Below are 288,358 nucleotides of genomic sequence, written 5' to 3'. Positions count from 1 at the left end.
GCTGTTCTCCTGAGAATGAACCTGAGATACCCACTATATTTTGCAAAAAGAACAAAGTCTCTTTAATCACTACCTGTGGCATCACTCCTTCTCACTGCTCCCCTGTTCCAAAGCGTGGTCTGAAGAAGACCAGACACCCTCATGGCCATTGTTGTCTCCTCTCTATTTCCACAAAGGGCCAAGTGCAACTCAAGCACCTGGATCTAGGAATAGACATCATGTAGGAGGAATATACAGAATATTGGGCTTTCTAGTTGGGAAGATGGGCCAGCTTTGGGCTTGGGTACAAAGAAAAAAAAGAGCAAGTTTTTATAAGGAGACCCCACCTCCACTCCAAGCAACATGAAGGTATATTGTTTATTCTCTTGCTGGCTATTGTTTTACTGTTGTGGACATAAGGCCTTATGAAATTCAAAGAGTATGGGCTTTGGGCTTTTTGGCCCAAGTTGTTTCAGTCCTCTTTAATATACAGAACTTCTTTAGGAAGGAAAAACACCTGACTATAGCTGAAATAAAACCCAGAGGAAAAATATGTCTTTGTACCACATTCTCTCTGTGTTCAAAGAAAATCAATGCAAACAAAGATTTGGGGAAGAAAATAGGAGGGGAAAATCTTTTCTGTGTAAAGGGAAAGAAAAAGAGTTTTTTGAAGCTTCTTTGAAAGAAAAGAGCCTCAGTTTTAAAGGCAATCAGCTCATTCTCTCACTTATGAGGTGAGCAAGCTAATTACCTTTTCTGAGCCTCAGTTTTTTCTTTTATAAAATGGGGACAGATGTGCAGGGCATTGCGAAGATAAGAAGTGGGGCAGGTGATGTGTCTGGCACATAGCAGATAATCGGTACTTGAAAGCCTTTTGCTACATCATTGTTAACTAGTGGGCAGAAAATGTGAAAGTGAAGTACAGCTCCATAAAAACAATATGTTTTGGTTCCCATCTGTCTGCTGATCAGAAAAGGTGGAAGGAGACTTCTTAACGATCTTGGAGTCTCAGCAGAGCAGTGTGGGCCTCCCACACAGTGATAGTTCTACGGAGGTGGAGTGACATTTCTAAAGTGATTTGATTGACACTTTCAGCCATAAATATAAAAAGTAACCTCTGTCTTATTAAGGAATACAGAGAACCCTCCTCTAGATTGCCCACCCGCAACATGAAAAGGGTTGGGCTTTGCCAGGAATGAAATTTATTCTCAAGATGCATTTGGGGAGTCATCAATAGAGCCATACTGGTCTTGCCTTGCAGGAATAACATGGCCACCACTGACCAGGAGAGGTGCTGCCCCCAGAAAAGCAATCTGAAAAGTCAAAGCCATTTGTGTCTAAAAAATTATGCCAGCAAACAAGGGTGGACTATTTCACAGGAATTACTCACTGCATCTTCTAAAGCTGCATTTCTTTAAAATATGTTTCTAAAGTCTTTAGAGATGTTGCAGGTTTGCGAGTGCGAAGTAGCTTCCGTTGTGTCCAACTCTTTGTGACCCTATGAACCACAGCCTGCCAGGCTCCTCTGTCCGTGGGGATTCTCCAGGCAAGAATATTGGAGGGGTTGCCATTTCCTTCTCCAGGGGATCTTCTCGACCCATGGATCAAATCTCTGTCTCCTGTGTTTCCTGCACTGGCAAGCAGGTTCTTTACCACTCAGTTCAGTTGCTCAGTCATGTCCGACTCTTTGCGACCTCATGAATCACAGCATGCCAGGCCTCCCTGTCCACCACCAATTTCCAGAGTTCACTCAGACTCACATCCATGAAGTCAGTGATGCTATCCAGCCATCTCATCCTGCCCCCAATCCCTCCCACCATCAGAGTCTTTTCCAATGAGTCAACTCTTCACATGAGGTGGCCAAAGTACTGGAGTTTCAGCTTCAGCATCATGCCCTCCAAAGAAATCCCAGGGCTGATCTCCTTCAGAATGGACTGGTTGGATCTCCTTGCAGTCCAAGGGACTTTCAAGAGTCTTCTCCAACACCACAGTTCAAAAGCATCAATTCTTCAGCACTCAGCTTTCTTCACAGTCCAACTCTCACAGCCATACATGACCACAGGAAAAACTATAGCCTTGACTAGACGGACCTTGGTTGGCAAAATAATGTCTCTGCTTTTCAATATGCTTTCTAGGTTGATCATAACTTTTCTTCCAAGGAGTAAGCATCTTTTAATTTCATGGCTGCAGTCACCATCTACAGTGATTTGGGACCCCAAAAAAATAAAGTCTGATGCTGTTTCCACTGTTTCCCCATCTATTTCCCATGAAGTGATGGGACCAGATGCCATGATCTTCATTTTCTGAATGTTGAGCTTTAAGGCAACTTTTTCACTCTCCACTTTCACTTTCATCAAGAGGCTTTTGAGTTCCTCTTCACTTTCTGCCATAAGGGTGGTGTCATCTGCATATCTGAGGTTATTGATATTTCTCCCGGCAATCTTGATTCCAGCTTGTGCTTCTTCCAGCCCAGCATTTCTCATGATGTACTCTGCATAGAAGTAAATAAGTAGGGTGACAATATACAGCCTTGACATAGTCTTTTTCCTATTTGGAACCAGTCTGTTGTTCCATGTCCAGTCCTAACTGCTGCTTCCTGACCTGCATATAGGTTTCTCAAGAGGCAGGTCAGTGGTCTGGTACTCCCATCTCTTTCAGAATTTTCCACAGTTTATTGTGATTCACACAGTCAAAGGCTTTGGCATAGTCAATAAAGCAGAAATAGATGTTTTTTCTGGAACTCTCTTGCTTTTTCGATGATCCAGCGGATGTTGGCCATTTGGTCTCTGGTTCCTCTGCCTTTTCTAAAACCAGCTTGAACATCTGGAAGTTCACAGTTTATGTATTAGTGCCACCTTAATACTTCGTTAATAAGAATTAAGTTCTGCCATCCAGTTTGCTTGAGAAACACTCTGATAGACTCTGTAAAACAGGTTTCTTTAGCAGAGCTCTCATGCGTGCATACTTAGTCACTCAGGCATGTCCACCTCTTTGTGACTGCATGGACTGTAGCCCACCAGGCTCCTCTGTCTATGGAATTCTCCAGACAAGAACACCGGAGTGGGTTGCCATTCCCTTCTCCAAGGGATCTTCCTGACCCAGGGATCAAACCCAGTCTCAGCAGAGCAGTGCTGGGATTTCTTTCAATCACAGAGATAAGTCCACGCACATATGGACACCTTATCTTTGACAAAGGAGGCAAGAATATACAATGGATTAAAGACAATCTCTTTAACAAGTGGTGCTGGGAAAACTGGTCAACCACTTGTAAAAGAATGAAACTAGAACACTTTCTAACACCATACACAAAAATAAACTCAAAATGGATTAAAGATCTAAACATAAGACCAGAAACTATAAAACTCCTAGAGGAGAACATAGGCAAAACACTCTCTGACATACATCACAGCAGGATCCTCTATGACCCACCTCCCAGAATATTGGAAATAAAAGCAAAAATAAACAAATGGGACCTAATTAACCTTAAAAGCTTCTGCACATCAAAGGAAACTATCAGCAAGGTGAAAAGGCAGCCTTCAGAAAGGGAGAAAATAATAGCAAATGAAGCAACTGACAAACAACTAATCTCAAAAATATACAAGCAACTCCTACAGCTCAACTCCAGAAAAATAAATGACCCAATCAAAAAATGGGCCAAAGAACTAAATAGACATTTCTCCAAAGAAGACATACAGATGGCTAACAAACACATGAAAAGATGCTCAACATCACTCATTATCAGAGAAATGCAAATCAAGACCACTATGAGGTACCATTTCACACCAGTCAGAATGGCTGCGATCCAAAAGTCTACAAGCACTACATGCTGGAGAGGGTGTGGAGAAAAGGGAACCCTCTTACACTGTTGGTGGGAATGCAAACTAGTACAGCCACTATGGAGAACAGTGTGGAGATTCCTTAAAAAACTGGAAATAGAACTGCCTTATGATCCAGCAATCCCACTGCTGGGCATACACACTGAGGAAACCAGAAGGGAAAGAGACACGTGTACCCTAATGTTCATCACAGCACTGTTTATAATAGCCAGGACATGGAAGCAACCTAGATGTCCATCAGCAGATGAATGGATAAGAAAGCTGTGGTACATATACACAATGGAGTATTACTCAGCCATTAAAAAGAATTCATTTGAATCAGTTCTAATGAGGTGGATGAAACTGGAGCCTATTATACAGAGTGAAGTAAGCCAGAAGGAAAAACACCAATACAGTATACTAACGCATATATATGGAATTTAGAAAGATGGTAACAATAACCCTGTGTTAGAGACAGCAAAAGAGACACTGATGTATGGAACAGTCTTATGGACTCTGTGGGAGAGGGAGAGGGTGGGAAGATTTGGGAGAATGGCATTGAAACATGTAAAATATCATGTATGAAATGAGATGCCAGTCCAGGTTCAATGCACGATACTGGATGCTTGGGGCTAGTGCACTGGGACGACCCAGAGGGATGCTATGGGGAGGGAGGAGGGAGGAGGGTTCAGGATGGGGAACACATGTATACCTGTGATGGATTCATTTTGATATTTGGCAAAACTAATACAATTATGTAAAGTTTAAAAATAAAATAAAATTTAAAAAAATTAACTGGAAAAAAAAAAATAAAGCAACTCACTGAAAAAAAAAAAAAAAAAAAATCCTGCATTGAAAGCAGATTCATTACCATCTGAGCCCCCAGAGAAGCCCTTAGTAGAGACCAACCCACTGATATTTATATACTCTTTAAAGAACTTAAGAGTCTTCTAGAAGGGAATGAAACTTGGATTTTTTCCCATATTAACTTGATCACAGCTCCCTTTTGAGGTGGAGGAAGCAGAGAGCATGTCAAGGACCACATGATCCCAAGAATACACCTTGGAGACAGCTAATATAAGCAATGCTAATCCATCAGACAGTTGTTTCTTCTCTTGGATCTTGACTGGAAAATTTATTTGTTGTTGTTTATTGTTTTTACACCTCTAGTTTCCAAATTGACTGCATGCCTTTGTCATCTTTTAAAAAGCATTAACAATAACTTTAACTCTGGACCCCCAACGCAGATCCCCAGAGATGGCAGCTCATGTGCCTATACTTATAAAATCCTTCACTGGGGAGTCTGGGGCCATCAACCTGGCACAGTTAACCGAGGCCTGACACTCAGGTCACTCCTTTACCCTGTATCATTGACAAAATCTTCCATCTTCTTATCATCACCAACTTCAAGTTGTTGCCGTGGGTTTTATCTAAAAAGGTGGTGGTGCCAACCCAAAGGGAATTTTGAAACCTGCAGAGAAAGGGATATTTTCTTTCCACTCTCTAGACTCAAGCAAACGCAATCACTGGCTTTCTCTAAAACCCATTAATTCTATATTTAGGAAACTAAAAGGAAAGAGGAAAAAAAAAAAACCAACCACAACTCCACACATGATGGAAAAGACTCTAGGTTCCCACTGGCTATATTGGCAAAGTGCAGAATGAGTTGCCTTCTGTGGGGTGTTACCATTCTCATGTTGGATTTTCTTTTCTAAAGTAGGTGAGTTCATTTATCTTGGACCCACATTCCTCCAGACTGAGTAGGGATCTGGTATCTTCATCACCACAAGAGGTAGTACAATCTGGACACGCCAAGTCTCATGGATGCCTGCGAGCAGTTTTAAAAGGTTTTGGTTAGCTCCAATTTTATTAGAATGAAAGCTTTTCACAAGTAAGAGGTTTTATGGGAGTTATTTTTAAAGTAATGTGTTTTTATTGGTTTCTGGTAAGATCAGTGAAATCACATGGCATTTTTTAAAGAATTTTAAACCAAAAAAAGATGTTCAAACAACTTGCCTGAAACACAAAAGCCAGAAGAGTAAGAATAAAATATTGAACACAAGGGGGTTAATGCTAAGATAAAACAAAAACGTTCTGAGGAAGCAGAAGAAAGGGGTAAAGGAGGACGCCAAACCAGAACAAAGATGAACTGCTTCCAGTGTCTGAACTGTTGCTCCCGTGTTGAGATGCAAGTACTTAAATCTCTTTTGGAATCAGTTGTCCCCACAAGTATGGAGATTGCCATTCGTTGTCCATGAAAATTAAATTCATTAGTAAAGAGAACATACTTTTAGTTACCTAGACCTCAAAAGAATAAAGTAAATGGCACACAAAAATCCAACTGGGTGGTTATACTATCAGGAGAGTATCAGACATATATTGAGGAAGATCCAAGCGGGAATTCGACCTTCTCCTGCTCCACCTCCTTCTTTCTCTTTGTTTCCTTGACTTTATTGTCTTCTTTTCTGATTGTTACTGTAATACCTGCTCAGAGTGAACAATTTAGACATGTCTAATACAACCTGTAAAAAATAACCTCTGTTTTTAGGTGAGAAAACAGGCCAAGGGAGAGAGAATGATGACTTAGTCCCATGTTCCATATCAAAGCAGTTGGTTATTTAGGACCAAAAACATTAATTTCAATCGTTCTTCACCACAGTCTCTAATGCTAATATGTACTTTACTACATATGCATTTGCACATGATTGCTATTGTTTCCTAAAATGCACACATGTGTGGACATATTTCCCCCCTACACACACACTGGGACAGACACAATATGATAGTAAGCTTCATGAAGGAAGGGCAAAGTCCATGACTTTCTAATGTAGCACTAGGCCAAATGTCTAGTGCTTACTGGGTGCTCGATAAATACATGGATGAGTAAATCAATGAGTCTCAGTACAATGATTTTTCTATCAAACTATGACTGCCTCATAATACTTTGATTCAACACAAATGAAGAATTACACATATTAACCTGCAAAGGGATTCCTCAGAACTCTTTCCTCACCAACCACTGAGAGTACATGCCTCTAGCTTCTCCCATTTCTTTTCAGTAGTGGAATGTTCCACCATTTCCCCTCTTACTGGGTGGAATTATAGTAAGTCATGAATGGTGCTAACCAAATATATGTGGCTCCTCACATAAAATCACAGTTCAGTCACTCGGTCATGTCCGACTCTTTGAGACCCCATGGACTGCAGAACACCAGGCTTCCCTGTCCATCACCTACTCCTGAAGATTGCTCAAACTCATGTCCATCTAGTCAGTGATGCCATCCAACCATCCCATCCTCTGTCTTCCCCTTCTCCTCCTGCCTTTGATCTTTCCCAGAATCAGAGTCTTTTCCAATGAGTCAGTTCTTGGCATCAGGTTGCCAAAGTATTGGAGTTTCAGCTTCAGCATCAGTCCTTCCAATGAATATTCAGTATATTCGGGACAGATGTCATTTAGGATTGACTGGTTTGATCTCCTTGCAGTCCAAGGGACTCTCAAGAGTCTTCTCCAAGACTCTTCAGCTCCAAGAGTCTTCTTCAGCTCTCAGCTTTCTTTATAGTCCAACTCTCACATCCATACATGCCTATTAGAAAAAGCATAGCTTTGACTAGATGGACCTTTGCTGGCAAACTAATGTCTCTGCTTTTTAATATGCCGTCTAGGTTGGTCATAGTTTTTATTCTAAGGAGCAAACATCTTTTAATTTCATGGCCGCAGTCACCATCTGCAGTGATTTTGGAGCCCCCAAATATAAAGTCTCTCACTGATTCCATTGTTTCCCCATCTATTTGCCATGAAGTGATGGGACCAGATGAATGTTGAGTTTTAAGTCAGCTTTTTCACTCTCCTCTTCCACTTTCATCAAGAGTTCTTTAGTTCTTCTTCGCTTTCTGCCATAAGGGTGGTATATTCTGCACATCTGAGGTTATTGATATTTCTCCTGACAATCTTGATTCCCCATGAACAGTATGAAAAGACAAAAAGATATGACACTGAAAGATGAACTCCCCAGGTTGGTGGATGCTTAATATGCTACCAGAGAACAGTGGAGAAATAACTCCAGGAAGAATGAAGAGACAGAGCCAAAGTAAAAACAATGCCCAGTTATAGATGTGACTGGTGATGGAAGTAAAGTCCAATGCTGTAAAGAGCAGTTTGCATAGGAACCTGGAATGTCAGGTCCAAAACTCAAGGTAAATTGGAAGTGGTCAAACAGGAGATGGCAAGTGTAAACATCGACATTTTAGGAATCAGTGAACTAAAATGAACTGGAATGGGAGAATATAACTCAGATGACCATTATATCTACTACTGTGGGCAAGAATCCCTTAGAAGAAATGGAATCACCCTTATAGTCAGCAAAAGAATCTGAAATGCAGTTCTTGGGTGTAGTCTCAAAAATGACAGAATGATCTCTGTTCATTTCCAAGGCAAACCATTCAATGTCACAGTAACCCAAGTCTATACCTCAACCAGTAATGCTGATGAAGCTGAAATTGAATGGTTCTATGGAGACCTACAAGACCTTCTAGAACTAGCACCCAAAAAAGATGTCCTTTTCATCATATCTGACTGGAATGTAAATGTAGGAAGTCAAGAGATACCTGGAATAACAGGCAAATTTGGCCTTGGAGTACAGAATGAAGCAGGGCAAAGGCTAATAGAGTTTTGCCAAGAGAACACACTGGTCATAGCAAACACCCTCTTCCAACAACACAAGAGAAGACTCTATACATAAACATCACCAGATGGTCAATACTGAAATCAGATTGACTATATTCTTTGCAGCCAAAGATGGAGAAGCTCTATAAACAGTCAGCAAAAACAAGACCAGGAGCTGACTGTGTCTCAGATCATGAACTCCTTATTGCCAAATTCAGATTGAAATTGAAGAAAATAGGGAAAATCACTAGACCATTCAGGTATGACCTAAATCAAATCCGTTATGATTATACAGTGGAATTGACAAATAGATTCAAGGGATTCAATCTGATAGAGTGCCTGAAGATCTATGGATGGAGGTTCATGACATTGTACAGGAGACAGGGATCAAGACCATCCCCAAGAAAGAGAAATGCAAAAAGGCAAAATGGTTCTCTGAAGAGGACTTACAAACAGCTATGAAAAGAAGAGAAGCAAAAGGCAAAGGATAAAAAGAAATATATACCCATTTGAATGCAGAGTTCCAAAGAATAGCAAGGAGAGATAAGAAAGCCTTCCTCAGTGATCAATGCAAAGAAATAGGAGAAAACAATAGAATGGGAAAGACTAGAGATCTCTTCAAGAAAATTATATACCAAGGGAACATTTCATGCAAAGATGGGCACAATAAAGGACAGAAATGGTATGAACCTAACAGAAGCAGAAGATATTAAGAAGAGGTGGCAAGAATACACAGAAGAGCTATACAAAAAAGATCTTCATAACCCAGATGATCACAATGGTGTGATCACTCACCTAGATCCAGACATCCTGGAATGTGAAGTCAAGTGGGCCTTAGGAAGCATCACTACGGACAAAGCTAGTGGAGGTGATGGAATTCCAGTTGAGCTATTTCAAATCCTAAAAGATGATGCTGTGAAACTGCTGCACTCAGTATTTCAACAAATTTGGAAAACTTGGTAGTGGCCACAGGACTGGAAAAGGTCAGTTTTCATTCCCACCCCAAAGAAAGGCAATGCCAAAGAATGCTCAAACTACCACACAATTGCACTCATCTCACATGCTAGTAAAGTAATGCTCAGAATTCTCCAAGCCAGGCTTCAGCAGTACATGAACCATAAACTTCTAGATGTTCAAGCTGGATTTAGAAAAGGCAGAAGAACCAGAGATAAAATTGCAAACATCCATTGGATTATCATAAAAGCAAAATAGTTCCAGACAAACATCTACTTCTGCTTTATTGACTATGCCAAAGCCTTTGACTGTGGGTCACAAACAACCTGTGAAACTTTCTCAAAGAGATGGGAATACCAGACCACCTGACCTGCCTCCTGAGAAACCTGTATGCAGGCCAGGAAGCAACAGTTAGAACTGGGCATGGAACTAGAGACTGATTCCAAATAGGGAAAGGAGTACATCAAGGCTGTATATTGTCACCCTGCTTATTTAACTTATATGCAGAGTACATCGTGCAAAATGCCAGGCTTCTTACATTGTAGAATGTAATTTCTGGGCTCCTAGGGTGGCATGAAGCAATAAGAGTAGTCCCCCCCTGAGTAAGAGAGTAAGACCACACGTTATAATGTCTCACCTGTTCCTTCTAAGAGCGGCTTGAGGCAATTCAGTCTTCTAGAAAGAGAACAGTAATGAGACCCGAGTTCAGGTTATGTCTGTGCATGCGTGCTAAGTCACTTCAATCATGTCCAACTCTGTGACCCTGTGGATTGTAGCCCATCAGGCTCCTGGCCCATGGGATTCTCCAGTCAGGAATACTGGAGTGGGTTGCCATGCCTTCCTCCAGGGGGTTTTCCTGACTCAGGGATCAAAACCACTCCTCTTGTATCTCCTGCATTGTCAGGCAGGTTTTTTACCACTAGCACCGCCTGAGAAGCCCCTACATGTTATGTCTGTGCAATTGCTTAAATTTGGACTCCTGCCCCTCCCAGAGATGATGATGGTATTACCCCAACTCTTTCTTTGAGCTGATGCGAGTGTTAAAGGATTCATAATTTGGGAGAGGATCAAAAGTGTTATACATGCAAAATTTCTACCAAACAAAAGGAACTTTCTGAGAATGCTCCTCTATCCATTAAAGTTCCATGCAGTGGTATAGAGAAAATGCAAAAATGCTTTCATAATGTAATGGTTGATGGACATTTATCAACAACTGACTCACCTTCATAGTGTAATAAGGTGAAATTATGGCATTAAATAATTTGAAGTTTAAAAAAAATTTAATAAAATAAAATAATCCTTTCTTAAAGTATGGACCCATCTTACTGTAGATTCTGGTTGCTTTCACAGGATGTGAAAAGCACTCTTTTTTGAAATGATAGCTTCAAGGGGACCAACTCTCATTATAAGCTCTGAAGAAGGACTCCACCCTTTTCCTCCAAGAATAGATTACCTTCGATCTTGAAATGCCACCTGGTTCCACCCAGATTCAATTCAACTATCAGTTCAGTTCAGTTCCGTTCATTTCAGTTGCTCAGTCATGTCTGACTGTTTGCGACCCCATGAATCACACCACACCAGGCCTCCCTGTTCTTCACCAACTCCCGGAGTTCACTCAGACTCACATCCATCAAGTCAGTGATGCCATCCAGCCATCTCATCCTCTGTCGTCCCCTTCTCCTCCTGCCCCCAATCCCTCCCACCATCAGAGTCTTTTCCAATGAGTCAACTCTTCGCATGAGGTGGCCAAAGTACTGGAGTTTCAGCTTTAGCATCATTCCTTCCAAAGAAATCCCAGGGCTCATCTCCTTCAGAATGGACTGGTTGAAACTCTTTGCAGTCCAAAGGGACTCAAGAGTCTTCTCCAACACCACAGTTCAAAAGCATCAGTTCTTCGGCACTCAGCCTTCTTCACAGTCCAACTCTTACATCCATACATGACCACTGGAAAAACCATAGCCTTGACTAGATGGACTTTTGTTGGCAAAGTAATGTCTCTGCTTTTAAATATGCTATCTAGGTTGGTCATAACTTTCCTTCCAAGGAGTAAGCGTCTTTTTATTTCACGGCTGCAGTCACCATCTGCAGTGATTTTGGAGCCCTAAAAAATAAAGTCTGATGCTGTTTCCACTGTTTCCCCATCTATTTCCCATGAACTGATGGGACCAGATGCCATGATCTTCGTTTTCTGAATGTTGAGTTTTAAGCCAACTTTTTCAGTCTCCACTTTCACCTTCAAGAGGCTTTTTAGTTCCTCTTCACTTTCTGCCATAAGGGTGGTGTCATCTGCATATCTGAGGTTCACAATGTTATTTAGTACTGAGTTCACTCATTAAGGGTGTAAGATGAGAAAGGGAAAGGTTGAGTCCAAGGCTGCCTGGAGATTCTTAAATAGAGAAAAGATTAAGTTGTGTTCAATATATTGACCTCCTACCACTGAGAGTACATGCCTCTAGCATCTCCCGTTTCTTTTCAATAATGGAATGTTCTACCATTTCCCCCTATTACTGGGTGACATTATAAAGAGTCATGAATGTTGCTTACCAAATGTATGTGGCTCCTCACATCGTAGAATGCAATTCATGGTCTCCTGGCATGGGGTGAAGAAATAAGACCAGTTCCCCCGGACCAATGAGTTGTGAGGAGAAATGATGTGTGTCACTTTGAATCTGGAAAATTTAACAGCTAATAAAAGTATCTTCAGAAACATGCTTTCTCTGCCATGGCACCTAGCAACACTTCTGGTATTAGCCTACATCCCAAAGTATGGAGAAAGGAAACAAAGCCCCCAGTTGACCCCAAATGCTCACGCACAAGACCTTAGTTTTGATATTCTAAACTGCTGAAATTTTAGAATCACCTGTGATTCTAGCATAACCTAGCCTGTTGACTAAAGCAAATTAAGAAGATAGAGAATATTTAGATCAATTTACTGACTGCCTATACTTATGATAAACCATTCCAAAACCTAGAGATTTAAAACAACCATTATTCTATTTGCTTACGATTCTGCGGGCCAGAAATTTGTGTTGGGCTCAGCTGAGTGATTCTTTTGTTTATTCCACCTGAGTCACTGCTATACCTGCAACCATGGGTAGAAGCTGGTTTGTCTAGGGAGTCTCAACCAGAAAGCCCCATCTATGTGCTTTGTGCTTTCAACCTTCAGCAGGTTAGCTGAGGATTCTTTATCTAAGGCTCAGTAGAGCAGGAGAGTAAGAGCATGAGCTATACTGTCTCCAGGGTCTGTGAGAAGAACCTTCACTTTCTGTCGAGTAGAGCAAGTCACTGGTACAGATGCAAGGGAGTAGAACAATAAACCATGAATTCACTGTAGGAGCAGGAAAATCATATTTAAAGGGGTATAAATATAGGGAAAGAAGGAATGTGTGGCTTTCTTGGGCAATCTATTATTAACACATCATCTTATGATTAGAATACTGGCCCAGAAAGTTTAGACATTGAAATGGAGTACTGTCCACTTTCTTTATTATTTTTTTTAATTTTATTTTATTTTTAAACTTTACAATATTGTATTAGTTTTGCCAAATATCAAAATGAATCCGCCACAGGTATACATGTGTTCCCCATCCTGAACCCTCCTCCATCCTCCCTCCCCATACCACCCCTCTGGGTCATCCCAGTGCACCAGCCCCAAGCATCCAGTATCGTGATCGAACCTGGACTGGCGACTCATTTCATACATGATATTATACATGTTTCAATGCCATTCTCCCAAATTTTCCCACCCTCTCCCTCTCCCACAGAGTCCATAAGACTGTTCTATACATCAGTGTCTCTTTTGCTGTCTCGTACACAGGGTTATTGTTACCATCTTTCTAAATTCCATATATATGCGTTAGTATACTGTATTGGTGTTTTTCTTTCTGGCTTACTTCACTCTGTATAATAGGCTCCAGTTTCATCCACCTCATTAGAACTGATTCAAATGAATTCATTTTAATGCCTGAGTAATACTCCATTGTGTATATGTACCACAGCTTTCTTATGCATTCATCTGCTGATGGACATCTAGGTTGCTTCCATGTCCTGGCTATTATAAACAGTGCTGTGATGAACATTAGGGTACACGTGTCTCTTTCCCTTCTGGTTTCCTCAGTGTGTATGCCCAGCAGTGGGATTGCTGGATCATAAGGCAGTTCTATTTCCAGTTTTTCAAGGAATCTCCACACTGTTCTCCATAGTGGCTGTACTAGTTTGCATTCCCACCAACAGTGTAAGAGGGTTCCCTTTTCTCCACACCCTCTCCAGCATGTAGTGCTTGTAGACTTTTGGATCGCAGCCATTCTGACTGGTGTGAAATGGTACCTCATAGTGGTCTTGATTTGCATTTCTCTGATAATGAGTGATGTTGAGCATCTTTTCATGTGTTTGTTAGCCATCTGTATGTCTTCTTTGGAGGAATGTCTATTTAGTTCTTTGGCCCATTTTTTGATTGGGTCATTTATTTTTCTGGAGTTGAGCTGTAGGAGTTGCTTGTATATTTTTGAGATTAGTTGTTTGTCAGTTGCTTCATTTGCTATTATTTTCTCCCATTCTGAAGGCTGACTTTTCACTTTGCTAATAGTTTCCTTAGTTGTGCAGAAGCTTTTAAGGTTAATTAAGTCCCATTTGTTTATTTTTGCTTTTATTTCCAATATTCTGGGAGGTGGGTCATAGAGGATCCTGCTGTGATGTATGTCAGAGAGTGTTTTGCCTATGTTCTCCTCTAGGAATTTTATAGTTTCTGGTCTTATGTTTAGATCTTTAATCCATTTTGAGTTTTTTTTGTGTGTGTATTGTGTTATAAAGTGTTCTAGTTTCATTCTTTTACAAGTGGTTGACCAGTTTTCCCAGCACCACTTATTAAAGAGATTGTTTTTAATCCATTGTATATTCTTGCCTCCTTTGTCAAAGATAAGGTGCCCATATGTGCATGGATTTATCTCTGGGCTTTCTATTTTGTTCCACTGATCTATATTTCTGTCTTTGTGCCAGTACCATACTGTCTTGATAACTGTGGCTTTGTAATAGAGCCTGAAGTCAGGTAGGTTGATTCCTCCAGTTCCATTCTTCTTTCTCAAGATAGCTTTGGCTATTCGAGGTTTTTTGTATTTCCATACAAATTGTGGAATTATTTGTTCTAGCTCTGTGAAGAATACTGTTGGTAGCTTGATAGGGATTGCATTGAATCTATAAATTGCTTTGGGTAGTATACTCATTTTCACTATATTGATTCTTCCAATCCATGAACATGGTATATTTCTCCATCTATTAGTGTCCTCTTTGATTTCTTTCACCAGTGTTTTATAGTTTTCTATATATAGGTCTTTAGTTTCTTTAGGTAGATATATTCCTAAGTATTTTATTCTTTCCATTGCAATGGTGAATGGAATTGTTTCCTTAATTTCTCTTTCTGTTTTCTCATTATTAGTGTATAGGAATGCAAGGGATTTCTGTGTGTTGATTTTATATCCTGGAACATTACTATAATCATTGATTAGTTCTAGTAATTTTCTGGTGGAGTCTTTAGGGTTTTCTTGTAGAGGATCATGTCATCTGCAAATAGTGAGAGTTTTACTTCTTCTTTTCCAATTTGGATTCCTTTTATTTCTTTTTCTGCTCTGATTGCATAGAAATGAATGAAAATGAAAACACAACAACCCAAAACCTGTGGGACACAGTAAAAGCAGTCCTAAGGGGAAAGTTCATAGCAATACAGGCATACCTCAAGAAACAAGAAAAAAGTCAAATAAATAACCTAACTCTACACCTAAAGCAACTAGAAAAGGAAGAAATGAAGAACCCCAGGGTTAGTAGAAGGAAAGAAATCTTAAAAATTAGGGCAGAAATAAATGCAAAAGAAACAAAAGAGACCATAGCAAAAATCAACAAAGCCAAAAGCTGGTTCTTTGAAAGGATAAATAAAATTGACAAACCATTAGCCAGACTCATCAAGAAACAAAGGGAGAAAAATCAAATCAATAAAATTAGAAATGAAAATGGAGAGATCACAACAGACAACACAGAAATACAAAGGATCATAAGAGACTACTATCAACAATTATATGCCAATAAAATGGACAACGTGGAAGAAATGGACAAATTCTTAGAAAAGTATAACTTTCCAAAACTGGACCAGGAAGAAATAGAAAATCTATTAAGACTCATCACAAGCATGGAAATTGAAACTGTAATCAAAAATCTTCCAGCAAACAAAAGCCCAGGTCCAGATGGCTTCACAGCTGAATTCTACCAAAAATTTAGGGAAGAGCTAACACCTATCCTGCTCAAACTCTTCCAGAAAATTGCAGAGGAAGGTAAACTTCCAAACTCATTCTATGAGGCCACCATCACCTTAATACCAAAACCTGACAAAGATCCCACAGAAAAAGAAAACTACAGGCCAATATCACTGATGAACATAGATGCAAAAATCCTTAACAAAATTCTAGCAATCAGAATCCAACAACACATTAAAAAGATCATATACCATGACCAAGTGGGCTTTATCCCAGGGATGCAAGGATTCTTCAATATCTGCAAATCAATCAATGTAATACACCACATTAACAAATTGAAAAATAAAAACCATATGATTATCTCAATAGAGGCAGAGAAAGCCTTTGACAAAATTCAACATCCATTTATGATAACAACTCTCCAGAAAGCAGGAATAGAAGGAACATATCTCAACATAATAGAAGCTATATATGACAAACCCACAGCAAACATTATCCTCAATGGTGAAAAATTGAAAGCATTTCCTCTAAAGTCAGGAACAAGACAAGGGTGCCCACTTTCATCATTACTATTCAACATAGTTTTGGAAGTTTTGTCCACTTTCTTTAGTATCATCATCAAGATTTTACTGAAGAAACATTAGCTCAACAAGACCATTATTTGCGTCCCACAAAGAGCTGTCTTCACATGGTCTCCATGAGGTTACATGGCCTCCTTATATTACATGTGTCTTTCAACCAATGACCACTCTAGCTCCCAATATACTTGGGTCATCTCCTCTGTTATTATTCATGCAATGTTTAAAAAAAAACCACATCTCTTTCAGGAAGATGACTTGGAAAAGTCAGATAAGAGCCCCAGCACCCGCAGTTTCACTTAAGGAGGTTGGAACTTCCCACAGGGGTTTTCACAAATAGGTCAATGACTGATACCTGAAACCATGAAGGCCACAGGAGTAATTTGGATATGATGCAAAAGGAAACCCTCCTTTTGAAAGTGGACAACTTGATGAAAACCCTAATGAATTATAATAGCTATTTCTGAATATTCAGACTACTCTAATGTCACTTGGAGAAGGCAATGGCACCCCACTCCAGCACTCTTGCCTGGAAGATCCCATGGACGGAGGAGCCTGGTAGGCCGCAGTCCATGGGGTCACTAAGAGTCGGACAAGACTCAGCAACTTCACTTTCATTTTTCACTTTCATGCATTGGAGAAGGAAATGGCAACCCACTCCAGTGTTCTTGCCTGGAGAATCTGAGGGATGGGGGAGCCTCATGGGCTGCCATCTCTGGGGTGGCACAGAGTTGGACACGACTGAAGTGACTTAGCAGCAGCAGCTATATCACTACCACTAAGAGTATTGAGGTACCACTAAGGCCGGAATCCCTTAGAAGAAATGGTGTAGCCATCATGGTCAACGAAAGAGTCCGAAATGCAGTACTTGGATGCAATCTCAAAAATGACAGAATGATCTCTGCTCATTTCCAAGGCAAACCATTCAATATCATAGTAATCCAAGCCTATGCCCCAACTAATAATGCTGAAGAAGCTGAAGTTGAATGGGCCTATGAAGACCTACAAGACCTTTTAGAACTAATACCCAAAAAAGATGTCCTTTTCATTATAGGGGACTGGAATGCAAAAGTAGGTAGTCAGGAAACACCTGGAGTAACAGGCAAATTTGACCTTGGGGTACAGAATGAAGCAGGGCAAAGCCTAATAGAGTTTTGCCAGGAGAAGACACAGGTCATAGCAAACACCCTCTTCCAACAATGCAAGAGAAGACTCTACACGTGGACATCACCACATGGTCAACACGGAAATCAGATTGATTATATTCTTTGAAGCCAAAGATGGAGAAACTCTAAACAGTCAGCAAAAACAAGACCGGGATCTGACTGTGGCTCAGATTATGAACTCCTTATTGCCAAATTCAGATTGAAATTGAAGAAAGCAGGGAAAACCACTAGACCATTCAGGTATGACCTAAATCAAATCCCTTATGATTATACAGTGGAAGTGAGAAATAGATTTAAGGGACTAGATCTGATAGACAGAGTGCCTGATGAACTATGGACGGAGGTTCGTGACATTGTACAGCAGACGGGGATTAAGACCATACCCATGGAAAAGAAATGAAAAAAAGCAAAATGGCTGTCTGAGTAGGCCTTACAAATAGCTGTGAAAAGAAGAGAAGCGAAAAGCAATGGAGAAAAGGAAAGATATTCCCATCTGAATGAAGAGTTCCAAGAATAGCAAGGAGAGATAAAAAAAGCCTTCCTCAGCCATCAATGCAAAGAAATAGAGGAAAACAACAGAATTGGAAAGACTAGAGATCTCTTCAAGAAAATTAGAGATACCAAGGGAACATTTCATGCCAAGATGGGCACAATAAAGGACAGAAATGGTATGGACCTAACAGAAGCAGAAGATATTAAGAAGAGGTGGAAAGAATACACAGAAGAACCGTACAAAAAAGAGCTTCAGGACCCAGATAATCACGATGGTGTGATCACTGACCTAGAGCCAGACATCCTGGAATGTGAAGTCAAGTGGGCCTTAGAAAGCATCACTACAAACAAAGCTAGTGGAGGTGATGGAATTCCAGTTGAGCTATTTCAAATCCTGGAAGATGATGCTGTGAAAGTGCTGCACTCAATATGCCAGCAAATTTGGAAAAGTCATCAGTGGCCACAGGACTGGAAAAGGTCAGTTTTCATTCCAATCCCAAAGAAAGGCAATGCCAAAGAATGCTCAAACTACCACACAATTGCACTCATCTCACACACTAGTAAAGTAATGCTCAAAATTCTCCAAGCCAGGCTTCAGCAATATGTGAACCGTGAACTTCCTGATGTTCAAGCTGGTTTTAGAAAAGGCAGAGGAACCAGAAATAAAATTGCCAACATCTGCTGGATCATCAAAAGCAAGAGAATTCCAGAAAAACATCTATTTTATTGAGTATTCCAAAGCCTTTGACTGTGTGGATCACAATAAACTGTGGAAAATTCTGAAAGAGATGGGAATACCAGACCATCTGACCTGTCTCTTGAGAAACCTGTATGCAGGTCAGGAAGCAACAGTTAGAACTGGACATGGAACAACAGACTGGTTCCAAATAGGAAAAGGAGTACGTCAAGGCTGTATATTGTCACCCTGTTTATTTACTTCTATGCAGAGTACATCATGAGAAACGCTGGGCTAGAAGAAACACAAGCTGGAATCAAGATTACTGGGAGAAATATCAATAACCTCAGGTATGCAGATGACACTACTCTATGGCAGAAAGTGAAGAGGAACTAAAAAGCCTCTTGATGAAAGAGAAAGAGGAGAGTGAAAAGGTTGGCTTAAAGCTCAACATTCAGAAAACTAAGGTCATGGCATCTGGTCCCATCATTTCATGGGAAATAGATGAGGAAACAGTGGAAACCGTGTCAGACTTTATTTTGGGGGGCCTCCAAAATCACTGCAGATGGTGACTGCAGCCATGAAATTAAAAGACACTTACTCCTTGGAAGGAAAGTTATGACCAACCTAGATAGCATATTCAAAAGCAGAGACATTACTTTGCCAACAAAGGTCCATCTAGTCAAGGCTGTGATTTTTCCAGTAGTCATGTATGGATGTGAGAGTTGGACTATACAGAAAACTGAGCACCAAAGAATTTATGCTTTTGAACTGTGGTGTTGGAGAAGACTCTTAAGAGTCCCTTGGACTGTAAGAAGATCCAACCAGTCCATCCTAAAGGAGATCAGTCCTGGGTGTTCATTGGAAGGACTGATGTTGAAGCTGAAACTCCAGTACTTTGGCCACCTCATGCGAAGACTCACTGGAAAAGACCCTAATGCTGGGAAGAATTGGGGGCAGGAGGAGAAGGGGATGACAGAGGATTGAGATGGCTGGATGGCATAACCGACTCGATGGACATGGGTTTGGGTAGACTCTGGGAGTTGGTGATGGACAGGGAGGCCTGGCATACTGCAGTTCATGGGGTCGCAAAGAGTTGGACATGACTGATTGACTGAACTGAACTGCACTGAAGAGTATTGAAAGCTAAATAAAGCATATTCTTTCTGGAGGATCAAGTTATTATCTTCATCAAAATGTGAGGGGCTTGGATAAGTGATGAAGAAGACATAGGAATCCTATGTTGATTACTTCCTTGTGCAATTTGAACAGATTGGAAATACAATCCACTGAAAAAGGATGGTCACCAGAAGGAAAAAATTATGAAGTATTCCCTGGTGGCTCAGATGGTAAAGCATCTGCCTGCAATGCCAGATACCCGGGTTCAATCCCTGGGTTGGGAAAATCCCCTGGAGAAGGAAATGGCAACCCACTCCAGTATTCTTGCCTGGGAAATCCCATGGACAGAGGAACCTGGTGGGCTACAGTCCATGGGGTTGCAAAGAGTCGGACACGACTGAGCTACTTCACTTTCACTTTCAAGGAGCCAATGGCAGACCATCTAGTCCCCATCAGTAGCCCACCCACCATTCTACCTTCACCTGTCACCCCACCTGGCTAAAGCTCCAGAGTCCATAGGCTCAGTCCTCCTGTCTCCTGGATTGTTGGGCCTGCAGTATCTTCATCTTCTGGTGTTCAGAGAAGGGCTGAATGGATACCCAGGAAGCCTGGTTCTCAGACCTGACATGCCAGATTCTGCTTTCTTTCTACTGTTGCACAGACAAGGCAATAGGCAAGGGGCACATGAGGTCAGGAAATTCTCACTCAGCCACATCTCCTCTGAAGGCTCCAGGGAGACAGCAAGACTCTTGCTCTCTCAAATGGAATGTGAGCGACCTTCCCTGGGGACAATTGGATAGATTCAGCTCCAAGAGGTTCCAGAATTTGAAAGGGCAGCCAACCTCTGGGCTAGTTGTGAAGGTTGTAGGAAAATTGTAGTGTGTGCCCTTGGAATTGCTCCCTGCAGGTCGGCTCTCTGCCACTTGCCTGTTCTTTCGGCCCTATGCCAACAATCTAGTTGCTGGTAGTGGAGTGGTGACCCTTGAGGGGAGGAAATGAGTCTGCCTCTACCAGGAAGGCACCCTGAGCTAGACAAAGGAGGGGCAAAGCCTCTCCCATGCCTAATTTACACCCATGAGCCTATTTCATTCTTACCCCACCATAGTTTTAACCACTCAAAAATCTCTGGATAACATTGTAACAGGATATTTGAGCTAAGACTGGACTTCTGAAATCTTGAGAGCCAAGGATATGATGCCATTTTTAAGCTGCCAACAGATTTCTAATTCAAAACACTAGTAACTAACTAAATTTATTTATTATTTATTTACTAATATTAGTAAAGAAAATACACATAAATTCAATGAGTGCTGGGAATGCATGAATGCATGCTAAGTTGCTTCAGTCGTATCTGACTCTTTGCAACCCTATGGACTGTAGCCTGCCAGGTTTCTCTTTCCATAGAATTCTTCAGGCAAGAATACTGGAGGGGTTGCCATGCCCTCCTCCAGGGGATCTTCCTGACCTAGGGATCAAACCTGTGTCTCTTACATCTCCTACATTGGGAGGCAGGTCCTTTATGATTAGCACCACCTGGGAAGCCTGTGCTGGGGAATAGAAGGGAATCCGTCAGTCTGGAATATAGAAAGTATATGGGATCCTACTGAACACATCATAGAAGTGGAAGCTGGAATCCAGAGCATTTAGGGAAAGTATCTTCAAAGGTGGAAGGCAGTACTCTTGGCAGAGCCCTGGAGCACCACTCAACTACATGCCTGTGGGTAAACAGAGCAGAAGTGGGAAGGGGCACAGAAATCAAGGTGATGAATTAAAGTTCTGCCAAGCTCCCTTCTTCCATTCCCTACTAGTATCATAGCTGAGTAAGTGATGGTTTCACCAAAGGTGTGGATAAGGCTCCTGATATGGCAGTCAGTGCCTCCTTCTACATGGAGGAAGGGATAACCTGTTGGTCAACCCGCCCTTCCTAATTTCCCACCCCATTGGTCAAGGCTTAAGTCACTCTGCTGTACCATTCAAGGAAGGATGTGTTGGAGAAGCAGAGCTATGCAACAGAAATGAAAACCCATGCCACCTACTGTATAAGTCATCCAAGTCCATAATTGACACATTAATGGACAGCCAAAGATCAGTAGAGGGGCTTCCCAGGTGGCACTAGTGGTAAAGAACCTGTTTGCCAATGCAGGAGACCTAAGAGATTTGGGTTCGATCCCTGGGTCGGGAAGATCCCCTGGAGGAGAGCGTGGCACCCACTCCAGTATTCTTGCCTGGAGAATCCCATGGACAGAGGAGCCTGGTGGGCTACAGTCCATAGGGCCACACAAAGTCAGACAAGACTTAGCAAGCATGCAAAGATCAGGAGAAGGTGGATGATCTACTGAGGATAACTTGCAGCCCAAAACAAACACACAAAAATGACTCTGGAGAAAACAGAAAATTCAGGAAACAGAAGAGAATTTTCCACCCCAAATCGAATAAGAATGCTCAAAGATATTTAAGATTCTTGGAAATGAACAGCCCACTCTGAAAATGAAACAATCAGAGGATAAGAAAAAGTGCTTTGAAAATAAACATATGATAATATTGTGGATGTTTGTGCTTACTTACTGAGCATTCATTCCATTCCTACACATTCCCCAAAGAACTCCCCTTTGGTGGAGCTGTCCACTCATCCCAGGGATTCCATGTTATGCACATTTTGGTTATAACAGTAAGAGTGTGGGAGGCAAAGAGGGTGGAGGTAGAGTGGCCTAAAGAATGGTCCCTAAAGATGTCCGTGTCTTAATCCTTGGAGCCTATGAGTATGTTATCTTACATGGTAAAGGGGTTTTGCAGATGTAATTAAGTTAAGGATCTTGAGATGGGAAAGTTGTTCTGAATTATATGGGTGAGTCCTTTGTAATCATGAGTCTTATGAGAGGGAAGCAGGAGGGTCAGGATGATAGTAAGAGATGTAATAATGGAAACAAGAGATTGGAGTGATGTGAATAAGTGGTCCAAAGCCAAAGAATTCAGGTGATTTCTAAAAAATGAAAGGCAAGGAAATGCATTTTCCCCTAAAGCCTATGAAAGGAGGATAGCCCTGCCAGCACCTTGATTTTAGACTTCTAACTTCCAGAACTGTAAAAGAATAAATCTGTGTCCTTTTCAGCAACTGTTTTTGGCAATTAGGAATAGCAGTGATTAAAAAAAAAAAAAAAAAACACCTACCATAGGAAGTGTTATTGATTTAGTGGATAGATATCAAGGATGCTCAATGTACTGAAATGTATGTGCAGTTACTCACAATGAAGCATCACTTGATCAGAATGGTAATAGCACCAAAGCTGAGAAACATCGGAAGCTACTCAGAAATATCTTTTCTCCTGTGCCAGTGGTTGGGCCAAGAATGGGCACTTGACAAAATTCAGCCCAAGAGTTGTAAATAGAGTTTGGCTGGGTTTCTCAGAGGTCTACTCCTCTGGAAAGACATTAACAAAGAAGTACACATACCATGGTTGGATTGGAATCACTGACTCAATGGGCGTGAGCTTGAGCAAGCTCCAGGAGATGGTGAAGGACAGGGAAGCCTGGTGTGCTGCAGTCCATGGGGTCACAAAGAATCGGACACAACTGAGCGACTGAACAACAACAAAATACATACCAAGTTCCTCCTGGAACTCATCCTATAGCCATGATAAAGTTCTGTGGATAACAGAACAAAGATGGAAAGAATTGAAATCATTGTGACATGTTTAAACAGGTAAATCAACCAACCCCAAATCCTGTCCCACCTCTGAATTTACAGTTCTACAATTTTTTTACAAAAAGACCTTAATGCTTAAGCGATTTGAATTTCTGTTTGATTTTCTGTTGCAGAAAGTGTGTTCTGAATAATATAATTGCAAAAATATTGATAGAAGTGTTTGAAATATAAAAGACACAAACTAAGTAGAAAATTCATGAATTTAAGCTAGCAACATAGACATCCCAACACATGCAAATTGGAGGTGTTAACTTAACCAAAGAATATAGTCATACCACGGAATGTTATTAGGTAATAAAGGGGACAAAGAACTAGTACCTGCTACAATATAGATGGATCTTGGGAACATTACACCAACTGCAAAAGCCAGGCACAAAAGGCCCCATATTTTATGACTGTGTTTATATGAAGTGTCCAGAATAAGCAAATCTATAGAGACAGAAAGTAAACTAGTGCTGGATTTGGGATGATGAGACGATGGGGAGTGAATATAATGGGCAGCAGTTTATTGGGATTTTCTTTTTGAGATGATGAAATTCTTCTAAAATTGTTTGTGATGATGATTGCGCAGCTTTGTGAGTATACAAAAATGTTGAATTATATACTATGTGAATTATATCTCAAGGAAACTATTCAAATAACTTTTAAAGTATTTTTAAATGTTCTATACATAAAAGTCCATAATTAACAGAAACATCAAACACTAAGTAGGATTGAAAAATGAAATTCACATTTCAATATGTATTTATAAAAACTTGCAGAGAGTATAAACATTGCCCACAACATTTAAGATTCAAAACTACATGTATTTTGTTAAAACAATATGGGATATTGAAAGAAAGGGTCAAATAATCTGAAAACTAAAAAAATTATTTAAGCCTATAATTTTATACTCAACTAAACCAAATCCTGAAAGATGATGCTGTGGAAGTGCTGCACTCAATATGCCAACAAATTTGGAAAACTCAGCAGTGGCCACAGGACTGGAAAAGGTCAGTTTTCATTCCAATCCCAAAGAAAGGCAATGCCAAAGAATGCTCAAACTACTGCACAATTGCACTCATCTCACACGCTAGTAAAGTAATGCTCAAAATTCTCCAAGCCAGGCTTCAGCAATATGTGAACCGTGAACTTCCTGATGTTCAAGCTGGTTTTAGAAAAGGCAGAGGAACCAGAGATCAAATGGCCAACATCTGCTGGATCATGGAAAAAGCAAGAGAGTTCCAGAAAATCATCAATTTCTGCTTTATTGAGTATTCCAAAGCCTTTGACTGTGTGGATCACAATAAACTGTGGAAAATTCTGAAAGAGATGGGAATACCAGACCACCTGATCTGCCTCTTGAGAAATTTGTATGCAGGTCAGGAAGCAACAGTTAGAACTGGACATGGAACAACAGACTGGTTCCAAAGAGGAAAAGCAGTTCGTCAAGGCTGTATATTGTCACCCTGCTTATTTAACTTATATGCAGAGTATATCATGAGAAACGCTGGACTGGAAGAAACACAAGCTGGAATCAAGATTGCCAGGAGAAATATCATAACCTCAGATATGCAGATGACACCACCCTTATGGCAGAAAGTGAAGAGGAACTAAAAAGCCTCTTGATGAAAGTGAAAGAGGAGACTGAAAAAGTTGGCTTAAAGCTCAACATTCAGAAAACGAAGATCATGGCATCCGGTCCCATCACTTCATGACAAATAGATGGGGAAACAGTGTCAGACTTTATTTTTCTGGGTTCCAAAATCACTACAGATGGTGACTGCAGCCATGAAATTAAAAGACGCTTACTCCTTGGAAGGAAAGTTATGACCAACCTAGATAGCATATTCAAAAGCACAGACATTACTTTGCCAACAAAGGTTCGTCTAGTCAAGGCTATGGTTTTTCCTGTGGTCATGTATGGATGAGAGAGTTGGACTGTGAAGAAGGCTGAGCGCTGAAGAATTGATGCTTTTGAACTGTGGTGTTGGAGAAGACTCTTGAGAGTCCCTTGGACTGCAAGGAGATCCAACCAGTCCATTCTGAAGGAGATCAGCCCTGGGATTTCTTTGGCAGGAATGGTGCTAAAGCTGAAACTCCAGTACTTTGGCCACCTCATGCAAAGAGTTGACTCATTGGAAAAGACTCTGATGGTGGGAGGGATTGGGGGCAGGAGGAGAAGGGGACTACAGAGGATGAGATGGCTGGATGGCATCACTGAGTCGATGGACGTGAGTCTGAGTGAACTCTGGGAGTTGGTGATGGACAGGGAGGCCTGGCGTGCTGCGATTGATGCGGTCACAAACAGTTGGACACGACCGAGTGACTGATCTGATCTGGTCTGAAACTATAAAAATGATAAGTGTATTGTGAGGAAGGGGTGGATATCAAACACACAAAGATGTAGAGTATCCCCCCACATATCATTTCCCAAAATTCATTTGACAGTATAATTCTGGAAACAGGAAAGGAATAAAAGAAACATGGGGTTCAATCAACAGGGCACCTAACTGAAGACTGAAATGAAGAAAAATCCCAGGATGAGTTCTGTGAAGCAGATCTAAAAAACAATATATCCAAGTTTGAAAGTTTGAATTAGCTGTCAGAAGACTATTAAAAAGGCTTCAAGAAGAAAGTGGTCTCATTCTTAATAGTATGATTAAGTTTTTCTGTGCTCACTCAGTCATATCCAACTCTTTTGTGACCCCATGGACTGTAGCCCACCAGGCTCCTCTTTTCCATGGAATTCTCCAGGCAAGAATACTGGAGTGGGTTCCCATTTCCTGCTTCAGGGGATCTTCCCAACCCAGGGATCAAACCCACATCTCCTGCATTAGCAGGCAGATTCTTTACTACTGAGCCACATGGGAAGCCCCCCATATAGTTAAGTTACTTGACAATCTTAATTAAGACATAAAGGCATGATTTTGTCAACCAGGAAAAAGAAAAAACTTCTCCAGGAGGAAAAAAATACAAAAAATTTCTTGGTATCAGTCAGTTTAGTCGCTCAGTCGTGTCCAACTCTTTGAGACCCCTTGGACTGCAGCACACCAAGCTTCTCTGTCCATTACCAACACCCAAAGCTTGCTCAAACTCATGTCCATCGAGTTGGTGATGCAATCCAACCATCTTATCCTTGGTCATCCCCTTCTCCTCCTGCCTTTAATCTTTCCCAGCATCAGAGTCTTTTCCAATGAGTCAGTTCTTCGCATCAGGTGGCCAAAGTATTGGAGCTTCAGCTTCAGCATCAGTCCTTCCAATTAATATTCAGGACTGATCTCCTTTAGGCTTGACTGGTTTGATTTCCTTGCTGTTCAAGGGACTCTCAAGAGTTTTCTCCAACACCACAGTTCAAAAGCATCAATTCTTCAGCATTCAGCTTTCTTTATAGTCCAACTCTCACATCCATACATGACTACTGTAAAAACCGTAGCTTTGACTAGACAGACTTTTGCTGGCAAAGTAATGCCTCTGCTTTTTAATATGCTGTCTAAGTTGATCATAGCTTTTCTTCCAAGGAGCAAGCATCTTTTAATTTCATGACTGTAGTCACTGTCTGCAGTGATTTTGGAGACCCCCCCCCCAAAAAAATAAATGCAAACTTAAAAGTGATGCAGCAGAAGGAGGTGTTCTAGTTTCCTATGTTGTCCTTACAAATTACCACAGACTTAATGGCTTAAATAACAAAGCATGCTCTCTTATGGTTGTAAAGAGCAGAGTTCAAAATCTTTCTTCTAGAACTAAAGGCAAGATGTCATCAGGGTTGCTTCTTTCTGGAGGTTCTGGGGGATCATCCCTTTCCTGGCCTTTCTAGCTTCTAGAGGTCACCTCCATTCCTTGGCCCATGGCCCCTTCCAACAACTTCAAAGCCAACAATGTAGCACCTTCAGTCTCTCTCTGGTTTCCTAATCTCTTTTTAAACAGGATCAGGATATGCCAACCCGAATAGACTACTTTGGCATAAAAATTATTTTGTGCTAAAGCATGTGAGTTCATGAAATCCCTTATCTGCCTAAAAGCAGAGACTCAATTGTCATAAATCCCTCCCGGGGAGCAATCTTCTCTTCTTGGAGAGAAGTTGGCAGCACACCCAGACAGCCATCTTCACAAACTATCATAGGTCTCATCTGTTTTCCTCAGGACCCATTTAACTTTCCAAAAAGTCACTTGCTTTTTCATAAACGCCCTTTCTCCCCCTCCCTTTTCCTGCTGTGTTTCGTACTCAGACCCTAAATTCTAACGACCTCTTTGAGTTACTCATCTCTGGGTACTCTATGTATGGGCACCATCACACACATGCTGATAAATTTGTTAGTTTCTGCCCTGTTAATTTGTCTTTTGTCAGTCAGTTTGTAGAGCCCCAGCCACAGAATTTAGGAGGATAAAAGCAGAAAGAATTTTTCCTCTTCTGCGTTTCAACCATCACATCTTCTCTGACTCTGATACTTCTTTCTCCCTCTTTAAAGGACCTTTCTGATTACATTAGGTCCCTGCAGGTAATCCATAATTCAGGATAAGCTCCCCATCTCAAGATGGTCTCTTCTTCCAGGTAAAGTGATATATTCACAGATTAGGGGATTAAGATGTAGACATCTTTAGGGAGTCTCCATCATACAGGGTGAGACAGGAGGATCCATGTGACTGATGTTGTGGTATTTTCCTAAAATGTTGGGTTATTTTCCTAACTGTATATGTATTTTCCTATACAGTTAGTTTCCTAAACTGTATAATCACCTCAGTTTATAAGGCTTCAACCTATAGAAAAAACATTGCTTATTGATTATAGTAGTAGAATGTAAAATGTCAATAAACCTAAGCAATGTAAAAATAATGATATGGCTGAGAGAAATTAAAGAAAGTGGAAGGCCTTTGTAGAAATGCTAACTTCCTTCATCTTAAAGAGGAAGAAATGGGGTACAATATAATGTTACTCTTGCCTGGAAAATCCCATGGACAGAGGAGCCTGGTAGGCTGCAGTCCATGGGGTCGCTAAGAGTCGGACATGACTGAGCGACTTCACTTTCACTTTCATGCACTGGAGAAGGAAATGGCAACCCACTCCAGTGTTCTTGCCTGGAGAATCGCAGGGACGGGGGAGCCTGGTGGGCTGCCATCTATGGGATCGCACAGAGTTGGACACAACTGAAGTGACTTAGCAGTAGCAGTAGATTAAGAAATAGAATTATATTATTTAGCTCTCCAACAGGAGTTGTGATGCTGTCTCAGTGATTCAATGATCCCATGGGGGAACCTTGAAACTGAGATGACCCTTAAGAATTGTTATGCATGGGACTTTATTATATTATAAAGTTCTCCAACAGGAAAACTTGAAATAATTTAAGTAACAAAATTGGGAGGACATAGGGAGAATGAGTTCAGACCCTTATCTTTCTTATCAGAATTCAATAGATGCAGCTCAGAATTGATTGACCAAAAAGTAAAGTTGTGAGTATTTGATGTGGGCATGCAAAATCAACTCAAGAAGACTAAAAACGTAGACAATTAAATATTAATATTATTAATATTAAATATTAATAGTAAACCTCTGTGGAATGGGCAGAGCATGTGCCAGGTAGAGGAAAAGATTGCTTTGTTTCATTTTATACTCAGATGTCCCTCCCAGAACCTGGAAGGAGATGATTATTTTGCAGCTACTGGTGGTACTGCCTGTGGTCAGTTCTCAGCTATCAGCCCTTCTCTGATCTGCCTCAGTTAAAGAAAGCTGCCTTGCTTAGGAGGAATTCCCACTTCCTCCTATGGAGGTAACCTCCTGATGAATATTCACTGGAAGGACTGATACTGCAGTCAAAGCTCCAGTACCTTGGCCACCTGATGGAAAGAGCTGACTCATTGGAAAAGACCCTGATGATGGGAAAGATCGAAGGCAAAAGGAGAAGCGGGCAGCAGAGGATGATATGGTTAGATAGCATCACTGACTCAATGGGTATGAATCTGAACAAACTCTCGGAGATAGTCAAGGACAGGGTAGCCCGGCATGCTGCAGTACATGGGGTCACAAAGAGTCAGGCACGACTTAGCTACTGAACAACACCAACAACATGTGGGCAGCCTATATAAAATGGTAGGTATGGGGCAGCAAGTCCTGTGCAAAACAATTATTAAGGGTTATCCCAATTTCAAGGCTCCCTCATGGGGTCATTGAACCATGGATACAGAATCCCCACCCACCGCCCCTTCAGCCCCAGTCCTGCTCCCAGCATCTCCCTCACACATGGATCTCAAGTCTTCCCTAATAAACGTCCTACTTTCTGGTCTCCATCTCATTCTGCTTCCTAAAGGGCCAAGCTGAGATAGATCTGTTTACACTAACTTTTGAAAATTCTGCCTAAAGTACTTTTATACATGTCAGCACAGAACCATGAGCACACTCTTGTTTGTTTGTTTTTTTTTCCTAGACATGAAGGTCCATTTAAAATCTGAGGGAAGATTTAATCTTGATTCTGAGAAAAAAATCCAATAAGGGACTGTTTGCTCACGCCATTACGCTGACTTCCCTCATCTATAATGGAGACATTAAAACAATGAGGAGCTGGAATGCTTTGCCCAGTCATGGAAAGCATTGTCTCTTTGGAGTGTGTGTCCTTGTGTCTTCTCAGTACACTTACTGCTGCTGCTGCTAAGTCGCTTCAGTCGTGTCTGACTCTGTGTGACCCCATAGATGGCAGCCCACCAGGCTCCCCCGTCCCTGGGATTCTCCAGGCAAGAACACTGGGGTGGGTTGCCATTTCCTTCTCCAATGCATGAAAGTGAAAAGTGAAAGTGAAGTTGCTCAGTTGTGTCCGACTCCTAGCGACCCCATGGACCGCAGCCTACCAGGCTCCTCTGTCCATGAGATTTTCCAGGCAAGAGTACTAGAGTGAGGTGCCATTGCCTTAAGTGTAGTGTTTTTTTGGCTTCAGGGCTTGTTTGTGGGTTTTAAACTTAATTTGGAAAAGTCAAAACTCAACATCTTTTATCAAAGGAAGAAGAGTGTATTACTATTCTCTGTCCAAATAAATACATGAACATATAGAAATTATTGTGAGAAGCATCTTATGCAGTGGGAAACTGTATGGTCTTGGTCATAAATTCTAATGGTTTCTATAACACATGAAATCAAATCCAAAGCCCCAATTAAGTTTTACCAGGTCCTACAAGATCCCGCCTCCATCTATATCTTGCCTCACACCATGTCACTTCTCACCCTACTCATCACTCTGGAGCCACACAGCCTCTCTGCCATCCTGTAGCTTCCTAAACCGACTTCTGCCTCAGGACCTTTGCACTAGCCATTCTCTTGCTTGAAATACCTAAATCGTCTTCCCTTGAATCTTTGCCCTATCTTGTCATTCAAGTCTCAGCTCAAATGCGTCCTCAGCATAGAGACCTTCCCTGCCCAGCTAATATAAAGCAATACCCTCTTCCTTCCTTTATACACCACTCAGCTTTATTTTCTCCAAAGCACTTACCTCCACCTGGAATTATCTTGTATGTTTGTCTGTTGCTGTTGCTCAGTCACTAAGTCGTGTCCGACTCTTTGCGACACCTGAACTGCAGCAAGCCAGGCTCCTCTGTCAAATTCATGCTTACTTGCTTATTGTCTACTCTCCTTGTCCCCCTAGAAGGCAACCTTCACAGAGCAGAAACTGTCTGTCTTGGCCCAGCTATCTTTGTAGCAACCAGAACAGTTCTTGGCCGCAGTAGGTGCTCAAGAAATATTTACTGAATAAGCAAACACTATCATAGTATCTGAGTTTGATACGTTTAGGAATACCACCCCAAATTAGAAGAAATGCTCCTTACTTTTAATGAAATTAGGAGATAGAGTCACAATTTTGAAATAATTTTAAGTGTTGGCAATTAGTTAAGTGATGCTTAACTTATGTTGTGAAACAGAACCCCCTGGCTATCCCAGGCATGGAAAGCTGTGGTCCTTTGCCCCAGGGGAAGAAACGTGCTCATATATACATGAAGTATGGTGCACCAATTCCGAGATTTCTTCGGAATTGGGTGCTTTGAAGGCTATGTGAAAACCATTGGTAAGTGGCACATACTTAGCAGGTAAGGGAGTGTTACTGAAGTAACTGAACACCTTATCTTTTCCCCTTAATGGCTGACACCATTTAAACAAGTCTGGCTAGGACAGTATGGAGTTTCCTTTAAAAACTAAAAATAGAGCTATCATATGATCCTGCAATCCTGCTCCTGGGTATATATCTGGAGAAAACCATCATTCAAAAAGATACATGTATCCAAATGCTCATTGTAGCACTATTTACAGCAGCCAGGGCCGATGAATGGATGAAAACAATGTAGTATGTTTGTGTGTGTGTATGCACAATGAAATAGTCATCAGCCATAAAAAAGAGTGAAAGAATGCCATTTGCAACAACTTGGATGGACCTAGAGAATATGTTAAATGAAGTAGATAGAGAAAGACAAGCATCATGATATCATTTATATGTGGAATCTTTAAAAAAATGATACAAATTAATTATATACAAAACAGAAACAGACTCACAGGCATAGAAAACAAACTTATGGTTATCAGAGGGGAAGGGAGAGATAGTTAAATTAGGAGTTAGAGATTAGCAAATACACACTACTGTTTATAAAATAGGTAACCAACAAGGACTATTGAATATCACAGGGAATATATTAAATATTTTATAATAACCTATATTGGAAAAGAATCTAAAAGAGAATATATATGTGTGTGTGTGAATCACTTTGCTGTACACCTGAAATTACCACGATATTATAAATCAACTATACTTCAATAAAAAATATATATACATTTTTAAAAGTCTGGCCAACTGGGTGCTTTCTCATGGAACAGGGAGAACAGGGCTGAGCAGGCAGAAAGATCGAAGAGGTCACCTACTCTAACCCCTTGCCGGGCATGACTGCTCTTCTGAACAACCTCGGCTGCTCAACGATCTTATCAACTGCCCTTCTGGCCTTGGCTAACCTCTCTGAAGTGATATTAGCCCCATCTCATGTAATTACCTTTAAATGTGTCAGTCTCCTGTATTTGACTATAAATTCATTAAGACAGATTTACCTGTGAGTCCCTTCAACACTGATGAAACAGATACAAAGGCACTGGGTTCAGAACTTTACGCCAATAAACTATCTTACTTTTCTAAAACTTAGCATTCATCACAATCCTAAGAGAGGTACCCTAGCATGTATTTCCCCATTTGTTTATTAATTTCCTTTCTTCATTAGAATTTAGCTTTTGCAGGATTATCAGCTGCCAGTGAGTGCTGTAAATAGGGTTGAATAAATGAATGGATGAATGAGTGCCCACTCCATTCTAGGCACAATTCTAGGCATTGGCAATATAGAAGAGAACAAGATGAGAAGGCCCTTGTTCTCTCAAGGTAGACCCCAAAAAGACCACAAATAAATTGGTAAACATATTATTTTATTTCAGATGATCAATCCTCTAAAGAAAAAAATAGTAAAGCCAGTTAATGAACTTGAGAATGACTTGTGGCAGGAGGTGTGGAGTCCAGAGAACCCCCTCTGAGGAAGCAACATTTAAACAAATGTTGAAGCATGAGAAGAATGTAGCAATAATGAGAGTCCAGGGAAGAGGCTTCCAAATGGAGAAAGAGCATATGCAAAGGCCCTGAGATAGGAGTTTGTTCTGGTCAAGAAGCAGAAGGAAGGCCACTGTGTCTAGACGTGTGGGCGCCAGCTCAAGTTCAGAAGAGAAGTTTGGGGACACAGGCAGGGGTCAGATCAAGTAGTGTGAAAACTCTGGATGTTGTCAAAGGGGAGGTGGGGTGGAGGGAGGATGAACTGGGAATTTGGGATTCGCAGATGCAATCTATTATCTATATATGTGTATAACTTATCACTTTGCTAGCACAGAAATTAGCATGACATTATAAATCAACTATACTCCAATAAAACAAGAAAAATAAAAGATCATCGTGGCTTCTGTCCAGACAATGGACTGTGGGGACAGGAAGCACCAGAGAGTGAACAAATGGACAAGTGGATGGAGGATTGGATGAAAGGGCAGCAGAGAGGGATGGCTGCCTGGAGACTGGAGATCTAAGGTCGAATCCCTGCGCACTCCCGACCTCTTTGCAGGATGGGTGAGTCCCTCTCTGCCCAAACCTCTGTTTTCTCATCCTTAAAATAAGAGGATCATGGAGCTATCTTTCAGGGCCACTTTACCTGTCACATTCTGGAAACTCCTGCATTTCAGTCTCATTATCTGGGTTCAGAGACAAAACTAAAGACTGCAGGTTAGCCCCCTGCCTGCCTAGGCCACCTTGGGACAGCCCACCAGACAAGCAGGTGACAACGCTCAGGCCAGCTTTGTGATGTCCTTTGGCTGGGGTGGGCTTCTGGAGCCAAATCGTGTCCTTCCCACTGGCTTTCCCTGGTTCCATCAGAGCAGATGACGCCCACTTGATTCTGCTTCTTAGTCAAAAGAGAGAGGGCACCCAGCTTTTAAAACAGCAACTCATCGGGGAGGCTTTGATCAGGTCTATTCCTTGCTTTGCTCTTTGCTCGCCTCTCCCCAACCAAGAACATACAGACACCCCTCCAGTCTCATCCCAGTGTCTCCTCTAGGAGGGGAGAGGTGCTCCTTGGCCAGCATTCCAATGTAACTTACTGCATTCGGTTGATGCTGTAACCAAAGAGAAAAGGGGATTGACCTGGTTGGATATTGAATCTGGCTGCCTCCCTCCCTCCTTTCCTTTCATCTCCCAAAGTGGTCCTCTCCTGGCTCATGGGAGAGGGCTTGTGCTGCGCCGGGGGTCACACCGCCTCCCCTCCCAACTTCCTCGCTCCCTCGCCCTGTGGACACTTGCTTGTGCAGCTGCTCGATATAAATTCCTCACATACATCTCCGGCAGGCCGGTTTATTTTTATAAACAATAAATAGGACAACATTCCTATGGTGTCCCACTCTGGCCGGCCTGGTTTGCAGAGCCGGGGGACGGCAAGGGAGAGTTGGTGGGGTTTACACAGATGGCGGCCCGCATGTCGTAAATCTCATAAACACAAGGGAGGCTTTTTTTTTTTTCCCAGAAACATAAACAACAACAACTCACTGCCCACCCCGTTTTCTTTCTTCCCCCAAGATCACAAGGCATTATCGAGGCCTACAAATCACCACCAGATGATATTAAGTTGCTCGAATAACACTCGGGATCCCTTCCGGTGTGTGATTTTTCTTCATTAGAAACGATAGCCCAAGTGCACCAAATCCTCTTTCTCTCTCCTCAAAATTTATAGATCACAGTCTCTAAACTAATTGTTACTTGCACACTAGGCCTCAAGCTGTTTGTCCACAGAGCAATTACCTCTGAGGCCTTGATTAAAGGGGAGAAGCAGAAGTGAGAGAAAAATGAAACACTCTGGCCAGCTGGGGACAATGTCCTGACATCGTTCTGTGGATGACAGCGAGTGAGGGGCCCTCTTCATCTGTCACAGACCCTTGTCCAAAGCCCGAGACATGACAGGTCAGGGGATACAGGCCACCGACCGCTCTTATGACCTGAACCAATGCAGCTCCCAGGCCACCACAAGCATCTTCCTGGAAAGAGGATCGTTTCCTCTGATTCCACATGTCACCCTCCCAGGTTATGGTATATCCGCTGCATTCATTTACTTCCGTGTGGATAAGCCAAGTGAGAGGTAGCTTTGCTCAGAAACAACCTGGGCTCTGTGTTCCTACTGCCTTCAGGAGGTTCTCAGCACCCAGGTGGTGAAGTTGAGTGTGTCCCCTCAGAATGACTTCTGAGTGCTGTCCTTGGAATAACCTCGCCCCACCCAGTACCCATCTCCCCTCCCCTTGGTGGAGCAAAACCCCAAGCCCTGGAGTCCAACTTAGAGATGTCATTTGCCACTTCTTACAGAGACATTGGGGCTTCCCTGATGGCTCAGTTGGTAAAGAATCTGCCTGCAATGCAGGAGACCCCAGTTCAATTCTTGTGTCAGGAAGGTCCACTGGAGAAGGGATAGGCTACCCACTCCAGTATTCTTGGGCTTCCCTTGTGGCTCAGCTGGTAAAGAATCTGCCGGCAATGCGGGAGACCTGGGCTCGATCCCTGGGTTAGGAACATCCCCTGGAGAAGGGAACGGCTACCCGCTCCAGTATTCTGGCCTGGAGAATTCCATGGACTGTATAGTCCAAGGGGTCACATAGAGTTGGACACAACTGAGCCACTTTCACTCTCACAGAGAGATTGGGTCTTCCCTGTAGCTCAGAGGTAAAGAATCCAACTACGATAGAGGAGATGTGGGTTCCATCCCTGTGTGGGGAAGGTCCCCTGGAGAAAGAAATGGCAACCTACTCCAGGAATCTTACCTGGGAAATCCCATGACAGAGGAGCCTTGAGGCTTAGAGACAGAGAGCAACTTGCCTGACATCACACAGCAAACTGGTGCCAGAGGGAAGCCTCTAACTCCACTGATGCCCTCGGAATCTTGCTGTTTGCAGGTGGAACTTCAATTCAAAATGTCCTAGGAGCAATGTCTCCCACGGATGTCCCTAATCATGGCCAGTGTGCCTCACCAGTCATAAACACTAAGTAAAAAAGGACTTCTTTTAAGGGATCTCAAGGTGATTGTCCTTCTCCAAGTGCCTTAGGGGGAGGGGTAAGGGTAGGAGTGGGGAAGAAATGCATTATTTTGGCATCAGTCCTGATCCATCAAGCTTCTGCTATGAGTCTGTGATACAAGAATGTTCCTAGTGTTCCACTCAGGGAAGCTTAGCACCCATGGCTCTGGACTATGCCCCAGGGTGCTTGCAGACAAAAGGAGGGTGCACAGAAATGCCAGCGGGTGAACAATCTGGGAGCAGCTTTTGACCATGGAAGGAGGGGAGCAGGCAGAGAAATGCCCCAGCTTTCTCACCCCTCAAATGGAAAGACCCCAACACATGACCTACGGGTCTCTTGGAGGTCCCCATCCCTGAGACCCCCAGAAAGATGAGCCTCACCTTCATGAGCATTTCCTCTTCCTTAGCACATGCTCTAGTGGCTGCCTTCCCATCCCCATCTCACTCCTCACAGCCCTGCCTGCAACTCCTGAGATCACTGTCCAGATAAACTCTTTGCACTCAAATTCTGTCTCAGGGAAAAACCAAACCCAAGAAACTTTACAACCACCTTCCCTCTTGTAAATGGCATGGATGTCAGCTCAGTGGACTAGGTTTTTGCTTTTTTATTTGTTTAACCAGAATTTTAAATTCATGGTATTTTAAATAAAGATTAAAAAAATAGGAATTCCCATTTCTTGGGAAAATCAGAAATCCTGGTGTCCACACAGGGCAGCCCAAACAGGAAGTGGGAGCAGCTGCCCCTTGTAGACGGATCTGTTGTCCCCGGCTCCTTCTGGTCTGTACCAGACCCTGCTTTGTTCTTTCGTGCTGGCTTCCTGGTCCCTGTGGGCAGTTGTTTATGAACTGCAAGTTTTGATATTATTCTGGGCTTTTTCTAATGGACAGCAGACAACAAATTAAGCATCAGCCTTTCATCCTGTTTAATTTCTTCCTAAAATCTAACAAAGGGACTCCTGAAGATGTGAAGGTATTTGAGTATTGCTCTTTTTATTCTTTTTAATTTCAGGTTTTCACTTTTTTTAAATTGGGGTATAGTTGCTTTACAATGTTGTTAGTTTCTGCTGTACTACAACGTGAATCAGCTATATATATACATACACATATCCCCTCCCTCTTGGACCTCCCTCCCACCCCACCCCCCATCCCACCCATCTAGGTCACCACGAAGTACTGAACTGAGCTCCCTGGGCTACATAGTGGATTTTAGCAATCATGGTTCTCAATGTTTACAGTGAAGAATTTCTTGTTGACCCCCAGTCACAGTTCGGCCGATTTATGTAAGCTCCATACACTGGACTCAGCTTCAACAGGAAGCCAAACCAATACGTTTCCCTTTGACTTCAGTTCATGGTATGTTCCAGGTAGACAGTTTTAGTGGATGTGATCAGACTGTCTTACCTTGACAACATGTTTTGCATTGTTGAATTTTATTTAGCTTTGCCTTGGATGAAATAAAAATTATTTTCAACAGGAAAAAAAAGTTCCTTTGAGAAGATAAACTTTCAAAAATAATGCCATCCTTCTTCTACCTCGGGGTAGTAGTGTAGTCTCTAAGTCATGTCCGACTCTTGCAGCCCATGGACTGTAGCCCACCAGGCTCCCCTGTCCATGGGATTTTCCAAGCAAGAATACTGGAGTGGGTTGCCATTTTCTACCTCATACCCTACTGCTAGTAATATTTATGGATTCTTTTTCTCTTGTACAGCTTCCTACATTTCAAACAATTCCTTTCCCCTCATATCGAACTGCTACATGTGCAAGCTCTGGGGAATCAGAAATGAACCACTCATGGTACCTGCTCTAGAGGAACTCATGGTCCAGTAGGGGTCACAGATGGGGTCAAATAATTTGTGGGGTTGCCTAGGGAGGACTGTGAGAGTTCTCAACTGACAAGAAGAAAAGAGTGATCAGTTCATTGGCAGAGGGAAGGGAAGACTTCAAACAGAAGAGCATCCATTGGGCTTGAAGGCTGATGAGCAATTGGCTAAGTAAAGGAGGGGAACAAAGACTCTCTGGCAGAGGACCAGCTTGAAGGAGGCACAGAGGTTCAAAACTGCCTGGGATATGAGTTCAGTAAAACAAGTGGTCACAGAGACATCTGGGAGACCAAGGCCAAGGAATTCCTGAGTCCAGGCTCCATTTTCCAGTCCAAAGTATGGGAGAGCAACTGAGCTTGGAGCTCCTAGAGGTCACCTGCATTCCAGGGCTTCCTGTGTGAGTCAGCACTTTTTAGGCTGCACTTTTTCTCTGAGAAGTACTGATTGTCATGTGTTCCTGGGAAATCCAAAGAATATTATAGCTTCAACACTGCAGATCTCTTGGCTGTTTTTTCCTCTTTATTGGTTTTGTTTTCCAGCCAAGTTTTCCAAGAGATGGCAAAGATGGCCACTGATATCTTCAAGACACATTGATGATGTCAATCTTTCTAGAAAGACAGTGTCTCTTTCTCATTAGTTTCCATGAAATTCCAAGAGAAAGAGACTCATTGGCTCCAACTATGTCACATGCCCATTTATAGACCAATTAATTACTCATGGTCAGGAAAATGCAATGTTTTCACTGGACAGTCTGACATCAAGGGTTAATTCCTTTAGCCAGGGAATGGAGTCAAGTTCTCCCTATAACAACCATGACTAGTAGAGAGTTGGCACCCCATGAAAAGTTGGGATGCTATCTCCCAAGTGGGCAATGGATGAAAGGCAGGGGAAATCAAAGCACTTCCTCTTATACAAGTGCACCCCTGGCCCCTCAACCCCCAGATGTGTGCTCTGTGAAGAGGACAGCATCCCTCTTGCCAAGATGATAACTGCTTGGACTTTGCTTGTCCTCAGTTTCTGCTCTAACTTTCAGCTCTTCTGCCAGAGCAGCATTCTTGTTTGCTTCATCTGGATGGATTTCTGTGATGCTTCTGAGGGCAATGACTATATTAGTAAGGTCCACTGTTTCATTGGCTTTATTGAGTAGCATGATTTATGCACTGGTGAGCTATTTTGATGACTCCAGCTACCCCAGAGTAGCTGAGTTTCAACATATCCTTTTATCCTTGTTAATTTCCTCTCCCAAGTCCATGTTCAAACAAAAATTGGTAGGCTTTGTGACAACATTCTTACACCTATTAGGATTTGCTCACATCAGCCAAGGTAGCTTATATGGTCTACTTTTCTTAGCAATTCAATTTTGCTTATCAAGCAAATGTGTTCAGTGGTGATGTCACTGGCCTGAATTTATTAAAATAGACCTTTAAACCTCACAAGTGACCTATGTTATTTCTACCATCATTGTGCCTACTTTGCTTGCATAATATTGACTAAGGACGTGTCAGAAAACTACCACAGAGAGAAGAGCTCAACATACTCCAGGCACTCGAGATAGGATTTTTAAAAACTCCTCTAATGATAAATATATAAAATGGATAAGCATTTATATAGAAATAAATTATAAATTAAGTAGATATATACATACCTGCTGCTAAGTCACTTCAGTCGTGTCTGACTCTGTGCGACCCCATAGACGGCAGCCCACCCAGCTCCCCCATCCCCGGGATTCTCCAGGCAAGAACGCCAGAGTGGGTTGCCATTTCCTTCTCCAATGCATGAAAGTGAAAAGTGAAAGTGAAGTCGCTCAGTTGTGTCCAACTCTTAGCGACCCCATGGACTACAGCCCACCAGGCTCCTCTGTCCATGGGATTTTCCAGGCAAGAGTATTGGAGTGGGGTGCCATTGCCTTCTCCAATATACATACCTATATATATCTATATAGATAGATATATTCATCCATCCTTATTTGACAGGTCTTGGTCTAAAAACTGTACACATAGAAACTCTAAATATTATAAAAATATAATATGATAAATACATCTTACAGATTAGGAAATCAAGGCAATGAGGCATCAAAGGACTCTTCTAACATCACACAACTAATTATTGGTGGACACAGGATCTCTAGCCAGGCTCCAGAATCACTATACTCTGCTGCTCCATTTATTTATTGAATAATCACATGAATAATGACATTGAATGATCACACTGAATAATCACGTGAATAATTACAGAATCACCATACTCTGCTACCCCATCTATTCATTTAACAATCACATGAAAAATAAATACAAGTTGTGGTTAATATTATGATGGATAAGATTTTATAAGGATCCCAACCTGGTCAGAGGGGTGTAGTGAGGGAAGGCCATCTCTGAGGAAAGGACATGTGAGCTGAAATGTAAGGGTGAGTTGGAATTATGTTGGTGTAGGGTGGTGAGGAGAGAAATGCAGGTGGCAGGCAGAGGGACAGTGGGTGTGAACCTGCCCCAGGGACCCAGATGAAGCTGGCAGGCTTTGTGTAGTGCAGTGAGTCCTGTAGAGATAGTAAAACTAGGTTAGGCACAGGTAGGGTCACACTTTGGGGAGGTTTTATTTGTGATAAGCAGATCAGATAAGACCATTATTATGGTCATTAATAATGACCATAAAGGGTCCATGATTTAATCTTCAGAACCTATGGGTATGTTCCCTGACATGGCAGAAGGGACTTTGCAGGAAGGATTAATGGTGCAGAACTGGATATGGGAAGATGAGTCTGAGTTATCCAGGTGAATCCAATCTAATCATGAGTCCTGAAATGCAGAAGACTTTCCCCAATTGTGATCACAGAGAAATGTGTTCATGGAAGAAGTCATCAGGGAGATGAAACATTGCTGGCTTTGATGATGAAGGAAAGGGGTCACGAACCAAAGAGTTTAGGTGGCCTCTAGAAGCCAGAAAAGACAAGAAAGCCAAATTCTCCTCTAGAGCCTTCAGGAAGAAAAGCAGCCCCACCAACACCTTCAGTCTAGCCCAGTAAGATTGTTTCTGACTTCTGACTCCAGAACTGTAAACTAAATACATTTGTGTTGGTTTAAACTAACAAAGGTCCATATAGTCAAAGCTATGGTTTTTCCAGTAGTCATGTACGGATGTTAGAGTTGGACCATAAAGAAGGCTGAGTGCCAAAGAGCTGATGCTTTTGAATTATGGTGCTGGAGAAGACTCTTGAGAGTCCCTTTGACAACAAGAGTGAAGTGAAAGTGAAAGTTGCTCAGTGGTGTCTGACTCTTTGTGACCCCATGGACTATACAGTCCATGGAATTCTCCAGGCCAGAATATTGGAATGGGTAGCCTTTCCCTTCTCCAGGGGATCTTCCCAACCCAGGGATTGAATCCAGGTCTCCTGCATTTCTGGCAGATTCTTTACCAGCTGAGCCACAAAGGATGCCCTGATACAGAGCAGGGCTCCCCAAATGTACCATTCTTCTCCTTCTCTGTAGTTGCTTCCACTGCTCCAGTTTTTCCAAGTTAGACAATGCAGAAATTGTCTGGACAATTATAGCCTTGGACATGCAGAGACTTTAAAGATGTAAGTGCCTGTTTAGGATCAATTATTAGCACAGCAATGATGGCCAACCATCAAAGGACTTGGTGGAGGAGATAAGACCTGATGGTCCCAGGAAGCACAGGAAAGGAGAAGAGGGAGAGGCAAGGCAGAGAAGAGAAGAAATATAGTAATAATTAAAGGTGCATCAGTGAGCATGTTACCACTATGGGCAACTGGGAGCTTCTGAAAGGCTGTGCAGAACCCACCTCAAATCTGTCCCTCTGGAGAATAGGAGACTGGGACATTTATCTGCTGGCAACCATCCCCTATTGGTTGGGAGTTGTCCCCAAGTTAACTGCCCCATACTTCTGGTTTGCCCCTGCTTGCAGAGCAGAACAAGTTCTGTGCTACCACAGATGACTTCGGCTGTAAAGAAAAAATATCCAGGCAGCTGAGGAAAGAGTGCATGCTGCGGGGAATTCAGCACCACAATCACAGGCATCAGGAGCATCTACTAGGACTTCTCTGGTGATCCAGTCGTTAAGAATTCTCCTGCCAATGCAGGGGACACAGGTTCCTGGTCAAGGAATTAAGATCTTATATGCCGCATGGGATGGCCAAATTAAAAAAAAAAGAAAAGAATCCAGCTGCCAATACAGGGAACAGAGATTCAGTCCCTGGTCTGAGAAGATTCCACATGCAGCGGGCAACCAAGCTCATCTGCTGCAACTATGAGGTCTGCACTCTAGAGCCCACGAGTCACAGTTACTAAACCTGAGAGTCACAACTACTGAAGGCCCTGAGCCTGGAGCCAGCGCTCCGCAACAAGAGAAGCCACCACGGTAAGTCTGTGCATCACAGTAGAGGGTGGCTCTTGATCATCACAACCAGAGAAAGTCTGCACACAGTGATGAAGAACCCATGTAGTCAAAAGTAAATAAACAAATAAGAGCATCCGCTCCCTGCGTGTGATGGGGATGGTGATGGTGATGGTGCACGCCACTAGCCCAAAGTCCAAGCAGAACCAACCCAGGCACAGCTACATCCTCCAGGGTGGCTGCTGACCCCATCTCCTTAAGAGGCCACCAGTGGAAGAAGTACACTCTGGACCTGGTCAGCAGATGGTTGTGTGGGGACAACAGCCTGCCTTTGGGATTCAACAGCATCCACAGCCAAGGGAGTAGAGAACTTGAGAGCCAGTCCCACAGCGTGTCCTTTGGGATCATGCCTGGACTCCCACAGTCAGGAGCCTCCAGAGGGACTCAGAATTTTGGCACAAATCTGGGACCTCAGAGTGGGCTGCAGGCATTATCAAGAGCCAAAACACCACAGAGAGGAGCAAAGCACCTTCCCAGGATGGCTTAGGATGCGGGTCACATCTCTCTAATCTTCTCAGTGATGAACACCTCACTGACCTGTGTTCCCCAGACAGGTAAGAGGAAAACCAGATGACAGGGCCCTTGGCATCCCACTGCTGGGCTCCAGAGAGTAAAACCCCAAGTGATATGACGCCCCAAGGAAAACCCATCACCTGCTGCCCTTGGGAGAAATTTGCAAGCTTTCAACTTTTGAACCTAAACTCATAGGAAAATAAAAACATTTTTTTACCTGACAATCCAGCACACACATATGTATAAAAATAGTTTTATGTCATCACATAATCTTTATTCTTACTACATATTTCATAGTCTGATACTGCTGTTATATCATGTCATATGATATTACAATTTGCCTTGTAAAGTGCTGGTCAAGACTCATTACATTAATTTTTCAACACACTGTCTGCTTCCAGATTGGTTGTTGTTGTTGTTCAGTCGCTCAGTCATATCCGACTCCTTGCGATCCCATGGATTGTAGCATTCCAGGCCTCCCTGTCCCTCACCATCTCCCGGAGTTTGCCCAAGTTTATGTCTATTGCATCGGTGATGCCGTCCAGCCATCTCATCCTCTGATGCACTCTTTTCCTAACACCAGGGACTTTTCCAATGAGTTGTCTGTTCCCATCAGATGACCAAAATACCAGAGCCTCAGCTTCAGCCTCAGCCCTTTCAGTGACTATTCAGGGTTGATCTCCCTTAAGATTGACTAGTTTGATCTCCTTGCTGTCCATGAGACTTTCAAGAGTCCTGTCCAGCACCATAGTTTGAAGGCTTGAATTCTTAGGCCCTCTGCCTTCATTACAGTCCAGCTCTCACAACCATACGTGACCACTGGGAAGACCATAGCCTTGACTGTACGGACCCTTGTCAGCAGAGTAACGTCTCTGCTTTTCAACACACTATCTAGGTTTGTCATCACTTTCCTGCCAAGAAAAATCATCTTCTGATTTCATGGCTGCAATCACCATCTGCAGTGATTTTGTAGCCCAAGAAGAGGAAATCTGCCACTACTTCCACCTTCTCCCCTTCTATTTCCCTTCTATTTGCCATGCAGCAATGGAGCCAGATGCCATGATCTTAGTTTTTTTTAATATTAAGTCTTAAGCCAGCTCTTTCACTCTCCTCTTTCACCCCCATTAAGAGACTCTTTAGTTCCTCTTCATTTTCTGCCATTTTGGCAAGAATATTTACAAGGTCAAGTCTCAGGCTTGTGGGATTTTAATTCCATGACCAGGGTTTGAACCTGGGCTTTCAAGGCCCTTAGCAGTGAGAGTACAGAGTCCCAGCCACTGCACCATCAGGGAATTCCCTTTCCATATTAGTGGCACCCCTCAGTTAGACAACACTAAGTTAGCAGATAGGGTTTCCCAGGTAGCTCAGTGGGTAAATAACCCACCTGCTAAGCAGAAGACATGAGTTTGGTCCCTGGGTTGGGAAGATCCCACAAAGTAGGGCATGGCAACCCACTCCAGTATTCTGGCTTGGAGAAGGCCATGAACAGAGGAGCCTAGTGGGCTACAGTCCATAGGGCTGCAAAGAGTCAGACACGACTGAAGCGACTGAGCACACACCCACAAGCTGGCAGATAAGGGATTCAGTACCAATATAAGAGCTCGGGTTGGAAATAATGAAGCTTGCCTGAGTCCCCCCCAGCTATATCTCTGGTGAGCTGTCCAGAAATATAAGGTTCAAATTCAGCTGAAAGCAACAACCTTTTTTCAGGCAAGCTTTTTCTTGAAGTATATCACATACAGTGACTCCCACGCCCTAGAAGTCCTCTTGCACCCTATCTCACCACCACCTCCCGTAACACCAGATGTTAATTTCACCTGTTTTGAACTTTTTAAGTACCAAATCATATACGAGGTACTTTTCTATGTCTGACTTCTGCCTAGTGAACCTAATGATTCTTCCATGTCCTTGGGTGTAGTTGAAGTTCTTTCCTTTTCATTGCCACGTACTGGTCATTGTGTGATTAGATCATAATTCGACTTATCAGCACTGGGCCTTTAATTGTCTCCAATTTTGGATTATAAGTACTGCACTGAGCATTCATCTTTGATGAACATATGTGCTCATTTCTATCCAAAATTTACCCAGGAGTGAAATTGTTTGGTCATAGAATATGCATATGTTCAACTTTAAAAATATTAGCCAGATGTTTTGCAGGCCAATTCTGGAAAAATAAAAATGATTAGAGGCTCCACTTTTTCATACTTAACATGAAAATCATTTGTAGAGAGCCCATGGGAGTTAAAAATAAATATTCTTACAGCTGAAATTACTTATTTTATCAAAGCAAAGAATATCAATGAGAAAATTGGCTTCCTTGTCAGCCAACATCTAGGCACTTGGGGAAGCCCCCAAGGAAACATCTTCCTAAGTCACTTTAAAACATTTCATGTGGGTACGGGCCTTCCCTGATAGCTCAGTTGGTAAAGAATCTGCCTGCTATGCAGGAGACCTTGGTTCAATTCCTGGGTCCAGAAGATCCCCTGGAGAAAGGAAAGGCTATCCACTCCAGTATTCTGGCCTATAGAATTCCATGGACTGTATAGTCCATGGGGTCGCAAAGAGTCGGACAGGACTGAATGACTTTCACTTCACATGTGGGTACACCTAGAGGATTGCAAATGTCTCAAATGCCTCTCTGATCCCCTTCCCAAGGTATCTCCCAGCTCTGGTTTCTAGAAATCCATACTTCATCCACACCATTTTCAAGCTATGGTGCTGATTACTCTTGGGGATGTGTTTGTTTTTAGTAGCTTCCTTGAAGTCCCTTGGACTGCAAGGAGATCCAACCAGTCCATCCTAAAGGAGATCAGTCCTGGGTGTTCATTGGAGGGACTGATGTTGAAGCTGAAACTCTAATACTTTGGCCACCTGATGCAGAGAGCTGACTCATTGGAAAAGACCCTGATGCTGGGAAAGATTGAGGGCAGGAGGAGAAGGGGATGACAGAGGATGAGATGGTTGGATGGCATCACCTACACAATGGACATTGTGTTTGGGTGGACTCAGGCCTGGCATCCTGCGGTTCATGGGATCATAAAGAGTCGGACACGACTGAGCAACTGAACTGAACTGAACTGAAGTGTCAATGGCTGATTCATGTTGATGTATGGAAGAAACCAACACAACATTGCAAAGCAATTATCCTTAAATTAAAGAAAAAAAAAGGTTTGGGAAGGCCATATACAACAGTTATTAAGGACATACATACTTGAGTCAGACAGAGGTTTTGATGCTTGAGTCCTAATGGATGACATTGGGCTCATTATTTCACACCTTGGATCTTGGTTCCTCCATCTGTGAAATGGGCATAATAATGATATCTCAAGGGTCCTAGGGTAGTAAAGAGGATATTCTGAAATGTATGGACAGGAGTAGCACAGTGATAGAAGCTTAATTGTCAGTAAATATTAACTGCAATAAGAATCATTGCTGTGATTATTCTTACTTGCTAATAGTCAGAAATGAGGTGTTCAGAGCTGGGGAGCATTCAACAGTTTCCTGAAGGCACAGTTTTCCCCCTTCTTTTTTTATGTGTCCTCAGAACCTTCACTGCTCAACTGTAGCAGGAGCATTCAGGCTACAAGCACCAGAATCACTTCACATGGAGCCTGCTAATCCTCCTGGCTCTCAGATGTGGTTAGCTGGGGATGGGGATGGCAAAGTGGGGGTGGGGGTGACCAGGTTGCAAACACAGGGCAGCAAAACTGAGCCGCCTGAAGTTTGCAGCCAGAAGCAAACAGGAAACAAATTAGTTCAATCCCAGAATGCAAACCAGTGTTGATAGAGATGCATGGACGAGCCATGCAAGGAAATATGCTGCAATTTCTCATCCAGTTAGCCTAGGAATCAATTCCACAGTACACAGGCCGTGTAGAAGACACTGCCTGCAGGCAGGAGCCTCAGGGCCTGGGACGCCCCCCCTCCCCACCCTGCCCCTGCTTTGGGACTCCCACATACAGCAGGTTCCAGGGTCAGCGTTGAGGGAGGGGTGCTTGCCCCAGATGTACCTGGTCTGTGTGTTTCAGTGCTTGAGAGTCCTGTTCTTGCATGAGAGCTCAGAATTAGACTTTGAGTTTTAGGACATGGATATCATTTCATCCAAAGATTTCGCATCAGGGTACTATGAGTGTGCAGCAGGTGTGGAGGGTGCTGTAAGCATGGTGAAACACTAAAAAGGTGGGATCCCAGCTTCAAACAGAGGTAGTCTTATTCATTTCATATTAGGTTGAACCGTATGACATTGCCATTTCTGATGGTCAGAAGCAGTTCATTGACAATTTCACATGGTGCAACATGTTCTGTTGGTGTTTCATATAAGTTATCATAGGGGCTTCCCTGGTGTCTCAGACAGTAAAGTGTCTGCCTACAATGCAGAAGACCTGGGTTCAATCCCTGGGTCCAGAAGATCTCCTGGAGAAGGAGATGGAAACCTACTCCAGTATTCTTGCCTGGAAAATCCCATGGATGGAGGAACCTAGTAGGTTACAGTCCATGGGGTTGCAAAGAGTCAGACACGACTAAGAGACTTCACCTTCTTTCTTTCCTTATAAGTTATCATTTGATCCCAACATTCTGAAGTTAAATGTATAGGATGTAGTCCAACTTCCGGACTTTCAGATGGGGGCCAGCCTGGATAAGACTTTGCTCCAGCTGTAGAAGAAGGGCAGGGCAGTGGGTTACAGTTGCCATCCGCAACCCTAGGTCAGAGCCTGGTGTACATGAGTGCTGGAATAGCACATAAAGGAAGCAGGTGTGAATTCTATCACGGTTTGTTTCCTTACTTATTCATTTATTCATGACCAAGACTTCATTGTACCATATGTATCAGGTCCTTGACTAAGTCCTTGGTTATAGCAATTAAGCAGATGCAGACTCTCCCCACGGCCATCTCTAGTCCAGTGGGTGAGACAGACGTTAAACAGACAATGCCTGAGTATTTATTACAAGTGTGACAAATGGCAGGAAGGAAACAGTGCAAATGATCCTTGAGGGCTTACTAGGTGCAGAGCACCCGGCTGGCCATCCTGGAGGGCTGGTAGACAATGCACTGCTCACAAGGCTTTGGTATCCCTCCCTTGGAGGTGTTGTCATTTCCTCTTCTGCTGAGCTCAGGCAGGCCATATGACTTGTTTTAGCCAATGAAATGTGAGCATGGGCGATGAGTCCTTCCCAGGTAGAAGACTCAAGAGTCAGTGTGTCATGCCTTCTTCCTCTTCTGCCACAACTGGCTCTTCATTAGCCAGAGTGAAGGTCATGTGGAGCAGAGTCCTCAACCCCCTCACCGTGGATGTGAAATGTGAGCAAGAAATAAATGCTTACGGTTATAATCCCCTAAAAATGTCAGGATGTTTCCTTCAGGTTGTTTCAGCATATACTTGCTTAATACAGAAATGATAAGCACTCACACTCTAATTAAATGATTACTCAGCAAATGACTGTGTACCAATGACTCAACACAAGGTGTGATCAAAGAAGGGCAAGCATGGTCCCCTGAGAGGTCAGTGAAAAGATAGCCTACATGCAAGTCAAGAATGAGGGTGTCTTAAGTACAGACTGACCCACCCTAAAGGCTCAATAGATGGTAACTGCTACTATGATCCTGCTGTGATTCTAGTCCAATTCATGTTTGGGGAATGATTTGTAGGCAGGTTGGACCAGAGCACATCACACTGCCCAGGCCCTTTCTTCATACTCCAGGCATCACTGGCTCGAGAGGCCAGGGCCTCCCTTTCTTAAAACCTCATGATCAGAGAAGAGGAATACTTCCTTCCCTGTGCTAATTTTTAAAATCCTAGGGAAGACTTCCTATTGGTTCAGTTGGAGTCACATGTCTGCTCTTGAACCAATCACTGTGGTCTCTGAGTAAGATACAGCTGAATGAGCCAGCCAAAACTTGGTCCTCTGTTATAGGAAGAACAGAGCTCAGAGTAATTGTGACAGGCAGACTCCCCATTTTTATACGGACTGAGAACCTCCTGTATAGAAGTCGTGTATACACAGACTGAGAATCTCCTGTATAGAAGACTTTGCATTTGGCACCACAGAGAGACATAGAAAACACAAACAGAGGTGTTCTAGGGTTTGAGGAAGCAGAAGCAAGAAAATCTACAGCAGAGATCTTGTCTAGCTTCACTGCATGGACGTTCCCTGTGATCCTCTGCCCTGCTTGGAATATGGCCCTCCTTCCAGAAAGCTCTAGTCCCATCCCAGCAGCTGACTGTCCCCTCCTCCCACCCCTAAGGAGTTAAAAGGCAGTGCAGCTCCATCCTGGGCCTGAGAGCCAAGTTGGATGAGAATGAATGGGGCTCTGTAAGGCATCTTGTAGCTCTCAACTCTGCTCTGCTCCCATGCACTGTGTGCTTGTGGTTTCTGTCTCCTCTTCTGTTTATAGTGCTGGGCAGCTGCTGTATGCCCCAGCCTCTGCCTTCCCTGGGTGTCTCTCAGGGAGACAGAGATGAAGCCATTCAGCCCTTAGGATACATGGCCCAACTCTGTCCACAGTCCCAGGCTTCATAGTACAGGCACTGTAGCCAGAATGAACTGGGTCTAGCCAGAGCCCTGAAACTCACCAGCAGGATAACCTGGAATGTTGGAGCAACTGGGAATCAGCTAGGCAGGAAGCTGCCTGAAATATAATTACAGTGACTTGAAGAAACCAACATGCATTTTTCCTTCATAACAAGAAATCCAGATCTTGTGGTTCAACCATGGAAGATCCAGGAACCCTGAGGATCTTTGGGCCTCTTCTTCATTTGCAAGCTGGCCACTGCAGTGCTGGGCAGCACACCGGTGAGCAGATGCAGTGATGAAGGGAGGGATGGGATAAGTCTGATCGGTCTCCTTTATCAAAAGAGAAAACCTTTCCCCAAAACATCCCCCAAACTTAGGTTCATTGGTCAGACCAAAGGCAGTGGATACTCCAAACTTAAGAGAGTCTGACAAAACAGGTACGTTTACTTCTCTGGTCATCATGATGGAAGCAACAAATAAAAAAGTGCTGGGGCGCTTCCCTGGTGGCTCAGTGGTAAAGACTCTGCCTGCCAATGTAGGAGCCCAGGGGTCAAACCCAGACCAGGGAAGATCCCCTGGGGAAGGAAATGGCAACCCACTCCAGTATTCTTGCTTGGAGAATCCCATGGACAGAGGAGCCTGGCAGGCTATAGGCCGTGGGGTCGCAAACAGTCAGACATGACTTTGCAACTAAACCACCACCATCACCACATGCTGTGAGGCAGCTAAGGCCCAGGGCTGCAGCTGCTGAAGCCTGCCCGTCCTAGAGCCTGTGCTCTGCAACAAGAGAAGCCACACAGTGAGAAACCCGAGCACTGCAGCTAGAGAGCAGCCCCCACGCACCGTAACTAGAAAGAAAAGCTCACACAGCAACGAAGACCCAGCACAGCCAAAAATAAAATAAATAAATAATTTTTTTAAAACTAAAGTTTTGGGAATAACTGTAGGTCAATTAGTCATGTCTGCTTCACAAAGTTACCTCTCTAAGCTCCATGCATTAGTCTGCTAGGGCTGCCATAACAAAATTCCACAAACTAGGTGGATTTGAAAGCAGGAATTTTTTTTGCTTTATTTATTTATTTAGAACTTTATTGCTTCAAAGTTCTAGAGACCAGAAGTCCAAGGACAAAGGTCTTTCTGAGGGTTGAGGATGGACGTGTTCCATGCCTCTCCCCTAGCTTCTGATGGGTTGCTGGCCATCTTTGGTGTTCCTGGACTTGTAGAAGCTTTACCTCCATCTCTCCATTCATTTTCGGGCAATGTTTATTCTCCTCATGTACATATCTGTCTCCAAATTTCCCATTTTTATAAGTACACCAATCTTACTGGGTTGGAACCCACCAATTAACTTCACTTTAATTTGGTTACTTTTATAAACACTCTATTTCTAAATGAGGTCACATTCTGGGGTCCTGGGAGCTAGGATTCAACATAAGAATTTGAGGAGGGATACAATTTTGCGCATCACACCCCAGTTTCCTCCTCTATAAAAAGAGCCTCATGGGACTTCCCTAGTGGTCCAGTGGCTAAGACTTTGTGCTCCCAATGCAGGAGGCCTGGGTTCAACCCCTGGTCAGGGTACTAGATTGTCCATGCTGCAACTCAGACCTGGCACAGCCACATTAATTAAATAAATATTAATGAAAAAGAATTACCAAAAAAAGAGCATCTTAAGAGGTCCTACCTGCACTATGGCATGGGACTTACATGGAGTGATCACCAGGATGTGGCCCCAGAACATACCAGTGCTAAGGGGGTGGCTTCCTAGTTCCACACTATGGATGAGGCTGAAGCCAGGTCTTTATAAAAGGGAGGTGGGGCCAAGGAAGAGGCTGATATCCAGCCCCATCCAGTGTGCCAGTTCCCCCAAAATGATAGCCAAGATTTTCAGCCCAAAGCTTATGAGACAGACATGACTCAAGAACTCACTTGCTGGCAGTCACATTCCAAAATCGCCCCCTCCCACCGTCAGTTCAGGACAGCTGGTCGCCTGAGTCAGTGGGACTTTTGTCTACAGTTCAGGACAGCCCCCACATACTTGGCAGCCCCACTGGGCACGCGTTTCCAGGGCAGCAATCTTTAGCAGCTCCAAGGGGAAGGCGGATCAGGGGCTTCCCCAGCCCTGACCTGGCAGTCTCCTCTCTTCCGTGTAGTGATGGGGCCCACCTCTGGAGTCACTCCTGATGACTGGGGTCACTTCTGATGCCTGCAAGAGCAGGACATGCTGCAGTCGTACAGGTTCTGAGGGACTGTGCTATGCCTCTGCACCATAGTGTTTCGAGTAAATTACAAGGCTCTTATCAGGGCTAGGGGCTTTATTGTTCTGCCAGGACATCTCCCTTTGTCAAAAAAACAATAAGTTGTTGTAAGTAGTACTTTTTTAGGTTTACCATGCAGACAGACTAATTGTATCTTTTAATCTGGGTCAGACTGCTCTTGCTTATTACAAATTGGCTCTGAATCCTAAAAAGAGGGAGGGGGGAGAAATGTGAAGAACATTTGCAAATAATTTAGAGGCAGAATTACCTTCAGATAAACATTATGTCATGTTGGGTTTAAATGCATACCCAGTCCTCAGTCCAGTTAGGCTCTGGTTGACCCAGAGGGAGGCTAGGGACAGAGAGCCCCTCATTATGGATTCTGGGTGCTTACATGAATTGTGAACCAGGGCACCCCATATACAATGGGGCACAGAACCATATGTAGCAGGCTGGATAATAGCCCCCCAAAGCATCAGGGTCTAATTCCTGAAAACAGTAAATGTTATCTCATTTGGAAAAGGGTCTTAGTAGATATAATTAACGATCTTATCCTGGATTATTCAAATGGTCTCTAAATGAAATCACAAATATCCTTCTAAGAGACATGCACAAGAGAAGGCAGAGATAGGTGTGATGAGGCCACAAGCCAAGGAATGTTAGCAACCACCAGAAGCCAGGAGATGCAAGAAACAGATACTCCCCTAAGGCCTCTGGAAGGACTGTGGCCCTGTTGACATCTTGACTTTGGCCCAGTAAGGCTGACTGTGGGCTTTGTCATCCAGAACTGTGAGAGAATAAGTTTCTACTGTTTTAAGCAAGCAAGTCTGTGGAAATTTGTTATAGCAACCACAGGGAACTAATACACCAGCAGACTCCTGTTGATGGCTTCCCTGTGCTCAAGGCTGAAGAGGCCCCCAAGTGATATGGGACATGTCCTAGAAAGAATGGTCATTAGAAAGACATGCCTCACAGTTTAGCTCCTTGTCACCACTTTCCCAGTTTTGTGACCTTGGACAGATGCCTACCTTCTCTGAACCTCAGTTTCCTCACAAGTAAAATAAGGATAACCATAGCCCAGTCTATTTTAAATTGATGGTCATTTCATTTTGAGCTCATACCAAAAGCATTACATTTTTACTCCCTCATCATGTTTTATGTTTTTGATGTCATATTTTACATGCTCTGGTTTTGTGTGTCCCTTAACAAATTATTGCAGATACTTTTCTTTAAAATTTTTATTTCTTTAGCTATGGTCTTTGTTTGTTTAAAGAAATCCCTTGAATATTTCTTATAAGGTCCATTTAGTAGTGATGAATTCTTTTAACTTTTGCCTGTCTGGGAATCTCTCTCTCTCTCTCTCTCTTTTTTTTTCCCTCCACTTCACTTTTTTAGCAGATTTATCAATATAATTCACATGTCACACATTTCGTCCATTTAAAGTTTACAATTCAGTGGTATTTAGTATATTCACAAAATTGTGCAAATATCACCACTATCAATTTTAAAACTGATTTTAGATTTAGATTTTATAATTTATTTTTTATCATTCCCAAAAAGAAGCCCCATATGGCTGATAGCAGTCACTTCTCATTTCCCTTCAAATCTCCCTCACTCATGTCAATCACTGATCTACTTTCTGTCTCTATAGATTTGCCTGTTCTGGATATTTCATACAAAAGGAATAAAATTTTGGCCTTTTTTCTTGCTTAAGAAACACTTTATCTCTCCTTCAATCTCAATATTAACCTTGCCAGATAGTGTATTCTTGGTTGTAATTTTTTTTTTCCTCTCAGCACTTGGAATATGTCATGCAATTCCCCTGTGACTTATAAAGCTTCTACTGAAAAGTCAGCTAGTAGTCTTATGGAGGCTGCCTTATATGTAACTAGTTGTTTTTTCTCTTGCTGCTTTTAATATCCTTTCTTTAAGTTTTGACATTTTAATTGAAATATGTCTTGATATAGTTCTCCTTGGGTTCATCTTGTTTGGGACTCTTTTTTGAGCTTAGATGTCTGCTTCCTTCTCTAGTTAAGGAAATTTTTAACCATTATTTCTTCGAATAGGTTTTCTGTCCCTTTTTCTCTCTCTCTTCTCCTCTTCTTCTTGTGGGGTCCCTATAATGTAAATGTTAGCACACTTGATGTCCCTTAAACTATCCTCATTTTAAAAAATTCTCTTTGCTGTTCTGATTAGGTGATTTCCACTACCCTATCTTCCAGATAACTGATCCATTCTTCTGCATCTTCTAATCTGCTGTGATTGGTTCTTTCTTATGTTTCCTATCTCTTCTTGTAGTTCTTACTGTGTCTCTCCATCCTTCTCCTGAGTTTGGTAAGCATCTTTATGACCATTACTTTCAATTCTTTATCTAGGAGGTTGCTTAGCTCCACTTTATTTCATCATTTTTCTGAGATTTTGTCTTACTCTTTTGTTTGGAACATATACCTTTGTCTCCTCATTTTGCCTAATTCTCTGGGTTTTTTCTATGTATTAGGTAGGTTAGATATTTCTCCTGGTCTTGAAGGAGTGGTTTTATGGAGAAGGTGTTCTGTGGGGCCCAGCAGTGCAGTCCCCTGATCAGCAGACCCAGTGCTCAAGCGGTGTCCATTGTGTAGGCCATGGGCACCACCTCCACGGTGACTGGGCCACGAATGCTGCAGGTGCACTATTGTGTGGGATGGGTCCCTGGCACAGCAGGCTCTAAAGCCCATCTGTGGTGCTCTGGTGTGTAGGGCCAGCCCCTGGGCTGGGATCCACTTTGGAGGGCCTTTGGTGCTGGCCAAAGCTACCTGCTGGGTGTGGCATGGCAGGGGCCACTTTGGTGAATCACCAGCTGGGGTGAGTTTTCAGGTAAATGCTGGGGCAGGGAAAGCAACACTAATAAGGTAGATAGGGAAAGTCAGAAATGGCCCCCACCAGTGCTAGGCCAACTAGGTAAAAGGCAAGGAAAAATGGCACCCACCAGCACATTCTGTACCTGGAGAAAGTTCCAACAGCTCTCTGTCCTTCCAGCACATGCTCCAAAATCACTCAATGAATCTTTTTCATATATAACCCAGTGATTTTCAAACTGTTGCTTCTGGGCTGGGACTCAAAGCAAGTGAGTAAAGAATCTACCTGCAATATGGGAGACCCAGGTTCGATCCCTGGGTTGGGAAGATACCCTGGAGAAAGAAATGGCTACCCACTCCAATATTATTGCCTGGAAAATCCCATGGACAGAGGAGCTTGGTGGACTATAGTCTATGGGATCACAAAGAATCAGACATGACTGAGCGACTAGCACATGGCCTCTTAATAGCAGAGTCTTGGTGTCCTATGACTTCCAACTCTCCCAGTCAAAGCTAGACATGATGAGGTTTGTCTTTCCAGTGCAAGTTCCCCAGGCTGGGATGTCATGTGTGGAGTTGGACCCCTTGCTCCTCAGGGAGGACCTCTAAGGCTGTGTTATCTCTCCTGACTATGGGTTGCCATGCCAGGAGTACGTTTTGGCCAGACCACATCTTCACTTCTCCTACCTGTCTGTCTCAGTGTGGTTTCTTCTTTATGCTCTTAGTGATAGACAATCTTTTTTTTTTTTTTTGGTAGACAATCTTTTATTCTAGTCTTCAGCTATGTTAGTCATAGGTCTCTCAGATATAATTGCTCTATACGTACTGGTGGTTTTTGTGTAACCGAGGAGGGGCGATTCCAGGAGTTTTCTGCTCTGCCTTCTTGTCTTCCTCCTTCCACAAGGGTGGCATTTCCCTTGGTGTGTTTTTGGAGGGTACTCTTGTCTTACTGGAAATTTCACCATTAAAGATTTATTCCTTTGGTGATTTTGAGTGTGGACCTATGGAGAGCTGCTGCTGCTGCTGCTAAGTCACTTCAGTCGTGTCCAACTCTGTGTGACCCCATAGATGGCAGCCCACCAGGCTCCCCCGTCTCTGGGATTCTCCAGGCAAGAACACCAGAGTGGGTTGCCATCTCCTTCTCCAGTGCATGAAAGTGAAAAGTGAAAGTGAAGTCACTTCAGTTGTGTCCGATTCTGTGTGACCCCATAGATGGCAGCCCACTAGGCTCCTCCGTCCATGGGATTTTCCAAGGCAAGAGTACTGGAGTGGGGTGCCATTGCCTTCTCCGCTATGGAGAGCAAATATCACTAAAAAGTCAGTCCTAGCCATTAATAGCTTAGTACAGTTTGCAACTTAAAACCTGTCAGTGGCTTCCTGATGCTCCAGGATAAGCCCACATCCTTTCTATGGTCTCCAAAGTCTCCATGGCTTGACCGTCCAATTGTCTTTTTCCAATTGTTCAGTTTCAGTGGTTCCTCCTGCCTTGAGCCTGATCTCTCTCTTAGAAAGCTTTTTCTCTTGCTGACACCTGAGCTACTGGAGACAGAGACAGGAGCTCTTGTGCTCACTTCTGTGTCCTTATATGAAATTCAGTACCTGGTGCAAATCCTATGCTGCTAGGTACATACTTGTTGAATGAACGGATGAATGAATAAATGAAACTAGTCCATGAGTGATGGCATCAAGAACACAGAAGAGTTTTGTTTCATATAGAAAATAGAAAAGAATAAACAGCAAAGTTGGAAAAACAGGATACTAAAAGAGCTTGCTTAATAAATTTGGTTTGGGTGCATGTAAGAGAAAATAACAATTGCTTAAAATAGATAGGGATTTCTGAGGCAGGTTGTCCAAGGATGACACAGTGCTCCATGGTCATCAAAAACTAAGCTCCCATATTTATGTGTGCACGCGTGCCCAGGTGTGTCCGACTCTTTGCAACCCATGGACTGCAACCCACCAGGCTCCCCTGTCCACGGGATTTCCCAGTCAAGAATACTGGAATGGATTGTCATTTCCTCCTCCAGGGGATTTCCCTGACCCAGGGATAGAACCTGTGTGTTTTGCATCTCTTGCATTGGCAGGTGGATTCTTTACCACCATGCCACCAGGGAAGCCCTCAGTATTTTTATCCCCATGACTGACTTCAATTCTCAAGATTGTGTCAAGGTCCAAAAATGCTGTTAGAGCTCCAGTTATCCCATCAGATTCCAGGCAAGAAAAGGGAGCAAGGGGTAAATGGTATATTATCCAGATAAATAAGTGACTTTCAAGGAGCTGTCCTGGAAGTCCCACCCAATAAGTTGTTTTTACATGTCATTGGCCACACCTACGGGAAGATGTAATATTTTCACTAGACAAATTGCCAGCCAAATAAAATTGTGATTCTATTGATGAAGAAGAAAGGGAGATTGGATGTTGGACAGGTAACCAGCAGTTTCAGACACAGGGGCTAATGCCTTGGAAGAAGAATTCATTTATTCACTTCGCTTATGTACTCCACTCATTCATGGAGAATGTATTTAAGACATTGACTTCCCGGGCTGGATACTAGACAGGGAAAGAAAGGCACAATTATGAAGATAAAGGGAACTGGTCTTTACAACCAAGATGCTCACATTACAGTAAAGTACAAGCTGTGAAACCCAGAGTCAGTATTGGCGAGCACTGAGTTGAAGGGCAGCTAAATGCTGTAGGTGTTGAGAGAGACTTTTTTTCACTAGAAGAGGCTGGAGCAATCCAGAAGGAAGCCCTGATGGAGAGATAAAATTTTGCCAAGTAGGGAAGGTTGTTGTAGAGAGTATATTTCAGGAGGAAAGGACAGCTCGGGCAAAGACATATAGGTTGTGATATGTATGTACCTAGAGAGGAACAACACAGGAGCAAGAACTGAGTGGTGAAAAGTAATCCAGGAAATCATACCAGGTTCCACAGGACTAGCTCCACCCATTGCCCCAGTCTCCTCCCACTTACTCTGGCCCTTTAATACTTATATAAAATGACAAGTTGTTTTACTGATAGTATACTTTTTTGGAAAAAAAGATTCATGAAATCTTTAAGTGCTATCTCTATCACTCAAACTTTTAAAATATTAACATTTGAAAGTGCCCACGAGAGGTACACAAGGACACATCTTATTACAGAGTTTATATAGGTTGCATCACTTCATGGCAAACAGATGGGGAAAAAATGGAAACAGTGACAGACTTTATTTTCTTGGGCTCCAAAATCACTGTGGACGGTGACTGCAGCCATGAAATTAAAAGACATTTGCTCCTTGGAAGAAAAGCTATGACAAACCAAGACTGCATATTAAAAAGCAGAGACATCACTTTGCCAACAAAGGTCAAAGCTTTGGTTTTCCCAGTAGTCATGCATGAATGTGAGAACTGGCCCATAAAGAAGGCTGAGCACCAAAGAATTGTTGCTTTCAAACTATGATGCTGGAGAAGACTCTTGAGAGTTTGTTGGACAGCAAGGAAATCAAACAAGTCAATCCTTAAGGAAGGACTGATGCTGAAGGCGAAGCTCTGATACTTTGGCCACCTGATGCAAAGAACTGCCCATTGGAAAAGACTCTGATGCTGGGAAAGATTGAAGGGAGGAGGAGAAGGAGACAACAGAGGGTGAGATGGTTGGAGAGCATCACTGATTCAATGGACATGCATTTGAGCAAACTCCGGGAGACAGTGGACAGGGAAGCCTGGTGTTCTGCAGTCCACGGGGTCACAAAGAGTTGGACACAACTGAGCAACTGAACAACAACACAAGTTGCATTATTGTTTAATCCTTTGAAAGACTTTAGTCTTAAACATTTTCTGATTTTAAAATCCCAAGATCTTTTTACAAAACTTCCATGTGTCAAGATACCTTTTATTGTAGAATTTGTCTATAAAAATTCATCCCTTGGACTATTTCAATTTGTTTTAATATTAACCACAGCATTTGTACTGCAGTGCTTTTTGAAATACTTATCTTGTTCCCTTTTCTTACCTGGAATCTGGGTGTGAGAGCTGGAGCGTTAGCAACCATTTTGGAAGGTTTTGGATAAAAGTTACATGGGTCTTCTAGCTATGTCTCCAATGAGTCTATTTTGCACACCTCAGGGCCTTGGTTCACCCCTTCCTTTTGTCGGGGGATCATCTCATCAACCCTTTACCTGGCTGATCCCTTCTCATATTTTCTGTCTCAGATAAAAAGTCACTGCTTATAGAGGCTCTTTCCATCATCCTTTCTGAAGTATGTTCACTCTGTTTTTCTCACTCAATATACCTTACTCTGCACTTCATAACATTATGGCAATTAGAGATATTTTACTCATAAGGTCATCTGCTTAATACTTGTCTCTCCCATTAGATCATGAGCTCTGAGAGGCTAGGTTCTTTTTGCCTACCACTTGGTGAAGCTTAGCACAAAATTGGCATTTGCTGGAAATTCACTGGATTAACTAATGTGTGTGTGTGTGAGTGTGTCTGTGTGTGTGCATGTCTGCGTATTATCACCAAAGACTGATAGGGAATCAAAGTCCAAGGAAGATAAAAAGTAATGAAGTGTCTAATTATACTCTTGTATACTTTAATTCTAGAAGTTAATTGGTTATTTGATGAAAGCCCACTGCCTTGGTCAGAGATGTTAGCACAGGGAAAGATTTGATGAGCAGTGGCTTCCTAGTTTGAAATGAGATACATGGAATTCAAGCACATTTATAAAATGCAAACATCAGTTAGCAAAGGTCTAGAACCAGGTACAACTTCTTCCTATGCTTTGGGCATAGCTCAGATGGAGCTATGGAAGTGTGTATGCTCTTTTCGACCCTATGAATTGTAGCCCGCCAGGCTCCTCTGTCCATTCTTTTCCCAGGCAAAAATACAAGAGTGGGTTGCCATTTCCTTCTCCAGGGGATCTATCCAACCCAGGGATCGAATCCATGTCTCTTTCATCTCCTGCATTAGCAGTTGGATTCTGTACCACTGTACCACCTGTGAAGCCCTCCCGTTAGATTAGAATGAACCAAAAGAAGGAAAGGAGGGAGGGAGGAAATCAGAAGAGAGAGAGATTTGCACCTGCCATTTGTCCAAGGATTAGTGTACCAATCACTGGGCTAAATGCTCTACACACCACAGCTCCTAATTCTCCAGCCACTCTGAGATGGTGGGTTTTTTCCCCCCACTTTACAGATGAGGAAAACTGAGGTTCAGACTGGTAAAAATTACTTACCTACTTAAAATTGCAAGACCACAGAGGCAGGGTGTCAAATCCAGATCACATCTCCCTAGAAAGCACATCCTTCCCTTGTCACAATCAGACACTATTTCCAAACCCTGTGGCTCTGAACTTCATTTATGCAGAGGGGCCTTCCATTGATAAATGAAAGAGCAAAAGTCTTAAATGCTGTGTTTGTGTGTGTGCACACACGAGTGTATGAAATGCCATGTAAGCCATAATGAGGAATGTCATTTCTGATGCGATCACTCTGAAAACATTTTAAACGTCCCACCAATCAATGTGGTGAGGCAGTGGAATGGTGGGGGCATTCTTACATCCCTGGTGCAGGTATAAGTTGGTAAAATCATTTACAAGTGCAATTCGCTGTTCTCTAGAAGAACCAGAGATGCACATACCCCATGACCCAGCACTCCCCCACCCCCAGTGTCATTCAGTCCGTTCCAATTCTTTGTGACCCCATAGACTGTAGCCCGCCAGAGCCCACCGGATTCCTCAGTCCATGGGATTTCCCAGGCAAGAATACTGGCATAGGTCGCCATTCCCTTCTCCAGAGGCTCCTCCCAACTCAGGAATTGAACCCATACCTCCTGCACTGTAAGCAGATACTTTACTGTCTGAGCTACCAAGGAAGCCCCACCTGCATGTATATGCTCGAGAAATGTTTTCCCTTTTGCATAAAGACACGTATAAGAATATCCATTGCTATAAAGTTTAAAATGCATAAAAAAGAAAAAAAGAAAAGCTCCAAGACACAGTCTGGAGAACTAACAAAAAAAAAAAAAACAGCTCCCAGAGATTATCCACAGTGAAATGACAGTTTTTGAACAGTTTAAAGCCATCTAAACATATACAAGTGTAGTAAAATTATAAAAGCAGGTAAGGGGAAGTGTGGAGCAGTAGTTAGCCCTAGAGGAAAGGAGAGAAATGGTTTGGGTAAGAGGCTTTGACTGCATTTGCGATGCATCCTGTATTCATCTGAGTGTTGGGTACCCTAATGTTTATGAATATAGTCTCTGGGGCTTTTTTTTGTCATGCCTGACGTGTTTCAGCAGAATACAATTTTAAAAGGGGGAGGGGGAGTAAGTGTTTCAGTTTCTACAAGAAATGACATTGGGAGGGTAAGGCTGAGACCGTACATGAAACTAGAAAAAGCTTCTAATTTCCCATTGCTTGGCCAGAGGCATCGTGTCATTGGCAGGTGGTCCAGCCAGACCCACAGCCCCACGTGGTGATGCCTGCAAGCAGTAAGTGTGGCAACCTCCCAGGATGTCCCCGTCAGCCCTCTGCAAGGCAGCGTGCATTCCCTGGGAAGTCATGTTTCCTCCAGGTGAAGGATGGTATCGCTCCATCTCTGTCACCTGCACGGAGAAGGAAGTGCTGCAGGGAGACAGATGAGGTCATCTATTATCAAGTAGGCAAAAGAGAGACCAAAGAGGCACCTGCAGCTTGCCAGATGTTCTATCAATCATCAGAGTCAGAGGAAGGGAGCTTACTTCTTCCCCCCTGTCCTCTCCCATCCAGCCTCTCCAGAGAAGAATCAGACAAGAGATTGGCTCATGGACCCATGGACCAGTCCCCTCAAAACCAGCCTGAGGATGGGGTGGGAGCATTTCCAGCAACCACAGGAGACATTGCTCCTGGGCTATAAAAATCTGCAAGGTTCATGTACTTGGGTCAGTGCTGAACCATGATGACTATCTTCCCCAGAATTCTTAAAAGAAGACCCAGCTGATATTACACTGGTCATCATCTTCTGCTTCTCCATCAAATGCCACTGTTAGTCAGGAACTGAGCTAAGAGTTCCATCAGCAAGTTTCTCGTTTGCCCCTGGCAACAGCTTTACAAGGGAAGACTATTAATGTCCTGTTCCGGCAGAGGAAACTGAGGCACAGAGAGGTAAGTAACCAACCCAAAGTCCCCCGAGGTGGACCCCGCCAGTGTGCCATCTCCTTCATAGTGACATTGACGAGTCAGTAATACCCTGTTTCTTTCTAGCTGGGAAGGCAGGCACAGTTCCACTGCATCCTTACATTCCAAAGCACCCTGGGCAGGGATGGCACGCCCAGGGCTGTCTCTGACCACACAAGTCCATGAGGCCAAGGTCTTCAAAGCCCAACCTCTCACATGGGAATCCAGGGTAGTTACATGACTTTCCCCAGAACCTAAAAGGTCTTTCACCACCCTATAAATCCTTGGCGATGAGGAAGGCCATGGTTGTTAGGAGAAACCAGAAGCCTAGCAAGACCTAACCCATTCCCCCAGAGACAAACCCAGCCTTTGTGGTCTCCAGAAGCCCCCATCCGCCAGCCACTCCTACTTGCTGACCCTTGGGGATCAAGCAGTTGAGAGTCACAAGCCCTACCACCAACACCACCACACATTGAAACCCTAGTGACTTCCATATCCATGGAGCTTCACCATCTGATCTGGAAACCTCTTTTTACACCTTGGGATGTTCTGTGTCAGTGTCTTTAAGGGGCACCCCGAGAGGAAAATAGAGAACTCAGAGGCAAGTTGTTGCACTTACAGATTTGGCACACAGGCCTAAGGCTCCGGAAAGTCCTAATAGTGCGTTTGGAGGCATCCCACGTATAGGAGAAGAAGGAGCCTAGTGGAGCAGAGATGGCGGCTTTCCTGGCCAAGAACAGAACCATGCTGTGAAAACACAGCCCACTCACCCATCCCCTTCCCTTGCCCTCCGTGACATCAGTGAGCAATTTGGTCCCACAGGGAGAAATTAGCCTTCAGCAGCTCACAGGCGAAGCTCCATCAATTCACTCTACCCTGGCCCAGCCCCCTCGCTGGTGTTGTTCAGTCGCTAAGTCATGTCCGACTCTTTGTGACCCCAAGGACTACAGCATTCCAGGCTTCCTTGTCCCTTACTATCTCCCAGAGTTTGCTCAAATTCATGTCTATTGAGTCAGTGCTCCCTCTCCCCAAACCATCCCACCCAAGGCCAGGTTCACTTTCAAAGCCACTTCCATTGTTCTAACCATGAGATGCCCCAGAAAATCACATGCTTCCCATCCAAAGCAGATGTGTTAGTCTACGCAGGCTGCCGTACCAAACACCACAGACTGGATGACTTAAATTTATTTCTCACAGTTCTGGAAGCTAGGAGTCCAAAATCAAGGTGTCAGCAGGTTTGGCTTCTTCCAAAGTCTCTCTCCTTGGCTTCTAGATGGCCATCTTCTCCCTGTGTCTTCACATAGTCTTACCTCCTTTCTGTCTGTGTCCGAATTTCTTCTTCTTACAAGGACACCTGTCAGATTGGATTAGAGCCCACCCTATGATCTTATATTGACTGAATTACTGTACCCCTTTAAAGGCCCTATCTCTAATACAGCCACATCCTGAGGTGCTGAGAGTTAAGACTTTAACACATGAATTTGGAGGATATGACAGGAGAGAAAACAGTTTCAGCGAAATGCCATGAGTTTATAAGTCATCTGTCGATTCTTTGGTCCATTGGGATCAACCACCTGGATTTACATTGCCTCTTATCCCTCTCCTGTCTCCTCTTCTACTCTCTAAATCTCGACATATTAGAGACTTTCACATTTCTCATGATACTATATGTTCTCTTTACAGCTGAAATTAAAGTAAATTTAATGCATCCTTCTAAGTGCAGGAGATGAGCCCTGGAAAATATTGCTATCACATCTGATATGGGAACGAATTATCTTCTGAGTTGCACCAATTAATTAGCTCAGTGAATAGCAATCATCAGTCCTGATGGACTCTTCTCTGAAACTCTCCTTATTTGATTTCCTTGAATTATCACCCAAGACAGGCTTGACAGAGGATACACAAAATATGCTGAAATTCCAAATGGACAGGGTGGCGCCAAGCCAGGCACTGTCCCCCATCAAACTCAATAACCCAAATTTATAAAACCCAGAGAGAGGGCTGAAGCAGACATGGAGAAGTGAGGATGGACAGGAGTAGAGGAGTCCCTGGTTTAGAAACCAGCCCAGGTCATCACAACGGGAGAGACAACAGTAGACTCGCCCCTCCCTCAAGCCTGGTCATCTTCCAGGAGGGGCTGTTCAGAAGTGGTCTCCTCCGTGGTCGCAGTGATAGAAGGAGCCAAGGACAGCCCCCGACTGATACAGTGGTAACCAGCTTTCAGGAAACACAGACTCTAAAATCATATGGTGTTAGAGGGGTGTCCCTGGGGAACTGTTTGCATGACTAGAGTCATTATTTTAAAAGCTTTCTCCAAGTTCCTGTGGACAATGCCCACAATATAATTTTACCAGTGTCCTCCTATTCTGAGTCAAAGCCTCTATGTGTGCTGTGGGCAGAGCCCACTAACCTTTGGTGACCCTTGGGTACATTAGAAAGACCCCCTCCCTGGGCTCATCCCTTCCCCATCACCACCGTATAGACAAAATGGTGCCCCATCCATCCAGCAGGGGATGCCGCCCAGGGCTAATGCAGTCTCTCGATCAGTGCTTGGTCCATAGAAAGTACTGTACCCTGGCTGTCATTATGTATTCACTCTACACTCCCGGAGGATGCCTCTCCTGTTCACCTTTGCCCAACACAGAGACTGGCACAGAACCAGGGCAACTGAAGAAAACACGTAGGTCCCAGCCAGAGGGAACTGTCATACTCGCATCAATTAGGAACCAGGATTTGGTTTCCCAAGATGTATAATAAGGGAGCTACCTATCCCACAGTGACCCTCATTTCATACACTCCAACCGTAGAACAAGGGAACTCTGCTATGTGTAAAAAGCCAGTCTCCAAAGGTTACATACTGAAGCATTCCATTTACATACTACTCTTGAAATGACAAAAGTACAGACATGGTTTCATGTACTTTAATACACGAAACTGTCACATTTCCAACAATGTCCTCCCTCGCCCACCCTCCTCTGTGCTTTCATAGGGTTGCATCTAATCCATCACTCTCCACGCCACGGCCTAATCCACTGTCTGACCCCAGGGTAGGTAGAAATATCAGCCTGTTGAACAAATAAATGAATGAGCGTATTGTGCATCCAGATAAGGAAAGCGGATAGAAGGCCAGGAATTATAGGTAGCCTAGACCAGAGATTTAGAGAAAAGTCTCAACAGTTTAGATGGCGGAACTTCCCTGGTGGTCCAGTTGTGAAGAATCCAAGTTGTCATGCAGGGGACACAGGTTCGATCCATTCCAGGTCAGGAAACTAAGATCCCACATGCCTGGGAGCAACTGAGCCCGTGCACCACAATGACTGAGCACACAAGCTGGACCCTGAGAGCCACAGCCAGAGAGTCCACACACCACAACCAGGGAGTCCATGTGCTGCCACAAAAGATCCCACGTGCAATCCAATGTAGCCAAATAAATCAATATTAAAAACGAAAACTCACAAGGCAAATCCAAAGTGCCTGCGTGTGAACTGAAGTTTCAGAGTTTGCATCTAGGAGTTCTGTTTAGATTCACATCATCCAAGAGCTGAAACAAATCTGAAGAAATCATCTGGAGATAAAACTCCAGCGTTTGGACCAGGATCAGTGCTTAACAAATGTTTACTGAAAGAATGGGAGGCAAAATCAGATGATGAGTGGAAACGAATACAAGAATTTAATCAAGATTGACTCCTTTACCTCTGATGAGACTGTCAATTGACCCTCTGAAAGTAAGGGAGATTTTATTCATTTATTTGCTTACTTAATATGCATCAGGCTTTGCTCTCTGTGCTTCACCTAAGTAAACTAGCTTAACATTCCCTTAACTAGCCCTGGAAGGTGGTGTCATTATTATCCCTGCTCACAGAGGAAGTACCTAAGATCAGAGAGGTAAGTGTCTTGCCAAAGATCACACAGCTAAAAAAGGAACAAAGCCACAATTTATGTGGCAGTCTGGATAGGAGGTGGGGTGGGGGAGAATGAATACATGTAGATGTACGGCTGAGTCCTTTGCTGTCCACCTGAAATTATCACAACACTGTTAATCAGCTATATGCCAGTAAAAAACTCAAAAAAACCAAAGCCAGTCTTCAACCCCAGACATTTCAGCTCTGGGAAACCATGCTGCAATTTCAATAGGGAGGCTAACACAGCACCCAAGGGCTTAAGGGGACATGACTACATGTCCGTGTAGATGGACATCCCATCTATCTACGCCAGTTAGCTCAGACCAGCTGCCCTGAGACAGTGCCCAGAGGCCAAGGTGGCCTGTTTTGAGTTAACAGGTTCTGTTTGGGGACCTCACCATCAAGTCCCCCAATACTGCCACGCCTCCTCTGAGCCTGGGGCTCGACTCTCTAAAGTATCTTTGAGTCTTTTGAGTCTTCAGTGTCTTTCACTTCTGGTCTCCCAGAAAAAGCCCCTACTCGGCTCCTTCCCAAGGCCTCGTGCGAAAACGACAGATAGGTCTGTCCTTAGACCAGGGGTAGCCAACAGTAGTGGCCACGGGCCACACTGGGTGGAAAAGGACTTGGGGTCACACCTAAACTCTCCAGGAAACTCAGCTGGTCAGTCAGTGATGTCCCCACGAACAGAGAACTTGGGTTCTCTGTCACTGGCCTAGCATCTCAGTCAACACCATAGCTGAGGCTCCCAGTCCTTGGCTCTCTTGACCAGCTGGGCTGGAAGCCTTCCTCTTGTCACCTACTGGCAGCTAAATCATGACATCAACCAGGACATTACCTAACCAGGTTCATTTGCCCGATGCTCAGGAAGCCAAATGCTGAGCTGTTGAGAGAGGTTTATTCCTGAGACCACCAGGTGAGGAAACAGGAGTATAAGTCTCAAATCTGCCTCTCTGAAGATAGCATTGAACGATATTTATAAGATAAAGATTCCTCTGGTGGTCTGAGGCATGGAGGTAAGAAAAGTGAGGTAATTGGGGATCTGTGCAAGTGTAATTGAGCTTCATGGATCTTTCTAGGACTTGTGTGCAGAAAGTAGCAGCATCAGCATGTTCTGAGGGTACAGGTTTTGGTCACCTGATGCCAAAAACTCATTCTTTGGACACTCACCACAGGCTCAGTTGAACAGCTGTAGGCTTCCCTGGTGGCTCAGGCGGTAAAGAATACACTTGTAATGTGGAAGACCTGGGTTCAACCCCTGGGTTGGGAAGATCCCCTAGAGAAGGGAACAGCTACCCACTCCTGTATTCTGACCTGGAGAATTTCATGGACTGAGGAGCCTGGTAGGCTCTAGTTCATGGGGTCACAAAGAGTTGATTCGACTGAGTGACTTTGGTCTTCCCTCGTAGCTCAGTTGGTAAAGAATCTGCCTGCAATGCAGGAGACCCGGGCTTGATCCCTGGGTTGGGAAGATGCCCTAGTAGAGGAAATGGCAACCCACTCCAGAATCCTTGTCTGGAAAATCCCATGGGCAGAGGAGCCTGGTGGGCTGCAGACCATGGGGTTGCAAAGAGTCGGGAACAACACAGCAATGAACACTTGGACTTGTTCTCTATCAGTCAGAACTGGGCAAGAACTAGCTCCAAGTTTCTGCAAAACCCTTTGGTGATCCATCCATCATAGGTGTTGTCTTTAAAGAAGCTAGTGGGTGTTTAGTTTAAAATCAACTTAGAAGCAAACGAGGCTTTTTAAGTCTGGAGAGCCTAATCAGGTTAGCCCTCAGTTTGAAGAACTCTGCGGGTTGTGATGGAAATCCAGCTCTGAGCAAACAAAAAAGAGGAAACAACTAGTTCACATCACTGTATCATTCCAGGGCAGATTTCTCACCCTCTCCATCTCTCTTGGTTTCTTTTGTAGTAACTCACTCATGTAGGTTCTTCCCATAAAAAATGGCCACCAACGTGCTAAACATGTTCTTTATCTAGCGTTTCAGCCAAAGTCTCAGACTTGAATCTCATTGGCCACATTGACCCATGTGAGTTGGGTCACATGACCATCCCTAAACCAACCACAGTGGCATGCCTGGGAAAATGACTGGCCCTGAAATGGATGGGGATTTGGGAGTGAGGTCAATTCCCACTAACTCCCTGTGAACTTGGAGGGGAAGAGGGCTGGTTCTCCAAAGGAAACGTGTGGTGATTTTTTCAGAATCAGAATGGATTCTGCCTCAAACATATCAGGTATCTACCACGACTCCCCAGTACTTGCCCTCATTCAATGAATAAATTTAGTTCTCAGACGTCTCTCCTGTCCTATTCCCTGGTGTGGCCTGTTCCTGCAGAACCATTAGAAGTTCAATGTAGTCTTTTCTGAGAAGGAAAATGCTGCTCATGCTTTTGAAGGGGTCCTGGATCCTGGTCATCTGTGTGTCTTTACTCCTTTTCTCTATGGTGACATCAGTAGCTCGCTAGAGCTGTCTCCTTTCCAGTACCTACCACAGGAAGAGAGGCCAGGGGTCAAAGGCCATGCCACTGCAACCAACACCCTTACAGGAGGGGAAAGATCATACAAAAGGGAAATCCCAGCATGCCCCTGGTGCCACCACTCTTGTATGCACTTTTCCTCCTCTGTCACTGCCACCACCCAACTCTCCTGCCGAGCTCCCCATGGGAAGAGCCCCAAGGGAATGAGACACTGGGCCTGAGAAGTGGGGCTAGACTATTTTATGGCAGATTGCGAATCAATTTCAGCTGGTGCAGGGGGCATAGGAAGCCCTGTGGACGCCTGAGAGGGAGCGTGATGAAACATTATTTTCATCAGCATTTTATGGAAGAAGTTTTCATGGGCTGGATAAGAGTACAGAGTCCCAAAAACTAGTTAGTCAACCAACAATACCGGTCTTCCACTCTGGGTTTCTTCCCATAGACCTCAGTCCTGAGAAGGTAAGTTGTTCGCTGGCTCACGTCAGAAAGGAGTTCTGAAACTTGACATGTATTTTTTTTATTATGGAAATTTTTAGATATAATCAAAATGTAGAGAATCATCTGATAAACCACCCCCCTCCCCCGGGACCCATGACTGGGCTTCAACCATTATTAATGCAGGGCTCCTTTTGTTTCATCTATAGCCCTGCCCATCCCCTTTCCAGCCTGGATTACTTTGAAGCTAATCCAGACTTCATATATCCTTAAGATGTTCATATTGTAAGTGCCCCCAGAAGATCTGGAGCTTCTATTCTGTTTGAGAAGAAAGGAATCTGGCCTGTTATTACTACGTCATGCAGACAAGGAGATATTGTCCTTCCTCCTCCACAAACCATGGCCCCACTCTCCTTATTTGATATTATACTTCACCTCTTTATGAGAGGAAAATTGCAACTCCAGTTTTCTCGTCTGGAAATGCTCTCAGCTGGAGTGATTACAATGTTATCTCCCTGGGTTCCCCCCCGCCACCACTCCACTGCCCTCATGCTGCCATCTTGCCCATCCCCAGCTCTGTCCACTCTCTGGGTCTGAAGCCTGGTTTTCTAGCCTGCTCCCCACTCCCTCTGACCTGATTTTTGGGTGCCTCTCCCTTGTTCCCCACAATAGATAAACAGGGAACCATGAAAGCCTGAACCCCACCCCCCCTTTCCCATTTCCTGCACCCAGCACAGAACCATCTCTCTTCCCATGTACCATACCAACCTGCCAGTTGCTGCGCATCCTGGAATCAAAGGGAGAATTGGGGCTTCTGATCTAAACACGGGCTGACCTTGCACGTTCCCACATGTTATCTCTGGCCCAGCAATACTCCTTGAATAATTAATCAATGCAAAAGAAAGTTGAGGAGAAAAAAAAAACCACAATGAAAATTATGATTATTACTTAAAGAGCTGGAGAAAGATAGCGAGGTCCTTCTAAAGTTACAACACCATCTTTAGCAGCTGCAGGGTACATTAAAGCGAGGGGCCGGGGGAGGAAAGATAGGGTATATTTCAAAGCTGACGGCTGCAGTAACAAAACGCGAGGGGGGTGTTGTGTGGAATACGCCAAGTGTTTGAAGTGGACAAGATTTCTAGCATGTTGCCTTGATGCCTGTACATACTTAATAACAGATGTTTGGTCTCTCTTGGCAGATAATTGTCCTGCTGTAAGGTTGACTTGACCTGCCTGAGCGATCCGGCTTCGAACACCCCAGCAGTAACAAACGAGCCCAGCTTCTCTCTGTTTTACTAGCGGAATGCGCAGCCACGCTTCCTTTTAAGCACATAATTACTCGGTGGCAACTGAAGCCCATCCATCCCCTCTCCTAATGGCCACGGAGCCATTCGGCCATAATTTATGGGGACAGGGTTCAAAGTTTTAATAATATTTGGATAATATCATTGCCCACACGTCGGTGGCGTCGTGATGAATAGAAGGAGAGTGGGCTGATTTTGATTCCATGCATGACAGTGCGAGCCTTAACGACTGGGTGCCCCACATGGCCTTTATGGAAACTGCCACCAGACCATCGGCTCATGAATTATAGATCTGGGCATGAAGGATTATAAACAGCAGTGGGGATCACACAGGGACGCTTGTTCATGAGGAACTGTCCTGTTAGTGCCTCTTCCTTATGCAGATAAATGAATTGCAGGGAATACCAAAACGGCGTAAATAAACCCTTAGTGGATAACAGATTAGCACATCAACATAAAAAACCCAGTGCCGGGGCCTGCTCGGGGATATTTATGTTTATACTCTCTGCTCAAGTGGCTCCCTGGTTTTTTGGCTTCTTCCTGCTCACCTCATAACTCCCACATCCTAACGGCACCTCTGGGCGTGTTTCTCGGATGCTCTGCGGAGCCCATTGGCATCATACACAAGTTTGCTCAAAGAATCACCTTGGGGCAGGCTGAGGGATAAAAGACGCTCATCCAGTTCAAGACAGCCTTGATCAGAATTGCCTTGGTGGAGCTGCAGGATGACCTCCAAACTCAGGCTGTTGTTGCATGCTGTTGTTGTTTAGTTGCTTAGTCTCGTGTCCGACTCTTTTGCGACCCCATGGACTGTAGCCTGCCAAGTTCCTCTGTCCATGGGATTTTCCAGGCAAGAATACTGGAGTGAGCTGCCATGCCCTCCTCCAGGGGATCTTCCTAAGTCAAAGATCGGATCCACATCTCCTGCATTGGCAGGTGGATTCTTTACCGCTGAGCCATCAGGGAAGCCCATGAATTCAGGCTACATACAGGCAAATGCTGACAAGAAGAGGTAGCATGTATCCCCTGGGAAACAAAAAGAAGGGAGGGGGTCTCAGCCATAAGCCTTAAAGACGATCAAGTTCAACCCATACCACCGCCAGAGAGCAGGTGGCAAAAGCAAGCCTGAGAAGGGGAGGAACTCCCCCTAAATGATATAACTTTGTTGCCAAGTCAAGATTCCTGACTCCTAAGTGTTGCCCCAGGCTGCCTTATCTGGCCTGAGTTTTCTCTCCCTTAAATGTAAGCTTTCAACATCAGCCTCAAATGATAGTGTTAAGACTGAAACAATCTCTGCCAACTTCCTCCTGTTCATCTAGACTGACTCACCCTGAACTTTGACAAGGTTCGTGTGCCGTGAGCAAGTGTTGAATTTACACACTCGATATCCATTTAATCTGAAGGATTTATTTGGAAAGAACAGCAATTATAACTACACCTCAGAATAACTAGGAAATGACACATTTAAATGTCTTTAAATAGCTTACTGGCATTCTAAATAGCTCTCCCCTACGCCCAGGTACTGATCTTGAGTTGTCATTTGCCTGGGCCTTTTCACAAGAGACCAGGAACAGGTGGAAGCAGGTTTCAAACATCCCAGCTTCTTTCTCTACTCTGAGGCATTGTGTGCTGTGCTTTCTGCTTTCCAGAGCACCTAAAGAAATGTTATCTTTTTTCTTATACCAGGAGAAAGAAGGTAGGAGAAAGGCAATTTATCCAGCCCCAACATTTTAAAAACTTACCACACGGGGATTTCTCTGGTAGTCTGGTGTGCTTCCACTGCAGAGGGCATGGGTTCAATCCCTGGTCGGGGAACCAAGATCCCACATTCAGTTCAGCATGGCTGAAAAGCCAAACAAAATTATCAAAAATTAACTTTGGGAGGTTCACAGTTTTAAGACATTTAACACATACACAGATTCCTGTAGCCACCAACATGGTTGGGATACAGAATAGCACTATCATACCTAAGTCTCCTGCTGTTTTTCAAAAAGTCAAATCTTCTCCCAGCTCCTAATCCCTAATCCCCATCAAGCACTGATCTGATCTACATCACTTTTTTTCCCTGTCTTCTGGGAATGTCATATAAATGGAATGATATAGTGCTCCTCCTTTGGAGACTGTCTTCTTTCACCTGCATAATGTCTTTGAGTTCCATCCCAGTGGTTGTCTGTATATAGTACAGTCTCTCTCTCTCTCTCTTTTTTTTTTTTTTCTGAGTCATATTCAAACGCACACCGGACATAGAGTTGGGATACACCAGACACTTTCTGGGATGATAGTAATGGCTGGCAGCCATGAAACCTAGTATATTCATCTTAGTATTTTCTTACAGTGACTCATTTAATCTCTCAGCAAACCAGTGGGTCAACTACCAGCATTGTCCATTTTGCAGACAAGACAACCAAGCAGTAGAAAGGTGACATAGATTGTCCAAGGTCACACAACAGGTATTTTCAAGAATCACTTAGAAGGTTAGAACTGAGTCCAGTCTTGTATTCCATACTGGGAGGTCATAATTGTAAATGTTTCTGGAGGGAGATGAGACATTTTAATCTCCAAGGAAGTGTGAAAAGCTGTTAGCATTCCATTCCCCCAAGCAGGCTATGCTGAGGATTGAGGACAACTGACATGACCAGAAGAAAAACAAGAAAAGGGGGCCAAACACTCTCTCCCTGTATACAAGTAGCTAAGGCCTGCTTACAGAGTTCACACCCACCTACCCAGACCCCAGGAGAAAACCAGACTTGATGTGAATACAGTGGCTGATAAACAGGATACATCCCAACCTCTGTTCATCCTCCCTGGTCTCAGGGGTTGGAACCAGAACCAGACCTGAGAATTTGAAGTTACTTACTACGAACCCCAGGGCTGTCAACCTCAGGCCTCCAGAAGGGCAATCATCAATCACCAACCTTCTTACCTGGCCTGAGTTGCTCCTTCTGACTTTATTAATAGAACCATAATTGCTGATAAGTGTAGATGTGGATTCCAGGTGTCAACTCATCCAATATTGCACATATGGGGAAACTGAGGCCCAGAAAGAGAATGGGCTTGCCCAAAAACACACAACACTTGAGTAGCAGATCCAGCCTATCACCTAGATCCTTTCTCCCACTCATTCACTCAGCCATCCATTCAGTCAACAAATTCTGTACTTACGACATGCCAAACACTTTTCTAGATACTGGAGACAAATGATGAATAAGACACAATATTGGCCTTCATGGAGTTGTCGTTTTGGCAGGAAGAAAGACATTAAACTAATGACCACAAAGAAGTAGATCATTTAAAACTATAATAATCCAAACAATAAAATTGCCTCAAGACTCTGAGGCAATGTGTTTCCCAATACACCTAGCTACTTCCATTTCTTAAAGGAAGAAGGGTAAAGTTTCCTGCAGTGGTAGACACCTCCACAGGCCCTCTGAATAAGGGCATGCAAAAGTATAGCTATATAGTCCCGTAGTATTTTATTATAGCTGTCCAATGCCGGCTCCCTAATTTTCAGTAACAACCTGTTGATAAGACAAAGCTGAGTCTATTGATTGCTGAGATGGAAAGCACCATGTTAACAGAGCTTGGGTAGCATCTTAAAGAGGGAAAGGCAAGGTCGTTTTTACCAAGATTCTGTACTCTGGTTTAAGGAAGGTTTTCAAAGCAGCAGGAGGGGGAATTGGTTCGAATTGGGTAAGAACCATGTTATCCATTGATGAAAACATCAAGATGATGATCTTGATGGTATGATTTCAAAGAATCTTGGGGGAATAAAGTGTTGTTGGAGGCTTTCTACTGAAACTTCATGGACTACTCCTATAATGAATAGTAAGTTTAATTGACTGGGCAAGAGAATTCATGGGATGGTAAAGTTATACTAATAAAGACAGTAGAATAGTGAAGGCATGTTAGAAGAAGGAAGAAGCTTTTGGTTCTTATAAAGTAATACCTTTGCATTATAAGCAGCCAAGAGAGGCAAAAATGATGATGGTGATGGTGATATCCACCACTCTATGTGAAATCAGTGAGTGTCAGGAAGGAGTGGGGAGATCTATTCTACAGATACTGACTCAAGCTGAGCAGAATAAAGATGCTCAGCCTGAGTTCTCTACTTTGAAGCAGGAGAGCCAGGATTCACTTGTAAGTATGTCTGCCTCTGATCATGTTCTGTGGCCACCCAGCCTAAAGAAAGGCAGATAAACATCACTTGTGAGCCCATCATGGATAACAAATTCCAACTCTTTGGTTGGTGATCATTCTTTGTCTTTTATTTTTTTCTGTGCATTTATAGACATAATTTTAGTAATAGCTCAATTATTTTTACTCAACTGTCCTTAGCTGTTTGCTCAAGTCACATTTTTCTTTCTTGCTGGGCCAAATCCACTGCTGCTTTTCTGGAAGAAAACCCTGCGAAGTTCCTTTAGAAATGACCCTTCCCTCTTCCACTCTCAGTCATGCTATTCAAATGGGGTTCACTGGGCCACCCCACTCTTGTCCTATATTAATTATCCAGGTCTGGTCATTTGGCTTGGACATGAATCAAAGTGACTGATTCTGGGAGTCATGCAGTGGAAGCTGTGCCAAGGAAAGTCTTTCTGGGACCATTGTGGGAACATGCCCACGTTTCTCTAGAATTTTAGTCATAAAGATTCAATAAGCTTAAAGTTGCCAGTGGCATTCTTTGCCATCAACTAGGGAGAGTCTTTCTGGAACTGAAGCTCAGAAAGAAGAAAGCAAGGCCAACATACACTGTTCTGAAAAGTTGACTGAGTTTCTGGATCTAGCTATGCCTGAAACTCCATGAACTCTTTTGGACAATGCCAGCATAGAAACCAATAAATTCCTTTTATGGTTTAAACTAGTGTGAGTCAGATTCTAACCAATAAACCTAAAATCCACAGGCTTTTCTCAGTTATTCTAAATCCTTGAACCTCATACCCAAGGCTGGACAGTTGGGTTACAACCCTGAAATTCTCAGCAATTCACCTTTCCATTGTAACCACCCATAGCAAACTGCTTTAACAGCTTTATTAGTTTTAAGTTTAACAGTTTATAAGGGCTTCCCTGATAGCTCAGTTGGTAAAGAATCTGCCTACAGTTCAGGAGGCCCTGGTTCGATTCCTGGGTCAGGAAGATCCACTGGAGAAGGGATAGGCTACCCACTCCAGTATTCTTGGGCTTCCTTTGTGACTCAGCTGGCAAAGAATCCACCTGCAGTATGGGAGACCTGGGTTCGATCCCTGGGTTGGGAAGATCCCCTGGAGAAGGGAAAGGCTACCCACTCCAGTATTCTGGCCTGGAGAATTCCATGGACTGTATAGTCCATGAGGTCACAAAGAGTCAGACTCGACTGAGCCATTTTCACTTTCATACTGTTCAAATCTTTCTATTCTGTATAAATTGCTCTCATTCCGATTTGTATATTCATTCCCCCAAGTCTAACTGAAGGATTTTACCTCAGACTGGAAGGTTAAAATTAAGGCTGTTCTCTTTGCAGGCTGCTACCCCACCACCACCATCTTAATCACCACCACCACCTTCCCCACCATCAACATCACCACCACATTACCACAGTCACCACCTTCATCACCACCGCCACTGTCTCCACCACCACCATCACCCCTATTACCATCAACACTGCCTCTGCCACTTCATCACCACCACCACCACCACTATCCCCACCATCCCCACCATCCCCCCCACCACCACCTGCCAGGCTGATCATGCAGCCTTTGCAAATTCCAAAAGGGCTATCAAAGCACATCTGGGGGCTTTGTAAGTTTTTTGTGCAAGTTATTTGTGTCCTCACTGGACAGAGAGCTCTTGGAGGGGAGAGACCTTCTGATTTAACACTGAACCCCAGAAAGGCCTTGCCTAGAACAAGAGCTCAGACAGGATGATGGAACATGAGATTCTGATGAAATCCTGATTCCTGCAGAGGAAACTGAGGCAAGGCTCTTAACTCACTCCTGCCCCCCTTGATGATGAGAATGATGATGATAATGGTAATGATTTTGATGACCCAGAACTTTATGCCAGTGCAAGGACCTGAGAATTTAAAAGGAAGACTGGGCAGGGCTCTAACATATAGGGAGCCCACTCAGTAGACTGCAATCTTCTTGGAGACTTGTTCCCACTCTGATTCAATCAATGCTTGGACTCCAAAGTCTTACCAAACCGGCACCATAAGTCAGCCAATGTTTGTTGTATAAAATGATCTTTATTTTCACTTATTTACCTTTTAACCTTTGAATTAAATTCCCAAGTACAGTGGTTCTCACATTTCAAAGGTGCATCAGAAATCCCCCAGAGGATTTGTTAAAACACAGTTGCTGAACCCTTACCGAGAGTTTCAGATTCAGCAGGTTGAGGGGGATCTGATGATCTGCATTTTTAACAAGTTCCCTGGTGATGCTAACCCTGCTGTCTAGGAACCCCATGTTAAGAACTGCTGCTCCCGTGAAAGGAGAATAAGAAGTCACTGGGATTGTGAATTGGGAAGTCGAGGAAGGACCATCTCCCTACTTCATCTTTTCCCATCCTGTGCCTCACATGCAAGGCCTTCCTGGGCCTTCAGGGCAAAGGTCAGAGGCCTCATCCAAGATACAGCAAGGAACCTGGAGCCGGAGCAGAGGCGGGCTCTACCTGGGGAAAAGGCAGATCCCTGGGAGCGAAGGGCCTCCCATTTAGCCAACAAACAGAAGGGGCTGAATCTGCAACCAGACCCGCTTTTTTGAGTAAACACGCTGCAGGGCCGCCTATGTAAACATGCATTGTCTACTGGAGGATTAGCAAGGCTGGGCGTTTTTTTTTTTTTTCCCCCTGTTTCCTTCTCTTCCCCCTACACCCACCGCCCCCGCCCCCCACCTTTTTTTTAAGCACTGAGAAAAGCCATTAAGGGATTAACACCCCGATTTATGAAAATGGAGAATGATAAAGGAACAATGGGGTGACAGCATTGTGTAAACGACATTGATTCATTTCAGAGACAGGACTGTTAACTGGGAGAAATGGAGAAATAAATGGGACAATGAGGAGATGCTTTTACCAGCTTGTCATTAATTAGCCGAGAGTACAATTGTTTTATTGTCCTTTTTGAAAAATACAAAATTGGTAGGAAAATACAAGCACTGAGTGAAGCGATTATTCTATGTCACGGGCTGACATCTGCTTTTCCTTTTCTCCTGAAGCTTGCCTCCGGAAGTGGTTTTTTAAGGGAGGAAAAGAAACTTGCCCCCTCCACTCAGCAGAAGGTTCTTCTGGGGTTCAGGGATGAAATAACCAACTCCACTCTCCAGTACACCTCAGATTTCTCTGCAGTGGAAGGCAGACTCACAGCTAGAAAGACCCCCTCTTGCTCCTTCATCTGGAGGGACTGAGGACTGGGAGGTGGGAGATGAGTGAGCTACCTGGAGGTCTCTGGCAGTGGGTGAGAAGGGACGACGAATTTAGGGAAAGAAAGGCAAGCTGCCAGGAGCAGCAAGGCCAGCAAAGCAGTCCCCAGTGGGCTCCACGTGCTGTGGGTTAAGTCACTTCAGTCGTGTCCCACTCCTTGCGACCCTCTGGACTGTAGTCTGCCAGGCGCCTCAGTCCATGGGATTCTCCAGGCAAGAGTACTGGAGTGGGTTGCCATGCCCTCCTCCAGAGGATCTTCCACACCAAGGGATCAAACCTGGGTCTCCTGCATCGCAAGTGGATTCTTTATGGCTGAGCCACCAGGGAAGCCCATTTGGCTCTGCAGACCAATCCTCACCTATTTCATCTGCAATTGGAAGCTGAAGCATTTGAAATAAGCCCATATTGGGATGTATATCATGAAAAAGCTTCACCAGATCAGGTGCAGTGCCGTGCTTAGTTGCTTAGTTGTGTCCGACTCTTTGCAACTGCATGGGCTGCAGCCCTCCAGGCTCCTCTGTCCATCGGATTCTCCAGGCAAGAATACTGGAGTGGGTTGCCATGCCCTTCTTCAGGGGATCTTCCCAACCCAGGGTTCGAACTCAGGTCTCCTGAATTGCAGGCAGATTCTTTACTCTCTGAGCCAGTAGGGAAGCCCGATCTCCAGATCAGGAAGTGGGCTCAAATCCTGACAGCAGTGGCTTTGCCCCAGAAAAGTGCCAGGGCCAGCGCTGTTTAGAGGAAGAATGCATGTCTCACTCAATAAGAGTTCAGGTCAGACTTCTCTGGGCTCAGAAGATCTTCTGTCAGCTTGGGATTGGGGTGGGGGAATGGATGGCCTGGGCTCAGGGCCCTGGAGACTCACTGGATGGATTCATAGTAGGTCTATGTGGACTTTTATTTTTGTTTCTGCTGGGTCTTCATTGCTGCACGGGCTTTTCTCTAGTTGTGGCGAGCTGGGGCTACTCTTCATTGCTGTGGGAGAGCTTCTCATTGCGGTGATTTCTCTTGTTGTGGAGCTCAGGCTCCAGGGCATACCAGCTCAGTAGCTGAGATCCCCAGGCTGTAGTCCACAGGCTCAGTAGTTGTAGCACACAGGCTTAGTTGCTCTGTGGTATGTGAGATCTTCCTGGACCAGGGATCAAACCCATGTTTCCTGCATCAGCACTTGGATTCTTAACCACTGAGCCACCAGGAAAGTCCCTATGTGGATTCTTGATGGAATAAGCTGAGCCCTTGCTGTCCAGATGGTCCCTACCCGGCCGGCCTAGAGGAGATGCAGCTGAGGAGAAGAGCCGGGCTGCCTGGGTCTGTTTCCCAGTTGCCTCTCCTTTTCTAAGGGCCATGTGTAAATCTGAGTATCTCACATTTAGATCCTAACCTGTCAAACATAGAAAAGTTGGCCAACTGTGACTAATTCTAGAAAGAGTCAAACAATCACACAAGGGTTAATAGTACTTATTTAAGAAAAAAAAAAAAAAGGAGCTCCCAGAAACAGTGTGCCTGGCAAAGAAACTGTAAACAGCTTTCCCATTGTTCTTGCCTCTATGACTACTGGCCATTGTTTGGCCTTCAATCTGGAAATGCTATACATATAAATATCACCATCTTTATAGTATTGTATCTTTACAGGCAAAGATAAAACAATGGACCTTTGCATCTCTAAGCTTTATGTTTATATAAAGATATCTTTATTCGGGAAGATTGTGTATGGTGTGTCTCACATATAAATGTTGAGCCTTCTCAGACTTTCCTCCATTCACACCATATTCAGGGTCTTCTGTGTGCCAGGCACTGCTCCAGTGGTGGGCATACAACAGTGAACAAACAAGAAATCTCCCCCACTCTCACCCCCTATAGAATTCACATGTCTGTCTGTGGAAACAGAAAATGAATATGAAATAGAAATAGGTCACATAAAAATTAGCGCTGTGGAGAAAAGTGAAGCAGATCTGGGGTAGGGAAGAGGGTTATTTTATGTGAGGGAGTCAAGGGAAAGGCTCACTGATAAGGTGCCAGTGGAGCACACCCCTGAGCTGGCAGCCTTGCAGGACAGAGTGTTCCAGGCAGCCCACAGAGCATGTGCAAAGGCCCAGAGGCAGGAGTGTACTTCATGGGTTCGAGGCACAGAAAGAACTAAGTTGGAGGAGTGAGAAAAAGGGACAGAGTCCAAGACAAGGTCATTTTAAGGGCATTGGCATTTACTGGGAGGGTGACAGGGACCGCTGAATTGGCTGTGAGCAGAGGAGCAATGTGATTCAATGTTTGCATCAACAAGACCATGCTGGCTTCAATGGGTAGAATAGACCAAAGATTGTGTGTATACGGAAGATGCTCACCTAGACCACTTATTTCAGGCACCTACAGGGGTGAAATAAAGACTGACTTTATTTTCTTGGGCTCCAAAATCACTGCAGATGGTGACTGCAGCCATGAAATTAAAAGACGCTCACTCACTGGAAGAAAAGCTATGACTAATCTAGACAGTGTATTAAAAAGCAGAGAGATATTACTTTGCCGACAAAGGTCCATCTAGTAAAAGCTATGGTTTTTCCAGTAGTCATGTATGGATGTGAGAGTTGGACCATAAAGAAGGCTAAATGCTGAAGAATTGATGCTTTTGAGGTGTTGTGTTGGAGAAGACTCTTGAGAGTCCCTTGGACAGCAAAGAGATCAAATAAGTCAATCTTAAAGGAAATCCATCCTGACTATTCATTAGAAGGACTGATGCTGAAGCTGAAGCTGAAGCTCTAATACTTTGGCCACCTGATGCAAAGAGCCAACTCATTAGAAAAGACCCCGATACTGGAAAAGATTGGAAGGCAGGAGGAGAAGGGGATGACAGAGGATGAGATAGTTGGATGGTGTCACTAATCAACGGACAGGAGTTTGAGCAAGCTCTGGGAAATGGTGAAGGACAGGAAAGCCTGGTGTGCTGCAGTCCATGGGGTCGCAAAGAGTCTGACACGACTGAGTGACTAAACACAGCAACAACAGGGGCCAAACAGGTGATGAAGGGAATGAATTCTGGAGAATGGTCGGAAGCGTGGCCAACAGGAGGCTGCCTGCTGATGTCAAGGGGCAACTATTCCTCACTTCCTCCTGCTTGTTGAACTTGAAAGATTTGAACATGGAGTAGCCATATCTTGTCATCTTAAAGTAAGGCTGCATTTCCTAGTGAATGCTCCTGATTTGAAAGCTTTTACAGTTAAACAATGAAAACTTGAAGCCTGACAAGCCACCAGTTTATACTCTTTCCTGAATCTCTTATCAGGCAAAGAGAACTCATACAAAAAATCTTCTTACCATTTATTATCTGGCTGCCAGGAAGCTCAAGGATAAGTTTAATTTTAAAGCACTGTGACTATATTGCATAAAATTCATGGCAAAATTATCTCCTCCCTTCTCCTACTTCTCATACTTTAATATGATTTTTAAATGTTCAATTAAAAACCATGTGCTTCTTATTATGAGCAACCTCAAAATATGTTATGTGAGGAATAAATTCTAAGTAACCACTTCAGTATTCTTGCCTTGAGAACCCCATGAACAGGATGAAAAGGCAAAATGATAGGATACTGAAAGAGGAACTCCCCAGGTCAGTATGTGCCCAATATGCTACTGGAGATCAGTGGAGAAATGACTCCAGAAAGAATGAAGGGATGGAGCCAAAGTAAAATCAATACCCAGCTGTGGATGTGACTGGTGATAGAAGCAAGGTCTGATGCTGTAAAGAGCAATATTGCATAGGAACCTGGAATGTCAGGTCCATGAATCAAGGCAAATTGGAAGTGGTCAAACAGGAGATGGCAAGAGTGAATGTCGACATTCTAGGAATCAGCGAACTCAAATGGACTGGAATGGGTGAATTTAACTCAGATCACCATTGTATCTACTACTGCGGCAGGAATCCCTCAGAAGAAATGGAGTAGCCATCATGGTCAGCAAAAGAGTCCGAAACACAGTACTTGGACGCAATCTCAAAAACGACAGAATGATCTCTGTTCATTTCCAAGGCAAACCATTCAATATCACAGTAATCCAAGACTAAGCCCCAACCAGTAACGCAGAAGAAGCTGAAGTTGAACAGTTCTATGAACACCTACAAGATCTTTTAGAACTAACACCCAAAAAGGATGTCCTTTTCATTATAGGAGACTGGAATGCAAAAGTAGGAAGTCAAGAAACACCTGGACAGGCAAATTTGGCCTTGGAATACGGAATGAAGCAGGGCAAAGACTAATAGAGTTTTGCCAAGAAAATGCACTGGTCATAACAAACACCCTCTTCCAACAACACAAGAGAAGACTCTATACATGGACATCACCAGATGGTCAACACCAAAATCAGATTGATTATATTCTTTGCAGCCGAAGATGGAGAAGCTCTATACAGTCAGCAAAAACAAGACCAGGAGCTGACTGTGGCTCAGATCATGAACTCCTTATTGCCAAATTCAGACTGAAATTGAAGAAAGTAGAGAAAACCACTAGACCATTCAGGTATGACCTAAATCAAATCCCTTATGATTATACAGTGGAAGTGAGAAATAGATTTAAGGGCCTAGATCTGATAGAGTGCCTGATGAACTATGGAATGAGGTTCATGACATTGTACAGGAGACAGGGATCAAGACCATCCCCATGGAAAAGAAATGCAAACAAGCAAAATGGCTGTCTGGGGAGGCCTTACAAATAGCTGTGAAAAGAACAGAAGTGAAAAACAAACAGGAAAAGGAAAGATATAAGCATCTGAATGCAGAGTTCCAAAAAGTAGCAAGGAGAGATAAGAAAGCCTTCCTCCGCCATCAATGCAAAGAAATAGAGGAAAACAACAGAATGGGAAAGACTAGAGATCTCTTCAAGAAAATTAGAGATACCAAGGGAACATTTCATGCAAAGATGGGCTCGATAAAGGACAGAAATGGTATGGACCTAACAGAAGCAGAAGATATTAAGAAGAGATGGCAAGAATACACAGAAGAACTGTACAAAAAAGATCTTCACGACCCATATAATCACGATGGTGTGATCACTGACCTAGAGCCAGACATCCTGGAATGTGAAGTCAAGTGAGCCTTAGAAAGCATCACTATGAACAAAGCTAGTGGAGGTGATGGAATTCCAGTTGAGCTATTCCAAATCCTGAAAGATGATGCTGTGAAAGTGCTGCACTCAATATGCCAGCAAATTTGGAAAACTCAGCAGTGGCCACAGGACTGGAAAAGTCAGTTTTCATTCCAATCCCAAAGAAAGGCAATGCCAAAGAATGCTCAGACTACCACACGATTGCACTCATCTCACACGCTAGTAAAGTAATGCTCAAAATTCTCCAAGCCAGGCTTCAGCAATATGTGAACTGTGAACTTCCAGATGTTCAAGCTGGTTTTAAAAAAGGCAGAGGAACCAGAGACCAAATGGCCAACATCCACTGAGTCATGGAAAAAGCAAGAGAGTTCCAGAAAAACATCTATTTCTGCTTTATTGACTATGCCAAAGCCTTTGACTGTGTGGATCACAATAAACTGGAAAATTTTGAAAGAGATGGGAGTACCAGACCACCTGATCTGCCTCTTGAGAAATTTGTATGCAGGTCAGGAAGCAACAGTTAGAACTGGACATGGAACAACAGACTGGTTCCAAATAGGAAAAGGAGTACGTCAAGACTATATATTGTCACCCTGCTTATTTAACTTATATGCAGAGTACATCGTGAGAAACGCTGGACTGGAAGAAGCACAAGCTGGAATCAAGATTGCCGGGAGAAATATCAATAACCTCAGATATGCAGATGACACCACCCTTATGGCAGAAAGTGAAGAGGAACTCAAAAGCCTCTTGATGAAAGTGAAAGTGGAGAGTGAAAAAGTTGCCTTAAAGCTCAACATTCAGAAAATGAAGATCATGGCATCTGGTCCCATCACTTCATGGAAAATAGATGGGGAAACAGTGCAAACAGTGTCAGACTTTACTTTTTTGGGCTCCAAAATCACTGCAGATGGTGACTGCAGCCATGAAATTAAAAGACACTTACTCCTTGGAAGAAAAGTTATGACCAACCTAGATAGCATATTCAACAGCAGAGACATTACTTTGCCAACAAAGGTCCATCTAGTCAAGGCTATGGTTTTTCCTGTGGTCATGTATGGATGTGAGAGTTGGAGTGTGAAGAAGGCTGAGCACCGAAGAATTGATGCTTTTGAAGTGTGGTGTTGGAGAAGACTCTTGAGAGTCCCTTGGACTGCAAGGAGATCCAACCAGTCCATTCTGCAAGAGATCAGCCCTGGGATTTCTTTGGAAGGAATGATGCTAAAGCTGAAACTCCAGTACTTTGGCCACCTCATGCGAAGAGTTGACTCATTGGAAAAGACTCTGATGCTGGGAGGGATTGGGGGCAGGAGGAGAAGGGGCCGACAGAGGATGAGATGGCTGGATGGCATCACTGACTCGATGGACATGAGTCTGAGAGAACTCCGGGAATTGGTGATGGACAGGAAGGCCTGGCATGCTGCGATTCATGGGGTTGCAAGGAGTAGGACACGACTGAGCGACTGAACTGAACTGAACTGAAACTAGGCTATAAGATAAAAGCTACTGTGATGATACTTTTATAACCAAGTATTATAGGTGTTCAGGAAAAAAAAAAAAAAAGATTGTGAAAGCATGTGTGCATGTGTGTGAAGTTGCTTCAGTTGTGTCCAGCTCTTTTGCAGCCCCATGGACTGTGGCCCACCAGGCTCCTCTGTCCATGGGAGTCTCCAGGCAAGAATGCTGGAGTGGGTTGCCATTTCCTCCTCCAGGGGATCTTCCCAACCCAGGGATGGAACACATGTCTCCTATGTCTCCTGCATTAGTAGGCGTGTTCTTTACCACTGTGCCACCTGGGAGGATACCTGTGGTAACATACCTTATTAAATGTTTGCTTATGTTTGTGAGGCTTATGCTGTCATGTCTGCAGGTTTCCCCAGGCCCAGAGCCCACTGAAATGGGCCCTGTCTCCAATATTCACACCCCCACCTCAAGGCTCAGCATGGAAACATATACACTCCCATATGTAAAATACATGGTGGCAATTTGCTGTGTGCCTCAGGGAGCTCAAAGTGCTGCCTGGTGACAGCCTAGCCGGGTGGGATGGAGTGGGAGGAGGGAGGGAGGTTCAAGAGGAAGGGGACATATGTATAGCTATGGTTGATTCGTGTCCATGTATGGCAGAAACCAATACAATATTGAAAAGCAATCATCCTTCAATTAAAACTAAATATTTTTTTTTTTAATGAATGGCAAGGTAAAAAAAAAAAGAAAAGAAAGCCCTTTGGTATATGGTAACCTCAAACTCCCAATCCCTCCTTCCTAATCCCTACGCTTTCCCCTTTGGTAACCATAAGTTTGTTCTCTCTATCCATGGGTCTCTTTCAATTTTGTACATAAGTTCATTAGTATCATTGTTTTAGATTCTACATATAAGTGATATCATAGGATATTTGTGTTTTTCTATCTGGCTTACTTCACTTAGTATTGAGTTGGCCAAAAGTTCATTTGGGTTTTTCAGTAGATATTATGAGAAAACCCAAACGACTTTTTTGGCTAACCCCATATTATAATCTCTAAATAAACTACAATAATAAATTTTTTTTAAGCCCTTTGGTTTAGTAGCTGCATTTTACAGGAAGAAACAGTAATTCCTAGATTTGAGGAGACTTCCCAGAGGCCACTTAGAGTGGACACTTCCTGGGATGCCTGAGTGTCTTCCAATCACCACCCCCACCCCGTGCCTCTTCCTCTCAGAACTGTCTTCCCACCCTCAGGGTTGACTGTATGTCATTTTCATGCTTTCTGACCCTGACGTTCTAACCAGAGGTTTTGGATCAAAGGTCAACCTCTGACCTAAGCTGGTCCAATTAACATCTCCCTCCTGGGAATGCTGAACTGCTAATAAGACACAGCAACTAAATGTGTTGACCAGAAGGTACTGGTGGGGTGCTCCTGTGAGAAGGGAGAGTGATGTAGCCTGCATACAGGAAGCATTAGAGATGCAGATTAGAGTTCCTATTGCCAGTCACTTCCTGGGCCCCTATTCCATTCCTGGGCTTTGATTCCATGATAGAGCTCTATAGAGAGTAAAAGTTTTTTTATTTTTGCTGTAAGTAAAAGAAAACTTATATAAAGTGACCTAATATGATAAAAGTATTACTGAGTGTCAGTCATGTAGCTAAAAAGTCCAGGAGTGATTCTTGACTGGTTTGGTTGCTGACCAAGGACCCAGCTTCTCTCTGTCTCTCTCTCCCATGTTTTGTGATTAGAATTCATTCTCGGAAACCACAGGGCCCTTTCCAGTTCTAGGCTTTTCTGTGGTGGTACAAAATGGCTGCAGTAGTTCCAGACCTCACACCATAAACAATGCTATCCAAAGGAAGAGAGAATCCTTTGCCCTATTCATGTTCTAGGATTCACACTCATTGGCCCAGATTAGGCCACATGCCCATTTCTGAACCAATGGACAAGGAGATAAGATATACTGTTTGGATTGAACCAATCAGGACTCTCCCTTGGGGCAGAAGGTGGAGTCTATTCCTCCAAAACCATGCTACTGATATGGGAGGAAGAATTCCCCAAAGGACAACTGGGTATTTTTAGTGGACAAGAATTAGATGTTAGACAATTAATTAGACAAGAATTAAGAAAAAACAACACAAACCAACAACATCCTAAACACTTAACAAATGATTCTTTTTTGTTTAATCTTTCTTTAGTTAATTTTTAACTTTTAACCAAAAAAATCCTATCTAAATAGGTACATTTAGTGGTAATCTTCACCTTTTACTTTCATTTATCCTAGTCATTTCTGGGAAGGCCCTGGGATACTCTTGACCAATTGAAGTAGGCAAGAAGAAAAGAAGCCAAATCTTACTCATCAGGGAGATAGAAGTTTAGTTGGGCTTGGTAAAGTTCCTTGTCTCTACAAAAACTTAACAGAAATAGACTTATTGTGACCAATAATAAGATATGAACAAGATGTGAAAGAATTATACTAGTAAAATACTGAGTTAATTCATAATATTAAAAATGCAAATCCTACATAATATTTATTTATAATAATCCATTTCAATCAAGACTTTGTTGCCTGACTCATAGTGAAGGAATCTTAGTTTAAGTCACTGTGATTTTTTTTAAAGACCATTTTGTTTTACTAGATTTCTCATATTCACATAGTGTGCACACAAATATTTGCAGAGAATAAACCTTTCAAAATCTTATTCAGTGAGAATAGTGAATAAAATTTCAAACCATCACAAACATTTAAGCCATCAATAATGCTGTATAATTTGCAGAATGGGTGTAGCTGCCCGGAAAAAAAGCCAGAAGACAATAGCCATCCACCTTTTAATAAAATGCTGAGTCACCAATGTGCCTGATGGCAGAGAACAATGTTGTATGAAGAACATAGAGGCTGAAGTCTCAAAGTCAAAGAGCAATAAAAATGTCAGACCTTTATGTGTTGAAGACACTTTCAGTTCAGTTCAGTTCAGTCGCTCGGTCGTGTTCGACTCTGCAACCCCATGAATCACAGCACGCCAGGCCTCCCTGTCCATCACCATCTCCTGGAGTTCACTCAAACTCACGTCCATCGAGTCGGTGATGCCATCCAGCCATCTCATCCTCTGTTGTCCCCTTTTCCTCCTGCTCCCAATCCCTCCCAGCATCAGAGTCTTTTCCAATGAGTCAACTCTTCCCATGAGGTGGCCAAAGTACTGGAGTTTCAGCTTTAGCATCATTCCTTCCAAAGAACACCCAGGGCTGATCTCCTTTGGAATGGACTGGTTGGGTCTCCATGTAGTCCTTAGAAGTGCCTTATCCATGGATTCTCCTTTTGTTGTTGTTTTAGTTGCTAAATCGTGTTCACTCTTTTGCAACCCTATTAACTGTAGCCCGCCAGGCTCCTCTGTCCATGGGATTTCCCAGGCAAGAATACTGGAGTGGGTAACCATTTCCTTCTTCAGGGGATCTGCCGACAGAAGACTCAAACCTGAGTCTCGTGCTTTGGCTGGCAGATTCTTTACCATCAAGCCACGAGGGATTCTTCTTTATGTTTACCCAAAAGGAATATGGGATTAAAATCATATGTAAATATGTATACAAAAATTCTTCCAACCTATTTAATTTCAAAATCCCAATGCTAAAATGCTGCCTGTTATTTAATTGATGATATTATTTTCCTCCTTAGTGCTTTGTGAAATGATCACTACACCTTGACAGCATCCTGGACTCCACAGAAACATGATAGTTTTGTAACCTAAAAGCTTCCATGATACAATCCCATTGCATTATTATTGCAGGTATAGTTTACTTTGCTGCTAGTGGCCATATGTTCCTTATACTACTACATACATACATGTGTGTGTGTGTGCTCAGTCATGTCCAACTCTTTGCGATCCCAGGGACTGTAGCTCACCAGGCTCCTCTGTCCATGAAATTTCCCAAGCAAGAATACTGGAGTGGGTTGTCATTTCCTTCTCCAGGGGAATCTCCCTGACCCAGGGATCACACTCAAGTCTCTTGTGTTTCCTGCACTGGCAGGCAGACTCTTTACCACTGTGCCACCTGGGAATCCCACATACATATATATATACACATGTGCCTCAAATAGTAAGGAATCTGCCTGCAATGCAGGAGACCCAGGTTTGATCCCTGGGTTGGGAAGATCCCCTGGAGAAGGGAATGGCTACCCACTGCAGTATTCTTGCCTGGAGAATTCCATGGACAGAGGAGCCTGGCGGGCTACAGTCCATGGGGTGGCAAAGAATCCAACACAACTGAGCCACTAACACTTTCACTTTCATACTCTGTACACTATTTTCTCTTTCCCCTGCTCCATGCCCCATATGCCTGCATCACAGCCAAAGTATAGTAAGGCTTCAAGTTGGGCTCATTCTCTGGTAATACTATTTGTGGTTCTACCCAAAAATGTCAGTGCCTTTTTGCAAGTTTACAATAGCACAAATGCTATTATATTCAAACTTTCTGTGGTTGAACACCTGACTTCCTCAATGAATGTGAGATCTGTAAAACATAGTAACCATATTCAAACACATTACCATTTACAGACAGGCACTGATGATTCCAATGCAAATGAAGAGCAATTCAAACAAACAAATCCTTAGTGTTATCCAATGAAGTGCAAACAAGATCCAAATAAATGAGTGGGCACATTTACTTCCTGCTTGGGTATCTGTTCCTTATTGGTTGGTCTTTATGTCTTCAGTGTCTCCATCCAAATGGGATTCATCAGCCAAGTTGCCTTGTATCTCTGGCTGTTTCTAGAAAATTAATGCCAGAATTACTGCTTGATCCACGTGAAAACATGATCCTACCTCTTGCAAATCTTTCCCCTTGTTCATGGCTGATCATTCCATTACGTCATAATTATCATACAGCTATAGCGTAAATACATAGTTATTTCCATCTCTCCATCCAGATGGTCGGTTACACGATAATTATAGTATGTTTGTAGTTACTGGGTTTAATTACCAGATAATCAGGAAGAACATGTAAATTGCTAGGTTGTTGTAACACAGTCCATTGAATCAAGGAAAACCTGTGTATTGCATATAAGTAAACAAGCTCTTACATGGGATTATGCCCTGTAACCTGTGACGACAAGGAGGTCTGAGGTTTGTTATAGGTCCATTGTGTGGGTTCGCATTACACTTGTTGAGCTCCGATTAATGTCCAGATTATAAGGAAATGTAATGGAAGATATGATCATGCTGCCACGCCTGCCACGGGGACAATAGGGAACCCGCCGGAGGAGTGACTGAATAAGGCGCCAGCTCTTGGCTCCGGAGTCCTACTCTGTTCCAACCTAGTGCGTTCCAGAGTCACGTGCAAGCATCTACTCTCAGCCCAAACATGTACCTGCGCAAGGGCTGGCAGAGAGCGAGGGCAAACCGTTAGCCAACCAAACCTGTCCCAGCAACAAAACGTCACTCACGGAAGTCAACTTCCGGTGTGTCTTCCGGTGTATCCCATTTGCCCCCAGTGCTATATAGCCAAGCGCTTCCCTTTCTTCATCACACCAAGGAAAGCTGCTCAAATCAACAGCTTATTCCTGTGACCGGACTACTGTTGCACACTAATTTCCCTAGTTTCCCCTTTGTGATTCCCTCTTGGAAATGCATCCGAGCTTCCAGAAGTAAAACCTACGACCTTTGCAGTCAGCCTCTCCCCTCAGGGATTGGCTTAGGGTTGGACACATGCCTCAAGCCACGTAAGGCAATCTTAGAGGAGAACATTTTCCAGAGATGCCGGGAACATCCCTCTTAGGTGCGAATGGTGAAATAGGAAGCCCCAAGCGCCACTGAAAGCCACCTTGCAACCATCAGGAAGAAACGATCTTTAGTGGCATCACTGAGCCACAGGATCACACTTTACCTGAAACCTATATCGACTTTTTCCAATTACACTGAACGGACAAACTCCGTTTATTGTTTACCTTCCTTAGAGTTGGAGTATCTGTCATTACCATGAGAAGCATGAAAACGTATAACGCTACCATGACTTATCTGCTGGTTTATCACAGAACCCTTATAGATTTTTCATGGAACTTTCTGTCCTACTACATAGACATAAGGATCCTTCATGTTCTGATACATCATTTCTTCCCCCCACCCCAGTTTTATTCAGATATAATTGACATACTGTATCAATTTTAGTGTAAAACATGATGATTTCATATACATATATATTGCAAAATGATTACCACAATCAGTTGAGTTAATATTTATCATCTTACATAGTTACAAACTGTGTGTGTATGTGATGAGAAGGTCTATCTCAACAGCAAATATACAATACAGCATTGTCGACTTTAGCCACCAGGCTGAACATTACATACCCAGAACTTATTTATCTTGTAACTGGAAGTTTGTATCTTAGGTTACCTTCACTCATTCCACCCATCTCACTTCTGGTAACCACCAACCGGCTTTCTTTATCTATGAGTTCAGTGTTTTAAAATTACACATATATGTGAAGGGCTTCCCCAATGGCTTAGATATAAAGAATCTGCCTGCAATGCAGGAGACACAGAAGACGTGGGTTTGATCCCAAGGTTGAGAAGATCCCCCAGAGAAGGAAATGGCAACCCACTCCAGTATTCGTACCTGGAAAATCCCATGGACAGAGGAGCCTGGTGGGCTGCTTTTCACAGGGTTGCAAAGAGTCAGACACAGCTGAGCACACATGCACACATATGTGTGAAATGTAATATTTGTCTTTCTCTATCTGACATGTCACTCAGCATAACACCTTCAAGATCCACCAGTGTTGTCACAAATGGGAGAATGTCCTTCTTTTTAATGGCTAAATAATATGCCATTATGCATATGCCAATATACATTCTAAGGCATTTCAGTGTATATGTATACATGTATATGTGTGTGTGTCATATACATCAGTTCAGTTCAGTTCAGTCGCTCAGTCGTGTCCAACTCTTTGCGACCCCATGAATGGCAGCACACCAGGCCTTCCTGTCCATCACCAACTCCTGGAGTTCACCCAGACTCATGTCCATCGAGTCAGTGATGCCATCCAGCCATCTCATCCTCTGTCGTCCCCTTCTCCTCCTGCCCCCAATCCCTCCCAGCATCAGAGTCTTTTCCAATGAGTCAACTCTTCCCATGAGGTGGCCAAAGTACTGGAGTTTTAGCTTTAGCATCATTCCTTCCAAAGAAATCCCAGGGCTCATCTCCTTCAGAATGGACTGGTTGGATCTCCTTGCAGTCCAAGGGACTCTCAAGAGTCTTCTCCAACACCACACTTCAAAAGCATCAATACTTCGGCGCTCAGCTTTCTTCACAGTCCAACTCTCACATCCATACATGACCACAGGAAAAACCATAGCCTTGACTAGACGGACCTTTGTTGGCAAAGTAATGTCTCTGCTGTTGAATATGCTATCTAGGTTGGTCATAACTTTCCTTCCAAGGAGTAAGCGTCTTTTAATTTCATGGCTGCAATCACCATCTGCAGTGATTTTGGAGCCCAAAAAAATAAAGTCTGACACTGTTTCCACCGTTTCCCCATCTATTTCCCATGAAGTGATGGGACTGGATGCCATGATCTTCATTTTCTGAATGTTGAGTTTTAAGCCGTCTTTCACTCTCTTATTTCACCTTCATCAACAGGCTTTTTAGTTCCTCTTCACTTTCTGCCATAAGGGTGGTATCATCTGCATATCTGAGGTTATTGATATTTCTCCTGGCAATCTTGATTCCAGCTTGTGCTTCTTCCAGCCCAGTGTTTCTCACGATGTACTCTGCATATAAGTTAAATAAGCAGGGTGACAATATACAGCCTTGACATACTCCTTTTCCTATTTGGAACCAGTCTGTTGTTCCATGTTCAGTTCTCACTGTTGCTTCCCGACCTGCATACAGATTTCTCAAGAGGCAGATCAGGTGGTCTGGTATTCCCATCTCTTTCAGAATTTTCCACAGTTTATTGTGATCCACACAGTCAAAGGCTTTGGCATAGTCAATAAAGCAGAAATAGATGTTTTTCTGGAACTCTCTTGCTTTTTCCATGATCCAGTGGATGTTGGCAATTTGGTCTCTGGTTCCTCTGCCTTTTCTAAAACCAGCTTGAACAACTGGAAGTTCACGGTTCATGTATTGCTGAAGCCTGGCTTGGAGAATTTTGAGCATTACTTTACTAGCGTGTGAGATGAGTGCAATCGTGTGGTAGTTTGAGCGTTCTTTGGCATTGCCTTTCTTTGGGATTGGAAATACATCTTATTTATCCATTCACCCATCAATGAGCACTTAGGTTGTTTCCATATTTTGGCTATTATAAATAATACTGCAATTAACTTGGAGGTGCACATATCTTTCTGAGATAATCATTTCACATCCTTCTGATATATGTGCCAAAAGTGAAATCGCTGAATCCTGTGGTAATTCCCTTTTTAATTTTTTGAGAGACTTCCTTACTCTTTTCCACCATGACTGCACCAGTTTACGTTCCCACCGACAGTCCACAGGGTTTCCCTTTTCTTCACAGTCTCTCCAGCACTTGTTATTTCCTGTTGTTTTGATGATAGTCATTCTAACAGACATGGAATGATATCTCATTGTGGTTCTGATTTGTGATGTTAATTATTAGTTGATCATTAGTGATGTCGAGGACCTTTTAAAGTATCTGTTGGCCATTTGTATGTCTCCTCAGGAAAAATATCTATTCAGTTTCTGCCCATTTTTTAATCACACTGTTTAGTCTTGTCTCTCTGTGTCATTGAGCTGTACGAGCTCTTTATATATTTTGGATATGAACCCTTTATCAGACATATGACTTACAAATATTTTCTCCCATTCCATAGGTTACTTAATACATCATTGCTAAAGCTTATACACTTATTGCCTTTCCTGCAGACAGAGATGGCATGCCAGCATCTACTGTGTGAAAGGCAACCCCGTCGCTCAGAAATGAGAAGCAGAGAAAGCAGTCTTCACCATGAGTGGGGCTTGGGGGAAACATGGTCTCCAAGGTTCTGCTCTACTGCCTGTAGAGAAGCCTGGTAGGAGGACCCTGAGGCAAGCCAGGTGCTGTGTTCCTTGAGGTAACTCAAGGTTTACAGGGCGGGATGGAGAGGATCCAAGGACACTGCTAGGAATGCAACTGATCAACAAAACTAGAGGGCAAAGAAGAGACATGTGGCAGAAGCAGTGGAAAAGGGTCTTGAAACAGAGAGGCAGAACCAGGTGTGTGCGTTGGTCTTACATCCCCAGATGAAGAACATGCACTGGGTCACCTTGAACAAGGAGTCTGTTATCTGACTTAGAGTCAACGTTTCGTTGTTCAGTTGCTCAGTCATGCCCAACTCTTTGCCACCCCATGGACTACAGCATGCCAGGCCTCCCTTCCTTACTATCTCCCCAAGTTTGCTCAAACTCATGTTCATTGGGTCAATGATGCCATCCAACCATCTCATCCTCTGTTGTCCCCTTCTCCTCCTGCCCTCAATCTTTCCCAGCACCAGGGTCTTTTCCAATAAGTCAATGCTTGGAAAAGCCATATCAGGCTGGACACTCATTCATTCCACAAATGCTCACTGCATGTCAAGGTACAGAGACAGCATGGATGACAGATAGATAAAGCAACCATCACAGCCATAGAGTCATACACACGGATACTCTATGTGGCCCTTGCTCTCATCCTTGTATCTATCAGAGGAAGACCATTAAACCAGCAACTGGCTCAGCTGGTAAAGAATCTACCTGCAATGCAGAAGACCTGGGTTCGGTTCCTGGGTTGGGAAGATCCCCTGGAGAAGGAAATGGCTACTCATTCCAGTACTCTGGCCTGGAGAGTTCCATGGACTGTATAGTCCATGGGGTTTCAAAGAGTTAGACACAACTTAGCAACTTTAAAACATAATAATAATAAAACATAGAAGTTGCTAATCTAGAAAAGATAATAGGTGCTGTGGGAAGATAAAAGGAAATAAACCAACCAAACTCAGGTTCATGGACAACTTCCTGCAGGAAACGAAGTCTGAGGGATGAGAAGTTTAGCCAATGGGTGAGCAGGAGGGGAGATGCTTTAAGCAGGGGTCGAGAGAGTTTTTCAGGAGGCAGGAGTGGGTACATAGATTTCTAGGAATAGGAAGGAGCCTGAGAAGTTGGAGAGGGAGCAGGAGGGTGAGCATGATAGGAGGTGCAGATGCAGAGGTGAGCAGGGGCCACACTTCAGGGCCACGTCTCCAAGTCAGCCAGGCAGGAAGTCTACGTTTTTGCTGAAGGACAGTTTTTCACAGACAGGATGATGTGATCAGATTTGCCTTTTAGTGGACCATAGCCCACATTTTATTCCAAATACATCTCTAAACTACTTTTCAAAGGTCTCTCTCAAAGAGGCATATAAAGCAGGGGGAACAGTATCAGTCATTAGAACTAATTTTCCTCTGAAACCTCTATCCAGAAGTGAAGAACAACCTGTGGGTATTTCAGAGGGACTTGCAGTGGGAGCCCCTTTTGCATAGCTGTTTGATGTTCAAGAGACCTTTGGAGCACTTTCAATAAGTCTTTTAAACTCCATTTTTTCTCAAAGTAGGAAGTCTTGTCCTCAGCATAGGATCAGGTGGCACAACCAGCATTTTCTAGACTCTGCTCATTGTGCATGATGGAGCTCCCAACCCCACCACATGCCCTGATACACCTTGATCGAAATGCACTCAGAATTTTTTTTCTGATACACTGAAGCTTAAGAGGGACATTAACCAAGGACACTATCAGATTCAACAAACAAAGATGTGCCTTGAGACTGATGACCAAAATTATGCCCTCAGCTGGGCTCTTAGGGACCCAGACAGACGACAAAGAAAGGTGAGATATGAGTTTTTAATTCCCATGAGTTGGCCTCCCTGGCATTTCTCCTATTTTCTTTTTTATGTGACCAATAATAGTAATAATCAGAGGAGATTGTTAATAAAACTCACGATCAGTAGCAGCATTGACAATCATGTCTGTTGCTCACCGTATTTACAATGTACCAAGTCCAGAGCCAAGCACCTGGATTAAACCATCTCATTTAATCCTCACAGTAATTATTCCTATTTTACAGATGAGAAAACTGAGGCCCAGAGACGTGAACAAGAGTTAGTATTGTTGGGAGGGTTTGAACTCAGGCCATTTGACTCAAATGCCCACAGCAGAACATTGATTTCTTAAGAATTATTAGGAAATTGATCCCAGGTCCCACTTGTCCATTAAGTTCTGTGCTGCCCAGCAGAGGGTAGAGATCTGTCTGCTTCCCCAAGCATTTCAGTCTGATAAACTTCTTGGTTAGAGCCATGGTAGGGAGTCAAGGGAGGCCCAATCACCTGGGCCAAGTTTTCATTAGAATGTGTGCATTGAGGGTTGGGTGGCGGGGAGGCGCTTAATAATTATTTTCAGTCCCAGTTCCTGCTTATTTGGTTTGGGTTTTGCACGATTAATTAGGAACCTAAATTAATGAGAAGGGAAACATGTGTCCAGCTGGTCCTCCCAGATGTTCCTGGAAACAAACTCTCCAGTTTGCACAGCACGACAGAGTAAATATGACATGGCAAAGTTGCTCTGAGCTGGTTCTGTACCCAACACTCCTGGCTGCAAGGAACAGCTCCTGCCTTAGAGTCCGTGCTTTCCCAGTTCTGAAATAATATCTCCGAGGCGTCTGCTGATCTGATTCTCTTTGGTTCCAAAATAGAGCAGCCATGGTTATACTTCCTCATCTGAATCCCTGAAAAGGAGCAAACTGAAATGCAGCACAAGACCTGGAAACAGAAGGAGATGAGGAAAGAGCCATCCCTAACAAGGACGAAGAGGAGGAAATGTTCTCCGCACTTCAGTGACGAAGTGCGTTCAGAGGCACCTACCAGTGGTGGCTAAATTTTGTGTGTATATTACCACAATAAAAAAAAGATCACTTGGATCTCAGTGGACACAAGCTTCCTGGATGAGTGGGCAAGTTGAGATCACTCTGTAAACAATATCCCCATCCTATACTCCTGCAGCAAGCACCTTATTCAAATTGGACCATTATTGGTCTGCTGCTGCTGCTAAGTCGCTTCAGTCGTGTCCGACTCTGTGCGACCCCAGAGATGGCAACCCACCAGGCTCCCCTGTCCCTGGGATTCTCCAGGCAAGAACGCTGGAGTGGGTTGCCATTTCCTTCTCCAATGCATGAAAGTGAAAAGTGAAAGTGAAGTCGCTCAGTCATGTCCCACTCTTAGCGATCCCATGGACTGCAGCCCACCAGGCTCCTCCATCCATGGGATTTTCCAGGCAAGAGTACTGGAGTGGGGTGCCACTGCCTTCTCCGATTATTGGTCTACACAGCATTTATTCATGACGCGTTTCCAATGTTACTCTTGGCAGTGGGAAAATTGAAGTAATCAAGATAGAGAAGTATCCTGCCCTCAGAAGCTTATATTCAAGCAATAAGCAAGCAAATTGTAAACCCCATCCCCAACAGGCTCTGTCCTGACCCTGTTTTTATTTTTATCCTTGACACTCATCATAGTTTAATATAATATATATGTTACTAATTTATGCTGTGTGCCTGTATCTTGTCACTAGACTATAAGTGCTGTTTTACTGATTTCATTGATATAACCGTGAATGTAGATAGAATAGGATATGGCACCCAGTGCGCGCATGCAGGCTCAGGCGCTTCAGTCATGTCTGACTCTGCAACTCCATGGGCTGTAACCCACCAGGCTCCTCTGTCCATGGGATTCTCCAGGCAGGAATACTGGAGTGGGTTGCCATGCCCTCCTTCAGGGAATCTTCCCTACTCAGGGATCAGGTTTGCTCTGGCCTGTGTCTCCTGCATTGCAGGTGGACTGGTGGATTCTTTACCCACCCAGGAAGCCTGTGGCACCTAGTAATCACTAATAAATGTGTACAATGAATAAAAGTCAACAAAAAACTAAAAGGATAATTTTGATTGTGAAAAATACCTTAAAGGAAAGAAATAGGGTTCTGTGATGAAGTGTAACTTATGGAGAAAACATATTAAATAATTTGAGGTGTAAGATTTTAATAGATGATCAAGGATGTGCTTTATTAATATGGCATTTGAACTAGCATCTGTAGGGAAAGTGCAAGCTCTCTATGGAGCCAGCTGAAGGGAGAATATTGCAGGCAGGGGCAACAGTAAATGCAAAGACCCAGTGGCAGGAAAATTTTTTTTGTGTTAAAGGAAAAGAAAAAAAACCAATGTAACTGAAGTGTAGTAAGTGAAGGAGAAAGCAGTAACAGGTGTGCTCAGAAAGGTCAGCAGGGACCAAGTCCTGGAAGACCTCACAGGCCTCGAAAGGGAATTAGATTTTATTCTAGGTGTGATGGGAAGCCACTGAAGCATTTTTTTTCTTCATAAGGTAGTATTTTTTTAATTGCAGTAAAACATAAATAACATAAAATTGAACATTTTAGCCACCATCCTAATTTCTGTCTCTATGAATTTGGCTATTCTAAGTACCTATGACAAATGTTATCATATGATATTTGTCCTTTCATGGCTTATTTCACTCAGCATATCTTCAAGGTTCATCCAAGCCATAACACATATCAGAATTTCATTCCTTTGAATGCATATACCCGCATTTTGTTTATCCGTTCGTTGCCAATGGATATTTGCTTCCCCTTTGGATTGTTGTGAATCATGTTGCTATGAAAGTGGGTATACTGATATCTCTTTGAGACTCAGCTTTCGATTCTTTTGGACTCATACCAGAAGTGAAATTGCTGGATCATATGATCATATGGTAATTCTATGTTTAATTTTTTGAGGAACTGCCCTAATTTTTTCTACAGTGACTGGACCATTTTACATTCCCACTGGCAATGCATGAGGGTTCTAATTTCTCTATATCCATGCTCACACTTGGTATTTTCTGTTTTTATTTTCTTTTTTTTTTAAATAGCCACCTAATGGGCATAGAGTGGAATCTCATTGTAGTTTTGATTCACATTTCTCTGATAAGTAATGATGAGACTCTTCATGTGTTTATTGGCCATTTGTATATCTTCTTTGAAAAGATGTCTATTCAAGTCTTTTGTTTATTTTTTGACTGAGCTTTCATTTCTTTTTTTTTCCAATTATTAATCAATCAACTTGTTTTTTTTTTTATTTTATTTTATTTTTAAACTTTACAATATTGTATTAGTTTTGCCCAACATCGAAATGAATCCGCCACAGGTATACCCGTGCTCCCCATCCTGAACCCTCCTCCCTCCTCCCTCCCCATACCCTCCCTCTGGGTCGTCCCAGTGCACTAGCCCCAAGCATCCAGCATCGTGCATCGAACCTGGACTGGCGACTCGTCTCATACATGATATTACACATGTTTCAATGCCATTCTCCCAAATCTCCCCACCCTCTCCCTCTCCCACAGAGTCCACAAGACTAATCTATACATCAGTGTCTCTTTTGCTGTCTCGTACACAGGGTTATTGTTACCATCTTTCTAAATTCCATATATATGCGTTAGTATACTGTATTGGGGTCATTTCTTTAGTTGTAGACTTTCAGGAGTTCTTTATGTATTCTGGGTATTAATCTTTTATTAGATCTATTATTTCACTATATTTTCTCTGATTCTCTGGTTTGACTTTTCACTCTACTGATAGTTTCCTTTAATGCACCAAAGTCTAATTTTTTAGGAAGACAAATCTATCTAACGTTGCTTTCATCACCTGTGCTTTTGGTATCATATCCAAGAAATCATTGCCAAATCCAACGTCCTTAAGCTTTTCCCATACTTTTTGTTCTAAGAGTTTTATACTTTTAGTCCTTACATTGACGTCTTCGATCCATTTTGAATTAAGTTTTGCATATGGTATAAGAAAAAAGTACAACTTCATTCTTTTGCATGTAGATACCCAGTTTTCCCATTATCATTTGTTGAAAGATCATCTTTATCCCATTAAATGGTTTTGGCATCATCATCTGACCTCACATCTCTCTTCTGTTCCATTGATTTGTATGCTTATCCTTAATGCAGTATCATAGTTCTGATTTTTGTAGCTTTGCAATAAGTTTTGAAATCAGAAAGTGCAAAACCTTCAACTTTGTTCTTTTTCAGGATATTTTAGATATTAAGAATCCCTTGAGATTACATACGAATTTTAGAATGGTGCCTTCTCTTTATCTAAACAGCTGAGATTTTGATAGTAATCGCATGAAATCAAGAGATTGTTTTGGGAAATATTGACATCTTAGCAATATTAAGGCCCCTGATCCATGAACACATGAATTTTAATGTATTTATGAAGGCAATGGCACCCCACTCGAGTACTCTTGCCTGGAAAATCCCATGGACGGAGGAGCCTGGTGGGCTGTAGTCCATGGGGTCGCTAAGAGTCAGGCACAACTGAACGACTTCACTTTCACTTTTCACTTTCATGCATTGGAGAAGGAAATGGCAACCCACTCCCGTATTCTTGCCTGGAGATTCCCAGGGACAGAGGAGCCTGGTGGGCTGCTGTCTGTAGGGTCACACAGAGTCAGACACGACTGAAGTGACTTAGCAGCAGCAGCAGCAGCAGCATGTCTTCTTTAATTTCTTTCAGCTATGTTTTAGAGTTTTTAGTGTATAAGTTTTATATCTCCTTGGCTAACTTTACTTAAGTATTTTATTCTATTTAATAATATTATAAATCAAATTTTTCTTTTCAGATTTTTCATTGTTAGTGTATAGAAATGCAAATGATTTCTGTGTGTTGACACTGTACCCTACAACTTTGTTGAATTTATTTATAAAATTCTAACAAATTTTGGTTTGGTGAGTCTTTCTGGTTTTCTATATAAAAATCAGAGTATCTGTAAACAGAGATAATTTTACTTTTTCCTTTCTAATTAGAATGTCTTTTCTTTTTCTTGCTACAATTTCCAATGCTAATCTGAATAAAAATAAAGATACTGGGCATTCTTGTCTTGCTCTTGCTGTTAGGCAAAAAGCTTTCAGCTTTTTACCACTAAGTATAATATTAAATGTGAGTTTGTCATATCCAACTTTTATTATGTTGAAGTACATTCCCTCTATATCCATTTTGTTGAGGTTTTTTACACATGGATATTGAATACTGTCAAATGTTTTTCTGAATCCACTGAAATTATTATATGATTGTTGTCTTTCATTTTGTTAAAGTGGTGTATCACATTAATCAATTTATAAATGTTAAACCATCCTTGCACACCTGGAATAAATCCCACTTGATTGTGTGTATGATTGTTTTAATATATTGATGAATTTGGTTTGTAAATATTTTCTCAAGGATTTTCGCATCTATTTTCATTATGGATCTTGGCTTGTAATTTCCCTTTTGTGTGGTATATTTGTCTACGTTTAATATCAGGGCAATGCTGGCCTTGTAAAATGAGGTTTAAAGCATTTCTTTTTCTTCAGTTATTTGAGAATAATTTAAGAAGGATGTGAAAACTCTCCTTTAAATATTTGATAGAATTCACCTGTGGAGCCATCTGGCCCTGGACATTTATTTGTTCCAAGTTTTTTTAATTATTGATTCAATTTCATCACTAGTAATAGATGGGGAAACAGTAGGAACAGTGGCTGACTTTATTTTTTGGGCTCCCAAATCACTGCAGATGGTGACTGCAGCCATGAAATTAAAAGATGCTTGCTCCTTGGAAGGAAAGCTGTGACCAACCTGGACAACATATTAAAAAGCAGAGACATTACTTTGTCAACAAAGGTCTGTCTAGTCAAGGCTATGGTTTTTCCAGTGGTCATGTATGGATATGAGAGTTGGACTATAAAGAAAGCTGAGCGCCGAAGAATTGATGCTTTTGAACTGTGGTGTTGGAGAAGATGCCTGAGAGTTCCTTGGACTGCAAGGAGATCCAACCAGTCCATCCTAAAGGAGATCAGTCCTGGGTGTTCATTGGAAGGACTGATGTTGAAACTGAAACTCCAATACTTTGGCCACCTGATGCAAAGAGCTGACTCATTTGAAAAGACCCTAATGCTGGGAAAGAGGGCAGGAGGAGAAGGGGACAACAGAGGATGAGACGGTTGGATGGCATCACTGACTCCATGGACATGGGTTTGGGTGAATCCAGGAGTTGGTGATGGACAGGGAGGCCTGGCGTGCTGCGGTTCATGGGGTTGCAGAGTCGGACACGACTGAGCGACTGAACTGGAACTGGAATCAGTCTATTGAGATTTTCTATTCCTTCATGGTTCAGTCTTGGAAGACTGTGGATTTCTAGAAATTTATCCTTTCCTTCCACACTGTCTTATTTGTTGGTACATAGTTGTTCATAATAGTCTTTTATGATCTTTGTATTGCTGTGGTATTGGTTGTAACTTCTCCATTTTCATTTCTGACTTTATTTTTTTGGATCTTCTCTCTTTTTTCCTGATGTGTATGTCATTTGCTCAATCTTGTCCAACTCTTCGCAACCCCAGGGACTGCAGCCCACCAGTCTCCTCTGTCCATGGAATTCTCCAGGCAAGAATACTGGAGTGGGTTGCCATTCCCTCTCCAGAGGATCTCTCTGACCCAGGGATCAAACCTGGGTCTCCTGCATTGCAGGCAGATTCTTTACCATCTAAGCCACCACAGAAGCCCCCCTTTTTCCCTGATGAGTCCGTCTAAAGACATAAAATTCGTTTATCTTTTCAAAGAATCAACTCTTAGTTTCACTGATCTTTCCTATTGTTCTTTGGTTTCTGTTTCCTTTATTTCCACTTTGGTATTTATTATTTTCTTCCTTCAACTAACGGTGGGCTTTGTTCTTTTTCACACTTTTAGGTGTGAAGTTAGATTTTTTTAATTTGAAATCTTTCTTCTTTCTGGAGGTAGGCCTGGACTGTTATGGACTTCCCTCTTAGAACTGCTTTTGCAACGTTATTTTGGCTATTCCAGGTCCTTTGCATTCCCACATGAATTTTAAAATCAGCTTGTCAATTTTATAAGACAAAAGCCTACTGGATTTTGACTGGAGTTGCTTTAAATCTAGATCTATAGATCCAATTAGAAAAGAATATTGAGACTTCTGACCCAGGAGCATGGTGCACCTCTCTATTTACATAGAACTTTCACATTTCTTTACAGAACACTTGGTAGTTTTCAGTGTACAGAAGACCACTGACCAGTGTTAGTCACTCACTTGTGTTTGATTCTCTGGGACCACATGGACTGTACCCTGCCAGGTACGTCTGTCCATGGAATTCTCCAGGCAAGTATATTGGAGTGGGTAGTCATTCCATTCTCCAGGGGATCTTCCCAACCCAGTGATCAAATCCAGGCCCCCTGCCTCGCAGGCAGATTCTTTACTGTCCGAGAGACCATGTCTTTGTCAAATTTATCACTGAAGAATTGGGTTGCCCAAAACATTGTTTTTTGGTTTTTTTCCCCATAAGTTGATTCTAGTAGTGCTTTATTGTTTTTAACTTCATTTGAAACAATTTTGTTAAATTGTATTAAATACTATGACAGCAGCAATATCAGAGTGCATTTTTTAAAAATTTATCAAAATTGGTGAATTTTTGTGTAGCTATTTGAATACTGAAGGTGGAAGGGGAGAAAAGCAGTATTTTCAGCATATTATGCTTTATTATTCTAAGAAAGCTAAAAATGCAACTTAAAGTCATAAAAATGAGTTGTGCAGGGTATGGAGAAGGTGCTGTGACTGACTGAACATGTCAAATGTGGTTTGAGAAGTTTCATGCTAGAGATTTCTTGCTGGACGATGCTCCACAGTCAGGCAGATCAGCTAAAGTTGATAGCAATCAAATCGAGATGTTAGTTGAGAACAATAAATATACCACACGGGAGATAGCCAGCATACTCAAAATATCCAAATCTAGCACTGAAAAATATTTGCACCATCTTGGTTATGTTAATTGCTTTGATGGTTGGGTTCCTCATAAATTAACAAAAGAAAATCTTTCTTGATCATATATCTGTGCGCAATTCTCACTGAAATATAATGAAAATTTTTCATTTTTAAGACAATTGTGACAAGTGATGAAAAATGGATACGGCACAGTAATGTGGAATGAAAGCGATCATAGGGCAAGAGAAATGAAGCACAACCAGCCACACCAAAGGCTAGTCTTCATCCAAAGAAGGTGATGCTGTGTATATGGTGGGATTGGAAGCTCATAATCCTCTATTAGGAGCTCCTTCCAGAAAATCAAATGATTAACTCCAAAACATGCTATGCTATGCTATGCTAAGTCACTTCAGTCGTGTCCGACTCTGTGTGACCCCATAGACGGCAGCCACCAGGCTCCCCCGTCCCTGGGATTCTCCAGGCAAGAACACTGGAGTGGGTTGCCATTTCCTTCTCCAATGCATGAAAGTGAAAAGTGAAAGCGAAGTCGCTCAGTCGTGTCTGACTCTTAGCAACCCCATGGATTGCAGCCTACCAGGCTCCTCCGTCCATGGGATTTTCCAGGCAAAAGTACTGGAGTGGGGTGCCATTGCCTTCTCCAAACATACTACCCCCAATTAGACCAACTGAAACCAGTACTCGAAGAAAAGTATCCAGAATTAGATTATACAGAAAATGTATAATCTTCCATCAGGATTATATAAGACCACATGTTTCTTTGATAAACAGGCAAAAACTGTTACAGCTTGGCTGGCAGAATTTATCTGCCATATTCACCAGACATTACACCTTTGAATTACCATTTATTTCAGTCTTTACCAAGTTCTCCTTAATAGGAAAAATTTCCATTCTGTGGAAGACTATAAAAGGCACTTGGAACAGTTCTTTGCCCAAAAAGATAAAAAGTTTTGGGAAGGTAGAATTATGAAGTTGCCTTAAAAAAGGCAAAAGGTAGTGGAACAAAACCGTGAATAAGTTGTTCCATAAAGTTCTTGATGAAAATGAAAAACGTGTCTTTTATTCTTAAAGAGCAAAGGAACTTTTTGACCCACCCAATATATTAAGCAGGAGATTGACATGGTCCACTTTGATATATAAAGTAAAGAATAAAGGACTAGAAGAAAACTAGAGTAGAAAAAGGAAGACAATTGGACACTAAGGCATAGACCAGGGAAGTGATTATGGTGTCTTGGACCAGGGCGGTGGCGGCGGTGATAGAAAAAAAGGGCTGATTCAAGATTTAATTAGGTTGAGTCGTAGGCAATTACCTTTTTGTAGGTCAAAGAAGCTCTATTATTGGCAACTTCATACGGTTCAACCTAATATTTTAGAGCTAAGTTGGGACTCGGAATTTGCTGGTTGATTAGATGCAGGGAACTAAAGAAAGGAAAGAATCAGAGATGACTCTAAGGGACTAAGTTGAAGCAAATGAATGGATGATCATGCCATTTCCTCAAATTGGGGTAGGAAGGAACCATGCAGCCCCTTCTCTTTGACTTCCTCTTTATTCCCAATTCTTTTTTCTTTCTTTGCATCATCTTTAGTTTTTCAGGGAACACAGTTGTCACAGGGCTACATATTTACTTTTAAACATGCATTATTTTTTCCCACCCAGTTCCCTCTCTGACATTTTAATGACTTTTGCTGGCTTAGCCTTTCATGGTCAGGGCACACAAAAAGAACATATTTTCTGTGCACAGTTTGAGATTCGTGCATACTCCCTTGATTTTAATGCCATAGCAACATGCCCTTAACTTTTTATTTCTCTGAGCCCAGCCCTCATCTGGAAGGGTTCTGGGCCACATTTTCAAGCAATTTGGTACCGATCATCGTGAGGCTTCTGAGTTTATGGAGGGAAGGTTAGGAACGCAGGCTTGAGTTTATACTTAAATTACTATCCTAAATGACTCCACGGGGGGTTTCTTTTAGGGGTCACTGAGAGCCAGAGTGGAATGTTTTTCCTTCTTCACTTTATCCCAGGCCTTGGGGCACAAGGACCATAAATGCAGGTAATGTGTTTTATAGCCAGATTCTCTAGGTTCGTTTTTCCACCTCTCTCCCCACCCCCAATGATAGGCATGAAACTCCACAGAGCTGTCTGGAGACTCACTTTGTACGGCCTTGTTTCTACTTAGGCTGAGATGGGTGGCTGCACAACACAGCCAGATACACTTGAAGAATGTGACATTTTATGTCTGTGATTCGCTGGACATATGTGATTGCCCTCCAGCCCAATAGTGGGGTCCAAACTGAAAAAAAAGCCATTCGTAGGGAATGAGCTTCTTGTCACTGGAGGCATTCAAGTAGTGGTCAGACAACTGCCTGACAAAACTGTTACAGCTGAGATTTTGCATCTGAGAGGGATAAACTTTTAAGTCTCCTTATTAACACAGACTTTTCCTGAGACTGAAATATTCTTTCACTACAGATATTTATTGAACATAAACTCCAGGACTGAGAATTGTACTCTGTACAGCAGTGAATGAGATGGACATGGGCCCTGCCCTTGAGAAACCTTCAGTCCAGTGAGGGTGATAAATGGTAAATAACTCATTTACAATGAGGCAGTTAAAACAACTGTGTATGTCAGGTAATGGGTCAGAGTACTTACTGGTCTTTTACATGAGTTATCACAAAGATGCTTCCTGATCTTAGGAGGTCAGACTCCACTTTACAAACTATGAAATGCAGGCTCAAAAAGGTTGCATAAATTGTCCAAGCTTACACAGCTGTTACCTGCTGAAGCTGGAGCAGCAGCCCAGATCTTGCAGTCTCCAGGGTCTATACACCTAACCAAACCTCTGGTTAAGATTCTTATAAGACAGAGCTAGAGCCCAGGTCCTGAAGGCTCGGGTGTCCACACACCCTACCCACCTCTCACCTCGAGAAAGGTAAACATTACAGGTCCCCTCAGCCCCTCTCCTCTCACTAAACATACTAGTCCTTCGAGATTTTCAAATAAAAACCATCTTTCTGCTTTATGCAATAAGATTGCCAGTGCAAAAAAAAAATTAGAATAACACATCTTACTTAAAACTTGAGGCCTGATGCTTACCAGAACTCCCACTGTCATTTTGAAAGTGGAGACTAGGAAAGAAAGGAGAGAGTGGTTGTGAAGATCCTACTATGTGCTTAAGACTTGTAAAGGCCCATCTGTGTGCTCAGCCCTGGAAGGGAGTAAGGATTGGGCAGCTGGAGTGTGATGCACAGATGAAATAAAACGTCTACTGCTTGCTGTTGATAAAGTCTTGTTGCACACACACACACACACACACACAAGACAGATGTGTAGGAGGTTGGCAGCAGAGGATCAAGGAAAGGACTAAGGCGTGGCAGTGTAATAGGCACTTTTCAAATCTTGGGTCTTGCTGTGTGTCTTAGACAAGTCAATTTGCCTCTTTGAGTCTTGATTTCTTCATCAACAACAGTGTGGCCAAAAGAGCTTTCTGCGAAGATGGAAACGTTCTCTGTCTTCAGGGCTCAGTACCGTGGGTTTTTGAGACATATGCGGCTTTTGAACTCTTTGAAATGTGGTCACTGTGACTGAGCAGTGAAGTTTTAATTTTATATGATCATAGCCATCTTACATTTAAATAGTCACACAGGGCTAGTGGCTACCATATTGGGCTGCGCAAATCTAGAAAGCTGGGAGTTAGGAGGCTTCATCTGTTCCAAATAATGTATAGAAAGAGAACTTCAGATGGGTAGATTCTGCTTCTGCAACTGTTTGCTCTTTTTTTTCAAATAATGGTGAAACACTTGGGCTCTGGAGACCAGAGCTGGATCCTAGCTTAAACATATTAGCTATGAAGCCCCAAACAAGCCACCGAGCCGCTCAGTGTCAGTTCATCTGTAAGATGGGAATAACAGTAGACCTGAGTCCATAGGCGGGTTGTAAAGAAGTCAGGGAGGTAATAAACAGGGCTTTCTAAGAACAAGTTCTAAGTGTTGGTAAATACTCAAGAAATGGAGCTGCTTTAAAAAAAAAATTATTATTACTATTGTTATTGTTGTTATCAATGGTATTCAGCCTCTGGGAATCACACTTTGTCTCTTAAGCAATTCACTCTTTATCAGAGAGGCATTGGGAACTCCCAAAAGCCATCCTTTTTATCTCAGTTGCCAAAGCCAAAGGATGAAGGACAAGAGTCCAAAGTCTAAGGGTATCCTCTATGTCAAAGAAATACATTTTCTCAAGTATAAAGAATCTCCTCCTTTCCATCACCTGAGAAGATATTTGGAAAGTTTCACATCTTTAGGGCATCAACACCCTAAAGAACTTTGCCAAAGGGATTAAGATTGTTCTCTAGGGTTTCTGGATTACATGCTAAGTGCAAATCCGCAAGATAATGATTAAGATGAGACATTCAGATATTTTTATCTGGAAGAATATGTTTAAGATTGTTAAAATTTGCACAGATCTGATCGAGAACACAGAATTTTTTCTTTTTCTTTTTTTCTCGACTTATTTTTAATGCTTTTAAGAAAGGAAACAATTCTTCCAGTATCAAAATCTGTTCTTAAATTGCTTTGGATTCCATTCAATGCAATGGTTACTATGGGATTTCTGTGTATGGGCAACTCCCTGTGGAGTGCCTCTGATGTCACCAACTCAGTGTTGAGCCAAGCATGTCTCAGAAATGAGTGAGCTGGGCTGAATAGTAACCAGGGTGAAACAGAGAACCCACAACTCATCTAAAGAAGGCTGTTGCTCTGTGTCTCCAGCTGATGACTCCATGTGGGAATGTGGGCATTTCTGACAGATCTTCAGCTTTTGCAAGAAAAATCAGAAATCTGGGTTTTTGAGTAAAACCCAGCATCCCAATTTTAAATGTTGGCTTAAAAAAAAAAAAATCCAGGGACTCCCCTGGTAGTACAGTGGATAAGGATCTGCCTGCCAAAGCAGGGGATGTGGGTTCAATCTCTGCTCCAAGAAGATTTCGCATGCCTCCAAGCACCAAGCCCGTCATGTGCCACTACTGAGCCCGCGTGCTGCAGCTACTGAAGCCTGAGTGCCTAAAGCCCACGTTCCACAAGAGAAGCCCCCACACATGCAGTGAGAAGCCCAGTGAGAACCACAATGAAGAGTGGCCCTTGCTCACCACTAGAGACAGCCCGCGCACAGCAACAAAGACCCAGTGCAAACAAGAGCAAACAAATACATTAATTAATTTTAAAAAAGATCTCAGTCGGTCACAGAGAAGGTGAATAGGATGAACTGTCCTTATCCTTGCCCCTCCAGCGTCATGTGGAGAGCCTGTGTCTGGGACAGACCTCAGAAGGTGGTTTTTAAAAGAAATCTAGACATCAAGCCAATTCTTTTAATCTGAGGTCTCTCTGCTAAAAAAAAAAAAATCAACACAATGACCTTTGGCCGAAAACAGTAAAGTTCAAACTGGACTAAAAATCAACAGCAAACAAGATTCAGGGAGCTGGCATTGCTGGGTCAAGGGCTGATTTTTCGAGCCCTATATTACACTCCACTGGTTTCCAGGTAACCAAACCCAAAAAGTCCTGGATTATCTTGAATTCCTGGGCAGCAAAGCAATCATTACTGTCATAGAATCACTTTCCCAGAATTGTAAAGAAATCAATGTCCAAGGTGATGTCCAATTTCCATCTAAACCACCCTGGAAATGATGGATGTCAGGATTCATTCCCTACCATAGCAGCCTATGTCCTTCTTAACAGGAATCACAATCTCTGATTTTTTAAATATTTGGTTTCCTTGTTTATGGTCTGCATCCTCCACCCCACTAAAACAGAAGCTCCATGAGAGCAAGTACCCTGCTGCTGTTGTTCACAGCTATTTCCCCAGATCCTATAACAGAATCCAGAACAGTAGGGTTCCAAATATATATTGCTAAAATATGAAAAGTTAATGACTGATCATCAAGGTCATATTTTACTGTCTCCAGAAGCAAAAGTCGTATTACTTCCCAGAGCAGGCCATTATTTCTTTGAACCCTCTCAGCAAATAGAAAGCTCTTCTAGAACAGTTCTATACCCCCACAATTTCTAATAGCTTCAGTTTTATCTCTGTGATCACTCAAACTAAGCCTAGATCTCACAGGCTCCTAAGTGTTGAAAGACATGTATCACATCTCTTTGAGCCTTGTTTTCTTATTCCTTTTTCCTTAATCCAGGCAAAGCCTATTCATTTCTTCATTTGATCTCTTTAAAAGGGAGAACAATGGTTGGGGGTAAGAGGGAGGTGGGAACAGAACAAGAGGGGTCAATAAACAGTAAACCCTGAACAGAGTGCATAGCTGACAGCCTCACTGGTACTCTTACTTTCAATGGATAGTTTAAAGCCAAATGATCTGGTTTTTCAAAATGTGCATTTTTCAGCTACATTTGGATACACACATTGAGAAATAAGCCAATGTCTTTGGGCTGAAACACAGTTATATGTGAATGAAATAGAAGGATCCTTTGACTGTGTGTTTTTCTTTTTTAATTTGTTTTATTGAAATATAGTTAATTTACAATGGTGTGTTAGTTTCTTGTGTACAGCTAAGTGATTTTGATATAGATATAGATTCTTCTTCATATTCTTTTCCATTATGGTTTATTACAGGATATTGAATATAGTTCCCTGTGATATACAGTAGCCCTTGTTGTTTATCCATCCCTTATATAATAATAGCTTGCCTCTGCTAATCCCAAACTTCCAACCCATTCCTTCTCCCATCCCTTGGTTCTGTTATAAGAGAATGTCTTGGGTCCTTCTAGCCTTGAGATTTTCTAGGACTCCATGAAGAACACCACGCACTGTTGTAGATGTAGGATATGTGCGTAGGTTTGGCTGTACAGATAGACTTTCCTCCTAAACACGTGACTCTGAGAATGCCCTTTGTTGAGGGGTTCAAGTCAGTGGCAATGAACCCAGGAATTGTGATGCTGGCCTTGAATGATCCTCATCCCTCTGGTGTCCTGAAGAAAATTGTTTTTTATGGAAAACAGAGCTATGCTCTCTTGTTTCCTGAGCTTCCTACTTAACTGACCAAGCCTATTAGTTATCTGGCAGAGTCTGGATGGAAACAGATCAGCAGGCTGAGTCAAGACTCTCCTGAGGCCTAGACACACCAAGTTGCATCCCGAGCAGCTGGAACCCACATACTACTCCCCAAGAGTCCACATTGGTAAGGCCCAGTGCCCTGTAAGGAACAACTTTCAAAGCACCAGAGAGCCAGAGGTAAAGAAGTGGATAGGACATTATGTGTGATCCGCTGAGCCACTTTATGAAATAGAATCAAAATGCCAGCATAGATAGCTACAGACTGTATATGCTTGACTATCAGGCAAGCTTATTTTCCCCCCAAATTATTTCTTCAATAAGAGGGAGTGGATTATATTTTAAGTTGGCCTGAAGTCTCTCATATTGTAAAAGGCTCTCTCAAATACTTTATTTTGAACAAACAGTACTATTTCGGGAAAACAAGTAAGCCTGAAATAACCTCAGCCAGCTGGTTTGGGATGCTAACAGAGATCACCTGACAGAATCAATAAAGAAAGAGGACAAAAATATTTAAAACAGATTTGGTCATTCTTCCTGGGGGTATGACTTTACAAGAGTGAGTTCTAAGTGTTGTTGTACACAAGTCTTTAAATGATTGGTTCAAAAAGCAACATAGTAAGTTATTAGCACTGAAGATCATGAACAGTACTTGTGCATTAAGATAAAATTTCCAGTGAAAGCATCATTCAAAGCTTCAAAGAGCCTTGTGCTTGGACATAAAAAGGACATGTTGTAATGGTATGTAAAGGTTCAACAAAAAGATGTACCAGTGCCCGAAAATTTATTAAGCAAAAACTAACAGAACTGAAGGAAAAGTAGGCAATCAACCATAAAGCTGAAACTTAGATACTCAGTTTATATAATGGATAGAACAATTAGGAAGAAGATAAACAAACAAACAAAAAAAATAAGACTTGAATAGCACTATAAAATACTAAACCCTGTAGACATCTATAGAATACTCCACCATGAACAACAGAATATACATTTTTTCAAGTACACATGGAACATTCTCCAGCATAGGACCATATGTTAGGTCACAAAACAAATTTCAATAAATTTAAAAGAATTAAAATCACACCAGCTATATTCTCTAAACATGAAATAAAATTATAAATCAGTAAGAAAAAGAAATTAGAAGATGTTATAAATGTGTGGAAATTACACAACACTCTCCCAACTGAATAATGGGTTCGCAAACAAGTCCAAAGAAAATACCTTGATGTGAATGGAAATAAGAACATAACAAAATATGGGATGCAGCTAAAGCAATGCTTAGAGGGAAATTTATATCTATAAATGCCTATACTACAAAAGAAGAAAGATCTCAAATCAATAATCTAAACTTTTATCTTGAGAAACTAGAAAAAGAAGAGCAAACTAAACCCATAACAAGCAGAAAGAAGAAAATAATAAATATTAGCAGAAATAGATCAAAGAGAGAATAGAAAAACAATAGAGGAAATCAACGAAACCAAAGATTAGGTCCTTGAAAAGATTAAGTACAGTATCCACGCTTTTATATGAAGAATCAAAGGAACTTAAATAGGTAACATAATTTTGAAAAAGAAGAACAAAGTTGAAAAACTTATACTCTCTGTCCTCCAAGACTCAGCACAGGTGTTATATTTCATTTGCACCCTCTTCAATTAGGTCCAATCAGATTTCAACACATCTTCTCTATGTTCCAGTAGGAAACAACACAAAACCTCAAAAGAACACTCAATGTACCATATTGTCTGACCTATTTCTTGAAGATAAATATAGCATCTTTCCTTCTTGTACCCTCATGATCCAGCAGAATACCCCAAAGAGAAAAGAAGGTTAATAAATGTTATTTTATGGAAGGGAGGAAGTCAACCCTGAATATTCGTTAAAAGGACTGATGCTGAAGCTTCACTACTTTGGCCACCTGATGCAAAGAGCCAATTCATTGGAAAAGACCCTGATGCTAGGAAAGATGGAAGGCAAAAGGAGAAGGGGGTGGCAGAGAATTAGATGGTTAGATAGCATCACTGACTCAATGGACATGAATTTAATTTAAGCAAACTCCAAGAGATACTGAAGGACAGAGGAGCCTTCTATGCCACAGTCCATGGGGCTGCAAAGAGTCTGACATGATTTAGTGACTGAACAGAGCAGATGTATGATAGATGGATAGATGATGATTTTAGAATCCTTTACCTGTGTACAAATAGATGAGATCATTAACACAGAAGAAACATGAAACTGGGAAACCAGAAGACCTCCAGTTCTGCCACAGCCCCCATATGACTCTGGTCAAGTCACTTCCCCTTTCTGATCCTCAGTTCCATCTGGAAAATGTGTGAGTTTTACTAGGTGATCTCTAAACACCATCCTTGGACTAAGCAAGTTCCTCCATCTATGTCCAGCACACTTACCATTTGATGGAACTGGCCTTCTGAAAATCAAATTTGGTGCACATATTCATTAACTCTCTCAAAGTGGCTAATGCAGCTGAATACCTAAACACAATACTCTGTCTCTCTCAAAACCTTTTAAACAGTTTAAATTCGGTACTCTTTGAGCTCCTTTGCAGAGAATGTACATGGCATTCAATCAGCATTCACAACAGGTTTTTGGCATGAATAATTTGTCAGCCACAACAATGTCACCCCATAAACTGACCCTAAATTCCATTTTCTGTTACTGATGGGGAAGCCCATGTGATGGGAATTTATGGGGTGCCTCAGCTTTGACAGACAGTCACGGGGGTAAGAGAAAAGGGCAAAGGAGGTCTCCTTTGGTATTTAAAATCATGGGTCCCTCTGTAAAACCTGCAAGTTTTTTCTGAATGTATCATAGCAAAGGAAAGAATTGCTCAGTGATTTTCTTGCCTTTGAATTTCAAAGACATTCTACCTTAAAACTATTATTTCTCAGAGATTTTCTTACCACAGGGGGAAAAAAAGTCTTATTTCAGAGACTTCTGGTCTTATTTCAGAATTTTAGCTCTTTTTTTAGTTTTGGCCAAGACACCCAATCAACTTCTCATTCTGATGCCAACCACAGGAGATTTGACCACGGCTTAATTTTCATCATTCTTGCCTTGGCCAACATGGTGGTTTCAATCTAATAGTTGGACACACACTCCTGAATTAACTCAACTGTCCCAACATTGTAGCAACAGTCAATTTATGTGAGAGCATTTTCCAGGGATGCTGAGGGCCACAAAATCTCCTCCTTTGGTAAAAGCATGACTCTTTTTAGCAAAAGAAAAAAGTCATCCTTTTTGGAGTAAGAGAATTGGCCATTTTTTCCATTCATTTCCTAGAACTCATTGTTCTCATTCTAGAACTATTATAGTATAAAACATGCAGAGATAGAGTCTGCTTCTTTAAAAGTACCATCTTATAGTAAATATGCAAAGTGTTTTCTTTCAGTATCTATGAGAAATTCTTAAACATCACTAAAACATCTGAATGTTTTAGGCAAAATTATAATTTTGGTTTACCATTTCCCTCATTTGATTTCTCAGAGAGAAAGACAAAACTAGATAGTAGATTAAAAATGAAACAATTTTATTTCTCTGCTTGTTTAAGGGAGCTCGCTGAAAGTATTAGAAACCAATGGAAATGCATTTGGTGAAGGATACAGGCCCATTAGAGAATGCAAAGGCATCTCTACATGGGTTTGGATGGTGACCTTAGAACATAGTTTCAGAATTTCGACTACAGCATACGTGTCATGGCAAGGGCCTGAGATTTTAACTGGTGGGAAGAAAATGAAAGTTCTCTGGTGCATTCACAAGTCAGCACTCGCACTGACAAACTGTGCCTTAGCTCAGTTCAGTTCCGTTCAGTCCCTCAGACGTGTCCAACTCTTTGCGACCCTATGAACTGCAGCACGCTGGGCTTCCCTGTCCATCACTAACTCCCAGAGCATGCTTAAACTCATGTCCATCTAGTCAGTGATGCTATCCAACCATCTCATCCTCTGTCATCCCCTTCTCCTCCTGCCTTCAATCTTTCATAGCATCAGGGTCTTTTCCAATGAGTCAGTTCTTCACATCACGTGGCCAAAGCATTGGAGTTTCAGCTTCAGCATCAGTCCTTCCAATGAATATTCAGGACTGATTTCCTTTAGGATGAACTGGTTGGATCTCCTTGCTGTCCAAGGGCCTCTCAAGAGTCGTCTCCAACACCACAGTTCAAAAGCATCAATTCTTTGGCGCTCAGCTTTCTTTATGGTCCAACTTTCACATCCATACATGATTACTGGAAAAACCATAACTGACTAGATGGACCTTTGTTGGCAAAGTAGTCTCTGCTTTTTAATATGCTGTCTAGGTTGGCCATAGCTTTTCTTCCAAGGAACAAGAGTCTTTTAATTTCATGGCTACAATCATCAACTGCAGTGATTTTGGAGCCCAAGAAAATAAAGTCTGTCACTGTTCCCATTGTTTCTCCATCTATTTGCCATGAAGTTATGGGACCAGATGCCATGGCCTTCATTTTCTGAATGTTGTGTTTGGGACCAGCTTTTTTCACTCTCCTCTTACTTTCATCAAGAGGCTCTTTAGTTACTCTTCACTTTCTGCCATAAGGGCGGTGTCATCTGCACATCTGAGGTTACTGATATTTCTCCCGGCAATCTTGATTCCAGCTTGTGCTACATCCAGCCCGGCATTTTGCATGATGTACTTTGCATATAAGTTAAATAAGCAGGTGACAATGTACACAGCCTTAACGTACTCCTGTGTGCCTAGTACAAACTAAATGAGGGGAATTTGAATGTCTGACTTCCTAGAAAATAAGAGGTCAGAGGGTTTACTAGCAGCATCAAGCCTTTGATTGCCCAGATCCAAGGAGAGAAACAGCAGCCTGGAATGCCAAGAGGCACTGCCACTGCCTTCTCAGCACCTTGAAAGGTTCTCCTTGCCCCATTCTTTATTCCACTACCTCCCTCATAGATCAGTCTCCTCCTCTGAAAGGCAGTAGTTTGTGGATCCTGAAAATGGATTCAGGGAAGAATCCTTTATGTTTAAAGAAGTCAGCTAGAAGCAAATTCTAGTTGCATCTCAACGTGTCAAATGGTGAGACCAATGAACTAAAAAATAGAAGAACAAGTCAGGTCTACTCTCAGCAGAGATTTGGGGAGCAAGGGCTAGAGGGGATGGGGCCATGGGCCTAATAGTTCATCCTTCAGCAGTCATCTCAGCCCCCAGGGCAGAGCATCCTTCTGCACTTCCAGGCAGGAAAGGACAATGGTGATGACACCTCTCATGCTTATGTCACCAATTCCCATGCAAGATTCAGTCATATCTCATCATCAGGACCCAAACACCCACCCCATGACAGAAAAGGAATCCTGGCAGTCTTTATACAAAAAAAAAAAACACCTTAATAATATTAATAGATAGATAATGAAAGGAAGGGAGGGAGGGAAAAAGAAGAATAAAAGGAGTTGAAGATTATGGTTGTCTAACAATGCCCATTGGGATTACAGAATATAAATCTTCTCCTATCTGAAATGCTATACTTCATCTTTGGCAAATTAAAGAACATATCCTTTCAAAACAACATCTAGTAGACACCACTATTCATATTCATGGGCTTCCTTGATAGCTCAGCTGGCAAAAAATTCGCCTGCAGTGCAGGCAACCCAGGTTCGATCCCTGGGTGGGGAAGATCCCCTGGAGAAGGGATAGGAAACCCACTCCAGTATCCTTGGGCTTCCCTTGTGGTTCAGCTGGTAACGAATCCACCTGCAGTGCAGGAGACCTGGGTTTGATTCTTGGGTTGGGTAGATCCCCTGGAGAAGGGATAGGATACCCACTCCAATATTCTGGCATGGAGAATTCCATGGACTGGATACAGTCCATGGGGTCACAAAGAGCTGGACACGACTGAGTGACTTTCATTTTCTCACTATTCATAGAGTGAAATATCTCACAGATTTTGGGGCATAGCTTCCTGTGTCTGGCTAAATCACCAGGAGAATTCTTCAAAATACTCATTCCAAGTATCCATCCCAAAGATACTGACTCTCTAACCAAGGATGAGACTGAAGTCTCTCTCTCTCTGTCTCTCTCTCTCTCTCTTGCTCTTCAGTCATTTACCTGATCTTGGTAGCTTGAGAATTTCAGCTATAGGGCATTCAGAAGAAGGCCAAGACATGGGGACTACTGTCCTAGAGAAATATAAACATAATCTGATTCCCACTCTAACCAAATTGCTTCTCTGAAAATGCTAGAAAAGAACTGGGCTGGAAGCTAGACCTTAATACTAGCTCAGTTGCCTATTCACATGGTCATCTTGGCCAAGCCACTTAAACTGAGTTTCCTCTAGTCTAAAGTGAAGAGCCTCTGTTGTGTTGAAGGGATGAAGTAAACCGCCATATATAAACTTAGCACAAGGCCTGGGACAAATGATGAGCATTTTTAAAAGCTGGCAAGTGTTGTTTTTACTCTTTTCACAGGTGAGTTAGACAGGTCAGGCCCTATTCAAGTGCTGTGAAAGACAACAGGGAGCCAGGTTGATAAAGTGGTATTTGTCAGGGATAATGGTAATAATAATAATAACAGTTGGGAGTTACTTACTCTGTGTCAGGCTTCATGCTTGGGGAGGTTTTATTTGTATTTTTTATAATTTATTTTTAATTGGAGGACAATTACTTTACAGTATTGTGTTGGTTTCTGCCATACATTAACATGAATCTGCCATAGGTATACATATTCTCCTCTCTCTTGAACCTCCCTCCCATCTCTGACCGCATCCCACCCACCTCGGTTGTCACAGAGCCCCAGGTTTGAGTTCCCTGCATCATACAATGTTAGTTCAGTCACTCAATCGTGTCTGACTCTTTGTGACCCCATGAATCGCAGCAAGCCAGGCTTCCCTGTCCATCACCAACTCCCAGAGTTCACTCAGACTCACGTCCATTGACTCAGTGATGCCATCCAGCCATCTCATCCTCTGTCGTCCCCTTCTCCTCCTGCCCCTGATCCCTCCCAGCATCAGAGTCTTTTCCAATGAGTCAACTCTTCGCATGAGGTGGCCAAAGTACTGGAGTTTCAGCTTTAGCATCATTCCTTCCAAAGAAATCCCAGGGCTGATCTCCTTCAGAATGGACTGGTTGGATCTCCTTGCAGTCCAAGGGACTCTCAAGAGTCTTCTCCAACACCACAGTTCAAAAGCATCAATTCTTCAGTGCTCAGCTTTCTTTATGGTCCAACTCTCACATCCATACATGACTACTGGAAAAACCATAGCTTTGAGTACATGGACCTTTGTTGGCAAAGTAATGTCTCTGCTTTTTAATATGCTGTCCAGGATCGTCATAGCTTTTCTTCCAAGGAGCAAGCATCTTTTAATTTCATGGCTGCAGTCACCATCTGCAGTGATTTTGGAGCCCAAGAAAATAAAGTCTGTCACCGTTTCCATTGTTTCCCCATCTATTTGCCATGAAGTGATGGGACTGGATGCCATGATCTTCCTTTCCTGAATGTTGAGCTTTAAGCCAACTTTTCACTCTCCACTTTCACTTTCATCAAGAGGCTTTTGAGTTCCTCTTCACTTTCTGCCATAAGGGCGGTGTCATCTGCATATCTGAGGTTATTGATATTTCTCCCGGCAATCTTGATTCCAGCTTGTGTTTCTTCCAGTCCAGCGTTTCTCATGATGTACTCTGCATACTAAGTTAAATAAACAGGGTGACAATATACAGCCTTGATGTACTCCTTTTCCTATTTGGAACCAGTCTATTGTTCCATGTCCAGTTCTAACTGTTGCTTCCTGAGCTGCATATAGGTTTCTCAAGAGGCAGGTCAGGTGGTCTGGTATTCCCATCTCTTTCAGAATTTTCCACAGTTTATTGCGATCCACACCGTCAAAGGCTTTGGCATAGTCAATAAAGCAGAAATAGATGTTTTTCTGGAACTCTCTTGCTTTTTCCATGATCCAGCAGATGTTGGCAATTTGATCTCTGGTTCCTCTGCCTTTTCTAAAACCAGCTTGAACATCAGGAAGTTCACGGTTCACATATTGCTGAAGCCTGGCTTGGAGAATTTTGAGCATTACTTTACTAGCCTGTGAGATGAGTGCAATTGTGTGGTAGTTTGAGCATTCTTTGGCATTGCCTTTCTTTGGGATTGGAATGAAAACTTACCTTTTCCAGTCCTGTGGCCACTGCTGAGTTTTCCCAATTTGCTGGCATATTGAGTGCAGCACTTTCACAGCATCATCTTTCAGGATTTGGAATAGCTCAACTGGAATTCCATTACCTCCACTAGCTTTGTTCATAGTGATGCTTTCTAAGGCCCACTTGACTTCACATTCCAGAATGTCTGGCTCTAGGTCAGTGATCACACCATCATGATTATCTGAGTCGTGAAGATCTTTTTTGTACAGTTCTTCTGTGTATTCTTGCCACCTCCTCTTAACATCTTCTGCTTCTGTTAGGTCCATACCATTTCTGTCCTTTATTGAGCCCATCTTTGCATGAAATGTTCCCTTGGTATCTCTAATTTTCTTGAAGAGATCTCTAGTCTTTCCCATTCTGTTGTTTTCCTGTATTTCTTTGCATTGATCACTAAAGAAGGCTTTCTTATCTCTTTTTGCTATTCTTTGGAACTCTGCATTCAGATGCTTATATCTTTCCTTTTCTCCTTTGCTTTTTGCTTCTCTTCTTTTCACAGCTATTTGTAAGGCCTCCCCAGACAGCCATTTTGCTTGTTTGCATTTCTTTTCCATGGGGATGGTCTTGATCCCTGTCTCCTGAACAATGCCATGAACCTCATTCCATAGCTCATCAGGCACTCTATCTATCAGATCTAGGCCCTTAAATCTATTTCTCACTTCCACTGTATAATCATAAGGGATTTGATTTAGGTCATACCTGAATGGTCTAGTGGTTTTCCCTACTTTCTTCAATTTAAGTCTGAATTTGGTAATAAGGAGTTCATGATCTGAGCCACAGTCAGCTCCTCGTCTTATTTTTGCTGACTATATAGAGCTTCTCCATCTTTGGCTGCAAAGAATGTAATCAGTCTGATTTCGGTGTTGACCATCTGGTGATGTCCATGTGTAGAGTCTTCTCTTGTGTTGCTGGAAGAGGGTGTTTGCCAAATTTGCCTGTTACTCCAGCTTTCTTGACTTTCTACTTTTGCACTCCAGCCCCCTATAATGAAAAGGACATCTTTTTTGGGTGTTAGTTTAAAAGGTCTTGTAGGTCTTCATACAATGTTACCAGTTCCAAATAGCAAGGTTCTCTTTCCAACCCTCCATAGTTATTTCCAATCCTCCTTATGGTTTAAGGAGTTACAAGCCCTTCTGTAGTTATTATAAATGGGGTCCAAGCCAAGCTCTATTCACGCTGAAGACAGAGCTCAGAAGCCAAGGATGGACCTTGGCAAAGCCATGACACTGGAGGGTTGAGCTCTTCTCTGCTTCCTTGTTCGCTCACCTTGGCCTGACATCAAGACACTCCTTAACCATCCTTGAGACTTGCCATTCCTCCCAGGAAAGGACTGATCAACTCAGTCCCAGGTGCTGTAAAATGATACATGGACTGTCCAAGGTACCCACTGCCACCAGGAAACTTGCACATTTGCCAAGCTCTAGAAACCTTAAGCCAAGGAGCTTATCTCTGATGGAAGAAGCAAAGACATCTAGGGATCAGACAGGAAGGTGCTTTTATGGAGGCAGGAGCACTGTCCCACATGTCAGACCTCTCCCACTTACAGGAAGTGAGGACACGCCTGTTCCAGTGGGGTCGAGGGAGCAGGGAGCACATCATGGTTCAGGAAGTCCTCTCATCCCATGCTCTCATCAGAGTGTCTCAGCAGGTCTGTGATGTGGACAAGGAAGATGAACCAGTGGTTAGGGCCAGAAGAGCCCTTAAAGATAATGGAGTTCAAAATTCTCAAAGCGCAGGCTGTACTTAATACACGAGCTGACTTGAGCTGCTGTAGGGCGCAGCAGGCCCTCATTTTCAGCTCTCATCCATTCCTTCTGAATAGCTGTAGAGGAAAACAGTTCTCTATGGGTCTTAGGGTGTCTCTAACACTGGTCCAGGCCCCTTTTTTTAGAAACCACAAGTGAACCTATAGCTCAGAATTCTTAGCAAGCAACAGAATGTAGCTAGGATTTTTTTAATTGAAGGATCATTGCTTTACAATGTTGGGTTGGTTTCTGCCCTACAGCAACGTGAATCAGCATAAGTATACATATGTCCCTCCCTCTTGCACCTACCTCCCACCCCTCTAGGTTGTCACAGAGCACAGGGTTGAGCTCCCAGTGCTGTACAGAAATTTTCCGCTAGCTATCTGTTTTACATATGGTAATCTATATGTTTCATTGCTACTCTCTCAATTCATCCCACCCTCTCCCTCTCCTACTGTGTCCACAAGTTTGTTCTCTATGTCTGCAAATAGGTTCATCAATACCATTTTTCTAGATTCTGTATGCATGTGTTAATATATGATATTTATTTTTATCTTTCTGACTCACTTCACTTGTATAACAGGTTCATCTAGGAGGTTCATCTACCTCTCTAGAACTGACTCAAATTCATTCCTTTTTATAGCTAAGTAAGGTCAGGAAGCAACAGTTAGAACTGGACATGGAACAACAGACTGGTTCCAAATAGGAAAAGGAGTACATCAAGGTTGTATATTGTCACCCTGCTTATTTAACTTATATGCAGAGTACATAATGAGAAACGCTGGGTTGGAAGAAGCACAAGCTGGAATCAAGATTGCCGGGAGAAATATTAATAACCTCAGATATGCAGATGATACCACCCTTATGGCAGAAAGTGAAGAGGAACTAAAAAGCCTCTTGATGAAAGTGAAAGAGGAGAGTGAAAAAGTTGGCTTAAAGCTCAACATTCAGAAACTAAGATCATGGCATCTGGTCCCATCACTTAATGGGAAATAGATGGGAAACAGTGGAAATTTTACATATATCAGACTTTATTTTGGGGGGCTCCAAAATCACTGCAGATGGTGACTGCAGCCATGAAATTAAAAGACGCTTACTCCTTGGAAGGAAAGTTATGACCAACCTAGATAGCCTATTGAAAAGCAGAGATATTACCTTGCCAACAAAGGTCCGTCTAGTCAAGGCTATGGTTTTTCCAGTGGTCATGTATGGATGTGAGAGTTGGACTGTGAAGAAGGCTGAGCGCCGAAGAATTGATGCTTTTGAAGTGTGGTGTTGGAGAAGACTCTTGAGAGTCCCTTGGACTGCAAGGAGATCCAACCAGTCCATCCTGAAGGAGATCAGTCCTGGGTGTTCATTGGAAGGACTGAAGCTGAAGCTGAAACTCCAATACTTTGGCCACCTCATGCGAAGAGTTGACTCATTGGAAAAGACTCTGATGCTGGGAGGGATGGGGGCAGGAAGAGAAGGGGACGACAGAGGATGAGATGGCTGGATGGCATCACCGACTCGATGGATATGAGTTTGGGTGAATTCCGGGAGTTGATGATGGACAGGGAGGCCTGGCGCGCTGCAGTTCATGGGGTCGCAAAGAGTCGGACACGACTGAGTGACTGAACTGAACTGAACTGAAGATTCTATTGTATATAAAGTGAAAGTCACTCTGTGTGTCTGACTTTATGGACTGCAGCCTGCCAGTCTCCTCTGTCCATGGAATTCTCCAGACCAGAATACTGGAGTGGGTAGCCTTTCCCTTCTCTAGGGGATCTTCCCAACCCAAGGATCAAACCCAGGTCTCTGGCATTGCAGGCAGATTCTTTACTGTCTGAAACACCAGGGAAGACCAAGAACATTAGAGTAGGTAGCCTATCTCTTCTTCTGCGGGTATTCCCAACTCAGGAATTGAATCGGGGTCTCCTGGATTGCAGGTAGATTCTTTACCAGCTGAGCTACCAGGGAAGACCTCCATTGTGTACATGTACCACAACTGCTGTATCCATTCATCTGTTGACAGACTTAGGTTGCTTCCATGTCCTAGCTATTGTCAATAGTGCTACAATGAACACTGAGGTACTCATGTCTTTTTGAATTATGATTTTCTTAGGGTATTTGCACACCCTAGTGGGATTGATGGGTCATGTGGTAATTTTATTTCTAACTTTTAAAGAAATTTCCATACTGTTCTCTATAGTGGCTGTATCAATTTACATCCCCACCAACTGTGTAAGAGTGTTCTCTTTTCTCCACAACCTCTCCAGAATCTCTAGAATTTAGCTAGAATTTGATAACAGTTTTTTTTTATCTCATTTTCCTTATATTTTTTTCTTCTATCACCTTCCTTTATGCCAATTGGTTCTCCATCTGTGAAGGTGAATAAAGATTTCTTTTCAAAAAAAAAATTTTATTGAATAAATTTAGTGAGTCAATTCAAAGGAAAGTATTAAGTAAATAAGAGTATATGTTCATAGACATGATTAAAACTTAGGAAAATGGTATACACACTTGATCTGATTCTAAAAAACCCTCACCAACCCAACCCATCATCCTGCCAATAGTGGACCAAAGCCAAGTTCAAGGTCACTTGCTTGCTGGTAGTAGAATTTATCTGGGCTCTTTCTCTACATGCAGCCAACTCCAAGACATGAGCAACCAAGGAAATGTGGTGTCTGGCTCCTATTGAGCAAAATGAAGCCTCAAAATTGAGTCAGGGAAGCCAAAGGGAAAGGCCAAGGAGAGTCTGAAATCTGATCAGCAATGAAACTGTGGTAGAAATCTGTAGGATTAATTCTACTTTAGGAAGCAAAGTTCAGGGAAGGAACACAGCTAAACCCTGAAGTTCACAGCCCTTTCCTTCTATAGAGAATCGATCTATGACTAAAATAGAAGCAACTCAGGACCAGTCTCCCTGGCTCAGTTGTTGAACTTTAGAAAATAACATATGAACGTGCAAACTAGAAGAGCCAATATGGGGTATCACTGAGTATCAGCACAGATTCTTACCAGAATGAATAGTTACCAGACTGCACTGGACCATCTTCAACAGTGACTCAAAGAAGCAAGTATAAGTATTCAGTTCAGTTCACTTCAGTTGCTCAGTCATGTCTGACTCTTGTGCAACCCCATGGACTGCAGCACACCAGGCTTGCCTATCCTTCACTATCTCCCAGAGTTTGCTCAAACTCAGGTCCATTGAGTCAGTGATGCCATCCAACCATTTCATTCTCTGTTGTCCCCTTCTCCTCCTCCCTTCAATCTTTCCCAGCAACAGGGTCTTCGCATCAGGTGGCTGAAGAATTGGAGCTTCAGCATCAGTCATTCCAATGAATATTCAGGATTGATTTCCTTTAGGATTGACTGATTTGATCTCCTTGCTGTCCAAGCGACTCTCAAGAGTCTTTTCCAGCACTGCAATTTGACAGCATTGATTCTTCAGTACTCTTTATGGTCCAACTCTTACATCTGTACAGGACTAGTGGAAAAGCCATAGCTTTGACTGTATGGACTTTTGCCGACAAATGATAAGTACTAGCAGTAATTTATTGACTAACTCATCAATTCTGTCTTTGCTTGATGTTGGTACTGGAACCAACCTCCTTGGGTTAAAGTGTGGCTTCTCAATTTTGGCATTAAGGACATTAATAGGAGGCAATCATGTGCATTGTAAAATGTGTAGATACATCTGTAGTCTCTACTAATTAGATGCCAATAGCAGTTTATCCCCTCTCCCCACCCAGTAATGACCAAACTGGTCTGCAGACATTGCCAAATATCCTTGGGGAATGAAAGGGCAAAGTTGGCCTAGGTTGAGAACCACTGGCCTAAAGTAATCTTAGGAGGTTCTTGAACAATTTAAAGAGAGTATAGAAGAATTCTCAACAGGGAAATACTGTACATCTTTGTTCTAAAAGATTCAGGAGTCAAGAAATTTACTAGGAAAAGAAGAGCTTATACAACAGAACTTTCTAGATATAAATATAAAAGGGCCTGGTGTGTATTCAGTGCTAAATAACATTTCAATTTCCTTTCCCAGCTCTTGCTCTCTTGTACGTCTAATCTTCTATGAGCTTTTAAAGATCCTTGTGAATGTGTGTATGCTAATTTCAAAATTGAAAAGAAAAAGTAGAGGGAATAAAACAAAGCACGCATTTTCAGTTAAAGTTTTCTTTTATATAAAATGGTGCAAAACCAATGGCAGACATCATGGCTTCTTGTGCTCTTGTCCACTCAGTAACACTTTACCTCTCCTTCTGGGCATAGATCCATCTTTTCTTTGGGGAAAGTGACAGCATGACACCTTACTCAGTCTTGGTCACCGAGAGAGAACAGAGGCTAACCAAGGCCAATCAAAGGGTCTGTCTTAGGAGTTTGATTCTTAAGTAGAGGTGCACAGGGACAGGTGTTTGGAGTTTGGCCACAGTGTGGTTGCTCTTGAGAAAGCTAGGTCATGGCTGAGGTCACCAGCGATGCTCTGGGTCTAGCCAGCTGCCCTTCCCTATTCCTTTTCTTTTTGCCTAAGTTAATGGAAGCTTGTCTCTATTATATGAAATTAAAGAACCTCATAACAGAATTTTTTCAAACTCAGAGAAACAGACTGGACCTGTAATGGGAGACTTTTGAAATTAAGTTCTATTCAACAAATGAGAAGCATGTTGAAATCAATGACAGATACAGAGGAGGGAAACTGAATAAATCACAGGGGAGATTGGGGTGCAGGAGCAGATAGTTTAAAAGAGGAAAAACTAAATCAATATAGTCAGCATTAGACAACTGTAATATGCATTCTACACAAAGAACCACTATCATATATCCTGCTTGAGTTGGACATAGGAGGGGTAGTGTGGTTCTTACATTAGGGAGTGGAGTATGCAAGTAGATATGGAATTGCATCATAGAAGACTTGACTTTGCTGAAAGCCAGCTCATCAAGCTTAGCAGAGACAGAGAAAACTGTCATCCTCAGTTTCTTCATGCCTCACCTAATATGCACATCGTGCCTCTGTTAGTGTGAGTGTGACTCTATATTTTTCACACACATCCCCTAAATGACTTCATTCCATGCTCAGCTAGCAGAGCAAGCTGCCTTCTAGAACTGTAAGAAGTTTTAACAGAGTTGGACATACTGAGAAGTTGACAGAGTTACTGAAACGTTTTGGTTTGAAACATGTGAATTTTTGTTCTTACATTTTACAGTCAGAATTCTTGTCAGGTATTACTTATCTGTCCTGGTGGAATGGCCACAGTTGGTGTGTGCCCGTATCCTGCCATTGTTCCACTTTGTAAGCTGAAGGTTTCTCAATAAGACCTGATTCTCCACCCAGGGTCTCTTTTATCTGGCCTTAGGAGTGGGGAGTAGTGGGCTGTGAGTCCCTCCAAAAGCAGCCCTCACTTAAGAGCAGACAGGGAGTTGGAAGATAAATAGAGCTTTCTCTCCTACCAGAAGGTTTAACTGAAATGACTCTTCTGCTCTGACTTTCCAAGTTCTCAGTGGGACCAAGTCTCTCTTACCCACACTGATAACCCTCTTTTTTCTTTCTTTCTTTCTTTTCTTTTTTTTTTTTTTTGCTGCTTTTCCTTCCCTTTCTCACTTATAAACTACTTGTTCTCAAAATCTTATCTCAAAATATACTTCTGGGGGGAGCTCAAACCAAGACTCCTGCTTTTTTTAACATCTAGTATTCTCACTTGGGGCTTTTCTGGTAGCTCAGTTGGTAAATAATCTACCTGCAATGCAGGAGACCCCAGTTTGGTTCCTGGGTCGGGAAGATCCCCTGATGAAGGGAAAGGCTACCCACTCCAGTATTCTTGGGCTTCACTGGTAGCTCAGGCAGTAAAGAATCCACCTGCAATGCTGGAGACCTGGATTCAATCCCTGGGTTGGGAAGATCTCCTGAAGGAAGGAATCACAACCCAGTCCAGTATTCTTGCATGAAGAATTCCCACAGACCAAAGAGCCTGGTGGGCTATAGTCCATGGGGTTGCAAAGAGTCAGACACAATTAAGTGATTAAACACAAACTCAAGCACATCCTCCCTTCACTGCTATGTTCCAAAAAGGAAAGCTTAGTCATTTTTGAGACTTCAAAACTGGATTTTGACCCTCCAAAACCACTATATGCCAAGTTGCTTCAGTCGTGTCTGACTCTGAAACCCTATGGTGGTGAAGGACAGGAAAGCCTAACGTGCTGCAGTCCATGGGGTCACAAAGAGTCGGACACGACTGAGCGACTGAACAACAACAGCAACACATAGCTTTGCCCGTGAAAGAAAAAAATAAAGTCACCTCCTCACACTAGAATGCAGTCACAATTCATCCCCAACGTGAAACCAGTACAAACCACTGCACCAACCCTACCCACTGAGGACAGAAACAGAAAGGAAGAAGAAATGGGACCCTAAAGCCTGGGAAAAGAAGGCCTCAAATGAAGCAATTTAGGGGAAAAAAAAAAAGAAGACAAAGAAATACACTGCAGAGACCAGTGCCACTAGCGGTAAAGAACTCGCCTGCCGATGCAGAAGACACAAGAGACGCGGGGTCAGCCTCTGTGCTGGGAGGACCCTGGAGGAGGAAATGGCAACCCGCTCCTGTATTCTTGCCTGGAGAATCTCGTGGACAGAGGAGCCTGGCGGGCTACAGTCCACAGAGTTGCAGAGTCAGACATGACTGAAGCAACTTAGCATATGGTGGTTTTTTAGGGTCAAAATCCAGCATTTTCAGGACTTCTCTGGTGGTCCAGAAATTAAAAAACTGCCTCCCAATGCCAGGGATGCAAGCTTGATCCCTGGTTGGGGAACTGGGATCCACATGCCACAGGGCAACTAGGCCCTGTGCACCACAGCAACCGAGTCTGCACAGGGCTGCAACTACCACCTTACACAGCCAAATGAATAAAAAAATTCTTTTTAAATCCGGCATTGTCTACCAAGCCATTTTCTCAAATAGAACTAAAGTTACATCTACAGCCTATGTACTTTTCAAGGGCCTGCAAAATGCTTGAGCCCCGAGACATGTGGGCCCAATGCATCGGCCCCAAAATATAAAAAGAAATCTACAAAACCAAATGTAATATACATTTGATTAACTGTCTCCTAAATATAGTATGAGGTCAACTAGTCAACCCCAGGTCAAAGTGATTCACACGCAGCTGTATATGAATTAGAACGAATGTGAGGTGTGAGTATTTTTAAATGTTTGTAAGAGGTAGGGCAGACTGTGAAAAGCATGCTAATGGGCTATGAATGTTATAAAAACAGTCCTGGGGTTGAGACTGGAATCTGTGTGTCTAGGACAACACTTGGACTCTTCAAAACAGAGGGAAAAATATCTTTCCTGAGCACCCTGCCTCCCCCGGAGTTATATATCACTATCTGCAGACAGAAATCTTTTCTGGGGAGAAGATGTCACCAGCGTGCAGAATCCAGTATTTGCCCTGGCTTTGTTCTGCCTTCTCAGGAATCCATGGTCTGCGACAGTTTCGACGAAGTCACAGTCTGCCTGGTCGGATTCTGACACCTCTGGACCCCTCCCCCATATTAGCTTTCTATCCAAATGTGACTCAGAGGCGGGCGAGATTCAAGGTGATCAATGACAGCTCCAATCAAAGCCACACAGATAGGCAGTGCCCTCACCACTCCTTGATATAAAAGGTGTTTTATTTCTCATCCCTTTATTTTTGTCACTGAAAGAATGCTTCCCATGTGTGGATTAATTAAAGTGTAAACATTAAATATTGATTGATGCATTATCAGCGTGGAGCAGTGGCCTCCCGTCTGATTGATTCCTGCAGTGATTTATTGTCATATTTGGGGAGTCATTTCGCTTGATAACCAAGAGGGATGGCCTGCCTCCCCCCGCCCTGTCGGCTCCACTCCCCTCTTTTTTTCCCGGTACCTCCTCTTATTCTTCTAGGTGACATCTGCGTTCCAATAACTAAAACATCTTCATCTTACTGTCTAGAGAAAAGTGTGTGGCCTGACATTTGTTTTGTGTATGTGTATGTCTGTGTGTGTCTCCCAGGCAATTATCAAATCAATTAACAACGTAACACAGAAAATAACAAATCTACTCTCTCCAGTGGGATGTTTCTGATGAACAGAGCTTGCCCTTCCAGAGTTCTGTGAAATATGATGATGGGCAAGTTCTGGGGAGAGGTGAAGAAGACTATAAAATGAAACAAAGAGAGAAAAACAATCCCATAGGTGCAATCTTGTCATTTTTCTGAGACGTGTTTCACAATGAAACTAGAAAGCAAAGCAACCACTCATATGTATAACTGGTTATAAGGCTCTATAGATATGAATTGACATACCACATGTCATCAGATTGGCACACAAGAAATTGCAATTTGTAGAGGTCAAAAATGATCAAATATTGACAATTTCATATGGCTCAACCTTAAGTTTTTTTTTTTTTTTTTTATCTTGGCAAACCTGGCAGGATTGTAGTTCCCCAACCATGGATCGAGCCCAGGCCCACAGCTGTAAAACCATAGAATCCTAACCCTTGGATCACCAGGGAATTCCCAACATTACCTATTTAAACTCCATTCTGAAGTAGAGTATAAGGGTTATTTATTGTTTATCCTGTTTTCCAAATGAGAAAATGGGCACAAAAATGGCAAGTCACAGACAGTCACCATTTAGTTTGAGTTTTGGCATAAACCAAACATGCATTGAAATGCTTTATAATTTCCTCATGGAAAACCTAAAGCAGTCTTTGAGGTAGTACTACGACCTGAATGCTGTGTCCCCTCAAAGTTCATATGTGGAAATCTTAGCCCCCAGTGATAAAGAATCCACTTGCCAGCGCAGGAGATGAAAGAGACACGAGTTCAATCCCTGGGTCGGGAAGAATCCCTGGAGAAGGCGTGTTAACCCACTCCAGTACTCTTGACTAGAAAATTCCATGGACAGAGGAGGCTGGCAGTCTACAATCCACGAAGCCACAGAGAGTCGGACATGACTGAGTGACTGAACCTACACGCAAGATGATGGTCAGGAGCTGAAGCCTCGGAGAGGTGCTTACGTCATGAGGGTGCAGCCCTCATGAATGGTATTAGTGCCTTATGTAAGAAGCCTCCTGATAAATCACTTCTGCTGTCCCTTTCTACCCTCATAAGTGTATACTGAGGTATCTACAACCCAGAAGAGGGCCCTCATCCAACCATACTGGATCCCCCAGTTTTGGACTTCCAGCCTCCAGAGCTATGAGAAATAAATGTCTCATTTAAAAGCCACCTTACTGTTTGTGATATTCTGTTAGAGCAGCCTGAATGGACTAGGACTAAGACAGGTAGACACTATCATTTTGCCCACTTTCCAATAAAAAACACAAAGAGCAAAAGAAGGCTTCAAGAGGTTAGTTAGCAGTGGAGACCGCATCAGACTCATAAGTTTATAGATGTCAGCATCCCTGCAGTATGTTTAGTTCAAGGCATTTGTGGGCCATGGGAGACTCCAGGGGCCCTGAGTCCAGTCAGCGATGTGCATCATCCTGTGGCCCCATGGATAAGTTGCAGACTTTGGCTTGGAAATCTTCCTATTTCCTGGCTCTTTCCTCTGGGCAGGAGAGAAGGTGCAGGCACTGTCCAAAGTACAGAGGAAATATCAGTGCAAGGTGTTCAACTCCATTCTTTAAGTTGCTTTAAGAACAAGAGCCAGGGACTTCTCTGATGGTCCAGCGGTTAAGATTTCGCCTTCCAATGCAGGGGGTGTGGGTTCAATCCCTGGTCAGGAAGATAAGATCCTACATACCTCAGGGCCAAAAAACCAAAACATAAAACAGAAGCAGTATTGTAACAAATTCAAGAAAGACTTTAAAAATGATCCACATCAAAAAAAAAAAAAAAAAAGGCAAGGAGCCCAGAGTCAGGTGTTGCTTTAAAGCAATGAGAATTTGAGGTCTTCTTTGCTCCAGAAGAAAAACCCATAGAGGATTTTCCAGTGCCTTCCAGACACCAACATCCTGTCGATATGATGTCCCTAGGTAGGTCAGAGTCTAGTCTCCTATGAGTTATCAGACTAATTATCAAATGGACTTTGTTTCTCCTCTGCATGCATATGTTCTCAGTAACTCAGTCATGTCTGACTCTGCAATCCCATGGATTTTAGCCCACCAGGCTCTTCTGTCCTTGGGATTCTCCAGGCAAGAATACTGAAGAATTCTTCCAGGGATCTTCACTGACCCAGGGGTCAAATCTGCATCTTCTGCATCTCCTGCATTGGAAGGCAGATTCTGTACCACTGAGCCACCTGGGAAGCCTGTTGACCCTCTATATACCTGGCAATCTACCTCTCTGGAAATCCCAGCCAGTGTCTCAGGGTCCCCCCTCCCCACAGGACCCTGCATTTTATATTCATGCCTCCAGGGCCTCACTGAAGCTGCTACCATATTGGATAAAATGCATCACTCAGCAACATGCTTCTTCACATGCTCCTTGCTTGGTCAAGAGACCAAAGGAGCCTTCTGCTTTCTCTAGGACCTGTCAGATCCACCACAATCCCTTCCATCTTCTTCAATTGGCACTTTTCTAAGGATGATCTAGATAAAATAAAGCATGACTGCTCATTAAAGAATGGCTATGTCCTGTACAAAGCTTCATACTCAGCAAAAAGGCAATATATAATTGCAAACTATTGATTAGTGGAAAATGTGTCAATTCGTGACCACTTTCAGAAATTCTCCTGGCATAAACACATTCAACTATTGGAAGACTCTTATGAAAACATTCTACTGAAAATGTTTTTCTTCCTTTGTGTGTGTGTGTGTGTTTACTGTGTCTTTGTTGTTATTGGTGGTGGTGTTCATTTTCCCTGAGAAGGGAAAGGCTACCACTCCAGTAATCTGGCCTGGAGAATTCCATGGGCTGTATAGTCCATGGGGTTGCAGAGTTGGACACCACTGAGTGACTTCCATATGTTTATTTTCCAGTTTCTTGAGTTGAATGTTCATGTATTTTTAATCTTATTCTTTGATAAGTCCATTTAAGCTATACATTGTTCTCTGGGCACTACTTCAGCCACATCCCAAGGTCACATCTGGTACACGGTACCTTTAATTTCTGAATAGTTTATTATTTCAGTTTTGACTTTGTACTCCAAGAGTTTATTTGGAAAGGTGTTTTTAAATTTCTAAGAGAAAAAATATTTGCAGCACATTTTCTAGAAATATTATCTCAGTAAATTCTAAGACTAACTACATTTCCTTAAATTGTCCTTTTCAAGTCAGTTTCATAGCTCTTAAAATTCAAAGACTCAGTAAGATTCCATAGGCATTATTCCAACCCTGTTCAGTAGACCTGATGTCACTGACGTAGCAGATAAATGAAATCCACAGGGGTTAGGTGGGCCTTCCAAAGCCACAGAGCCAAGAGAGGACACACTTGAAGGCCTCCTGGCTCCTAGTGAAATGCTTGTTCCTGCCACCTTCAGTCCTGGTTCTTGATAAGGTCTATTTTCTCAACAATATTTCTTGAATGTTGAGTATATTTCAGGTGATGGGGAGTGTACCAATGAGTAATATAGACTGAAATCCTGGCCCTCCTGGGCATTTGTATGAGGTGCTTACCTTCAGGATGAGGTCAAATGGGTGGAAATAGGATCTGGGAATAGCAGAGAGCCCTGAAGTGCAGAGGAAGGGCCACTACAAAGTCAAGGAAATCAACAGGTGCTTGTCATAAGAGCCAACAGAGCCATATTCACTGGAGACCCAGTAATTCTTTAGGTACCCTGACCTACTCCCTGGAGGTGCTCAGTCAGTGACAGAGCTGCCTTGCACTGCTTCTCTCCAGAGTCACCCTTATGTCCTCTCCCACGACATAGTCTGTTTCTAGCCACCAGACATCTGCTCGATACTTACATGCTAAGTCCTTGTACCCAGGATCTCTTTCCACTTAATCCTGACATCTCTGCCCATTTTATAGAATTCTCCCAAAGTTGGCAACCAATCCAAAGTCTGTATCTGACACCAGGGTCTTCTGACTCTAAGACCAGTACTCATTCCAGGGCCCCAAGGTTTTGGTTTCTTTTTTCTCTCATCAGAGGGAACCAGGGAAGAATTTATGGGATGTCCATTGTTCTCTTACCTTCTGTTATCTAAAGATGCAAATCTTATTCTCTCAACCTTGTTGCCATCATCATCTTTATCATCTCATTAACGGAATAATCATCTTCATTGCTATCATTTCGTGAGCAGCCAGGCACTATGCTAAGCACTTCAAATATCCACAGTACTCTTTAATCACAATAGTTGCTAAAAGTAGGGACCCTGGAATGGAGCTCCGGGGTTTCACGCTGGCTCTCCTCACCAGCTGGGTGAGAATGACATTGGCCTGAGCCTCTTGCCTGCTATTGTACATAAAGTAAGTGGCAGTCTGGTCTGTTGGGTCACAAAACCTTCAGACAGAGCCCTTGAGAAAAGAAATCTAGCGTCTTCAAGGGAACATGGGGTTCTCTGACTCTCCAGACACATGGATGTCACTGAAGGCACTTGAAAGGCTCACAGTTGTATTGGAAGTACATCTGTCATCTACAGGTGAAGAGGAAGAAATGAGAAATATGGACCGTCTGGGATTGCAGGTGGACCTGGGGAAATCAGAGGCCAAGTTTGCTGCTCATGCAGAGCATTCCTGCCTGGAAGTCAAATGACTTAGGGAGAGTTCCCTGGAAGCCCCACCTGAGAAAGGGATCTGCATGGGCTCTGTGGAGAGAATACTGGGAGGTGGGAAAAGGAGCAGGAAGGAGAAAGGAAAGGTATTGAGCAAGGCTGTGGTCTGGAGCTGGGTCTAAGCATAGTCTATGGAGGTGGGGACTCTGAATGGTGAACCGTCCCTTAGTGCTATCTGCCCCTGAGGGAACGGGCTATCTACTGGCCATGAGCTGCTCAGGAAGAATAGGTCTAAGTCTCCAGGGAAGGTGGCAGCCCTAAGCCATTGGAAGCCAATGCTCTCGGTAGCTGGGGAAGGGGTGCCCTGATCTGGCAATAGGGATCTGACCAGTACTCAGTATCAACCCCCATCCCCCATGCAGAGCTGAGGTGTGTGTTACTGAAGTACTGTCTGTGGTGGTGATTAAGAACCCACCTGCCAATGCAGGAGACGCAGGTTCAATCCCTGGGTTGGAAAGATCCCCTGGAGAAGGGAATGGCAACCCACTCCAGTATTCTTGCCTGGAAAATCCCATGGACAGAGGAGCCTGGCAGGCTCTAGTCCATGGGGTCACAAAGAGTCAGACACGACTGAAGCAACTTAGCACACATGGTGATAATACAAGGAGAGCACTTTTAATTGGTGTCTGTTTTTAAATTTTCTTCAGTTAATGCACCCCCTGGTTGTACCCATCCCATTCTTGATTATTGCTGCACACCAGGGCTTCCTGAGTAGAGGGGAAGCCAAGGGGCCCTTTGCAGAAATGACTGGGAGGTGTCCCATTGTGCTTCATGATGTTCAGGACTGTTTATTCCACCACCCAAAAAGCTGCTCCCCTAGGAACACAGAAGGGTAATTTGAGGTCTTGACCTAGAAGAAAATGTCTACCATCTTTACCTCCAACCTCTCCTTCAATAAGAGAACAGAATTTCTATCCACAGGAAGGGACTGTGTCACACCCAATCTGACCATGTTTCACTCTTTAAAAAGTTTTGAGATCTAAAACTCTAATTCAAAAATATGCATCCCAGTGTTCATAACAGCACTATTCACAATAGCCAAGACACAGAAGCAACCTAAATGTCCATTTGCAGATGAACGGATAAAGAAGATGTGGTATGTGTGGAATATTACTCAGCCACTAAAAAGAATGAAATAATGCCACTTGCAGCAACATGGATAGACCCAGAGATTATCAAACTAAGTGAAGTAAGTCAAAAAGAAATTCAAATAAGTGATATCAAGTATGATATCACTTATGTGTGGGTTGCCATTTCCTACTCCAGAAAATCTTCCTGACCAAGGGATCGAACCTGCTTCTCCTGTTTCTCTTGCAGTGGCAGGTGGATTCTTTACCACTGAGCCACTTGGGAAGCCCTGTATATGTATAATTGAATCACTTGCTGAACAGCAGAAAGTAACACAACATTGTAAATCAACTATCCTTTGATTTATAAAAAGTCATGAAATCAAATAGCCCCATTTCTGACTTCTAAGAAATGTCAGCATTCAGAGAGTTCAAAAACAATGTCCACACGGCTCAAGGATGTTCTGTATCGGAAGACGCACAAACTCAAAAGGTATATTCTCAGGGACATCACCCTATATGGACAGTCCCTTCCTCTCAAGAGGAAAAAATCTGATATCTCAGTGGTGTTGCTTCCGCCATGGACACATCTCAGACCAACTCGCTGCCAAGTCAATCAGCAGCCTCCTTGATTAAAGAGAGAGGGCTCCTAGGAGGAGACAGAGATGAGGGCTGCCTTTTCTCCCTGTACCAAGGAGCCCCGCTTCAACACAAACTTTAATTTAGAGGGAAAAGAACACCAGAAAGTCACTCCTGTGTGGCAGAGGGAGCTCAGAGTCTCGATAGAGCAGGAATCAGATAAAAGATTGCAGAAATAATATGTTTGAAAGGTCAGTGGAGTTTTATGGAAACATTTTATGAAATGGCATGAGATTCTCCTTTTATACAAAAGCTGTAGCTGTGGCCAACTGCTGGTCTCTTTTACATTATCTAGAAGAAATTATAATCTGAAAGGAAAAGCATCTAATATTTTCCTTTATCTCCCCCTCCCAATCAACACAGACACGAAAGTCATCCTCATCACACAAGCTCCCTAATTCTACTTGAACTTGGACCCTCTTATCACACAAGCTTACCTAGCGTTCCAAAAATGAGGATCAGGAAGAGAATACTGCATCCTTTCTTACAAAAATGGCTTTCTGATTTTTTTTTTAATCAAGCAGCACAAGCCATCTCCTAATGTTGGTGTGTTATTTCCTGAAATTGTATATAATAGGTTTAGAAATGTTTGGGGAGAGAAAAAAAAAGAGTTTTGAAGTTTACTAAATGCCCACCATCTCTATAACCACTCAAATCAGGCTATTTTTTTTAATTCCTTTAAATTAAATATCTTTGATAATAAATGCAAATTAGGGGACAATAAATTATAACTTCTAGGCTGACCAGTGACTAATTACATATATTATAATTAACTTCAGTTTCCAGCAAAAGGTATTTATCTTAATAATCAGCCCATATACATTAGCATATCTTAAAGGGATTTGCAAAATAGGCTTTACCATTTGAAGAGTCAACTAAATTCCTCCTGGGTCTATGAAAGGGTGCAGAATCAGAAGAGATGGAATTACTTTAAAAAAGAAGTTTGGACTAAATATAAGTTGAGAAACTTAGATTATAGGCATAAAATCCTGACTTAAAAATATTTATCCTAAATATACCCTCTGACCATCACTACAGGGCCTTCAGGTTCTAAAAATCTACAATTTCCCACATCTTTGTTCAAAAGATCTTCAACCCTACTCTTGAGAGCGCATCCTTCAACATTTTGGATTAAGTTTGAACTTTACTGAAAATAGATGGTCAGATTTTTCAGGAAGCTTTTGTTTGTTTTTTATGACAAATGAGCATGATTTTTCTATGAAAAATAATCAAAAAGAACCCACCTTGGGTGGTGAGCAAGATGGATACTACTGATTTCAGTCCTATCTCGGATCTTCCATTTACTTTTGAAACAATTACTTCTCTGGCCTACATTTGGAGGAGATCTTGGGATTATAAATAAGGGACTGCACCGGCTTTCTGAGGCCCAGTTATCTGCTGGCTTTTCATAAATTTCAAAGTTTTGCTTTCTCCATTGCTGTGGGGTTCAGGGGTGCTGACTAAATGCACAGGAAGACAGTCCCAGGGCTCTCCCCCTCCCCACCTGCAGCTTGCAATCCCTTAAAGACTAGGCAAACCTCCTCTTAGGGTTTTTTCCTCTGGCGCTCAGGAGTCTCTGGGATGAGCAGTTAAGCCTTTTGATACAGCTGGTAATCCCGGCCCTGGCCATTATTTCTGCATTTTCCAACCGTCCCTGGGTAATTGTCCAGGGGACTTAGACAAGGCGGACCAGCCAAAGGCACCAGGAAGGTCAAACCACAATAGAGCATGCCCTGATTTTATCCAGGAGATTGATGCGCAAATCACCTTGATTTCGATTTGGCACTGGGGTTATAAAACGCACTTGCAATCACCGATAACGCGGAAGCTCTGGCCCGGGCATGGGACAGTGTATTTTACACCCTCTGTGGAGTTTTCCCTAATGCAACCATAAATCAGCCCGCAAAGCAGGACATTTGGTCCATGCTAATAGAGACAACAGTAAGAAACCCTGGGGTGTGAGGGGATGGAGACATTTGAGGAAGTTGCCAAGACCTTGGAATCTTTATCTTGTGTCAGAGCCACCCGGATGTAAACTTCAAGGGGATGGGGTGGAGGGACAGAGTACAGAGGGGGGCTTTAGAGGAAACCACAGAGGAGACCAGGATCCCCCAGGAGAATATATGCACACCTCCTCATGTGGTATAGATTTCTGAGCCCTTGAGCAGAGATTCAAAATCTTGAGGTGGAAGAAAGAAGAGAAAAGTAGAAAGCAAAGTCCTTAGAGTCAAGTGTAGTAAGAAAGAGAAAATAAGCAATCCAATAAGAAAACCACACAGTGAGAGACAACTTTTGGCAGGAGTTACAATATCCTTCTTAACGGGTCTTTCCTGCCTGCCTCCACAAAAGGCTGATATCAAATTCATTTTTCTTTTTTTTTTTTTTTTTTGAAGGAAAGCAAGGTCTCTAAATACTTAAAAACTCACAGCTGCAGTCAGCCTAGTTTACATAATTGTTTCATAAGGTGTCCTGAGTGGGAGGATTGCTGGGGTTGGGATGTTGAATTCAGTATCAGAAAAAGAAAGAAGTAGCTGGCACCTCCAAGCAAAATCATCCCCTTGGCCTGGTGGCCTCTGGCTGCAGTTCAGCCCCCAATTCTGCTAATGCAAACTGCTCTGCTCCCCCAGTCTTCCATGCCTCCCCGAGCTCCCCGCATCAAACCATTTGTGGGAGTCCAAGCCAGCAAGTATCTGGCCTTGGTCCGAGGGGGCAGCAGGAATGGGGTGGAGAGCAGGGGGAGAAAGGGGAGCCTGGGGGGTGCGGGGAGCTACAGAGGAAGGAAAGACAAAATCTAGGTCGGAAAAAAGACAGAGAGTGATTACTTACATTATTTGTTCCCAACATCTTTCTTCTCCTAGAGCTTCCAAACCTCTCCACGCATCTAAAGCAAGTGCAAAAACATCTAATTAAAATGATTCCTCGGCTTAGGGTAACACAGATGGCCCTTTCTCCCCCAGTAAAACAGAAACCCATGGGCTAAATTTGCGGAAAATTTTCCTCTACCTCATGCAACTTGAGTTTAAAGAGAATCTGCTCCAGAGCCTTTCCGTGTTTTAGGCCTTTTGTAAAGTCTCACATTTGTGTTCTGAATGTCTTTTAAGAGTCAGCATAATTTGGGTTTGAAGTCAATAAAACTGGAGAAAGCCAGCCCTGGTTGTAAGGAACCCTACTTGTAAGCAACCCATAGGGTAATGTTTGCTGAGCAGAAAACCTGTTTCTTTCTTTGTTTTTCCTCTGGTGAATTTAATATTTTTTAAATTGAAGTATAGTTGATTTACAATATTGTGTTAGTTTCAGATATGCATAGCAGTGATTTAGTTATATATATGTATGTGTGTGTGTTCCTTTTCAGATTTTTTCCCTTGTAAGTTATTACAAAATATTGAGTAAGTTCCCTTGTTGCTTATCTATTTTATATGTTGTAGTGTGCATATGTTAGTCCAACTTTCTAATTCAAGATAATCAGACTAAATAAAGTAAGCCAAAGACAAATATCATATGATATCACTTATATGTGGAAGAAAAAAAAATAATAATACAAATGAACTTATTTAGAAAACAGAAAGAGACTCACAGTCATAGAAAACAAACTTATGGTTACCAAAATGGAAAGGGGTTTTGGGGGAGGCATAAATTAGGTAGCCGTTTCTTAACAGAGTATCATTCTGTGTTTCTGCTTTTCTTTTCATTAAAGTAGAAAACACACACGGACACACACACACAGCACTTCTTTTTTTTTTTTTAAGCCATCCTTTCTCTATGATATCTTATCAAGTAAGAGAATAAGTTACTGAGTAGAAAAGTTGCACTGAGTTTTGAAAGGGGAAAGAATCCTAACCAATTCTCAAAGCTCAGAGTCTTGAAAGTAATTTATGTTTCTGGTATCTGCCTTCATTGTATCCAAATTAAACTCTCCAACAGTTGTATACAGTTGAAACTGACACAAAACAGAAAAGAAAAGATAGGAATAAAGGGAAACTCCCTGCAGCACTTTGCCCCAGGTCAATTCAAAATAACAAAAAAAAGAGAAAGAAACAAAGTAGAAATCACATTCTCCTTTCCCCAAGGCGGAGGCTGCGCTGGCCGATTAGAGAGCTGGGTGATGAGGGACAGAAACCCAAACGGGCAGCTGTGCAGGTGTCCATCACTCACCCGCACCAGGTGAGAGCTGTGGGTGCCTGCGCCTGATGGCCACCCAAACCCAGGAACAGTCTTCTCACCGAGGATCCCTCAGCCAAGTGGACACACACAGGTCTCTTCCTTCTGCTTCTAAGCCAGAGGGAGCTTTATGGATGGTCCCCCCACCTGCCCCCAATCCAGAATGGAAAGAGAATTCAGAGGAGCCCTGTGTCCCTGCCGCCTGGGATCCTGGGCGGCCATGTGTCCCCTAGAGCTGGAAAGGCTGTGTGCATCCTTCAAGGTGGTAGGAAGGAGATGGGGGGAAGTGTGGGACCATCCTGGAGACCCCCAATGCAGGCTGGGTTTTATTGTGTACCTTCATTTTCACTTCAACTTCTCTGGGAGTTGGGGGGCCTGATCCAACCCCGTCTGGTCACTTAACTCTGGTGAGCTGTGAGGCCCTGGGTGTTAATCTGTTCAGGCTCAGTTTCCTCTCTGGGAAAGGTGGTGATGGCCCCGGGCTTCCAGGCTGGCCTGGGCATCCACTAAGCTTGGCCACCTGTGAGCTCTGTGACAGGGAGGGAAGAAATAGCTCCCACAAATGAGGGAAGAAATAGTTGCTATTGGTGCCATTGAGATTAAGTGCTGACTGAGATAATGCTTGTAAAATGCTTAGGCTGGTGCCAGGCACACAATAAAGCCCAAAGTAAAACTAGTTTGCATGCGTTTGTTTAAAAAAAAAAAAAAATACTAACCTTAAAAAAGGACATGGGGAGGGACTCTGACAATCTGAGTGTCACAAAAGCATGCCTCCTATGAGAACCTCTCTAATAAATTCAGAAGACACACCAACCCCAAATGACTTCAAATCAGGCCAGTTGTGTGCTGATAAAGGTCACTAGGTTCCCAGATCAAATGGGGCCAAGAAAATGAACACAGATTCAATAATCCTTTCTCGGGGGAGTGGTGAGACCTCAAGTGTTGGGGATCAGAAAAGGTAGCATTTCAAGAGGGCTTCACACTATATCAGGTTAAGCAGCAACAGGCAGAGCTCACTGACAGCAGCGGGTACACGAGGCTCCTCAAGAACTCCTGGTGACAGTCTCGTACATCAGTTCCAGAAGTGCTGGATCAAAAACCGCATGGAGTAGTGGTGGGCCCAGAGGACAGTGGTAAACTCAGGGACGATGAAGACCCTGGTGATGTGGAAGTCATGTTTCTAAAGCAATATATTGCAATCTATATTGACTTCGCATCTCAGCCTAATCAAATGAATGGATTTGATGTTATCAGTGGAATCCATTCTTATATTGAGGCTCTGATATTCTTTTTGTAATGCAAAAAAATGATATGGCTGAGGACTTGGAGAATGTAAAAAGCTGAGGGCTATATAAATAGGTGGGAGACCTGCTCTTGCACCTTCTGCCAGGCCCATCAGCAAGGTTGGGGCCGGGGGTGGGGCGGGGTGCGGCGCAGGGGTGGAGGGCCTGTGTACATCACACCCATTCTGCTTCTCCCTTCTGGCTTTCGCGTCCTTGGGCGCATGCGTCTTCTGCATCTCTCAGGATGTGCGTGTGTCTCGCTCTCGCCCCCTCCTCTGTCTCTCTCTGTCCACAGGACTCCACACCTCTCACAGACACCGCTCTTGATAATTATAGTTTATTGATTCTCCTGGTGTCTGCTGCCCCCGGCGCCGTGTTCTTCATCTTAGTTGGGGCACCATCTAGTCGTCCATCACAGCCCACATTTCTCAGGAGGCAGAGTACCGCAGGTTCCGATCCAGAGAGAGAGCGGCTGTCTGGACCGAGGCCAGGGAACCTCTCAGAGGTGGGCCTGACCCCTCCTCCCCCTCTCAGCCCCCCACCCCCTCCCGTCAGCTAAGACCCTGGGGGCTTAGTCAGGAGGGCAGTTGAAATCATCAGGGGTGTATTGACACTTACCACATGCCAGGCAAGTTGTCAGGGCTGTTCACAGGCAGTCTCCACATCCTCCTACCCAGCTACAGAAGAGGCTCAGAGAGGTGCAGGGCTCGCCTGAGGTCACACAGCTGCTAAGTGTCACAGCTGGGATCCTCACCCCTTGCCTGCACACACAGATTCCCAGCTGTGCCCCCCTGCACCCCCCTCCACCACCGAAAGCTGCAGGACCAATGAGGAGGGTAAAGCAGATGGTGTGAGCTGAAGGGAAAATGCCCCAAGATGCTGGTTTAAAAAAAAAAATAAGTCCTCTGAGACTTTCGTGACTGGCAGATTCCCCGCCCATTGCCACCCAGAAAGAGAGGGTCCCCAGCCAGCTCGAGCAGTGCCCCAGCTGCCGTCGGAGACGACCTGGCTCCCAGGCTGTTTACTTCTCAGCCATAAACAGGAAGGCCATAAAAGGGGCCCCTGTGGGTCAGCACTCAGGGGTTTCTCCTCCTCTCCCTTTTCCGCCTTCCTCAGTACGTGTCCCCAAGCAGAGGCAGTGTTTCTTTTAGAAGGCTGCTACCTCCCAAGTGCTTTGTCCCTTTGCCTTCTCTGTCTCCCGAGGGCTGGAAATTCCAACTGTGAAAAGTCAGTCCTTGGAGAACAGGGGTAGTCCCCAGAACATAAAGTGACAGTGACTGATATGCAAGGACCTGCTGCCCACCCCCCAGCCCCTCCCCAGTCTCCACCGCACCACCTACTTGTTGAAACTAAGGGGTAAGTAGGATAAGTAGAAATGATCCATTTCCTGAAAAGAGAAAAAGTGCTAGTCACTCAGTGGTATCTGACTCTTTGTGACCCCAGGGACTGTAGTCCCACCACCACCACCCCCCACCCCCCTACCCCGCCCCTCACCGGCTACTCTGTCCATGGGATTCTCCAGGCAAGAATACTGGAAAGAATTGCCATTCCCTTCTCCAGGGGATCTTCCCCACCCAGGGAGCAAACCTAGGTCTCCTGCATCGCAGGCAGATTCTTTACTGTCTGAGCCACCACCAGGAAAAGAGAACAATGTCATTCTAAAATAAACTTGGAAAGAAAAAGGCTAGGATATTGAGAGGTGAGGAGAAAAAGCCACCAAGGAAAAACTAGCCAGCATGTCTCCAAGAGCCTTCTTGTCACGTTCTTTCCCAAGAGATTTGGGGTGAAGAAAAGGGGTCCCCCAGCCAAGCAGGGTGCCATGTTGTGCTGTCGGAGGCACATGGTGGTCGGGCTTATTAAAGTTCTGAGAAGTCATGCAAAGGGGCTTGTTTCACTGTGGGACTCGGTTTTCCAAATCTTGGCCTCCGAGATTCTGTTTCCACCAGGGGTCCATTTATTCTTAACGCCTTTCATGTTCCCCTTTGTGCTTTGGGAACCTGCAGGTTAATGCATGAGGTCAGATGTTCTGAACGCACGCTATTCTCTGCTGACCTTGACTTTCCTTGTCAGAGCCTTCGTGTTAAGAGTCTAGTGGACATGACCTTCTTAACTGCTCATTGTTTTCATTCACCACGAACGTGCTGAGCCCCACAGACAAACGGCGGAAGAAAAAACAAGGCAGATGGAAATACCTTGGGCTCATCAGGGATTTATGAAGGACCACTGTGTCCGAGCGGATCTTCTGTTTCCAGGAAGTCCTTTCTCTCTTCGGCTCAGTGACCCCTGGCCACATCCTGCTCCATCTCACAGGCTCACGTTGACAGTCAAGCTCCCAGGTACTCACCATATAGAAGGATGTATGTTTCCTTGGAGGTAAATTTGTGTCTAAGGATGGTGGCTTCCTAGAAAAATTTGAATAACCCTAACAAAACATTTTCTATGCTTTTAAGTCCTTGAAAAATATATGTGAACTTTCTTTACTTCCAGGAACAAAAACCCAAGCTCAGTCATCTTACTGCATGAGACCTCTTTTCTCTGGACACAAACATCTGCTTGCAACCCTCCCTGCCTGGTCGTATCAGCTCTCCGGAGGCTTCTTAGACCACTGCATCTGTTCCCACCCCCTTTCTCTCTGGCTTTCCCTGCCCAACTTATAATCCTGACTTTGTCACTTAGCACATACCTGTTACTGGCTTGAATTTTCACTTGCTTTCTGTTTTGTTTGTTTGTTTTTGTTTTTAGTGAGAAGTTGGAGGTTAGGGTTGGAAGGTCCCAAACTGGTGAACAAAATCAAGCCCTCTGATGTCTTGATCTCGCCATGTTCAAAAAAGGAAAACTGCTTCAATCAGCTGCCTATGTATAGTAATCAGGATTTCACATTAAAACTCTGGATTTACAACCTCTCTTTAAAAACAAAAAATCGGAAGATCTGGCAACAATTGACTCACATTCCTCTTTTACAACCATCAGCTGGAGCTGAGTAGCAGCCTCTAGATGGGACAAATACCATCAGTACACGAAAGGACCCACCCTTCCCTGGTGTCACTGGGGAACAGAGTCATTGACCCCCATCCACTGCTGACTAGCTGTGTGACCTTGGGTGAGTAACTAAACCTTCCTGTGCTTCGATTCCTCCTCCAGAAAATGGGAACAAGAGTCTTCTACCTGTATAAGTTAGGTTAAGCTAGGTATACTGTAATTAAAAGAAAAAAATGTTTTTCCAACATCTGCGGGAATGAATATAGTGAAAGCTTATTTCTCACTTATGCTCTGTGTTTACCGCGGGTTGACAAGGGCAGGGGGCCAAGAGAGGATGCTGTAACCATCATAATGACTTGGAGTCCCAGGGCAAAGAAGGGTCCATCTTAGCACACACCCCCATCATCTGTCCAGGGATTGTGAATGTCAGGGTCAGGGAGCAAAGTGGGGAATCACATGCTTCGGCTGCTGCTGCTGCTAAGTTGCTTCAGTCGTGTCCGACTCTGTGTGACCCCATAGATGGCAGCCCACCAGGCTCCCCCGTCCCTGGGATTCTCCAGGCAAGAACACTGGAGTGGGTTGCCATTTCCTTCTCCAATGCATGAAGTGAAAAGTGAAAGTGAAGTTGTTCAGTCGTGTCTGACTCTTCTCGACCCCATGGACTGCAGCCTACCAGGCTCCTCCGTCCATGGGATTTTCCAGGCAAGAGTACTGGAGTGGAGTGCCATCGCCTTCTCCAGGGGAATCACATACTGACTCTAAAAACTTCCTCTTAGAAGAGACACATGTGAAATTTACTCACATTACATTGACCAATGCAGGTCACCTACCTGGCCTGGCTAACTTCATGGGGGTGGGAAGAGACAGCTCTAATGTTTGCTGGGGAGGAAGAGGGAACTCGAGGCAGACTTACCATGATACTTCAGAGCCCTTCTCTTTTTGGGGTGCCTTCCAGGACCCTGTACCTAATTTTATTCTGGTAACTTTGGATTCCCTTTCTTGAAGATGCTTGCACGCTTGGTCATGTCGGACTGTTTGTAACCCTTTGGACTATAGCCCACCAGGCTCCTCTGTCCATTAGGTTTTCTAGGCAAGAATACCAGGGTAGGTTGCCATTTCCTTTTCCAGGGGATCTTCCTGACCCAGGGATCAAACCTGCATCTCCTGTGTCTCCTGCATTGCAGTTGGATTCTTTACCTACTGAGCTATCGGGGAAGCCCACCACCAAATCATAGATGCTTCAGGTTCTACAAAACCTGTGCCCACCTCTGGCCAGAAACATTCATTAAGAACCCTGAGGACTTCCCCAAGACCTCATGGGCTCGTTGTTCAGATGAAGTGAGTGAACTAGAGGCCCTTTCAAGACAGTATCCAGCAGTGGGTCTGCACTCTATCAGCACTGGACTCTATTATTATTACCACAAAAGTAAACACTTAACACACTCCTGACTCATGCTGGACACAAAACACGCATGCTGCATTTGCTTAGTAAGGAGCTCTGGTTCATCAGGAGGTGATCATTAACCAACATGGAGAACTGCTGTGATAAGATGGCTAAATATTGGGGGGGGTGTGTGTGAGAAGGGAATCCCTGAATGGCAAGTCAGGGCACCTGTGACCTGGAAGGAATCTTGCTACTTTCCTGGACCCTAGGCTCCCTTGCGTCCATGAAGGTGGTGCTGGGTGACTGCTCGGCTCCATAATGCTAAGTTAGGGGCCCTTTGAAGGTCTGTGGGCAGCACAGGTAGAAATGCTACTCGTGGCAGAGAAAGCAGATGGTTTATGCTGACAGCCCCAACTCGGCAAACCACCCACCTAGGAGGTCAGCCTGCAGACGCTGTTCCTCCAATATTATAGGCCTGTGTGTCTTGCCCTTAGTCATCCAAATAAAGCATCCCCGCCGTCCACTTCCAGAAGCCTCCACGCACCCTGCCCCAACACACTGTCACTGGCTCGCAGCTGTGAGTCCATTTTCTAACATGCTTTTCTGGTCAGAGACAAGGGACAAAAGCAAAGACCTCCCTGACAAAGTAGTCAAACCCTTGGTCTGACGTGTTCTCTGAATTTTTTTTTTTCATCCTCCTTTGCAAGTTCCCAACTGCAATGTCTCCCATTGCTCACATTTTTCCGATTTGAAAGAAGGAGGAAGTAAAGGAAAACCCCAACCCTAAGTCACAAATAGCCCCCTTCAAGTCATCTTGTGTGTATTTATAGGCTAAGTGACTTGGGCAAATTCTTCAATCGCCTGTAAAAAATGGAGACACCTGCCCTACTCATCACTGGTAGGATCTGATTAGATGGAAATGTTTTGCTATGTGCAAGACACTCTATGGGCTTCCCAGGTGGCGATAGTGGTAAAGAACCTGAGCATGCCTGCCAATGCAGGAGATATAAGAGACACAGGTTCGATCCTTGGATTGGGAAGATCCCCTGGAGGAGGGCATGGCAATTCATTCCAGTATTCTTGCCTGGAGAATTCCATGGACAGAGGAGCCTGGAGGGCTACAGTTCATGGGGTTGCAAAGAGTCAGACACAACTGAAGTGACTTAGCATGCATGCAAGACACCTTATAAATGTAATGGGATAGGGAAGAGTGGACCACAATTAATTCTGCTTTGATTTTTCTGAATCAGCATGTGTGTTTTTTATCACTAAATCATGAGTGACTTTCCACAAACAGTGACTTAAAACAAGAATCATTTATTATCATACAGTTCTGTGGAGCAGAAACTGGGGTGGATTCACCTGGCATTCTCAATGCCAAAATCAAAGTGTCAGCCAAGCTGGACTCTTGTCTGGGAGCTCTGGCTGGAAGAATCTGCTTTTAGTGCCACTCAGGTTGTTGGCACAGTCCCATTCCTTGTAGCTACAGGTGTGATGTCCCCATGTATCAGCTGGCTGTCAGCTGGGGATCACTCTCAGCTTCTCCAGGTCATTCACATTCCTCCCCATGTGGTCCCCTTCAACTTCAAAGCCAGGGAGTGATGGAACTTCAAGCCTTCTCAATCTTTCAGGGTTCAACTGATTAGGTCAGGCCCACCCAGGTCATCTCCCTGCCATGAGGTCAGTGTAGGTAGGACTTTAATTACACCTGTGAAATCCCTTCACAGCACTATCTGCATTAGGGTTTGATTGAATAACCAGAAGAAGAAAGTCTTGGCAAAGGGAGAGCATTTTTAGAATTCTGCCCATCACACAGTGATTCTGAAATTAGGTTTCATAAGAGTAAGATGATGCTAGTCATTCTGTGAAGAAAGGAATGCATAGCCAAATAATTTTGGGAAACACTAATTGAGCAGAGTGAAACCCATTTTGTTGGCTAGCTTTTCACTTCAGGACATATCTGAGTGATTGATAGACCATGTGACTCTTCATGATATATAGTTCCCAGATATGTCAGGTTATGGTACCCTTTACTGCCAGAATACCTGTTATTCCTCATAAACCAGATTGGGATATGATTATATGATTTTTAAAATGAATTTTAGCTATTTGGGTAGCCATTGACCCAGGAATTCCCTATATCCGTATTCATCAATTTTTAGAGACTTGTGACCTCATGATTCTCAGTTTACTCATTACCTCTTAGGTGTCCTTCAAGTCACAGTCTGGAATGACCGCTTACCAGAAGGGGTTAATTATTTGTGATCATCCAAAGGGCCTCCACCCCCCTTGCCTCGAAGGGTGAGGTCCACAGTGTTATGCCTCACTGGTCCTAAGACAGCCTCAGTGTTCATAGTCTGATGGCAATCACTACCTCAGACGCATTGCCTTGCCCCAGAATTCAGCTTGCCTTTGGTTAAGTCTGAAAGGCTAGAGTGAGATTCGCTCCCACAAAGCTCAGAGGGAAGGGATGGTGTGTGTAGCTGAAACTGCACCCTGAGCAGAAAGGAGTGCCTTTTCTGGGAAGGCAGAGGCCCCCAGCATGCAGCCTCATCCCCTGCTGCCCCCTCGCCCCTCCCTGTTACACGTCTGGTCCCAGCAATAGTCCCAGGGCTGCAGCTCAGGCTGGACCTAAGCTGCTGCCGCCCCGTGACTCAACCGTGTGCTTTCAGGTTAGGAACTCGGGTGCAAGTTTGACATTATCTCCCCTGACACTGACCCCAAAATAATGTTGCTTTTCAGTCTGTTCATCTGTGACTCTATGCTTCATTTGAACTTGTGGTTTCTTTTCCCTCTAAGGATCCCCCCAGCCATCTTTTGGGTGAATAGCAAGTGTGTTCTGGGCACTCTAATAAATTGCAACTTCAGATGGAAGGTTGCTTTTGCTGGAGGCGAGTGATTAAACATTTTAATAGTGCAGCAAACTTATCAATGGACTCAAGGAGTGGGAAAAAAGGAAGTCTTTTTTTTTTTTTCTCTCTCTCTCTCAGCTTGTGTTTCCGAGTATTTTACTACTGAGGGTTACGTCTGTCAAAGATTTTTGAAGCCCAGATTTGACTTCGAACAACCTCAAAGGTACCTGTAATGCACGCTGCATCAGGCCCTATAAACAGCCCAGGATTTTGCCTGCATATGTCTTACTATTCCATTCAATATCACCATGGCACCTAAAAGGTTTTTAATATAGATATTAAATATATCTATATCATCACTTCACTGCCTTCAGGAGCTGTATTTTTTCCTCTGGGGTCTTCTGAGCTATTTGCTGCTGACATACTCTATTAAAAATAAACCTACCCTGAGGAACTAGTCATTTTACATGGTATTAGAACTAATGTTATCATTTAAGTAGCTCCGGAGATTTGCCAACTACAGAGGCCCCAGATAACGATGGAAACATGATCATGTGAGATAATCTTCTGTGAGGAAATGACTTTCATCATCTGTAATATGTCATTTAAATGCTTATTTAAGACTTATACTATTGAACGAATATTGATGCCTTCAACAGAAAAAAAAAGCATCAATGCCACAGTGAGATAAAGAATCAGAATCACTTCCTGGGGCTTGGGAATGGACCAGATCTGAAATATCCCTGAAATCTGTGTAATGATTAAGGAAGAAGGGTGGAGAGAAAGGAAGAAATTCCACTTTAATTTCTCTACCTTCCTTGTGGGAATCTGCAGGCACTGGAAGGTACAAGTTTCAGCAATCTGCATAATAACCTTATAAAGGAGGCAGTATTTTTATCCCCATTTTACAGATGAGGCAAACTGAGGTTCAGCAAATTTTCTTAAGCTGAAGTTCAAATTTCTAGGACATGGCAAAACCAAGGTTTGAATGTGGTTCTAAGTCCAAAGCCCATCTGTACTATACAACAATTGTCCTCACCATTTGTAGAGGGACCAGGATTCTGCAGCATCCTGCTCTGCCCAGGGGGGCAGAGAAATAAATTTATGATGTGATTCAGCATCTATTCACCCATTGATTCAGGCAACCAATAAATATTTCTTGAACATCACCAATGCTACTAGATACGATGTTAGGCCCAGAGCGTACAGAAATGAAAAGGGTCCCAATTCCAACACAAAAGTCAGATGTCCACATGCAGAGCTTTATGGTTTGGCAGAAACTGGATGCGCAGGTTGAATGCCTGCACTGCTTGGTAAAAGTGCCCATGTGGTCTGCCTGCACAACTTTGAGTAAATTTTACTCAAAGTTTGGATGGGAGCAAGGTCTTCTTCAACCCATCTTCAACCCATGACATCATGCTTGGAGCCCTCAAGAGATGCAGACACCATTATTCCATATATAAACTAGCTTCTGTGCTCTACTCTTATATACCATGACTTTTATCCACTGTCTATTTGACCCTCCTAATAGCCCAGGAAAGTAGGCAATGATAGCCCATTTTACAGATGAGGAAACAGATTCAAAAAGGTGAAGTCGTTTCTCCAAGACAGAGGGATATAGTGCTCTCAGGACCTGAGCCTGATCCTTGACTCTCTTCCCCTCCTACGAACCCATTACAAAGAATAACATCAGGTACCAACTTGCAGCCTGCCAGGCCCTTTCAGGTTGGTAGTGTTATTATGCCCATTTTAAGGGGAGGAACCTGAGAAACAGAGAGGTAAATCGCTCACCCAGGCTCACACCACCAGAAAGAAGCGGACACACAGCTCAAACCTTGGACTTCTGACTCCTGACACCAAACTTCCTAATGTGGTTCCTTTTGAAAAAGGGAATTTAGTCTCGGTAACAATTTGCCAGGTCTGGTCATGATGCTGCTACTGTGGGAACAGAACAAAGCCCAAACAGTAATCTTGCCTCTCAGATACTAAGCTTCCTGCAGCCTCATCAGATCTGGGGTTACTGAGTCTTTGCAGAAAAGGGTGGGGAATCTATGGGTGTCTCTGGTAGCTCAGCTGGTAAAGAATCTGTCTGCAATGCCGGAGACCTGAGTTCAATACCTGTTGGGAATATCCCCCTCCCCTGGAGAGAATGGCAACCCACTCTAGTATTCTTGCCTGGAGAATCCCCATGGACAGAGGAGCCTGGCGGGCTACAATCCATGAGGTTGCAAAAAGTCGGACATGACAGAAGCAACTAAGCACAGCACAGCACGTGGGGATCCAGGCGATGAGCCAACTCATTGAAAAAGACCCTGATGCTGGGAAAGACTGAAGGCGAAAGGGGAAGGGAGCAGCAGAGGATGAGATGGTTAGAGAGCATCACTGATTCAACGGATATGAATTTGAACAAACTCCAGGAGATAGTGGAAGACAGGGAAGCCTGGCATGCTACAGTCCATGGAGTCGCAAAGAGTGGGACACAACTAAATAACTGAACAACAGCATGGGGATCTATTTTTGTATGGAAAAGAATAATAATTTGTATGAGAGGGTCCAGTGGAGGGGGGACGAGCAGATGGAAAGAGGGCACCAGGGCTGGTTCTGGGCTGGGCTTCTGGGTGAGGGGCACAGCTGGTCTGACGGGACTTGGCAAACTCCAGCCCTGTCTCATCGCTAGTCACTTTTACCTGCTGTATTAGCATATACATATGATATCTGTTATCCTAATTATATCTATTTTCCCAGGTACAGACAGACATACCCCGGAGTTGGGGGGCCCATTAGCGGATCACACGGGCTTCTGCAGCTGTGTTTTGATTAGCAGAAAAGGTTCTTTGGCATCGGAGAACTGAAATCACCTTTTAGGGTGTGACAAGCGCAGCCAAGCGTCTCGCAAGTGAAAATCAGAGGTTTCTCTAAGGAAGGAGTGAGAACGACCACAGAGAATTAAAAGGAGAATAACCTTTAATGGTTTCAACTGTGGAAGCTCAGTCACGCTTAAGGGCTGCCATCCATCAGGCAGCGTGGCTCTGAACTCTCCACAGACCTGCCTTCGCCCCCATCCCCAGTTGGCTTCTGGGAGGTGGGGGGTGGGGAAGGCAGGGGGAGCCCCCCAGGGGGAGCCCAACCCACCACTGGTCCACGCTGGGCTCCAGCCAGGGGAGGGGGCGGGACCTGAAGGTGTAGAGGCTGAGGATGGTTGGAAGAGGGATCAGCCACCTGCCTGGAATGACTGGCAAAGGATATGCAAATAATTATGCAAATCACCAAAGCCCTCCTTTAGCCCCTGGGGCTCAGGATTCCTTTGAGAAGCCAAGTAGCTATTTTCTTGTTTGCTGGCTCCCTCCATGGACTTCTAGGCCACACTCTTGCAGCTTCCTTGGGAGGGCTGTGCTTCATGTTACAAATGTGGCTTATGGGTCAATACCTTAGGTGTTAAGGGTGCAAATCCTCTTAGGTGACATGTTCATGAGTTCTATCTTAGTTGACCTTTGACAACTCTATAAAGGAGCTTAAGGGGGTTTTCTTAATATCAGCCCCATGGTACTGAGCCTAAAGGCGTGAATAGGCTTGCCTGAGGTCAAACAGCCAGCCAGGCAGTGTGTGAACTCTGCCTTGAATGCAAGGGCCCTAACTTGCGCATGCTCAGTCATCCAGTCACTCAGTCATTTGGGACCCTATGGACTGCAGCCCACAGGCTCCTCTGTCCAAGGAATTTTCCAGGCAAGAATACTGGATTGGGTTGCCATTTCCTCCTCCAGAGCATCTTTCCAACCCAGGGATTGAACCCAGGTCTCCTGCATTGTAGGCGGATTCTTTACCATCTGAGGCACCAGAGAAGCCCAAGAATCCTGGAGTGGGTAACCTATCCCATCTCCAGGAGATCTTCCCAACCAGGGTCTCTACATCCCAGGTGGATTCTTTACCAGCTGAGCTACCAGGGAGAAGAAGCCTGTGAACAGCAACCAGAGGGTAGACCCTGCTGGCCACAACTAGAGAAAAACCCATCCAGCAACAAAGACCCAGCACAGCCAAAAATAAATAAAGAAAGAAAATTATTTTTAAAAAAGAAGAAGTTTGGCTGAAGGAAAACCATCCCAAAAACCAGAGCAAGGTTTTTGAAGAGCACATGGTCAAGATGAGTTTGGAAAGGGAGGCCAGAAGGAGCCCCAGGGGGCTCAGAGGTTTTCTAAAAGTAATTTTAAGTTACCTGTAAATGTGTGGCTTACAAACAACACTTAAAAAAAAAAAAAGAAACAGGTTAAAATAGTATAATATTTTTATGCAGTCATTCTCAAACTTTAGCATGTGTCAGAGTCACTTGGAAGGCTTGGTAAAGCAACCAGACCTTCTGAAACCACCTGTCTAGGGGTGGGGCCTGAGAATTTGTGTCTCTAACAGGTTCCCAGGTAACATTGCTGCTGCTGCTGATTCAGAACCACACTTCGGGAACCATTCTTTTAAGTCTGTATCGCATTCATTAAGGACAAGCTTTGGTTTTTCAAACTCTTTATTTCAGGAATTTACCTGTTTATGTGCACTAGAAAGTGTTAGTCACTCCATTGTGTCCAACTCTTTGTGACCCCATGGACTGTAGCTCACCAGGCTCTTCTGTCCATGGAATTCTCCAGGCAAGAATACTGGAGTGGGTTACCATTTCCTTCTCCAGAAACAAGTAGTAGTAAGACATAAAACCAATTCTTTGGAAAAATAAAATTAAGGAGCCACAAAAATGGTTTGAAAAAAGAAGGCCAGGTGGGAGAATGCAGCAATAATACAGAAGCATGAATGGGAATGGAGAAAACATTTCAGGAGATTTTAAGACAGACTATTCTGAACTTACTGACTAGATATGCAGGGAAAGGGAGAGGGCAGAACCAGAGATAAAGCTGTGGTTTCTAGCTCAAGTGGCTGAGCAGATGAAGTGCCTTTTAAAGGAATAAGGAAGTCAGAGAAGGAGGCAAGTACAGTTGACTCTTAAACAATGGGGGTGGGGATGGGAGTTAGGGGCTCCACTCCTCCAGAGTTGAGAAGTGAGGGGGGGATGGATAACTTTACAGTCAGCATCCACAATTCCACAACCACAGATTCAAACAACCACAGATCATGTGGTACTGTACTATTTGTTTTAAAAATAGGCATATAGGAGGACCCCAGGAGTTCAAAACTGTGTTGTTAAAGGGTCGTTATAGAGAATATACAAGATTATCAGTTCTATTTTGGACAAAGAGTGTTGCTGGAATTTGGAGAAAATTGGTAGTAGATACCCTGACTATATAGCACAGAATTTAAGATTAGAGTCAAACAGAAATGTAGGATTTAACCCAAGAGGATAGTTCAAGTCATGACAGAAGACGAGATGCCCCAAAAATAAGAGAAAGGAGAGTAGTACACCTTTATGGTTGAGAAGAAAAAGGACCAGAGAGGAAGAGAAGTTCCACATGTGTACTAGAATTGGGACTTAAAATATATGTTTTAAGAGTGGATCACGTTCACAAAAGCTTGAAAGCTCCTGAATTAAAGACTGAGGCCCTTTCTCGAGAAAAGAAACTGACATTTCCTTGTCCATCTTCCCAAACCAGGTATCAAACCCATGTCTCCTGCTTTGCAGGGGGATTTTAGTGAGTTATTTATAGAGTTAGGACTCCAATCAGTATGGTGAATATATTGACCAGCCTGGGTCCCTGTTATAAGTACCAGATATGTGAAACTTACACGCTTATGGCTATTTAAATGCATTATCAAGTCCACAGTGGACCACGGTCAACTCCCCAATGTCTGAATCCCCACTCTCATCTTGGAAAGGCCACGCAGTTGAGGGTTTGACACCAGCTCTAGTGACAGATTTGAGGTTAATCATATCCAGCCTGTGTTTTTGTCATGGTCACATGACCCAATTCTGGTCATTGAGACTGAGGGGGAGATTTGCTAGAGGCTTCCAAGGACGTTCTTTCATGCACTTTAAGGAGACAGAATCGGAAAGTCTACTCCCACTTTCCCCAGTGAGACATGAACAAGGAAGCCAGGAGTCCAGATGCTGGTGATTACTATCCTGCAGCCAAACGACGAGGCTGGCACAGGTCCCTGCTGCCATGGCAGAGGTCCTGGATTCACCAGTGCTGGGGCTGGAGGTTAATAAATTTCCTTATTGTTAGATCAGTCTGGGAAGAGTATCATGTTACCAGCAGCGGAGCTCATCCTAACAGATGCAGTATCAACTGAAAGGAAGAGCCTACCTTAGTGGTTAAGTGCTTAGTGTCTGGTGGTGGTGGTTTGGTCACCAAGTCACGACTGACTCTTGCAACCCCATGGACTGTAGCCCCCCAGACTCCTCTGTCCATGGGATTTTCCAGGCAAGAATACTGGAGTGGTTTGCCATTTCCTTCTCCAAGTGATCTTCCTGATTCAGAGATCGAACCCACATCTCCCACATTGCAGACGGTCTCCTCCATTGCATTCATATTCCTTACCGAATGAGCCACCAGGGAAGCCAGTGTCTGAACTTTGAGTGCATATCCCAGCTCTGCCACTTCATGTCTGTATGAAGTTGGGTCATCTACCCAACCCTTATGAGCATCAGCTTATTAATCTGTACAGTGAAGCCATTAATGTATTCTGGGGGTTGTTTGCCAGTGTGGGCTATCTTGAATGCAGCCTCCCAAACATCCCACTCTTTTGGGGGGATCCCAAATGGGGTATAGTGTTGGTGAAAGATGGAGTCTGCCTGGCATTACTGATGCTTAACAGACAAGAGCATTTTTTTTTCCCTCCCCTGGCCCAGCCACATGGCAGCTCCAGATGCAAAACTCAGCAAATCCAGATTGAGGGACTAGGACCTGGAGAAGACTGGAAGTCATAGTGATTGAAGCAGCACAGGGGTCACCAGGACCAGCTCTCCCCTGCCACCCAGCTCTCAGGGGCTCACTGGGTCCCTGCCCCTTTCCACAGCCTTGAGTTCCAGCCTTCTGACAATTAACATAAGGCCAGTTTCTGAAGAGCAAGAGTCATCACTTACATTGTAGCCCCCAGTTTCCTTCCAATAAATTCCCTCCTTCTGGAACAGCAAGTCAGCTTGGGTTGCTTGCAGCCAAGAAGGCTTGCCAGATAAAAGCGCCTCCTTGTCAGGCTGCTGTGAAGCTTCACTGCAATTGCACTTGGAGAGTTGTACACTGAATGCCTAGCTCAGGACACGGCAGCTCTTGAGACGATTACAGACTCAGATGGCCCCCATGAAGGGATGAACTGAGTTAAACACAAGGTGTGGAGTCAGCAGGAAGGATGCACAGAATCCTGGTTGCTCAACTGGCCACTCTGCCCTCGGCACTCAGATTCTGGCTACTTGGGATGTCCTGTTTGCCATCTCCACCAAGAATTGGCAACACCAGGTGAACACAATGGAAGGAAGGCATAGACACATCCAACAGCCACACCAAACCAACTAGCATGTTGAGTGATGATTTGGGCAACAAATGTTCCTTCTTAACCGTGGCTCATCAGCCCTAACGTGAAAATCACTTCACAGTCTGGGGATGCACAGACAATGGGCCCCAGGAGGAAAACAGATGAAGGTGAAGGGCTCAAGGGCAGAGGTCCAAGACCAGCTCTGGAGGTCAAACATTTATCCCAGGGACGTGCCTGTAACTGCTCCTCCTGGCCTCTTTACCATCAAGCACGCTTTACGTGGTCAAACCTGCTTTTTACCTGACGGGTCTGAATCAGGCATGTGGCCGTACATTATCCCTTAGTACATTCCACACACCAAGGTACCGACCATCACCATCAACAATGTCATCATCAACAGCATCTTTTTCTTCTTCCTAACATTTATGAAGCTACTATTAACCCCCAGGGACATGCTGCACATTTTCTGCACATTAGTTCTTTAATGCTTAGAATTGCTGTATGAGGCCAGGTACTATTACTATCATGAATAAACTGGTGCTTGGAGAACCTGGGTGACTTGTCCAAGGTCACACAGCTAACAAGTGATGGAGCCACAATTCACCACCAGGATTGGCCATGCCCTTAACCATTCAGCTCTGCCCCAGCTGATGATGGTTCCGGGATGCTCTCTTTCCACGCCTCACACTCACGTGTTCTGACTCTCATTTCAGCCTGCCTTATTCTCAGCAGATCTTTCTTGGCAGCCCGAGCAGCCAAAGAACAGAACTTTTGCTAAAGTGCCTTTGTGGTTTTTATTTGGAAGATGAGTTTTAGCCCTGGTTGGGGCTGGTGGTGGATCTACACTGTAAACTCTTATGTACGTGCCATAAACATGGCCCTTCATGGGGCTTCCCAGGTGGCTCAGTGGTAAAGAATCCACCTGCCAATGCAGGAGACTCAGGAGATGTGGATTTGATCCCTGGGTCAGGAAGATTCCTTGGAGAAGGAACTGTAACCCACTCCAGTAATCATGCCTGGAAAATCCCATGGACAGGGAAGACTGGTGGGCTACAGTCCATGGGCTCGCAGAGCTGGACACGACTGTTTATGCGTGCACAGGACTGATGACAATATACTGATGATGGCCATTGAATGTCACATGCAAAGGCAGAGGGTTGGGTACACACTCTTTCCTGTGAGTTTGGGCTTCAAACTTTGGATTTGTAAAATCTCCCCTGGCATACCAGTGCTGGGGTGCTCAAGGAAAGCATTATTTATGAATGGGATTCTCAGGTGTTACACCCCAGATTAATTACTTTCAATCCTATTTAACAGCAGTCCAATGTGTCAATGATGGAAAAATGAATCACAGCCACATCACTTCGATGAGGAAAAAAAAAATCAGAAGAAGCATGCATCTTTCTGAAAGGCCATTGTGCAGGCAGGCTCAGGCCGTCCCTGGGTGTGGGGGCGGTGCACAGAATGGGGATCCGGAGGGGAGCAGTCTTGAGAACTATCAGGCCCCAATACTACGCTGCTGGGGCTACTGTAGCTCCCGACTTTTTACTCCTTCTCCTTTGATCCAGGGACGCAGGAGCAGAGCTAATCAATGAGATGTGTTGACAGAGGTGCCTGTAGCACAGCCATCTCTCAGGCCCGACACGGATGGCACCATCACGAGCACTGAAAGGCTACCAGAGACAGGAGGGAGGCTCATCCCCTGGCAGGCCTGTCTGATAAACGTCCCCCATAAGCTCACAGCGAAGAAACCATTTCCAGGAGGCATCACGCCACCAGCCTGTCACCTGGCCTCCTACATCCCAGCGGACATTTCCTTGTGTTGTTTAACAGCTTTACCCTGGCTTGCCAGTACTGAGCAGGCTGTCTCCAAGACCCCTTCGCCTATATTATTCCCGTGGGTCATGTTGAGAGAGCAGATCTCCCGAGGAATGCTGATGGAGGGTTGGTGGCAGCTCCCGGCTCCCTGGGAGGTGTGGCAGAGACCCATGTGCTGAGGAGAGGCGTTCCAGATTAAATTACCCCAGGGAGGCCACACCTCAACAGTCCTGCCTCATTTTTCGGAGAGGAAAAGGCATGATGCTGCCAAAATCATTGCCTAACAGGCTTTTTCCCTTCTTCTTCTTTCTCAGAAAAAAAAAGTCTGGATGCTGCAGCCAAGGCAGGGCCAAGCATTCTGCCTCCTCACTCCCGGCAGACATCCCTTGCTGGGCTTGGTCGGAGTGTGATGGGAAGTAGCCAAGAGCTGTAAGGCCTTGTTCTGAAATAGACAACACAGACACACCCCCATGGAGGCCCTCTCCTTCCTTACTCCCTACACGTGTTAAAATGGGCAAAACAATTGCTCCGCTCACAGCATTCTTACTGTAAAAGGCAGGTGGGAATGGCAGGGGAGCTCTCACTCGCCTGAATTTGAACCTATAGCATTAAGATGCCATTTTTCTGAGGGGCTTCCCTAGTGACTCAGTGATAAAGAATCCACCTGCCAACACAGGAGATGCAGGCTCGATCCCTGGTCTAGGAAGATCCCACATGCCACAAAACAATTAAGCCTGTGTACCACAACTACTGAGCCCTCGAGCCACCACAACTGAAGCCCACACACTCTAGAACCTACACTCTGCAACAAGACAAGCCACCGCTATGAGAAGCCCATGCACTTCAGTGAAGAGTAGCCCCCTGCCCTCCACAACTAGAGAAAAGCCGAACAGCACTGAAGACCCAGCAGAGCCAAAAATAATATATTAATTAATTTTTTAAAAAGATGCTCTAAGGTCTTAAAAGTTAGGAAAATAGCCTAAGGAGATTATTCTACTCCAAAGTCAGCTTAGAGACCCAGAGGGTATTCACAGGTGGAACTGGGGGACAGTAGTCTCTGGAGGAAAAACTGGCTCACCCAGAGTCTCTCAGCCTGAGCACTATGACATTCATTTTACACCCTGTAACTATTAGTCATGGGCGGGGTGGGGGGGGGTGGTCATGCTATCTATTGCAGGATGTTTCGAGACATCTGTGGTCTCCCGGACTAGGTGCAGGTAGCAAACCCTTCCCTGAGTCATGACAACCAAAAATGTCTCCAGACACTGCCAAATGTCCACGGGGTGGAAACTGCCCCCAGGGTAAACCGCGGCCGCAAGCAAAGGCGTAGAGGTGAGAATGAGCCTGGTATGTCCACAATCTAGAGAGAAAGTGAAAATCACACGTTCAAGCCTGGCTCTTTGGAATCCCATGGACTATAGCCCTCCAGGCTCCTCTGTCCATGGAATTCTCCAGGCAAGGATATTCAAGCAGGTTGCCATTTCCTTCTCCAGGGGAATCTTCCCAACCCAGGTATCGAACCCAGGTCTCCTGCATTGCAGGCTGATTCTTTACCATCTGAACCACCAGGGAAGCCTGAGAGAGATGTTCCAGAGCCACAAAATTAACACCCACACCATCGAGCTGCCAAGAGAAGTAAAAGAGATGGACAGGATCTCATAAAACAATCTTCAGCAGCAGCGGCTGCAGCAACCTCTTCTGAAGCGGCTCTCACGTGCCAAGCTTGTGCCGACCGCTTAGCACACACCACCATGCCTAACAAGTATTAGTGGTTATTAATGCTTGTGCCATGCACGGATGACTCAGAGTAATGGGCAGCCAGAGGGATCATTTTCACCAAATATGGACACCACAGCCAGGCTGCACTCACTGCCACATGAGAAGAGCTCCTGCTTTCTGTCCCTTCATGGGCGTGGTGTCAGACTGGAGAGATTCCTGGAACCAGGACGAGCTGGAGAATTGAACCCTGCACCTATTGGAAGGTGACTGGCCTAGGGGACCCATTACACACCCCAGCCCCACCTGGCATGCCCTGTGCACTTACTGGCCACTCAGTTCCACCCTCACTACACTATGCGTGGTCCATGATCTGCAACATCCACATCCTGATGCCTGGAGCTGGTTAGAAATTCAGAATCTCAGGCCCCAGCCCTGACCTTCCCATTCAGAATCTGCATTCTAACACAATCCCCATATCATGTCTGAAGGCTCTGAAGCTGAGACATTGCTTTATCTTAACAGTACAAGACATGAATTTGAGCAAGTGCTGGGAGTTGGTGATGGACAGGGAAGCCTGGTGAGCTGCAGCCCATGGGGTCGCAAAGAGTTGGACACAACTGAGCGACTGAACTGAACAGTACAAGGCCGCTAGCATCTGGCAGCATTTTAGAATGTGCACAGACCCATAGCTTTCTCTCGCTAGATTCATTCATTCCACAAATATGTACTGAATGCCTGCCATGTGTCCTTCCCTCGTGGAGCTGACAGTCTGGTGGCCCCTCACCACCACCACCCCAGACAGGTGACTGCACAGGTGAAATCCCTCGGGTTACCTCGGAGGGAATGAATCTCTACCAGCTCAAGAGACTCAGGAAATTCTGCTGCTGATAACAAGAGCAAGGGTTTTTACTCACACATCTTTCCCCCAAATCTTGGCTCTTTCTCCTGCACCTATACTACTTTTCAACTATAGTCATCGGAATAAAAAGAAGACACAGAAGTTTCTGCCTATTTTAACTACTAGGTCATGTCGAAGGCAGGACTGAGGGCTGAGAGATCACTGAGACTGACCACCAGCTTCAGCTATGAACTCACCTAGAACCAGAGATGGTTTAATTTGCTAAGATGGGTTAGCTTTGCTCAAAGCAATTCAGTTTCATCAGTTCCAAAGCACCCATTACAAAAAATACAAAGCAATCACAGCTCCTGAGATTTTAATGAACGCATGCCCTCAGACTCCATCTTCCATCTTCCTATCCTTTGAAATCAAGAAAGAAGTTCAGATTATGTCCATAGTGTGAAAACCAAAATGCCACCCCAAGTCCCTTCCTCACCTGGGCCTTCTAAAATCTGAAAACTTTTTTTGTTTTCTCATAGAGATGTCTTGAGACTGGTCTCAGGCCTCCAGCAGCTCCATGGTGCCGAGGAAATTACTCAAGAGTCTCAGTTTTCTCATCTGTAAAATGGGGACATTTGTGGGGCTAGTATGTGCACTGACTCCACCCCAGCCCAAGTCCTGGCCTGTGTACAACCAACAGCAACTACCTTCTCTCTCCGTTTTTCCTGAGAACATTCCAGGGGGCTGCTGAGGGCTGATGGTGCCTGATGAGATTTCTAAGGGATCCTCCAAGGCTTCTGTTTGAACTGTGAAGAGGACAAAGGAGCCCCATTCAAATGTAGAGGATGGAGCCCTGCAGAAGGGTTGTTGCTGCTCTACATGCCTGCAGGTGAGCTCACTGTTGCCTCTGACAGTGTTCTCTGGGTCTTTTGTGATGCGCAAAGGAAGAAGAAGACAGCCATGAAGGTCTCAGATGGGGAGTGAGACTGTGAGTTGGTAGGGACACCTGATATTGCCCTGGCTCACCCAGCTCAGAGAAACACCCCACTGCTAAAGCTTTAGATCACCCCTGGGACAGAAGCTGAAGACGCCAGTGGTCATTTCCCCAGCTTCCCTTGCAGCTATGAAGCCGTCACCAAATTCCCAGCTAAAAACTGACTCCTGAGCCAGGGCCCATAAAGAATCCAGTTCGCTGAGGATGCCCCAGGAATGGGGCTGGTGGCAGCTTTTGTGGGCTCAGCAGTGGAGCTGTTTCCAGTGGCATTATAGCAAGACCCCTACATTTGAACCTTCAAGTTGCAAACTTTTCAAAGATGCAAACATGTTCGCAGGTCCAATCATGTACGTTAGTTCACGTGTCTTGGCATTATCTATAACAACTGAGTACCTAGGTTAACTTTGTTGGACTTGTAAACAAATTGAACTTACAAATACTCTCTTGGAACAGAACCCATTTGTATGCAGGGGACTTATGTAATGATGTCTCCTGGGAGCTCTTCTGGAAATCAAATCTAAGATAGTCCTGAATCTGACTCTTGCCCTCCCAGAATCTGTGAACCCCTCCCCCAAGTCCCTTCAGAGGTTATTTGTGTGTTGAAATAAAACAGTGTCTTTTGCTGAAGCTAAGCACACTGATGGAAGCATCTCTCAGTTTGATTTCTGACCTTAAACGTAGCTTGCAGAGAGAAGGAAGTACACACTGATGGAGAAAACTCTGTCACTAACCCACCTCCCCTATGCCTGCCTGAGTGCTTCTCAAAATGAGGTCTTGGAACACATGCATGTGAGGTCATTAGCATGTACTAGGGTATTGATAAAAACGCAGATTCCTGGCCCATACTCCCCAGATACTGAATTCGAATCTATGGAGCTGTGGTTCAGAAACATGCATTTTTAGCAAGTCCTATACCCGCAATTGTTTTGCTCCCTCAATGTGAGAACCACCAGTATGAGATTCTTCCTAACCTTTTCCACAGACACCCCTGGAACACCCGTGTGGCTCAGGTGTGATCAAAAGTAGAAGCTCCTTGTGACCAGAGGCAACTGGCCCTTGGGGGCTCAGGCTGCCCCAACCCCCATCCAGCTTCCTTGAGCACTTACACACCACTACCCTCCTTGTGACCACACTGGCTGAGAGGTTCTGAGCTACCCCAGAGTGACTCAAACTGTGGTCTACGGATCAGCGCTTGGTCCAGTGCATTGTTAATCTACCACACCCCAGCCAGAGAAACTGAAAGTAAGCAGCTAGAAGTTACTTTGGCAGGTTGCCAGAATAATTTGATGTTGCTGAGACTGTACAGGTGTGCCTTGCTTTATTGCACTGTTTTGGAAATTGAAGGTTCATGGCAACTCTGTGTTGAGCAGGTCGATGGGCGCCAGTGTCCCCACAGCATGTGCTCACTTCATGCCTCTGTGTCACATGTTGGTAATTCTTGCAATATTTCAAACTTTTTCACTCTCGTTCTATTTGTTATGATGATCTGTGATCAGTGATCTTTGATGTTACTACTATGACTCGCTAAAGGCTCAGATGATGGTTAACGTATTGTGGCAATAAAGCATTTTTAATTAAGGTGTGTACATTGTTTTAGACATAATGCAAGTGCACACTTAATAGACTACAGTGCAGTGTAAACACAGCTTTTATATGCACTGGGAAACCAAAACATTCGTGTGACTTGCTTTAATGTGATAGCGGTTTTATTGCCATGGTCTGGAATCAGACCCACAATTATCTCTGAGGTATGCCTGTACTACAGTTTGGGGCTTATATCTTGTATGACTCTGTTTTCTTTTCCATGTTTTTCTAATACTATATTTTTATTTTATTCTACAAAAGTATTGGTCCATGACATCCTAGAGAGATAAAGAAAAACTGAGCCATCAACAAAGATTATCCCTCATGGTCAGCTATGGACTATGGAATTTCAAAATAACCATCCAATCAATAATCCCTAAGTCAGTTTGGACAGTGCTATAGTGCCTCAGACCCTGAACTCCGTCTGATGCACCTGCCGGCGGGGGCTGTGACCTCTCACCACTCACAGGTCCTCGAATTCCCAGACTGGATTAGTATCTGGCATTCAAAGGAATTTTTGTTTGAGAGTCACCAGTACTCAAAACCACAAGGAGAGGTTTACACTTGTTCCAGGGTCCATGCAGGAGCCAATGCCAGTGCCACCCCCACTCAAGCCAAGACCTGTACCCACATCAAGTGTGACCAAGCACCAGAGAACTCCTAAGGGCTCAAGTGTTCAAATATGACAGCGACAATTTCCATTTTCTCTTCAAATTCCTTAACGCACATCCATTTCCCATACTGGTGAAAATGAGAAACCTTATTTTTCAACTTTACTGAGCTATGATTTAAGAATACTGAACCACCCATACGTAAAGTATACAATTTGATCAGTTTTGAAATACGTCTGTAACTGTGAAGCCTTCACTACAATCAAGATAGCAAAGTTTTCAATTATCCCCCAAAGTTTCCCTGTGCCCCTCAATAATCTTCTTTCCCTCCCTCCCCTCCAACCCAGGCAAATGTTAAACTACTGATTTGCTCTCTGTCACTATAAATTGGCTTTAATTGTCTACGTGTGTGCTAAGCCACTTCAGTCTTGTCTGACTCTTTGCAACCCCATGGACTGTAGCCCTCAAGGCTCCTCTGTCCATGGAATTCTCTAGCAAGAATACTGGAATGGGTTGCTATTTCCGCCTCCAGGGAATCTTCTTGACTCAGGGATTGAACCTGTGTCTCTTAGGTTCCTGCATTGGCAGGCAGGTTCTTTACCACTAGCGCCACCTGGGAAGCCCTTCATTTTCTATAATGTTATGTAAAAGCAGTGATACTTTGTGGTGTCTTTTGGTTCTGGATTCTTTCATGCAGCATAATACTTCTGAGATTCATCCACATCACCGCAAGTATCAGCAGTTCCTTTTTCGTGGCTAATATTTCATTGCATGGATGTTCCACAATTTGTTTTAGACACTCAGCTGGAAAAGTCAAATTTTTTTTTAAAGAACAATTTCCCTAATCCTCATAAAAGCTTAATAACAAAAAGGAGGAGAGGAAAGGGAGGAAGGAAACAGAGCAACCTTTTTCAAGCCCGATTTCCTCCTAGTGCTTAAAACCCTGAGTTGGCCAGAAAGTTCGTTCGGGTTTTTATACACTGTTACTGAAAAACTGGGATGAATTTTTTCGCCAACCCAATACCAATAAGGAGCATATAGTAGGTGCTTAATAAATGTGGGTTGAATGCATGAAAGAATAAATGAATGGGAAGCTCTGCAGTCACTACGGATTGAATGGTATTTTTTTAAAGTCATAAAACTTCTGTTTTGAAAAAATCTCAGAACTCCCTAATATAGTAAGGATATTTGAGAGGTCACCCACCAACACTGGGAGGTGACTCATAGACCAACTCGGAGGCCAGGAGGTGAATGGACAGAGCAGCCAAGCAAGACATGGAAACCTATTTAATGCAATGGTGAGAAACCACTGCACTGGCTGGCCCCAGCACTCCCACAAATCATCTGAAAGGCTAAATCATGTTTAAACCCCTCTGATGGTGACCACTGGGAACTATGAAGGACACTCACGCATAATTTACATACTGCCAAGCTCCTAAGAGCCTCTAAATAAAGCCCCTGAGAGCCCCCGGGCACTATTTTTGAGGAGAAGGACATCAAGTGACAGATTAAATCGAGTCTGCTCCCTCAACGCTGGGGCAAAAAGCAAGCTCAGCCCCTGCTCACTGACATCTGTGATGGTCTTAAACTGCATTTGCTGGCCGATGCTTCCCAAGGAAGCTGTTATTACATCGAGACCGGTGCACATGTGCTATTTTCTCTCCCGTTTTACACAACTCCACTGCTAACAGGTATACTTGCCCAGACTCTTTCATTCTTTTTCCAGATTCTAACCATAAAATGTGTTTTAATCTCAAAGCACAGGGGAAGGGAGGGGGTTCACAAGAGCACTTTGCATTCCACCAGTGAATGTTAAATTACATTTGGTCACAACATGGTTCTAATACTAAGTTGGTCCACGCAGCAGCCACCGGAGGCTTTGCATCCAGAACAGACCAATACCTGGGGGGAGCAGGACAGACTGACAGGAGATTTTTCCATCGCAACCACTACATTTGCCTACAGAATATGCTACTATAATACCCATGGTTCATTTTTATAATCAGACCAAAATGGAAAGCAAAAAAAGCCAGAAATGAGGGATCTAAGTGAACACTGTAAGTGATTTATACCTTTCAAGGGGGCCCAAAGGAAAACAGCACCCATTTTATTGTTTTATTTTCTGCACAACTCAGAGGAGTCCATACCATCAAAAGGACAAACATGTGAGCCAGATAAAACAACCAGGTGCATACAGCCTGGAACCTAAGTAACAGGCCACTTACATGTCCATTGGTGTTTATGAACCTTCTAGAAGCATGAAGATGATCTATCCCTGGCCCAAAGGACCCACATGCACCACAACAGGACTGGGTGCACACACAGCCTGTTCTAATTTTAATTTTCTCTATGAGTTGGGACTTCCCACTCTTACTTTTGCTCCTATACTATTCCCCTCAGGCCCAACACTTAACCAGGCACTGATAACAGGATCCCAGGAAATAATGTTGGATTAATTGAAAGGATTGATAGTGTTTGTTTCAGAGTTATTCTCCATGCCTTGCGTGTTACTATGTAGAGTGAATGAATGAATAAATAAATAATGAATGGATGGGTGGATGAACAGGGCTTCCCAAGCGGTGCTAGTGGTAAAGAATCTGCCTGGCAATGCAGGAGAGGCAAGAGATGTGGATTCAATCCCCGGGTTGAGAACATTCCCTGGAGAAGAATATGGCAACCCGCTCCAGTATTCTTGCCTAGGAAATCCCATGGGCAGAGGCACCTGGCAAGCTACAGCCTAGGGGTCACGAGTTGGTGGAGACTGAGCACACACATGCATGTGGATGAATAGAGAATGATATTTTAGCCATATTGTATCATTTGATTCCCACAACAAGCCTGTGAGGTAATAACAATAATAGTTAACACTTATGTTGTGCTAATTACATACCAGCCACTATTCTAAACTCTTCACACATATTAACTCTTTTAACCCTCAAGAGCTCTATGAAATAAGGACTATTATTATCCCTATTTAACAGATGAGAAACTGTTGGAGGCATATGGAGGTCACACTGCTAGGAGGAAGCAAAGCCGAGTCCTTGCTGGATGCTCTTAAGCTCCGCGCTTCCTCTCCATTAGCTACACTTGACAGAGCAGGAAACAGCGGCTAGTGAAATCAATTTGACCAAAGCTACGTACCACACGGGTGCACACCCACGACGGTGTTCCCAAGATACCATCAAACGACAGAGCCAGCACAGGCACCCAAGAGTCCAACTCCAACTCCCAAGCACGATGTGAATAAAGCTAGTTCCTGGCAAGTATCTGAGATCAGAAGAGGAGAGATCGTCAAGGGAGGGTCGGGGGGTGGGGGGGGGGGGGGCGGAACCTGAGCTAAGAGGCTGGTTCTCTTAGCACTATCCTTCCAAACTGGAGGTACTAGGGGGCCCAGGGGGGAAAGAGAAAGTAAAAACAAACCTGGAAAATCTTTCCAACCTGAATTCTCCTGAAATCTTTCTGTTTGGGTTAGAGAAGGAGAGATTTGCTGGCATCTTCCCGTTTTTCAGGCCCTGGGGAAAGGCCACAGCCAGTCTTGGGCCAAGTTCTAAGTAGAAGTTCCATGCATCACAACCTGATGGAGATTCTGAGCAAGGCTTCCAGGGATGGGGTTTTGCTATGGAGTATGTCAAAGAGTCTGGGGGTGAGGGGAACCCAGGATGAAAGACTAGAGGCTGGGACACAATGAGCATTATAAATGGGAAGAGGCACCAAAAAAGCAGAACTGATTTCTGACATAAATGTGTCGGTGTTGATAACTGTATAACTTAAGAAGTAATCGCCTCTGTTTTGAGAAGGCACAAGGAAACAGGGCAACAGGCTTGGAACTGGAAAACTGTAGTCTCTTAAATTTAAAACTCCATGTTAAACTGGGTATTAAGACGGAAACAATTGTAACTGTGGCTGGAGAAATGAAGGTGAACATTAGGAGAAAGAAATATCAGTGCAACAGTATAGAAAACTTCCTTGAGCTGGAAAAGATGAAAGGAGGAGAAGAAAGCAATGGGTTATCCCCTTCCCCCTTTTTTTTCCACTCATCACACATATGGAGCTACGAAGGATGCAGGTTTGAACTGCACAGGATGGATGAAGTGAAGTTTGCAGTGACAACTCTGACTCACTGCACTCCCCAAAAAGAAATATGTCTCTCAGAGAAAGCCCTTTCTCAGTCGAGAGAAATATTCCCTAAGAAAGTCATAGCTTGCTGAGACGTGGGAGATTTGTAAATTACCCATAATGTGAGTGACAGTCCAGCCTTGCTCACAGGCTGCCAGACAGACAAGGGCCAGGCCCCCGGGATGGTTCCATGTGGCCATTTGATTGATCAAACAGAAACCAAATGGTGCTTCCCTCTCCAAACGCTGACCAACAAGAAGCAATTGCCCAATCAAGGTCTCACTGTATGCAGCTTTTTACAAAACCAAGATGCACCTCTCTTTGGGAACTGTTGATCTGTTCTATAAAAAGGGACCTTTTGCTGGAGAAAGAGGCAAAACATATAAAGTTTGTTGCAAGAGATTTGCCAAATTAGCTCATCGAGGGGTCCCATAGGGAGGTCATTTAAGCGAATCTTCTTTATGAATGAAAATGAGCTTCCTGGCAGACCCCCAGTCACACCCCCCCACACACACAAAGTCCAGGGCTTCAGAGGTCCCACACCTATTCCCAACAGATAACATATAAGAACTGATTTCTATTCACTGGATCCAAAAGTCCTACTTCTTGAGCTCAAAGATGGGAATGAATCTGTGAGCCCTGCTGGGCTTTCTGGACACCCTCCTAATGGGTTTCCAGGAATTAGCTACACTCTATTGCATGGTGATGACTTTTTTTTCCACGCTCAGAAGACCGCAAAAGGATTTTAACCAAAAGGAAGCAAAGGTTTTCTTTTTATAAATTCGATTAGTTTTTTTCACTTTCTCTACCTCGATACATTTCCTTTGAGAGACATTTTGTACCCAGAGACCCCTTAGCGAGGCACTGTGGCACGCAGGGTGCAGTGAGTTTCAGTATAAGATGTTCAATGTAGACGGAAAGAAAAAATCACAGGCACTTGCGGTCGCCAGCGAAGAAGTCAGTTTCTAAACGTCCGGCATGCAGATGGCCCTGCAAGAGAAGAAAGAGGAAGTTTGCCGGTAGTGTGGGACCCTTGGGTGGGATGCACGCGATGGGTTACCAAGCCCGCCCTCCGCTCGCCACGGCTGAATTTCCCGCCGGAGCTGGCGCCTGGGCGCCTGGTCCCCACGCTGCACCCGGCGCCAGGGCTGCAGATAGCCCTTGGCTGCGGACTGCGGGTTCCCCTAGAAAGTGCGCCTTTTCACCACTGCCGAGACTTGACTACCGGAGAGCCAGTGCGCAAAGCGCTCTCGGCACAGATTCCGCCGGGGCCGGGGGTACCCACCTGAGCAGGCTCCCCGAAGCCTCGGGTCTGAAACCTCTCCAGTGGCCGAGGAGAGATGAGGATTTGAGCGACAGCAGTTAAGGAAAGAGTTTCTGAAACTCTCGGGGAAGCGAAGTACTGGGGCTTGGAAAATAACCGAGCCTACGGTGGGTTTTCCAAACTTGGTCTTCGCTTTTGATCACTTTTCCTGTCCCTCCTCCATCCCCCACTCCCCCACTCCGGCCTCAACCCTGGGAAAGACCTTAAGGGTTAGGGTACTAGCCAAATCAATCCTTCATCCTTCTCTCCCCGCCACCCCAACTTACAGACAAGAAAATTATAAATAAACCCCAAGAGTGGTTAATGCGGGTGCATTGAGCCACCCGCGTCCCAGCACACCCCAACACCACCTCCGCCACCACCCACTCCGTCCGTCCCTCCCACCTCCGGGTAGGGGAGGGACCGGGAACCTGATCTCCGGGCTCCTGCCCCTAATATTTCCCCATCAATAATGTTGATACCATCGGGTGTGCCTCCACCCCCGCTCCCAGGACTCCGCGGTCGCCTTTTCGCCGCTTTCTGCTTGGCAGGAGAAAACGAAACCTCCTCTCCCGCCCCTCTAGCCTCGGCTAGGGGCCCAGCGGGGCCTGAGGCTGGAGGACCGAGGAAGCACAGGCTTGGGGCAGGGGAGTGGGGGCGACCTTCACTTCGAGGGTAGAGTGTCCAACCCGCGCTGGTGGAAGGAGAAGGAGCTAGAAGGAGCGTCCTGGGCCCAGGCCAGGCCTCATTCTAGGCTCCATCAGAAAGCGGGGGTCAGACTGGGCCGAAATAAGATAGTTTTGCGGGTGGAAGAATCGGGCCTTGGGGAAAGGAGGCTCAACATCCTCTCCCCTTCCCAAGATCGGGGAATGAAAAGGAGAATTCCCTTCGCTGGGAATTCAGCTGTGGCCCGCAAGCCTTGGGGCCCTTCGGCCCCTGTCAAACCCTCCAAGGACTCTGTAGGTGTTGGGAAGACTGGGGGTGGGGGTGGGTAGAGAGATTTGTTGGTAGAAACACAGGCATCCAGCCCCCCAAATGTGAGTTTGAACAACTCGCCAAGCGCCTCGCTCGGGTGCGGTTCCTGTAGACCCACGAGGTCACGACCCTGGCGCAGCCGCTGCCAGACTTTGGGCCACCCCGTCTTTAACATGGAGCAGCCCCTAAAAGCCAGGGGCCTAAGTGCCAGCCCCGTCAACCGGAGTCCCCCAGCAGCTGCCCCACCCAAGGCAGGGACCCGCTACCCCCAGTAGAGCGCGCAGGTCTCTTGAGTGAGCAGGACGTGGGGAGGGGCTGCACTGTGGCACCTCACTGTAGTCCCTGCCTTCTTCCGACCCGCTCAAAAGTACAAATCAACCCCCATCTGTCTAACCCCACTCTGTCTCCGTTTTTATTAATTTAATTATTTCTCTGCCTCGCGGCACATGAAGCCTCACCCGAGTACCCTGACAGCGCGGCGCCCGCGTCTGCGAACCACGGAACTTGGGCCCAAGACAATGGCCCGTAATTGATGTATTGCCGTCAACAATAAAGACCAATTCTCCTCTCCCCGCCATTCCGACCATCCCCCTCTTCCCATCCCCCCTCCTCCACCTCCCCTCTCCTCTCTCCGAGCCACGGAGGGAAAGAAAACAAACAAGAAATTAGCGGGGGACGCTGCGCACAGAGCGAGACGCCTGCCTCTACGTCTTCGAGGACGCAGAAGAACGAAAAAAGTTATTAAAGTTTGGATACCCCCAATTAATTCGTCTCTGCTCGCCCATTTTTAATTAAACATCGCGAAGCTGCTTCTTTACGTGTGCATTTCGTTTGGTTGGTTGTTTTGGTGTTTTGTTGAGGGGGGGGAGGGAAAGCTCCCCCGCCCCTTAATCTTAATCACACATAGAGCAAGTAACGAACACGTGTGACGCCAATCCCGGGAGCTTGCCGCGGAGTTTACGGCGCGATCCAGGAAGAAGGGTTTGCGGGATCGCTAGCTCCGTTCGGTTCCTGGCAGCACGCAGTACCCCGGAGGCCCAGACTTTCAAGAAGCCAAGATTGTTAGAGACGGATGCGGGCGAATCCAAACACGGCCAGAAACGGAGAAACCCGTGTGCAAGTGCATACGGCGGCGTTGGTGTACCTGGAAGAGTGTGGGTTGGGATGCCTGCGAGGATCACAGTTTGCAGAGCGGGGGGTGGGTTTTACACGTGCTCCCTCACACTTTCCCGGGGATCTGGGGGAAGCGAGAGGCTGGCACCCCAGGAGCACGCAGATCCATCTTTGCCGAGGGATCTCTTTAAATATTCAGTGAGAAATAATGGCATTTGAAGCACCACCTATGGAAACATTATTATCTTCATTCTTCAACATCAGCCCCACTGATAGCTTCGTTTGTCTTTTTATCAAAATCTACTGTAACCAACAGGACCTGGGGAGAAAGAGCGAGGTGCAGAGGGGTGTGGGTGTGTGTTTGTGTGTGTGTGAGATCGAGCGAGGCCTCAAGAGAGGAAAAATAAGCGGGAGAAAAGGTGAAGAAAGGGCGAACAAGGAAAAAGGAGAAGTTATACCAAGAGAAATAAAGTCGTCAGGAGGAAAACAGAAACATTTACCCGCACACAAAAGATTTAGATTTTAAAGAGCGGGGGAAGACCAAAGTGGCTAGAGAGACTCTTGCGGGAGCGCAGTGTGGTCCGGAGCACCCGAAACTCTACTCGGAAGACTGGTGCCCACTTCGCGCGAACTGACTCTATTGCTCTCCAGGCTCCAGGGCGCTCCCGAATTGGGGCGTCCTTATGAGCCCTCTCCTTTCCCGATCGCGAGATAGCGCAGGGATTGTGTATCTGCACCACCACCCCCTCTCGTCCCCATTACTCAACTGAAGTTTAGAGTGTCCCTCGGGCGCAAGACTTCGGGAACCAGGAGCGAGGAGACCCTGAGGCGCAAGGGGGGGAAGAGCTAGGCTGAGCCGAGGACTGAGCCTCAGGTTCGCCGGGGCCCGAGTCCAGCGGACAAAGTGCGGGCTCCGGGATCCCCACTCCGGGCTCAGGGGCGCGGGTGGGAAGGCTGCCTCAAAGCCTGGGGAGATGGAGCGAAAAGTTTGGGTGCCGCGCTCAGCAAGTGCCTGAGAAGTGGAGGCGAGCTTCTGCGGGGCCAGACAGCTGCGGACAAGGAGCCCCCTCTCTCCAGGCTCAGCGCGGCCACCTCCTCGCCAAGAGCCTGGGGCACGGCCCGCTCCCCCAGGACGAAGAGCCGCGGGGTCCGGGGGACTGGCCGTGCCCGGAGCCCGGCGGGGCAGGCCCGCGCCTGGCGAGGCCAGGGGAGGGTTGCAGCGTGCTGGGTAAGCGGCGGCCCCTCCCCTCCCCGCGGCTGGAGCTGAACTCGGATCCCTAGCCGGTCCCCGCTCGCCGCCCGCCCTGGGCTCGGCGGCGCCACCGCCGCCGCCGCCTCCCCGCGGAGTGACGCGCCCTGCAGCCAACCGGGGCAGCCGAGGGGGAGGTCCGGGAGGGGTCCTGGGCGGAGCTGGGCCGCCCCCTTATCCCACGGGCTCCGGGCCGCTTCTCCCGAAAACTTCAGCCTTAATTGTCCTGGGAATGTCCAAGGTAGAGAAAGGGAGCGAGGGAGCAAGCGAGAAGCTGGAGGATCGGGGCCCTCTGAGGAGGAACGGGGTGGCGGGAGAGCTGACCCTCCCCCCCAAAGCCCCAAACCCATCACGTTCCCAAACCTTTCCTTGGTCCTCTTCTCCGCGCCCCCGCGAGCCCGGGATCCAGGGGATGGAGAACTCGGGGCGAAGGAGCGCCGAGCCAGGCGGCGAGCGGGAGGGAGGCCGGGCCGCGGGCGGGAGGCGGACCGGCGTGGGGCTGGCTCTTCCCCACTCGCTTATTTTTTTTTTATGGGGGTGGGGGTGGGCTGCTTTCTGGTAGCTCTTAAAGAAACGAAGAAACACTCACGAAACGGGACTTCCTCCCCCCAAATCCCGCCACGGGACTCCCTCCCCCCGCGGGCCGGCGCGCCTAGCGCCGGAGTTGGGAAGTTCGCCGCGCGCCCGCAGCTCGGGTCCCCAGCCCCTGCCGCCCGGCCCCACCCCCCACCCGGGGAGGCTTAATTCCGGGGAGGGCATGCTAATTTGGGTCGGCCCAGCCCGGGATGGGGGGGCCGAGCGAGGGAGGGGGGCGCAGGCCGGGGCGCCGGGTGCTCAGAGGCGAGGAGGCAGGCCCCCGGCGGCCCGGCCGCGGAGTCCCGGGCGGTCGCGAAGAGGGTTAACCCAGTGTCGGGCGGCGCGGCTCGCAGAGCCAGCCCCGCGGCCGGCTTATTGGGCCAGCGCGCGGAGAGACAGGGGTCTGCAGCAAATCACGAACTAATTGATTAAGGCGAGCGGGTTTGAATAGCGCTGGCCCGGTGCCAATCGCCTTTCAAAGAGCCCCTCTATGATTAATCGCAATGCATTATTGATAATCATAATTATAGCAGGACACATGCGCGCTGCGCCCGGGGCCGGGGAGCCGGGGAGGGGGCGGGCGGGCCGGCGGGCGGGGGGAGCCGCCGCCGCCGCTCGATTTCCGTAATTTTGAGAAGATTTTTTTTTAGTAATTTTTTATTCTGCCCCAGCTGATGTTTGAGCCAGCATGTCGCGGAGGAAGCAAGCGAAGCCTCAACATTTCCAATCCGACCCCGAAGTGGCCTCGCTCCCCCGGCGAGATGGTGAGTGCTCCGGCCCGCGCCGCGGACACACACGCGCACACACGTACTAGCACTCACACTCACGCACACTCGCACCCACGCACACGCGGCTGGCCCCCGCGCCCACCGCCCAGCCGCCGCGACCCGAATCACCATTGCGACTCCGCGATTTTTTTTTTTTTTTAAATTTCAATTTGCCTTTGCTGGGCTTCCCCACCCCCAACCCCCCTGCCCCGAGGAAAGCAAACACTTCTCCAGGCAGGATCTTTCCGGAGTTGTTGGGTCCTCCTGCGGGGAGGAGAGAGGGCTCGCCGGCCTTGCTCCTGCGTCCCGGCTGTCTCCGGGAGCGGATCCCGGGACCCTCCGAACTGCGGCCGGGGCCCGGGTGCCCTGCGGGGCGCGGGTGCGGACAGAGGCCGTCGGCGCCTGCCTGCGCGGTGATCCACGCGCTCCCCGGCCCGCGTCCGAGGCCCGGCCTGGCCTCCGCCGCCCTGGTCCTGCTGCCTGCGGGAAGGAAGTTTACTTTGTGCTCCGGGCTGAACTTAGAACGTGGAGGGGAGCTCCCTGCGCCGCACTTACCCTCTTCCCCAGCGCTCCCACTCCTCCTGGGCCCGCGCCGCGGAATGGGGTGCCTTTGGGAGTTCGGAGTTCCAAGAAGATGGGAACCTGTATTGGGGCGACCGTGCTTGACACGCGGGGGTAGAGGCCGTGTTGGAGAGTGCTCTTTGCTGTCGGGTGCTCCCCAGACAGAGTGCAGGCGGATGGGGGCAAGTGTCGGGGTCCGGCTATCCCACTTGATCCCCGCATCTCTTCTCCCAACACATGCACACTCGGCGCCCCCAAGAAATCTTTAGACTCGGTCGGCTCCCGCTAAGGATCGTGGTACCTCGCACTTCCAGGAGCCGTAAGGGTCGTTCTCCAGAGCTGGAGGTGGGATGGGCTATCTAGCCACGAGGGAGTCCCCCTAAAACAGAGGCACTCGCTTCCTCCGATGGAGGCGACAACTGCCGGGTCCCAAAGGGAGCGAACAAGTCCAGAACAAAGTTTGTGTGACGGAGCTAAGGCCGAGAGTGGCAGAGATCCGGGCAGGGAATTGGGGGTAAGGAGGGCAGGCACCTTGAGTCCCTTTTTATCGCTAAAAAAAATATTACAATTTAGGGGCCTCCGAACTCCCAGGCCCAAGGCCGGAGGCGATGAAGCGGCTCCCCAGCTCGGTTCCCCGGGACAGTGCTCGCCTCTCGGCTGCGGAGGTTCGAGGGGTAACCCCCGAGCGGTATCCGCGACTCGGGATGTCTCTCGGGGTGCTCCAGTCCCCGGCGTCATTTTGGGGTGTAGAGGAGGGAGCTGGACCCCGATAGGGCTCGGAAGCCTGCCCTTTGGTCGGCACCTCCGTCCTCCAAACTCTGCGGCCGCCTGGCCCTCACGGTCCTCGGGTCCTTCCTTAGAGGCCTGCTTCTCTGCAGAGCTGGGGCGCAGGGACCCACGCAGAACCCAGGCGGAGAAGCCAAGGGACTCCCACCCAATTCACCCCGACTGTCGGGAAAGAGGACTCCTGTTGAAGGGGGTGATCCCTGTAAGAAAGGGAGGAGAACAGACACAGATAAAGATATTTGTGTACAATATTTGGCCCCCTCCACCCCAGTACTTTCTCAAGCTTAAAGCCTTATCCAGAGCCTCTGATTTTTCAGTCCCCTGAGAACCCGTGATCCCCGCTTTCCACCCCAGGCGAAACTGGGTACTCAAGGTACAGCGAGGTGAAATTATCCAAGGCCGCTGCCACAGTATTTTTCCGGGTTTTCCCAGCTGGTTTCTTCTGCATCTCGCCCCCACACCATCTTTGCTAAAGTTTCTGGTGAGATCTTCCTCACTGTAATACTGTTAAAGTCAACAGTTTTTAAAGGACCAAACCTAACCGGAGGAGAGGAAAGATTTATTTTTAAGTCTTTTTTTTTTAATTAATGTGTACTGATGTTATATTTTTTCAAAAAAGAGGAAAAAAAAAAAAGACTTGGGATTCTCAGAGAATTGATGCTTGCTAGATCTTTACCTTTTTCCTGTCGCCTTCTGAATCCGGAATTTTTAATAGTTAAGGCTTCTCATAAAGCGATAGCATAAAAGGAGTTCACTACCTCTGACCATTATTATTTATTAGGACTGTTTTTTTGGTTTATTTGGGCTTTGAGGTAAGTTAGTTAAGTTGCATCAAGTTTCCTTTCTTTCTTTTTTCTCTTTCTTTTACTTTATTCCTTCCTTCCTTTCCTTTTTCTTTCTTTTTTATCCCCAAAAGCTGGTTCATTGTCCTAAGAAGCAGTAAACAGTTAGGGGCACCATAGGAAACACTCCCCTCTCGGCCTCCTTTCTCACCTCTCCCCACCCCCCTCCATTTCTCCAGTTGTAATGGTTTTAGGTTATGACTGTTTTTACATGGTTGAACAATAAGTTTGGGAGAAACTGCCTAGAGGGTAGATTTTGTAATAGGGTTACAGGATTTAGTATGTTGTAATAATATTAGTACACAACTAATCCTCCTCCATGTCTGATTTTACAGGAGGGCCTTACACACTCCAATTCCTTTTATTTGGGAGTAGTTGTGAGATAGAGAACCGAGCAATCATGTCTCCAAGTTACTTTTAAAAAGTCACCACTTTTCATGCACTGTATCCAGCCACCCATTCTCCTGTCTGCACAGAACACACACTTCAAGGAGTCATTGGAGCTCTGTTTTTCAGTTTGCGGGTTTGTTTGTTTGTTTAATCTACATGAAAGTTGTTAAATTTTTAGAAGATTAACCTTCCTTAAACACTGTGGTTACTTTTTTTTTTCTTTCTTGAGATGGGCTTAAAACATGGCAAAGGAAATGTTGAACCTATCAAATTAAACCTAGTTGGTGGTGCCCTCAGCAGATGCTGGCACCTCCGATTTCATGACTTCGGTCCAGAGTGAGACCTAGAAAAGTTTGTAGGCCCCCCGTTACAGTTGCCCTGAAGGAGCAACTCCCAAGGCTGGGAGCAGTCAGGCTTACTGTGCGGCTTGTCACGCCTGTGTGTGTTTGAGCGTGTGCGTGCGTACAAAGAAAATCCGAGGTGGGTTCAGCAATCTCCAGGATAACTTCATCAGAACAAGTTCAAGAAAACAAGATCATTTGGTCAGTCTTATGATGTTCATATTTTAATTCTATTTTTGGTGCTGCTATATACTCTCCTAAAATAAACTGGGAGATTTTTACTGTTTCTTATGAAACCAAGAGTATGGCACTTATTACTTGTCTCTTAAATGATATTCAACAAGTCTCGAATTACTTGTAGAAAGATGACTGCCACTGGGAAAATTATTTAGCAAGGTAAATAATTTTGAGGAAAGAGAACATTAGAATGGGATGATTTTGTATGTGGATTCTTTACTAGCGATTCGGATTTCAGGTGTGTGTGTATGTGTGTGTGTTGGCTTTTTCTTCCTTGGGTAGAGTTTTTTAAGATTCCTGGAACGACATGTTTGGCCCACTCATACTCCATTCATTTATTAAGAAAGTACTTCTGCGGCCAGCTTTTTCAAGGAAAAGATCATATTGGAAGAAAGATAAAAACACTGCAGATAAAGCACACTGCCTCTCATATAAAGTATCACAAAAAATTCCTCTTATTCATATTAATAATGAAATTCTATTATTTACCAAAGTAATTTACTCATTGTGAGCAGCTTAATGGCAACACATTGATTTCTGGGCCCAAAAGGTTAGAGAGAACTATAATTAATTGCTTTTTTTGAAAAACCGACACCTGCATGATAAGGCAGTTGCAAAAACCTCCTGTTTAATCAGGCCTATTTTAAGTTTGTGGCATCATGGAAGATTTTGGATGAGAAAATGCAAGCTGTTTTGGGGGATTTGCTGGAGGCCTTACATACTCCCTAAAATGTTACAAGCAAACACAAACAAGCAGAAAGTGGAAGGACCTGAGAGAGCGTGCATGAAAGTGAATTTGTGATGCCGAATGTTTTGTGGCTTATTTTACATCCAGGTTCACCTATGGTTTATAAGCACAAGTGTCAATTTATAGGTTATTCTTTGGGGCCTTTATTTCATTTCTTTCTGCTTTGGCAGGTAGAAAGTTGTCTTGACCCACAGTCCTTTAGAAAGCAAAAATCTGAATTTTTGAGGCAGAGCTCTCATGGAAAAGTGGCGGGTGGGAATTAGGTAGACCAGCAGTTCAGTTTTTTGAAATTGAGAAAAGCCAAGCTCAGTGGAGTAGCCAGAACTAATTCCCTCTGCAGACTTAATTCGGTTTTTCTAAGGTACCTCCTGATACCGCTCACCCAGTCTTCCCAAATATTCTTAGATTACCAAAAGGGCAGTCGTGGAGCATTTGAAGGGAGGAGGTGGTAAATTATCCCAAGAACCAGCACCCCTCCCCCTCCAAAAGAAAAAAGTCGCTGTGCCAGGCTTTGGAAAACGTAGATGTGTCGAGCTGTTTTAACCTTTGCTAACCTCCTCCCATGCAGAGGTGACAAGGTCCAGATCATAATATGTCCTTCAGTATCTTCCCAGTGACCCCCAAATTGAGTCTTGCTAGTCACTTAGCAGGAAGTTCGGAGTTTATTTTAGTTTCACCTTATCAGCTTGGCTTCTTTTCCTAACCTTATTCCCCTGTCACCCTGAGATGCCAGACCCCCAAAGGGGAAGATTGACAGGTAGTTCCCATAGCTCAGTTTTACCCTCAAACAACAGGGATTTAGTTTCTTGTGCCTTTGCCAATGTTTATGTAGTCAAAGTTTAGATCTCGCCTTAAGCAGTCTCTTTTACGCGTCACTGGAAGAGGAGAGCCACAAAGAAGTTTTTGAACAAACCCTTGCAACTGGAACCCCATCTAGTGTTCAGTTTGATTCATCCAAGGGGAAGATATTTTCCCCCTTTCCTTTATTGTGTACATTAGGTGGGCTGGTATCACGATTTTCAAAGGACTGTCTTGTCCGTGTTGTTATTTTGTCAGAGATTTCCCCTTGTATTCTTCCACTCGAGAACACGCTAATCCCAGTCAGAACACTGAGGGGACTTGAAGGGAGCCAGTAAAATGTGTCATCTGGCTACAGATCTCACAGAAGAAACTTAAGACATTACAGAAAACATGCAGAGCATATGTGGCGGTGTTTAAATTGCGGTGGAATCTCAAGCTGAACATTCAGATGCAGGTTTTTCCCAGGTCTGTGCAAGAAAAAGAGAAAAATCAATCAATCAGAAATGTTTGTGATAGCCTTTCGAAACTGGTCTACCAAAAGGAACAGCCAGTTAAAACTATAGGCTCCAAAATCATAATCTTGCGGGGTTTTCTTAAAAACATTAATGTGACCTGAAGGTACTGGGAAGTCAAGCGAAGGGTCTTTCTGAGAAGCTCCAAAAAAAGAAAACTCAGTGTGGTGCAGTAGGGCTGTTGTTTTGTTTTGTTTTCCTGGCTGGCTAAACCTTTCAGCATGGGGCATAGTTTTATTTTTGTTTTCTCAGCAGACAGATATACTGGAACACTTCAATTTTCTGCCTCCTATTCTGCAGTGTTTAGTTCAGATGACGAAAAGCTGACATATTTGAATTGGGCATCAAGAACCTAAATAGTACAATGAGAACTAAAACATCTGGGATTTTCATATAAATTGGATAAAGCCAGAAGATCACCTCTTCCTCTGGCCCACAGGGGGTAAAAGAAACCCAGAAAAGTCCAAAAATCTTTTTGTGTGTACATACTTAGAAAACCACCTCTTCTTAAATTTTCCTGTACGACCATGATGACAAAATTAATTTGTATGCATAATCCATAAAGAGGAACTAGAATATTGTTTTCACTATAGTACAGGGAACAAGGCAACTGTATTTACTATAATGGGGTCACCAGTTGCAATCTTGTGTAACAGATTATTGAGAGAGATACAAGATAGCCAGCCGGTCAAAAAAATGAATTAGAATATGTTAGTTTGTGATGTGTGTGTGTGTGCATCTTATTACAACTTAAAATATTCCCTTTGGTAGTTAAAGATTCAAACTAGACCTCATGTTTTGTCCTTTTCTTTTTTTTCATATAAAGCTGTTTCATTGGAATTCTGTTCAGAAGGCAGATGGATTTAAAGTTAAGAACTATTATAATGTAGCGACACCTGCTTTTGAAATAAATCAAAATAGGTATCAGAATTTTTTTTTTTGGTGTTCATAAACATCAGGAAATTAAATTAGTTGACTCTACAGTGAGATCAAATGTCAGCTTATTAAAATGTTGCGAAAATCTAAGCTAAAATATGGGCAGCTTTTTTAACACAGTCTCTTTCTTAGAAGCAAGCAGGCACTTATTTTTAAGTGTCTATATTTTCCTTCCAGTTAGCACAACCCTAAATATAAAAATGTTCAGGTCGAAAAACTTGAAAATTCTCAAGTGAGTCTTGAAGCAGCACAAATGCAGAATTGGAGCACAGGAAAGTAATAATCAGCTAAATCCAGTAAAGTAACCTTTTTAAAATTTTCTCTATATTATGAGAATATCAGATGTTTGCAAGTTATAAAGAATTAAAAATGCCCTTTAATCGTGAGCACAGATGTGCTAAATATTTGAAGCAACTACATTGTAATGTGTACAATTGATGAAGTCAGTTTTCTGATTTCCCTTGCTAGTTATTTAGTTCTGAATCTGTCATTATTTGTCTAAGCCCAGCTGACCAAGCAAAACTGTGTTTTAAAGTGGCTTTATGTTTTGATAAATGTGAGCTGGTTGAAAAGTATTTTCCACTGAATGCAGAGCTTAATAGAACATGCTGACATAATAGTTTTAATGCATTTTGTTGAAAATGTGTGAACAAACAGAATAGCTTTTGTTCCTTCATAATTGGCTGTAAAAGTAGATGGAAACATAACCATTACATATGGAAATGTGCAAAGAGAAAGAAATAACATTTCGGTTGAATATATTAGGAATTGCATTTCCTAGTTTAAAATAAGCATCTGAAATGGATGCATCATTTAAAATTGGTTGTCAAAATAAGAAGCTTTAAACAGAATTTTTGTCACATTATTTTCGTCCCCAGTTAAGCAACATAACTTTAGCGAATTTCGTTTAATATTTTGTTTACATTATTTTTAAGTAAGGCGAGAGACAGAGCTTAAAACAGCACCTTGAATGTGCAGAGGAATCCTGTGCCAATTAGGATGATTAAACATTAAATTAAAACTGAATCATTATTGGTATTTTCTGCTCCAACCAAGATTTGTTTGGTATTGTTAATGCATTTCACACTATACCCTTACAGAGATTAAAAGATGGGTATTAAGGAAGCTAGCTTGTTAAGTATAACTTAGCTACTCAAATAACCCTCCCAGTGAATAAAGTGTGCATACATTTGGCATACTTTACCAGGGTTTCTAATCATCTGTGGCATCACTCAAGGCAAACAGAGTTAAGGAATTTTCAGAAGTTAGTATTTGTGTATTAATTATATTTTCTGGAATGTAAAACTACTCAAGCTTTTTTGTTTTTTGTTTTTTTTTTATGTTTACTGCAAAGAGGCAAATGGCTGACTCTTTTGACTCAACTCTAAGTTTACCGAAAAAAAGAATTTTGATTTTGCATTTATTCATATTTGCTATTAGTTTTTGTTTTTTTTTTTTTTCTTTCCCTGCAAGTTTTCTGGGAGATTCAATTTGGAAGTCATGGAAACTAACTATTATCTGATTCAGTTCTGCAGAAAAGCATGCAGGGAGGTAATCCTTGAATTAAACAGTTTTTTTTTTTTTTTCACAGCCTACGGAGATGACCACACACCATTTGTACAACAGAAGTTGGTGTTCCCCATGCTGGGCAAACAATGGGACGCCATCCTGTCTTTGAATAGGATGTTAGCTTGGAGTTGGAGATTTTTATGTTTAATTTACAAATGGATCTTAGTGAGAAGAAATCTGAGCAACCAGTGGAAACAAACATGAAATAAAGGGATTTTATAATGAAAGGTTCGGGACAATCTGTTAAACAATTGATAACAGTTAAGAGCAAACTGTTTTTAAAGGCATTTCAGACAAGGAGAATTGCAAAGCATTTCCAAACTAGAAAACAAGAATTATTTCTTCACTTCCCCTTAACTGCACATCTTTCTTTAAGTTGATATTTAATCAGAAATGTAAATCTTGTGCCAGTTTTTATAGATAGAAAGAGCACTTTTGATGAACTATTTACAGGCATAATGTTGCCATTTGGAGCATAGTGGCATATATTCCTTGATTAGTGGGATGGTAGCCAGTTGCATTCTTTAATTTTAAAAATAAACATGCCGCAGCCTGATACATAGGTGCCAGGCAGACCTTGTAACGGATTTTGATCATTGTGTTTCTTGTGTGTGTGTGTGTGTGTCTCATTGCTTTCTCTTGTATTCAGCTGAATCTTGAGTGTCCAGAGGATTTGTTACTGATGTGGCTAAAGTGTGTTTGTCACGGATCAGACGTAGCTCAGGTTCCAGGTAGGGGCTGGAGGTGATTTTCAAGTTGTCAGTCTTCACCTTGGTGATAGGCATTTTTTTTTTCCCTTGTCAACCACTGATTGGAACCTGAATGACTACAAATTAGTTTAGTGACAGAACAAACTGTCACAGATATCTTTGAATCAGTTGAAAATGAATAAGGTTGACAGAAACTCAAGAGCCTAATAAGTCCTCAGGATGGTGGCTGGACCCTCTGTGGATGGATGAGTAGACAATAAGGTGTATAAAATATTGGAAATCAGTATTTTGCTATGGAATTTCATTATGCACCAATGTCTGCAGTTCATAGTATTTTATATTTTGATGGATTACCTGAAGGCCATGGCTCTCGGAGATACCAGATTGATAGGGAGTCCTCCAACAGCCTAAACATTTAATCAAGAACATTCTTAAGGAATATTGATTGGTTTTCTGGGGCCATAGTTTTTTGAGTTTCGCAGGGAGGAAAGAGTTGATCCACCCCCATTCTCTCCTTTTTTGAAGTCCTGGATGACTCTGGGTGTCCTGGCTTCGTTGCTAATCCTGCTCCTTTTCATGTTTGCAGGAGACACAGAGAAGGGTCAACCCAACCGCACCACTAAGAGCAAGGATGCCCACGTCTGTGGCCGGTGCTGCGCCGAGTTCTTTGAATTGTCAGATCTTCTGCTCCACAAGAAGAATTGTACTAAAAACCAATTAGTTCTAATCGTAAATGAAAGTCCAGCCTCCCCACCTGAAACCTTCTCAAGCCCCAGCCCCCCTCCCGATCATCCCCAGGAACAAATGAATGACACGGCTAACAAAACAGAGCAAGGAGAGTGCAGCGACCTGGCCGAAGCCCAGGCACCGGACAGGGAAGAGTCCATGGAGGTGGAGGCCCCGGCAGCTCCCAAAGGCGCCAGTGGGCCTCCGAGTAGTGCTGGCGACAGCAGCGTCCCCCCTAGCTGCAGCAGCAGCAGCTCCGGCGCAGGTACCTCAGCGATCACAACCTCTCTACCTCAACTCGGGGACCTGACGACACTGGGCAACTTCTCCGTGATCAACAGCAACGTCATCATCGAGAACCTCCAGAGCACCAAGGTGGCAGTGGCCCAGTTCTCCCAGGAAGCGAGGTGCAATGGGGCCTCCGGGGGCAAGCTGGCCGTCCCGGCCCTGATGGAGCAGCTCTTAGCTCTGCAGCAGCAACAGATCCACCAGCTGCAACTGATCGAACAGATTCGTCACCAAATATTGCTGTTGGCTTCTCAGAATGCAGACCTGCCAACCTCTTCCAGTCCTTCTCCAGGTACTTTACGAACATCTGCCAACCCCTTGTCCACCCTCAGCTCCCATTTATCTCAGCAGCTGGCGGCGGCAGCTGGGTTAGCACAGAGCCTTGCGAGCCAATCTGCCAGCATCAGCGGTGTGAAACAGCTCCCCCCCATCCAGCTACCTCAGAGCAGTTCCGGCAACACCATCGCCCCCCCACACAGCGGCTCTTCCCCCAACGTTCACATATTGGCGGCAGCAGTTCCCACCCCATCCTCGGAAAAAGTGGCTTCGAGCGCGGGCACCTCCCACACCAGCAACCCCGCGGCCTCTGCCTCATCCTCACCAGCTTTTGCAATAAGCAGTCTGTTGAGTCCTGCATCTAATCCACTTCTACCTCAGCCGGCCCCCGCTAACTCGGTTTTCCCCAGCCCTTTGCCCAACATTGGAACGACAGCAGAGGATTTAAACCCCTTGTCCGCCTTGGCCCAGCAAAGAAAAAGCAAGCCACCAAATGTCACCGCCTTCGAAGCCAAGAGCGCTTCGGATGAGGCGTTCTTCAAACACAAGTGCAGGTTCTGTGCAAAAGTCTTCGGAAGCGACAGTGCCTTGCAGATCCACCTTCGTTCCCACACCGGAGAGAGGCCATTCAAGTGCAACATCTGCGGGAACAGGTTCTCCACCAAGGGGAACCTCAAAGTCCACTTTCAGCGCCACAAAGAGAAGTACCCTCATATCCAGATGAACCCCTACCCCGTGCCTGAGCATTTGGACAACATACCCACCAGTACCGGCATCCCCTACGGCATGTCCATCCCTCCAGAAAAGCCGGTCACCAGTTGGCTAGACACCAAACCCGTCCTGCCCACCCTGACCACTTCTGTCGGCCTGCCGTTGCCCCCCACCCTCCCGAACCTCACCCCCTTCATCAAGACCGAAGAGCCAGCCCCCATCCCCATCAGCCATTCTGCCGCCAGCCCCCCGGGCTCCGTCTCAAGCGACTCTGGGGCCCCCGAGCCGGCCGCGAGAAACCCGGGTGGGCTCCCGGAGGAAGCGGAAGGCCCCACTGCGCCCCCTCCCGGCGGCAAAAGCGAAGAGAGTGGTGTGGTCCCCAGCTCGGCCTCAGCCCCGAACGCCTGCGTGCTGAGCTCCCTGGCATCTGACGGCGGTCCTGGCAGTGCCTCGACTTTCACCAACCCTCTGTTGCCGCTCATGTCCGAGCAGTTCAAGGCGAAGTTTCCCTTTGGGGGACTCTTGGACTCAGCCCAGGCCTCAGAGACATCCAAGCTTCAGCAACTGGTCGAAAACATTGACAAGAAGGCCACTGACCCCAATGAGTGCATCATCTGCCACCGGGTCCTCAGCTGTCAGAGCGCCCTGAAGATGCACTACCGCACCCACACCGGGGAGAGGCCCTTCAAGTGTAAGATCTGTGGCCGGGCTTTCACCACGAAAGGGAACCTGAAGACCCACTACAGCGTCCATCGAGCTATGCCCCCGCTCAGAGTCCAGCATTCCTGCCCCATCTGCCAGAAGAAGTTCACCAACGCCGTGGTCCTACAGCAGCACATCCGAATGCACATGGGGGGCCAGATCCCCAACACCCCGGTCCCTGACAGCTACCCCGAGTCCATGGAGTCCGACACAGGCTCCTTTGATGAGAAGAATTTTGATGACCTAGACACCTTCTCCGATGAAAACATGGAAGACTGTCCCGAGGGCAGCATCCCAGACACGCCCAAGTCCGCAGACGCTTCCCAAGACAGCCTGTCTTCCTCGCCTTTGCCTCTAGAGATGTCGAGCATCGCCGCTTTGGAAAATCAGATGAAGATGATCAATGCCGGCCTGGCAGAGCAGCTGCAGGCCAGCCTGAAGTCGGTGGAAAACGGGTCAGTCGAGGGGGACGTCCTGACCAACGATTCATCCTCGGTGGGTGGCGACATGGAGAGCCAAAGTGCAGGCAGCCCAGCCATCTCAGAGTCTACCTCCTCCATGCAGGCTCTGTCCCCATCCAACAGCACCCAGGAATTCCACAAGTCACCCAGCGCCGAGGAGAAGCTGCAGAGAGCAGGGGCAAGCGAGTTTGCCAATGGTTTGTCTCCCGCCCCAGTGAATGGTGGGGCTCTGGATTTGACATCTAGTCACACAGAGAAAATCATCAAAGAAGATTCTTTGGGAATCCTCTTCCCTTTCAGAGACCGGGGTAAATTTAAAAACACTGCTTGCGACATTTGTGGCAAAACCTTTGCTTGTCAGAGTGCCTTGGACATTCACTACAGAAGTCATACCAAAGAGAGACCATTTATTTGCACAGTCTGCAATCGTGGCTTTTCCACCAAGGGTAATTTGAAGCAACACATGTTGACACATCAGATGCGGGATCTACCATCACAGCTCTTTGAGCCCAGTTCCAGCCTTGGCCCCAATCAGAACTCGGCGGTGATTCCCGCCAACTCGTTGGCATCTCTCATCAAGACAGAGGTCAACGGCTTCGTGCATGTGACTCCTCAGGACAGTAAGGACACCCCCACCAGTCACGTCCCTTCTGGGCCTCTGTCATCCTCCGCCACGTCCCCAGTTCTCCTCCCAGCTCTGCCCAGGAGAACCCCCAAACAGCACTACTGCAACACGTGTGGTAAGACCTTCTCCTCGTCGAGTGCCCTGCAGATTCACGAGAGAACTCACACTGGAGAGAAACCCTTTGCTTGCACTATTTGTGGAAGAGCTTTCACAACAAAAGGCAATCTTAAGGTACTTCACTCCATCCGCACCTCACCCACACCACCCCAGCAGCCTTCTTTCTTTTGAGGCCATTGAGGGTTCATAAGGCACGCTCCCAGAGTCTTTGGTCCAGACAGTTAGGGGGCGAGTTCTCGCAAGAGAACCTGCTGCTGCGTGGCTTATCTGGAGAAGTGTGGGTGCCTATGCAGGTCAGGATCACGGCAGGGACCAGGGCAGGCTGCAGCCTGCTGAACGTCAGAGCGCCTTGAATAATTTGGTACCTAAGCGAAACAGCGGCCTGGCCCTGTTGTCTTGCTAAGTGCGCCTAATGAATTGCTCTACCTACCAGGTCAGACAGCCCCGCGTTGCCATGGGGTATTGATTAAAGGCCTCCATGTCGCCTGTGTGCTGCCCATACCACTTAATAATTACAGTTCTCCTCTGTGTGGGCATCTATTTTTTTCAAACTCTGCAGTCCAGCGTGGTTTGTCTTTCTAAAAACAGTAACGTCACCACTCTGCTAATGGGTATTATGATAATTGATCATACAACAATTCCTACTGATATGTGTTGGAAAGAAAGCAAATATGCTTAAGTTCTAGAGCAACAGTTGAGCGCTCTTACTGTGTACATTTTTCTGTTGACAGAGTATTTCTCTAGAGATTGCTGCCAGTAATGCGAGATGAATAATTACTTTCTGGCTTTTTCGCTCCACGCACAGGCCCTCCATTGGGCAATCAGTGAGGGGCACTCTCTTTCCATCTGAAAAGGACATTTATAGGGTAAAGGGTGTCAGATACAATACTTGCCATGGCAATGAGAGTGGACGTAACAATTCTCACCCTGGAAGGAGCTATCTGCAACTGACTGGCTTGCTCAAGGCCATTATAAGCTAAATACAGGTAATAAAAAAGGAGTAAGTAAGGCATCCTTGCCCAGGCAGAGGAGAGGCGGACCAGGGTTGCAGAGAGTGGACACCTTATTACTAGCAGACTGGAGTGGACGGTTCTTATTACCCTTCCCACTGTCCGGTATGTAATAAGAATAGACACTGTGGCCACTGGCCCTGTCGAGTGTTGGGATGTGAGCTGAGACAGATTCAACTATTAAGCTTCTCCCTCTCTCTCCCCTTTTTTTCCTTCTCCCTCCTCCCTTCTCTCCCGCCTCCCAGGTACACATGGGCACTCACATGTGGAATAGCACCCCCGCCCGCCGGGGTCGCCGGCTCTCTGTGGATGGCCCTATGACGTTTCTAGGAGGCAATCCCGTCAAGTTCCCAGAAATGTTCCAGAAGGATTTGGCGGCCAGGTCAGGAAGCGGGGATCCTTCTAGTTTCTGGAATCAGTACGCAGCCGCGCTTTCCAACGGGCTGGCGATGAAGGCCAATGAGATCTCCGTCATTCAGAATGGGGGCATCCCTCCAATTCCTGGAAGCCTGGGCAGTGGAAGCAGCTCACCTATTAGTGGGCTGACAGGAAACCTGGAGAAGCTCCAGAACTCAGAGCCCAGCGCGCCCCTGGCTGGCCTGGAGAAGATGGCAAGCAGCGAGAACGGAACCAACTTCCGTTTTACCCGCTTCGTGGAAGACAGCAAAGAGATCGTCACAAGTTAAAGGCCCTCTGGCTGGAGAGAGAGCATCCCCCATTCAGAATGAGACCCACGGTTGCCTCCTCCTCCTTGCCCTGCCCCCCCGCCCCCACAACCTTCTGGTTCCCCCACAGCTGCACCCCCCCCCCCCACAGATCTCTGAACTACAACATTCTGAAGACATTCTTTTGTACCTTGTTCAACTTCTAGAGTTCTAAGAAAGCTTATTTATTAGTGATATAACCTGGCTTTGCAAACAGAATGCAAGCGTTAACTTTGGTCTTCTGTATTTTTGGACTAAATACTAATTGACTAGAGTCCTGTAAACTTGCTGTAACATTTATGGCAATTGCAAGTTGCCCTGCTAGGCGGTCCTAATCTGGCATTAACTTATTTTCTATATCCAGTTTAATATGAATCTGGTGTTGATGCAATGCCTCAGTGATGCATTAGATCTCTAATAAAATCTGTATATAAATGTATACTTTGATCCTGCTGGAAAATTTTATCAGCAAACACATTGTCTAATCTTTTGAAACAAATTTAAGGAGAGGACTGAAAGTACAGACTGAACTGTGTGGTTCTTTGAAAGGTTTGGGTTTTTTTTTTTTTTTTTTAATTCTAAAATTCAACCTGCTTTTTTTTTTTTGTAGATTTAACCCTTTCCGTTTTGAACTGCTATTTGTATTGTGCTTTTTACTTGAGTCGTCCTCAATGTTAATAAGTTTCTGTACAGTGATAAGCACGCAGAATTCTTTAGAGAAAAATACAAGTGTTGTTTTGGTAGTTGAAACTAAGACGTAACATTTTGCCTTGTAGGTATATTCACAATAGAAAATGTGTGCTGGAATTTCACAATGCTGCTAAGAATAGCATCTTGAACAACCTTCAGTGGAGAAAATGTAGATGCTCTTGTATATACAAAAAGAAATATCACTTTCATTAAAATGTACATATGTTCCTTACAAGAGCAAATGCTTCTTCTTGATCAAGAGAGCAGGTATAGTGTTTGTTTATTTTGTATTAGGTATGGAAGGAAAAAAAAAATGGACTGTTACATGCACTTTCTTGGAAAGTTGAAAGGAAGGGGGGTCCAATTTCTTTAACATTTAATACTTACTAACAACAGAGATACTGTAATTTTACTCAAGTAATCAAATACATTTTGTTTTTGCAACAGATAAAACAAAATACTGTGTCTGTGTTTTTAGAGTGCATTTCTATTTAGCCAGGCCCCGAAATGTATTTTAGCATTTCCCCAGGCACCAGTAAATTGTGTATGTATCTCTCTCTCTCTCTCTCTAAATAAGGAATTGTAAAAGGCATAACAGAAACAGGTTTGCATGAGCATGTGTGTTTTCTCTTCCTTTTTTTTTTATTTTTGTTTAATTTGGAGAATCTAGATATTCTCCCAATATCAATTACTTGTTTGGCTCCTCTTCTTACAACCTCTCTAACCCCAAGAAAAAAGAAAAAAATGGTGTGAAATAAACAGTTGGTATAGGAGGTTCCGTCGGCTCAGGTAAGTTTCCTTAAGCAGGACATCCGTGCCCTTGGAGACTTTGGCTTTATTTCTCCTGTTCCGGTGGTTTCACTTCCCTTAATTCAGTCATTTTCCAGGCGGCTGTGAGCAGCCTTGCTGGAGAATTCCCGGGGCAGCTGGGGTTATATAATCTGAAACTGGGCCTCAACCCAGCGAGGTCAACTTGGTCTTTATTTAATTAGTCTTTTAGGCATTTAAATACACACGCATATTTGAAAGAAAAAGTCCATGACAAAGGATATGTCGAGTCGACTTGAATATTGCATCACCAGAATTCAGTCTGATTTCTTCCTCTCTCCTTTTGTTATAGGGTCTCCCCTAGAACATGTTTTCCTCCAGAGCACTATTTTGGGGTCAGCAAATGGACTGGGTGGTAGTTGGTGGCTAGAGGGGTCGGCGAATTTTTTCTTGCAGGGCGGCGGTAAACCGCCGGCAGACAGTGGCCCCGCGCCCAGGTAAGGGAGAAGCGTCCGGGCCACCTTCCAGAAGAAGTTTCCATCGGGGCGCAGGCCACTCCATGGCCACTTGGAGCGAGCCTCCGCAGGCTAAATGGTCTGGGGCCCAGGAGGGGCGTGCCAAAAGGTGGGCGCCATATGGGGACCAGCGCCCCCAAACCTTGAGAGGGCAGGCACTGGGCTGTGCGCTGCGGCGCGCTGCGGAGAATCACCTAGACGTTTCAGCGCGCTAACGAGCATCTTCGATTGCGCCTCTAGGGTCCCAGTCACGTCTCCCCGAGAGAGACCCCTCTGCTCAAAAGTGGGGACCAGGCGAATAGGTGGGATTCTGGCTGCTCTTGTCATACGCGGGCCGGAGGGGGACGTTTTCGCTGCGAAAGGAGGCATTCAACCTCTTCCCAGGGCTGGGCGTGACGACGACTGGGTACCCAGGCCTGAGTGGTCTTTGGATACGGGTGCTTCTCTGGGGACCAAGCCTGAGACCTGCAGGGGCATCCGAGGGCCGCCGGCCTCCGTGAGGGACCTGCTCGTACACGCCCCTCGGCGCTCCCCCTCCCTCCCGCGCCCTCGAGCCCCACGCCCACCTCTCCAAAGGGGTCCTGTCGGCAGAGCCCCAACGCGGGTTTCCGAGCACACGCTCAGCTGCAGGACCGCTCCCCCCGACCCCGTCAGTCCAGCGGCCGCAGCGCGGTCCCCACCGCTGGGCTCCCACCGCGGCCGGCGCGGGGGTCACGGCCCTGCGCCTCCCCAGCTGCGCGTCCATTTCCGCCAGGCTGGCGGGGTGGGCAGGGGCGGTTTTTTTCTTTTCTCTCTCACCACCGACCTCCTCCCTTCTAGCTTTTTCTGATGAGTTAAGGGGAGCAAAAGCAGCGTTTCGTTTGGACAGACTTTCCAAGGCGACCGTAGCCCTTAGGAGAAAGTCGGAGCCTCGGGGTCTCAGTCGGTGACTCTGTCTCCTCCCTTCCCTCTTCGCTTTGGTCCCTGCCTGTCCATCCATCGATCGACTCTCTCTCTAATCTATTGATCATTACCTGCCTATTCCCGCTTACATTCGTTTCCAAAACAAGAAGTCGCCCTCAGCCTGCTTCCTCTCTGAGTGAGAAAAACACCCAGCCTTTCGGCTCAGCCCGGCGGAAGAGAAATGGATTCATATTTATAAAGCTACAAAGTTTATTTTAAGGCCGAAGTGAACGCGCCGCCCCACCCCCTCCCGCCAAGCCTCGCCTCACTTTTTCGCCTTTCTTTGCCCCCTTCTCTAATTGGAGGTGCGTCGAGATAGTTTTGGAATCACCGAACACCGAATTTCCTGGGCTTGTTGCTGCCGGGAATGGTAACAGCCAAATTTCACATTTTTGAACTAAAAATATTCATATTGGTGACATTTGCCTCAGTTCCTTTAAAAAAAAAAAAATGTGACTTGTAGAAAAACAAAAGAGTGCAGCGAATAACCAACTTTCTTGTACCCATCACTCAAAATTTACAAACGTTAGAAACTTGAGTTGCCCCCTCCCCACCCCCCCCACCCCCACCTTTCGGAATAAGGATGCTTTTTCTTTTTCTTTGGGTCTCTGTCTGTGTCGCTGTCATTCTTCCACCTTCTTGTGGCCCTTTATCTCCCCGTCTTTCCTTCCCTGTATTCCTGTGTGTTTGTTTGTTTGTTTTTCTCCCTCCATCTGCGTTGCTCCCCAACCGCACCCCTACCCCGACTCCTGTCCCCATCCCCGCATACACACACAGGGTCTCCCCTCTTTCTGGAAAATAGGCTTGGAAGAGCAGTTTGGTGATTGACAGAAAACTAGGGTGGAAAAAGGGAGACCAGTGACAAGACCCAAGCTACCCAAGGCCCCTCAGGCCAGTGGCTGTGGAGGGGGGAGGGGTGCATAGAGTAAGGAAGGGGGCAGGTTTCTCCAGATCATTTAGGGAAACCGATTGGCTCAAGAGTCACTTTGAGCTTTAAGTCTTTGCCTCTCAATTCTCCTGGGCCGGGTTTATTCAACTGATGTGTAAGGGGCTGGGGGACAGTTTTTTGTTTTCTTTTGTTTTTTAAATTAGAAAAAAGTGTCATACAGAAAATCCTGACTGATTTGCAGTTGACATAAAATTTCTAGCAGTAGATTATTTGCTTATTGTTTTTGGCGTGTTGCGAATGTCAAGAAGGAGAGAACTTAAGGGAAAAAAAAGCTCCCACTCTGTTAAAACTTAGCAGTACTGTTAGAAAAATAAAGCACTGGAGTCTTTTACTAGGAGCTACACACCCCTACCCCAAATGAAACAAATGTCAGAGGGGGTAACAAAATGGGAAAAAATGTAAAGTGAATTTCAAAGGGCTCCACAGTCAAGCGCAATCTGAGATTCACAGAAAGTGGAGACGGATAAGACAGGAATTAGGTCATCTCGTCCAGACCCCAGGAAATATGTTTAGATCAAAGCCTGCTCTGTTAGAATAAACAAAACAGGGCCCAATGGGCCCTACCAATATTTTCATCTCCGTGCTAAGAGCTGCTAATCTAACTGGCTCTATTTGATGAAAGGGGGGAAAAATTAACAACTGTAAAAATGGCTAAGTAAAAAATGTCCTCTCAACTATACTAGGAAGATAAAGATTTAGATTGAAGCTAAAAAGTAACAAGATCCAGGCCCAGATCAACACAAACTTCCTGGAATTTTAGCACTAAGTAAATTATCTAATCCCAGCCCATTGTTCCCTCTTTGCTGCCCCCAACCCCCATGCAATTGAACATACCAGATGATTTACATAAAAAAAAATTGTTAAATTTTAACTGCAGTCTAAGAACATTGCAGGAGGCAGACTTTTGGGTTCACTTACTCTACATTCCTTAAGGACCTCCCCAACCAGCCCCACTGTCCCTGCCTCCCCAGGCAGTTGGGGCCCCATGCTGGCCTGGCCTTTATTGTTAGGGATGGTTCTTTAAGCCCTGTCTTCAAATTTGGCCTCTTTCTACTAAGGACAGATAGATGGAGGCTGGGAACATGTGTCTTGTAAGCCTGCGTTTGGGTTGATTGGGTAGCCACAGATATTTTAGCAGCTAAACCCAAGTACTGTGTAAGGTTTTCTTTCACCGTTCAGTTGATGACCTTAAGCCAGTTGCCACCTAACATTTGGACAGATAGAAACATCCCAAAAAAGGACAGGAAATCCCAGAGAAGGAAAATTCACCCAGGCTAAATCCAGGATTGTAGTTCCTTACCGAGTTTGGTTTCCTCTTAACTTTTTAAACATATGATTTGGCTTCTCTTGTGTTTCTACATCCATCTGAGCTCAGGTTTAACAAAGACTCAGAGACTGCTTGTCAGCTTGGCTCTGATCCGCCCTAAAGCCAGGAGGACTGGGGTGGGGAATGTGATGGGGCCTTTATAAACACCTTGAACAGACTCTGGCTACTCAACTCTGCAAGGGCAGTTCTAGGGTCAACTTTTTACTTATGTTCTATGGAGGAGTTTGAAGACATGTGACATGGTGTTGGAGGCTGCGCAAATCTGTCCTTCCTTTTTATTTTTTAAATTTATTTATCATGTATTTGGCTGCACTGGGTCCTAGTTGCAGCTTGTGGTATGTAGTTCCCTTGCCAGGGATCGAACCTGGGCCCCCTGCATTGGGAGTGCAGATGCTTAGCCCCTGGATCACTAGGGAAGTCCCTTGATCCTTCCTTATTAGACCCAAGATGGGACCCAGTCCAGCTGAATCCTGACACAGCACAGTCTAGGTGGACGTGATGCAGACAGACCAGGGGTTACACCATCTTGTAATCAAAGCCACATTCAGTAAGAAGCCTGGACAGTCACATGGATGTAAACATGGATAAAGATGCAAACGTGGCAGGCAGGCTCTTCTCCTGATGGAAAGGATGTGAAAGGGAATACTAACCAGCTTGCAGAGCTAGCTTTGGTGTTTAGACTTTGGGGTGTTTCCACCTATCTCATCTCACACCAGTCCAGTGAGACAGACAGGGCCACTGTCCTTTATAACAAAACTGAGACCCAGAGATCAGAGAATGAACAGCTGGACCCCAGAATACCGGGAGCTATGACCACTTAATAGCCAACTCTGGGCCATAATTTGTCTGCTCCATGGACTGGTTTCCCCATCTGTACCCTGAAAGGTTCCATATCCATCAAAATTTCCCAGCAGCTTCCATCAGTCTTACCATGTCCACAATTTCACATGATCATAGTCACTTACACTGTGACCTATTTGATCATTTCACTTAAGTTGGTCCCTTTTTAAAACATAAGTTTACTTCTTTTAAAAGGAATAGAAAACACTGGATACCGTTTTCTCCAATAGTCTTTCTAGTCCTGGGCAGGAAAAATACTAACAGTTCACACCCATTGGTGATGTGCCCACATCAAAACAACACAGACACATCCCACTGCTTCGTTAGCTGCATCCTTTCTTAGTTTTTTCTAACCAACCGTCTCTTGCTCTAGACAAGGGTGAGGTCTGTGGCTCTTAAAAGAGTTTTGTTTCTCCATCCCTCTACCTATTGACACACATCTTGGAACTGGCCCGGAGTTTTTCAAACTGTGGGTTGGGAACCTAATATTAGCACATTATGAAATCAGTCTAGCAGGTTATCCTGAGCATTATTTGTTAAGGGTAATAGAATAAAAAATAGCAGTGTCCTTCTCCTATGTAGATCACACTCTGTATTAATGTAGTATCTTACCAGGGCTTCCCAGGTGGCTCTAGTGGTGAAGAATCTGCCCATCAGTACAGGAGATGCAAGAGATGTGGGTTCGATCCCTGGGTCAGGAAGATGCCCTGGAGGAGGAAATGGCATCCCACTCTAGTATTCTTGCCTAGAAAATTCCATGGGCAGAGGAGTCTGATGTACTACTCTGTGTCCATGGGAATGCAAAGAGTCAGACACAACTGATGACTGCGCACATACAGTGACTTATGGAGCTCTGTTTCCGCCGTATATGTGTGTGCACCAGGCCACAATGATCGATGAGCTTCTTAGCACAAGTTGTCATCAAAAAGTCTGAAGCCACTGACAAAGGCTTGGTTCTCTCATTTTTCTCAGCAGGAATTGTGGGACTGGGGGCTTTGGAGAGGGGTCTGGGGCTCAGATTTAGCAGTGGGAAGAGTACTGATGAAGGCACAGGTAGACCAGTTGCCCACTTGTCTTTGTACTCATACATCCACATGCTGTTTCCAGGAAACAGCAGGCCCCCCTGGTTTTACCTGCCTCTGCAGGTAAAGAGAGCCGAGCAGCTGGCCCCCTGGTGCCAAAGACCCTGTGCTGTCTTCTCCTGGGCTTTTTTGCTGTTGGGGGATTCTCCTTAAACACACACGTAAGTGCAAAGGAGAAAACAAAAACAGAGTAGGAAGACTTAATTTCTGCAACAAGCTGCCCTGTGCCTTTAAGAACCCTCCTGCCCTGGTTATTGGGCCAAAGCTCTGGGGTAGCTAAGATAACATCCCTCCCCAAACCTGCCATTCTTAATCATTGTGCTAACTAGGGGGCTTACCATGGCCTAATAGTATGTCATTGTGAGTAATCATTTCTAGAAGAGTTCTTTTAGGAATGCTGCTCAAATAGATTTTCTGCAGATGTTAACAAAGAATAGATTCTATCTAACATGTGCACACATGCACATGTACACGCACGCACACACACTTACCTAAATCTTCAGAGCTAGGAGTGGCCAGGAAGGAACTTCTTTGGCTGTATAGAAGGTAGGGTGAGAGTTGGAGCCTGAGTTATTTACCTAAACAAATTATACCCTCTTACTCTGGGTGGAGGAGTGATTGCCCAAGCTCAGCTTGTTGTTTGAAGGTTAGGATATACTTTCTTGACCTGGTTTCTCAGTCTAATATTTCTTATGTCAATTATAATAAAAAGAGTTACTATGGTAGTCCTCATTCTGAGCAACAGTTCTTCAGCCCTCTCTTATCCGCAGCCTTTGCCATGGGACTTGCACTGTTGACCCCCAGGACAGGGTGTATTTCCCCGTCTCTTTGGGTCTGCCCATGTGACTTGATGCAATGGTGTGCTAGCGCCATGACTGGGCCCCGAGATGCCTGTATGTTTCTCCTTGTACCCTTGTGCCTCTGCCATCACCGTGGAAAGAACATGCTCACCAGTCTTGGTGAAAGAATAAAAGCCACACGGTGCAGAGTTATCCTCTGCTAAGCCCAACCAAGATCAGCCAAGCCCCAGCCAGCACCTGGGTGAGACCAGCTGACCAGAACCCGTAGAACTAGGGGAATAGATGGGCACTGTTTTAAGCCATTGAACTTGTGAATGCTCCCTTACTTCGCAACACTGGGCCACAATCAACCATTTAAATAAGCTGTAATTAGTGATTAGAAAGTGTCACATGATGTTTCAGAGGGTTTACTTGAATTCACTCACTTAATCCCTGCAACAACCAAGTGAGGTGGGTGTTATCATTGCGCCCATTTCATGGATAAGGAAACTAAGGTACAGAGAGGTTAAGTGAAATGTCTAAACCCAGACAGCCCAGCTCTGGCGCATGTGTGTCCAGCTCTTCACTGTTCTCCTCTCCTTTTGTCCTGTCACAAATCTTCCCAAGAAGATTGAGTACTGCCCATCTTTCTCTAACACAAACCCAGACCCAGAATTCTACAATAAGTAAATCAAGCCTCTGCACCCTCCCCTTTCCCTACTCTACTTACAGGCCTCTGGAGGAGTAGAATCAGCTGGGATTCACAGGAAGTGATCTGCTCTCTCAACACCTCCCTCTACCAGGAGAACTCTCCTGACCAGGGTCCTTCCAGCTCACCATGCAGTGTTGACAGAAGTGGCAGGAATGCACATGGTCTGTGAATCCACACACTAAGCCTATCCCCTTCCTTCAGCACACACTGGATGCTTTATGGATGTGACAAGCATTATCTACCCTATGAAGACCTTGTTAATATTTAGAGATAAAGTTATTTTGATGTCTTTTTCATAGAGGACATGATGCGCCACATAGCAGTGTGTGGGGCTTTACTCCCCATCTTTCCTCCTCTCTCGTGGAAAAACAAGTCCTCTCTTTCTCCTGTGCTTTTCACAGACTGCAGGTCACATGGTTGTTCACGGAACAGGGACATGTTTCCTCTGAATTATCACAGTGGAGAAGTAGCTTGCAGGCTTGAGCGGCTGGTATATTTCTGTCTCCCTGTGAGGAGGATTAATGAGATTCACATGTTCTTTTGCATACAAAGCTTGGTTTGAACATCCCTGGAAAATCCAGGGAACATTTAAGGAAGTAGTTAACATTTTAGGAAATTCAAGAAACTGGGAAGAGGGTCAGGTTTTCATGGTCTGGATGTGCTCTGAGGGAAGGAAGAAAATGGTGGCTGATCTGCCTTCTTTTCCTGGTGCCCACCCTCTAATTGGCCAGTGTATTCGTTCTTAGGGCTGCTGTAACAAACACGGTGCCAGAAACTTAGTTTCCCACAATTTCGGAGGCTAGAAGTCAGGGTGTTGGCAGAGCCGTGTACCCTACGGCCTCAGGGGAGAAGCTGCTCCATGCCTTGTTCTTAGTGTCTGATGTTGCCAGCAGTCCTTGGCTTGTAGACACATCACTCCATTGTCTGCCTGCATTGTCACATGGCGTTTTCCTTGTCAGACTTCGTATCATCTTCCCGCTGTGCATGTCTGTCTGTATGTCTCATTTTTTCTTCTTATGAGGACGCTAATCATATTGATCCGGGGTCCACCCTCATGACCTCATCGCAACTCAATCATATTTGCAGACACTCTATTTCCACATAAGGTCACCTGTGTAGATATGGAGGGTTGGAGGGAAGCTGTCACAGTAGCTCAGTGAAGTAAAAGTCGCTAAGTCATATCCAACTCTGCAACCCCATGGACTGTAGCCCGCCAGGCTCCTCTATCCATGGAATTCTCCAGACAAGAATACTGGAGTGGGTTCCCATTCCCTTCTCTAGAGGATCTTTTCGATCCAAGAATTGAACCCAGGTCTCCCGCATTGCAGGCAAATTCTTTACCATCTGAGCCACCAGAGAAGCCCCACGGTAGCTCAGGTGAGACACAACGAGGATTTGAGAGGAGAGGAAAGGGTGGAATTTGCTTGGGGTATTTTTTAGCAATTTTCACAGCCCAGAAGAGCCACGGCTCTTAACGCTTAAAGGATGTTCAGAGACCTCGGGTCACAAAGTGGAGACTCAGAGGCTGAGTTCAGCCTGCATATGTGTTTTATTTGGCTCCCAAGACATATTTAACAAATTTGAAAGCATTGCCAACATTCAAAAGTCAGGAGATCTCATATAAAAGTTCAAATTTCCAGGTTTTTTTTTGAGTGTCAGATGATGTAGTGCTCTCGCCTGCCCACATTTCAACAATTGGCTGGCGCTAAGGTGTCACTGTCCCCTTTAGAGGGAGCATACCCGTTCTCCACTTTTCTTCCATTCCCCCTACTACAGACCACCTTACCCATCTGCCAGCCTGCTGGCCTCTGTATGCATTTGATTTTTCTCCCTAGATGAAGTCCAATCAGCTCATTTGGCAAGGGAGGAAGGGAAGGCCACAAGACAGGAACACCTTGTGTAAGTGGTGGATGCAACCATAGGTTGATTCAGCAGAGGAAGGCAGGGGTAGAAGGAGGACAGGTAGATACCGTCAGGGTCAGAGAGAAGAAGGTAATCCACAGCACAAGGACATGTCAGGAGAAGGGGTCCACCAGAAAGCAGATCTCAGACAAGACCCTGGATTTCCTGCAGAAATCTTTGCTGGAGATACTAGATACAGGACAGCTTAAACTGGGCTTTCCTGGTGGTACAGATCAGATGGTAAAGATCTGCCCATAATACAGGAGACCTGGGTTCAATCCATGGGTTGGGAAGATTCCCTGGAGGAGGGCATGGCAACCCACTCCAGTATTCTTGCCTGGAGAATCCCCATGGACAGAGGAACCTGGCGGGCTATAGTCCACAGGGTTGCAAAGAGTCAGACACGACTAAGCGACTAAGAACACTAAGCACCCTAAACACACATGTGAGGTGGGGGGAGGAGATTTCCCTCACCATCCTTTGCATGCTAGAGGTTTTATGCTTCCAAAGCACTTTCACATTCACTGTTTCACTTCACCCTCCAGGACAGAGCAGATGGCAATACCAATCTCTTTAAACCGAAGAGGAAATCGAGGTCCAGAGAATTGAAGGAGATCTTCCCAGGGCCAGAGAACTATTTAAATCCAGCATTTTCTTCTGCTAGCCCAGTGCTCTTTCTAATGAACTCCCTAGTTTAGGAGTTGTAATTGCCCTCTGGCCAGAAGGTTCTCAAAGTTTTGAGTTGGGAAGGTTTAGTTCAGACCCAGCCATGACAAAGACATACATAATGTAAGAAAGCTAACTTACAGGGCTTCCCTGGTGGTCCAGTGGTTAAGAATCTGCCTTGCAATGCCGGGGACACTGATTCAGTCCTTGGTGTCCAGGAAGATCCCACAGGTTGCTAAGCAACTCAACCTGTGCACCACAATTACTGAGCCTGCGCTCTAGAGTTTAGGAGCTATAACTACTGAACCCGCATGCCTACAGCCTGTGCTCTGCAACAAGAGAAGCCACCACAATAAGAAGCCCACATGTGCCGACTAGAGAGTAGCTCTCACTCACCACAACCACACACAGCAACGAAGACCCAACACAGCAAAAATATAAATAAATTTAAAAAAATGCTTTACACACTAACACATATAACATAGCATAACATATATGTGATGTATAACATAGCAAAGCTAACATAGTTTAGCTTCCTCGGATCTAGATGGAGTTATCTTGAGAGGGCAACCTTGGATGAACTACCTACCAGAGACTTCCTTTCCACCCTCCCACCTTCTCTTTGCCCTCACCTCTTTCCTTCCTTTACCAAATGCTTATTAGAAGCTGATTCAACTATGAAGCACCCGCTTAAGTGCCAGGCAGTTTGGGGAGTCCCAGGGTTGCCCTCTGGTGCTGGCAGAATGAGGGAACCCACAGTGCAGTGAAGTGAGCTAGAAATCTGTACACAGGATGGTGGAGCATACCTCTAAAAGGGATGGGGGCTCTAGAAGTCACCAGAGACCCTGGGAACAGCACTGGCTTGCTGGATGGAGTCCATTCATTCATTCATTCATAGAGAGCACCTGCTCTGTGCCAGGCACTAGTCTCGGTCCTGGGACACATCAGTGACCAGTGCAGAATGGCTGTCTGCCCTCAGGTTGCTTGCACTCTTGTGAAATGGCTGGACGAATGGCTCATGTGGCTTTAGGCTGCTACTTTTCTAACAGCTGTTGTACTACGCAACCAGTGAATTACTAGCTCTATTAATGGTATGGACAATGACATTGACGCTGTTGGATATTTACATTCTGCATCATTAGAGAACAGAGCAATGTCACAGCCAGTGAGTTGAGAAGTAGCCCAAACCACACAGACCATGTACTAAGAGAGTGACCTCATTTCCGGCAGCTTCTGCTTCTAAAGTCTGGAGGATGGACAAGCCCTCCTGCAACAGAAGCTCTAGATCCAGGAACAACCCTCTGCAAAGAGTTTAACCAAGACAGGCACAGACTGCACTCAGACATTTGAGTAAAACAGCCCCCATTGCTGTTCCAGGCAGGGGCACTGTCCGCAGGAGAGGTCTCCTGGTCTCCTTCCCGTCCTAATTAGTACCTTCAACCGGGTTAGGGGCAAAGATCAGATCTTTTCCAGAAGAAATATCTTTCTGATTGAGGCAGGCAAGAAAAGTACAGCAGCAGCCACTGCTTCCAAATAAAGAAAAAGTTTAAAAAGATAGCTCTCCTTACCTATGAATCCTTGTTTATACTTTGCAGTGAATCTATGCAACACCCTTGGGTGGGTGGGCTTGGCCATCATCATATGGAAGGAGGAGGCTAGCCAGTGAACATGGAGAAGACACACTTTGCCTCTGTTCTCAAGCCTTGTTGCATTCTGCTTCAATATCCTTTCATAAAATAAAATAGATGATAGAAATTGAGACTCTCCTAATTCTAGCTTCCTTAAACAGAATATAACACTTTGGGAGAAAACAGAGTGTTTTTTCTTGAATTAGTGATGGCTGCTAGAAATAATAGCTTTTGGCTTCAAAGGACAAAGAGATAAAGTTAGGAGTCGTGGTCTGCTGAATGAAAAAAAAACCCATTGATTAGCGAGAGCCAGAGTAAACACAGAACTTCTGCACATGTGGTTGTTTCCAACCACCGAAGAAAAAGCAGCAAGACCCATCCTAGAATTAAACTGTTCCATTAAAAAAAATAAAATAAAAATGCCATGCCAATGAGAAAAGAAAGAGACAGAGATTTTACAGAGTAAAGGGAGAACATACAGATGCTGACACAAAGTGCAATGAGGTCAGGAAAGTGTTACAAAGCGTGCGGGGTCAGAGGAAGAGAGACCGTGAAGAAGACTGATGATTTTTAAGGGTTAATGATAGAAGTCTTTCCTGATATGATAGTGTTTGTATTTCTTGAAGTCTTATGTATTTTTAAATATTCTATAAAATTCCAGTAAAAGATAGTAAAAGTTGATACTTAGTTGCTTTAATCAATAACTTTCCCTCCCTTAAATCTGAACGGTAACATAATTTTCAGTGTCTATTACTCAGTCAAGGGCACCTTTATAAAGCCCACAAGTTCAAATTTCAAGGTTTCAGTACAGATGCTAGAGTTCAGTCAGTCTAGGAGGCTTAATACTGGCACAGCTGGGAACAGATTTTTACTTGGCTTCCTTTTTTTTCTGGGACTCCCTAATACCAGAGAAAAATGATAGTATAATCGGGTATTTTGTTGCTCTATAATCTTCTTTACACTGAATATCATAGTCTTCAGGGTTTTTTTCTCAAAAGATTTATTATAATAGATAATGTACTGGCTTAAGTTGGTGCTCCTCAAACCTTCCTGTCAATCATTTGGAATATGGTTGAACTACAGTTTCTGATCTGGAAAAAGGACCTGAGAATTTTCATTAGTAATAAGCTCTCAGATAATGCTGGAGCTGCTGATTCATGGACCACCTCTAAGTAGCAAAACTTTGAATTTAGTTGATTAAATGGTTCTGTCAAAGAGTTCCCACACTTTCTGAGAAAATTGTACACACTAGAAGGTTCAGTGGTAAAGAATCCACCTGTCAATACAGGAGACACATGAGATGTAGGTTCAATCCCTGGGTCGGGAAGATCCCCTGGAGGAGGAAATGGCAACCCACTCCAGTGTTCTTGCCAGGAAAATCCCATCGACAGAGGAGCCTGATGGTCCCAAAGAGTCGGACATGACTGAGCAACGGTGCATGTACACACTAGACTGATGGTTCTCAAATCTTCCAGTGCCTCAACATCACCTTGAAAGCTTGCTTTAAATTGCAGATTCCAGGGCTCTGACATCAAAGATTCCGACTCATAGCTACTACTTTCCAGTGTACCTAGATGGAAGCCTGGCGGAGCCAAGGCTGTCTAATCAGGGACCTGCTAACTTCCCAGCTCAGGCTCCAGCTACTCTTCTCATTGTTTGCAAATCTCCAACCTCAGTGGCCTTTCTTCTCTCCTTTGAATGTTCCATGCTTGTTCCGAATCTTTGGACATAAAAGTGTGTGCCTGATCTTCCCCATTTTTCCTGACTATCTCTTCTTACTCATTAACTCTCAGCTCTAATGTCACCTCCTCCGAGAAGCCTCCCAGGAACATCGCTTCCCTTCAATCTAAAATAGTGCTTTCCCCTTATTCTCTTTGACATATCACCACATTTTATTACCATTACAACTCTTATTACTATCTGGAATTATCTTGTTTGTGTACGTGTTTATTGATTTAGTATCTGTCTTCCATGAAAGGAGGGACTCTCCCCATCTTGTTCTCACTGAATCCTCATGACCCAGTACAGTGCCAGGGTGTGGAATGAATGAATGAATGAACAAATGAATGAGTATATCCAGGTTGAGCAGCAAGGTGTAAAACAAAATAAACAGTGTTGTGAATTCTGGCCTTAGAAACTTAAGGCTCCAGAGTGAAGCAGATGTGAAGGTTTAATGAGCAAAAGGATCAGATGAGTAGGAAAGGAATTGCTATGCTTCCTTCAGGGTGTGGAGGAAAATTAAATTAGGAATAGAGGATGGCAGTGTGTTCGCAGCTTTTTGTTCATGTACCATAAGCCTGCTGTATAACATAAGATTCTTTGTCCTTTTTCTGTGTCTGCTTTAAAATTGTAAAAATACATGTTCATAGTAGACTATTTGGGAAAACAGAAAAATTTAAATAAAAAAAAAATGTACTACATTATCCGACCACTCATAGATAACCATAGTTTTTGTTATTTTAAGGTGTTTCTAGAGGTATTTTCTCTTTAGAATATTTTCAATATTTAAAAATGCATGTGTCTTAAAAATTAGCTAAAATTAAAATTTTAAAATGTATGTGTCTTATAGAATACATACATGACGATATTCTCTCAAGTTCTGCTCTCTTATTATTTAACATTGTAAGATAAGCATATTTTCTTATTAAAAATAAAGTATATTTTTAATGGTTGCTTAATACTCCACTAAATGGATAGAAATACATCATTTACTTTCTTTCTTTCTTTCTTTGTTACTCCATTGTCCAGAAAAGCGCTCTAACTTTGTGCTGTCTTTGAAGTAGAATAGAAATGTTTAATAAATGAATGCTCCCTTTACCGAGAGTAGCAGCAGTTCTCAACTGGTGGCAGTTTTGCCCCCAGGAGACATTTTTTGTCTGTCACAACGGGGTGTTTGCGGTTGGAACCTAGTAGGTTGAAGTCAGGGTTGCTGCTAAACATCCTATAGCAGGACAACTGCTACAACAAAGAATTATCCAGCCAGAAGGTCAATAGTGCTGAGGTTGAGAAATTGCTGGCCAGAACAGCATCAGGGTTAATATTCAACAGTCACTTAAAATTCAAATTAGCATTCCGCCATTAAACTATAGGACTTTGCCCTGGTATCGTGCTTTACAGTAATTAGAACTCCAGGTACTAAATTCTGGAATAACTGATATTTTACCTGCAAAATTTTGATTTTCTTAGAAAACTGTAAATGACAATTACAAAAGGTGAAACTAGCGATTGTATATTTTTTAATTAAGTTCTGAGGATGAACTTCATGATCCTGGGGTTCATCCCCGCTGGGGTCCAGTCATGCAGACACAAAGGTTGGGGAATGTACAGCCCCAGGTTGCTAGTCAGGCTCTGTAGAAAACAGTATATTTCTAAGGCAGAGAAGTGATCCGGCTGATAGAGAAAATAGTTTCTAAATTGCCAAGGCGAGGGTTGGATGAGCGGTTAGTTAAATTTGGATATTCGGGATCTTCTTCTCTGCACTATTCCTGGAGTGGAGGTTTTCCTCCTTTAGAGTTTTTGCAATATGTAAACTCATGGGGTGGCTGGGGAGGGACGGGGGGTGGGGATTCCCTGTGTAGTAAGCAAAAGTCACCCAAACCACCGCCCTTCCCTCCTGTTGAGAAATGTGCTCTTGATCTTTGGGACTTTACCCAACCTTTGCAGAGACAATGGTTAGAGAGACAATTTGTTATGATACCTCCTCCAGAATGATCCAGATACCATTAGCTCAGTGCAGAACAAAGGAATGTTTACTGCACCTTTTTCTTCTACCTGCATTCTTTTTGGGGTTTATGGTGAATGGAAGAGAAGTGTACCTTGGAAATATTTGGAATTGTGTTTTGGATATTTAGAAGATGGAATAAAAAGGCTTCCCAAATAGGCTTTGGGCTTTTTTACGTGTCTTAAGACGTAAAACAACGGAACCAGGAATCACTTTCTGGGCTGTAACAATGGAAATGCGATCTTTAGTTAACAGGGACTCAGAATTTAGAGCGGGTGAGCGTGGACGGAGGTCAGTGATTCACGCCTTGATATCGATCTGTGCCTCTGACCCAGATCCCTTCTGTGTATTGACTGCACTTGTTGGCAGCCTTACCTTCTGCAGTATTTTTGTGGTTCCTCTGCGGAGCCTTGGACCTGCAATGAGAGGGTCAGGGGGGCTTCGCTTGCTGTAGATCATCTTCCAGGAGGAAGACACCCCCCTTCTCCTCATCTGCTCTCCCCAGGATTGGCTGAAGACAAGAAGCATCTCTGGGCTGTGCATCGGCTACATTGCTAATGGCACAGACTGTATCATTTGGGAGGCCTCGGAGAAGGGACAGGCAGGGAGGAGGACAGGGAAGACAGAGGCCGGGAACTGGAAGACAATTTAAAATAAGCAATCAGGGACTGGAAGAGAATACGCTGGCTATAAAATGAGTACAGGAATAAAAGATGGGTGGGAAGTCAATTCCTAGGTCTCCATCTTCTAGGTGATGTGCAGTCTTGTTTATTTTCTGCTCTTGGTCGGCAAGCTTTGGTTTCCAAATGCTCATCTTCTTTGTAATTTTCCATTAAAATATTGATTCAGCTGCTGCAAATGATACAGCCAATGCTCTCAAGAACTGCAGGGCTGTAGAAAGGCAGGCCCTCTCCTCACTGGCAAGAGACACCCATTTGCAGATGCAAATGCCCCCAAACCTCTGGCTGGCAGCGCGCGCGCACACACACACACACACGTACACACACATAGAGGCATACACACCAGAGACTGCTGTAAACCTAGGCAGTGTGGCAAATGTAACTTGTTCATATTTAGCTGAATCTAAGATTCAAATCCTTGGGACAGGAATGGATGCAAGTGATAAGAAAAACAGGTTGAAAGGAATCAACTTCAAAATATGGACAAACATACTCCCTACCGCAGAATGCCTCCACATTGTGACTCCAACTCAAGTAGAAGCCACGAGGTTGGATCTCGATTTATTATTTCAATCTGCTTTGTCTTTGACTGAAGAGATATTTAGGCAGCATCGCTCTGTCTGCCAGATACCACAGTGTTGCCCCATAAATAGGATAGCGGCATCGCCCTCAAGAATTAGAATAGAAATGGGACATACGATGGTGTTACACAAAGGTACAGCCCAAGTTATCACACCCCGGTTCAAATAGACTTTTTAATTTCAAAGAAGAGTATTGGAATTGACACCTAAATTTCTTTCAAGTAGCTCCAGTCAGTGCAGCTGGGTCTCCCAGTGGATGGGACAGTCCAGGTTGTAGGTGAGACTTTTTTCCTTACCTATGGATACTGGAATCTGTGAGTTGGATTTTTTGTGAAGACAAAGGGAGCTTCCTTATCAGTGGGGTTGACAGTACTGCAATTCCAGCATTTTTAGCCCTAGAATAAATTTGCCTGACACGGAGAAGGCACTGGCACCCCATTCCAGTACTCTTGCCTGGAAAATCCCATGGATGGAGGAGCCTGGTAGGCTGTAGTCCATGGGGTCGCAAAGAGTCGGACACGACTGAGTGACTTCACTTTCACTTTTCACTTTCATGCATTGGAGGAGGAAATGGCAACCCACTCCAGTGTTCTTGCCTGGAGAATCCCAGGGATGGTGGAGCCTGGTAGGCTGCCATTTATGGGGTTGCACAGAGTCAGACACAACTGAAGTGACTTAGCAGCAGCAAAGGCAACTAAGACCTACAAAGGGTCAGTGAAGCAACCAAGGATGCACAGCTGATTATTTGAAAAGACTGGAAGTAAAACCCAGGGTTGTGCGTTTTTCTATTTTCCAGGTCTTTCTATCACAGACATCATGCTGCATTCACATCTAGGAACCAAGTAAAACACGGATCTTCCCTGCATTAGATTTATGTACCTAAAGATGTGTCCTAATTCATGGGCAGAGATGGAAGAAGATTCCATTGAGATGAACCATGCAAAGCCTGTATAGCAACATGCCTGCTACCTAACAGTCCAACAGACACGAATGCCCATCCTGATCTCCATCATCCTCATGTTGCCATCATTATTGTGCATCTTGCTTTTTAAGGAAACTCAACCTAGGCAAGCCTCTACTTCAAAAACGGGTAAAACTCCCTTCTCAAAAACGATTCTTCACCTTCCAAGGGTATCTTCAATGGTATTCATTTAAAGTTTGATCTGCCCTCCAAAAAATTTATGCAACTGGATATTATTATGTGAAAGAAGATCTATTTAACTCTTGAGTATGTATTCACATCACATAAGCAGTGTGAACTAGATTTTCATTTGTGCTGTCCACATGACAATGATAATAAAAGATGGCCATAAAGTCTGGAAATATATTATTAGTTGTTTTTAAAACTGAAGATGTTCTTGACCACATTATTTATATTTGCCTATGTTTCCAGTCTAGATGGACATCCTGTAACATAATAAACATCATAAACATAATAAACAAGAATAAATTGCTTGCCATTTGGAGGAATTCTCAATGTTTTGCATACTCAGTTTAAAAAAAACATATTTTATGATGGAATCTCTGTGTTTATAAACAAAACCCCAAAAATTTACAGGGAAAGAAATTATTTTGACCTTCTTTCTCAATATTGGTTCCATAAGCCATGATGGCAAATCCTGACTTGAAGGATGACTGAATCATTTTGTTTGGGTTAGTTTAATATGTTCAGAACTGGGCAAGCGTTTTTGTTTTCCCTAAATTTCATCCTCTGAAGTTTTAAAACTTAATCATTAGGGCTAATTTTTGTTAAGCATCTCTGAGCTCTCCAATGTGGAAAATTTTGTTCTGCGGCAGTTTTCTTTTGGTCTTATTCCTCAGGTACAAACTGAAAGTGAAAACAATTTGATTTTAAAAAAACAACAATTTTTTGAAATCCAAAAACTACCCAACAGATTTGATTCTTAAAATGATCAGAGGGTTATCTGTAGGTATTAAGCCAAATGAAAATAGGAGACAGTTTCTTAGTTTTCTGTGCCCAAATTAAACTGGTTTCCAGGTTCTGCAATGACAAAATCATAGCCTGGGTGACCATCTGCCTGGTCAATGAGTGGCCAGCACTGGCCTGAGTCAGCTAATTGTGCGTAATTGGGATTATGTAGCAGAGATGACACTCCCCTCTTCAAACAAAGAAAATCACATTTGTGCTGTTTCATGTGACCGCTGATCTTTCCTGGCCAACAAAAGCAGAAACTTGGGTCATCATAAAGTCTGTGTCTGAGAATGGCCAAGATGGTAGGAGGGATCAATTCTGGGATAAGCATGAGACAATAGGCGGTCGGGGAGGGGAAAAAGGAGAAAGAGACAAAGGAATCGGGGCCGGGGGTGGGGGCGGGGAACCTCTAGGGCTGTAAAAATTACTCACTCAGCTTTTAGATTCTGAAATATAGGCACATTCAGCGTCTAATTCTGTACTTATACTGTAGAGTCTGGGGCGTTATCCAGTAGCTTCAGAGGGCCAGTGTGTGGTGGGGTACCTGCTGGAGGGAGAGGTTTGTATATGCAGTAGGGGTGAGGGGTATTAGGGGTGTTCATGGAAGGGGGGTTATGGAGAGCAGAGGTTATGCCACTAATTTCAAGACTGAGGATTTATTTCTTCAAGCCTTTCCTGTGAGTCAGGTACCTCAAAGGCCAGGCAGGAGTACCAGTAGACAACTCTTAGCAAACAAGTGACTGGTTAGTGTGTCGGAAATATTCAGAAGGGCTTGTCCTCAAGAGGCCCCAGAGCAAAGACCCAGAGCTATAGCAGCAGCAATATACCAGGGGCAATGGTTGTCAGTGGTTATCAGTCAGAGAGCCCTGGTACCCAGCCACAGCATCAAGAGAGGCAGGGGCATGGGATCTCACACTGCTCATCCCCTTTCTTCTACAGAGCCTGTCCAAGGCTCTGTAGTTGAAACAGGGCCAGCAGCCCTGTCAGTTCTGGCCAGAAAGGAACCCTTGGTACAGCATTAGCTCAGGATTTCTCAATCTTGGCACCACTGTCATTTGGGGTTGGAGAGTCCTCTGTGGCAAGGGCTGTCCTGTGTATTGTAGGCTATTTGGCAGCATCCCTGGCCCCTACCTTCTAAATGCCAGTACCTTCTTCTCCCTCTCAACCCCCTCCCCCTCCCCAGAATATGACAACCAAAACTGTCTCCAGACATGGTGGAATATCCCCTGTGGGGGGCAAAATCATTCCAGGATGAGAACCACTGTTTGGGACCCTCGTATACTAGTCGTTGATACCTCCCCAGACTTAGATTATCTGGGGATTCCTGTCTGCTTTGTGTGTGCATCTGTTCAGGTGTGAGGGTTTGCGTGTGTGTGTACACACAGTCCCACACAGCTGTCTGTGTTTATTGAGAATCCTCAGGCAATGACCAGCTCTTGTGTTGATGATCAGGCCAAACTCCAAATGCAGAGTCCAAGTACCACAGGTGCAGCTGAGTTAGAAGGGAGACACAAGGCTGACCAACTCAAGACCTTCAGGAAACTTCTGGAGCTCTTACATGAGCCTGTGGTTCCCCAGGAGACCCCACAGAGCCGCCCACTCCCTGAAACCCCTACTCACCAATCACCTACTAGGTGACAGGTCCTGTGCTCTGGGGCCAGACCCCTCACAGGGCTTACATTCCAGAAGCGGGAGGCAGCAGGGAACTGCATAGATCAGATGATTTCAGGGGGCCTGGACTTTTTCTGGGTCAGACTCTCCCAGAAATTATGAGGATCCAATTCAGACTCCCACCCCCTCCACGGCTCTCAAACCGGGAGGGGCCTTGGCCATGTTTTTATGAAATTTGCAAGAGTAAGATAGATTTTCTTCACAACCACCCCGCCAAACTGCATAAACTTCAGGCTCCACAAAACCTGGATCTATCCTGACTTGTAGCTGCCGTACATTACAGAAGCAGATTCTCTTTCAAAAGGTATCAGGAGGGAGAAGAAAAACGTTATCGGTTTTAATTCACTAACAGCATAGGTGAAGGAAAACAACACCCATTCCAACCACAAAGTCATGAGAAAACAAACTGGAGTTCATCCACTGGGTGGGTGCTGGTTTCGGAGACTAGGGTCCTCAGAGAGGAAGCTGTAGAAGCCGGGATCTCCAGAAGGCTGGGGAGGGAAGCCGCAGTTTCTGGCCAGGAGGGGCTGAGCAGCTGGCCGAAGCTGGCCTGGTAGAAGCGGGCCGCGTTGCTCCGGGCGGGAGGGAGGCTCGGCTCGGAGCGGAGCCGTGGGCCTGCCGCCTGCCCCCGGCGCTCTCCGGGCCATTGTGCGCCCCGTATTGATCCGACGGGGAAGCAATAGGGCTTCGGCAGCTGAAGCTCTGGGGTGGGCGGCATTGATCTGGCCCCTCTCCCCAGGTTATTTATAGGATGCGCCGGCCTGGCGAGTAACCGGGGAGAGTTTGTTGAACGAGGGGTTCAGAGCGCTCTTCGCTAGCTGGTTAACTTTAAGTATTGGAAATGGAATTGATGCGCACATAATAATATTATGATTCATACAAACCACTTCTCGGGCAACTCAATATATTTCATTACCTCCTTTCTAGCAAATGTATTGATTTCTGTTTTGCGGTTTTATAACACAATTTCAAGGCTGTTGTGGGCTTAATGAGCCGTGTTCTTATGATGTTTAAAAAGATTTGAAGCTATTGTTGAAATAAATATTATGGATCGCCCCCTCCCGAGGCCCCCTCCCTCGCGCTCCCGGCTCCCATCTCCCTCCTTGCCGCCCGCTCAGCGCCCCCCGCCCCAACCCCTCCCTGGCCCGGGAGGAGCCGCAGGCAGAAAGCAGGGGGCTGCAGCTCCGCGGCCCTTTGTGGCCCAGATCAAAGGACCCGAGCGCCACAAAGGCGGCCCACTCGGGCCGCGCGGCCACACACAGCCGCACCTGCAGCGCGGCCAAATGTCATTGTCGCTTCTGCGGGGCGAGCGCGGGGGACGCACCTCGGAGGCGGCAGATGACTCTAATAACGCTTGATGGGAATTGATGGGGAGGGAGCCGCGCGGTGCCCAGGGCTTTTTATTAGCTGCCCCGACTTCCCGAGACGGAGCCCGAGCGCCTGCACCTGTGAACCCCTTCCTCTCAGCCTTTATGGAAGTTGACAGATTTTATTAACTTTAAGGAAGAACTTTCCAGCGTGCGGAGGGCCGCAGTTTATTTTGTATTCATGCGAAACGGAAACCGAAAAAGCCATGTTTACATATTTACCGGCCCCAGTGACCTCCCTCTGGGGCTCCGTAAGTCACGCTCCAGATTAATTTTGTCGTAAAATTGACTAGTATGCTCAGGGATCTTGGGAGTTTGGGGGCTGTCGTTGGAGGTGCGAATTTTTTTTTTCAATGGGAGAAAGCTATATTCAATTATCTAATATCTCAGAGGAACCCCCAAAGACTTTCCAAATCGTGCAGAAATTGGAATTTTTTTACCAAGCGTTTGCTCCTGGGGAGATTACATTTGCCAGCCACCCAAAGAGTCTTCCCTGCCCGCGAGGTTTCCCAAATCTGGATAAACTAGAAACAAAGGCAAGGACCCCAGAAACGTCCTCAAACTTTGTGGGATGACTTTCCTTGGAGGTTTTGGGGTGGGGGCTCAAATCTGGGAGGCAACATCCCAGTACATTGGAAAGAAGAAAAAAATTGGTTTTAGTAAAATAATATGCTTGGTGGGGAAAATAGGGTTACATAATTTGAACGTGGATTTCTATAACTTCTAGACTCAGAATTATCCCAAACCGGGACAAAGAACTATGATTTTATGTTCCTAATTGTCCCTTGCTCTTGAGATATTTTGGGGTTTTGTGTCTCATGACAAATGGACATCCACAACTATGAAAATTCATGTTCTGTGAATGGTCAAGTGTGAAGATTCAGCCACAGAGTCACCCGGGTGTGTTGCTTATTAACTTAAAAGCATACAGCTTTCTGGAGCTTCCTTTTGTGTGCCAAATAGACTTCAAATGAAGCGAGGATCATTTTGCAGGAAACTCTTAAGACGAGCCATAATAGAAAGTAGTTAGTAAATATTCCACTTTTCATTGGGGCAAACAGATGGAATGCCTGCTTTTCGATTTAATCAGGGGCTGACAGACAGGTAGGACACAGGCATATTTGAGTTGGAGTCTCTTCTTTTCAGAAAAGAATGAAACCACTTAATATTCAGTATACCCATCCCTCTCCTCCAGCCCTGCCCAACTCTTCCACCCACCGTGCCTCGTGACCTGGAGCTGCCTAACTTTTTCTCTTTTGTGATGACATTACCAAGTACAAAGGTCATCTAACTGCAAGCGAATCCATGTCTAAGAACATCTTTTACTCTGTTCTTTCTTTACAAAAAAAAAAAAAAAATTATGGATGTGGGTGTACGTATATACGGTTAAAAAAGTAAAGTTTCCTTAAATCCCCGAGAACACACCCAAATCTCCATTTACATAGACAAGACATAAATAAATGATTGAACAATTTGGGAGTCATGAGTCTCTGACCTCATGCTTTCTCAACTAACCTTTTGAAAAGATTTTGATATCAATTGTTTCTCTTTTTTCCCCAGAAGCATAATACATGGTAACCTTAGCACACACAATCTGTTTCCACAGAGGCATACAGACAAGCAGAGCCAATGGTGAATTGTAATATCGTGGCAGAGCTTGTATTACCTTGCTGGAAACAAAATCTTCCCCCCCTCTTCAAATGCAAGTCCCTTGACACCCCCATTGGAGATCGCTTGTTATGCAGAGTTTTGTGAGGCAATCAAAATTAATTCATAGTGATCTTTTCACCCAGAACCTCCAGCTTCTAATAATGGTCTTTCTCAACAGGTGTTCATTGTGGTAGTCTGACTTCAAATTGCCAGACTCAAGGTTTTATTCTTTAGTCATTTCTTTTTTTTAATCTTGAACTTGTAATTTACTAATCTGTAGCAGCTGCCAAGAAGGACCCAGCTGCTTACCAAGAAGGGGAAATGGACTTCCGAGGAGGTGAGAGCAGGATAACTAACGCTTCTGGACAGCCAGGAGGAAAAAATGGAAACTCACAGCCTGGAGAGAGTACAGAGCCCAAGGGGCCAGCCCTGTTGTCTCAGAAATCGTTGTTGTTTAGCCTCTAGGTCGTGTCTGACTCTTTTGTGACCCCCATAGACTGTAGCCCACCAGGCTTCCCTGTCCATGGGATTTCCCAGACAAGAATACTGGTGTGGGTTGCTATTTCCTTCTCCAGGGGATCTTCCCAATCCAGGGATGGAACTCTCATCTTCTGTATTTGCAGGTGGATTCTATATCACTGAGCCACCTGGGAAGCTGGCTACCTTCATCTGAAGCTGGCCTAAATTTGCTAATATGGGATTGGTCATATCAGATCTCTTTGTAGAACCTTCATAAAATTCCTGGGTTTTGCATGAGTGAGTGAGAGGGGATTTTAACGACAGCAAACAAGCACCACTAGAAAAATACCAGGTAGAAGGAAAGGATTTTAAAACTTGTATGTTTTCCGTGAGGCCAGTTTAACTAGCCCCTGCTAATGGTCTGTCTGCGTCAACTTTCAAATCTGCCTCCTTTTAAGGTAACTCTAGAGCAAGATGGGTGGAATTAGGTTTTACTGCAGAGATTCTTGGACTTGACAGTTCATCAGACTTGAGCTGGGTAAGAGTGTGTGAGGAAGCACGAAAACAGGTTGGTGATTGCAGATTACTAGAACTGTAGGTGCCCGAATTCCGGCCCCAGCAGCTCTTATATTCTGGGTTGGCACAGGGCCTGAAGATATGCATTTTAACAAGGATGACACGGTTCTGATGCTAGGGGCCTTGCATCACTTTCGTCATAGCTAGTTGTTCCACTTGCCTCAGTAATCCTATCTCTACAGTGGGCTCCCCTCTGCAGTACCTCAATCACGTGGTTTTCCCCATAAAATGCAGTGAAGGCCTCTGAGCAGATACACTTGGGAGGTAGAGCCTGTTCCAGGTGAGGGGAGCACTGTTCCCAAGGAGATGGCATCTGCAAGGTAGAGTGTAGACAAAACCATAAAGACATAACCATCTTTGCCAGGCTGTAAATCTCAGCCTCCTGCGTTTTCTTTCTTTTTTTTTTTTTTTTAGCAAATGATGACGACAGTTTCTTGATTATCTCTGGACGGATATCTGAGAGACATGGCCCAGGCAGAGCTGGGTGCTTTGCACAAAGGCTGGAACTAAAAGCAGAGGCTCCCTAATGTGGAGGAGACAGTGGCCCCCCGAGGGTTAGGAGAACATTCGTGTCATTTGCAGCCCTCTGACTTGTCAGAGCCTATAAGTCAGTTTTCTGCAAGTGGTCAGAAAGGAGAGAGGGTGATGCTAAATTTCTTGTCTGCCCCAGGACTCATAGAAGGAAAATGTATATTCCTTTGATATATGCTGAGAGGAAGAGACTCAGACCCAGGCAGCTTCTGAGAGTCAAACTGGCTGTCTCATGAGAGTTCAAAGCGAAGATGGAGAGTCTCAAACCACTAGAATAGCAAGGATTTATTGGAGATCTCATTGTGCTATTGGCCATTCCCCTGCAGTCAACCCTCCATGGAATAATGGCTGTTTGGGAGGCAGGATGTGTTTTTGAACCACCATTCAGGAGGCAATCACTCCTTAGCCTTTTAGCTTGGTTGTTTCCTTGTGAAGGTCCCCCTAGATCCGTTCAGAACTTAATTACAGCTGTAAATTCTGTGCAGGGAGCAAAGCCATGTTGCTGTGTATGTTGCCCAGTGTCTTCTCTGCCACATTTGTCCACACATGGAGCAGCGTAGCCATTCTGAGCACTGATGGGCATTGATTTTGTAATACATGAGTGATTTCGTTTGTTCTGCTCTCCTGCGCCTCTTTCCTTTTGTGGGGAGAATGGAAAGGTTTCTTGAGCCCCAAACACTAGAGGACCCCTGCTTGTACCAATAGGCTATAGATGAGAAATCATATTTGCAACTTCATTTCTGGGTTGGACAAAGCAATCTCCATATATTTCAAGTGAAAGAAGATGCTTGTTAGCCTAAGAAAATGTACTTTTTATCCTGAGCCTCTGTGGGGACATTTTTATGACGGACACTGCTAAAGGGCACCCAAAGAAGTTTCTAAGTGAGAACTGCCAGGTAGATGAGGCATCTTGCAGGGTTTGGTGGCTGACAGACCTGGAGAGGCTGGCTGCTGTCAGCCTGGAGAAGTATAACTGGGGATGATATTATACTCTAACTGCATTCTCAGTGTGATTTATTTCTATGTTTATATAAACACATAAATGCATACTGTATTGTATCCCAGCTCCATTACCCTCATTGGACAGATGTGGAAGCCAAGGCCCAGAGAGGGGAAGAGTTTTACTCAAGGTCACAGAGCGAGTTCAAGGGCATATTACTCAGAGGGTGGGAACCATTTTTGACCTGCCATTCAGAGATTTTAATCTGTTGAACTAAGAAACTTTATTAGGGGGATGATCATACTTTTTTTTTTTTTGGTCTAATATATTTATGTCACCATTCATTCATTTGAATCATTCATTCTTTTTATTCAACCATTCAACAAATATTATTGAGCATCTAGCATGAGCCAGGCACATAGGAAATGGAGATACAGTAGTTGGTTAAACAGATGTGGTTCGTGTCCTTGCGGAACTTTTGGTCTAATGAAGAAAACAGACATTAAACAATAATTACACATAACTAAGTAATTGCAGCCATGATAAATGATCTGAGCAGAGAGTTTGAGTGTTTTATAGGGATCTGACCAAATGTGGGAGTGAGACTGGGTGTTATTAGCTAGGTTAGGTTATGTTTTGTGGTGTAACAAATAGCCCCCAAGCCTCCAAGGTTAGCAGGACATATTTGTTTTTTCCTTATGCAAGTCTGCTTCTTATGTTCACTCAGGAGCCATCTGAGAGGCTCCATCTCAATCCTGCTTCCACAATCACAGGAGAAAGAAATGCATTTCATTTAGTGTCTCTTCTTGGAAGCAATACAGGTCACTTCTGCTCACCTTCCATCCACCAATTCAAGTCACATGGCCACACCTAACTTAAAGGAGGGTTGGAGAGGGGCATTCTCCGTGTGCCCAGAGAAGGAACTCTAGAATGCCTACCAGGGAGGGTATAGACAGCTTCTCTAGTTTTAGCAAGGATCTGAAATGTGCGTAAGTATTGACCAGGCAAAGGGTAACATTAGGGCAGGGTGGGGGAACAGCTGGGAAGTGGCAGCAGTATGTGTGCAGGCCCTGAGGTAGAAGGCACCACAGCCTGTCTGAGTAGCAGAAGGAAGGCCAGAGTATCTGGAACCACCCCGTGAGCAAGGGGAAAGTGGCTTCCATGACAACAGAATCCATGGGGCATTAGATGCCAATGGAAGGCTGGTAGTCGTGCCCCAGGGGAGAAGAGTGGTCACGCAGGGTTCATTTTGGCTTCAGTATTAGGGACAGTGGGTGCAGAGAGGAGTAGACTCTGTGCATCACAGCACACCTACCAGGTGGGCAGAATGCCCGTGGTATTGGAAGCAAATGGTGGGCCAGAGAGATGAGTTGCTTGGCCAGAGTATTGCAGCTGGTAAGTGTGTTTAGAGCCAGTATTCAAAGCCTCTTCTTTAGACTCATACAGTGTCTGGTCCCCTCTGCCCATGGAAGTCTTCCACATCTCACACTCGCCCTTAGCACCTGCTGGCAATGCTCATGTTTTCAAGACTCACTTACATTTTACTGAATGCAGCATCTGGGCAGTGCATGTGCTTATGTTCATATTCCACTTTCCAGGCAGTTCCTCTGTGTCATGCTTCTGAGAAAACTTCCAAAAGATGCTAGCGTATCAACAAGGATGAGATGCTGAGGACATCAAAGAGAAGTCTTAGAAATGGCTGCTGGAAAAAGCAGGGATGGCTTTTTCATGCCGAGCCCCCATCTCCCAATTAGCATACAAAAACATTTTTAAAGGAATAACCTTTGCTAATAAAATGCTATAATCTCAATAAGACATTTCAGCAGGGGAATTATTAGATATTAATTCATGCCTAGTTGCACTGACAGCTCTCGGCCATCAGCACTAGCCTAATAGCACACTAGGTGAGAATTAATATGCCATAATTCACGCTCTGTCATGCATTATTGCTTAAATAAGATACATGAAGAAAAACCTATTCTGGTGAAATAACTGGGATTCTCAGAGTTCTCCTGGCCAAGTTATAAATAGTGATGTTAGGATCCAGAATTTTTTTGTATTACTAAATTTGAAATAAATTGCATATAGGTATCCTCATCTGTAATTACTGTGAACATTTTTCTTAAGTACTAACATTAAGTTCAGTCATATTCCATGTTTTAAAATTCAACTTAAGCAAAATCACATAATTTTCTTGAGACCAAAATAGAAATTTCTTCCCTCCATGTATAATTGTATCTGATGTCATGGCAGGGCATAGCTTATACAGATGATGATTTAGGAGGAGTGGAATGGCCTGCCTGAGGAGGGTACAGAGGAGAAACAGGGGGTGGAAGGGGGCTTAGAGGACATTTTATTTGTGTTTATGCAGAGTTTGTGTTTCTCTGGACAATTACAGTTTCAAATGTCTGTTTTCTTAGCAAGACAGTGAAGCAGGAAGTAATCCCTGTCCTCCAGAAGCTTTGAGTCTCCGGAAAGGGACAGTATTGATGCAGGGGATAAATTCACCTTGTCCTCATGAGGTTATACCAAAAAAAAAAGCCACGTATGAAGAGGAAGACCACCCGCTCTGTAGACAAAGTGGTAGACTCACAGGATTATGAGATAAATCATCAATGAATCATTCAGGTCTATCATTTATTTAGTGAGCACCTTATTCTATGCCAGCCCGTGGGAGGGACAAAGCATACAAAGAAGCTGTCAGTCTGACGAGAGAAATGGCACATATATAGATTGATCGTCATGATGCCACATGGCGAAAGTCAAAACCAAGGTAACACTGGGGCTTGGAAGGAAGCCATGCCTATTTCAGACTGGCAGTGGTAAGCTGATCAAGGGAAGCTTCCCAGAAGAGGTGACACCTGAGATGAATCTTAAAAGATAGGGAAGAATTAGCCCGATAAAATATTAGGGGTGAGGGGAAAGAGTGAACGTAAAGGAGATGGCAATAAATATAAACAGGGGAGTTGCAAACAGAAGCCAGAAATTGGAAGATCTGGTAGACCATAGTAAGGGGCTTGTATGTTAACCTCACATGCCTGGGTTTTTCTTTGAAATCCATCCATCAGAGTAACCTGTGAGGTCTGCCTCTGAGCAGACAAGTAGGGAAGCAGGGAGACCAGGTAGCTGTCATTTTAGTCCATGAGTGGGGAGGAAGCCTAGGACCAGAGCAGAGGGAGTCACAGTGGAGATTGGGCAGCTGGGAGGCAGACCAGGAAATGTCTAGAGGCTACAGGGATGAAGATGGGTTTAGTTTGGCATATGATGTGTTTGAGACCTTGAGCTTCTTGGGAGAGGAGTCTAGGATGAAGGTCAGGACTTAGGGCTCACCCACATTTATAAACCTAAAACATCAGAGCCGATGGGTTATTGGAGATCACCTTACTCATCCTGCTACCGTTTTAAAGATGGGGAAACTGAGTCCTAGAAACGGGAAGGACCTTGTCAAGACCACAAAGCTCTCTGGAATCCTTTCCCAGATTGATTACTCCCTTTCGATGGAAACATTTTCATTACCAATAAGAGACCTGATTCTGAAAACAGGAAAGAGACATCATAAGTGGAGTCATGATTTAAACGATGTTTCCCAACTTTAGTCATTCTCATCAATTTCACCACAATGGGTTACCATTTTAATTAACTCCATTTTTTGCTTAAATGAATTTATTTAAAAGAGAAAGCTTGTGTTATTTACATATATGGAAGTCAACCTTTCTTTTCCTATTAAAAGAAACAAACCTGAAAATTAACTCTGTAAAAATAAAGCAATCAGACAGCTCTAGCCAGTCACTGTTTCCTGCCCTCCTTAAGTAGAGAGATGGTCAAAGTTTGGAGAAGTGTTAAAGACCTGTTAGCACCAAGTCAGGCTTTTCTGTTTGTCTTTATAGAATGGGAAGTGAATTAAGAGGAAAATTTTATCTTACTATGTGATTCAGGTTAAGTAATATGGCTCTGTACCTCCTACAGCATACCACACTTTGGGAAATCCTGAGGTAGAACGAGATGAAATAAAATGTGTCACTTCCATATGCCCCCAAAATGCATTGTTCTACTGATAATCAAAGTAAAGGAAAAAGGAAGTGTCAGATTGGCATGCATTTGTTTAATGATTTTATTAAAGATGGCATCAAGCCTATTTCAAAGGACTCTTTGTGAGAATGCTTTTGGTTTGCCATTTGGTCCAAAGAGGATGATTCCCTGGCTTGTCATGCCTCCTGGGATGGTCCTAGGCTCCAGTGAAAGTGTCACACATCCAAGAGCTGTGCATGTGCTGATGAGCTCTCCCTAGAGGTGTCCTGAGCCTTCTCCCAGGCCACCCCCACGGCAGGAAGGAAGCAGGGCACAGCCTCGGGATAATGCCTCCTGGGGACTTAAGTCTGTTCCTGCTGTGTGGAGCATGGTCAGGGCACAGCACACATCCTACTTGGCCTGAGCTCATCTATCTGTGCTTTGTCACTTCAGTCATGTCTGACTCTTCGGCAACCCCATGGACTGCAGCCTGCCAGGCTCCTCTGTCCGTGGGATTTCCCACGCAGGAACACTGGATGTCGTAGGTTGCCATTTCCTTCTCCACGGGATCCTCCTGACCCAGGAATCAAAGCAGTGTCTCTTGCATTGCCAGCAGATTCTTTATCGCTGAGCCACCGGGGAAGCCTGAACCCATCTATGGGCTCTCAAAGATACTTCTCCGGAAGGGCTCCTGATCTTTCATTTCCTCTGTGTCTGAAGTTAGGATTCCCCCCAAAGCAGAGCCTAAGAATAGAACTTGGGTGAAGGTAACTTGAGATATGGTCCTAGGAGACAAGTTGAAGGAGAGGGCAGAGTGGGAGAGGAAAGAGAGGAAAACCAAATAAAGTTGTTGAGCTGATTGCTGCCAAGGGCAGAGAGGTCCCATTGCCGTGGGGACTGTCTGGGGACCACACAGGACTCAGCTCAGTGTTGGCTTCCCAGGGAATGAGGCTGGATCATCTACTGACTCCCACTTCCACTGGTGGAAGGTGGCCCCTGGGGGTGTGAGGACAACCAACTGGACTCCAGGGCTGTACCTGCACCAGGGCTGAGTAGCTGCTCACACTTTCTGGAACACCGAGATAGGAAAGTAGAGAGAACTGAGAAAGTAGCATTGACCTATTTGCACTGTCCTGTGTAAAATGCATAGCTATTGGGAAGTTGCTAAATAACACAGGGGGCCCAGCCTGGCACTCTCTGATGACCTAAAGGGGTGGGATGAAGGGAGGGGAAAGGAGGGAGGGACATGTATATGTATCAACAATTATGACTGATTTGCATTGTTGTAAGGCAGAAACCAACACAAAATTGTAAAGCAGTTTTTCACCAATTAAAACAATTAAATTTAAAAAATTTAAAAGTAAAACAAGCTGGTATACCTAGCTCATCACACACAAAAAAAGACAATATCATAACAGATTACTAAAAAAATACTACTAACAACTCTACACTCATAAATTCAACTACTTAGATTAAATAGTAACATTCTTTGAAATGAAGAAAAAAGAAAAGTGGAGAGAATTCCCAAGCGGTGCTAGTGGTAAAGAATTCACCTGCTAATGCAGGAGACATAAGAAACGCTGGTTCAATCCCTGGGACAGGAAGATCTGCTGGAGAGGGGCATGGCAACCCACTCCAGTATTCTTGCCTGGAGAATCCCATGGACAGAGAGGCCTGGCACCTGAAGCGACTTGGCATGCACACACACAGGCCAGGCATGCAGGTACTGGGTGTAGAACCTTCTACCATTCTGTGCTGAAATCTATGGGGCCTCAGGAATGTGACTCAGGCCACAGAAAGCCAAGGTCTCAGTAGATCCTCTCCAGCTCTGAGAAACAGGGGTGGTGTAGAAGCCAAAAGTAGGTTGTACCCCAAAGAAGGAGTCTGTACCTCCCCCCAGGTAGTGGTGATGGAAGGTGGTGATGGACAGGCCTTGAGTCTCTCTCTCGTCTCTCCACCCACCCACCAAACCTTCCCAAGGCAGCAGCATTACTCTTGTGATTTCCTTCTGGGAAATGTTCCAGGAGTAGAAACCCAGCTTTGGCTTCCTTGAGCTCTACTGCCCGTGTCAAGTTAACACTGACTTCTTGTTTCCTTTACTGTAGAACTGGCTGGAGGAGGCTTTTCGGGGCCACTGGCTTGCAGGGCTCAGCGGCTCCTTCACAGGTGTGTCTTGCAATTCGAGCAAGTCGGTAGGAAGGAGGGAGGAGGAGGAATTTCTTTAGGACCATTCCTGGGAATCGCTGGACATCACCCTAGATGTCTGTGCCTTTGACTCTCCCCCAGACCTGGTGAACTCCTTATCCTGCTTAAACTGAGGCCCAGGTGGAAATTTGGGGGGCAGCCCCTAGGGAGGAGTGGGGAGGGATGGACTCCTGCAAGTCATCTCACCCGCACCCCTCCCCAGCTGTCTGAAAAGGATGCAGAAATGTCAATTGTCTCCCAGCTCGGTTACTTTGCTAACCCAATCGATCCATATGAAAAGAACAGATTAAATTGACTGATCCTCATATATTTAATGATTGCTGCTATTTGACCAGGATGCGTTTCTCAGGAAGCGCCTGTCACAAGCTATCGACAGTCTTTTAATCCCGAGTTACCAAATGTGGGGCTTTCTTGCTCCCCAAGATGGCAGGATTTTTGAGCTCACACAGTGAGAAAATATCAAATAGTTCTTCTTCACTAGCAGATGATTGGGTTTAACTCCTAGTTTATGGATTTCTCAGCAGATGTAGCTTCCTGCACAAATGATTCCGTGCCTTCCCTCCCTACCACTGTAATTTTCTGGGGAGGTCTCCATTAATCAGAAAGGAGTGCCATGAATTTCTTAGACAAATTTCTCTAGTGAAATGTGTCACTATTTGCAGTGATATTAGGTGTGCAATGATGATATTAGCCTCCAATTTCAGAGGCTTTGCTTTACGTATTTGATTTTCTAGCCACAGAAATCCCCAGAGGTTGATATTTTTATTTCTCTATTTTGTGATGAGGACACAGAGGTAGAAAGAGGTTTGAGAACTTGTCTGAGGTCACCCAGCACCCCCGTGGCAGAGGTAGGATGGCAACCCATGCTGTCAGACTTCCCTACATGATGGTAATAAAGCTCATGTGTGCTACTGAGTCCTGTGTGTGATGATTTCATGCCCTGTGATAATATTTGGTTAAGATACCAGGCTTAAAAATACAGCAGTTATGGTCTCCTTATCCCTAAACATTCAATGTCTCTTTGCAGCCTTGAGACTGTAGAATCTCCAAGATGGCCTGGATATCTCAGCTAACAATGTTCTAGGAACACCTCTTCCACCATGCATATTTCCCTTGTCTCTCTCTGTCTGACTCTCTGAGTCTCTTTCATTGTCTCTGTCTTTTCTCTGTCTCTGTCTCTCTCTCCACAGCTGAAAGTTTGCAAATTTCGAATTTTAAAGGTCCCCAGCCTCCAGGATCTAAGGCCTGATGATCCGCAGTGGAGCTGATAATGATAATGATAGAAATAAAGTGTACAATCAATTCCATGTCATGCACTTGAATCACCCTGAAACCAACCCCCACCCCCTGGTCCACGGAAAAAAGTGTCTTCCTAGAAACCAGTCCCTAGGTGCCAAAAATTTGGGGGACTGCTGTTTTTAAAGACATGCTTCATATAGTCACTAAACAACTGTTTACCAGGTATCTACCACATGCCCATCACTTCTAGGGAAAAGAAAAGAAAGACATGGTTCCTGCTCTCAAGAAATTCACACTCTGGTTTCTACAAATACATGGAGATGATTGCAGTATAATAGAAGTCTTATGATAGATGCCTGGGGCACTTTGGGGCACAGAGGCAGCACCCTTCACCTGGACCACTTGGGGAAGGCTTCACGGAGGAAGTGGTGTTTGCAGGAAGCCTTGAGCATGTGGCGATAACCAGCTGGAGGAGGGCTTGTGGTCAAGGATGGCCTGTTTCTTTAAAAACATGGCAGGTTACTTTTGGTAGTTTACATTGGTGAGCACATGGTGGTGAGACATGGTGGGAGGGCAGAAGAAGATGGAGGGGTAGGAAATGATGCTACAAGATTAGACAAGGTCCATTCCCATCCAGAAAGCACTGAGGCTCCATGGGAGAATTTTCAGCACGGCCGTCATAGGCAGCTGCGAGTCTGATCTCAGGCACTAGGGATGGCTCAAGACTCAACTATATGCATCTTATTCTTCTAAGCCTTCAAGTCCTTCTCAAGTAATTCCCATCTCAGACGGTAGCTGCAAAAGTTACAGGGGAGATGAAAGGCTTAGGGCCTGAGCCAGGTACCTAGTAACTGCTATCTAGCTATACATTAGCTGTTTTTAATGATCAGATCTACACTATAGGAAGCTCCTTCAGGAAGGAATATATATGAAGGAATTCAAGCTGGATGAACAGAAATAAATTAAGACACTGATTGGATAATTGGGCAAGAGGCGACAGAAGTCTAAGTCATCACTGCAGCACAGAGAGGAGATATTAAGGGGATCACATGGACAGTGGGCTCTTAGAGGTGGATGAAGGTGGGACTTCCCTGGTGGTCCAGGGGTTGAGAATCCACCTTGCACTACACAGGACGAGGGTTCAATCCCTGGTTGGAGAACTAATCCCCCATGCTGCGGGGCAACTAAGCCTTTGAGCCACAACTGAAGAGCCCATGCGAAGCAATGAAAATCCCGCGCACTGCCACTAAGAGCAGACACAGCCAAATAAATTAATAAATTAATTTTTTTTAAAGAAGTGGTTGAAGGAAATGGAGGGGTCTAAGATGCCTTCCCGATTTCTGGTTTGGTGAATGAGTGGACAGTGGTGTCATTCCATGGGACAATTATTATAGGACAAGCCAGAGGCTTGGGAGGGGATGAGAGTTCAGACTGGGAAGTGTTGGGTTTGAGGTGCTTTTGAGTCCATCGGTGATGGTGCCTGGAATGCACTTGGATAGAAGGATGGACTCCTGAGAGCCTCCTTCTCCGAAAGCTCCTCATAGCCTGGGGCACAGTTAGTTCTTCACTTGAATCTTCCAGAACCACCTTCAGGGCAGGGTCCAGAGAACCCTGTCTGTCTCTCAAAGAGACCCCAGGACAGATGACTACCATCTTTAAGAAGCTTCTCTGACCACTCTCCAGCCCAGAGCTCTCTCTTCTCTGGTCTCTTAAAGCATGACTTCTTCCTTGGGGCCACTTAGGAATTGTTGCTGTTGTTCAGTCGCTCAATCATTTCTGACTCTTTGCAACCCCGTGGACTGCAGCACGCCAGGCTTCCCCGTCCTTCATCATCTCCTGGAGTTTGCTCAAACTCATGTCCATTGAGTCGATGATGCCATCCGATCATCTCATCCTCTGTCACCTGCTTCTGCTCCTGTCCTCAATCTTTCCCAGCATTGGGGTCTTTTCCAATGAATTGGCTCTTTGCATCAGGTAGCCAAAGTATTGGAGCGTCAGCATCAGTCCTTCCAATCTGAATATTCAGAGTTGATTTCCTTTAGGATTGACTGGTTTGATCTCCTTGCAGTCCAAGGGACTCTCAAGAGTCAATTGCTACTATTTAATTGACACATATACCTTGCTTCAGCTAGCAGACACAGTCGTGGGTGGTGAAACAACTTCTTTTCTATCCCCCCCATGCTCACCCCCTGTACCTGGCACAGAGCTGGGATCTATTGCAAGCTCACTGATGAATGGAAGGATTCTGCCTCCAGAGAAAGCTCTTGGCATCTCTCTACTTTGTCTTCTCTGTCTACAAAAATGGGAACCTGGCTCAGTCCACATGGTAGGGGACATCTGCTCAGGGAGGTGAGCCCATGTAGGGACCCTGAGATGTCTGTTCTGAGCTCACAGGGTGACATGGAGGCAGATGCTTTTTCAGTTCAATCCCGACTCCTGCCTTGTAAACCCACACCATTATAGTCCCAGGCTCTGAGAAGGTGGTGTCCCCAAAGGAAGTGACTCTTCATGGCTTTATTCCCTGCCACCCATCACTTGACTTTCCCTACATCATCCTTGACTCTCTCCTGCCCCACTGCAAGCCTGCCCTGAGCATTTGATCTATGGTCTAAAAGTAGATGTAATGAAATGCCAAGTTTCTTTAAAAAGAAAACCACACACCCCCGAAGATTCAACCTGGGGATCGTCCAATAACAGAGACTACCCAGCTCACTCGTGTTGGACTGAGGCACCCTGTCTCACTCAAAGAAGTCTCCACGTCTCAGATCCCTGCCTCCTGCTTGGTTTCACCAATCATTTCTCCTCTTATCTTGTATTTATTTTTAGTTTGTTTCTAGGAAGCCACAAATAGCTCATTTTAGTATAACATGAAAAGCGTGAGCTAGAAGGCTCTCATCTCTTCCCTGGCAAGTTCTTGCTTCAGCAAAGAGGTAAGACTGAAGTAAAAGGGATGTTGGAGCTGGTCCTGGCTGACTTGTGAGTGTGAGCCATCCAGGTCACAAGGGACAACCCTGTTCCTTTACTTCAAGGAAAAATTAAAGAGAAGATGCCCCAGATTCCTGCACTAGACTGTCTTCCCCTTTGTAACCAGGGACTTTAACATCCTTCCTTAACCAAAGGGTTACGAGGTGATCTTATAGTCTTATCAGGGTCTCAACCTTTCCTTCTATAAGATGATAGAGTAAATTAGGGGATTCCTATCAGAAGAGTTGGGCTTCCCCAGTGGCTCAGTGGTAAAGAAACCACCTGCAAAGCAGGAGACACAGGAAACACAGGTACTATCTCTGGGTTGGGAAGATCCCCTGGAGGAAGGCATGGCAACCCTCTCCAGTATTCTTGCCTGGAGAATCTCATGGACAGAGGAGCCTAGTGGGCTACAGTCCACGGGGTCGCATAGTGTTGGACATGACGAAAGAGACTGAGCACGCATGCACGCATCAGAAGAGTTTGCTTGTCTAAACTGATGAGTGAGAGAGGGTTAGTGGGTTTCTAGAGCCTCATTCTTCTGGCTTGAATTAGAGGTGACTCCCAGAGTTATGGGTGTGATGGTGCTCTGCCCCTGCCCATCTCTTCTGCAAGACCCACCAAGACCATTAGCCGAGGAATTTTACCTTCACCCTAGGTTTGCCTCCATAATGAATTCTATATGTGATTCTTGGCTTCCCTGATAACCCAGTTGGTAAAGAATCTGCCTGCAAGGCAGGAGACCCCAGTTCGATTCTTGGGTCAGGAAGATCCCCTGGAGAAGGGATAGGCTACCCATTCCAGTATTCTTGGGCTTCCCTTGTAGCTCAGCTGGTAAAGAATCTGCCTGCAATGTGGCAGACCTGGGATCGATCCCTGGGTTGGGAAGATGCCCTGGAGAAGGGAGAGGCTACCCACTCCAGCATTCTGGCCTGGAGAATTCCACGGACTGTATAGACCAGGGGGTTGCAGAGTAGGACACGGCTGAGCAACTTTCACTTTCCCGTGATTCTTTGTCTATAACAGAGTTTGTCAAGCTTGGCACTCCTGACATTTTGGACCAGAAAATTGTTCATTCTTCATCTTAATTGTTTACACTTGCAGGATGTTTAGCCTCCTTGACCTCCACCCACTAGATGGCCAGTAGCATCTCCCCCAAGAATGGCAGCTGAAAAGATCACCAGACAGCACCCGGCACCCCCTGGGAGGGATGGAAAATCAGCCTGGTTGAGAACTGCGGACCACAACACGATCACACTGGGCTGCATTTATTACTTGTCTTTTGCTCTAACTCTGAGGTGCCTCTGGGCCTAGGCTGTGTTGATTCATTTCTGAAGCACATAGTAGGTATATGGAGTTCAGGTGACACAGTAGGTTTCTGGGATGGATGGACGTTTTGTGCTTTTTATACCATTGTCACCCTCGGATTAATAAAGACTCCATCACTGGTAGGCGTCAGGTGCTCGTTCTAGGGGTAATCTGAAGAACATGGCAGTCAAGGGAAGGGCCTCGCAGGACTTAACATTCTAGTGGGAGCAAGCTGGTCAGGGTAGGTGTGCCATAAATAAATGGATAGGTGAATGAGAGAATTTCCAGGAATGATCAGCCCTAAGAAGAAAATATTTAAAAGGCCAGGAAACAGTGATGGGAGTTGGGGTGCCTGAGACTGGGTGGTAGGGAATGCCTCTCTTACTTAGATGGTGACATTTGAGCTGTCACTTAGGGAAGAAAGCAAAGGTACTTATGTAAAGTATTTGAAAGACAACGAATTAGTGAATGTAGCAAAAAAGAGACAGACTCACAGAGAGATCGAACTAGTGGTTACCAGTGGGGAGAGGCAAGACACACTGTTAGGAGAGTGGGTGGAACAAACTATTATAGATAAAATAAGCTACAAGGATACATTGTATAGTACAGAATATAGCCAATATTTTCTAGTAACTCTTAAATGGAGTACAACCTTTAAAAAAGTATTCTTCTTTGTGTTTTCACCCATGGCTCCTGCTTGATACTTTACAGGTCCTCAGTCAATATTTGTTGGTAGCCCTCACGCCCCCTCTGGACTCTGCTTGTGGAGTCCGCGCTGCAAATCCTCATTGCCCTTTGAATTCTAGCGTCAGTTCTAGAATTATCAGCCAGTGGGGTGTGAGTGTACACTGTTTGCGGGCAAAGTCTGAATCGAGCCCTGAATCCTCCTGTCTCCACTCGGTTCTGTTTTGACAAAGAGAGTTTCTTTAAAATAGACGGGACAGTAATCGCTTCAGATCAATCATTTAATCGCACATCAATCATCGTCGTCGTCATTTAAAACCTGAAACCGCATCTGGGCACTCGGGCCATTTCCCGGTCCAGGTGTGAACCCAGGACCGGCGAGGGGGGAAATATGTGAGCTTCCCACCCAGGATCTACCTTGAGATCAAATGCCCCAGGAAGGGAGGATGGGGTAATGTTACCATTGTGCCCGGATAAGAAGGTCCCCATTCCGGCCTCCACCCCACAGCAGGCAGGCGGAGAGGTGGAGGAGAAAAAGAGCTTAATCATTAATAACACTAACTTGCATTTCTAGAGCCTTGAAAATGAGAATTTTGCCCTTTTTTTCCCTGGGAGTAAATTGGGTCAGAGAGTTCCCAGAATTTACATTTCAATTAAAAATACAATAATAACACATTGTGCTAATAGTGAATGATTCCGACTCAGGGGAAGATGACACCGCCCGCTACTTGGTTAAAGAAAAGCCTCCTTCATTGGGACAGGCCACACATCAGCGGTCACAAATCTCCTGTCTTGTTCTGGGTCTGGCGGGTGGGGTGGGCAGGGATTGGGGGAGGTGAGTGAGGCAACCCCCGCCCTACTGAGGCTTCCAGGCAAGCTGGGTGTTGGTCCCTCCCAGCCTCCACCAAAATGAACCTGACTTAAAAAAAAAAATCTAAAAAAAGATAAAGTGTTTTTTTTGTTTGTTCAATTCATTTTGGCAATGGCACCCCACTCCAGTACTCTTGCCTGGAAAACCCCATGGACGAAGGAGCCTGGTGGGCTGCAGTCCATGGGATCGCTAAGAGTCGGACCCGACTGAGCGACTTCATTTTCACTTTTCACTTTCATGCATTGGAGAAGAAAATGGCAATCCACTCCAGTGTTCTTGCCTGGAGAATCCCAGGGACGGGGGAGCCTGGTGGGCTTCCGTCTATGGGGTCGCACAGAGTCGGACACGACTGAAGCAACTTAGCAGCAGCAGCAGTGGTTGTTGTCTGGTTTTGTTTGTTTGTTGTTTTCCAGGCAATAGCTGATGCAGAGAGCTTGCTACAGGTTCCTTCCCACCCAACGCCTCTATGAGTGGATTAAACTTTAAAAACAACCCTCCCCACCATTAGCTCCTCAAGCTGGAATCTGATAGAAACTCCACCCCAGGTCGTGTTGCGGCTTCTTTGAGAAAAAGTGATTTGCAGGTCAAGGGATGGCAGTTGTGACATTACTTCTGTGGCTTTCTTGAAGAAGGCTTCCTGCCTCACTGATTTTTTAGAGTCTAAAAATCACTGACTTAATGGGTATGAACTGGAGCAAAATCCAGGAGATAGTGGAGGAGCCTGGAATGCTACAGTCCATGGACATTCCAAGAGTTGGACACGAGTTAGCAACTGAACAGCAATAAAAATCCCACAAGACTTATCCTTTTATCTGGGTGCCTGAATATAGGACAGGAAGAGGGATGTTGGCCTGGCAAGTGAGGCCTCGGAGGCTGCCTCCAGGACATTGCAAGGAGGAGGCTGAAGATGTAGGCTCACAGATTGTTTCTGAAAATAAATAACCAGGCTCCATCCCGTTTTCATCAGAAAATGAACTTTATAGGTGGGGTAAGAAGATCCCTAGCACCCCCTCTCCAGAAGGGGAGAACCTCAGAAGCAGGTATATGAACAGTTGGCAGGCAGCACTTACAAACCGTGGCTATCAGGACCCAGACCCCCCCCCATTCAGGTGTTCTGATGGACCCCTAAGGGGTCTCATGGTCCCTGTTACTCCCACCTGGGATGGGCCAGGAAAAGTGAGAAGCAAATATTTAATGACATATTATGCCCTTGTGGCCTTCCACTGTATATTATTCAAAATCTTCTAGTGGATTAACAATTTAAAAATTGTATATATTCATTGGGAGGAATGGATGTTGAAGCCAAAGAGCCAATACTTTGCCCACCTGATGCAAAGAGCTGACTTATTGGAAAAGACCCTGACTCTGGGAAAGACTGAAGGCAAAAGAGAAGGGGGCTGCAGAGAATGAGATACTTAGATAGCATCACTGACTCAATGGACATGAATCTGAGCCAACTCCAGGAGATAGTGAAGGACAGGGAAGCCTAGCATGCTACGGTCCATGGGGTGGCAAAGAGTCTGACACGATGTAGCCCCTGAACAACAACAATATATACATATATATGCATGCATATATAGGGATATGGGCTTCCCTGGTGGTTCAGATGGTAAAGAATCCACCTGCAATGCAGGAGACCTGGGTTTGATCCCTGGGTTGGTTAAGATTCCCTGGAGGAGAGCATGGCAACCCACTCCAGTATTCTTACCTGGAAAAGCCCATGGACAGAGGAGCCTGGTCGGCTACAGTCCATGGGGTTGCAAAGAGTCTAGACACAACTGAGTGACTAAACATGGCACAGCATATAGGTATACACAAAATGGAATGAAATGCCTCAAACACCAAGTACCCAGGACGCTGCAAACCTGAAAAGGCCCAAATGCAAGAGCCCTGGATACCCTGTTCTACAGCCAGGTGGGGACAGGCTGGGACTGGCCTCAAGCTGGCTCTGCAAGGCAACTGAGGTGCCCGCGATGGCTTTGAGGCTGGGCCTCTCTCTCTCTCTCTTTTTCTCCCTGTTTCTGAATCACTGAAGGAAGATGGAGATCATCAAGATTCAGGCCCTCAACTTTTAAGATATAATAATAATCAGAGTGTACTTAACATTCCCCAGTAGTAACACTTTGTATACTACAATACTTGTTTTATCCCTAAATGTGAGCCAAGGTTCCTTGATACAAAGATAATAGACCGAGGTGGCATTCATTAACATTGGTCAATTATTCTTTCTTTTTTGTCTTTAAGAATCCAAACCATCCCCTGCCTCATGCTCTGCCTAGGGGCTGAGAACTAAGCCATACTTCACTGTCCACATTAGCACAAGTTTGCTATTCTACCCTCTTTAGCCTGACTGGACTTTTCCGGGACTGTTCTGCTCAAGAAGATGTTTGGATTTTCTGAAAGAACCATCACTTCTTCAGTGAAAGCATTCACAAGCAGTTTGTGCTCTGTGTGTGTGTGTGTGTGTGCATGTGTGTGCACACGTGTGCACGTGCACACATGCTCGATTGTGTCTGACTCTTTGCAACCCCATGGACTCCTCTATCCATGGAGTTTTCCAGGCAAGAATGCTAAAGTGGGTCACCATTTCCTCTTCCAGGGGATCTTCCCGACGCAGGGATGGAACCCATGTCTCTTGCATGCTGTACTGCAGGGAGATTCTTTACCACTGTGCCAGCTGGGAAGCCCAAAGTCTGTAGCACCCGGTATTCCCAGGCAATCTCCCATCCAAGTACTAACCATGCCCAACCCTGCTTGGCTTCTGAGATCAGCTGAGATCAGACTTATTCTGGGTGATATGGCCAGTAGTTTGTGCCCTAAAATTATTTTGAATCTGTCTTCTCAAAATCCTTACCTTGCTGTTTCACTAATTCTGAAATGTTATCTCCTGGTTCTTACCCAATCTTATTCAAGTCCCTGCATTAAGAGGGCCTCCAATTCTTCCAAGTCTCAGTAAATTCTGATCCACTCCTCCTCTTTTGAGATACAACTAGAACTCTGCCAAGATGATGGTCTCCCTTGCCCAGTAAGCTATAAACTCAGCTATCTCTTAGCAACAGGTCATGTTCATAGTATTTGCAGAGCTAGCTTTGAAAATCTTCCTGTCTTTCTGACTACCTGCCTGGGAGAAGTCACTACTGGGTGATAACTGTTTCTCACCACCCTCTAATTTTCCCTAATATCCTTTTATAGATAAAGAGCAAGCCTTGAGTGCAGAGCTTTGAACAGACAACAATGTCTAGTGAAAATTGGATCATCTTGTTTTGTTATAGTTGTATTCAGGTTTGATCCTTTGAAAAGTTGTGTCAAAATAACACATAAACATTGCTTAACCCAGAGCTGAATTGTACAAAGCCTGTGATGAACAGCAGGCCCCTTGGTCCACCCCTCCCTTCCAACCCTCAAACACCAATCCCCCGAAGCAACTGCTGTCAATTCTTTGAGCTGTTTCTTCAGGGTTTTTTCTCCTCTATACTTTTGAATGATACGTTTCTTTTTTATGTCTCCTGATTTTTTCATACAACAGATAGGTATTATTTCCCAATATAAACAATGGTCTCCTAGACCCCTTCTCACTGACATATATTTCCCCTTCCTTCCAACTTCCCACCATTGGTGGTTGTATTTTTTATTAAATCCAGATTTAGTATTTACCTTATGATAAACATGTGAATATTCATAGCTTCGTCTGATAGTGTCTTGGAGGATGTCATCCTTTCTTGGCCTTTGGCTTGGCTTTCTTAAAGTGTCCGGGTGACTCTTCCCACACCCTCCAGTCGCTCTGTACAAAGGCTCTCAATCCAATTTTACACCCAGCCACACCTGTCAGTTAGTCTGTCAGTTCCATTTTTCCTGGAGACACCCCTCCCGGAGCCAGCCACCCTCCTGCCCCATCTGATCCCCTTGCTCCCTGGGCCTACAACACAGCTGTCACCAGGGACTCCCCTTTGCCCCGACCCGTGCATGAGCGCCTCTGCCCTGGATCTCATGTCTTCCTCTTCCTTGATTTACTACCTTGTTTTGTGGAGCATACCCTTTGATATGTTCCTGAGAAAGAGTGCACATTTTTGACATCTGATCTGACATCCCTTTAAAAAAAAAGTGTTTATTATTCCCTTCCCTTGGATTGATAGTTTGGCTGTGTATAAAATTCAAGCACTGAAGTAATTTTCTTTCGGAATTCTAAAAGTATTATTCCAGTGGCTTCTAGTGTTGCTGAGGAAAAGTCCATTGCCTCATCCATTCCCAATTCCTTAATATATGGGACCTGGTTTTGCTATTGTTTTGTTTTGTTTTGTTTCCTTTTTTCCCCTCTGTGGAAGAGTTTAGGCTTTTCTTTGTTTCTTTTTCTTTTCTTTTAAATTGAAGTATAGTTGGTTCACAATGCCGTGTCAATTTCTGTTGTACAGCAAAGTGTCAGTTATACAATATACACATTATTTTAATTTTCTTTTCCATCATGGTTTATCATAGGATATTGAGTGATTCAAAGGCGTATGATTCAATATCCTAGGTTTTTTTCCTATTCCTGTCACTGAAATTTCATGATGATATCCTTTGGGGTAGTCGGTTGTTCATCCTGTTGGATCCTCAGTGGGGCCCATTGAATCTGAAAATGAAAGCCTTCCGTTTCTAGGAAATTTTCTTGTATTATTTCTTTCATAATTTCCTCCCCTCTGTATCCTGCTTCTTTTGACTCTAGAAGGTCTGTTATTCAGATAGCAGACTTGTAGCAATGCACCTGTTTTTCATCCTTTATCTGCTCTTCTCCACATTTTTGCCCTTTCTCTTGTTCTTTGGATGTTCCTTTTTATACTCTGTGTTTCTATTTCATGGAATGTAATCTCTTTTATGACTTGAGTATTGCAGAAGTTTCAATGCCTGCAGTATCCCCCAGGCTTACCATTTTAGTGTATGCACACCCATTGCCCAAGGACAGTGTACCACCCAGGTCATAAAATACTAAGGATTTGTCTTTGTAGTTAGTTGCCTTTTCAACTTTTAGAATGTGCTTTGTAACATTCTCTTAACAATGGAAGAACTCATTTGTAATCATCTTCCCCAAATAACAAAATTCCCATCTTCTGCTAGAAGTGATGCCTGGCAAGGAATTGGTAGGAGAGGAAATCTAGGGATCTGACATATTCTAATTCAGGCTTTCCTTTAATTCTGCTAGTGTTAGCCATACCTGAGCTCCAGCCTTTCCTGGAGCCTTCCCAGGCACTGCTACTCTGAGCAGCTTCTCTCTCTGCTTCCTTTCTCTCAGACCTAGATGTCAATTCTTCTTGATCCATTTTCTCACTAGTCTCCAAAATTTGCTTGAAATCTGTCACTTGCTGTCTTCCTCTTCTGTTCTCTTTTGGTCCTGTGACTTTATGTCTTTTTGTTATCTTATTCCTTAACTGTCATTTTGTTAGGGTTTCAGTGAGGAGCAGAGTAAAGCATTTGTGTTTAATCCACCATGAACTCCCATTGTGCTTATTTTTATAGTCATGGTCTATTTATGGCCTGCAATATCGATTTTCCAGTTTGAGCAGTGATAAAAAGTTTTCTTTCAAAATAAATGTGTTCTGTTTTTTCTATGAAAGTGAGCCTATCTAAAGAAAAAAATTAAATAAAATGTAGGGTCAGGCCAAAATCATGGTGGTAATATGAAATGACAGATATTTGAGATTTACTGAGTTAGAACGCCATGTTCTCCTGCTGTGGGAGATAAGACAGAATTATCTGTGGGGTTCTCTTCATGGACATTTCAGAGATGGACACTGACAGCAATGCTGAGTTGCTCACAGAATTCATTATCTGAGATGGTGCCACCATCCTGTAAGTCAAGTCTGGGAAGGTGGGACCCCTAAAAATTACCCCAAGCCTCAGGATGGGCCCATGGGTAAGGTGTTGGAGTTGGAAACATAGCCAAAGTGAGAGAAGGTAGTTTCTGGCCTGTCAAAAGGGGTCACCCCCGGTCATCTGGCCCAAGGGTCACCATGATTTTAGCCCCCAAGGAATCCATTCAGTAGGAAAAGGAGAACTGTGTCCACAACCTCGCTAGCAGTAGCTCCCAGAACACATTCAAGAATCACAGAGCAGACTCTCAAACTCTCGAGGTTGACAGAGAGACTGCTTGTGGATGGACCTGGTGTTTCTTTATGACCCACCCCCACACCCCGCACCCCAGCCCGCTCCTGGCTCCAGGCAGCAGGCGAGAGGTGATGGAAGATGCTCTCCGTGTATTCTTATGGATGGTCCCACTCCCAGGAGCCCTTTCACACTTCACTGTTGCCTCCATTTCAGGCACCCTGGGCTGCATCTGCTTCCTTTTCTCCCTGAGACCCCAGACTTGTGGGAAGGGGCTGGGTTCCTCTCCTCAGTGCTTTAGGAGGGTGGAAATGGGGGCGGAGGAGCTTCACATCCACCTGTGTGGAACAGATGCCCAGAAGTGGAGTGCTGGCTGGGAGTGTGTGTGTGCTGTTCAGGGCACGTGGTGGTGCGATTAAGGGACATTGATTAGTCTCTGCGTCTAGTGAAAGGAAATCATTCCTGCAGCGGCTGAGGTTCTGGCTGCTGATTGCCTGGGGGTTATTTGTTTATTTAAGTGAACAAAGTAATGGGCAGTGGAGATGTCTGGAAATTGCCTGGGTTTGTTCCCTTTTTGCTTACCTGTCCCTCCTGGGTACCATTACTCTCCGGCACCTATTGCGAGGGTGATTTCACCAATCTATCTCTGTTGGGTCAAATCAATCAGCTTGCAGGCTGGTCATGGCAATGGCGGCAGAAGCAGGGTTTCTGAACTTTAGAGGCACAAGTTGGGGAGCCAGAGAAGAAGCCCAATCCTTCCTGGGACCTGGGTTCTACCTGGAAGGCAAGCAACTGTCAAAGTAGGGAAAATGCCAGCTGAAAGGTAGCTTAGAGGCTTGCTGTGGAAACAGGCAGCTAAAGGGGTGGGGCTTTGTGTTAACTTTATTCCAAAGTAACAACTTTGTTGTTTCCTGATCTGTATTTTGAGTTTCAAAAAACATGTGTTAAGGACATCTAATAACCACATATGAGATACAAAATTTTAAATATATTTGTGTAGGATATGATTAGTATAAATTAATTAAATATAAATCTATCATATTTAAATTATTAATGGCATCATTCAAGATGCTCCTATTCTTACTTTTCTGCACTTGATAAAATATTCAAAGAGAAATGTTAGTATGTCTCACTGTATATTCTTTTCTTTTCCCTTATATTTCTTCTGATAAAAATCAGAAAAAAATACATAAAGCAAAAGCTTTATGTATCTTTGTGTCTTTGTTGTTAGGTGTTTAATGGTTTACGATGTCTATCTTCTTTGTGAATTGTACCCTTTATCATTAAAAATATTCATCTTTGCTTCACTGAAAAAAAAAAGATGTGCTAAATAAAAGTTGCTGGAACCAGTGTCATGACCCAACTCCTTCACTGTGTAGATGGAGTGACTGAGGCTCTGAGATACAGATGTTGGACTTTCAGCCTGGTTTTTGGTTTAAATAGATGCAAGTTATGGTCAATTATTATTTTCCAAAAATGGCCTCAGTCATATTTTAATTCCCATATGGTCTTTCCAAATTTTGCTTATTGCCATCAAAATGTGAGGTCTGTTTCCCATCCCCATGGCCCTGGGCAGGCCTTTGACTGCCTCAATGAACAGAATACAGTGGGAGTGATGCTCCATGAATTCCAAGGCTCCATCATAAAAGGTGAAGGGCTTCTTTCTGGCTCCCTTGCTCTTCTCTACCTCTTCAGACACCTTTGGAGCCCTGAACTGCCGAATAGGAAGTCTGGCTATCCTTAAGCCCCCATGCTGGAGACTTTAAGGAGAGATCACCTTGAGAGTTGTTCTAGGGACCCAGTTTTCCAGCCCTTAGATGGCCAAGCCCACATACCAGACAAAGACGATGCTTTCAGCTACAGCCTCTGTTTGACTGTAATGCTTGCCCACTGAAAGAAAGCTGAGCACCGAAGAATTGACGCCTTTGAACTGTGGTGTTGGAGAAGACTCTTGAGAGTCCCTTGGACTGCAAGGAGATCCAACCAGTCCATTCTGAAGGAGATCAGTCCTGGGATTTCTTTGGAGGGAATGATGCTGAAGCTGAAACTCCAGTACTTTGGCTGGAAAAGACTCTGATGCTGGGAGAGATTGGGGGCAGGAGGAGAATGGGATGACAGAGGATGAGATAGCTGGATGGCATCACTGACTTGATGGACGTGAGTCTGAGTGAACCCCGGGAGTTGGTGATGGACAGGGAGGCCTGGCGTGCTACGATTCATGGCATTGCAAAGAGTTGGACACGACTGAGCAACTGAACTGAACTGAACTGAACTGCCCACTCACCCACCCCTGAAGCAAAAACTGGCCACGGGAGCCCAGTCAACCCCAGAACTGGAAGAGATGATAATAAATCACTACCATTGCTGTCAGCACTATTTTGTGATGGTTGGTTACGCAGCAGTAAATAACCAGAGCACAAAAGGTACACCCTTGTGGAATGGGATGATCTAGACATCTTCGCCCGGCAGAGCTAAGTTCTAACATCTTCCCTCCTCCCCCTTTTCTCCTCTCACATCTGCATTTATCTTATAGAAACCAGTTCAGTCCAGAGCCTTGGATTCGCTGAATGAATTCCTTCTATAGGGCTTTCACTTGCTTTGTGGGGAAAGATTCTAGCTGGGCTTGACATTGGAGTTTTCTTTCATTTTCGGCTTATTTCAGTAGATCATATGAACTCTAGCTGGAGATTAGCTAACTTTTTAGCTGTATACTTTTTTAAAGATCTGTTTAATTTGTTTAATAGACACTTAACTGATTACCTGTTATCTGCTTATCTGTGCTGCTCATCCCAGGAATGGAAAGCCCAGTGGAGTTCAAGCCCTGTCTTCAAGGAGCTTTTCATCTTACAAGGAGAGATGGAGATCACCATGACTACCTTTACAAGATGAAGAGCTGCAATCGGAGTTAAACAGAAATGCAAGCAGGGTGATGTGTGAACTTGGAGTAAAAGGCAAGAATCTCACTGAAGGGCTAAGTAGGAATTTGCTGGCAGAGCACAGGAGAAAAGGGCATGCCAGACGCCTGAAATACGGCCAGGTGTGGAATTGGGTTTCGTGGGGGATTAGGGGAAAAAATATGGAGGGGCTTGAAAGGGACAGGTGAGACTAGTGGGAAAAAGAATAGAACCACAGAAAACAGGAAGGAATGTATTTACTACATCAAGATGAAGCATCTCAGTTTGCTGAAGGTCACCAAAGATAGTTAACTGGGGGTGACAGATTTGGAGGGGAAAATGACTAGCCGATCCACCATGGCTACAGTGCCTATGGAGAGGTGGACAGTCTCATACTTGGCAAGATGAAAAGTTAAACAAGTAGGTACCATTTTATCTTCATTGGATTGGATTTTTTAAAAAATTAAATAATACCCTGTGCTGATGATGTGAGCATATAGGACTCCTCATGAACTGCTTGTTGTTCAGTTGCTTAGTCGTATCTGACTCTTTGTGATCCCATGACCTGCAGCCCACCAGGCTTCCCTGTCCTTCACCATCTCCTGGAGTTGGCTCAGACTCAAGTCCATTGAGTCAGTGATGTCATATAAATTAGCACAACTTCTTTGGTGAGGACTCAGGTAGCTCTTATGAAACTGCTGCTGCTGCTAAGTTGCTTCAGTCGTGTCCGACTCTGTGTGACCCCATAGATGGCAGCCCACCAGGCTCCCCTGTCCCTGGGACTCTCCAGGAAAGAACACTGGAGTGGATTGCCATTTTCTTCTCCAATGCATGAAAGTGAAAAGTCAAAGTGAAGTCGCTCAGTCATGTCCGACTCTTAGCAACCCCATGGACTGCAGCCCACCAGGCTCCTCTGTTCATGGGCTTTTCCAGGCAAGAGTACTTGTAAACCTAGAGATCTTGTCATCTCAGCCCTGGTCTCACCTCCAGAAGAACTCTTCCTTAGGAGTAGGTATACAGGGATGTTCGTGGCAGTGCAGATTCTGAGGCAGGAAGTTGGAGGTGATTTGGTATCTAACCCCAGAGCCATCCACCAGATAAAATGTGGATATAGATGGAATACAAAGCAACATTTAGAAGAAGGATAAGTCTGTCTTAGAGATAAGGAGTTTAATGGGCAAAGTGGGTAGCAGAAAGTGCTATAGCATGATACCATTTATGTTGATTTAGAATATAGACAAATAAGGCAGCATTATGCAGTTTACAAAGACACATCTATAAAAGAATAGATACCAAATATATAAGTAGGGACACCTTCTGGGAGGTGAGGAATGAGTAAGGGAATCTGAGATTTAATGGAGCTTGGGATTAATATATACACACTACTATATATAAAATGAGTTTCCTAGGTGTTGCTAGTGGTAAGGAACCTATCTGCCAATGCAGGAGACATAAGAGACCTGGGTTTGAGCCCTGGGTCGGGAAGATCCCCTGGAGGAGGGCATGGCAACCCACTCCAATATTCTTTTCTGGAGAATTCCATGGACAAGGGAGCCTGGCATGCAACAGTCCATGGAGTCACAAAGAGTTGGAAACAACTGAGCGACTAACACTTTCACTTCATATAAATATATATATTCACATACATAAAAGACTCTTTTCAGGGTCTTTTTCATTACAGGTTATTACAAGATATTGAATGGAGTTCCCTGTGCTAGACATTAGGCCCTCGTTGTTCTTTACCTATTTTATACTTGTGTGTGTGCATGCTAAGTAGCTTCAGTCATGTTCGACTCTTTGCCACCCCAAGGACTGTAGCCCCTCCAGCTCCTCTGTCCATGGGATTCTCCAGGCAAGAATACTGAAGTGGATTGCCATTTCCTTTTCCAGGGGATCTTCCTGACCCAGGGATCCAGCCTGCATCTCTTATGTCTTCTGCTTTGAAGGCAGATTCTTTACCATCTGAGCCACCGGAAGCCTGTATATAAAACTGAGTTACTTTGCTGTACACTTGAAACTAACGTTGTAAATGAACTATATTTTTATTTTCGAAATTCAATAAAACAAAACAGACTGGTGAAATAGCAGTAAGCCATCTCCACTCTTTGTTCCTGAAGTCAGGAAAAATGAGATTAAAAGAACAATAAAAACAGCACCTGGCAGAAGTAGAGGCTCAATAAGCATGATCTGAATGATGAAAGGCAGCCACGTGGTGAATGGGTAACTTCAGGTGCATTATCATTTTAGAGACCTGCAAGGGTCTTCCCTGACGGTTCAGTGGTAAAGCATCTACTTGCCAATGTAGGAGACATGGGTTCACTCCCTGGGTCAGGAAGATCCTCTGCAGAAGGAAATGGCAACCCACTCCAGTATTCTTGTCTGGGAAATCCCAAGGACAGAGGAGCCTTGCAGACTACAATCCATGGGGTCGCAAAAGGGTCGGACAGGACTTAGCGACTAAACAACAACAACCATAACAGGTAGTCATGGGAATTGTACTCATGCGAAAGAGGTGAGTTATATGCTGTGTGTTCATCACATAGAGGCTTCAGGAGGTTTGCAGTACATCTGGGAAGAGTCCGGTCTGGATAGGATGGCTGGGTGCCTCTAGGGGGAAGCAACCATTATCTGAAAAATCCACTTCTGTGAAACTGCTCCTCCTCTGACAAGGGTGGATAAATGAAGCCTTCCTGTAATTGTATGTAAATTGTGCTTCTAAAGTGCTTGAAAAGTTTGGTGTCGTGAGTACGCTAAATGTCACCCCTTGCAAGTTTCTTCACCCTCTTAATTTGCTTAGTAAATCCCTTTTTTTCCCGGCTGGGAATTACAGTAAAAGCGGTTTATCTTTTTGGCATTCTGTCAACCAGCCCTGGGGTGCAGGACCATCGAAATGATAATGAATGCTAGTGGTGGTGACCCCTCCCCCATGCTGCAGCCTTCTGAGTCATCTCAGAAAGTTGAAATGAATTTCTGCAGTTTTAGCATTAAATAGATGGGATCTAAACCAAGGCTTTGAACATAACATTTGTGTGTGGTGGGGTGCTTTGATACTCTACTCAATGGAGGATTTGATTTGCCGGAAAACCCATCACCATTCCTATGGGATCACAAGAGCTTCTCATGTGTCAAGCCTGACATGATAAAATTCTGGCTTATGTAGCTTTCCTAAGTAATATTTTCTTAGAATTGATGACTAGGAATGAAAAAAAGCTATGGTTTTTCCAGTAGTCATGTATGGATGTGAGAGTTGGACCATAAAGAAGGCTGAGTGCCAAAGAACTGATGCTTTTGAACTGTGGTGTTGGAGAAGACTCTTGAAAGTCCTTTCGACAGCAAGGAGATCCAACCAGTCAATCCTAAAGGAAATTAGTCCTGAATATTCAATGGAAGGACTGATGCTGAAGCTGAAACTCCAATACTTTGGCCACCTGATGCAAAGAACTGACTCATTGGGAAAGACCCTGATGCTGGGAAAGATTGAAGGTGGGAGGAGAAGGAGACAACAGAGGAGGGAATGGTTGGATGGCATCACTGACTCAATGGACATGAGTCTGAGCAAGCTCCAGGGGATGGTGAAGGACAGGGAAGCCTGGTGTGCTGCAGTCCATGGGATTGCGAATAGTCAGACACGACAGAGCGACTGAACAACAGCAACAACCAGGAATGAAAATTAAGAAAGAAAGCCGTTGCTGTCTGCATACCTCCCTCACCTTGTGGTGGATTAAAGGTGGCTGCTGATTCTTACTCTTCTCCCCGTTGAGAAGTGGTGTCTATTTTCCTGCCACTTGAAAGACAACTGCCTCTGACTGCTTTAACCCTAGACTGTGACAGAAGTGACAAGGCAGAGTTCATTCTTGGGATCCAACCACCATGTAAGGAAGCCCAAGCTGACCCCATGGAGAGAATGCATGGAGAGAGCAAAGTCCTAGCCTGCCAGCCATCTTTGCCCAGGTGCCAGGCATGGGATAGAAGCTGTCTTAGATTTTGCAGCCTCAGCCACCATCCGACTTCTTCTATGTGAGAGATCCCAAGTGAGAACAGAATAATAATAATAATAGTAATAGTAATGATAATAATAATGTTTTAAATCACTAAGCTTTGGTGTGATTTGTTAGGGCACAGTAGATAACTGAAACAATCTTTGTTTATTTAACTGTGAAATTATTAGAATATATCTATTAATTTACTTAAGAAACAGCCATAACCCCCTTATCTGAGTAATATTTTGTTAATGTTTTTAAAAATATGATCATGGTCAAATATATATAACATAAAATTGATCATTTTAGCCATTTTTAAGCATATAGTTCAGTGGCATTATGCATCATCACCTTATTTTACCACCATCACCCCTGTCTAACTCCAGAACTTTTTAATCATCCCAGACAAACTCTATACCCATTAAAAAATAACTGCTCATTTTCCCCTCTCCCTAGCCCTTGGAAACTGCCATTCTACTTTCTGTCTCTATGAATTTGACTATAGTCTAGGTACTTCATATAAGTGGAAGAATCCTTGTGGTTCTAAACCTTTATATTTTACAGAACTTCTTACCTGCTGTAAGGATGAATTGTATATGTCAACTTGACTGGCCAAGGGTACCCAGATATTTAGTCAAACATTATTCTGGGTGTCTCTGTGAGGGTGTTTTGGATGAGATTAACATTTAAATCAGTAGACTGAGTAAAGCAGATTGTCCACCCTAATGTAGGCAGGGTTTTATCCAATTAGTGGAAGGTTATACTAAGACAAAAGGCAGACCCTCAGTCTGTAAGAGGGAATTTTCTCAACTGATGGCCTTCAAAATGATGACCATTTACTTTTCCTGGCCTGATCAAAACTGTTCCTTTTTGAACTGAAACTTCAGTTCTTCCTGGTTCCTCAGCAGCTTCCAGCCTTTGGACTCAAACTGAGACAGCAACCCTGCAGATTCTGGACTTGCAGCTTCCATAATTGTGTGAGCCAATCCCTTACAATAAAGCTCTTTGTGTGTGTGTATACATGCATATATATGTATATGTATGTATGTATATATATGTATATATATACACCAAAGTTCTGTTTTTCTGAAGATTCCTGACCCACACACCCACTATTGCCAGGATTGAGATTTTGGCTACAATATGGACAATTTGGAAACCAAGTTAGAGCTAATGTCTCTAGCTAATATTTGCTACTGTAATTCAGTTAGTTATTCCATATTCAGGCATAGATGTCTCGCAGGGGCTTCCTTGGTAAGAAAAACAAAAGTGTGTTTTTTGGGAGGTGCCTCGGGAAAGACGATGGATTTTGTCCTTTGTCTTTGCAGTAGTTCCAGATGAAACATGCGCCTCCCAGTAATGCCTCATCAATCCTTCTTTTTCCCTCCTTCATGTTGTTGATTGAACAGGACCAGAATCATGGAGAAAGGTAGAGCAAAGGTGGGTAGCTCGAAATCACGTATGTACTCATGAGATTCAGGTTTAAAGTCACTACATTTGTCTGCATTGACTGCAGCCATGAAATTAAAAGACGCTTGCTCCTTGGAAGAAAAACTATGACAAACCTAGAGAGCACATTAAAAAGCAGAGATATCACTTTACCGACAAAGGTCCATATAGTCAAAGCTATGGTTTTACCAGTAGTCATATATGGATGTGAGATCATATATGGATCATAAAGAAGGCTGAGCATCAAAGAATTGGTGCTTTTGAACTGTGCTGCTGGAGAAGACTCTTGAGAGTCCCTTGGACTGCAAGGAGATCAAACCAGTCAATCCTAAAGGAAATCAATCCTGAATATTCATTGGAAGGACTGATGCTGAAGCTGAAGCTCCAATACTTCGGCCACCTGATGCGAAGAGCTGACTCATTGGATTAGACCGTGATACTGGGAAAGATTGAGGGCAGGAGAAGAAGGGGGTGATAGAGGATGAGATGTTTGGATGGTATCACTGACTTAATGGACATGAGTTTGAGCAAACTCTGGGAGATAGTGAAGGACACGGAAGCCTGGCATGCTGCAGTTCATTGGGTCACAAAGAGTTGGACGTGACTTATTGACTAAACAGCAATAACATTTGTCTGATAGAGGTGCCAGGTCTTGCTCTCCTTTGTGAGACAAGTAAAGGAATCACTAGGGGTCCTTTAAGGAGCAGAATCCATGGGGCTCTAGCCATCATTGTTACCCTTCAAAAAAGTGGAAAATAATACTTGCTGAAATGCACTGATATATTTTATCTTTAGATCTGCCCGCATAGGTAGTGTTTTCTCCCAGTCTGCATTCATTCTTGGTAACGTCCTACCTTGCAATAGAGAAATGTGGTCACTAAGCATAATCAGCTCCACATCGTTTTGATTGCGATTGTTCTTGTGTTTTTCTTAAATGATCTCATGTGCGTTCCTCTCTGTATCAGGTGGCTTTGGGCCAGGAAGGCAGAACCCAGTCTAAATATTGTAAAAGGGAAGAATCTAATATACAGGATTGGTTACACAGGTGATAAAACAGCTGAGAAGCTAGAAGGGACAGTAGCCAATCAGAGATTAGAAATTGCAGCAATCCACCATCATCTCTGGGCTTCCCAGGTGGCTTAGTGATAAAGAATCCATCTGCCAGTACAGGAGACGCAGGAAATGCAGGTTCTATCCCTGGGTTGGAAAGATCCCCTGGAGAAGGAAATGGCAACCCCCTCCAGTATTCTTGCCTGGGAAATCCCATGGACAGAGGAGCCTGGTGGGCTCCTCTCCATGGGGTCGCAAAGAGTGAACACGATTGAGCGTCTGAGCATGTGTGCACACAGGCACCATCGTCTCTAGGATGAAGGGTCAGAGGGAGGAGGCAAAGGGCCTGAGTCTAAGGTAGAAGCTCTCAGATGGGATCCGGAAACACGGAGGAGAATCAGCCGCTTCCTGGGCACCTACCTCCATTGGCTGAATCTAGGTGTAAACCAAGAGATATGAAGTCTGGGATGCACCCTGCAGGGGCTAGGCCAGTCATGCAGAGCAAAGCGAAGGATAGATGTGGGAGGTACCTGAGGGAAAACAGTCTCTTAAAGTGAGACTAAGGCCCAAACAGTCACACACGTGACCTCAAACAAAACAACTACAAGAAGAACAAAAGCTTTTTGTAAATCAACATTGCATAGAAAATTCACAAAAGAATCAGCCTTCGGTGTAAACATCAGCTTCTCCCTTTGGTAGCTATGTGACATTGGGTGCATTTTTTTAATCTCCAAATCCCAGTGGTAAACAAGGATAATTACAGTACATTTCTCAAAAAATGTCATGAGATATTGTGGGAAAAAGTCTAGACTTGAAGTATGGCTTTTCACATTTACTCAAAATATGTAGGCAGGAAAAAATAAGGGCCCTCAAGTTGAGCTGGGGGACTTTTCCACCTCCGTTCTTGACATATCCATCTCACTAGTTCTCTTTTAGGTATAAATGCAAGCATTTATACATAATACCTGGTGTATAATACTTAATCCAGTAGTACAGGTGTTTATACATAAATAAAAGGAATTTTAGACATAAAAGCAATATATAAATATGATATCCTCCACCTCCCCCACTGCTTCCAGAAAATACTTTGGAATCCAGAGGGAAAGCATTCACAAGTAAACAAACTTCAAAAGGCTATTTCATTTGAAAAGACATTCAAACGAACATTTTGAAAATCAGGGGAGTCGCAGTAAATGAGGTCAGATATACATTTGAAAAGAAATTCAAATGTCCCTTTAGAAAGTAGGAGTCACTGGCTCAGTTCAGAAGAACAAAGGGAAGCCAGACCTTGAGGTCAGTAAGAGGTCCCGAGGATTGTTCTAAGAAGGAAAATTGAAAGCGTAGTTTTGGTTGGTTAAGTGTTACGTGAAGCTCTGAATTGTTTAGGGGCTGATTTTAATATCAGAGGATTACATAAGCCAATGAAAAACACACTTAGTACAGGGGCTGGAATGGAAAGAAGCGTTTAAAAAATACTCAACGGCATCAAGATCCTTGGGGCTGTGCTCGCGCGTGCACACGCATGCACAGACATGCACACTCATGCACGTGTAATTTTAGCGGAGGTTGTTGGCTTTTCTTCTCTGGAGCTTTTCTTTCCTGGATCTATCTAAAATGATAGAACTGGGGCAGTAGGGGGAGGAGGAAGGAAATGGGCAGATTAAAAAAAAAAAATTGGCAGCCCAGTACCGTGACATATTTTATGCAGTGATCAGTTGAAGGTGTGAGACAAGCGGGTTTTGTTTGTTTTTAAACTTTAATAGCTAAAAAGCCAACGTTTGCTAATACTTCTCACACATTAGAGCTATTCAAGTCTGTGCATACACAGATGCCACTTATTTGCATGCTGGGCATTTCAAAGAGTGGGTGTGGTGAATGTCACATATACCTAGCTCACCTAAGGTCATATGTTGCTTCTGGAAAACCATCCGTGTGTTCGTGGATGTTGTTTGTGATGTATGTTTCAGGCACCAGGCTGGATGCCTACATGTCACTTACACAAATAGCTTTGGAGAATGATTCTGGTGCCTTTTTCTCATCACATTCCCTTTTCTAAGATATCTCTGAGCTCAGAGTGGTCTAAATTCATTTTCCTTCCCCCTCCTCCTTTGACTGTGCCATGCAAAACACGCAGAATATTAGCTCCTGACCAGGAACTGAACCTATGCCCCCTGCAGTGGAAGTGTGGAACCCTTACCACTGGGTCATAAGGGAATTCCCTAAATTTGTTTTCTTGGCCAAGATCCTGCAAAATCTTCCAGGGAGCTAGCTAGCTTACTCTCTTTATTGAAGGAGAATGAGGTGGAAAGGGACTAGAGATATTTAAGCCATCCTGTGATCAGCAGGTAAATCCTTCCTTGTGAGTTTTCTCCCCTTTGGGTAGCCCAGGACCCCAAGCCCATACCGAAGCTCCAGTCAGACCAACCAGTGTCTAACGTCAATGCAAGGTCTATCTTTTGGTCATGAATGAAGACTAGAACATATGGACTTGGAGCTCATAGAAGTCTTGGATGCCCATCAACACTTGACAGGCTTAGTTGTAGGAACCCAAGACAAACAGCTACCATTAAAGTGAGCCTGTTATTTTCATTGATTCGTGTACTGCTTTTTAAGCAAAAATATCCTTTCTCTGAGGATGTTACTTTTGGGTGCACATCATCTAGGTTGGCTTAAAAGCCCGAAGAAACTCAGTGTTCAATGTGGAAAAGTGGAAAGACTGATTGAGAAAAGAAAAGGAAGTTGAAAATGCCAGAATTTTGGCCAAAGAAAGGAGATTTGGGGCAATGTGGTAAAAGAATCTTGGAATTAGAGAAACCAGCTTTAAGTCCCAGTTTGATTCATACCATGCATCCCCTTGGACGGCCTGTGCCATCTCAGACAAGTCTCTTGATCTTCCCTGCCTCCCTTTCCTCATCTGTCACACGTGAATAATCATAGCACTGGCGCTGCCAGCCTCCCTGGGGTCCAGTGAGGATTTGAACCTGTTTTGTAAACTTAAAAGTATGGCTACACAAAAGAGATTATTATCTTGTAATTAGTATTACTAGGCATTGTTCCTGCCCAAACTCTTTTCATTGTAGTCAGAGAGATAAGACAACCTGTGAAACCATTAGAGAACTGCACAAGATGGTATCTAGTAATTGCAGGATTGTTTGGTGGTCACTGTATGGAGGAAAAAGATCTAGAAGTATATTCGTGGAAACCTTCAAGGAAGTAGTGATCCTTGAAGTGGCCTGGGAAGTGGGAAATGGTTGGGAGGAAAAGTTTGAAGTGATAGAAATTATTGTTGCTGAACAACTTTTTCAAAGGGTGATGGTCAGGGGACCACCCCCAGGGGACCCTTGAGCTACTTCTGTGATGGTCAGTCTTATAAACATAGCCACCTCTACCTGACCTTGCATGTCCCAGGGGATTCTAGGAGAGTTTCCAAGAGGATCAATTTTCTTTAATTTATCCTGTGGTTATTTGAGGGGTGGCCAAAACTGGTGAACTAATGTTGACCATAATGTTTGAGTTTTTTCTCTTCCTCCATATATGACTTCTGGCACGTCATTCCCTTATCTGAAGCCTGTTAGATTTTTTTCTGTAATTGTGCTTTGACTTTGGAAGGCTTCTGTGGGATTTTAAAATAGGCAATGGATGTAAATAAACTTTCACACCTTAAAAGGTTTCACTGCTCTGGGAAAGATTTATTTTCTCAAAGCAAGTGTAAGTCTCTCCAATGCTGAGATAGTGAAATTTTTTAGTTCCCCAGCTCCCCAGCCCTGGACTTTGCACCCAGCAGCCACCCAAAATAGCTTAGGGATAGATATTGAGTGCACATAACTTATTTAAAAGAAAAATCTTTTCAGTTGGCCTGTGGGTAGGGAAGCTTGAGGTGGTAGAGATAGTTAAGAGGGTTTGGGAGTGGATATTCCCTCCTGTGTTCAGTTGTGTTATTTTGCTCACCCAGGAGAGATACAAGCAAACCCTGAGGACTCCTGCTGCCAGATTCAGCCTCAGTGCAATTCCAGCAGTTTGGGGTTCACCAGGACACTGTTGAAAAATGTGGAGAATCTAACAACAGAAATGTATGGGTTATCTTTGATACAGAAGACATGACTCTCGAGAGTCACAAATGAAGAAGCCCACCCAAAGTTAGGATCCAAATTGAAAATAAGACATCCCTCCTCTTCCATTATCTTTTGACAGGAAATTCCTAAAGTCTCAGTTTTAATTATCCCCAAGTCATTTATTCATTCTTTTCCTTCCAGCAAATATTATTGAGTGCTCGCTCTATGCCAGGCTCTGGGCCAGGTGCAGTAGATTTCATGATAATTAAAATTGACCATGTCCTTGCCTTCCAGTAATTTATATCCCAAGGAGGGACAGAGACAACACTGAACAGATACTTACTATTTCAGGTGACTAGAGGGCTTTATGGTTAGATAGCACCACCAACTCAATGGACATGAGTCTGAGCGAACCCTGGGAGATGGTGGAGGACAGAGGAGCCTGGCGTTCTACAGTCCACCAGGTCACAAAGAGTTGGACATGACTTAGCAATTGAACAAAAAGTGTTTCGAAAGAAATAACTGAAAACATTTCAGGCTTACAAGTTACTTTAGAATGTATGGCTCAGGGAACTTCCATGAGGCAGTGGCAGTTGAGCTGAGAGCTACAGGGTAAGAAGGGAAGAGTGAGCTGAAGCATTTAGGAGTGAAGTGCATAGACAGAAAGAGGATTGCATGTGCAAAGGCGCTGAGACAGCAAAGGGTTTCGAATGTTTGAAGAACTCAAAGAAGCCAGTGGGGCTGAAGATGGAGAATAGTGTGAAGATATGGAGGTGAGAGGGGAGTGGAGGGGCCAGATCATCTTGGAAACGTGGAGGCCTTCTTGGAGGTGTGACTTCTGTTCCATATCTGAGGGGAAGCCATTTGAGGGTTTTAGGTAAGGAAACAACATGAAGTTCAGGTTGGGAGCTTCTCCTTTGGGCTTCCACCTTCCTCTGTAAGTCCCGTGTCATAAGGCTCACAGGCACTCAGTGTCACCGCCTGGCATCCCCTCTGTCCCCACACCCTCACTCACTAGAATGTGAGTTTCTTGAGGATGAGGGCTGTGACCCTGGCCACTCAATTTCTAGCAACTAGTCCAGTGCCTGACATTCGCTCTTCCCAAGAAATATTTATTGAATTGAATCAAATTTGAAAAGCTAAAAAGGCTGAGGGGATAGAGGGCAAATATCAAAGGAGTCATTTGCACAGGGTTCAAGGCAGAAGCCTATCACTTCTAGTTGGGTAGTCAGGGAAGGCTGCCTGGGAGAAAGGGCCTTGAGTCAGTGATCTGAAGGATTAGTAAACAGAGGCAGGGGAGGGGAAGCTAGGCAGATGAAGCCATGTGTCCAAAGACTACCCGCCTCTTAAAGAATTAATACTGTGAGTGTTAATTTCACCAACCTTCCAAAGCTAAGTGGATCGGAAATACACAAAACTGGTAACTGTGGGAGAGCAGGACCCACACAAGCTCTTTCCCACATGTAGTTTCACCCTTTGGGTTCATGCGGTGGACTGTGTATGCCCTAAGGGGGTTAGAACAGACTCCCTTTCCATCAGCTGGTAAATTTCATGCTCAGCCGTAACAGCAAAGCCTCTGACCAGTCCCATCCCTCAAAACGTCCCAATATTTCTTGATAGACACTTCTGTTGTCTTACGTGCAATAGAATTGTAATCACCTGTATTTAAAACTAATGGATTTGAAATAACCTGCAGGCTTCCACTTTAATGAGAGTTAGATTAATGAAAAAGGACCTTTTGCCTCAGATTGCATGACAACATTTTCAAATTACATTCCTGGAACAGAGAATTCACTTATTCAGAGTAATTGGATGCTGACTTGGGTTAATACGTACAATGTCCTTAAATGAAAATGTTCTATTGTAAGTGGAACTGTATGATACCTGAGGCTTTCTCAATAGATTTGGTTGGACTCTGAGTTAATTATACTGCATGCTATTTTTTGAATGAATTCAAGCATGAATTCTACACGGTAGAGATTGGGATAATTATATTCAATTCTGCTTGGTGCCCCGCTGAAAGAATTGACCTTTTAGATAAAACGAGTCTCCCGAGCAAGAAACCTGAAGAAAGTCTGCACAAAGCCGGCAGATGCAAGAGCAGAGAAAGCCTTAAGTACTAGGGGGATGGGGACGGGGGAAGGGGGTGGTGGTGGAGGCAGGCTCAAGGAACAGTAGCATCAGTGAGATTGATTTTTTTGTCACAGGAAAGTATTTCTGTTTTGTAGCTTGTTTTGTATCCTTGCTACATAAAGGTATAATTTAAAACCATTGATTTTACTAAGCTGTTTTCTCATCAGTAACATGGCTAAAAAGTAGCAGCATGAAGAATGAGAAGCCAGCAAAAAAGCAATATCTGGCAAATCTCAGGCTGAGGCCCCCAGGAATGAGCTGGCAGGGTGGGGGTGGGTGGTGAGTGGGGTTAACGCCATCCTGAGCATTGTGGCCTGAGGCTAAGAGTGTGGGCTCAGAGGTCAGACCGCATGGGTTTGAAGTCTGGTTCTACTGCGCACTAGCTGTGTGACTTTAGACTAGGTGCTCACCTTCTCTGTGCCTCAGTCTCCTCATCTGCCAAATAGGTGAACCTCATGGGGCTGCGGTGAGGGTTCACTGACTGTACTGCACTTTGCATGGTGTGAGTATCCAGTAATTATCAGCTACCTTCGTAAATACTACTCCTCTTGGTCATCAAGTCTCTGTCTTCTCCCAGGATGATGAAAGAAAGGCAACCCATTAAGAGGATTAGACCCATCCGGAGGGTTAAGAAAATATTCCTCCTCTTAGGGAGAGGAAGAAACTAAGGAGCCAGGTCTTCTGGACACTGTGTGTCACAGGCGTTCTGCCTCCCTGGTCCAAGCTTGTCTTCAGTCAGTAAGATGCCTTCTTATTCCAAGTGTAAGAACAGGCCACGCTACATACTGGCTCGGTCTTGAAGCAAGTCCTGCACTCTGACCACCACTGGGAGTAGAAAGATGACTCAGTCCTTCAGTCTGACTCTTGAAATGTGGGTGGAACCCTACTGACAGCATGTGCACCCTGTCCCTCTCTCCCAGCAAAGTTCTGCTGCTCCTTTCTGTCCTCACCTAAACCTTCCTGCTGAAGATACACTTCTCCCGTATTAGTGCTGCTGGTGGCTGCAGGCATTCCCGGACTTTTGGCCGTCAGTCCAACCTCTGCCTCCATCGTCTCGTTGCAGAAGAGTGTCCTCTTATTTGATCACTGTAAAATCTCCCTCTGCCTGTGCCTTATAAGGACATCTGTAATATAACATAGGGTCCACCAGGAAAACCTGGAATAATCTCTTCATCTCAAAATCCTTCGCTTAATCACACCTGCAAAAACCATATAACAATCGCAGGTCCCAGGGGTTAGGACCTGCCATCTTTAGGGACCACCATTCAGCTCACAGCACCAGGCTACATTTTACTGCTGGGCCTCACCCCTGCACTTATGAGGAGACTTCAACCTGGCTGACACCCAGCCAGTTTCCTCTTCCCTCTACAGGTACGCATTGAGACAACCGACTTCATGGGGGCATCACAGCCCTTTTTTCCCAAAGAGTCAGTTTTCTAACCACCTCTGTGGTGCTACTCAGGAAGGTTCTGAGTTCTTATCACCTCCACTGGTAACACCTGTAGTTTAGAGTAGCGGAAGCCTGGATTTCCTTAGGGGAAGCTTCTCCTGTGGAAAGGAATGTAGTTCTGCCATGTGGTATAAATGGGGCTGACCACCGCCCCTTCCACCCAAAGTTATACCTTGAAAACACACCTTTCTGAAAACTTGCTAGTGACTCAGTAAGTCTTGGTGAGAACAAATGGTGACTGATGTGGGATCCAGCACAGCCAATCAGAGTGCTTTATTCCCCTGGTCCAGGGTGAGTGCTCCTAGGAAGACCATGTGATCCAAGTCACAGTGAGTCTCAGACCTGGATTTAGGCAAGAACTATGAGAAGAGGAGGGCCTCTGTTTGTCTCTGATGGACTTGAAATTGAGAGGATATAAGCCTACAGTTATTGGGTGCTACCACGTGAGGGATTTGCCTGAAAATGGAGCCAACCAGAGGAAAAAAGAACCAAAACGTGGAGGAGAAATCTAATATCCACTGACCAGCTTCTGAAACCTGGATCCAACCATACCTGAAACTTCCTCTTTGCTTGATATTTTCATTTTATAAACAGTGTATTACCCTCTTTTGCTTAAGTTAGTCTGAAATGAGTCTCTGTCACCTACAATTCAGAGCATTCTCACTAATACATTTGCCATGCAGCTTCCACCTATGAGTTGACTGCTTGAGTCTAAGTGGGAGATTCACTCAATACCATGTGCAGCTCTATGTTGAGTGCGCTATTTGGGCCTGACACACTAAAAGAATAAGGCTCTATTCTTCTTGGAGGTTCTTCCTTTAAATCGGTGAGGGGTGGGACAAGAACTCTGGAACCAAGTGAAGTCATACTTCTAGCTTTATCTATTTTAGGATTTTCCCCTCATGGCTTTATCAGATTGCTTATCCTGACCCTCAGATCTTTTCTTGTTGTACATGAGATAGCCAGCCTGACCTTAGTTCTCTTAAGACAGTTGGATTTTTCCTCTGTATGTCTGAGTATTCAACTCTGAAATAATCTCTCTGATTGACTGAAGTCATTAAAGTCTTCACTTACAGCCTAACGAGGGCTGGCTTTGGCCTGGAGAAGCTTGGGATCCATGAAGATATATGCCTTCTCTGCTAGTGTCAGACAAATATAAGCCATGTGGTTCTCTTTTAGGAAATTCAGAACTGCCTTAGTATATATTGAAGCCTCTGGTGGGAATTGGGGGTGCTTTGTGAGAAAAATTCAGGATCTTAGATTCTCTTTCCAGTTCTGACCACTGACCTTGACCTTCTGACTTCAGGTAATCACCTCATCTTTGGGGAGGCTTTATTCCTTTCTCAAATGAACAATCTGAACTTAATTATGTTTGGCGTGTATGCCTTATTGTTCCCATGTTCTTGCCACACACTTCTCATTTATCGATACATTCTTTCTTATTGACCTAAACAAAGATTCAGAATCCTTCTTAACCCTGCACTAGATGGAGAATCCCAGGGACAGGGGAGCCTGGTGGGCTGCCGTCTATGGGGTTGCACAGAGTCGGACACGACTGAAGCAACTTAGCAGCAGCAGCAGCAACAGATGATCTTTAAGTTTCTCCTAAACCTTTACATTACAGTAAGTCCCCTATATACAAACGAGTTCCTTTCTGAGAAAGCATTTGTAAGTCTAATTCGTTTTCAAGTCCAACAAAGTTAGCCTAGGTACCCAACTAACACAATTGGTGTGTAGTACTGTACTATAATAGGTTTATAATACTCTTCACATAAATAATACATTAAAAACAAAAACAAAAAAATAAGGGAAAAAAGTATTTATCTTACAATACAGTACCTTGAAAAGTACAGTAGTACAGTACAACAGCTGGCATACAGGGGCGGGCATCGAGTGAACAGGCAAGAAGAGTTACTGACTGGAGGGGGGAGAGGCAGTGGGAGATGGGAGAGCTGAAGGATCATCAGCAATAGGAGATGGAGGGCAAGCTGCAACTTCACTCAATCCTGACATTGATGGCACAGGTTCTAGTTTCTTGCTGAATTCAATTCTATCCACCCTCTTTTTAAAAAAAAATCATAATAATTCATTAATTTATTTATTGGCTGTGCTTCGTTGCTGCACAGGCCTTTCTCTAGTTGCGGCAAGCAGGGGCTACTCTCTAGTTACGGTGGGAGGGCCTCTCACTACCGTGGCCTCTCCCCCTGCAGAGCACGGGGCTCCTGGGCAGGTGGATTTCAGTAGTCGCAGCTTGGGAGCTCAGTACTTGCAGTTCCCAGGCTCTAGAGCACAGGCTCAGTAGTTGTAGCACATGATCTTAGCTGCTTCACAGCATGTGGGGTCTTTCGGATCAGGGATCAAACCCATGTCTCCTGCACTGGCAGCTGGAATCTCACCACTGAGCCACCAGGGAAGCCCCTATATCTACCCTCTTGAAAAATCAACCCAGTGGTGTCTGGGTAGTAGCACATTCACATCTTTGAAAGTTCACAACTTGAAAGCTTGTATGTCAGGGACTTACTGTATATGATCCTAAGGCTTCTGGGCCATGAAACGGACAGTTCCACTAGATGTAATTTTTGAATCTTAATGTGGAAACTTTCTCCCTTCTCATCAGGGATGGAGCCCTTGTGTCCTCTCTCCCGATCTGGGAGTGCCAGCAGCACGCCTCAGTCCTTCTTAACAGCAGGAAGAACATGTTCCCATAACTCTGGAGAGATTTGGAGACAAAATGACTCTGGCAATTAATCCCATTATGCAGTTAATATAACCAGTTGGATTTATGTGTAAAGGAGCAGCATTTGCAACTCAAATTTTTTCATTGTTTCTCTTTCCTTCCAAAGGTTCCAGTCCCTTAAATTTGTACATTATCTGTGACTGATATATCATTTATCTAGAGAATACAGTTGTCATTCACTTCATTTAATTAGCTTATGGATTCTAAATTATCTGGTACCATAAAATGTGATTTTATACTGCAGATTAGAAAGGTTTTCAGAAATTTAATATGCCACTTTTAATTGGTGAAAAGTACCCTAAAGGATTCATAATATTTTTTACTGCCCTTGCATTTAGGCTCAAGAGAGGGAGATTGAAGATGTTTAGGAAGAAATGGGATTTGGGTCAGTGAGATGGGTGATGATTTATTTGGAATAAGGCAAATCTGGAGGGATGGAGTCATAAACATAGCCATCAGAGGACTGCGTTTGAACAGTGAGACCAGTGAGTGATAACGGAATATCTTCTGGTTTTCATATCCCAGTTAGTCATTTTGATGGGCTCACAATGTATTTATGGCATATGTTTCCAAGTTTGCAGCCATGACTAAGAACAGCCAATTTTCTGCTCTGTGTTTCCAACCATTAAATCCATAAACTTCTGTGTGTATGGTATTACCACACCTTCCTTTACCGCTTGGTTATACAGCTGGGCAGCTGTTTGTTTGGCAAAAGCAAAAGGCTCTTTTTGATCCTTAGACTATGGAAATGGCTTACATGGTGAGGTTACGGTAATAATAAAGAGGCCAGGCTATTGGGAACAACTTCAAGGATTTCCACGCCCATCCGTCTTAATACGCTGCTAATAAAAGTTTATAAAACATGACAATGGGCATAAAACGTCTAGAGCCTGAAAGAGAAGATTTGGAAAGAATCAAAGGTCAGGAAATGTGGGTGACCCGGTGAGGCCTCCACTTCCCTCCCCCCAGGACCCTCCCTCTCTCAGGAACCATGTACTGATCACCCTGTAAAATCAACAAGGTACAGAGCCCACGCTCACACTCTTGTTGACCTCTGTGGTTAGGAACTGAAGGTCTCTGTTAAGAGCAAGTGTGGAGCTATGATGAACTCCTAGCACTTTCAGAGTCATTAATTTTATTGGTTGAGCCTGACTATGAGAAACTGATTCAAGACTGAAAAAGACAAAAGAGGGGACTTTGGTATTGGGGTGGGGAAAGGGAATTGGACTTGAGAAGGCCAAGCAGGAGTGGGAGCCTGGAAGAGGGGAGGTGCAGATAATAATAGTCCTATTCTTATCATATAGATCATAGCATCACTATCCTGGTGATAATGAATCAATCATACTAAAACAAAACACCTAATTTGATCAGGTCCCTACAATATGCCAGGCACTGCACTGGGTCTTAATTCTGTCAGTTCCCAAATCCTAAGAGGTAAGACATAATACAGTGCACATCGTGCAGGGTTTAGAGACACACGATGTTTTACCTGCAACGTCACAGTTGACAGATTTAGGATTTATGTGCAAATCCATCTGCTTCTGAGGCCAGTTGGGCTACCAAGAATTCCAGAGTGCCGGGAAGGGAGAGCCCTTTTTCAAGGCATCTCGTCCAGGCATGTTGCTTCCAGGGGCAGCCTGGGTTCTCCAGGTCTCTTCTACCCTGAGGGGCACCTCTTTCTCACAGCAGGATCCAACTCTGCAAGAGGGATGCAGAAGGGAAGATAGACTCTGCCTCTGGGAATTAACGTTCTAGCTCCCTTGCTTCTCTTCCTCTGAAATATACCCACCTTTTTTTCCTTTTTTAAAAAATTCATTTTATTGAAGAATGGTTGATTAACAATGTCATGTTAGTTTCAGATGTACAGCAAAGTGATTCAGCTATATACCTATATATATAACTGAATATACATGTATGTGTATATATACTTCTTTTTCACATTCTTTTTCTTCATGGTTTATTATAGGATATAGTTCCCTGGGCTGTACGGCAGGACCCTGTTGTTCATCTATTCTGCATATAATAGTTTGCATCTGCTAGTCCCAAATTCCTGGTCCCTCCCTACCCTACACCCTCTTTCTCTCCCTTTGTTTTCAGGTTTTATTTGTAGAATATGGAATCTCTGTGACCAACTTACTTTGCCAATTTTAAAATACTTTTACCTTTTCTAATAAAAAACAAGGCCTCATTTTAGAAAAAGTAAGAAATATAGGTAAGCAAAGGAAAAAAATGATAATTCTTAATCCCACCACGCAAATGTTCGGTTCGGTTCAGTTCAGTCACTCAGTCGTGTCCGACTCTTTGTGACCCCATGAACCGCAGCACGCCAGGCCTCCCTATCCATTACCAACTCCTGGAGTCCTCCCAAACCCATGTCCATTGAGTCACTGATGCCATCCAACCATTTCATCCTCTGTTGTCCCCTTCTCCTCCTGCCCTCAATCTTTCCCAGCATCAGGGTCTTTTCCAATGAGTCAGCTCTTTGCATCAGGTGGCCAAAGGACTGGAGTTTCATCTTCAACATCAGTCCTTCCAATGAACACCCAGGACTGATCTCCTTTAGGATGGACTGGTTGGATCTCCTTGCAGTCCAAGGGACTCTCAAGAGTCTTCTTCAACACCACAGTTCAAAAGCATTGATTCTTTGGTGCTCAGCTTTCTTTATAGTCCAACTCTCACATCCATACATGACCACTGGAAAAACCATAGCCTTGACTAGACGGACCTTTGTTGGCAAAGTAATGTCTCTGCTTTTTAATATGTTGTTTAGGTTGGTCATAACTTTCCTTCCAAGGAGTAAGCGTCAAATGTAGACAACTATTTGCATGTGTGTGTGTATGCATGTGGATAAATGCCGATAAGTTAGTTGTTTTGCATTTGACAAGAGGGGAATTATGCCATGAGGTGGTTTCAGTCTCCACCTCTCTGAACATCAGATTTCTCACCTATAGAATCGGACAAACAAAAGTACCTTCTTTATATAATTTTTGTGAGGATTGAATGAAGGAATCTAGTTAAGAATTTAGCAGAGGGGCTACATGAAATAGTGCTCAATGAATATTATCTGCATCATTAATATTATTATTAAAATTATAATAAGAACAGGCTTCCCAGGTGACACAGTGGTAAAGAATCCACCTGCCAATGCAGGAGATGCAAGAGACATGGATTTGATCCCTGGGTCAGAAAGATACCCAGAAGCAGAACATGGGAACCTGCTCCAATACTCTTGCCTGGAAAAGTCCATGGACAGAGGAGCCTAGCAGGCTACAGTCTATGGGGTCACAAAGAGGTGGACATGACTGAGCAACTGAGCACACGACTGAGTATACATCATAGGAACACCCTTCAGTGCTATTATCTATTCTTGCACGGCATCACTTTAAGACAATTTTATTGTTTCTCATTATGCAAGTAAATACGTTGTTGTTGTTGTTGTTCATTCGCTAAGTCATGTCTGACTCTTGGTGACCCCATGGACTATAGCACGGCCAGGCTCCTCTGTCTTGCACTGTCTCCCGGAGTTTGCTCCAATTCACTGAGTCAACGGTGCTATTTAACTATCTCTTCCTTTGCCGCCCTCTTCTCCTTTTGCCTTCAATCTTTCCCAGGATCAGGGTCTTTTCCAATGAGTTGGCTCTTCGCATCAGGTGGCCGAAGTATTGGAGCCTTAGCTTCAGCATCAGTCCTTCCAATGAATATTCAGGGTTGATTCCCTTTAGGATTGATTGGTTTGACCTCCTTGCATTCCAATAATAAAGCCTTGCATTTAAATAATAAAGCCATCCCTGGGATTTCCCTGGTGGTCCAGTGGCTAAGACTCGAGCTCCCAAAGAGCTCCCCATGCAGGGGATCTGCGTCTGATCCCTGATCAAGGAGCTAGAGCCCACGTGCCACCAGTAAGTGCCCGAATGCCACAACTAAAGATCCTGTATGTTGCAGGTGCAGACCAGGTGCAGCCAAATAAATATTAAAAAAATAAAGCCATCCCTAATCCAACTGATCAAGAGATAGCTACTGTTAAATTTGAGTATACATATTTTCAACCTTACTTTATTATCATATGAGAGAGTTTTCTACACACACACAATTCCAATAGCTAAAGAGTATTCCATAGACTCGATTTAATGGTCTACGGAGCCAACTCCTTATTGCAGACATGTAGGTTGTTTCTAAACGTTCGCTTTTGTAAACAGTGTTGCAATGAACAGCTGTAGCATCACCAGATCTCTGGGTCTTATTAGAATGAATTTCTGTGACTGGGATTTTGGGGTCAAAGAGTTGGCAGATTTTTTTTTTTTTGGCCTAAACAGCTGGCTGGATCTCAGTTCCCTGACCAGGGACTGAACCTGGGCCACAGCAGTGAACGCCTGGAATCCTAACCATTAGGCCACCAGAGAGCCTGCTGAGTTTGCAGATTTTTAAGACTCTCAGTGAATGGTGCCCACAGGCTCTTGGGAGCTTTTGTATAGTATGTAATGTGAATGGTTAGGCCACCTGAAAATGGCTGTTCTCTTGCTCTCTGTTCATCCCCTGCTTGACCAGGTCCTGCCTCATCTACACCTTATCCACATGACTGACCTCCCACAGCACAGAGCCTAATTAGTAAGTGCCTGCATACTGGCTCCTGGCCCCTGCTAGTGATTGTCTTAATCCTCAGATCAGAACTATCTCCCTGATGATAGTTTATCACAGGGACGGTAAGGGATATGCGCTTCTATTTGTTTCCCTGGCAACTGACGGGCCAACCTGACTTTGTTCCCCCTGTAACTGGTAACCTCCCTCTCCCCCTGGAAGCGAAGACCCCTGCTATGTCCTGCCTGCCATCTGACATGGTGGTGGGGGGGTCACTCCAGGACCTTGCTTCAGACGTGTAAGATCGTCCAACCCATTAAACCACTGATGTCTCTATTGTGGACACTGGACTCTTTCTTTGGCCTTGAGGATGGGCAAGTAGAGGGCTTACAGGCTTACAGCCCAACAGAAAGCAATCCTGTTAGTGCCTGGGGGCAGGGTTCCTTCTACTGCTCCACAACGAATTTTGAGTCCCAGCCTGGCGACTCTACCATGCACTGTGCTTCGGAGCCACCAGTCCTTGTGGTCAGTTGAAGAATAATCAGCAAACGCCTACTCCCTTTTGTGTGTGAGTTAGTCTAAGGATAGCAGAGGGCATGCTTAAATAAATGATTAGGATCGACAATGGAAAGGTAAACAGAATCATAATTTATGAGCGGTCCCATTGTTCTCACCTGACTTGAATTCTATAACCATAAAGCCGCCACTCTCATCCATTCAATTCCACAGACCCTTATTGAACAGCTACTTTGTACAAGGCTAGGAGAAGGGCGTGAAAAATAATACCGAATATTTGTTCAGCGTTCACACTTGACAAAGTGCTTTCATATGCTTTGGGGGAAAAAAAAAAAGCCCTGAGCCAGGACTCAGGAGACCTGATTTCTAGAGTCACCTCTGCCTTTTAATTGAAGTTTGACCTCAGGCTGAATCTCTCTGCTCCTTGTGTAAATATGAGGCTAAGAATCCATGCCTTTTCTGTCTTAGATGGTTACGGTGCGATACTCATGAGAGGTTTTGTATTGTTTCATAGATTTGTAGATTCCAGCAAATTTTAAAAATGGACTGTATATGAATACTGAATATTTTTATATTAGACCTAAGCTGAAAAAGACCTTGGAGATTGTTTAGGGCAGTGACTTTTCCAGCTGCATTCTGGGGGGGATGCCCAAGGTGCTATGGACCACCCTGAGGACCAAGGGGAAGGTGAGCAAGAAGGCCCTGGGTTCCTGCCACCCACCTTCCCTTTAGGCTCTGGAGCCAGACTGCTGATATGTGTCTCTAGAAAAGTTATTTAGACCCCTTTGGGCTTTCTATCTGTGATATGGACACATGGGTCACTGTGAAACGTAAGTTCATCAGTACACAGTGTTCGGAATCTTGGAAGGCACATAACAAACATTGCTGTTAATTCTACGGTCCACCTTGGATTTCCTCCTAGGGTCGGATTTCACTGAAAATAATGTTTGAAAAATTGTTGGCTTCTGTAATGTCTTTGTTTTGCAAATGGAAGGTTTACAGAGCAGGGAAGCCCATGTTTGTATGAGAACCTGCCAAACACTCACACACACACACACACACACACACACACACACGCATGCACACGTCATCGACATCACCAGCATCACAGTCCTGCATCCATAAACTGAAGCGCATCTCACTCTCACCTGCTGGTGGGCACTGTGAAGACGGACTGTGGGCTATTTCTGTGGGCGTGGGCGCTTTCTCACCCAGTCATCCCATCCACAGATCCACAGCAAAGCTCTCCTAATTGAGAGACTAGTATTCTCAGTCACAGCGCTAGTGTTTCCAAATTTCCAACAGACATGAATCTTCGGGATCTCATTCCAGAAATTGGAATCACCCAAATCATGTTATTCTTAAAATATTTTTAACCATGGATGTCTAAAAATATTGTTTGATAAATAAGTAGTTTAATAGTATTTATAAAGAGTGGCGCAAGAAATTTATAAAGAATATTTGAGGATTGGGGAGCAGGACTATGGCAGATGCTGGAGCAAGGCTGAGGGACGTTGCACACCACCCCTGACCCCGGGCCCTTCAACACCCCCTACAGGCGGGTTCTGGCCCCACTACCCTGGCAGACCATGGGTGTGAAAGCTTTTTTTTGTTTGTTTTTAAAAAGAATATTTGCAAATATTCATAAGCTGGAAAAAGGCCAGTGAACACTATTGGGTAATATTTGAACAGTGTAACATTCAGATCTCCTAGCAAGGGTAAAAGCATCACACAGAATCAAGAAATTGCGAAAGGATTTATTTTGCGTCTAATTTCTTAGAACTCTGCTCATATGATTTGAATAAAGAATAGAATGTCTCTAACATTAATATTTATTTTAGTTTCAAGAATGACACACCATTAACTTAGCATGCATGCATGCTAAGCTGCTTTTGTCATGTCTGACTCTTTGTGACCTATGGACCGTAGCCCACCAGGCTCCTCTGTCCATGCAAGTATTCTTCTCCAGGCAAGAATACTGGAGTGGGTTGCCATTGTCTCTTCCAGGGGATCTTCCCTGCCCAGGGATTGAACCTAGTCTCTTATGTCTCCTGCATTAGCAAAGGAGTTCTTTACCATTAGTGCCAACTGGGAAGCCCGTTAAACAGCATACGAGGTCACAAACACAACCCCCAGCAGGACTAACCCAGAAAATAAGAACGCTTTTCCTACCTGCTCTCGTCCTTAACCTTCAACTCCACATGACCGAGTTTCCTGCTCTGGCTTTTCAAGTGACATCAGAGGATTCCTTCAAATGAGTAACGTCTGCATAGTGATTGCTGAGCTCCAATTCTCCCAGGAGAACTAGAATACTTTTTCTCATTTTCCCAATCATTTGGCTGAATTTTTCTCAAGAGTTGGCAAAACATATATTTCCTGAAAAATACTAGAAAATGAAATATAAACATGAGAGACACAAAGTCAAGCAGAGTGAGATTCCAGGTCATGTGATTGGTAGGGAACACAGATGCTATCAGTGTTTGGAGCGGAAAAGGTTGTTGGGAGTCAGTGCGGCTTCTTGGAGGAGGTGGTCACTGAGCTAGATTTGCAGGTTCTGTGTGTATGCTAAGTCACTTCAGTCATGTCCAACCTTTTACAACTGCATGGACTGCCAGGCTACCAGGCTCCTCTGTCCATGGGATTCTTCAAACTAGAATACTGGAGTGGGTTGCCAGGCCCTCCTCCAGTGGATCTTCCCAACCCAGGGACTGAACCCTTTTGTCTTTTATGTCTCCCACATTGGCAGGCAGGTTCTTTACCACTAGCGCCACCTGGGAAGCCGTGCAGGATCTGTAAGACTTGAAAAGAGCAGAGTAGAGACGCAGCATCCCAGGGGGAGGAGCAACCTGGCAAAGAAGGGAGGGGGGTAAGCCTCAGGGAAGTGTGCATTTCAGGGAAGAAGAGAAGCTGAACAGAGAGGATCCCAGAAGCCATGTGTTAATATCCTGAGGATAGCACTGGGTTGTATTTGGTTTTTTTTTTCGCTTGGTTTATTGATTTTTATTAGGATTTTAAAATTATAAAAGTAGCACGTGTGAGAAAATTCATATAATTCAGAAGGGTAGGTACAGGGTAAGAGAAGACCCCCCACCTTATCTCCCAGACCCTCAATCCTGATCAGTGTTCCCTTTGAATCTTGTGTATACACATGTAATAAATGAGCACTATTTTCTGTTTTGAACAAATGAAGTCACACCGAAAAGTTGTTATCATCAATTCAGTTCAGTCCCTCAGTCGTGTCCGACTCTTTGCGACCCTAAGAATCACAGCACGCCAGGCCTCCCTGTCCATCACCAACTCCCGGAGTTCACTCAGACTCACGTCCATCGAGTCAGTGATGCCATCCAGCCATCGCATCCTCTGTCTTCCCCTTCTCCTCCTGCCCCCAATCCCTCCCAGCATCAGAGTCTCTTCCAATGAGTCAACTCTTTGCATGAGGTGGCCAAAGTACTGGAGTTGCAGCTTCAGCATCATTCCTCCAAAGAAATCCCAGGGCTGATCTCCTTCAGAATGGACTGGTTGGATCTCCTTGCAGTCCAAGGGACCCTCAAGAGTCTTCTCCAACACCACAGTTCAAAAGTTCAAAATTCTTCGGCGCTTAGCCTTCTTCACAATCCAACTCTCACATATGGGCTATTAAAAGGTGAAACTTAGGACTTCCCTGGTGGCACAGTGGATAGGAATCTGCCTGCCAATGCAGGGGACACGGTTTGATCCCTGGTCCAGGAAGATCCCACATGCCGAGAAGCAACTAAGGCCATGCACCGCAACTGCTGAGCTCATGCACCTAGAGCCTGTGCTCCACGACAGGAGAAGCCACCGCGATGAAGAGTAGCCTCTGCTCACCACTGCTAGAGAAAGCCTGAGTGTGGCAACAAAGAGCCATCCAATACAGCCAAAAATAAAATAAAAATTAAAAAAATAATAGATGAAGCTTAAATTTAAAAATATGTAGAACTTTTTCTGTTTCAATATAGATAGCTCCTCACTCTTATATTTAACAGTTCCGTGGTATTTTCATTGTATGGATATGCCATAAATGTTTTACCACCCTTCTCAGTCAGTTTAGTCGCTCAGTCATGTCCGACTCTGCGACCTCATGTACCGCAGCACGCCAGGCCTCCCTGTCCATCACCAATTCCTGGAGTCCACCCAAATCCATGTCCATTGAGTCAGTGATGCCATCCAACCATCTCATCCTCTGTCGCCCCCTTCTCCTCCCACCTTCAATCTTTCCCAGCATCAGGGTCTTTTCCAATGAGTGAGCTCTTCACATCAGGTGGCCAAAATATTGGAGTTTCAGCTTCAACATCAGTTCTTCCAATGAACCAGACTGATCTCCTTTAGGGTGGACTGGTTGGATCTCCTTGCAGTCCAAGGGACTCTCAAAAATCTTCTCCAACACCACAGTTCAAAAGCATCAATTCTTCGGCGCTCAGCTGAAGACCCATTCCCATGACCACTGGGAAAAACCATAGCCTTGACTAGACAGACCTAGTTGTAGCAGATTGACATTTCCATCCATAGTGGGTGAGAACATTGCTTTGTATCCATGGGAAGCACACTGGTTAAGAGGCAAGGCTCTGGAAGTTGGTCAGCCTGAAACGAATCATGGGTTTGCCATCTCTTCACTGCAGGACCTTGGGAAAGTTATTTAGACAAGCCGTTTGTATCTCTGTTTGCCCATTTGAAAACAGGAGTATATGTGCGACCTATATCCTAAGGTGGTAGATATAGTATGAAATGAGCTGATGATCCACGTGAATGCTTAATCAGTGCTGTGCAGTCTGTAAGACCGTGAACACATATATCCTTCAGCAGATCCTGCTGATGCCCGGACCATATGTCTCTTTCCCCTTCTTATCTCCATGTGTGCTGCAGCCCCCAAGTTTCTTTGCCATGGGCTTTGCTGGCTGCCTGGGGATGCTTCTCTTACACATGCCCATTGTTGGCCAGCTGGGCTGCAGAATTAATGATCACTCTATCTCCGGGCAGCCATTGGCTGGTACCTGATGGCAGTGGGGTGTAGTCTCCCACCTCTCAAATGAGGTCACTCTGAGTGTGCCCCTCTCCCTCCGCACACCACCTTCCACCCCTCCTGCCTTGACTTCCTCAGTGACATTGAACTCCAGTCACCAGGGTGACTCGATCAATTTCCTCCTGATCCCTCCCCTCTCCCAGGTCCTCTGCTCCCAAGCATTCCTTCCAAATCCTGATGCATGTATGTGTGTGCATGCACGTGTGCAAGCTCAGTCATATCCAACTCTTTGTGACTCCATGAACTGTAGCCCACCCAGCTCCCCTGTCCATGGAATTCTCCAGGCAAGAATATTGGAGTGGGTTGCCATTTCCTTCTGCACGGGATCTTCCCAACCCAGGGATCGAACCCACATCTCCTGTGTCTCCTGCATTGGTGGGTGGATTCTTTACAGCCTAAGCCATCAGGGCTTCCCAGGATCCCTCCCAAATCAATTATTTGTACCCAAACACTTTCTGGGGGTCTGCTTCTGGGAGGTCCAAATTAAAACACATTTTAAACCTTTTAAATCTATGCTTTAAAAGATAACTAAATGCTTTCATTTTTATTTCTCTAATGGAGAGTGAGAGTAACCTTTTTTCGTACGCCACTGGCCAAATACTTTGCTTTTCCCTGCTATCTGCCTGTTCTTGTACTTTGCTCATGTATCTGTTGGGTTGTTTGTCTTTTCCCTATTGATTTGTAAGAGCTCTTTGTAAATAATAAAAATTAGCCCTTTGTCTATTATGCGATGCTGTTGCCCACATTGCCACTCAGCTTCTGACTTTGGTTAGGACTTCTTTTTTCTCATTTTGACCATACAGAAGTTTAAATTTTTTAATGTAATCAACAAGAAGATCAGATTTAAAATAACTTTCTTTCCATCCATCCACTGCTTTGGTTTTAGCTCTGCCCATAAAAGAGGCAAGTCTGATGGAAAGTACACTCAAGCAAGAAGGACCCTTGTCAAAGCCCACTTCTATGTATAGATAACTTACTATATATATTTATACAGTAATAAATTATGATAAAATCACATATATAATTATAGCTAATAAATTTTAGATATATTATACACATAGTCAAGCTTTAGCATTAATTTCTAATCTTTCCTCTCTGGAATATATCCATGTATGACTGCAGAATTCTCTGCTCTGTGTGGATTTCTTTCTCGTTTCAAAAACCAACTTTTATAGCACCAACTTTTATGGCCTGGATAGAAGTCACTTGCTCTATTTAACACCCATCACAGAGAATTCTTGATTTTTCGGTATGTAACTTCTTAGAGTTAAGTATTGAGAATTATCATCTGCATGTCTAAAGTTCCGTCAGTCTCTCTTATTTATATCTTAGGATTTCAGGGTTTTTTCGCCCTTCTGCCTCCATTGCATCCTGAAGAATGCTTGCTGCCTGGCTTTGGACTGTTTGCAGCGTCCAGGCCTGCTTTGCTCTGATTTAGCTGTGACAAGAGGGTTGGCTGGACTTCAGGGGTGGGGGACGAGGGCTAGCACACTCAGGCGGTGTGCATGTGAGTGGCTGCACACAGATGCACCATTCAACTTCAGGTAGAAAGTGCCACATGGCTTCTCTCCCCTCACTCTGCTCCTCTGTTAGTGTCCCCTTCGGCTGCGGGCTCTTGGGTATGTGTGGGGAGTTGTTTTTAACCATATCCTGATCACTGAAGTACCATGGGGACTCCAAACAGTTTTTTCACTTATCTAGGTCACCAAAGGATACCAAGAAATAGGAAAGTATTTCTTTCTGTTCCTTAACAATGGTATATTTAAAATAGATAATCAGGATTTCCCTGGCCTTCCAGTGGTTAAGACTCCAGGCTTCCAATGCAGGGGCCGTAATTCCATCTTTGATCAGGGAATTAAATATGTGCTGCATGGTGTAGCCAAAAAGTAAATATTCAATGAGTAAATAAAATAGATAACCAACAAGGACTGACTGTGTAGCACAGGGAAGTTTGTGTCACGTTCTGTAATAACTTAAATGGGAAAAAAATCTAAAAAAGAATAGATCCATGTATCTGTGTAACTGAATCACTTGACACTAACACAACAATGTTTATCAACTATTCTCTAATATAAAATAAAAATTAAAAAGAAGAACACACATACACTGCCCAGCTCGTTCCCACCTCAGGGCATGCCTATCTCTTCTCCTTTCATTATTTAAATCTGCTCTGATATTCCTCCTGAGTGGCCACCCTGCCCATCTCATCTAAAGAAACCCCCTCTCCCAACTATCTCGAGTATCATCTTTCTACGTTAATGTTTTGCAAAGCCCTGATGTCCAGTTAGAGTCATGTTATTCATTGGCTTGCTCACTTACTGTGGTCTCCCAGCTGGAATGTACCCTCCACAAAGGAGGAGATTTGGCCCTGCATCCCCAGACCCTGATGGACACACAGTGGATGCTCCACAGGGTTGTCAGCAAGATTGCTTCCTTGAAAGGAGGGATCCAGAACATGCAGGGTTGGAAACCGGTACTGGCCTCTCGGGTAGGGGCGGTTTGGGACCTTCTTGGCTGCACAGCTGGTCACCTCACCTGGGGAATAGATGTCTCCCAGTCTTCAAAGAGGACTGGGGACTCTGCCTAAATTTTCTCCAGGGCATCACTTGGGTTTATGATTCCCGGAGGGATATAACTAACCCTGTGTGGTCAAGCTGAATCTGGAGCCTGTTCTAAGAAGTGGAGCTGGAAGGACAACTCAGAACAGAAAGAATGAGGGTCATCGGGAGGGGAGAACAGAGCCTGAAATGGCGCTGTCAGGAAAAGGTGAAGGTCTTCCTCTCGTTAAGGGTCTCAGAGGCCCAGGAGGAAGGGTGCACGGCCTTGGAGATAACAACAAATCTTCCCAATGCATGGGTCAGTCCACACAGGGCCAGGAGACGGCTTGCAGAGCTTAAAGAGAATCAGTTCATGGTTAGAATATATTAGGTCAAAGCCAGCTTGGAGAAGTCAAGGGCATTGCGTCATTTTCAGCCTCTCCCTCGGTACCACTCTTTCCGTTTCTCTGTCTCTCTTTCTCTGCGTTCATCCCTGCCTGACTGTCTGTCTGTCTTATTACTCTCACGCTTGATCTCTCTTTTGTGCTGTGGGTTTTAAAATGTCTGTCTCTCTCTTTCCTTCCGAGACCCTTTTACGAGGAATGTGTGAATGGATGGTTTTGCATGCAAGCTCATCAGCAGTCATTTACGCGGATTCCATAAAAACTTCCTGCAACCAAATCAAATGAAAACCAACCCATAAACTGGGTAGAACAAAAGGGCTCTTTGGACTTGAAAAGGTTAGAGAAGACTGCAGGGGCTGCTCACACGGTTCGATCGTGTTCGAAGCTGGGGTTTTAATTTAGTTTTCCTATTTACCCCATAGAAGTTCCTCACTGCTCAGCTGCTAATGCATTTCCAACTGAAATTTTGTAAATTATATTGGGAAACATTCTCAGCTAGAATAGATTGTGCAAGCTTTCATAATGGCTTCCCGCTGCTGCTTCTAGCAATATGGGCCTCTTCCGGAGCAATGTGTGTGTGGGTGCACGTCTTGAAGAATCCTTTCCACTTTATCTGCTTGTCTGGCGTCTCTGTGCTCCCGGTGCCCAGCTACAGGCAGATTCAGACTTTGCATCAGCTTTAAAAGCTGGCACTTCCCCTGCCGTCTTGCCAGCACATCCCCTAAACACTTCCTGTCTATCTTTAATGAAATCACTTCCCCTACAACTCTATGAAAGAATGACATAGCTCTGTCCACGCCATTCCTCTGCCCTAAAGATGCCTGCAAAGGGACTTTCTTGATGGTCCAGCAGTTAGGACTCCACGCTTCCAATGCAGCGGGCACAAGTTCAATCCCTGGTCAGGGAACTAAGATCCCACATGCCCCACAGTACTGCAAAAAAAGTAAAAAAAAATTTTTTTAATGAAGACACCTACAAAATAAAATCTATGGTATATCATTCACATCTTTGGAGGGTGATTGGGTATCATCTACTTGGATTTAAATAGCTTATATCATTTGTTCTAATAATTCTACTTTTAATAATTATTTCTATAGAAATTCTAGGACAGGGTTATAAAGATACAGGCAAAATAATGGTTAATAATATATTGTTTATTAAAAATAAAAAATTATCTTTTGAAAGCAAGGCATGTAAGATTATCCAGAATGTTGGCCTTAATCTCAAGGGAGAGGCCTAAAATGATACAATACCCTTGACCTCTCTGAGCTGCCTTTGACCTAGTATATTCTAACCATGAACGGTATATGCTGCTACTCCTCTTTGTAGATAAATATAGCTCATCTCTTCTTACTCCTCTCTGCTTTCACACTAGACGAAGGCCCATCTATCACCTGGATGAATGTTTAGCTTTCCTACTTGGCTTCTTCTTTGACCCTCATTCCATTCACTACCCCACCTCACACATACACAGACATGCTTCACCCTCAGAATCAAACTCAAAGCCCTGAATATGATCTACCAGACCCTTTGTAGTCATTATCTAGCTGCTTTTCTCAAACATATCAGAACCCCTACCCCACCCCAACCTACCTAGGGCCTTTTACTTGCTGCTCCCTTCAGCTAGAACCCTCTTCCCTTAGATAGTGTGTGGCTACCTTAATTCATTCAAACTTCTGCTCAAATGTCATCTTAAGATCCCTTCTCTGTCCACTTGACTTACGGTATAAAGGTATCTATTTATTGTTGTCTCTCCCAGTGTGGCAGAGAGAGCTCCCACATCCATCCTTCACCTCTCCCTTTTAGTCACAACACCCACAAGTTTTAGCTGGGCAGAGGGCCACCCAGCTGGAGACTACATTTCCCAGCTTCCCTTGCTGCTAGATGAGACCTCGTGACTAAGATCAGCCCAATGGGACATGAGCATAAATGCTGTGTTCAACCTTCAGGTCAGGCCCTTTAAGGACACTGCCTGCCCTACACTTCCCTTTCTTCAATGGTGACCATGTGAGTGACAATGCCATGCTGGGGTCTGGCAGAGCTGGTGAAAGGAACCAAGTGTAAGAGGAGAAAATCTGTCTCATGAAAGCATTGTTACTTAGTTTCTGAGCCAACATTAGTCATAAAGTGCACCAGTGAACATCAGCTCCAAGTGGGCAGGGATGAGGTCTTCATCCCCAGCACTCGGACCAGTGACTGTCATGTAGTAGAAATCGAATACCTATCTGGTGGCTGAACTCATGGAATGAAGCAGGGAACAGGGAAGTGTCTGCAGGCTCAGGAATGGCAGAGAATAAAGCAGTGATTTCCAGGCAAACATCACTCTGCCCAACTGGCACTGTGGACACCTGCAGTCAGGACAGGAGACCCCCTAGATTGGAGGTGAGGACCTTGACGTGGGCATCACTGCCTCCCAGCCTGGGCAGCTTCTGAGGCTCATCTCCCTTCTAAGCCTCAGTTTATCCTACTGTGAAATGGAAGCTGTGGCAGTTGTTCCAGTTTCCATCAGGAAGATGCAGAGGCCGTGAGGTGCGGGGTCCACTAGGGAGGCCCACCCATGCCCCTTGGTGGGAGGGCTATCACTGTGCTATCAGGATTCAGACTCCTCTAGGGCTCTGCACACCACCAAGGCTCTTCCTATGATGCCCTGTGCGGAGTTCAGGTACTGCCCACCTCACAGGCTCTGCCTTTACACAGAGTAAGGAAAGCCAGGCTGCAAGGGATCAGCGGGGCTTAATCCAACCAGAGGGGGCGGAAATCTGGTGGAACTCAGGGCCATTCCCTCTTCGCTTAGCTCCAGAGGGGAGAAGCTTAGCTGACACGGGGGATGAGCGATTTCCCCACGCCTCATTGCCGAAAGCAATAGAGCCGGCAAGCTGGTAGAGGAAATACATATGCTTAGGGCAAACCCAGGGTTCCCATGGGAGTGAGCTGAGCACAGGGAGACACGTTCTGACCTCTGAGCAGGTGGCTCATCTGCATCTGAGTGAGAAGCAGGGGGTTCATTCATTTACCCATCTGCAGATGTAGGAGGCACATTTACCCCCAGAGCAGCCAAAAGGTTTCCTGGGCCATTCAACAAGCCAAAATTAGGCACCTACTGTATACCCCAGAGGCTCAGCAGTAAAGACTCCACCTGTATTACAGGAACCCCAGGAGAGATGGGTTCAATCCCTGGGTTGGGAAGATTCCCTGGAGGAGGGCAGGGTAACCCACTCCAGTATTCTTGTCTGGAGAATCCCATGGACAGAGGAGCCTGGTGGGCTATAGTCCATGGGGTCGCAAAGAGTCAGCCATGACTGAAGCCACTTGGCATGCATGCATACCCTGCACTGTGCCAGGCACACCAAAAGACAAGATAAAGAGGAAAGGACCTTTTATTGAGTGTACACCAGGTGCCAGATCTCATGCCAGACTTTGCATGCATTTTCTTATTTTGTCCCCAAGGCACCCTGATGAGATACTTGGTATTTTTACAGAAGATAAGACTGAGGCTCAGAGAGGTTAAGCAATGTACCCAAGGCCACCGAGCCAGAAGAAGTGGAGCAGGGGCAGGGTGCTGTGCTGGCTGACCCTAAAACCATCTTCTTTTCTACAGCAAGTTCCCCACCCTCCCAGAACTGGCTATCAGTCATTTCTAATAATAATAACAATAATAATTATTATTGGGTTGTTTAATTTAAACATTATTTGGAATATAATTTATATACAACAACTGTATTCATCAGAGTACAGCTCAATGAATTTTCATGAATAGGCACACTCCTGTAACCAGCATCAGATCAAGAGACAGAACATGGAAGCACCCACAAAACTGTCCCCATCTGCCTTTCAATGATGCTTTTGCCCTTCAGGGGACCCACTCCCCTGACTTTTAACAGCCCAGATTACTTTTGAACTTGATGTCAGTGGAATCACACAGGATATGCTCTTCTGTGTGTGACTTCTTTCATTTGACACAGCCCTCACAGGTCTCATCTCTGCTGCTGCGTGTGGTTGCAGGTCGTTCATTCTTGAAGTGGTTGAGTGTTCCTTTGTGTGAATACCCCTCTCACTACTTATCTGTGCTTTGCTGATGGGCATGGGGGCACTCTCCAGTTTCGTGCTATTACAAATGGCGAGCCTATGAACAAGAACATCCCAGTACACGTCCTCCAGTGGACACACAGATGCACGCCTGCGGATGCACACCTGGGAGTGATGTGCTGAAGGTCTTGCAGGCAATCTCTCCCTGCCTTCCCACAAAGACTGGATGAGCTGGTACAATTATTAGCCTAATTTTACACATGAGTGGGCTGAGGCTTGCAGTGATGTTCCCAAGGCCCCCCGGGTAGAAAGCAACAAATCACAGAGGACCCCAGGTCTCGGACTTCAGAGCCTGAACTTCTAACCACTGTCCTGTACAGTGACATTCTGTGCCCCAGTTTCATCATCGATAGAGCTTTAAAATTCCCAAATAGACAGACAAGACCCACCTTAAGAGAGGTGGTGGAGCAGGGTGGAGGCCAAGAGCAGAGATGCTGGAGCTGGACTGCCGGGGTTTAAGTCCCAGCCTCATCACTTATCAGCTTTGCGACATGGAACAAGTTACTTTACCTCTCCTTGCCTCCGTTTCTTCCCTTGTTAATTTCGGCTGGTTGTGGGAACTAAATGCATTAATACATTTAAAATACCTAAAGCGTGCTTAGTATTAACAAAGACAAAATATATGTTGGCCATTACTAATACTGTGGGGTGAGTCACACTGCATGGTTATTGAACAAAGCAAAATAGCCCTAAAAGTACATTTGACATGATATGGTTCACAACAGATTGTTACAACTGGAGTGGAGCTCGGTGGTCTTTGAGTCCCAAGTGCCCACTTTACAGACGGGAAAGTTGAGGCTGGAGAAAGGCAAAGTCTTACTCCATGACACATCCAGGTAAAGGGAAGGAGGGGCCTCACTGACAACTGACCCTGCCCTCTCGCATGACAGCACACTACCCTGTAAGATGAGCAAAGACTCCCGATTTACTCCTCTAGCTCCACTGGAAATCTTTTAAATCAGCAGCATAACTCTTCAACCTCCTTCCCCCTCCAGCCGCTGATCTTGGCCCTCCCTGAAAATCTCATTGTCAAGAGGAACCTTCCAGCTAGTGTGAGTAATTCCTTCCAGTTTCCTATCCACTTTCGCATGGAATTAGCCCCAAAAGTCTGGCTTTAGGAACTGGTCAACCAGGACAGTTGGTCCTCTTTCCTAGCCCATTGCCTGGCTGTTTCACTTAATTTCCCTGGAGTTAACCATTCCATGAGCCAATGTGCTTCAGTAAGCTGTCTTTTAGGAACCCAGGGAGCCAAAACTTGAACTGAAGCACTTACGTTCCCAAAAGGACATCAATTGCTACCTTTTCAGAGAAGCGTGGACAGAAAAAGCAAACAATCTCTGGAATATGGAGATGGACAGCAGAGTGTCTGCATTTCGTGTGGGGAGGGTCTTAGATGACAGCTGGCTTGTGTGTTGAACATCTACTGATGCTCACACCAAATTGATGAGAATGATCGTGTGTGCTGATGTACACACGTACACACGCTTATATACCTGTTTTGTTCACTACCGCCCCCAAGCTACATAGAATAGAAACTTAGTAGATTCTTATCAAAAGACTGAGAACGTATATGTTTTAAATGTTCACGACTGTGTTGGGATTCACTGAAAGAGCAGCAGAATTGCGATCAGACTGGCTTTGAGCCTCAATTCTGTTCATCTTCAAGGAACTTGAATGCAAATGCCAACAGGAGCCTGTAGATAATACAAACAGTGAAAGAGGGAGATTAGTCTACAGGAACTGGGGGTCCCCCACTCTATCTAAAGGGGGCAGCCTCTACTGACTTCCAGGGTCTGCTGCCAAAGAACAAATCTGGACTTTTTTTTTTTTTTTTAAGGGGGAAGAGAGTCAAGTTTCCTGATTTTCAAATGTTGGAAGCTAATAAAAAACACAAACCAAACCAGACAAAAAATACTGCCTGTGCCAAATAAAACAAAACCGAAGGCTGTGCTGGGTTCTCAGGCCCCTAGGTTTGCAACCTCTGGCTTTTGAGTTATGGAAGCCTGGGTACATCACAGAGCCACCCCAAGCCTCAGTCTCCTCAGCTATAATATGACAAGGCCATTCCCTGCCTTGCTTTGCTGTCCAAGTGCTGTGAGGCACTCCTGTGAAGGCACACATAAGATGTCACTGTGAGTGGTGATGACTCTCAGCTTCCTGGAGGTAGCGATACCCCTACTGATGCATGTAAATTTCATCTGAAAGTTGTAGAGTATCTCCCACAAAGTCAGCTGGAACCAGGAATATTTTTCCTTCTCCTTGTCTGCCTTTCAGTAGAAATGTGGTGCTGATAACTTTAGCAGTAAATATAGCCCTGGTTTCCAAAGGAGTTGTTTTGATGATGTTAGAATTCCTCTGAATTTAAAGCACATCCACCCAGACAGGGGAAGAAGGGAAATGTTACAGTTTTACTGGGGCCCAGCCTCCTCCGTTTGCGTGGGAGCAGACAGGTGTTGGCAGACACATCAGTCAGGGTTCAATCTGAGAAGCAGAACCCCCTAGGAGATGTGCCTGTTCCTAGGATTCGATGTGACACATGGGGCTAGGGGGCTGGTTAAGATGTCCCTGGAAGGCTGTTCTCCCATGTCTGAGGCTGGAACTTGTCCTCAGGGAAAAGAAGATGGATGTAAAGTCAGGAGGGTGAGAACAAGCTGGAACGGTGGCAGGAGCTAGCACCCCCAGGGACAGATGGAAATTTTGTCTCTGATCTCGGTGGGGTGGGTGTTTGCAGAACTGGGAGGCCTTCATCAGAGCTCAGGATGCTCAAGGAAGATGCAGGGGAAGATCGAGCAGTGCAGCCGCAGCTGCTGCTTATTCCCTTTTGTTGAGGCAGCAGATGCGGCTACAAAATGCCTGCTGCCTCCATCCCACACACCCTCCCCAGATCTCCCCCAAGTTGCCCCCGTGCCCCACCCTCCAACTGGAACTCCAAAGAACTTTTAAGAGGGGACTTCCCTCGTGGTCCAGTGATAAGTAATCCACCTTCCAGTGTAAGGCTTGGGAAACTAAGATCCCATATGTCATGGGACAACTAAGCCTGCGCATCAATGAAGACCCAACACAGCCAAAATAATAATAATAATAACTTTAAAATAAAGTAAATTAGTGAAGTGAAATTTGCTCAGTTGTGTTTCACTCTTTGTGATTGTCCAAGCCAGAATATTGGAGTGGGTAGCCTTTCCCTTCTCCAGGGGATCTTCCCAACCCACGGAGCGAACCCACGTCTTCCACATTTGCAGGCAGATTCTTTATCAGTGGAGCCACAAGGAAAGCCCAAGAATACTGGAGTGGGTAACCTATCCCTTCTCCAGCGAATCTTCCCGACTCAGGAATCAAACCAGGGTCTCCTGCATTGCAGGCAGATTCTTAACCAACTGAGCAGGGAAACCCAAAAGTAATTTTAAAAATTTTAAAAAGAATTCTAAAGAAATTCCAAAGAATTCTGAGGATTGTAGTTCAGCCTGGCTAAAGCCACTCCTTTGGGGAGGTGGGGTAACATGTCTGAGCACTCCTCACAGGCCAGAAGTGGAAACACAGAGGTCTTGACAGCCAGTAAGGTGGGATTAAATGATGAGGAACAAGAGAGAATGTTTCATCCCAGTGATGGGACGGAGGCTTGGTGATCGGCGCTGGGGGCAGCTTGTTCTGCTGACTAGAGAGTTGAGTTTGGGCCAATTGGCCAACTCTTCAGAAAGACTTTGAAGAGGAGAGTCATGGGGTGACTTACTCACACAGGTAACAAATGTTCACTTCCTGACAGAGTGCTGGGTCCAAGAGGGGCCAGGTCTAAAGCCTGGTCACCAACTGGACAAAGTAGTGGTGTGTGTGAGAGAAAGAACAAATCATGGTCAACAGACAATAGGCTATTTTAGAGACAAGAATTGGTAGGGTTAAAAGAGTAAAAGTAATAGAACGAAACAAAGTAGCCTTTGCAGAGCATTTTATAACAGTTCTCTCCTCCTCAGAAATCACCCGTGGTCACCTCACCCAGCATCCGGCCTCCTTCACAGCTCCTCAGTGAAAGACAGCTCACCCATAGGCTCCACACTGAGCCCACCAGATCCCTGCTTTCTGTGAAGAATTTGGATCAAGAGACACTGAGTACCTGGAGGAAATGGGGTGTGACTGTGGGTCTTGAAGCAGAAAGGGTGGCAGGTGGGGAGGCAGGTTGTTAGAGACTGGCCGCCTTGGACCACGCATAGACTGCTGTGTGACAGGAAACTCCTCAGGAGAGAGCCAGCCAGGGGCCCGGCCTCCTCCTGGAAAGGGAAGCCCCTTCCTCAGGCCTTCCCACCTGGGAAGATAAATCTGCCTCGGGACACTCTTAACTGTTGAAGGATAGTTCTTTGCAGGTGCCTCCAGATCCCTGTATTTCATAATTACCCCCACCCTACTCTTTCCTTTCTCTTGAGCTAAATGAGAAGAAGGTCTGTTACTTCAGCCATGGCTCCTTGATGAGAGTAAAGCTACACTTCTACCTCACCCTATTCTCAGAACAGACCTATCGAGAAGGAAATCATCAGGACCCTCGCCTTTCTGAGAAGCAAACTGAGACTCAGAAAAGTCAAGTAATAGGGGCAGGGAGGAGCTGAGTTCTGACCCAGGTCTCAGGACCCCAGAATCTTTGCTGTCTTTCTTAATCAACCATTTCCTCCAGGGTCTGAGCAAGCTTAAGGACTCTAAGGTGCTGAGCGAGGCTGGGAGTGTGGTGAAAAGAGAGGCTTGAGGGTTCGTGTGAGACTCAGGAAGCTCGGCCTCTGCTTCTGGGGGGCCGTGGTGGGGAGGTGCAGGCGGTTTGCATGTGTGAACCGTGCCCAGAGTCTCTGACAATGAGGTGACGATTCTGAATGAATGCCGAATGCCGGGAGCCTTTGGACGGAGTTCCTGGTTCCTGCGCCCATCCCTCCACTGAAGGGGAGTAAGTCAGGCCCTCACATCTGCGGAGGGGCTGTTTAAAAAGAGCAACATTTCAATAAGTGAGCCATGTGGTCAAATTGGTTCTGAATGAGGCATAAACAAGTGACCCAAAGCAAATGTTCATGTTCTTATTATCTCCCTCCTGGGACTTATTTTAAAGAATAAATCCTTAGAAAGAAAAGAAAAACTCGGCATGCCAGAGTTTATCTGGGGACTTCCCTAGTGGTCCAGTGGTTAAGAATCAACCTGCCAATGGAGGGAACATGGGTTCGATCCCTGGCCTGGGAGGATCCCACATGTCTCCGGGCAGCTAAGCCCATGAACCACAACTGCTGAAGCCTGTGTGCCCTGAAGCCTGTGCTCTGCAACAAGCGAAGCCATCACAATAAGCCTGCACACAACTAGACCCTGATGCTGGGAAAGATTGAAGGCAGGAGGAGAAGGGGATGACAAAAGATGAAATGGTTGGATGGCATCACTGACTCAATGGACATGAGTTTGAGCAAGCTCTGGGAGATGGTGAAGGACAGGGAAGCCTGGTGTGCTGCAGTCCATGGGGTTGCAAGGAGCCAGACATGACTGAGCGACTAAAAAACAACAGAAACTAGAGAATAGTCCCTGCTTGCCACAACTAAAGAAAACCTGTGCATAGCAACAAAGATCTGACATAGCCCAAAATAAATAGATAATAAAATCAAAAAGATAGATATTCAGGGATAGCGGTGCATGCCACCTCCGCTCTAGGCTTTGCTTTCCAGTTATAACGTGAGGTATGGGAGCCCTGCAGTCACGGGTCCTCCTCGAGCAAGAAGTAGTGCTAGGCTAGCCCCCAGAGGTCCATCGTCCATCCGTGTACCCCTCCTCTGCCCTAACCCTACGTGGGAAGATGGTCTCAGACCTGGGGCCTCTCCTGCCTGAGTCATGCCTGCCACTGCAGTCACCTGCCTGAGTCTGAGGCCTCACCAACCCCTTGGGTCCTCCCTCCCTGCCTGGTTTCCTGGGTCCCAGCCCCACTGGCAGCATTTCTGGTCTTTAAACACACCAAGTGCTGCCCTGGCTTGGCACCTTCCTACCTATAATTTCTTTTGCTGGGAAACTGGATGCTGTGCTTAGTCGCTCAGTCGTGTCCGACTGTTTTTGACTCCATGGACTTTAGCCCACTGGGGTCCTCTGTCTATGGGATTCTCCAGGCAAGAATGCTGGAGTAGGTTACCATTTCCTTCTCCGGAGGATCTTCCCGACCCAGGAATCGAACCCGCATCTCTTGTGTCTCCTACATTGCCCAGCAGATTCTGTACCAGTAGCACCATCTGGGAAGCCCTTTGCAGGGAAACTGGATGGCTCCTTCCAAAAAAACACAGACTAGATGGCTTCAGCAACAGATAAATACTTTCTCGAAGTTTTGGAGGCTGGAAGTCTGAGCTCAAGGTGTCTGCCTGCAGGGTTGGCTCCTCCTGAGGCCTCTCTCCTTGGTTTATAGACACCGGTGGCCTTCTCCCTGGTGCCTCACAATGTCTTTTCTCTGTGTGTGCATATCCTGGCATCTCTGTGTCCAAATTTCTTCCTCTTCTTATATGTATTTTTGGCCATACAGTGCAGCATGAAGGATCTTAGATCCCCAGTCGGGGCTGAACCCAGACCCTCAGCAATAAGAGCAAGAAATCCTAATCACTCAGCCACAAGGGAACCCGCCAAATTTCCTCTTCATAGAAGGAAGCCACTCATATTGGATTAGGGCCCACTCAAGGCCTCATTTGAACTTAATCACCTCTGTAAAAGCCTTGTCTCCAATGCCATCACTTTCTGAGGTGCTGGGGATCAGGGCTTCAATAGAAATTTGGGTGAAAACATCATTCAACCAGTAACACCACCCCTCCAGCATCTCCTTAAATGGTATTTTCCAGGAGTAACCCCACACAGAGATATGTAGGTTGCTCCCTGTCTCGGGGAAATTTGTCTGAGGAGGGCCAACATCAGCCCAGCTCTGCAGCCAAGCTGTGTGCGTGGTGGGAGCAGTGTTATTCTGGGGGAATGAGAGCCTTTCCTTTGCCAAATGCACCAACTGTTCTAGAAGCCACACACCCAAGGGCCACATCTGTCCAGAGGGGAAACTTTTTACTAACTCTTCTAAGGCATTGTTTAGGCAAGCAGGAGCAGTGCTTACTCTTTGTCTTACCCAGCATCCTCCCAGAGTTTGTTCAAATTCATGTTCATTGAGTTGGTGATGCTATCGAACCATCTCATCTTCTGCCACCCCCTTCTACTTTTGCCTTCAATCTTTCCCAGCATCAGGGTCTTTTCCAATGAGTCGGCTCTTCTTATCAGGTGGCCAAAGTATTGGAGCTTCAGCTTCAGCATCAGTCCTTTCACTGAATATTCAGGGTTAATTTCCTTTAGGATTGATCGGTTTGATCTCCTTGCAGTCCAAGGGACTCTCAAGAGTCTTCTCCAGCACCACAGTTTGAAAGCAACAATTCTTGGGTGCTCAGCCTTCTTCATGGTCCAACTCTCACATCCATACATGACCACTGGAAGAACCACAGCCTTGCCTACATGGACTTTGTCTGCCATGTGACATCTCTGCTTTTTAATATACCATCTAGGTTTGTCATGCTGCTGCTAAGTCACTTCAGTCATGTCCGACTCTGTGCGACCCCATAGATGGAAGCCCACCAGGCTCCCCCGCCCCTGGGATTCTCCAGGCAAGAACACTGGAGTAGGTTGCCATTTCCTTCTCCAAGGTTTGTCATATAGCCTTGTAATAACATCCCCTCTGCAGCCCCTCTTTCTTCACCCCAACATCGTGTTTGCTTTTAGTGCACAGTAACAACCTGTTCTAGTGGTTTCGTGTTTTATTTTCCAAAGTGAACTTGGCTTGATCAGTGTCACAACCTCCGCTCCTCACACGCAGCCTGGCAAAGGAGTAACTGTCCTTCAGAGGAAGGCAAGAGCCTTCTGAGAGCTGTCGCATGGCTCTCCACTTCCTTGTCTTCTGGGTCTGATGAGCACATACCTGGAGGCAAGGGCGGTGAGTGGGAGAACTGGGAGACTTTCCCAGGAAAGTTCACCAGGGGTCAGGTGGCTGCTGGCCGGCATGAACCCCGGAGGATGGAAATGCTGAGTGAGACGGAAAAACGGAAAAACGTCTCGAGCGGAGAGGAAGGAGCTGAGCGAGCCTTGGAGACACATAAGGTGCGCTTATGAGGTTGGGGCAGTGGAAGAAAGCACAAGAGCCTGTGAAAGAGCCCACAGTCTACCTAAAAATGCCACGGAGGCCGAGCCAGCTCCAGATTGGTGGGAAGCATGCAAGGACCAGACGGAGGAGCTGTGCGTCTGTGAGGGCAGCCCATAATACCTGCAAGGCTGGCGTGTAAATCACTCACATGGCTGGCAGGTTGCAGGAGACATTACTCTCTAAGGAAAATCGTTTCCTGACCCACTGGTTCATCTATTTCAGGGTGTTGTTTTTGGAATAATTGCAGGCATGTAACTTGCAAAAGCATCATTTGAATATTTTTCTTGAGGCCTGCTGAAAACCAGAGCCTCGCAATTCCCTTTTCCTGCTAAGGTTTGCCCGGCCCGGTCACTAAAGCCCAGAGGAACATTCTTGAGAATTCCTTTTCTTAGCTCAGTGGGCCATTGTAAATCCAGGGTGATATTTTTCCTCACAGGTGGACATATTCATTTTTTGGGTTGTTGTTAGGTCACACAGAGTCCTGGGAAATGGCCTATTGTTCAGAGTTGGAAGGAAAAGGCGCATAAGGCATGACATTCTTAATTAGAGGTTTGATGAATGAAATGCAATAATGAAGTTTCTTTTGTTCTCGCCTCTGGGGCCCACTATTGTTAATCTATAACTTGCTATATGGATTCGAACTTATTAATCATTTTAAAGCAAAATTCTATGTAATGACTGAGATGGAAAATGAGGCTTTGATGAAATAAATTGTCAGTCTGCCTGATTTTCCTACCCAGTGATGCAAAGTGACAGATTCTCAAGTTCAACCCCAGGCCCCACAAGAGAGGGTTTGGGGGAGCCAACATGGGCAAAATGAGGGAAGGTTGGGAAATTCACAGGTGAGGCTGTCATCTCTGCCCCATGCACAGGTGTGAACAAGGCCCGTGGCTCCAAGTGGGACCTTTGGTTTCACCATATTGGTGTCAACGGCTGCTTCCTGGCAAGGCAGGCCCTTCTCCTCTTCCCACCCCAGATTATGGCCTGAATTAGGAAGATGTGCCGGAAAGAATTCAGCCTTTCTGGCCAGAGCTCATCATGGGCATTCTACTTTCTTATACCTAAACAGCTTCCTTGGTGGCTCAGATGGTAAAGAAATCTGCCTGCCAATGCAAAAGACCTGGGTTTGATTCCCTGGGTCAGGAAGATTCCCAGGAGAAGGAAATAGCAACCCACTCCAGTATTCTTGCCTGGAGAATTCCCTAGACAGAGGAACCTGGCGGGCTACAGTCTATGGGGTCCCAAAGAGTCAGACACGACTGAGCGACTAACACACACACCCAAATAGCACTTTGAGATTTGTAAACTATTTTTTACAACCAGGCCCAATTTGACTTCACAGCATTCTTGGGAGGCAACCAGAACTGAGTTGATTATCCCCATTTCATAGGTGAGCAAACTGAGGAAGAGAGTGACAACATGACTTGGCCAGATCACTGAGCGACGACTCGAACCCGGGGCTCCTGACCTGCAGCCCGGCTGCCCTGTGCGTCACACTGCACCATGACGGGCCCATCCAGGGGCTCCAGGCACCGAGGCGGAACGTCCAGGGCTTCTACTGTTTCCAGTAGGAGGGTGCAGTGAGAAAGTCTAAGCCCGGGTGACTTGTGGAAGGAGTATGATTTTTTGGTTTTTTATCTGCCCTCCTGTAGAATGTGAAGCCCTTGAAATCAGGCAGAATGGTCTATTTTGTTTAGTCTTGTTTTCTCAGTACCTAGAAGAGTGCCTGGCACATAGTAGGTGCTCAATATGTATTTGATAAGTGAATTCATGAGTAGGAAATGAATGAGGCAATCTACCTCAGAACCTAGGGCCCCCTTCTCCAGGCACCACCCATATCCGTCCCCTGGGCCCCCCAGACCCTTCCTGACTCTTTCTTCCCTGAGAGCATGACATTGGAAGTCACACAGAGTTGTCACCACCATACTCTGGTTGACGTTCACAAGGTCCACTCAGGATAAAGAGAAAAGGCAGATGTTTCACCCTGATGTGAGATCGGAGAGTGTGGAGAATGGGAGAAATGTGGATATTCTGGATGGTGCAGACTGCCAGCCTCACAGATGCTGGGGTGGAGGATGGACCTGGGTCCTGTTCCTTACTTCTTCTTCTTCCCTCCTTTGCTCCCTCTCTCATGTCTGCTCTGTTCTCTGACACACATTGCAGCTGCCAGGTCAGCACCCCCACTGGGAACCCTGGAGATCCTGGTTCCAGGGTTATCAGGTCAGAATCAGGGGAGTGTAGACCCTGCCCACTTGATGCGGTCGCTGTAATAAGCAGGGGGTGGCAGAACAAACAGAATATTCAGAGTCTGACAAGTGAGGGTGTGAATCCCAGTTCCTCCTTCCTAGCTCTCTGCCCTCAAGACAACAACAAAATAATACTGAAATAGTTTTTGTTACTGCTTTTTGAGTACTTGTCAGCATCAGGTCCTGACTGAAGCTCTTCCTGTTTATTTTCCTACTTAACCCTCACAACAATCCTATATCCAAGAGGTGGGTATCAATATGCCTTTTTGTAGATTAGGAAAACTGAGGCTCAGAGAGGTTAAGTCATTTGTCTAAGGTCACACAGGTAAGTGGAAGAACTGAGCCTGGAGACAAGTCCATCAGTCTTAAAGTCTGAGCTGTTATTACACTTCCCTGTTTACTTAGACTACAAAACAGTCCCAGCCTCATCACCCAGGACGAGTGGGACTCCTCATGCCAACCACACAGGCTCACTCTGAGACAAGTGGCCTGGGAAGGTGTCCCAGCAGATGTTGGTTGGGGCAGCCTGGCTCTGTGCCTGACACGAAGGGGAGACCAATCCAGCAATGGCTTCAGGTTCCTTAGAACCGGGACCCCACAGCCTTCGCAGCAGGCAATTTCCAGATGTTTCGCGAGCTCTCTGCTGCCTGCCCCCTGCCCCTTTCCTCTCTCTCCTCCCTCAGCCGCTAACCCTCTGTCCTCTGGGTTTCCCAAACCTGCAGGGCTTGCAGCCTCCTCACTGCTCCAGCCAGCTGAAGAAACAGCCCTGGAAAGGCGACAGTTTTAAAGGGGAAGTGTCGTGTTGAGAGAGGCGTATCTGGGAGGTCCCTGACGCCAAGTCAGAATAACAAGTCTGATGTTTCTTTTGGTTTTCTTGACTTTTCCTTCTTCAGAGCTGATGAAATAAGAAAACACAAGCGGGATCCCTTATAGGTGTGAGTGTGTGTGTGCATGCGTGTGTGTGTGTGTGTGCACACATGTTCATGTGTGTGTGTTGGAGAGGGGGCATCCTTTGTGACAGGGTGAGCCTGAGTTTTGCCTGAGTCCTTGAGCAGGTGGTGTTGGGAAATTCCCAGTAACTGGTGGCTTCCAAGTCTCTAGCGCTGATCCCCTCCCTGCCATCAAAATCCAAATCCTTTCTCAGAAGCCTCCAGTGGCTTCCTGCCTTCACCACTATAACTCCTAACCTCCTCGCCATAGCTAGGCACGGGTTCAGAGTTCTCCATCCACCTCTCCAACCTGGGTAAACCTCTTTCCCCCACTCCAGGCCATCCCAGACATAACGAATCTCCTCTTTGTCCATCTTCAAACCCTCTAAGCTCATCCCTACCTCGGGACTTTTACACTAGAACTCCCTCTCCACCACCCCTCTCTCACCCAAGCCATCCTTCACATGGCTACCTCTGCTTTTATATCACCTCCTCCATGCAGCCCTCCTTGATCACCCTGTCTAAAGTAATCACCCCTCTTCCACCCGCTTCTCTTTACCTTTTTTTCTTTTCCATTATGGCTTTAATTTTTGTCACCACCTGAAATCATGCTATTATTCTGTTATGTCTGTCTCCCCTTCAACTAGAATCCTTGGGGCAGAGACAGTGTCTGTCTTGTTCACTTTTGTAGGTTCGGTGTCAGGACCATGGCTGGGACATGATGGGACCTCAATAAATATTTGGTGAGTGAATGAATACATAAATGAACAAAAAGAATAAAAAGTTCTTTTGGGAAAACAGACTAAGGTTGTATAAAAGAATCAAGAGCCACTGTAGTCAATTCACCCCAGGAAGTCCCGGAGGAGGGTGGGGATAGGCATGGATCAGAGGGGCCACCCTGCTGATGAGCACCCACGCTGAGCTGGGAGGTTACGGGGTCAGGGGGAGGGGACGGGAGGCTCATCTGTTTCTGACGCCACACCCGGTCCTCTTGCTGGGGGAGAATTAAGTGATTAAGAGTTAGACTCAACTTTGGCATCCCATCTCTGCAATTTCCTAGCTCTGTGCCAGTAGAACTGTTATTTAATCACTCTGAGCCTCAGTTTCTCCATCTGTAAAGTGGTGCTAGCAACAACATAGCTCTTGTGAGGACCAAAGAGGTGCATGAAAACTCTTGCACTCAGCATTTCATCAGTTCACAGAGGTGGCAACAGTTATGTGTGGCCACTGTCTTCCGGAAAGGGCCATTCTAACAACCAGGCTCCATGTCCACCTGAGGGTGTGGATTTGTTCAGCAGAATACATGTTTATTTCCTTTGATATTTTAGAAATGTCCTAGAACACCCAGGCAGGGACCTGGCTCTGCTCTGTGGCCTTGGACCCATCACTTCATATATCCAAGGCTTGCCTTCCACATCAGCACTGACATTAGCAATGAAATTAGCAATGGTCTCTGATCCCTTCACCCTCACACACCTACTAGTCTGCTCTGAGAATAAGATTTTTATTTTAATGTCCAAAATTTTGTATCTTTCATTGGATCTTAATTATAGATTTATTTTCATGAACTATCGACTGTTATATACATTTTTCCATAAGTATATCCACTTATAGAATTCCATATATTTCTCTACAAGGAGACAATGGAGTTTAATGGAGTTTAAGACTCTGGGTTTAGGCAGCATCAAGTCCTGGCTGTGCCATCTTCTGAGTGCGCTCTCAGGCAGGCGTGCCTTCTCTCCACCTCTGGTTCCATCATCTTAAAATGACAAAGCAATAACATCTGCAAGATTTGAAGAGTAACAAAAAGCATATAAAATTGTATACCAGTGTTCATAAAAGCATCATTCACAATAGCCAAAGGGTGGAACTAACCCAAGTGTCCATCAACAGGTGAATGGATAAACAAAATGTGATCTCTTCATAGAATGGAATATTATTCAGTCTTAAGGAGGGAAAATTTGACACATGCCAGAACATGGATGAACTTTGAAAACACTATGCTAAATGAACAAAGCCAGATTCCCAAAGGCAGACTCTGTATGGTTCTCCTTATATGAGGTATCAGATTAGTCAAATTCACAGAGACAGAAGGTAGAATGGTGGTTTCCAGAGGCTGGAGAAGAGGGAACGGAAATTACTTGATGCTTGATGCTGCCTAAACCCAGAGTCTTAAACTACATTAAACTCCATTGTCTCCTTGTAGAGAAATATATGGAATTCTATACGTAATTTAATGGGTACAGAGGTTCAGTTTTGAAAGAGAGAAAAGTTCTGGAGATGTGTTGGGGTGATTGTTGTACACCTATGCAAATGGATTTAATGTCATTGAACTGCACACGAAAATATGTACAGTTCAAATGTATCTATGCGTGTATGAGAAATTTATGTTAAGACTATACATTTTGAACTATGTATATTTTACCACAATAAAAAATAATTTTTTAAAAAAATATAAAGTATTTACCATAGTACCTGGCATCATAGATTTTAAAAGAGCTAAAATAAGATCACTTTTCAGGAACAGGTGATATTACTGTGCTTTATAACCTGTAATGTGCCATCAAAATATATGGTGTTCCTACTACACTTTACCTGTAACGTGTATGTGTACACAAGCTCAGTTGTGTCCAACTCTTTGTGGTTCTATGGACGCTAGCCCACGAGGCTCCTCTGTCCATGGAATTTTCCAGGCAGGGATACTGAATCGGGTTGCCATCAAACCCGTGTCTCTTATACATCTCCTACGTTGGCAAGTGGGTTGTTCACTGCTAATGCTCCCTGAGTGGAATTGACCCAATGAAAGTCATTCCTAGAGATGGTCTCTTTCCCCCCATCTCCCCTCACTCTGGATCTCTCCTCTGATGGACTGTGGGTGCCTCTGTAAACTCATGTAGATGACCATTTGGGCAACTCACTAACTATAGAAAACCAGGAACAAATCACACTCTAATTTGCTGGTCTGGTGGTCTGATTTGTGACTTCTTGGAGGTTGTGTTGCAAAGCAAGATTCAGCAGTGTGAGGTCTGCTGGGCATGGGAGAAGGGAGTTTGCCAGAGTGTGAGTCTGGGGTCCCCAGCCCACTGCCTCAATCCTCGGCATCTTCTCCAGTATTACTGTACATCCCCAATCTCAGGCTGTGATCCCAAGATCCATCCCAGAGGGAAAGAGGTCTGGACTCTTTGGCCAGCTTGGAGGAGATAGGAAGTTCTCTTCTTATTTTTAGATGATTTTATCCTCACTTGCTGTGGAAGGATGCTGCCAAATCCATGCTGACATGGGGCACTCAGGCTCAGGGAGTGTCATCAGAGTTTAAGACTCTTCCTTCTTTTCTTCCCAGGCAAAACTCAGGGCTGGGGGGCAGGAGGCCTGGGTTCTAGCTCTGCCACCAATGTCCCTGGAGACTAGTAGAGAAACCCATCACACTGTCCCACAACCTAGTCTCGCTCACTGTAAAAGTGGGATTCCGTAGTTCAGGTGCTTCTCCAGGCATGGATGACCGGGAGGCTGGCCTGGCGGGTGAGAAGGTGTTAGTCATGATGCTGGCTTTGGAATGAGAGTTGGGGTGATCCTGGAGGCAGGTGATCTGATTTTGAGATCCCAGGTCTGCCATGTGCTTACAGCCATAAAAATTCCTGCCTGCTTCATGCTGTTACTATGAAAGTCAGCTAAGTTGGTTTCAGTGAAGTCACCAGTACCACAGAAGTGCATCATCAATAGGCAAGAGCACCGTGCCCACCCTCCCATCACAGCAGGTAAGATCACTGCTGCTTTCGACAGAGGCCTTGCCTGATCAGACAGCCGGAAAATGTATGGCTCTGGGATGTGGCCAAGAGAGGGCCCAGATGCAATGGGTTGGTTAGGATCTGGTGAGAAACAGAGTGTGAAATAATGGTCAACACAGAAGCTGTCTGGGCATGTTCTAAATGGTTCTTACTTCCTTTCATTATCACTCGCGTTATACCCATGACGCGAGTATAGAAATCAAGTTAGGTAAGTTAGGAGGGAATGTGGAGCATGGGGGAGGAAAATGGATTTTGATGTCACATAATCTTTTCTCTTTTAATTTTTCTTTTATTGGAGTATAATTCCCTTACAATGTAGTATTAGTTTCTGACGTACAACAAAATGAATCATATATATATATATATATATATGCTCCTCCCTCTTGAGCCTCCCACCCTCCCTCCCACTCCTCTGGGTCATCACAGAGTACCAAGGTGAGTTCCCAGGGCAATACAGCAGCTTCCCCACTGGCTATCTGTTTCATGTACAGCTGTGCATATACGTCAATGCCACTCTCCCAGCTCATCCCACCCTCTCCTTCGCCCTGTGTCCACAAGTCTCTTCTCCATGTCTGTATCTGTATTCCTGCCCTGCAAATAGGTTTATCTTTATCATTTTTCTAGATTCCATATATACAATATTTATACAATTTTTACAATACAATATGTATACAACATTTATACAATTTAATATCCAATATTTACTTTTCTCTTGCTGACTTCACTCTGTATGACAGACTATAGGTCCATCCACATCGCTACAGATGACACAACTTCATCCCTTTTTATGGCTGAGTAATATTCCATTGTACATATATACCATGATGTCATACAACCTTGAGTTCAGATTGACTCTCCAGCTGTGTAGATGTGTGGCTTTGGGGAATTTGTTTAACCTTTCTGTCTCCGTTTCTGTATCTATGAAGTGTAGGTAGCAATCCTTGCCTTTTCAAGGTTCTTATGAGAATTCAATGAGATGAGGTAAGTAAATTACACAGCCCCTTTGTCTTAAGTCAGATATGGTTAAAACATTATGCTGCTCCTGGTATAGAGTGGCACAATCTATTTCTCCACTTCTGAAAGAGGCTGGCTTTGTGACTGGTTTTGGCCAATAAAACATGATAAAAGTGATGTTATACACCTTTGCAAGAGAGGCCTTAAAAAGCCTTGTGTCTTCTACCATAGTCCTCTTGGAATGCCGCCCCTGAGACCACCAAGTGGGGAAGCTGGTCTAGCCTCCTGGAGGGTAAGAGGATGCACAGAGGGATGCTTGGAGGCCCAGCACAGATGCTGGACATGAATGAGGCCATCTTGGATTTCCAGACTGTGGACCTTCCAGCTGAAACGAGTACAATTGTCTTGCCTACTTACAGAATTGTGAGAAATAGTAAGTCCTTGTTGCTTTCAGTCATCAAGTGTTGGACTGGTTTGTTCCATAGCAAGACTGCCTGAAATTGTCCTCCACACAGACTAGTTGAATTGGATAAAGATGAAAATTTTTCGAAATATACAGCATGTGCTTTTAAACACAAGCTCCTATTATTATTATTGCTTTTGTTATTCATACTGACTTGTTGTTTAGTTGCTAAGTGGTGTCCAACTCTTTTGCAGCCCCATGGACTATAGACTGCCAGGCTCCTCTGTCCATGGGATTCTTCAGGCAAGAATCCTGGAATGGGTTGTCATTTCCCCCTCTAGGGGAATCTTCTCAACCCAGGGATTGAACCCACATCTCCTGCATCTCCTGCATTGGCAAGCAGATTCTTTACCATTGAGCTACCTGGGAAACCCATATTCATACTGATTGGCTATAATAATAATGTAATATAACGTAACAATATAATCATCATGGTAGATTAATGACTTCTCACTTCCTGTCTCCGGGAGAAGACCACAGTCTGTTGGAACAGGCTTCGACAGGCTCAAAGCAGCCGCAACCTCCTCCGCAGACGAACGTTTTATTTCGCTCTATCTTCTCACGTCTGTAATAGCTCCGCATCGCCTCGATTGGCCGCCTGGGATGGTGCCATGGCTCCTATTAATCTCGCGATACGTGGCAGCATTGCACTGAAGTGCCACGCTCTTCGCTGCCTGTGTGGGGCACAGAGCCTATTTTTAGTGTTTTACATCTGTAATTATGTATGTTTCACTGCCTCTCAAATGCATATTTGCTCTGGGGAGAGGTTATGGTTATATAATCTCAGTTATTTTTGATAGGGCCAAATGTGTTAGACCGATCTTCTACGTCTCATTCAGCCAAAGAAAACTGTCCAACTGTTTCTTCTTCAGACTCCCATGGAAGTAAGGGTGAAATTAAAAATATTTAAGCACTGGTAGAGCATGTGTGGAGAAGGCAATGGCACCCCACTCCAGTACTTTTGCCTGGAAAATCCCGTGGATGGAGGAGCCTGGTGGGCTGCAGTCCATGGGGTCGCTAGAGTCGGACACAACTGAGCGACTTCACTTTCACTTTAATGCATTGGAGAAGGAAATGGCAACCCACTCCAGTGTTCTTGCCTGGAGAATCCCAGGGACGGGAAGCCTGGTGGGCTGCCGTCTATGGGGTCGCACAGAGTCGGACACGACTGAAGCGATGCAGCAGCAGCAGCAGCAGCAGCAGCAGAGCATGGGTACTGACAAATCAGAATGCAACCAGTTGGTGTATCACTTGGTATTTATGGGGTCTATTAGCTCTGCTCTCAGGCTTCCCAGGTGGCTCAATGATAAGGAATCTGCCCATCAGCACAGGAGATGTGGGTTTGATCTCTGGGTTGGGAAGACCACTTGGAGGAGGAAATGGCTCCTCCTGGGAAGGAACTTCCCAGGCAAGAACACTCCAGTATTCTTGCCTGGGAAATCCCATGGACAAGGGAGCCTGGCAGGCTACAGCCCCTGGAATCTCAAAGAATTAGACAGGACTGAGATCCAACCAGTCCATTCTGAAGGAGATCAGCCCTGGAATTTCTTTGGAAGGAATGATGCTAAAGCTGAAACTCCAGTTCTTTGGCCACCTTATGCGAAGAGTTGACTCATTGGAAAAGACTCTGATGCTGGGAGGGATTGGGGGCAGGAGGAGAAGGGGACGACAGAGGATGAGATGGCTGGATGGCATCACGGACTCGATAGACATGAGTTTGAGTGAACTCCGGGAGTTGGTGATGGATAGGGAGGCCTGGCGTGCTTCGATTCATGGGGTCGCAAAGAGTCGGACACGACTGAGCGACTGATCTAATCTGATCTGAGTGACTAAACAATAGCAAAGTCCTGCTCTCAAGGGCCAATTTAGTTTATGAATTAATTTGTGATTTTTTAGAAATTAAAGTTCCCTTCAAGGAAACTTATCAACTGGGAAGTGGGGCTTGGAATAATGCTGGTTTTAATAGGATGGTATCAATGTTGATGTTGGCCTGGATCAATTTCTCAAGGTATTAGGGAAGAAGTTTCTCCAATGGTGGTTTCTACCCCAGAAGGAAGAAGAACTAGAAAAGTCAAGGCTTAAGTGGGGCCCCAGAGAGGAAGATCTAGGGCCCAGGACTAGCAGGTGGAGTGGGTGACCTGGGGAGACTGCAGTTGTGGCGAGCTGGAGGAGGTCTGGGAGATATTCCATGGCTTGGAGCTGCAAAGATCCAGGCAGGGAGATGAGTGGGAGTCAAGGCTACTGAGCATCCGGCAGCAGGAAGCAAGTGGATGTGGTCCAAGGAGAAGGCAGGCAATCCAAAGATGCCCCAAGGAAAGGTACAGTCTTCTGCCTGGGGAACTCATACCAACTTTTACTCATTCACTCACTCACTCACTCAGTCATTCAACAGACATTGGCAAAGCACCCCCTGCAAAACCAGATACTATCCTAGTTCTTGCGAAACTTAAAAGTTCCCCTATGAATTCAGCTTACTTACAAGGTATGCTTTTACCCTGTGTATTAAAATTTTGAAGGAGAAAACTTGAAAAATAGAGAAAAGCATACAGAAAAATATTTGTATTCTCAACTCTTAGTCCCTGTTTGTAGTTCATACACATCCTTATTATTTGTATATAATATGTATGCTTTATGGAGAAGGAAATGGAAGCCCACTGCAGTATTCTTGCCTTGGAAATCCCATGGCCAGAGGAGCCTGGAGGGCTACATAGTTCATAGGGTCACAAAAGAGTCAGACACAACTCAGGAACTAAACAAGAACAACAAGCTATGTTTTAACCTCAGAAATGGGATCATCTCATACAAAATATTTTTTCACTTGTTATTATGTTGTGAAAAGTTTCTTATTCTTCTAATATCCTTTATGATTGTGATTTTGAATGGATGTAAGGGAATTCCATCTAAGGAACATGCAGTCAATTATTTAACCAACCCCCAATTGTGGGTCATAAATTTTGTCTCCAAACAAAGAATTTGACATCCTGCCAAATTGTTACTCATATACCAGGAAAACATGCCACTTAATACTTTCTCAAAAAATGAAAAAATCTAAGGACATATGCACACTACTATACATAAAATAGATAACTAATAAGAACGCTCTATATAGCACAGGGAGCTCTACTCAATACTCTGTAATGACCTATGTGGCAAAATAATCCCCCCAAAAAAGGAATGAATACATGTATATGTACAACTGATTCACATAGCTGTACAACTGAAACTAACACAACATTGTAAATCAACTAG

At 44.6% G+C, this 288,358-nt stretch overlaps 2 protein-coding genes across 11 annotated transcripts; one reads left to right on the top strand and one right to left on the bottom strand.

The window, feature by feature from the left end:
* Positions 1-68,124: 68,124 nt before the first annotated feature.
* Positions 68,125-170,981, bottom strand: LOC101906490 (uncharacterized). 8 transcript variants are annotated; one of them, XR_009491298.1, is made up of 5 exons: positions 166,666-167,159; positions 166,190-166,370; positions 136,470-136,524; positions 71,304-71,404; positions 68,125-70,587 (listed from the first exon to the last, which is right to left on the bottom strand). XR_009491298.1 is itself a non-coding variant. In XM_059877425.1 (2 exons), exon 1 carries the CDS (start codon positions 170,368-170,370, stop codon positions 169,705-169,707), a length of 666 nt encoding a protein of 221 aa, XP_059733408.1. In that variant the 5' UTR covers positions 170,371-170,375; the 3' UTR covers positions 166,137-166,370; positions 167,166-169,704. The 8 variants fall into 8 exon arrangements, 1 of the variants encoding a protein (XP_059733408.1); XR_003030333.2 differs by lacking the exons at positions 68,125-70,587; positions 71,304-71,404; positions 166,190-166,370; positions 166,666-167,159 and adding exons at positions 86,113-87,032; positions 88,046-88,267; positions 137,796-139,560; positions 139,703-140,561; XR_009491301.1 differs by lacking the exons at positions 166,190-166,370; positions 166,666-167,159 and adding an exon at positions 139,703-140,561 and having other exon boundaries at positions 136,470-139,560.
* SALL1 (spalt like transcription factor 1) lies at positions 170,214-186,723 on the top strand. 3 transcript variants are annotated; one of them, XM_005218572.5, is made up of 4 exons: positions 170,214-170,261; positions 171,268-171,360; positions 180,383-183,816; positions 184,958-186,723. In XM_005218572.5, the coding sequence occupies exons 2-4, from the start codon at positions 171,285-171,287 to the stop codon at positions 185,396-185,398; spliced, it is 3,951 nt and encodes a 1,316-aa protein (XP_005218629.1). In that variant the 5' UTR covers positions 170,214-170,261; positions 171,268-171,284; the 3' UTR covers positions 185,399-186,723. The 3 variants fall into 3 exon arrangements, with proteins under 3 accessions (XP_005218629.1, NP_001192719.1, XP_024833972.1); NM_001205790.1 differs by lacking the exon at positions 170,214-170,261 and having other exon boundaries at positions 171,285-171,360; positions 184,958-185,398; XM_024978204.2 differs by lacking the exons at positions 170,214-170,261; positions 171,268-171,360 and adding an exon at positions 171,832-179,314.
* Positions 186,724-288,358: the final 101,635 nt, after the last annotated feature.

This window comes from Bos taurus, chromosome 18, assembly GCF_002263795.3.
Source record: "Bos taurus isolate L1 Dominette 01449 registration number 42190680 breed Hereford chromosome 18, ARS-UCD2.0, whole genome shotgun sequence".
Classification (NCBI taxonomy): Eukaryota; Metazoa; Chordata; class Mammalia; order Artiodactyla; family Bovidae; genus Bos; species Bos taurus.
This window is presented reverse-complemented; position numbering and strand designations above follow the sequence as displayed.

Coding starts and splice junctions, on each gene's coding strand:
- LOC101906490 (XM_059877425.1), bottom strand. CDS start 170,370: ATGGGTTTGGGGCTTTGGGGGGGAGGGTCAGCTCTCCCGCCACCCCGT.
- SALL1 (XM_005218572.5), top strand. CDS start 171,285: ATGTCGCGGAGGAAGCAAGCGAAGCCTCAACATTTCCAATCCGACCCC. Junction 171,361..180,382: donor CTCGCTCCCCCGGCGAGATG/GTGAGTGCTCCG, acceptor TCATGTTTGCAG/GAGACACAGAGAAGGGTCAA. Junction 183,817..184,957: donor CAACAAAAGGCAATCTTAAG/GTACTTCACTCC, acceptor CCCGCCTCCCAG/GTACACATGGGCACTCACAT.